Source organism: Dermacentor albipictus, chromosome 1, assembly GCF_038994185.2.
Source record: "Dermacentor albipictus isolate Rhodes 1998 colony chromosome 1, USDA_Dalb.pri_finalv2, whole genome shotgun sequence".
In the NCBI taxonomy this organism is placed as follows: Eukaryota; Metazoa; Arthropoda; class Arachnida; order Ixodida; family Ixodidae; genus Dermacentor; species Dermacentor albipictus.
This window is the reverse complement of record NC_091821.1, coordinates 430,433,104-430,713,712: the sequence shown is the minus strand read 5'-3', so window position 1 is coordinate 430,713,712 and position 280,609 is coordinate 430,433,104. Positions and strand designations below refer to the sequence as shown.

The following is a 280,609-nucleotide window of genomic DNA, read 5'->3' as shown; positions in this document are numbered from 1 at the left end:
TTGAGCCCCCCCCGAAATTTTTTCCTGCTGTCCATGCACCGCCGACCAAAGCGAACCCCGGCGCCGGAAACCACTCTGGATTTTGTCTAGAATGTCTTTTTGACGCTCGAAAAGACATTTAACCGCGAAGATTGCGAACTCGGGCTGGATTTCGTGGCAACGCCCATACACCGGCAGTCACATAACGCCAAGCAGTGCCATCCGAGCACAAAGTTTCAAGGGCGCTTTGATGGGTAGCGTGCTCGCCGCGGCATCTCACTGAGGCCACGGAATCTATGGAGCGCATGGATATCAATTGCGAAACTTTATGGGTATAAATCTCGTAAGCTCTTGATGTGAAACGTGCATTGACATTTCCAAAGTTGTGCTTTAAATTTTCTATTGCGGAACTTTGTGGGTTTAATGTTGTTATAAACATTTGACGCCAAAGGCCCACTGACTTTTCTAGAGTCTTACATCGGAACATACAACGAGACAAGCCAAATCAACACACTAGCAGACGAGTTGACAAAGCACGCAGCGAGGTCGAATGAGACGATGCGTTGGGGTGGTTCATTTGTGCCGTCATGTCACATAGAAAAATATCAACATTTTTTTAACTATACGCCACAACATCCATGTCAAGACACTAAAGCCAGCCAAAGTAACTACGTTCTTATTTATTTTTTCTACTTTGACTTTTATTCGCGGAGGACACATTGAGCCTCTTCAATTTTTTTTGTTCTCGCTACCCTACCCGCGGGCTGCCAGAGCGAGCCAGAGCGCATATGTTTTTTTCGTATGGCCCCGACCACCGCGCGGTGCACTTCGGTGTGCGTTCGGTTTGCTTTGGCCGAGTGGATTTTTACCTGACAGAGCTTTGGAAGCTTTCTGGCCAGCAGACAAGAAAAAAAAAGAATGGTCGCTCGCCGCCATCACTGTGGGAACTCGAAGGATTGCACCGCATTCCTTGAGCGGAACCTTTCCGGAAAGTCTTGTTTCGCCGGTGTAGGATACTGAGCCGTATGCGTATGGTTCTCAGTGGGCCAAGCGTCTCATGTTTTCTTCGGTATTAATTCCGTAGCCCCATTAGGTGCCCGATGTAGGCATTCGATTCTGGCCAACATACTTTCCTATGCGTTTTTTTCTTTCATTTCGGTGCCTCCGCCCCACACAAAAAAAATTCATTGTTGCGGCGCAGCGAATTGTCGCATGGTGAAAGTTCGATTTTGATACTTCTTTTGCGGAAAGTAATGGGCGACGGGACGCTTCAGTTGCCGGATACGTTTATTATATTATTGCGAAAGCAATTATATGGACACTCCAGGCGCATTCCTGCCGTCGCCGTCGCACTCATGTTTCGTATAAAGTCCAAGGGTGATAACATCTTGACCACGCGCTGCATGCAGTATGTGCGAGTGAAAGCGTAGGAGGGGAGGTGGAATGGGTGAGCCGACGATGGTGGCTCAGTCTCGTGTGCGCAAAGGAAGAAAAGCGGGGAGCAAGCGCGCCGCCTTCCGTCGCGCGCAATACATCGGGGGGAGTGGATAGAATGGGGGCGGAATCTAGGATTCTGTGAATCTATGATTGTGCAACATGTTTATTTGCCTTGTTTGACGCATTATATACAGTTACTTTTTCTTAGATACATAGACTCATTGGAGACTTATACGTATACTTAAATATCTTGTTGCGAGGTTTTGTGTACACATGCTGTGAACCTTGTTTCCAGTGACACTTCTTGTCCTTTATCAAGCCGTATTTTCGCATTTGTATATCCCACTGTATCTTTGCATTTCTAATGTACGAGGGCGAGTCAAATGAAAGTGGGCCTGCCCTAACCGCGCAATAATGGTTCGGTTCATTATGTGCGAGGCATGCGCGTAGGAGAACGGCATGTCTCATTTACAAAAGTGACACGCAGGTGTGAAGATAAATGTTCTTTAATGCTCGCATACACTGGGTTGAATATGGTTGCGTCACATAATGGACACTTCAAAAGTTGAACAGCTCGGTGTCGCGAAGTTTTTGACAGCTAAAGGTGTTTCCAAAACAGAAATTAATCGCCGTATGGCTGCCGTTTACGTTGAACACGGCATCTCATTGACCACTGTGAAGCGTTGGAGCAAACGGTTTAAAGGACGTTGTAAAGGCATTCCAAGACCGGGCCAAAACCATCGTGCAATCACCCCCACACAATTTCAAAGGTTCATGAGCTGATGAAACAAGAACGGAGGATAAGCATCGATGAACTGGCAGACGGTCTGAACATCAGTCACGGTTCGGTTCACTCCATAATTCATGAGCTTCTCGGTTATCGGCTCTTCGGTGCGCAATGGATCCCCAAGATTTTGATCCATCGCGAGAAGACGGAGAAGTTTCGCGCTGCCTTGACTCATCTGATCGGGTATCACAACGAGGATGACGACTTCTTGTTTGCAATTGTGATCGGGGACGAACCTTGGTGCCACTACTACGAGCCTGAAACATGACGGCAAAGCTTACAGTGGAAACATTCGAATTTACCACGCCCAACGAACGCAAAGGCCATCATTTCCACTGGAAAGGTGTTGTTGACTTTTTTTCGGTCGTCCGGGTCCATTACTGATAGAATTTGCTAAATCTTGAGAGGTTATCAATTGTTTCCGATATTGTGAAACGCCAGAACGGCAGCGTGTCGCAATCAAGAACGAACAACGTGGGAAATTGACGAATGGGGCCATCTTGTTCCACGACAATGCCTGTCCCCACGTCGCTTATGTGGTTAATACAAAACTGGCAAAGTTCAAGTGGGAAACGCTGCAGCATCCGCCATACAGCTCAGACCTGTCACCTTGCGACTTCTACATTTTGGGGCAACCGAAAAAACAGCTCAAGGGAACCAGATACAGACTTTTTGAAGCAGCAACCCAAGGAGTTTTATAAGACGGGAATCACGCGACTCGTTAGTCAATGGGATAAATGTCTAAATTCTCATGAAGACTACTTTTAAATAAAGTACCCCGTTGTTGGCTCACATTCATTTGACTTGCCCTCGTATATCTTACAGAATTCCTGCTTTTTATACGTGCCCTCTGTTGCAACTATAATTTCGGTGCAATTACTCACGATACACGAGCGGTGACAGCTGCTCCTGCGTAATACATTAAAACAAATTACAGCGTCATTGAGATGTTTCACTGGCCATTGCATATATACAAGAATGTAAGCACGGTTCTTGAATGACAAAGTTTCAATAACATATTTGTCCTCAACTTGTTCAGTTCATTGCCTTTTAATTTTTCATATCAGCGGCATGCACTGTTTTCCTGGTTTCGAACTGATATAGTTCTAAAGTTCATGTGATATTTTATTTACTTATTAAATAGACAAAAAATATGGAAGCATTGATATCAGTTATTTTGGGCAAAATTTTTGGCACATACGAGTATATTCTTTTATGAAAAAATACATATTTTATTGTTTTGACTGTGCGTAGGGTTCAAGAATTCGTTTGCAGCATCTTTGGCAATGACAATGCAGTTATTATTCATGGATTTGATCCCTTGACAAATTGTTTAAGAAGAAGCTTTAGCTCGGGCCCAATCCGACGCGGCCTATTCAAATACTCGTAAAACGCAGAACCGCTTTTCTTAGATAATCCTGCTAATCGCTTTTATTGAAATTCGTTGCATTTGAGAGAAAAAGTTAAATCCTAGTTCTGTTGGAAACACAACTTCGATTTAGGGCCTGAATTTTGTTTAAAGTATAGTGAAAAATTCGAAAGCTTGAAAAAATAGAAGCACGACGTTTACAAACTAATAGCTATGCATGAAAAACAGACATTGTGGTTCTGTAAACGGCATCTATTATAACAGTCAAATTGGACAAGTTTGCAATGTCTATTTGTATCTTACGTGAATTGGTTACGTTGTGTACAAGGGTTCTGCACAAGCCGTATTTCTACAATACTGTTTTTTTTTAGATTGATGTGTAACATATTTATTTTGTCCGCTGTCGATGTATTATTAGGTGCAATTCACAGAATTGTGATATCGTTTTTCATTGTTGAGTCACGGAGTTTTAAACTTGATAGTTTCGTTTTCTGAAAATTTTCGATTTGGGCAATTTTTAATAAATAATTGACCAGCTAAATGAAAAATTCGAAACCAGTAGTCACTAGAATAAAGCTTTTTCTTTTAACTGCAACAAACCTCCTCAAATTTGGTGAAGTGGTTGCAGGGAAAAACGAATTCCCCTTCTACATGTATTTAAATAGGAGCACCCGAGCTAAAGCTTCCTCCAACAAAATATCTGGCTATGCCACTGGCCCCATGTGTATATATATATATATATATTGTAAGCATTTATGCGGACTTCATCTTCATCTGTACAAAGTCATCATCAATCATCGGCTCGTGTTCGTTTTTGCGTCGGCGCCATTTTTCCTTCTTGGAATAAAGCGTCGTCTCAACCATGGTATTTCAAGTGGTGGAGGCGCTTTAAGATCCCTTCGACCTCAATCCACTTCAAGATCTCTCCTGGAGCTACGTTCGGGTCGCCGCTTACGCCAAGAGGCCGCCATGTCGCAAGACCAGACCGCAGCATCCACCATCTCGGTTCCAGTGCCAGCCACCCCCACTCCCAGCCCTGCCAACAACCGGTATCGCGACCCTGAAATCTTCTCTGGCTTGCCTGGTGAGGACGTGGAAGATTGGCTCGACAACTACGATCATGTCAGCGAATACAACAACTGGAACGAGACATCGCGGTTAAACAATGTGCCATTTTATGTCTCTCAAGTAGCCAAGACATGGTTCCTGAATCATGAGAGAGACTTCCGTGATTGGTCGTCTTTCAGGAAGCAGCTACGGCGGATTTTCGGCACGCCCACGGTTCGTTCGGAAGTTGCGAAAAAGAGGCTGTCTGAGCGCGTACAGCATTATGGCGAATCGTATACCTCGTACATTGAGGACATACTCGCGCTCTGCCGCCGTGTCGACAGTGCCATGCCAGAACCTGATCGCGTGCGACACCTCCTTAAGGGTATCGGATCTACTGCCTTCAACGCACTCGCCGCTCAAAACCCTTCGACGGTGTCGGACGTCGTCTCCGTCTGTCAGCGCCTCGACGCCCTGCAGTCAATCCGCTTGCAACCGGAATTTTCCGACAACCCCCTGGCAAACAGTATTGAGCTCCGGTCTATCATTCGAGCCATAATTCGTGAGGAATTGCAAGCGCATGGCTCAACCCCTTGCAGCAGCGCTCACGTCCAACCTGCTTCTACTGACCTGCGCGGTATTATTAAGGAGGAATTGGCCTCCCTGCAGAACGCCCAGCATACCAACGCTTCTCCTTGCCCACAACCGGCTTCTTACGCCCAGATTGCTGCAATGCCAGCCGCGCCGTCTCCAATTACACCATCTGCCCCTGTTCACGATCACCTGGCACCTTTAGTCACCCGAGCTCCGAACCCGCCGTACTACTCTGCCTGGCGTTCGTCGAGGCCTATCTGCTACTACTGCGGCTTTCGAGGACATATCTCCCGGTTTTGCCGACGCCGCCAGCAAGACGAACGTCGTGGTTACGCGGCCTTTGAACGCGATGAGCCACCTCCTCGCGTTTACCGCACTTATGACGATAATCCTCCCGTTCGCCGATCTCCATCTCCGGCCGACTTCTCTAACACCGCATTCAACACACGTGCCTCGAGACGCCGCTCCCCATCGCCGCTCCGACGTTCTGTTTCGCCACTTCGACCTGTCTCCCAACTCCATGTCCAGCGACCGGAAAACTAACCAGTGCAGTTTTTGGAGGGAAAACTGCATCACCGCGAAGTGCTCCAAGTCCTCCTGAACGTCCTTCGAACATGTTATTGGTGTCTGTGGAGGGTGTGCCTTTGTTAGCTCTGATTGACACGGGAGCTACTATATCTGTTATGCGTGCCGACCTGTGCTCTCGTCTGCGGAAAGTCAAGACGCCTTATACTGGATCATCCCTGATTGGGGCTAATGGAGCAAACATTCGACCATCAGCCCAATGTACAGCACGCGTCTTCATTGATGGTATCTGTCATCACATTAAGTTCGCGATTTTATTCCCGTGCGCTCATGAACTAATTTTAGGTTGGGACTTTCTCTCGTCAGCGTCCGCTTTAATCTCCTGCCGTCATCGTGTAGTCCATATGAGCGAGACAGTTCATTGCGGCGGGAGTACCGATGAGCCACGACTGCGTTTTCTCACTGCTGCCGATTCTGTACTGCCTCCCGGCCACGAGCAAGTCATAAGTCTCTCTTCTACGGACATCACCAATGGCGACGTGTTCATCACTCCTTACGGTCGCTGTCTTGCCCGTGGGATTGTCTTCGCTTCCTGCATGGTGCGGTTCAAAGAAAGCTCTGCATTAATCATCGCTTTAAATGCGACCACTGAGACAATCCTCCTACCTCAAGGCTCCGCAGTGACCTGTTATGTGGATACCCAACCAGTCTCCCTGCTTCCTCTTGCCGCCTCGCCAGCTCTTCCTCAACAGGACAAATCTGCTTCATCTGCCCTTACTTCCGTGATAAGCCCTGACCTTACTGCTGCTCAACATGAAGCGTTGCTAAAATTGCTTACAAAGCACCAGGCCTCCTTCGATATGGATACTTCGTCCCTCGGACAGACTTCCGTTGCCTTCCATCATATCGACACCGATGGCCAGACTATTGTACGCCGTCGTCCCTACCGCGTCTCTTTGGCCGAACGCAAGATCATCGAGGAGAATGTCGCCGATATGCTGAAAAGAAACGTCATACGTCCCTCCGCCAGTGCTTGGTCATCACCCGTCGTTTTGGTGCAGAAGAAAGATGGATCGGTACGATTTTGTGTTGACTACCGTGCGCTAAACAAGATCACCCGAAAGGATGTATATCCGATGCCCCGTATCGATGACGCCCTTGATTCGTTGCAAGGCGCGCAATATTTCTCCAGCCTTGATCTTCGCTCCGGATATTGGCAAATCCCAATGCACGAAGCGGACAAAGAAAAGACCGCCTTTTCTACTCCGGATGGTCTTTATGAGTTTAATGTAATGCCTTTCGGTCTATGCAATGCTCCCGCCACATTTGAAAGAATGATCGACACGGTTCTTCGCGGCCTCAAGTGGAAAACTTGTCTATGTTACCTCGACGACATCGTCGTGTTTTCCTCGACTTTCACTGACCATCTGCAACGCTTAGATGAAGTGCTCACATGCCTTTCTAATGCCGGACTTCAACTAAACACGAGGAAGTGCCGTTTCGCTAGCACAACGATTAAAGTCCTGGGTCATCTCGTTAGCAAAGACGGCATCCAGCCCGATCCGGATAAAATTTCCGCGGTGCTCAACTTTCCACGTCCACTTCGTGCAAAAGAGCTGCGCAGCTTCATTGGACTCGCCTCATACTTTCGACGTTTTAGCCGGAACTTTGCCAGCATTGCCTCGCCCCTCCACAAGCTCCTTGCTAGTTCCAGTTCCTTCGATTGGAACGATCAGTGTGAAGCCGCGTTCCAAGAACTCAAGCGCGCACTAACAACCCCGCCTGTTCTTTGTCATTTTGATGACAAGGCGCCCACATTAGTGCATACTGACGCCAGCGGTCACGGAATTGGTGCCGTACTGCTGCAGCGCGACCACGAATTTTGCGAAAAGGTTGTTGCATATGCAAGCCGCACTCTCACATCCGCGGAAAAGAAGTACTCGATAACCGAACAAGAGTGCTTGGCTGTTGTCTGGTCCATTCAGAAATTTCGTCCATACCTACACGGTCGACATTTCACGGTTGTGACCGACCACCATGCCCTATGTTGGTTGTCGACGATCAAAAACTTGTCCGGGCGCCTTGGCCGCTGGATACTCCGATTGCAAGCATATGATTTCAATGTCATATATAAGTCCGGACGGAAGCACCAAGATGCCGATGCTCTTTCACGATGCCCATTACCACCTTCATCGGAGCACATCACATCACCTTGTCAAATTGGCCGCACGGAGGACGCTTCGTCTCTTACACCGATTTCTTCCTTGACTTCACCAAACCGCCTTTCAGTGCTTTCCACTCACCAGCGCTCCGATTCCTATTGCCATAGTATCATCAATCGCCTTAGCGGTGTTTCTTCTCCACCCAATGCCAGGCTACGGAAACAACTCAAACTGTTCAAGTTTGAAGATGACGTGCTCTACCGGTACATTTTTCACCCAGAAGGCCATCGATGGGTTCCCGTTCTACCGCGCTCTCTTCGCGCTGCAGTTCTGCAGGCCTCACACGATGACCCGACGTCAGGCCACTTGGGTTACAACAAAACACACGAGCGCATACGTAGCCGATTCTATTGGCCAGGCCTTTCCACGAGCATAGCGAGATATGTTGCCTCGTGCACGCTTTGCCAACACCGTAAGCGACCTACTACTACTCCGGTCGGGAACCTACAACCACTTCCTTGTCCAGCACAACCCTTCTCTGTAGTCGGCATTGACCTTTTCGGGCCACTCCCACCTACTCCAGACGGCAACCGATGGATCGTCACTGCTGTTGACCATTTGACCCGGTACGCTGAAACAGCCTCAATACGCTCAGGAGCTGCCTCAGAAGTAGCGGCCTTCTTCTTGCAGGCTGTCTACTTACGTCATGGGGCGCCTCACGTTCTTTTGAGCGACCGAGGCAAGACATTTCTTTCAAGCACTCTTAATCAAGTTCTGCAAGCGTCCAACACCGTGCACAAGACAACGTCGAGCTACCACCCTCAAACCAACGGCCTAACAGAGCGATTTCATCGCACGCTGTGTGACATGCTATCCATGTATATTCAACCTGATCATCGTAACTGGGATGCGATTCTCCCATTTGTAACATTTGCGTACAACACGTCTGTTCAACGGACCACCGGATACTCTCCGTTTTTCTTAGTATACGGCCGCCATCCAACCTCATCACTCGACGTTTCTTTCTTCTCTGGCCCCGTCAACGCTTCACCATTCATTTGCGACCAGTTTGTGTCTCGTCTTGCCCAATGTCGTCGTCGCGCCCGTATGAACACTGCAGCCAGCCAAGACGATCGCAAACATCGGTACGATGCCTCTCATCGCGCCGTTTCCTACCGCCCTGGTGACGATGTGCTCCTATGGACCCCTGCGCGAACACCCGGTTTATGTGAGAAGCTTGAGTCTCGATATCTTGGCCCCTACAAAGTCATCGAGCAGACCTCGCCGGTGAACTATCGCGTTACACCTGTTGAGGCCCCAACCGACCGACGCTGCCGCAGAACAGAGATTGTGCACGTTTCTCGCCTGCAGCCCTTTCATATCCGTTCCACTGTCTAATGTGCGGCCAGGCTGGCCGCTTTCGTCCACGGGGGAAATTAGTGTAAGCATTTATGCGGACTTCATCTTCATCTGTACAAAGTCATCATCAATCATCGGCTCGTGTTCGTTTTTGCGTCGGCGCCATTTTTCCTTCTTGGAATAAAGCGTCGTCTCAACCGTGGTGTTTCAATATATATATATATATACATGGGGCCAGTGGCGTAGCCCCCCCCGAACAAAATTTCTGGCTACGCCACTGCGTTACACAACCACCACCACCACAAGCAACATATTTCGCGCACACTCGCATGTGCAAAAGTGCAGCACATATCCTTGTTCGTCTAGGCTAAATGAACGAACTGATTGAATGTTTAAAAGTAAGTTGCATCAGAAAATGCATAAAGTATGACTTATACACAAGCTGCAGACATGATAACTTCTGATTGTTATTCAAATATATGAGAAAACAAATCTGTTATGCAGAAACTGGAGTTCCAGCTGCCCTTTGAGGTTTGTCCGATTGGTTGCGGCTGCTAGGTGACGATACCATTAGCACAGCATACATCTTCATTCTTACAGGGCCTCTGCCTAGCGCAAGTGCATTGTTGAACTAATTGAATTTCTCAAACTAAAATGCATCAGAAAATTCGTAAAGTATGACTTACACACAGCCTGCAGACATGATAGCATCGGATTGTAATTCAAATATACGAGAAAACATGGTTCTGTTATGCGGAAACTCAAACACAAAGCCTTCCAGCTGCCGTTTTCTTTTGGGTAAGCACACCACAAAAAATCCCGACCGACTAGAGGGTAACAGTTTCACTGTAAAGCATAGCTAGGAAGGGGAGCTCTCCTCTTCACTTTCCAGAGCTTCCTAGTGCCAGGCATTCAACAGGCACGAGAAGACAGCTAGGACTGGGCACCATTCACGCTGCCAGGGGTTTTGTTTCTTTTGACAAAGGCTGTACACTTATTTCAACTCATTAGTATTAGCACTACAAGTTCTGAAGGGTGTCGGTGTGGCGACAACATAAAAAAGCTGAGAGTCACTTTAGCTTACGCTAAAGAGGATGACGGCGAAAGCCTGTGTGCTCACGAGACATTTATTAAATTACTTGACATTCTCACTCAAATGCATTGTTATTTCCTATTTTCTCCTATCAGAGGTTGTGGGTTCAAATGCTTTAAGTAACTATATCTTAAAAACTGTGCCTCCCACCAATGGTCCCACTCCCAACTCCCACCAATGGTCGTGGTTTCAACCATCAATGGTGACACCATCACTTTTGGTGCGATTGAATTTTGGTCCCACCAAAGGTTGTGGGTTTGCATAGCTTAATGAACTTTGCCTTACTTAACGCTATCTTAATTAACTGTACATTAACTTCACCTTAACACTAATGGTCGTGGTTTCAACCATCAATGGTGATACCATCACTTTTGGTGCCATTGAATTTTGGTCCCACCAAAGGTCGAGGGTTTGACTCCACCAAAGGTTGTGGGTTTGCATACCTTAATTAACTTGGCCTTACTTAACACAATCTTAATTTACTGTACCTTAACTTCACCTTAACGCCAAAGGTTGTGGGTTCGACTCTCACCAGTGGTCGTGGACGGCACCATCAATTTTGGTGCCACTGAATTTTGGTGCTATATTGCCGGACGGTCAATTTTTCGATAACACCGGACAACGGATTTTTCTAACCATCAGGCACTTAAGGGTTTCACCTTAATAAAAAGAGCAAGGCGTTGTGTAGACATCTTTTGTAGCACCACATACCTGACAGGCAATGCTGCACCACCTCATACTCATTGCTTTGTTACAAAGGCTACGAAGCTTTCCCTCAATGCTCGCATTCGTGACCGAAATATAGTGCCTCACATACGAAAAGACATGTTATTCGATGTAACGCAAGTTTCGTTCTTTTACGTGGCAAAATGTGAGTATGACATAATGGAAGGCATTGCAGATATGAACCTCTTAACCACCAAACGAGCAGAGTGACGTGTTCTTGTGACCAGCGGCCACGACACACTTCCTCTGCTCACCATCATATTGTCGCATGTTAGAAACATAAGTGCACAAATAAAAAGATTTTACGTAACCTTGCATCCATAATTTATAGCTGTAACGTATGAGGCATCTATTTTGTAGAAAGCACCACACATCAAAACCAACGGCACTGAGAAACGCATAGAGCAAGGCATCCATGATTATACTACGTTTGTAGCTTCCACAGTATTCTATGTTGAGTATGGCAATTGTACCGAATGTCAGCACGGTCAACAAGATATGACAGTACTTTATATAACGATTTGTGGCCTACAGCAGTTCAAGCCAGCACAGAGTTGTCCACTGGAGCCAGTCATCGTTGTGTTTTACAGATAAACATCTTAATCCTGGAAGAATGATATATGTATCAGCAATCTATACGACATGGTCTATAGCATACATCCAAATTCGAAGTTCACTTTCACATTAAGGTATCAATTGATACCAAGACTGTCATGATTTTTTACCATCATGGTTTTTAAAATGAGGGGTCAAGGCTTTGCTACTCCAGCTTAAACTTGTCTCCACAGCTGTACTTTTGCAGACAAGACTGGTACCTGTGAATTGAAGAACAACTATAATTCTTTTGTCAAGTTGGAAAACTCCTTGAAGGCTTTTTTTGTCCTGTATTGCCAAGCTACACTTCACTTTTCTTCAAACAGGTGTTGTTCCTCATGGTTTTCAGAACAAGATTCTTGATCATCGACTGCTGGAAGCAAAGCAATCAGCGTAGTGCCGCGATGTCGTGGATACTCCTTTTTGTTCTGTACTTGAGCACTGGTTAAAAACATTAGTGGCAAGGACATAGCGAGCATCGGAGCATTAAGCAAAACACACTTTCTATGGACGTTAGAAATGTTTCAAGTTTTCATTAAAACAGACAATGCCTCCACAAACGTGGGTACACCACCTTTATTGTGGCACTGTAAATATTAGAATTTCTATGGTCCACAGCACAACACCAAAAAAAATGGTCCCAATAAAAGCACACAAACCAGCACTTGAGTGACTAAAAGGAGTTTATTGACCACCTTTCTCAGTCAACACTTTTCCAGCATCATACTTGGAATTCTAGCATGAAATGCAAGCTTCTCAGCAACACAGTGTGCCTGCTCGTATTTATTTGAATGAAAGGCACAGCTTCGTATCGTAATGAAGCGCGAGCTGCCAGCATACAATGCAATTTCTCAGTTATGCGATGTACCTGCTTGCCATTCTATAGAAGACAACTTTTCCCAAGTCAGTGCAGAAGTGGTGACATGCAATCCAATTGCGTAAAAGGCTTATATAACTTCAGCTCGCAACGAAGAGTGTCATCACACACGGGTGGCCGTTCCCGTCACCACTTTGGCAGGTGTCAGAGCAGAGCAAAGTTTGTGGCAGCCTTACAAATATGAACATGTTAGCAGTACTGCTTCAAGAACAGCAAGCCTTTGTCTGACCACAGAGCACATTTTGTTAACTTGTCTAGACTATTAGCCTCTACATTTTTACCTTTGATTCACTGTCCATAAAAATACCATCTTTTTCGTAAGGCACTATGGAAGCTAATTCATCTTATGTTTGTCCCTGCCTTACCATGGAACAAACACCTTGGTAGAAAACAATGTGCCACTGAAATAACTGATGCACATTCCTTAGCTGCTAGTGCAAACACACATTTCTGCAATGTGCAGTTAAAAAATGTTTTGGGCACACATGTCGAGCAATGTTCAGCTAGAATGCAAAAAAAGATCACAGATTCACAGGGTGTTGCAGCACAGTATCAACATAAATGCAAATGGTATATTTGTTCGTTAAATCATGAAACACAGAAAAACCAACAAATGTAACACTGTAACACCGTGAATATAAATGCACAGCTTATACGTAACCTCTGGCTACAACACAAGTCTACAAAATGTCCAAAACAGTAGCAATTCTGAACTAAGTGCAAAAATGACAAGTTAAAAAAAAAAGTATACATTAACCGCTACATATCAAGACAGATCATGCTCATACTTTCAAAAATACATCATAATCATCATCAAATAATCATAAACAGTGCTAAACCATGACAACGTTGTCAGAAGCATGTTAAAAGCAAGGACAAGTTAAAATAATTAAATAAAAAATTATATTCTGGGGTTTTACATGGCAAAATGACAATATGATTATTTGGCAAGCCATAGTGGGGGTATATTTTTGGCCCCCCGGGTTTCTTTAATGTGCACACAATGCACAGGACAAGCATTTTTGCGCTTCACCCCCATAGAAATGCACACAGGATTTGATCCTGCGACCTCGTGCTTAGCAGCACAATGTGCAAACAGAAATTCAAGATAATGTACAGAAATGTGTTGTTGAAGGAAAGTCTGAATTAAGCAACACCTGTTGCCAGCTAGTTGCCTAGCTATTATTGTAGGTGTTGCAGCATGACGCAACATACATTCCTGTGGCTTGGAACAATCGTTCTAAATACAAGTTGAGAGCGCAAAGATACCACAAAAAGTTCATGTACCATGTCACAGCAGACTTGGTGCAAGCAAGTTCAGCGGTACTCACAAAATAATATTTCCACATGCTACAGGTATAAAATGTGACCAGAGTACCTATCTATAAAAAACAGCGCCACGCAAGTCCAGCGCAAAGACCACACGTCGCTTCAGTTCCGTGCATTTCCAATAGAAAAATTGTACAACGTTCCCTAATAAGTTAAAAAAGCATACAATGACCGGTAAATAAAACTATGCGCGATACTGCTACGCATGGTTAATGCAAGCAGCACTTGGCTTTAGTAGCGAGTGCCAGACCTCCCCTCCCGCCCTACTCAAACCACCATTTAAAAACACAACTGAAATGATGTTTTGTTCTCGCAAGGTTACCCTATGCCTTAGCACAGAAATGCCATGCCTCAGTACAGTTAGACCTCGATATAATGAACTTCAATATGAAAAAAATTTCAATATAACAAAGCATTTAACTTTTTTATAACTTCTTGTCCACAGAACACCATATATAGGGTTTCCCGGCTAACGTTAGCTGAGCTGTTCAGACAAGAAATAATTAAAAACAAAACATGGAGAAAAACATGATTTTAGGAACTAGGTTGTTGAGTAGACACCTCTGACGACCGAACCATGTAAGTCCGATGTGAAGATACCGGTGACACGGCATGAAACCATACCTTTTGTCGCCTACTCTCAAGTTCAACATTTTTTTTTCCTCATTGAAATTTGCCTTTTCCAATTGCCTGATAATTCAGAAAATCTTGCGGCCCCTTCCGTGTAAGAAAAAATTCATCGGCGACTGCAGTTATTTGCATAAAAGGCAAATTTCAATATAATGAAAATTGATAAAACATAGCAAATAGCTGATCTTACCGAGTTCATATGTTGAGGTTTAACTGTATAAGAATTGTGGTCTTTCATGCTGAAGTAGAGTCATTCTTACAGGCGCAACTCGCACAGACAGAGTTATGTACAAAGCAAAAGAGAATATACAATGGCTCAGACTACTCACCACATAGGCGAAGCAGCAGGTAAGGTTGCCTCTTTGGAAATGCGTCTAGTTAGCCTCAGTGAAACAATGCAATCCTAGTAGCCCTCCCTTGTGTTTTGCAGTCCTAGAAGACCACTCATTACAGCAAGCAAAAAATAATAATAAATAATAAAAAAATGGCTAGAACACGTTTTAGAGGAGAGGTTAACCATTCAATGCCCCAAGATTGGCAACCCTTGCAGAAGGCACTTAAGCACCTGTGTAAAAGGTATCCGAAAAAAATTCCTGCAGAACCCATCTCCCGATGAATGTTGATATTAATGCAATTAGCATATTGAAGCAATGTAGCGAGACACTGTATTGCCACCACCAAAACGAGTCACGTGTGATGTGCATACTGCAGCCACGCTCCTCTCTCGTACTTCCCACTGGGACACACTGTGCCATCTGGCGGTGCTGCCGTGAAGAGCGCACGTGGCCCATGTGCGAATATATATTCAAACAAGATTGTCTGGATAACTGTGATGCAGGTTCGATTCTGCCAAGCACCGAATAAACTTTAGAGGAACTGTTTTTTTTTGTCATTAAAGCGCGGCACACACCTAGTGGCGCATACGCAGTGACCCCGAAGTTGGCGTCAAAGAGGTTCACTGAGGAGTGGTACGTGCCCAGTGTCGCATACCGAGTGACTCTGGTAGGTTCGACAGTGGGCTTCGAACCCATTTCCCTCAGCACAGCAGCCGGATGGTCTGACCATTAGACCATGAACTACCCAGTGACTCAAGTTGGTGAGCAAACTGTTAGAGACATAGATAAGTCTCTCCTTAAGATGTGACATGTCTATTTAAGAGAAATAAGATTGCAACTCCTTCTGGTCCTGTGTCTTGGGTTTTCACTGGTTCGTGTCTTTGTTTCAGAACATGAACCAACCAAAGTGCGTGAAGTATTCCCGGAATGCTAACTGCATTAAAGAACTTAGATTCTGGGTTTTTTTCATGCCAAAACCACAATCTCATCATGAGGCACACTGTAGTGGGGAACTCTGAAATCTAAGTGGGATCATTATATGTGGACTTGAGTGTACAAACAAACAGACAAGAAATAAAGGTTCACGAAAGGGATAACCGTCATCAACCAGACTGTAACATACAGCTACAAAGGAAACCCACAATAATTTGCCAGAAACAAGCCTCCTGGTTAGCTCAGATGGTGGAGGGACTGCCCTGGACAAGTGTTAGTCCCAGATTCGATCCCCAAACCAGGACGAATTTCTCTTTTTCGTTCTGAGAAATTCATAAAGGTTTCCCTCGTAGCTTTGTGCTACGATTGGCCGAATGACAATTACTCGTTCTGTGAACGTCCCCCTGCCTTGTGGGCTTCTGCAGAACGGATTTGTCAAAAAATAAATGCTGACAAACTAGCAGCAAAACAAACATGTACTGTCTACATGAAGACACATACCAATGGTCATATTAATATTAAGCATTGTGCTCAAAGCAAAACCACTTCCTGTTTCAGCGTAAATTACAGCTGTGGTATGGAAATTAGTCAACTCAAAAACAGGTACTGTATATAGAACAAGCTTTAAAAATGTCATCCACCTATGTTAAAGAACTTTAAAATGTTCACATGGCTCTTCACTAAAACTTGAGGCACAAAATGTATATATTACCAAAGTGCGAACATTTATGCAAAATCAGTTGATTACTTTAGCTGCTAGATGTATGCCATTAGGTTGTTCAGAATGAGCGTCAGTTGTGCACGCATCCCAGTACTCCGCATTAGATTTATCAACCCAACATTAAATTTACTTTTAGTGGGCAAGGACACAAAAGGATCCATTAAGCAATCCTCTTTTACACTTTTAAATAACAATACATCCTACTGCCAGAGACCACACAGCCTTCGACCAATCTTGTTGATATCAAAATCAATATCTCCTGACGCAATAGAAAGCTAAAACTTTAAAATGAAGGGTGACAAAGTGCATTAAGGAGAATTAATATTAAACAGAACAAAAGTAAACACCAGTCCTATAATGTATGCGTGAAACTTGAGCATACAGTTCATAGCAGTTTGCAAGCACATAAAGTCAACAGCACCGTGTGTGCTGTGGGCTAATAACCACAGGTGTTGCCTGCAAAGGCATGAGCTTGGACTGCAAAAAAACCAAACACACGTTCTTAATCCACACCTTTCAAAGGAACCAGTTTTAGGCAAGCAGGCTATATCCAAGGCAGGACAGCTCACTTACTGATAACAGATCACTCAAAAGCAAATGGAGTGGGTAACTGCTTAAATGGCGAGCATCTGTGGCCCAAAATACCAGCCGCTTCGGGGAACATCTTGAATATTGACAAAGACTGGCTACTTTCTAGTCTCACTGAATGACCTCTAAACAAAATTAGCTTGCATTTATGCACACTAGCAGCAAAGCACCACAGCCCACATTACAAGCAAACGCAACCAAACATGTGCCACGCATGCGATAAATGTACAGTCGCTCTGCTGCTCTTTCAATTTGCAACACGAGAGCGCAGATTGTAAACACGGCCGGGTATCTGTCTGCTCTCCCGGTTGAGTTGCCGCTGGATGCGACGTGCCAGTTGCAAGTCTTCCAAATAGGAGGCTGTGTTGTTGCCACCGTGCTCACTGGTCTGCGTCTCCTGCTGCCGCACCTCCAGCAGTGTCGTCTGCACACTGCGTGAGCACAGCCTGTTGTGGTTTCCACATAAGGGTGTCGTTGGCCCACTGTCCCTTGTGGCATCTGCAACAAGAAATGCGGGTGCAAGAGACTTTCACTTCCATTTCCAAACGGTTCCATGGGACGTAGGAAGCAACTTAAGCATTGCTCAAATGAGAGCCCATGGTAAGAGGCACTAAGGGCAGCAAAACACTGCTGCTATTCGTGGTCAATCACTAGATGCAATACCACAGCAATAAACAACAATCTGCAATAGCCATGGTAAGAGGCACTAAGGGCAGCAAAACACTGCTGCTATTCATGGTCAATCACTGGATGCAATACCACAGCTATAAACAACAATCTGCAATAGCCATGTTCAGTGCAGCAATTTAACCCGCATGACTTCAAAACATTGGTTAAAAGATTTATTTTTCACACGCTTCCTATGGAATAGCTACTTCATACAACTACAACTTGTGGCCATAATGTTACAACAAATCATGTATTATTTGTGCACCCTTATGCTTCCAGTATGTGACGTACAGTATGTGTGTTTCGGCTACAAGCATAGATGGTGTGCTGGGGCTGCTGGTTGCAAAAATTTACCATTCCATTCGTTATATGAGAAATATGTCCATATCTGGGATGCCTTCCATGTAATAACTAGATCATATTTTGCACCATAAAGTTATCTGTCTTAATGTTGCACTGAATTGCATGATCCATGCCTACACTTTTCTGGCATGTGACGCACTATTCTTGGTCACATTACGAGCATTGAGAGGAATTTCTCAAGTCTTCGTAGCACTGACTGCTCTGTATGAAACAAATAGTTATAATATTCCTCACACCCAAAACATGCACAAAGACATCTTTGCAGGCATGCCAATTCCAACTTTAAAATATATGCTACAAAGCCAAAAAGTATTAAAATTTGGTCAAAAACACTAAATTTTAACTTAACGATTTGAGAAGTGCTGAAAAAGGATTGAGAAATAATGCTTTTTAAACACATCAAAACACCTTTAGAGCTAAACATTGTGGGAAAAGGCGGAAATCCTTTACTTCACCCGCCAGGAGGCACACCGATACGCTCTTGCCGGATGCCCTCTCTGCCCTCGCTCTCAGAGAGGAGGTCATGAATATAACTGCCTACAACCGAGCTCCCGAAGAAGGTGCCAAGCGGAGAGGATGACTAGACATTGACTGGAGCGGAAGCAGCTCAAATCGACACCTTCCAAGTACGACAATTGAGGAAAGCATACAACAACAAACGCTGTAAGCCATAGCACCAAACCAAGGTGAATATCCTACTTCTTGCTAGACTGCCTTCGGCCCATTCATCAAGTGTCCCAGAAGCCAGCACGTACTGCTGGGAAGACCCAATAAGCTGTTGGCTCTGTTTGGTTATTAGTGTATCTGTCGTGTCTGCACTTGGAGTGTGCCTCCAAAGGTCAGTCGCATCAAGGTGCATTTGTGCACTTGGAAGCTAGACAGTGCCTGTAGCACCCACATAGGAGCTAGATCGGGTGAAAGACACTTTCTTGATTAATTTTAATTCTGGATACATCTCAACTCTTTCTCCATGCATATATGTCAGAGAAATTGCGATTTTCATTTTTGGATGTAAAGGTAGGCATCCCACCAAACACAACAAAAGTACAGTGGTAGCACAGCCAAACTTCTATTAATGCAACTTCAGCATAATGTCCAGAAACTGCCAGAGTTGCCTGAAATTTTAACAGCTGCATCGTGGAGCACACAACAAGTCACCCTACTCAAAGCCAAACTCGCACATTTTTGCCATCAGTGCTGTCCCAAGTGTGAGGACATGTAGTGACCACTTGCGGAGCATATGCAAGAGCAAACATGGAAGGGCGAGCCAAGAGGGATGGTGGCCTAATGTGCACCCAATGTTGGAGGTCACGTGATCAAGCCCGCGCCATCTCACAGCCGGGCTAAAGGACAAGGATGCACTTCTCTCGCTAGAGAAGAAGAGCAATGGTCCCTTTTCAGCCCAGCTATGGCAGCCTGTGATGGCCAGACGCGTGTGCCACACACGTAGCCCGTTACCATGTTAGAGGCCATCTGCTTCAGGTGCCAGTGCAAAGATTGAGCGTGATTGTCTATCACTTTGCTATCACTATCAAAACTTCACCTTTTGGGCGAAACAGACAACTTGCTTAATGAAGAGAAGCACACCCTTCCTTGCCTGATAAGTGCAGTTACAGACCAGCTAAGGATCCAGAATAAGTTGTTCCAACAACAGCATGCTGTCAAGATGGGTTGAAGAAGCAGCCTGAAAATCATGTATGCATTGACAACAGGTACGCGAGAAATAAACAGAACAAACAGTCGTAAGCGCACCCTGTGGCCTGTCCTCTGGAGGCATAAATGAGGATGCACTGTCATTGTCATCGTCCTCCTCCGGCGTAAGCAGGGTCCGGACGAGTGGGACAGCAGCGAGCACAGATGGTGTGTCCCCAAACACACCCCAGAGGCAGGCAAGGCGCTGATCCCGTCGCAACTGGCGCCGCTGCTCCTCCAGTGCCCGTTCCTCCTCGGACGCCAATTGCTGAGCGAGGGCTTCGCCTGCTTGAGCCTCGAGCTCTCGTTCCTGGCGCCATTCTGCCTCGGCCTGCTGCCGCTGTTGCTCGTACTCGCGTCGGATCTCACCTGGCTCACACAGCGATCGCGGCACTATCCGCAGTGGGGTTCCTGCATGCAATTTTCATTTTTATTTTACATTTTGAATGATCTAAGGGCCCGTTGGGGTATTACAATGGGGGATTGAATAAAACATTATTGTCATACACCCTGGCACAAACAATCAGGATGTCAGGGAAAAGAAAACATGGGTTCGGTCTGGGCTCAATGTGCTGCGATTTTGTTTCACTATGGTAAAGTAAATAATTATAACAGTTTGTGAACAAGTTTGTGACATAGAACTAGTTCAGTGTAAGGCAAAAAAACAGCGATGTCAGAATACTGCTCCTTTAAACAGGAGATTGGAAAGGAGCACTTTATGACAATTCCAAAGGAAGCATTCTCTTGTACGAGGCCCGTAGCGATTTGTTACAAACCTGCCTTTTGCAAACAAAATGAACAGTGGATACGAGTACATCCTGCCACCACTGCAACTCTGCTGAAGGGTCCATTTTCCACGCCGTCCTGGAATGCACAAATCTCCAGCCCAAGGCTACACTACTTGCAGACAAAAATAATGTGCTGGCACTAGCATTGGGCTTTCACAAACACTGCCAGCAGCCCGACTGGAATACCATTGAGGCTATGACACATCGACTAGAACACTGGTGGTGCGCATGATAACAGCCGAGTGGCCCAGAAAATGTGAAATAATTGCAATAGAAGAAAAAAAATGTTTTTGTTTTTCTTTCTTTTTTCTACAAGTTGTTTGTAAAATTTATTTACTTATTTAGGTACCCTTAAGGAGGGCATTACATAGGATGGCGCGCAAAAGAAAATCGTTGTGTCATTCATAGAAGCAATGAAAAAAGAAACAGAAAGGAAGGTCAGGTCCGAGCTTCATCCTCTAGTAGAACATCCGATACAAAGGGAAAGGCCGCAGCGATCATTACCATCATCATCATCAGTCCACATTACCCTCCCCCATGGCAACACACTGCATAGTGCTATCAACATGGTTGCACGGTGCATGTGCAAAGATCAATTAATGAAGTTTAAATGGTGACTAGAATATACATGGCTGCAGGCAAGTATATTACAGGCACTATACTTATACACAGCTACAGCAGGCATGCACGTAAAGACAGCCATCTTAGGCAGCGGAGTCGCTGAATCTCTAGCATGTGATGCACAACCTTGATGTAACCATCCCTACACTCCTCTTTCCCATATTTGCTTTTACTGTCAGCCACATTGAGTATGTGCAATACCTCAGGAAATAACCTTCCAAGATGTATAAGCGCAGAGATTTAAGTATCTGTATATTTAAATATATCACGGTTACAACCGATTTATCATAAGGTCTTCCTTTTTTTTCGTATATGACAGATTGCAATTTAGCTATATAATGTTGCTGACTTAAAGAAACAAACACATCAAACATTATCCCAAAGATTTAAGAACTTTTAAGTCTATAGCACATGCACAGGGATGACTAGCAACAAATCTAAAAGAAACATGACATAGACTCAAACAAAAACATCTTATTTTCCATGCATCACATGTCCACAAATCTACCATAAAAATTAGCATATAATGTTGATGCAGCGTGATAATCAAGTGCACAGTTGTATCTTTATCTGAAAGGATCCAAAAAATAAAGAAAGAAAACACAAAAAACAATAGCTGCTTATCATTTGACTGTACACATCTTTTGGTGATGCAGTGCAGCATGCTAACCAAGACTGCCTCGTAAATGAAATAGGCTGCCACCTGAACTTTGTGTAAAAGAAGCCTAAAGTAGCAAGATGCAGTGATATTACTGGCCCATATCAATTCAGAGCAGCTTCACTGGAGCTGTCAATGTGTGTTTCAGGCTTTCTAAGCAGCTTTATTAAAGCAATTGCAGAACATATATGGAGCTTTAGCAGTGGACATGCTGTGTGAAGGCAACAAATAGTCGTTTGTTCAAAAGCACTGCTTCATCGCAGTCCTCACGGTGAACTGCGATGAAGCAGTGGTGTGTCAAAGATGTACTTAAAGAGCATTTGAGGGACTTAGAAAATCGTGGCAACACTTGGATAGGCTACGTGGAGATTTCAGAGGCATTTGAGAACTTCAAAAATAATTTAGTTCTGGGGTTTTATGTGCTGAAACAACGATATGATTATGAGAAACGTAGTGGGGGAGGGAGGGTCCAGGTTAATTTTGACTACCTAGGGTTCTTTAATGTGCACCCAATGCACGGCGCACAGGCGTTCTTGCATTTTGCCCTCATTTAAATGTGGCCGCTATGGATGGGATTCAATCTCGCTCCCTCAGGCTTAGTAGCACACTCCAAAGCCACTATGCAACCATGGCATGTATTTGAGAACTTTCAGCATGTCCCCGCAACTATAAACATATCCTCAGCACTCCATAAAACAGAAAGGCATGTTGGCAATATAGCGGAGGCTCATGTTACAATTTCTAAATAGAAAATTTGTGTGACTGCCACAACTCTATTATTTATCTTCAGATTGTACAAGTCGTTCAATGTAATGATGTTTGATTGAAGGCGAGAAACAGCAGATAGACAGCAGCCTAACAGCAGCAAACAGCCCGAGCTCTCTCGCAAAACACAGCATGGGCCGTCGTCGTCGTCTCTGAGCTGCTATCCGAAACACAAGGCACGTCTGCTCCATTACATCGTCAATAATTTTGATAATCCTATGCTAGCTACATAAATAATTGATTGCATAGGTGGTTTATATGCTTTGCAATTAACATTTAAATTTCACAATTTATGGTTAATGCTTATATTAAAAACTTCCACTATCACATTTAAGGACTTCATTCTAGAGTGCTTCTGTTCAAAATATTCCTCAAATTGGACACTCAGTCCAAAGGAAGTACTAGCAACAACTAAACATATTTTTCACAAGCTCAAAAGCATACCAGTCAGCCCAGTGTCATAATGCACTTGATGCACGGTGTGGCACCAAGGACTTAAGGATGCCAGATTAAGGTAAACTCTTAAATTATAGTTGAGCACCTGAAAAGATGTATAGCTTTCGCTAATAACTGACAGTCATGTTTGAACGGTTATTAAGGGTGTACTACTGACAGTAAAATATTGCACTTAGCTTTTTTTTCTACTTTTTTTAAGCAACTGTTGACTTACTGAACTGAATTGAATTACTGAACGAAGCCTCAATTCTTTGAAAGACAGTCACAAATAATTATTTGCAGCGCCTTTAGTGAAACTCTCTAAAAACAAGCACCAAAGGCAGCACAACTGCTGGCATGAAAACAAATTAGTTGTTCACACTATCAAAAGCGGAGGTGGTCATTCAAGCGGTATCACAAACTTGCAAGAGTACCGTTAGTCAGCCCAGTGTCATGGTTGAAGGCCCTACAATGACTTGTTGCCAAGGGCTGTCAGATTGGCCCTTACAATTGTTTGCTTCTTTTGGAAACACTGGGGAACCGACTCTTCCCTCTTGTCGGGGTGAATGCTGAATGGAGTAGGCTATCGGCACACAACAGTATGTGTATGTGTCAGTGGTGTCTGGTACCACAAGACTGCCATATCAGGTTCCAGTGACCTGAATAATTTCTTGCTTCACATCTGGAACTGTGCACACTCTGAACAAGTTTTATCAAAGATAACGTAATTAAGCCTTTGTTGCACACTCAAGAAATTGAGGCACCAGAGCGTAAATACTGGGTCAGTAGTTCTCCAATAAAAACATCAAAACGAGACAAAACTTTTGTTGGTACTCCTTTAAATGCAATTAACTACTCATGAAGCACGAGCTCAAAGAAATAAAAAAATATATATTTGAAACAGTGCTTTGCTGGTAAGTTCAGTTACAATTCAACAAAGCAGCAAATATGGTACCTGCAGAGCACATGTGCAAGAAATTCTAAGTAGGCAAGCACCTTGCATTCCCCGAAGTGCAGAATGCATCCTGCTCAAACTTTGCAGGCAAGCTAATTTGTTATATTTGATGACGCCTCAATCACGGTACAGAGCATGCTTGCGTTTAAATGAGCATAGACATTTTGTATAGAAAGCAGTGATCCAAAAGGTAAGGCACACATGATGTGAAGGACCAAATGCCTACAGAATATCAAAACAACCAATCTCAAATATTCAAGTTGTGCTTTCTTAGTCACCTGAAGAAAACGAAGAAGGCAAAACCATCCTAATAATTCGGAACATTGTGCTTAATAAAGCTACATATTAACCTGATAGCGTAAAGGAGCCCGTGTCACAGAAAATCCAGCGTCGGCATAGGACGTCATTTTGGCAAAAAGATTTTCGAACCACCGACACCCAGGCCCTCCATGTGACGCAAGAAATTTACTGAACTAAATGAATTTCTCAAGCTAAAATACGTGGAAAAATCGTAACCTATGACTTACACACAACCTACAGACATGATAGCTCTCGGAGTGTAATTTGACTATAGAAGAAAACAATTTTGTTATCCGAAAACTGAAACCCCTTTTCTAGCATTTCTACCATTCACAGACCAGCTGGCGTGTCTGCCATTTACGCGTGCAGGTGTCTTGGGGGCCACGGAGCGGCGCGCCCAGTTCCTTGCAATACCTCCAGGTGGTGCTCGCCTCCACCGCATCATGGCCCATGCAAGAGGCCACATTTATGCCACAAAGCCCGCTTTCATGGATATCGTTCGCAGCCAGCATTTCCCGGCAAACGTTACGGTTACATACACTCCAGTTGCCGGGAAACGTGAGACACCAGTCAGGGATTTTTTAATACTATCACGTTCCACTCTTAAAGGTGAAGCTTAAGTGTCCTTCAAATTTTTTCTATGCATATTTCTGCAAGACTAAAATAACTGATGAGTTTTGGTGCCCGAAGCTGCACAGTAGGTCAAGAGGAACACAAAATTAGGGAACTTCCTCAAACATACCTATAAACCTGATAACTTTGTAACTTCACATGGCTTTTGAGGGATACAAACCTGCTAACAATAAAATTTGAAATATATATTTGAAGTCTAGAAATGCTAAATGGTGGTTGCAAATGCTAAATGTTGATTTAGTATTTATTATGTGGCCATTTTATTAAAATAACTCACAGCATTTGTTTTGGAGGAACGCTGTAAACAGGCACACTCCCCTATCTTCACACTAGAGTGATCTGTGTCACAGACAGTGATATTCGCGAACTATTAATGGAACAGTGGCCGAAGATATGTTTGCCGTTATACACAGGTTCAGAGGAGTGGGTGGCGTTGCTGTGCACCAAACTAATCAAGCAGGTGCGAAAAAAATCCGGCTTTGAGAATCGGTCAGCTACCTTATTTGAACTTTTTAAAATAAATTCTGCCCTAATCACGACGAAAATATAAAGAATAATAAAACCTGCATCAGCGCCTTTTACAACAATCTTGGAACAAGTTCCAAGATTTAGGCATTTTGCGACGAAATCACAAAGGTTGGCAGCTATTTGGTTACGTATGCACTAACCACCTTTACCTTTAGACAAAGCACACAAGCAGCAGCGAACTTATCACAGCAGAGACTGATAAGCAACAGAGTGTTTTTAGATCACAATGGCATTACCAGCAAATGTTGCCGATTTCACCTGCATCAGGAACTTGCTTGGAGCAAGTTAGCACCTCTCTGGTGTCCTTTCATTATCAAGTATCTATCAATGGAAAGTTCTGAGAACGACAAGTGTATCTTTTTCGCTAACAGAATTAATTTTTTATAAAATATTAAGCAAGATTTGTAAAGTTGCAAAACAAGCCCGTATCCATTAACCTTATGAACAATTTAAGAAGATTGGCGGATATGCCATTATGGGACACTAAAGAGAAACACCAAATCAGCCTGAACTAATAAAGTATTCCTTGAAAGCTCCACTGTTAATTTCACAATAAGAGCTTATTAGAAGAGGAAATGAAGATCAAAGCCCAATGTTTAAAATTTGCCTCCGAAGCCTCGTCGCTGGTATGACCTCATGGATTTTAAAATATTCTTTCATATTGGGGCCTCATTGGCTCAGTAAAGGTTCCCAAAACTTGTCATGTTCATAATTTAAAGAAACGTAATTCAGGAGAGCACGTTGTTGGGCGAGTCGGTCGTACATACTTAAAGAAGGGAATTGCGCTAAAAAAGACACGGACGAGTAAGGACATGGACGGGCGCAAACTCGCGACTGATTTTATTCAGAAGGAACACAAATATATATACCTAGATTCTTATTGCCTAAGCGCACATGCCAAGAACGTTTTTTCTTTCTTATACAAATTTATACTGGAGTCACTTACGCATGTCATGTCATGTTCAGACTTCGGCCCCTTTAGAACACAATGTAGTCCATTTCTTTACTGGCAGCAAATTAACTAAGCCCTAGCAGATGCCGTCAAAATCCATGAAGTCACGGCAACAAGACAGCACAGAAACTTAATTCAAAGCAGTATTGCCAACCCAACCCCCTTTCTTTTTTTTCCCTGGCTTACAAGTTTCGCCTCAGGGTAAGAGTGGTGTTCGGGGTATTGTAAAAGCGTAATTTATTAATGCAAGTGAAATCATTTTTCACTTTAGCGTGCTCTCGCAGCTTTAATATTTACCCCTGGAGGATCCCTTAGCATGTGCACGAATTAAGCACACAAGCATCCTTCACATTCTGCCATCAGCAGAATGCAGTGCAGGGAGTTGAAGCCACAGCTTGTTGCTCAGCAACATCCACAGAAAAATGGGTTACAATTTAGTAAACAATATCTCAATAACTTCACTGAATTAATCTAACATAGAAAAAATATGCAATGCAGTTTCCACTCAAAGTTCCACTAAAAACATGAGCTTTGTCAATTGTTAGGTATCGCTGCTTGTGACACCAACATGCAGGTGTACGGCTGCGCGAATAGCTGCTTTTGAGACCGAATCAAATACAAACCGACTAATGTCAGGAGCAAATCGAATATTCTCCAAATAATTTTCAAATAAATGTACAGGTTTCTTACCATTAAATGCCAAACAATTTTAAAAACCTGGCATTCACAACAACAGAAAGTCTCTGTCTATACACTACATATTATAAAGTATGCTTTATTAAAGCACAGAGGAAGCAACAGGTTATCATGGTAATGTTGTGAACCAATTAATATCTCTCTGTAATGTCACGACTAGACACACATTTCATCTGCACTGGCGGCAGAGTGCCAAAAAAAAAGAACTTCTCCGGCCCGCAGTGGTGGAGAACAGAGATCAACCGACCAGATACAACGAAATTGTGCAGCACTTTTATCTCGGCAGGAGAGACTTTCCCCTTCCACACAAGAAGTTAAATAGAGCACAGGCATTGACCCTCAGATTATTGCAAACAGGCTCATATCCCAGCCCGGCTTTATTCCACAAAATTTATACCGACACCTATGCCACTAGTTCTTGCAGGCACTGCAATGACATCGCTAGCCTAGACCATATGCTCTGGCGTTGCCCCTCGTTACGAGGCACAGAAGAAATCAATGAGGACAAGTGGCTCTCCGCTATCAAGAGCCCCGATGCCAGGGCGCAACTATGTGTTGTCCAGAGGGCCCACAGTGTGGCGGTCGGGCAAGGCCTGACTGTCCCAACGTGGGAGTGGCCCGCAGCGCGCTGAGTCGCGTACCTCAGGACCTTATTAAAGTTTTGCAACCATCCATCCATCCATCTAGTTCATATGGTTGTGGTAGATGATGCTTGTTGTATAGGGTATGTTGCAATCAAACATATGCTGACTTAATATAATAAGAGGACACAGCTGCTGCATCTATATATAGTATCAAACTATGCCAACCTCTGAATGTCATGCCTAAACATTTTATTGCGAGCAACTGTCTTTGGCCGCAAGTCTGCCTGACTGAGCGACACAGCACGCTCTGGTACGTTATATCCATTTAGGATGAAATGAAAAGTAACACATTTATGCTTCACTTTCATGTTTGATCGGTACAGCTGACAATGTAAAGTACTAAAGAATTATTAGACAAATATTTGCATTTTCAAATAGTTAAACCGAATTGAATAAGACATTTGATTTGTTATTTGAAAGTTTCAATATTCGTACACCCATATGCAGGTGCCCTGTATATAGATACATGTGAACAATCGCTAAGTTATTGATAGTTTCCACATGATGTCACAGACCTAGCTTTCCACAGTACGGGTGCACCAAGCATAGCGGCTACGATGGCATCACTGCAAGCTAGCATACTGACAGTGTTCACGTGCCATCACATACCCAGCTTCTCACTGTGCCAGTGCACCAGCATGGCAGCTATGATGCCATTTATACAGATGGCCTGCTGCACTAGAGAACATGATGATCAGAATGATCAGGTAACAAGCATGAAGCTGCGAAGCTTATGTCTGCTTTTACGGAAGGTATTCTTTCTTTTAATTTAATTCTGGGCTTTTACATGCTAAACCCACGATCTGATTACAAGATACGCCATAGTGGGGGGCTCTGGATTAATTTTGACCACCTGGGGTTCTTTGACGTGCACCGAATGCATGGTACATGAGTGTTTTTGCATTTCACCCCCATCAAAATGTAGTCACCGTGGCCGGGATTTCGTTCCTGTGACATCATGCTTAGCAGCACAATGCACTAGTCACTAAGCAGCTATGGCAGGCAACAGAAGGCGTTTTCCATAGAGGCTAAATGAAAAAAATAAATAAGGGTTTTATACTCTATGGCCCAGATGCTCGTGGTTCACTGCAGGCGAACTCAATTCCCAGCTTCAGGCCATTTTGATCTTGAAGTTGTAAAAATTGCTACGGACAAGAGTCCCTCGCAATATAATCTTTTACAATTATTGACCCTGGATCTGAAAAAGGAGATATAAGGTGAGAGACCACTGATGACCCTTTACAATTGTATCTTTTACTTTTCAACTTTGCCTTCAAACCTACCAAAGGTAACACAGGTGGCAGCATACAGCAAGTCAATGAATACTTCACAAAATGTATTTGATCAGGCTAGCAAGGTCTAACATTTGTGACAACAGGAAATGCCAGCACAGAGTTAAACAGAAAAGGAACATAGCACAGTTCTTGTTTACAACTTCTTCACCATCACTGTGAGACAGTGTGTAGGTGCAGTTCTCAAGCCACAACCCATTTACTAAGCACGCTTAATCAGAGAAAAAATTTTCAAAATCTACCTAAAAGCCTAAAAGGTGTATCAAGTAAGGACATGTATGACAAGCTGTCACAATGTGTCATCTCATTCCTTGTCTCTTGCTACATCTGCATGCCAGTGTTATTTCCTTCACGAATTGACACCTATGCGGGAACCCCTACTATCTGTCTGGAAACAACTTCCTGCCGATTCTGCTTCAGTTTCAAGCAGTGACCGTAATTACTAGCGAATGTTTTCTTTACATGCATGTCCACTTTCTAGAGAGTTAGTTGCATGGCAGCTAGCATGCAGTAGTCATTTCATACGCTCCACGTCAGAAAGCGTCAACTTGGGCACACTGGAGTACTGCACTGCGACAAACTCACTAGTGAAAGTCTAGCGACAAACATTGCTCTTTTTGCAACACGGGGTTCGGAGCTTCTTGTATGAAACCTGCTAGTGGTTAGAGCGTTCTCTTTGCGGCAACAGCACGTTCGGCAGATTCGAATGCGACATCGATTTTTACGTGCCACTACAATGATGGCTGTCGCCTGGCACGTCGCCAACTCCGCTACACACGTTACAACTTGCCCCCGGTAATATACGCGCACATTTTAAATGGCTAGCATTTTAAGGAAGAGAGAGCTACTACTGGACACACTACTGTGCATGCTCCATAATTAATTGTTTTAGGGTTGGGTTAACTGGGCGCTCTTGGAAACCCACGGAGCACTTTTTTTTACACAGCGCCAGCAAGACTTGCTCAGTTCACACTGCAACTTAAAGCATGTATGTGCTGAGCAGATCGACATCGAGTTGACTGCAGCTCGGTTCACGCTTGCAAGCCGTGCTAGCACAGCGAACAGGACAGGCGGAAGAAGCCGCAGCGCGGTCCTTTCCCCAAGCCCGGATAAATGAGGTCGTGCACACTTGTTGGGGTCATCGACGGGGCAAAACTTCACGCTACCTGCTCGACTGTCATCTCCGCTGAGTCTCCTCGCGACCTGCTGCGGAAAGCGACTCTTGATGAGCTCCCAGCGTGTTCGATTGACCAGGGTGCCCTCGCGGGCCGCTTTCCGCGCCCACGAAGCGATGCGCATCCGACACATGGGACACTCCTTGTTTGCCATGAGCACGGTACTCGCGAAGCACGAATTGCACACTTCGTGCGAGCATGGCATTGTCACGGGTTCCACCACCATGCTCAGGCACACCGGGCACGTAACGTCCGACTCGGTCAACGATTCGTCGCTGCTGCCGCCGCTGTCCGGCGACGACAAGAGCCGCTTGCGCCGCGGCGCCATTCGGCTGGAACGTCGATGCTGCAGTTCCGCGCAAGCAATGGTCCTCAGTGGTTGTGCTAGCGTTACTGTAATTTCAAATTTAAGCCTCGTTATTGATACCGACTCCACAATTATCGCAACGGCAGTTACTCATGGCTGCACCGATAACGACGCGACGTTCGTGCTCCATTTTGTTGCTTGCGCGCGTTTTTTCGTTCGCCGTGCCGTGACGCGCCAGTCGGCGAGAGCGCGCTCGGGCCATATGCTCAGGCTGCATCGGGCTGCATCAAAGCGTTAAGAAAAAGCATTATATAGTACTTTAAATGCTGTGAGCAATTACTTACTTTAATGGATGTTAAAGTTGGATTAATTGTGTTTCTTTGAATCAAATTTAATTTAATATGCATTAATGAATGTTTCTACTTTTGATTTCGTTTATTAAAAAAATTCGTTTTTTTGTGTGTGTTTTTTAGACTATAGTTTATTATGTTTACTAAGGGCATACGGCACCATATATCCAGAGCTACAGTTGTACATTTTTCTGAAGAAAGAAAAAAAATGTTGAGCACGAGGTGGTTGGTTCGTCATGCATGGTTCGTCATCGTGAGTTAACAGCGTGAAGGCAAAACGCAAAATCTCACCGATTCCTAGGCGTTATTATCGACAGAGACCTTTCATAGAGCTCGCACGTCTCATACTTGAAGAAGAGGCTTACCTCTATCGCCCATATACGAAGGTTTCTTGCCGGTAAAACGTGGGGCGCATCCGTGGCATCTATGCTTCAACTATACACGACGCTCTTCCTAGGATATACTTGCGATAATAGGAACTTTTGCATTGTTCGTTCGCTAACAGAATCCATGTTTGCACGATGGTTCAAGTTCATTTATTTATCACATACATGGAGTTTCACATAAGGGGTTGGAACGAGGGAAAAAAAGCTGCATTAAAAACAGCTTGACTGGCAGCTTGACTGGCAGCTTGACGTTTCGGCCCCCACACGGGAGCCTTGTTCACAGGTAAAATAAACAAAGGTGTTCGAACAGCTCGTTTAAATAGTCTTGAACACGTGACACAGGCAGCGCGCATACACTGACGGCAGATTGCCATCGCTGCTGTTCGGAGTGTGTGGCGTAGCCTGAATCATGAGCGACTCGATCAAGATAAAGGCGTCGAGATAGCCCTTTTTCCATGGCAAGGACACGTTCCTTCCCCCAGTCGATTGCGTGGCCGCTTGAAGCGGCATGCTCAGTCAAAGCGCTATTTCACATTTTCTTTTCTGACGTCATAATTGTGCCACCAATTGACGTCACCATTTTAGCCAATGTTTTAACCAATGACACGTAGTCGCAATCCGCGCATGGTACAGCGTACACAACACCTGGGAATTTCTCTCTTGGTAATTTGTCCTTAGCATTGACAAGCGATTGTTGCAGTTTCTGGTTTGGAATCTATCTAGATAAGGGCTATCTGGACGCCTTTATGTTGAGTCGCTCATGATTCAGACTACGCCACACACTCTGAACAGAAGCCATGGCAATCTGCCGTCAGTGTATGCGCGCCGCCTGCATCACGTGTTCAAGACTATTTAAACGAGCTGTTCGAACGCCTTTGTTTATTTCACCTGTGAACAAGGCTCCCGTGTGGGAGCCGAAACATCTTCTTTTCTTTTAAATTTCACTTTGGGCGGCGCCCCGGGTTTTTGTCTGCCTTCTCATAATAATAATAATAATAATAATAATAATAATAATAATAATAATAATAATAATAATAATCCGCCAACTCGCTGCTCCTTACAGGGTAGCGACAATCGCGTCGTCTGATACGGCGTCCGCCATGTCAATGCCCACTCCTCGGCAGCACGCAGTTGGAAAAATCTTTCCAATGAAAATAAAAGTATTTGGCGCATGATATAACGCTCATATCAAGCGTTAGCAGTTAAGTGGGTTTCATTGCTGGTCATTTTACTATTTTATATAATTGTAAACTAACAGCTGTAATGCTTTTTTTTTCTTCATACATCCTAGTGTTTTCTGACACTGCATGATCCTTTTATTGCTCTTTCCTGTGGCAGTGCCTTATTTTGCTACTGTATTGTTACATACTATAAGGGTTGGAATCGTCTCTAAGTGAACGATTTGCTTAAATAATCGTACTTTGATGCCTCAAATGATTTTACTGCGCTACTTAGTGTCACGAAAGATAAATATAGAAAGTATCAAGTTTAACGTGCCAAAACCACGCATATTATCTAAGCAAGCCCTTTCGGGGGACTCAGAAATGATTCCCACCGCATAGGCCTCTTTACCGCGCACCGAATGCATGAGCGGGTTTTTTTTCGTTATTTTTCACAGTTAGCCTCAATTAAATTCCGCCCGTAGCGACCGTGATCGAACCCGCGACCTGAGCATCGCAGCGCGTAGGCAATGGGTTGTAGGAGTTGGGGACGGACTTCGGTATGAAAAAAACTTGGGAGGGTTTATTTTACATTATATACAGAGAGACGTCAATGAACAGTCCTAGAGTCATTACGGGCCGGCAGCAACTCGGACGCTGCGGCCCGCGGCAAGAAGTTCGAGAGAGGTGAATCAGGGAATGCGAATCTCTGGAATGCTCTGGCATCCCTGCTGCTCCCGGTCTGCGTCTTTTAAACCCTTCGAGGACTGGAAGACGTGTCATGTTCGGCCAACGGGAGAGTCCGCTTAGATGACGCCATTTTCGGCCAATGGTAGGCGCCCGTGCGGCGGTGTCACACCCGGCGGCTCCCTGCGGTCTTGCCTTGCTGACTTGCAATGCGCTCTTCAAAGGCGGACGGGGGGGGACTCTTGGGTCCCAATTGTCCGAGGGCCCCCTACTCCCGGCGGTACGGCCCCGCTGGCTTGCAAATGCCCTCTTCAAAGGCGGCTGGTGCGTCGCTGCCAGGCCTTCCCGGTACATCACAGCCGTCTTGCTTCGGGACTCACGTTACCTGGAACAGTGCCGGGCTATGCCCTCGCTTTCTGGAAGAGTCAAGCATTGAATAGCTCCACCGGCGGCGTACGAAGTGGGGGCCTTCAACTTGTTTGCACGTGCGCTCCTCAGGGATGTGCTTTCCGTGTTTCTGCGCTTCTCAATTCGCTGTGCTGCGATTCGATGTGGTCTGGGGAACTCGAAGAGGGCTCAGAAAAAGGTCCCGTATCTAACAGGGACGGGTTCAGGTCAAATATTTTGGAGAAAAAAAATAATACGGCAGAGCCAGCGTAATTTATTTGGTGGGAGACCTGCCACATTACACCATTTAATTTAATGTAAATGGTCACTACATCACGTACAAAGGCATAATTTGAACCATTATTTGACATAATTTTTTTACGAAGACGTGGTTGCTATTTCCTGACAGGGCTTGTATTTGGTCTTCATTTAAAAACTTGACACTCTTCCCAAAAGTTGTCAAGCTGTTTTCGAGCTTCTGAACTTTCTTTTTCAAGCCCTCGTGTACTTCTTGAAGCTGCATGTATTTTCTTGTGATGAACTGCTCAACTCTGCACAGGTTCTGCAAGAAGAGTTGTACTCTCAGCTTTGCGGGGTGGACGTGTTGGGGCGATGGTCTTATTCAAACGATGTTGTGTCCTCGTCTAGAATGCTCGTGCTGACACTCGATGATGGTTGTTCCAGGTCTGCCCTCGAAGGCAGACCTGGAGAACTGTGAAATGACATTTCTGGAATTTCCAAGGCACTTTTCAGAGAGCATTTGTGCCTCTTGACAAGTGTCATGCTCAAGTGACAGCCGTGACTTGATGGCAAGTGACAATTAAGCCGCCCGTTCGTCGTCTATGTTTCTTTCATTTGTGTGTCTTAATTTGCCGCAAAGTATGTCCTAAGCAGCCGACCTAAGAATCAGCAAACGGTCCCTTGTGGGATGTGCATTCTCTAATTTAATGAGCATGCTGGAATTCGCTGTCTCACCTCTGAATGGGAACACTTGTGGCACAGTGACTGACCTCAGCTTTTTCAACCCATCTGCTTTGTCCTGCTCAAAGCTGCCTTTTTCTTTTTTCAAAGTGAGCCTGCAAATCGAATAAACACCATTGCATTTGATATTAAATCCATGGCAAACAAACACTTCCAGAAACTCGACGCGTCATCCGGCTTTCTAAGGAATAAATGACGAGATTACGGCCACCAAAGGGCCCTAGCTATACCAATCAAGAGCAAGCTTCAGCAACTAAAGAATGTAGAACAAAACCAAACAAAGAAAACTCGCGGGGGCTAGATCATCGCGTTTAACTCGGATGTGTCAATTTACTTGCTGTACAGACGAAAAAAGTAATGTTATTTTCATCAGAAATAAATCTCGGCACGCACTAAAAGGTGCGCCTAAAGCCGCACGCGCATGCTTCTCGCGTTTTACGGAGGCATATATAATTTGGTTGGAAGTGGAACTAAAACAGACGAGGCCGTCCACGCAGTAGGATTCAGCTCTAAGTATTCTGGGCCGTTAAGACGTATCCTACTTATTTTTTTTGTAATTATTACGTGCTGGAGGCCCTGAACGGGCCCATGCGGGACCAGAAAGAAAGAACTCAGTTATAAGAAAACACCGGCTGCGCGTGCGCGGGTTCCTATAAAGAATTACTACAAGCGAGATGCAGCATGCAGCAAACAAACAAACAAAAATTAAAAATTGGAGGCTTAACCTTAGCGTATCCTTAGCGTTTGGAGGCATCTTGACCGCTTACACGCCCGGCGCAAAGACGCTGGCGCGGTTGCGGGCACAGAGACTGACGCGACGGCGGGCGCGCGCCGCTTCATCCCTGGCGTGACGTCACATATCACGTGACGAAGGATGGTGGCGCCGCCGCCGCGTCGCGCGCGACGGCGCGAACCGAAGCGTGGAGGCCTCCGCCGGGCGACGTCCGACTGCGCGATATGAGGCCCAATCTGCAGCCGGTGTGACGTCATCACGTGACGTCACATCATGTGATCTCACTTCAGGGTCAATGGTGGCCACCGCCGGGAGTCGACCGACGGCGCGATATGAGGCCCCATCTGCAGCCGGTGTGACGTCATTACGTGACGTCATGTCACGTGACCTACTTGAAGGTCACTTGAAGGTCAATGGTGGCCACCGCCGGGAGGCGACCGACGGCGCGATATGAGGCCCCATCTGCAGCCTGCGTGACGTCATCACGTCACGTCATGTCACGTTACCCCACTTCAGGGTCAATGGTGGCCACCGCCGGGCGTCGCGCGAAGGCCCGAAACCTACGTTAATATGCTTCGCATAAAAAAGTTCATTTGAGGTTTGGGAAAAGAACTTCACACGTGCCTGGAAAGGCATGCCGAATTGGTTTCGTGGATATGCATCTGGCACAATTAGTTCAGCGCTTATGTACTCTCATCTTCCTTCACTGCAATTTCTCTTTGGAATGAATTACCATCAACTATAAAATCCTGTACTTCTCTTGAAATTTTTAAAAATCACCTTAAGCATAATTTCCTGCGATAACTTAACTACGATCTGGCGGTGTACCTTTGACTTTTCTCTCACCTGTCGTTACTTATATTTCATCCATGCTTTTTTCCGACTTTCTTTTATAACGTACTTTTTCGTGTTCGATTGCAAATGACATGTCTACTGATGTATTTGACCTGTAGATGTTGTTTATAATAACGCTAATTAGCTCACTATTGATATCGCCATCAATGTTGTTATTATTAACCGAGGGTCCCACTACAGTTCTTTCACTTTGGGACCCTCGTCTGTATATTTGTCATGTTGTAATTACTTTTTTTTTTGGAACCAATAAATCTGAATCCAAGTCTGAACTGCCCACGCGCGTAGTTCGTCGGTTGCCACTTTGTCTCTCTTGATTTGGACCATCCAGAGAAGTCTTTGTTTTGTCTCTTTCGGAAACAGAAACATTCTCCGCACACTATACTGTGGTGATTCGTGCACAGGGGTGCGCAACATCCGGGCATCTTTTTCGGAGCGCGGAGACCAGCCCACTGTGCGAGCTTGCTTTAGCACGCGCGCGAGCGAAGGCGTGGGCACTTTAATGGCGGACGCGCTTAAAATCGGCGACACCTAACCCAACAATGAATGTCGCCGCCCTGCACGGAACGACGGGGTGGAGGACATCGAGGCACCCTGGGTGGGTTGCGTCACCAAGCTCTTGTTATTATATTGCCTTATGTCCTACCTATGTTAAAAAAAGAGGAAAAAAAACCACAGAGAATTCCCATCTCTAAACTTTCTGAACCCCTATTGGGAACTTTGTTTTTGTGCGCATCTGTTGTTTGTCGTTTGTCATCAATCCGGGGAGGGAAAGGGCTGAAAGCCACACTGCCACCTACTGGTTGACCCAAATGGGTGCAACCGTCTCTCGTCCCGACACGCTGGTCTACACGTTCAAGACGGCCGCCGGATCTTATCCTCAGCAGAAGACTTGTGACGCCCTTTACGCACCACCAAAACCACCGCGCCGCAATATTTCTATCACTCGGATCTTTTCCTTTCCCCTTTCCTTCCTTAAGGTCAAGTGCACATAATAGCGCCCGGACCAGCAATAAATGAACTAGTCCCGGGGAAGCAGCTCTCAAATAGGCCGAGGAACTTGCGTGGGACGTCCTATGTCGAACATTACAACGTCCAATGGACATCCCCACAAATCCGAATGATATACTGCGAATCTCTATGAGAACGTCCTGTGCAAAAAAAAAAGAAAAAAAAGAGAAACAGTCGATCCTTGACGTTCGTGCATCATCCATGGAGCGTTATTTGGCTGTTATGACCTATGACGGTTTCAGGCGCATGTTGCTGCGCCGCAGAAATTCGCATCGAAATGCAGCTGGCCACCATATAATGCAGTGGAATTTTAGCAGCGGATATTCGTAGCGTAAGTGGTGTACACTCAACGCTACGCATGACACTTACATTCCAAATTTACGGAATGCATAGCAGGAAATGTCTTCCACGTGCAAGGAAGTGCAAATACATCGCGTGCCAAGGAACGCACACGCGAGTGGTAGCATGGAAGTTTCTTCTTCAAGACCTTTCGCCTGGCACCAGGTGCGATCGACATTCAACTAATGAAAGTATCTAAGGTCAATGGTATCAAGAAATACACGAAGTACGGTGTACTTATGAGCTGGAGACGTTATAGCTTTGTCCTATATAATTTGTCCATATCAGAAAACGCGTTTGTCTTTCTAGAAAACCAAAAGACCGAACCTCTGAGTGGCCGAATGTTTATATGTGTGGGCCGAGAAAGGTCCAGGGGCGATATATGTCTTAGGACGTCCCTATAGTAACGTAACCAAAAATTTTATCTAAATTGAGAGAGAGAGAGAGAGCTTTCTTGGCTGCAGAGACACAGCCACCTGGTAGGCCGTCTCCTGGTATACACGTTTGCGGAAAATACTTCGTATGCTGATTCGACATTCCAATAATCTCCTTGATGACGCGTCTTCGGGACCATGCCGATTAGGACGTCGCTGTGAGATCTACTGGGCGTCTTCATTTGTATGCGGGACGTGTGGATCTTTTTAGGCTGTCGATGTGACTTGTAAGCTTAATATACGACGGTCGCTGTACAGTATGCCTGTTATGAAGGGACAAGTGATGCTACACATACTATCGTATAAAAAACAGAATTTTTTCAGTGAGACCGCAAAAAAGTATATCTCCTTGCAATGTCCACGGTCAGATACCCTAGTAATGACGGCCGTAAGTTAATTAAGTAAAATTTATCGGCTGTCTTTAACGATCCATAATTCGACGTCCGTTGTTCGTCCACACAACTTTCGTGTTGGGCTTGCATGTTCGGTTCTTATCTGGCTATCAGTCGGATATTGGTGGTCCATTGAACTGCGCCATGTGCAAATCCCTCTAACCATGTAGGCACGACAAAACACTGCAAGTCTGGGTAGGGCCGCTCCCGAAGCGGCGATTTCCCATGAGGCGCCCCAAAGTACCTATATGTCCCGTAATGGCCGCAGTCACCTGTCCGTGAGCGCTCTTGTAAACATTTTATTCCTAAAGACGCGTCGGATGCTCTGCAACAAGGAAGACCAGAGACTCCGCGAGGAAATTTTGATAGTGTCCCCTTTCTAGACGATCCAGAGCACCCACAAGCACAGCCGAACACCAGGCCAGGGGATATGTCCATCCATCAGAAAAATTGCGGCAGAACCCATTTCACGATGTTTGTCGACGATGATGCGCAATTATCATTGAATCTATATAGAAACCACACACAACCAGTGGTGTAGCCAGAGGGTGGGGGGCTACCGGTCTTCGCCTCCCCCCCCCCCCGAATATTTTTCGGCCGGCGCCCTGCTCCCTTTTATGCCTGGCGCGTCGCCTACGAGAAAAGGCGCATATTCTTCGAACGCCCGGGCCAGACATGTACGGGATGGTTCACGCCTTCAAACAGACCAAGGGCTTGCCCAAAGTAATGCACCATGCATGGGAAACTTAACAGGAAATAATGCTACCCTGCTATTTCCGAAGAGCAGCCCGATGCGCTACTTACTTCGCCACTGAATTCCCACTAACCCAGGAAGGTGGGAAAACGGTTAGATACAAACATACATAGATATATAGATACATAGATATATAGACAGAAACATACATGAATATGTATACATAGCCTCCGGAAAGTTCGTGAAGTACGCTAAGAATGTTACCGGCAATTTGCCAACAGCTGGCTGTCCTAATATGTGTCCGCAGATGGGCCGCTCCCGTGGCAGCAATTTCCCATATCTTGACATTCCTGCGTGGCATCTACTTGGAAAGGAAAACCCATAATCCAGTTAAGGTACCGTATATATTGGCTGATAATGTTTCTGGAACGCGCTTGTACCAATTTGCCGGCAGGTACACGGAAGCCACTCCTGTCTGCTTCCCCCAGCCGCTGCAGATGCCAACAAGGCCGCCTGTGGTTTGGGCCCCCGTTTGAGATCAGAACTCCCACAACCAACCACGGCCGAACCAGACAAGCGCTCAGCTTGCTACCCTACTCTAGAGGTATAAGAGAAAGGGGAATACAGAGAGGAAAACGATCTAGAAAAGAATGAGCACTGCACGCATACAAAGGACACAAAGATAGGACTGCAAACGGTCATGGAGGCCGGTGCACTTCAAAAACTTCGGTGGCATACTAAATGCTGTCTAAGGAACTGTAGTGTCATCTTACTGATGGACTGCTGACAGGATGACCATACATAGGATCACTTGAAACGTATTACGATAAATTAGAGGGGAAATAAGATATACAGAGCCAGGGGCAATAAAAGCAAGAGAAAAGACAGAAATAGAGAGAAAGGTAACTAGAAAGTTCGCGAATAGCCATGCATAGAGGAGCGGATTTCGGAGGATAATCATCGAATGATAGAGAGGTAACGCTTACGCATTAAATTCACTCGAGCATAGCTTGAGGACTATAGTTATCTATGCTGACTAAAACATGTTATCTGATGACGACACCACTTTGCTATTTAAATCAAACGATGCACGTAGCCTCATAACGACAGCCAAGCTTGTTCTGAGGAAGCTCTGGTCTGTTGAAAATGACCATAAAATTAATGCAAACAAAAGCTAAAGTAGTGTCGTTTCAAGCTATAAATGAGAAAATTACACCAGTAACAGATTTACTCATAGGGGGCTCAAAAAATTGTAAAAAACAATAAAAGCGCTAAGTGCCTTTATTGATGGGCATGTGACGTGGAACACCCATTACGATTTCCTCGCTGGAAAACTGTCCCAAGTCATAGGCGCGGTGTACTGCCTTAAATATATTCTACGCAAGATAAAAATACTAATTTGCAATGCTTTCTTCTTAAGTCATATAAATTACTGCTGTCGAGTATGAGGGCACGGCATCAAAACCAACATACACTGTCTCTCTATCTTGCAGAAAAGAAATAATACGATTAATTTGCAATAATCCCCACGATGCTCCTACTCAGCCATTGTTCACACCACTTAATCTACTTAGCATTCAAAATCTCTTTCAACACTGTTTGGCAATGACGCATCTCAAGGAGCTCAAGCACGCAGTAAACGGTATTCGAAGTATAGCTCGTCTACATAAACATGTAACCTATGACGCAAGGACAGTTGACCAATGGGACATTTCGCACTCTTGAACGAATTACGGTCGACGAATGCTTCGACATACACTTCCGATGTTACTCAACACCGTCGCCTTACGAAAATAGATCTTCTGTTCTTATGGAGTTTGCAAAACTGCTTCCAGTCAAGCTAATTGTTGTTATTGTTTATTGCGTTTGTGCTTATGCTATGCTGTATATGACCTTTGTTCCTCTCTCTCTCTCTCTTTAGTTTGTGCAGTGCTGAATATGGTGCAATGTTACGAATTTTTCCGTTTTTGTTTCATAGCAATTCTTTAACTAATCTATAATGCTCATGTATAAATTTAATTATTTATTGCACACACAGACTACATGTCTAATTATTAAAATATATTCCTTCACGTTTGTATGCGTATACATTTTTGTAACTTGACGCCTACCAACCTGTGTACTCACACGTGAGCGCCTGTTGCCTTCTGTTGTCTTTCACGAGTTTTTTGGGTGGTCAAGTTCCCTGCACGCAACTTTTTAGCCAGAACCCCACCATGGAATCCTTTTTATGGGAAATAAAGACATTCATGCCTTGTGACCTAGAGCTTTTACGCGTCACCGTATAAGCCTCCACTTTGAATATTCGCGATGCGGGTGTATGAAGCTCGGTGTTGAAGGTTGGCACAGTGCCATGAACGAGGTCACCGGCGCAGCTGTCACGACGGATGATGAATGACCTAGATAAGAATAGGTGAGTGGCGCAGCGGTTGACGTCACCGGCACAACTGGCGCGGTGCCAACTCGCACAGGTAGCGCGGTGCGGATGGCTTCAGCGCCCGACATAACTCGGCACTCGGAGAGGCATGTAATCAGTTCTGTATCGGCGCTCGGAAAGAACAGTTGGATCAACAATAAGATAATAATTAGATAAGCAATGACGGCAGAAATGAGAAAAAGTACGCTCACGCGAAATATGGGTTCATTTCGTGTAACCACGGTCGTTTCTCTTTTTTTTCATTTATACTTTTCGTTCTTACTACTACTACTACTACTACTACTACTACTGCTACTAATCATAATAAACACGTGGCAGCTCGGTGGATGCATTTCTGTTCACTGCACGATGCACTCGGAAACCTTTCACTAATCCGGCGTATTGCGGCGTAACGCAAAAAAAAAAGAAAAAAACCGAGGGAAAAGGACAAAGATGGAGGCGCTCTTTGTGTTTCCTTAGTTTTTCCTCGGGTTTTTAAGTGTATTTTCTCTCTTTTTTCTTTGCGTCACGTCGGATTAACTATGCACTAACTCGCCCAACATACAGTGCGTCTACATGGACCCGACAGAAGCGGGCCGAGTCGGCTTGTCGGACTGGAATATGCCTGTCGAGTTCATGTAAACGCTAGCCGGTCGGGCTGAACCAAATGTGTTCAGGAGGTAATGGATGAACGAGCGTCGAGTCGGTCTGAGTGCGCCTGAGTGCATTATGTATACATAGGTTGACCCAGCTCGACGCGTTTGCAGAGTGCATGTAAAAGCAGACTAGTCGGGCCCGCCAGCGCCGAGACTTGCACGGGATCACTGTGACGTCGTAATTTATGCGCTGGCAGCGGGATTAGCATAGCAACAGGAATAGGCCAAGAGAAGCGCTGTGTGTATACTTCACTGCGGTGCGAACCAGACACCGCGAGGGTCGAGCGCTGGCATTACGTTCAATGTACTGCGGGCTGAAAAGAATTGCAAATGGAAAGCCATTGCCCTGAAACGCGTTTTATTTGGTAATAAACTCGAAATAGCGTCGGCATGCAGCTTACGAGGAATCACAATCCACACGCACCCATAAAGCGCACATCGCCTGCGCGGTATCAGTCGTTGGCTGCGGTCGGCACACCTCGCTGCAGAACGCGGTTCAATGGACGAGTTCTAGTGGTCGCTACCCGGTGACTCAATCGATGCCCTCGCGATTTACCGACATAATCGGTATCCTCACGTTTCGTTCGTTGAAATGACGGTATGCGCTGGCCGTGACCATCAAGTCCCTTTCGAAGCGGAGCTTTAGTTCGACCAAATTGCGGTCGATTATTCACTCTTCAAAAAGTTTGCATCCTACTGGGGCTTGTCCCACAACGATAATTGTCAACTGCCTTGCCCGCGTATTCTTTTCTTGAAAACTCAGCGCTCCCTACTTCCCTCTCGAGAATGCTGTGTCACGCTGATAAGCCGTTCGTGACTTGGAAGTACTGGTTCGCAGCATTAAAGAATGGAAATGCGGACAAGACAGATGACGATTATCGTTGTGGGACAAGATAAGCCCCAGAGGATGTAAATATGTAAATAATTTCGTTCGTTTAGCCCCTGAAAAAAGCCGAAATAAGGACGCAGGTTGATCTTGGTCCCGAGCAAAGCTGTTTTGCGGCTCTGGAAGGTCGTTCGAGAACAACCCGTCTCCCCCGGCTCAGCGCTTCCAGGCGAGGAGGCGACGCCGGAGGCAAGTCAACCCTGGGACAATGGAGCCCTTGGAGCGTCCCCATTGGCCGAATGTGACGGCATTTGCACGGGCGCCTGCCATTGGAGGGAAAAGACGGCACCTGAGCTGGCTCGACGATTGGCCGAAAATGACGTGACCCCGAGAGACCGAAGGGGTTAAAAGCGAGAGACAGGGAGAGGAGTTTCGTTCTTCTGGCGACGGGCCGCAGCGTCCGATTTGGTACCGGCCTTCGATGACTTTATGACTGTTCATTACTTTGTGTGATCACTGCAAATAATGTAAATAAACCCTCAGTTCTCAAAATCCCCTTCAACGTCAGCCCACTCCCGCACTCAACGGCAAGATCTAATACCCCCGGGGTTCTTTCACATGCACCTAAACGGAAGCACACGAGTGCTTTTTTTTTTTTCATTTCGCTCCCATCGAATTCCGCGATCTGGTTTGAACCGGTGAGCGCGAGTTTAGCAGCGTGACGCCATATTCACTATGTAGCCACTAATTGGGCTACCACGCCGCTCTTTTTTTTTTCGTAGTTGTTAAGCATGGACTGGAAAAGAAATCTCACACGGCTTACAGGCCAAAGATTAGCACATATATTGGCTACATAAAACTGTTTTCGGCGCCCGAGGTCTGACCGCAATAAAAAGAATCCGTAGGCAATTACTGTGCATTCTGTTACGCGAGGAAGACGGAAACATGAATGGAATCTTGCACCGCAGTTTTTTTTTTTTTCTATAAGAATGCTTTCCGTAAATCCGAGTACAGGGCGCCGGATGGGGCAGCTCTGTTTTATTTTTTTGAAGCAGCGAGCAGGAAGTCTACATATGTTTTTCTGTCTGGGCTTCGCAAGACTTACTGATGGAAAACTATGTGCGCAAAAATACAACACGACAGATACAGGCTGCTTAAAGAAAAAGAAAAATATATATTCAGATACCACGCACTGTGGGAATCGATGTAAGCGAAGCTTTCCGTGCTGGATGCGTTAATAATTAGCGGTCATGTTTACGGTTAAGCTTAATTTCTTCAACGTTTAGTCTGAAACGAGAGTGGTGAACTGATGTTAAACCTTACCTTGCGGGCACCAGTGCTGTTTGTCTGCGTAGTACGCAGAACACGCAGGGAGAGGTGTTTGCTTGAGGCATTGTAGGGTGCCATATTTCATAACCTCTTGAGAGGATTGAGCACAGTCATTGCCTCACATGGCACATCGTGCTAAAACCACAATCGGATTATGAGGCACGCCGTTGTGGCGCACTCCGGATTATTTTCGACACCTTGATGGTCTTTAACGTGTCCTAAAATCTAAGCGCACGCGCGTTTTTATTTCGCCCCCGTCGAAATGCGACTACCGTACCTCCACTTCCCTGCGCTTCTCGCGCGCACAGATAAGATACGCCTGCGGTAGGGAGGATTCGTTCCTTAAGTCAAAGCAGCCACTTTTTTCCCATCTTCCGTGATGAAGCATTGGCTGACAGGCGCACGGTGCCGAGGGCAGCAAAATGCACATATTCTGCGTAACGCACGCTCTATCAGCACATGTATTGAGGTACACCTGTGCGGGTGTGCATGAACCTCGTACGCGCTCTGCTTAAAAGACTTCGTGCTGTTGCGAGTACTGCGAGGAACAAGCAACAGTTAAGCAACGTGTGTTTTAATATGCACAAAAGCAAGTTGTTACTGAACATGAACTATGCATTCATAACGTACGTTCTACGTGCCGCAAATTCACCATATGCGCTGTCAAATGCAAGAATCACTGACCTGCAAGCTGTTAATTGTACATATTCTGAAACGCATCGGTTTCGGCTTGCGATAGCACGTTAGCATGAATCCGCCAAGGAGGGCAAAATTTCCCGCAGATATTCCTTCGTCCGTTGCCATCGCCGTGGCACGGTACATTGCGTACATCGTTGCATGCGCGTTCATTTCACGAACTTTAGTTCCTCCTGTCCCACCTGACCACAGCAACATCCGGGAGCGCAAAGTCCAGATAACGCAGCGCAACAAAACACGGAGACCAATGCAAACCTACCCGCACGGCGCCTTTGCCACGGTACGAAACCTACGGAGCAACACGTGTGAGCGCACAGAACCGTAACAAAGCCGCCATTGTGGCCCGAAAGGCGTGGCCACTACAGCAAATAAATAAAAAACAACAAGGAAAAGGAGAACCTTCTACGTCATTTCCTCCACACTTTTCTCCTAGCGCGCGGAGGGGGTAGGTAAAACCCCCTAAACTTCGTAAAATAGTGCCACGCTTTGAAGAATGCGTCTCCTCCTCGCGCGCTTTGGCTGAGGCCGATGCCGCGTCGCTATTGGCCTAATAGCATCACGTGGGCCTTCGCGCCGTGTTCAGCGCCATTTTTGCTCGAGAAGTGTCTACGGAGGGCGAGGAGCTCATGTTGGCGCCGTTGCTACTCTCGAGCAGTGTAGGCGGCGCCACGGTCGAGGAGGGAGCGTGAAAGAGAGGAGAAACGAGGAGGAATGAAAGTGTAGGAGGAGAGTGTCGCTACTTTACGAAGGGGCTTTAGGGGTAGGGCTTCTCCTCAGTTTCCTTCCTCCATGCTATAGTGCCTAGAGGCACTATATCCATGCCCTCAGTTTTCCAATAGTAGTGCCATAGCTTTCAGCCACCCCGCTTTCGCCGGATGGATGGATGGATGTTATGAGCGTCCCCTTTGGAACGGGACGGTGGGTTGCGCTACCAAGCTCTTGCTTTAATACTGCCTAATGTCCTGCCTAGGTTAAACAATAAAAAAGAGAAAAAAAACTATGAACTACCCCACCCAAATTTTCTGATCCCCTATTTCCAACTGTGCTTTTGTACGTCTCCGTTTTTTGTCGTTTCCCTACTTTTCTTCCACCAATCCTCTAATCGCCGATTACGAATGCCTATTGCGGACATGTTTACTTTTCCACTGCTCTCGCTGAATCCGAGTACTTCAAGGAGGCCAGTGGCGCCTAAATCGACCGCTGGGTAGACGTCTTCACATTCTAGTAAAACATGCTCCATAGTCTCCCTAGCTTTACCGCAGCAAGCACATGCTTCCTCTTCCGTCTTATATCTCGCTTTATAGGTGTGTGTTCTAAGGCATCCTGATCTCGCTTCGAAAAGTAATGAGCTTCCCTTTGAGTTATAAATTGTTTCTTTCCTGATTTACTAGTTACTCATGGTATGTTTCTTTTCCATTACCGCCACCCATGAAATTATTTCAGCGTCTCTGACTTTCCGCTTGACTTTCTTTGTTGCTGTGTTGCTCACTCTACAGGCCGCATACTTGCTGGTAAGCTTCCTAGTTCTTTTCCTCCGCTGTGAATCAATGTTTTTCCTGTACAGATACCTGAACACTCTCCCAGCCCATTTACTTTCTTCCGTATTACTCAGCCGTTCTTCATACTCAATTTTACTGCGAGCTTTCCTCACTTCAAAACTAGTCCAGCCCATATCACCCTGCACAGCTTCATTTGTAGTCTTCCCGTGAGCGCCCAATGCGAGGCGACCCACTGACCTTTCGTTCCCGTCGAGTCCTGATTGTACCCCTGATTTAAAGCAAACAACCGCATTTCCAAAAGTAAGTCCTGGAACCATTACACCTTTCCACGTACCTCGGAGGACCTTGTACCTATTGTATCCCCATAGCGCTATGTGCTTCATTATGGCTGCATTTCTCTTCCCTTTCACTGTTATTGTTTTTTCCTGTGTTTCCATATACCTATTGCCTTCGTTTATTCATATACCAAGATATTTATATTCTGTTACCCGAGGTATTTCCAGGCCCTATATCACCACTGTCCACTATTTTCATTGAATACAATAACACCTGATTTTCTAACACTAAATTTCAAACCTAAATTCTTGCCTTCCTGCCCACAGATATTAGCCAGACGTTGCAAATCACTTTGCTTGTTAGCTAGCTACACAATGTCGTCCGCATAAAATAAACCTGGGAGCTGCAGCTCTATTACTGTACCCGCCTGTTTGTATGAGAGATTAAACCCGATATTACTTCCTTCTAGCGCCCTCTCCCTCCTCACCATGTACATCATAAACAGCAGCGAGGATAAAGGGCACCCCTGCCTCAGTCCCTTGTTGATATGAACTTTCTCCTCGCTCCTCATTCCTTCCCATTCATCGCAAACGGTATTTTCTAGGTAAATATCTCTAAAAAGCTGTAGACAATCGTCACCTAAGCCTTCCCCTTCCAGAATATCCCACAAAATGTTGCGGTCTACGTTGTCATAGGCTCTTGTAATGTCTAAAAAGGCCATATATAACGGTCTGCTTTCTACTTTTGATAGTTTAATACACTGAGTAAGAACAAATAAGTTATCATCTAAACGCCCACCTATTCTGAAGCCATTCTGAAGTTCTCCCAAAATGCCATTATTCTCTGCCCATTCTTGAAGCTTTAATTTGATTGTCTGCATTGCTACCCTGTATATTACCTATGTAATGGTCAACGGTATATACGGGTGAATTCTGTCTTTCTCCCCCTACCTTTATAAATTAATTTCATTCTACTTTGTCGCCAATTGTCTGGTTATTCGTCTATCTTTTAAAGTTTTTTCCACTGCTTTCACCAGAGCTTCCTTACTTTTTTGTCCTAGTTCATTAATCAGCTTAACGGGAACCTCGTCTATAGCCTCGTGGCTGTGCGCTTAGGAATTTTCTCTTCCGCCTTCTTCCGATTGAAATTTGTCAGCACCAGCTCCTTTCCCACTTGGATCTCTTTCATGTTCTTTTTTTCTTCAAATACAACCTCGTCATTGGCTTGGAAAGATTCGGCTGTTATTTTTCGAATGTAATTTATTGCCGCTTCTCCTTCCAGTCTGTTTTCATCTTCGTCTAGGATATGTTGTTGTATTGTTGTTGACTTCCTGCCTAATAGTTACCAGCCGCGGTTGCTCAGTGGCTATGGTGTTAGGCTGCTGAGCACGAGCTTGCGGGATCGAATCCCGGCCACGGCGGCCGCATTTCGATGGGGGCGAAATGTGAAAATACCCGTGTGCTTTAGATTTAGGTGCACGTTAAAGAACCAGGTGGTTGAAATTTCCGGAGTCCTCCACTACGGCGTGCCTCATAATCAGAAAGTGGTTTTGGCACGTAAAACCCAAGAATTCTTCTGCCTAATAGTTTTATGTGGTTCCAAAATATTCTAGGTGCGGCCTTCTTTTTCTCACGTATTTCTGACAACCAACGTTCACTTTCACCTTTTAAATTTGCTTGCACCAGTATTTGAACCATAGACTTTTTCTCCCGGTATATTTCCCATTTACTGGTTACTTCATCCTGCGGCAACTGCGCCTTCTTTGCCTGCCTGTGCTCTCGAGATGATTTCTGTCGTTCGGCGATCGCTTCTCGTATCTCCCTGTTCCACCAGCTTTTCGATTTCTTTGTTCCTCTACTCCGAACATGTTGTTTCTCTTTCCGTATTTCTGTCGTTATTACACTTAGAAGCTCATCATATTCCCACTCTTTACTTGGCCATTTGCCAAGTTCTTCCTCGACTCTAGTGGCTATATTTGCTATCTGTTCAGCGTCGAAATTCGGATTGGCCATTTTGCGCTCCTTGCTCTCTTTCCCAACTACATATCCCATTTTCAAAATGATGCGTTTATGCTCACTCCCTATGTTGCTATGCCCTTCCTCATGAATGGCCATGTCTCTCAACTTATCATGAATTCCTTCTGTCATCAGACAGTAATCAATGGCCGATTGCCGATTTACCGCTTCCCACGTGATCTGCCCTTCACACTTAGGCCCTGTGTTCACGATAACGAGGTTATGTTGCTCACAAACGCGTAGCATTGACTTTCCGTTGTTGTCGGTATAGCCATCTAAATCCTGTATGTGGGCATTCTTGTCACCTAATAGGACATTTTCAGCACCATTACCGAAACCCTTAATATTAGCGTTTATGCATTCCACTAACTCTTTATTCTTCTCTGTGCAGTTAGTTTCGCGTGTACAGTACCTTACTGGGACAAATTCACGACTTTCAATAGCTGAAGCGCCAACAGTGACGGTACACTAGGAAGGAACAAAAACAGGAAAATTGAGGCGCTACTTGCAACTGTATATTGAAGTCGAAGGTGGCTGATTACCGTGCCATGGGGAGAGGCGGACGAAAAAGAAGGAACACTGGTTATGTGAATGCACACGTGCGAGAACACTGAAGATATATATGAAGGGAATCGCGATTAACCAAAATCTAAACCTTATATAAAAACACGCTTTCATTTGTGTAAATATAGAGAGACGGGGTGCTGGACACAGGCCTCCAACAATTCACGCGCCACAGAATCTTTACTTTTGAACATGACTGTTGTGTCATGAAGCCTTGCTTCACATATTTGTTAATTTTCGTTCCCGCAGGCCTTGCAATGAAGCGGCAAGTTTGAACCATATCCATTTTTCAATGGAAGCTTATGGTCCCGCAGGCGTGCGTTAATACATCGGCCAGTTTGGCCGAAATACTACTCTTTCCCACACTTCAATGGTATGCAGTATACGACCCCCTTCTTCACACTTAACAAACGGGTTCGCATGTTTAATAGAACACCCTACTTTCTTAGAATCACCAGAACCAATCAGGCGGCACAGAGTAGCAAGTTTTTGGAGCGCGGAAAAAAAAGACGGGAATTTTGTATTTCACAGCGACGTGTTGAAGATCATGCGCCACTTTATGAGAATACGGTATCACCACTGGTTTAGCTTTCCTTTCGAATGTGTGACCTTCTTCACTTTCTTTTTCTTTCCTCTTCCACCTTTTTCAATAACGCCTCTGAAACTGCGCTTAAAACCGAACAAGGAAAGCCAGCTTTCCCCAACTTCAAAATCTGTTCGTCAAATCTTGCTTGTGCCTTATGACAGCACGATTTTTTCGAGGCGGATTCGAGGCACATAGTGACATTCGCACGTTTGACAGTCTTGGAGTGAGTAGACTCATACGGCAACAATTCCTTGCGGGCACGGGGTCGGTACATCCAGCAGGAACCTTCGTCAGTAAGGGTTATGTCGAGATCTATAAGAATCGCAAGCTGTTATCCTTGGCTAGTTCAAAAGAAAAATCTAAGCCTTTGCTTTGATGTTTAAAATCAGATAAAATGCCCTGCAGAGTATGCGAGCAAGTCATGGGAGATCGTTCCATCAGCAAAATTTAAAAAATCATCAACATACCTAAAAACTTTGAGCACTTTGCCTCCGTCAAACACCTTGGATAACGCTTTGTCGATGCCCGCAAGGAAAATGTTGCAAAGTACGGGAGCCACGCACGAGCAAATACAAATTCCTTTCTTTTGCACATAAAATTGCCCTTGAAAACAAACAGCTGTTGAACACAAATAAAACTCCAGGAGGTTATCCACAGAAATTCCTGCAGTATTCTGAAAGGGATACCTGCCCGTTCATCTCAATGCAGCTGAGGACGGCAGCTAACAATTCTTTTTGCGGAATAGAGTAAAAAAGATCAGCAGCATCTATTGAAGACAAGCATCCTAGCGATTTGGTCTCACGTAAAAAAGCTATGATGTCAAGGCTATTCTTCCCCATGAGTGGGTCATCTATAACCAACGTGTTAAGCTGCTTTAGAAGGTAAGGACTAACGTTGTTTTGCCAGGAACTTCTTTCGCTCACAATACATTGTTAGATACAGGACCTTTTTCTGAGCCCCCTTCTAGTTCCCCAGACCACATCGAATCGCACCACAGCTAATTAAGGAGCGCAGAAGCTCGGATGCCACATTCCCGAAGCGCGGCACGAGCAAACAAGTTGAAGGCCCCCACTTCGTACGCCGCAGGTGGAGCCATTCAATGCTTGGCTCTTCCAGAAAGCGAGGGGATAGCCCGGCACTGTTCCAGGTAACGTGAGTCCCGAAGCCAGACGGCTGTGATGTACCGGGAAGGCCTGGCAGCGTCGCACCGGTCGCCTTTGAAGAAGGCATTTGCAAGCCAGTGGGGCCGTACCACCGGGAGTAGGGGGGCCCTCGGACAATGGGGCCCAAGCGTCCCCCCCGTCCACCTTTGAAGAGCGCATTGCAAGTCAGCAAGGCAAAACCGCAGGGAGCCGCCGGGTGTGACACCGCCGCATGGGCGCCTACCATTGGCCGAAAATGGCGTCATCTGAGCGGACTCTCCCATTGGCCGAACATGACGCGACTTCCAGTCCTCGAAGGGTTTAATAGGAGCATGCCGGAGCATTCCAGAGCATTCCCTGATTCACCTCTCTCGAACTTCTTGCCGCGGGCCGTAGCATCCGAGTTGCTGCCGGCCCGTAATGACTGTACGACTGTTACTTGAATCACCTCACTGTAGATAATGTAAAATACACCCTCCCAAGTTTTTTCATCCCGAAGTCCGTCCTCGACTCCCTCAACATCTGAACGGTATATCATCTTTGTGCGTTTTTGCAGTAAAGAATATATTTGAACAGTTTTCCTTACATTTCTGGACACCATTAGCGAGCTTCTGTAGTCCAAGGTCTTCACAAAGATTCTGTGGTGCGTGAATTGTTGGAGGCCAACTGATCAAGAAAAGAGGGGACGCCTGTGTCAGCACCCCGTCTCTGAAAACTTACACAAATGAAAGCATGTTTTTAGATAAGCTTTAGATTTTGATTAATCGCGAATCCCTTCATATATATCTTCAGTGTTCTCGCACGTGCGTATTCGCATAATCAGTGTTCCTCTTTTTTCGTCCCCCTCTCCCCATGGCATGGTAATCAGCCACCTTCAACTTCAATTAACAGTTGCAAGTAGCGCCTTGCCCTGTCTTTGTTCCTTCCTAGTGTGCCGTCACTCTTGGCGCTTCGTCTATTGAAAGCTATGCACCTACTAGCCCCACAACGTGTTTTACTGGAAGTTCATGACGCTTTCTCTGATCCCGAGTACTATTATAATTCATTTCGTTACTTTGTCGGATACTTTTGAGACACGCTCGCCGCGTCTGGCGTTGTGATGCAGGTAGCGAAAAGCAACTCGGCCATGTGACACAGTTTTTTCGCGTGTAGTGAATCTTAGTGGGACAAGTTCGTCACGCATTCTCTGACCCCCAACGCGATTGTAATTTCGTTACATTTTGGGATAATTTTGAGGCACTGTGCCTGTCGTCACGCAGCGAAAAGTAACTCGGCCGTATTGACAAAGTTAGTTTGGCGTGTACTGAATCTCAGCGGGACAAGTTTGTGGCGCTTTTTATGGCCCCACAACAACATATACCTTCTTTCGGTATCCACGCTTGTCGAAAACGCGACGAGCGATTACCAAGAGTGATAACACGGGAGTGTGTTGCTTGCGCCGGCAGAACGCGCTAAAGATAATGCTAATGAGCTCAAACACCAGGAACTTGTAACTCGAAAATTCGGTCTTGCGAGACTGCAAGTTCTGCCCGCCGGACACGCCCAACACCTTGCACCATATGGTGCTTGGATGCAGCAATAATCGAGAAGCACAGCCATCATCATCGCCACCAGGCGATAACATGCAGAAAGAGGCGGATTCAGATGAAGAATCGGAAGACCAGTGGGAGGCTCTGCTGGTGACGCAAGACCCTGACAGCCAGCTGCGGTTGGAGAACAGGGCTCGGGCGGCGGCAGCGAGCCATGGCTACCTGGACTGAGGAGGCCATCCACCTTTGGGCTCAAGAAGCCTGGTCTCACAATAAAGTTTATTTCTCTCTCTGAACGACTGAAAGCAAGCTTTGCATGAACATTTGTCTTGAGTGCAATAGAAGGAATTCTGCGAGCGTCTAGCATGGTCTGGTTGAAAGTTTGTGTTGTGGTCACATCTGTGTGTACGTTGCGTATTATCGCGTCGGTTGAAGCCAAGATCTCTTTTTAAACGTGCAGTCGCCAGCATATTTGTGCTCTTAAAGCACAATAATTAAGGCCCGCGAATAGGAGAATGCTTAGAAACTGGATGTTTCTGTGATATGCATGGTATAATTTGGGATGAGTCGGGTATTTTCTACGCCATGTTTGTAAAAGCAAATCGCTTTTTTTTTGTAATGCTGCCCATTGACCACTTTTGCGCGTTTCCCATCTAGACGCATTATTCCTATATATAAGGTGTAATACCAAAATTATGCATGCTTGTAATTTACTTTTTCAGCTGACGTCGTCCGGTGGAGCTTCTTACGGGAACTACTGCTGCTTACCTGGTGCCACAACGTTGGATGAATGCCCAAAAAGCCCGGAACGAACATTTATATAGAGCAAAATAAACATTTCCTAATTTCACAAGGCGTCTTGCGTCTTCGTGAAATTGCGCGTGGCACATATTCGATGGAGGCTTGTAAATATCGTTCGCAATCATTTTTACATAATACTAAAATGATTCCGCGCCAATACCACGCGCGGTTGAGCAATAGAAGCAAAAAAGCCTTGCCGATCAGCGCAGCCGACGTGACGCGTGCCAGCTAGCGTTCAAAACGCGCGCGCCCAGAATCGAAACCGGAAGTGTGATTCAGGTATTTAATGCCGGTGACTTGGAGCAACGTTGGCTTGGAGCGCTACAGTCAATTCGGCCCATTCGGCCGCTGGGCTCTGTGGGAGTGACCGCTCCTGTTGAATTTCCTTCTCTATGGCCGTATGTTGATGGCGATCTGCGACGTGGCCAAAGTGCGCTCTAGGCGATCTGCGATGTTTGCAGAGTGCGCGTAGTGCCGGTATAAAAGATATAGTTGCGGATGAAGGGAAAGCTACGGAGTCAAAGCGCACAAGTGAGAGAGCGCTTCTGAAAAGAGTCCCGCGTTTTAATCCAGGCTGCGTTAGGCTGAGGAAGAGAAAACATAAAAACCTTATTAGCAACAGTTAAATAAGACCGAACACATTACCGAGTTTAAAAGCTTTACGTATTTTGCAGCTTTCCTCTTCCGTGTCGGGGCAAACGCGAAACCGTCGCACGTGGAAGCTGCGTCGATTCAGCATCTGTTCCGAGCTACGTAACAAAAGCTCTACTGTAAACTCTATCAGTTCTACTTGGTGCAGTAACATATGTGCGGCAGCCATGCGCCCGTAGATTTCCCTTAATTCACAGCCACAGAAAGTTGTCCGCGAGTATTGCTTCGTATGCTCTGTGCTTTCGACGTTTCGTTCGCGTTGAAGCGAGATATTCACGAAGGTCAATTCGATCGCTGCTGCTGCCGCGATTCCTTACTCCAGCATTTTGACAGTGTTTCCGCGCTCATCGAGTGATCGAGATTGGTTCGTGTTTACCTGTTCGCGCGTGACACCGTGCTTGTTAATTTAGTTAAAACACGTTGGCGGGCTAGTTAGTTTGAATCCATGATAGAATGCGTAAGCGCGACTGAACGAGGACGTAAGAAGAAACAGACACACAGAAACAGCGCTGTTTCTGTATACGCGTCCTCGTTCCTGCAGTCGCGCTTACACATTGTCTTTCTTAATTTAGTTAGTAAGCGAAGGTTCACAAGTTTATAGGGCCGATAAAACTACATATCCTTAGTTCGTAAACCATCTGCGAATTTGCTATCACAAACGGTGCTTCGCCTTTCAAACGAAAGTGCGACTCTTTTTTTGTTTTCCAAATGGTCCATAATGTTGTACTAGAAGAATCTCCTTGTAACATTTTCCTCTGTAACAACCAGTAATTGGGGCTGCCGCCCAGGCTTCCTACCCCTCCCCCCGCTCCGGGAGAAATTTGGGGAGCGTCAGGGGGCGATGAGATGTTCATCTGAGGGAGCGGGGCGAAGCACCCTGCGCCCCTCGTGAGTGAATCACTATGTTGTGACCTTCGGATATGCCCGCAAACAATCACGCTTATCCTTACGTGGGAAACGTATGTTCGAATGAAGTGAAAAAAAAAACTTTAATGTGTACTAACGTGTGGATTTATTCTGGCTGCATTAGCATTTGTTTTTCTAGTTTACCACTATTTCCCGAAGCCACTCTACTGATGCTGACTGTGATGAATCCAAAGCCCTTTCCATTTTATATATTAAACGATCAAATTACAAATAAACATTTAGCAAAGGCGCCGCGCAGCGCGGCTCGCAGCTGCTGCAAACGTTACGCAACGTCTAAAATCGGCGGTGGCGCCGCAGGCTGGCCCAAAAATTTTAGCTCTACGTCAGCGCCACTCAACGCGTAGCGTAAAGCGCTGTGTTTTACGGGCTGCAGAGCCAGGCCTAGCAGGGATCTGAGACCAGCGTCAAGATGGCAGCGTGTTAAGTACGAAACTCGTAGCGATGCCCCTTAGAGCCAGTAGTGGCATCTAGTTAGAAGTGTGTCGGCGCCTCGATTCCGTCCACGATAAGAGCGCCGGGCGACAGCCACGGCCGCAGAAGAGCGTGCGCTCATGGAATGGTCACCTCGCGCGGCTCAACGGGATAATCCGCGACGGCCGCTTCAGCAGCAGCCGCCGCCGCCGCCGCATCACCCGCTGGCTGGCGATGGGACGGTGGCCGCCGCCGCGACGCACATCTCGCGGGGCGGTCAGGCGGATGACGGCTCCGGTGGCCTTAAGCGAAAGCCGCCCTACAGTTACTCAACGCTCATCTCCTTCGCCATCAACAGTTCGCCCACCAAGAAGATGACGCTGAGCGACATATACACCTGGATCTGCGCGAACTTTCCCTTCTACCGCGAGGCAGGCACGGGATGGAAGGTAGGTGCTCGTCGACTGCTCGTCAACTCTCTTGGTTTCGGTCTCTCGATCGCCTCTTCGTGCCGTGGTCTCGGAGTAGAAAAGCGCGCACGCCCAGTATTACCCGCGGTCGAAAAAAAAAAAAACGATCGAGGGGAGAGGTACGGGCGCGCGTCGTTTCCAGGCGCCGACCTTGGCACACGGCATGAAGCGCTTCGCGATCGCTGCTGCTTTTGGTTGTCTGTGTTTTTTCCGCGCCGCGAAACGCGCTCGTGCGGTGTCGACCTCGAGTCGAGGACGGCGACTCGCCGGGTCGCGACTCGGGGTGCAACCGCAACTTCACGTTTGTTGTCGTACCCGCGCAACCATCTCTCCAGTGATAGTTGTCTGACCTTTGTGTTTACAAACGTTGGGGCTCTCCCGTGTCGATGTCCGCGCGCGGCGCGTGTTGGCGGCGGCGCGCTCGTCGTTCGGGCGCGCTGCTGACGACGCCGACGTCGAGGGTCCTTGACGTCGAGCTTCCGCCGCCGCGGCGGCGCATTGCCTTGAGCCGCTGGCGCTAACTCGGTCTTTATTGAGCATTTTCTCTTTTTTTTTTCTGTGCCTCCCTGCAGAACTCTATCCGCCACAATCTGTCGCTGAACAAGTGTTTTCACAAGGTACCTCGGTCAAAGGACGACCCCGGAAAGGTAACGTGTATTGATCATCGCAGCGCTCACATCTTTCTCTCTCGCTCTTTCTTTTTAATCCCCCTCCCTCCGCGTTGTTTTTTGAGGCTTTTTATATCGCTCCTTTTTTTCCCCTCCTTCACTGCCCCGGCCAGGGCGCAGGCGAGTTAAATCAAAACAAAATGAAGAACGGTAAAAATAACGACTGCTGGCTTCGCGCTGTGCAACGGCGTCGGAGAAGCCGGGGCTTCGACTGTCGAAGTGCGCGGACCGTGCGGCGCCCGCTTGCGATGCGATGCGAACCGTTGCACGTGCGTATGTGTGTACGCACGCGGGCGTGCACCGCGACGGAATTTGTGTGCGCTCTGTTCGCGAAGAGTCCGTTTGTGTGTACCCCGCGTGGCAAGCTCTGCTCGACGCGAGTTGTGCAATGCCAAGCAAAGGTTAGAGGAGGGTGCAAGTTGAAGAGCAGGCGGAGGACGCGAACGTCGCAGCAGCGAACGAAGACGTTCTTGGCGCGCGCAAGCGCCGCCGAAAACGCGCAACTGCGCGAACCAATGATTGTCGAGTCTCTAGGGGACGTTGTCGAAGAGCGATGGTGCGAAATGGATGACGCACGAGGCGATCGTCAGCGCTGCAAACATTGCCAAATGAAATGGAAAGGGACGCTGACGAGAGGGGGTGGTAGCGAGAGAGAAGGTAGTGTACAAACAACGCACGCATACCTTACGCGCTCAGCGGAGGCGGAACTCGCGCTTGCCTCCGCGCCTCGCTTGGCTGTTGCCTGCAAACACGTGCGGTCATCGCGACCTTGGATGCGAGCGCAGGTTTCAAGGTGGCGCGCTGTGCGCTCCACCTTGAAAAAGGAGCGTAGGATTGTGTCGCGAGTGCCCGTGGTTTATTTGTGAAAGCCGCGGGTAGCACGGCAAGCACCGAACAAGCGGTGTGCGGGTGTACTTGCGATTACAGTGGTCTGCAATTGCTGTCGTTTTCGGCTGCCGGAGTTTCAGGCAGAGAGGCTATACACACAGACACAAAAAAAGTACCATCTTCTTTCGACATTGGATGAGACAATCACATTACGTGACTTTTTTTTTTTCACTTCTGTAAAGCCCGTGAGCTGACCTGATTTGTCGTATGCACACTGTTTGATAGCTGAAGGCATGTCACACTAATAGGTACCTTCGCTTCAAGGAATGTGGAAGTTCAGTGATCTGACTCTTAGTGGTAAACGTTGGTACCTGGATAGACTGTATTTTGTTACCGTTGAGTTGGCAAAAGAGGTCAAGATTTTAAGATTGTGAAAACAGGCATTCCTTGCTTTTCATATGTCAGTTTTCGGGTAAAGCTGGCTTGTTAGGTTTGAGATGCTTTGGTTGGTTCGCATGCTAGCTCATTCGGTGCTCTTGGCCACTAGAGTTCTGTTCAGAATTTTTGTATTTGCGCAGCAGTATTTGTATGATTGTGTAAAACTCTTAACGGTTAAAATTAATGTAAAGAACTTGTGCAATAAAATTAACATAGAATCTGCTGTTGATAGCAAACTAGATTACATTTTAAGTCTTCTTGACTGATTGCTCTAGTAGTGATGGAATATGAGAATATTTTAGTTCGATACCTTTTCTAGACACGTTGGTGTCTTTCGTTATGGGTCAGAAATAATTTTACCATTGTATGGTTCTTACGTGAAGAAGACTTAAGTTTCCCCCTTATATAGAGATAAAGAATTATTTGTCAAATTACAGGCCTTTTGCTTTTAATGCAATGTCACCTTAAGGTTCTTGAGGACATCACTCAGAAACCTATTATTGAGAAACTCTACACCCTCTTGACACAGGTTTAGGTAAAGATTTTGTGTAGCGACTCTAGTAATTAAGTTGTGCGGGCTGTTTCGCATAATCTGGAGTAAGAAAAATCTGATCAGTGCCATATACATGAATTTTTGAAGGCACTGAGCAGTTTATATTGTCCTATATCACTCACAAAATTTAACCATTCTAAGTAATCTGTGTTTATCATCTTGGATTTCCAGGTTTTGTTAGCTCACAGTTTGTCTCAGTTAACTGAGTAACCGGTGCTTAAAGCGTCATCAAAGAGCAGTGCTAAAATAATTCAGACTGGTAAAGTCTATTTAGAAAAATGGTCGGTGGTTTATTATTAGCCCCTTTAGACATGGCAAACACATAGGCAACTTATTTTTGCCATTTCTATGCAGTGGTGGCAAGGAATAGACCATGAACATCAAGCTTAGGGTAAATTGAACAAGCTGCTTGCCTAGAAAACCTTTGTTTTCCTTTTGAGTGAAATGTATTGCTACAGACAACTGCTTTGGTGAAGTCACTTTGGGGCCACTGCAGTCCATGCAAATGGTATGATACTGATATGATGAGGCATTACGATGAGAAGCAATTAGTTTCATCTTTTTTCGGACTGGAATTTCTCTATCACAGCAGCTTTCTGCAAGCAAAAGCTTACGTTCCTGCCCCAAATTGTTTGTTTGTAACTTAAAACTCGTATATGGCTCTATAAACTTTTTGTCACTTTTTGGGTGCTACTTGCATTACAACCACTCACCAATAGTTCACTAGAAGCCACAATGATGTGAACACTTCGCCTTTTCATTCATGCCCCAATACTTTCAGATATAGCTTTCTTTCCCACGTGCAATTATTAGGATGTGTTAACAGGCACAGTTTCCTCATACTCATCTGGAGTTCGCGGACGCTACAGGAGGTGCACTAGTGTTTGCTGACTTTGTGTTAGAAAGGTGTCATATGTAATTTATTTGTTGGCCTTAAATTAATATGTATGCCGCTGCACATGATATGTCTCAGTATAGTTTACTTAATTTGCTTGTCCATATTCTCCATGTTTATATTGTTGATATCCAATTTCTGCTACAATTAAAATAGGTCAAGTTATGAATGAGTGAATGAATGAATGGATGACCCACCGTAGTAGCCATGTGGCTCTGGTGTTCCAGTGCCGAACTCAAGGTTGCGATTTGATCCTGGCTGTGGCGGCCACATTTTGATGGGGCAGAAAGGCAAAAACGCTCGTGTACTTCGATTGAGGTACGTGTTAGAGAACACCAGATAGTCAAAATTAATCCATAATCCTCCATTATGGCATGTCTCATTACAAGATTGTGACTCTGGCACATAGAACCCAAGAATTTCATTTAAAGTTTGAATGAATGAATGAATGAATGAATGAATGAATGAATGAATGAATTATGGGTAATGCACAGACATTTCTGACTGAAGGTATACTGAAATGAGTAGGTGAAGCACATTTTTCAAAATGAGGTTTTCACCGAGAAAGCTTCGTGTTCATGGCAGGTACTAATAGACCTTTTCAGACTAGCCAGTGCTACCTGTGGCACCTAGTAAATTGCGAGAGCTTTGAGAGTTGGTTTTCAGTTCTAGCTCTTCTGGCAGCGGTATGGGAAACCATCAGTATCTTGGAAAAACAGGTTTCTCACAGCAGATAGCCAGCAGCCAACTGTACTCATACAATGAGAACTGACAGACAGCCAAACTGACGACCAAGTAAATGGTAACGGCAGTTGTTGGATGTTGAATCTGTGGATGCTATCGACGTAAAAGTGTTGTCTTCTCTTGGTATTCTGCAAGTCGGATGTCGCACTTTCACTGTTGCTGTGCCACCCTCATAGCTTTTGTCATAGCTGTCAGCACTGCCATCATTGTTGTTGTCATCAGGCCAATTACCACTAGCTTGAGTTGCCTTCTACAAGTCTTTCTATAACATTTTTCATCTGTGGACACTTCTGTTTGTGAAGTTTGATTTTAATGTGACAGCAATGGCATGCCAGCATGAGAAACCAAAAAAAGAAAAGTGTTACCCTGGGCATCTATCTATGTAGTATCTATCATTTCTTTGTCAAGGCCCTTGTAATTAAGGCTTTCGGCTTTAGAACTGTTTGAATGATCTCTGCACTAACGCATACGGGCAGTGCTTATTTCTTGTCAAATCGTTTCTTACACTGTGGTCACTTTGCTCTTTTTGAAGTCTTGAAAATCGCACTTCTACATATGAATGCAGTCTCTTCATGTGTTTTTGAAGCACCATTCATGTCAGTGCCGACATTCTCTTATCACTGAACTTGTGAACAGCACTTTGCGCTCACAAAGAGACGCACATACTTTTGCATGGGCAAAAGCAGGCATCATGCAGTGGTGGTTTCTGCTCTTCTGAATGTTGACAAGAAGGGGGTGCAGCTTTTCAACAGGCTTTCTTTACATCAGAATGTGTATTGAACAGAGCACAAACACATCACTTCAACCTTGTAACGGACAATATAAGAATTTGTCAGTAATCCTTTTATGGATTTCTTTTGTCACTTTATGTGTCTTGGATGAATATTTAATTGAGATCAAAAACGTTTGAGATCAGCGTGTGCGAATGACTTTTGATTTGGTCCCCAACTTGGATAGCCACTATTTGCAAACCTGAATATTTTTTTAGTAGTGTTTTTTAATGCTTCACATTGTCAACTGTGTGCAGTCAAGTTTGAACCTTGAGGAAAAAGTGACTGTCATTATGGTTCTACTGGAGATAATGTAGTAAATCATGCTTTGTTGCACAGGTAGCCACACTTTCATACTCAAATCTGATCATTCGCACTCTAATTTAGCTCATACATGGCATCCAGCAGTTGTTATTGTTTGGCACCATACATGGACATAGGACTCTTGTGTTCCCTTTGGAATTAATCTGAATAAGCTTCACTGCAATATTATTTCATAAGTAGGGGCTCCATTGGATGTAACCACTCCTATTAGAAATAAAGTGTTTCTTTTGATCTGCCATTGCTGATGACACACTGTTCCAGTTCTGTCTCGACGGTATATAGGGGTATAAAAAGGCTTGCAAGATTGCTTTTTAAAATTTCATTTTGATCATGCACACGCACACAACCTCCAAAGTTTCAGTAGTTTGCTAACTACATATTTGATCCTAATGATTGTGCATGTCAAAATAGTGTATTAAAAGTAGAAGCACTGATGAAAGTGATATTTAAATTGTGTCGTGTACAACTTGAAACTTTTCTTGTTAAGATGAGGAACATAAACGGCTGGCTGTTTGCTTTCGCTATTAGTATGTCGTCATGTGGTGGTTTCAGTTCTACTGTTTTTATCAGTGTTTTAACACCCAGCATGTATGTCAAGTGGCTGGGTGGGTGCCTTGCCAAGTATGTTAGACATGAAATAGTTCGGGTTCTCGTATCTGACTTTCCTGCGGAGAGTTCTTGCATAAAGTCAACATTCTGAAGATTCTTGATCCCTTAAGCAGCTGTATGCTTTTCACGATTCTGAAGGTGCAAGAATGTGAAACTAAATTTGCAATGGACAGAATGATTTAGTGCCTGAAAGGGATGATGTTTATTGCAATGACAAACTTTCTAATGTTGTAAATATTAAGGTGTCGGCATTGTTTTATGTTGATGACAAGAGATGGCTGTTTATTATTAAATAAATATATATTTGATTCGATTAGATTTGCTTCTGGAACTGCTTCAGTTTGGTTCCAAAAATTGATACTATATTCACACACTCTTAGTTTGAAAGAAAGATGTAAAATACATCAGAAGTGTTACTTAATCTTTGTGAATTCATTGAAGAAAAAGTTGAGTAAACCATGCGTGCAGCATGTTTTGTAATGCACAGAGATAATATTAAAAAAAGAGAATTCAGTAAAAAATACTACATTAACAAATCATCCTGAATTTCAGGTAGGGAGAATCAGGTAGAAAGAATCAGGTAGGGAGAATAATGCGAAATGCCGTGGATTCTTTGAGCAGCACAATCATTCTATGGTCATTATATGAAATTCGAACCCTATAAAAGCCGACTACATATAAAAGAAAAAGTAAGTGTTGAAGTGCAGATTTTCATTCTTAAGTATTCATGTTTTGGCTATACTATTCTAAAGTGTGCAATATTCTCAATATGCCAGTTACAGCGTTAAACAGTAGGCATGGTAAATTTAATAATAGTTAATGTATACTGATTTACGATACGTTATATATATATATATATATATATATATATATATATATATATATATATATATATATATATTCACTTCTGCTCACAAAATATAATGGGCCAATGTTGCCCATGTTGAGTGTGTTGGCTTTAGTGCTGCGATGACTCGTTCCAGTTTGTTAACATTTACTCTCTTTTAAAGAAAGCAAAGACAGCAGTTGCCACAAATCAATGAAGGTTTACCTGGGTTTCTTATTGTGGAAAGAACAGAGAACATGCTTTCTGCTTGGTTTTCTGGGAAGCAAGAGAGAACAAACTCTACACCACTTGTGGTGCCCGAACAAATTTATTGCGCGACCTTTGCAGTTAGTATTTAAAAGGGTTTAATCACTGTCAGCTGGCTAGCGGCAGTTCTCGCCATGGACAGCGCATGTCCACTCGGCTGATTGCTGGCACACATCCGCACATGCCATGACTGAATTCCTGGCAGACGCTGCACCGACTTCCACTCCACTGACTTCTGCTAACGATACTCCTCGATGGCTGCAGCAGGTGCATGAAGCAGGGCCACTTTCTTGATGTTGCTGCCATCTCAAGTGCCGACTGAATGGAGATGGCGCTTCCAGACCCCAGGCTGTGCAGGGAAGTTTGGTTCTTAAGGATTCCACCCACACCGTCACAGGTGTTCTTCCCGTGCCCGGTAGCGAAAATATCCACCTCGCGGTTATATACTTGGAGTGGCACGACTCGTACTGTTGGTACCTATTTTTAAGATGGCTCGCTGCACCATCGCTGATTTATGTTTCGTTTCATAGACGGGGGCTTTTTCATATAAGACTTCATGCATTCTACCTAGGGCATAGCAGGCGCGCTCTGCATTGTTGTACATGTTGCTTATGACAGCAAAGCTGTGTGTTGCTTTCCTTGTCGTGGCAACACAGGTGATAATGGAGATTTGTTTCTTGTGCCCATGGTATGATTGTGTTTCATATAAAAGGATTGTCCAGTTCTCTGCAAAATCAAAATGCAGAACAACGCTTCCACGCTGCTCGCACTTCTTCGCCTCGTGAATAGTGCGGTGTATGCCTTTGAGTGTGGTGTATGTATTCGTGAGGAGTCCATTTGGTCACCCATTTGCCGAGCTCTTTCACAAACAGGGTTGGAGACGATGTCTTCTTGATCAAGTTGCCGCTTTCCCAAACAGTAAATGTGACCCATTTGTTGTCGACCATTCCAAGACTGGCCAAAGTGAAGCTTTCACTCCGTAGGCAGTGTTCGCATTCACCTAACATACAGTCTGTGGTTGGGGAGCCGCAAAGACGCATTGCTTTCATGCCTTCCAATGAGATTTTCGTGCCAGTTACGTTCTCAAGCACGGAGACGCAATGGTCACAATAAATGCAAATAAAGGACACCATAAATGCAGGAGACACAATAAATGCAAATGCAATCCTCTTTTTGTGGTGTGAGCACCACCCATTTTGGATGCAGGCTGTAAAACTTTGACAAGGTGATGGCACTTTTGGGGTAAACTGCTTTGAACATATGGAATATCTCGCAGATAGAATGTGTCATAAACCGCTTTGAGACATACTCTCTCTGGCCTTTTGTGATGACTGACACAACGTCCTTGTTCAGGCCTTGCTAGAGCACCCAAGTTCATCCTTAGTGAAGTAGTTGGGTGCAGCTAGTACATCCGATGCACTTAACCTTGACCTTGTGTACGGATCAAAACCTGATTACATTCCATGCTTCTCGCTCCAATTTTGGGCCTTTCTGAGCATGTACGTTGTGACAACAGGGATTGCCTTTTGAACGCATTTGTGTTCAACTTCTGGTGGCACGATGATTAAGAGACGGAGGCGCTCTTGATAGGACCTTGAAGCCTCACATGCTTGCTTTTAACCAGCCTGCATATGCATGACATTCTGTCACAGACGGTTCAGGTGTACTGCCGCTTCCAGATACAGTGCTTAAAGTTAAACATATCTTCGTCACCAAGACACTTTCAATCTCGGCCCATTTTCTCTGTCCGTAAAATAGTCTGCTGCGTTTGTGAATGGAAGATGTTGGTTTCAATGGTGAAACATCAGAAGAAAGGTGGATGTACCTGTTCATGTCTCCAATCCTTTTTTCTTCTTCCTGAAGGAATGCCATGTCTGCGTCATTGCGTGTGTCGCTAAATGAAGACATGATTTCCTTGAGGTGCGTAACGCAGTGCTGGCAGACCTTGTCGGTGTCACAAATATCCTCAGCCTCTAGCAGTAGCTTCGCAGGTAGGCAACATCCAAAATGTTTATGCAATGGACATTTTTTTCTTAGCAATGTTCTTCTTGTGAATGCATAAATAATTGACACAGAATACTCGGACCAAGAAGACTGTACAGGTCTACGCCCCTACATCCAGTCATGATGACCAGGAAGTCGAAAGCTTCTATGAAGACGTGGAATCGGCGATGGGTAGAGTGAAAACTAAATACACTATACTAATGGGTGACTTTAATGCCAAGGTAGGCAAAAAGCAGGCTGGAGACAAGGCAGTGGGGGAATATGGCATAGGCACTAGGAATATCAGGGGGGAGTTATTAGTAGAGTTTGCAGAACAGAATAATATGAGGATAATGAATACCTTCTTCCGCAAGCGGGATAGCCGAAAGTGGACGTGGAGGGGCCCGAACGGCGAGACTAGAAATGAAATAGACTTCATACTCTGCGCTAACCCTGGCATCATACAAGATGTGGACGTGCTCGGCAAGGTGCGCTGCAGTGACCACAGGATGGTAAGAACTCGAATTAGCCTAGACCTGAGAATGGAACAGAAGAAACTGGTACATAAGAAGCCGATCAATGAGTTAGCGGTAAGAGGGAAAATAGAGGAATTCCAGATCAAGCTTCAGAACAGGTATTCGGCTTTAACTCAGGAAGAGGACCTTAGTGTTGAAGCAATGAACGACAATCTTGTGGACATCATTAAGGAGTGTGCAATGGAAGTCGGTGGTAACTCCGTTAGGCAGGATACCAGTAAACTATCGCAGGAGACGAAAGATCTCATCAAGAAACGCCAATGTATGAAAGCGTCTAACCCTACAGCTAGAATAGAACTGGCAGAACTTTCGAAGTTAATCAACAAGCGTAAGACAGCTGACATAAGGAAGTATAATATGTATAGAATTGAACATGCTTTCAGGAACGGAGGAAGCCTAAAAACAGTGAAGAAGAAACTAGGAATTGGCAAGAATCAGATGTATGCGTTAAGAGACAAAGCCGGCAATATCATTACTAATATGGATGAGATAGTACAAGTGGCTGAGGAGTTCTATAGAGATTTATACAGTACCAGTGCCACCCACGACAATAATGAAAGAGAAAATAGTCTAGAGGAATTCGAAATCCCACAGGTAACGCCGGAAGAAGTAAAGAAAGCCTTGGGAGATATGCAAAGGGGGAAGGCAGCTGGGGAGGATCAGATAACAGCAGATTTACTGAAGGATGGTGGGCAGATTGTTCTAGATAAACTGGCCACCCTGTATACGCAATGCCTCATAACGTCGAGCGTACCAGAATCTTGGAAAAACGCTAACATAATCCTAATCCATAAGAAAGGGGACGCCAAAGACTTGAAAAATTATAGACCGATCAGCTTACTGTCCGTTGCCTACAAAGTATTTACTAAGGTAATCGCAAATAGAATCAGGAACACCTTAGACTTCTGTCAAGCAAAGGACCAGGCAGGATTCCGTAAAGGCTACTCAACAATAGATCATATTCACACTATCAATCAGGTGATAGAGAAATGTGCGGAATACAATGAACCCTTATATATAGCCTTCATTGATTACGAGAAAGCATTTGATTCTGTCGAAACCTCAGCAGTCATGGAGGCATTACGGAATCAGGGTGTAGACGAGCCGTATGTAAAAATACTGAAAGATATCTATAGTGGCTCCACAGCCACCGTAGTCCTCCATAAAGAAAGCAACAAAATCCCAATAAAGAAAGGCGTCAGGCAGGGAAATACGATCTCTCCAATGCTATTCACAGCATGTTTACAGGAGGTATTCAGAGACCTGGATTGGGAAGAAATGGGGATAAAAGTTAATGGAGAATACCTTAGTAACTTGCGATTCGCTGATGATATTGCCTTGCTTAGTAACTCAGGGGACCAACTGCAATGCATGCTCACTGACCTTGAGAGGCAAAGCAGAAGAGTGGGTCTAAAAATTAATCTGCAGAAAACTAAAGTAATGTTTAACAGTCTCGGAAAAGAACAGCAGTTTACAATAGGCAGCGAGGCACTGGAAGTCGTAAGGGAATACATCTACTTAGGGCAGGTAGTGATTGCAGATCCGGATCATGAGACAGAAATAATCAGAAGAATAAGAATGGGCTGGGGTGCGTTTGGCAGGCATTCTCAGATCATGAACAGCAGGTTGCCATTATCCCTCAAAAGAAAAGTGTATAATAGCTGTGTCTTACCAGTACTCACCTACGGGGCAGAAACCTGGAGGCTTACGAAAAGGGTTCTACTCAAATTGAGGACGACGCAACGAGCTATGGAAAGAAGAATGATAGGTGTAACGTTAAGGGATAAGAAAAGAGAAGATTGGGCGAGGGAACAAACGCGAGTTAATGACATCTTAGTTGAAATCAAGAAAAAGAAATGGGCATGGGCAGGACATGTAATGAGGGGGGAAGATAACCGATGGTCATTAAGGGTTACGGACTGGATTCCAAGGGAAGGGAAGCGTAGCAGGGGACGGCAGAAAGTTAGGTGGGCGGATGAGATTAAGAAATTTGCAGGGACGGCATGGCCACAATTAGTACATGACCGGGGTTGTTGGAGAAATATGGGAGAGGCCTTTGCCCTGCAGTGGGCGTAACCAGGCTGATGATGATGATGACTCGGACCAAGCTATGAGCCGCATGCATCGTGTGTGGTGAAGAGCTAGTCCAAGTAAAAACGTTTATACTGAACAGCAGCACACTCTTTGTCACTTTTACTGTGCCGCTGCCGTGACTGAGCCTCCAGAATCTCTCCCGATTTTATGTTCTATGAACAAGGCTGTCTAAAGCTTTGCACTGTGAAAACATGTGGGTCTGCTCATTATTGAAGGACAGTGTCCTTCTGGCACCACCAATGACCTCTGCTGTTCTCGACATGGGAAAGCACATCAGCAAGGTGCTGACAAAACATCATAAATTAGGCAACTTCGGCAGCCTTTGGCTCGGTCATGCTGCACTGCACATTTTTGGACAGCTGAAACACAAGAGTGAAGGTCGAGGTAAGGCAGGAAGACGCTATCTGTGAGCGACGCAGAGAGCATGCGATAATGGGAAACTAAATAAATGGCCTGGGAAATGACTCGGATAAGTTTTTTAGAAAGACGCAGTATGAGTCACACAAGGTGGTGCCGAAGAAAGTTCTAGTATCCATGGCAAGTAGGGGATGGTGCTGCTGGTACCACCATAACGGTGCTGCTGCTGATTATGGAAGTGCTTTGTCGCTTACGGATTAGCCTGCCTTGGCTCCGTTTAAAGGTGATTTACTGTGTGCACCAGGCAGGTTTTGGCAATGTCAGCCACAACATGCACTCGCGGTGTCTCCCATGCTGTTGACAAGCGAATAATGGAGGTGTAAGTGTGATGCTCACAGAGGTTCTAGGCTGAAAACTCAGTATGCGCTAGCATGTGCGAGGGTGGCAGCCCCCCAACTTGCACATGCTAGACACAAATAAATTATAACAATACATTTTTGTTGAAAACAGGCTGCCAGAGCAAAGTTCTAAAGCGGTAAAGAAATTAGAAGTAGATTTGTGTACAATGCAAACTGACTGACAACCAGCAGAGGTACTGAAGCCAGCATGCTCAACGTGGGCCACTCTGGGCTGGTATATTTTGTGAATAACGCAAATGAGGAAACATTGCACCCACATTTTGCCTGATATAAGCGGACTTCTATCCAAAATTTTTTCAGAAATTGGAACCAGATTTCCTATATAAAAAAAATTTTGAAAATGACTTTTTTAAAAACTTGTTTCTTTAACTATTTTTCTTCTTCTTTTGTGTTTCATGTAGAAAAATAATATAATAAATAAATGTTGCAAAGAGATTGTTCTATGTTCGACATTTTTTGAAGTTTCTGTGTGAAATAGAAAACACGCCAAGACAACGTTGCAAAATTTTTCTGATTTTGGCCATGTTTGGAATTTCTTTACATTTTTTTTTAGTTTGTGGACAGCATAAAAAAAGACGCATGGAACCAATTTACTAGGAAGCGTATTAAAATGAGCAGAAAGGGTTTTGACACAATGTTTTTAGTTTGCATTTAATTCGGCCGGGAAATCAGAAAATATTGTGGTAAGCAATAGGAGGACGCTTGCATCGCCACCTTCAAATATTCTTTTGGCTTACTGGGAAAGCTTCTCGTGAACAAAATTTCCGGTTCCATGCAGTGCAAATATGCTTACACGACATAAAAATCCAGGCGAAACAGAAATACCAAGCGGACATGCACTTTTGATCTCTCATGGAATCGCCCCATAGCTGTTTCCATTCTATCAACACGTTTCAAAAGGGCAAGGCACCTCTGACGCGTAGCTTCCTACAGGCATTTTGCCTGCCGCAATGAAGCCGTCGAGGATGCTCTGATCTTTGCGGAATTTTCTCTTTTATCACTTATCTTTCTTTGAGCGTGTCATTGGCATTAACGCCTTCCGCATCTCGACGTGCCATTGTGCCTGTACCATGGGCATATCTGCACATGCCACTAGCCTCTACTTAAATGTCATTTTAGCTCTTTGTCATTTAGCTCTTGAAGAACAGAGGTGCAGCTCTGCCATGACATTTGCGTTGGAGCTGTGTGTTAAAGGGCGGCTAAAGCATTGTCGTGTTTTCTTTTCTGAACCTTTACAGCTATTGGGCTGATGTGCGCGCCTTCTCTAAGCCAGTATTGTTTGTAAACTGAAGCCAGTTTATGTACCGGAACTAGTTTGTTATAGGTCTTGAAGGAAGCCTGTCTCAGAGCTGCAGTTTGAATTGTGGACCCTTGAATTTAGAAATGAGCACTTAAAGGGACACGAAAAAGAAAAATTGTTTGAGCTGTATTAGCAAATTTTTTTTCTGCTACTGTACAATAAAAAAAAAATTTGCTCTTTTGGTGAGAAGAAGCTTGGTAAGCCAAAGAAGTCGCAGAAACAAAAGAAGGGTGGCAATGCTGTCTTGAAGCTCTCCTGCACCATCTCACCATGATGTCATAAATGTTCACAGCACCTGCTCAAGTCTGGGTAATTATTTATTAGTAAAGGTGAATTGCATTGTATTCTGAAAGAGTTAAAGATTGTGCTTAGCTCGCTGAACCACAACAACCCAAATATGAAAAATATATCTTGAAACTCGTGATGTCAAACTGACACAGTGGTGTAACAAGGGTGTGGGGGTGACACCAGACACATGCCCCCCCCCCCCCTCTCTTCACCCTTCCCCCCACCCCCACCCCCACCCGAAAAAAAAAAAAAATATCTGGCTATACCACTGCACCGACATACCGGTGCTGAGGTTGTGTCGAGGAAATCAACATGGAGCATTGGTCTGCACTTTCTTTTCTTGTCTAGCAATCAACCTATTGCCACAAAATTAGCAAAGATATTGTTTGGAAAGAACACATTGTCAGTCTGAACTGATTTATAGTCTTTATTTAGTGTTACTTTCGTTGAACCCATCAGGCTTCATTACCAGCATGAGGGAAAAGAACAGGCATTGGAATCTGCTGTTCTTGGCATTCAGCACATTACTCCTGAGAACGCCACTCATAACTTCGCTAGGTGAAGCTAGGCACCCTCCTTCTATCAATGCTTTGCATATCTGTTCCCTGTCAAAGCTGCAGATAAGTGTTCCCCACCATTGTACTGGGGCAAAGAGAGTGCAAAATAGTAAGTCACAGATGAGAAAGTGTTGGTGCTACCAGTGGTCTTTCTTCATTCTTTTTTGGCTTTGGTGCTAAAATACAGGGCAACCTTCTTAATACGCACCTGGCGGGAAATTGGCATAACTACGCAATAAACGGGGCTGCTCACTAAATGTCAAGTACAAATTTGAATTTCTTTATGCACAGCGTTGAAAAAGAAAGGAAGAAATGTGAGACCACAGTAAATGTTACTTAAAATAAACACTAAAAGATTTAAGTTCTTTTTTATTCCCAATTTTTTTTCGCAAGTGGTGCACCTCTTCTGGCCATGCACGAGTGAGGCGGGTAGCTTGTTGCGCCAACACGATGACTGCGAGTTGCTTTTGTTTCTGCAAACAGTTTGCACATTTTGGCAGATAACGATGGTGCGTTTGCCTGTTAGATGCGTGCGGTATCCTTCCAAAGGCACCACACGTGATGTCATGCTCATTGCCAAGCAGACTGGTGGCGATCCTTACCACGTTATGGTTGGCGGTGATAGGTCCTGCAGCTGCACCTTTTGGTGGCTATGTTCTTTGCTGAGGCTGCCATTACACCTCCGTGATTTCTGATCCTTATCTGTATAGACCCATTACAGTGAGCAATCTGCACTATGTACCAGAGGCCGCCAAGGGCTCGCCGCCATTGAACGCCTTCTGAATTGAGAGCAAGCAGGCATCACCTGCCTACAGCCACTCCAGCAATGTTCCGCTGAGAGGCTTGAAATTGCTTAATACCATTTATTTAAAATGTTGAAAGGCAGAGGGAAGATGTGCTTTCTCGAGAACTGCGACAGAGACTTGAAGGTTTGGGATGAGACAGTGTGCAGTCTTCATCCATCTCAGCTGCACAAGGAGTGCCTGTATTTACAACCATTCTTTATGCACACCTTTCCACAAGATGAGCCGTACTGTATGTGCAACAATATTGTTGTACATACATGGCTGCAACAGCCCTACAAATCTACCTCTGTAGTTGCTAGAGTATAAAGAGTAAAAGCTATCATCATACTGCTACATTTGCTGTGTTCAGCCGATAACTGTTAAAATTGCAGCGCAGACAGAATGGATAAATGAAAGGGATACACTGCCCCTGCAGCTTTGGCCGAAGTCATGGGTTCTCTACCCACTCACTGCTCATTGTGGTAGCGTAGCCTGAGTACCTTTGTCTGCGCCATGCCTGCGGTCGCCGTGGCCATTGCAAACACGCGAGACAATGCTGAACAGAAGGCACTAAATGGGGGCCTCTGTGAGCAAAATTAGTGGTTCCCAGGGGTATGGTGCTGTAAAAGGTCCATAGGCATCATTGTACCTGCGCCAAAGGCAAAATCATTGGTAGACCAGTCTCTGACCTTTCAGAAAAGGCACAAGTTCCTTTATGGCACATAGCGATATCAGTGAAACTGTGAGTTGAGGTAGTGCAGTTAGCATCTATGCAACAAAAAAGTATGCATTAACCAGGCCTACGAGCCACTACAGCTTAGGCATTCAGCCAGTACATTATTAGGCCAGTACAACTTCCCCATGAGCCAAGGCATGATTGTAAAGCGTGTGCTAACAAATGCAAATGAAACATATTGCAGCACAGACCGGTTAATTCACAGTGCCAGCCCAATTCGTTCTTCCTCCTCTTTTCTCGAGTGATGGTGCCCACGCGCCTTATTCAAACAATCAAATACCACACGCGTGTAGCAATATTTCCAAGGAGGTTGGGTTGGGGATTTGTTGCGGCTACGTCTCAACCATTGGTACATTTTATGTGAGCACATAGGGTTTTACTGTAACAGCCTTTCACATCAGAAAGTAAAGCCAATGGAAAAGAACGACTCAGACCGCAGAATTGCCAGGCATGTGAAACACCTAAGGGTCTACATTTCAGCAAACTAGTGAAGTTACTAAAAGAGTGGCACTCAAAGCATTATTCTGAAGCAAATATAAAATACACGACAAAACAAATGGTACAGAAGCTTCAAGTGCAACATGTTCCACATGAGGAGGAAAACACCACTGTCATGTTATTGCATAATGCAGCAAAGAAAAGCGAGGTGAAGCATGGCATCTGCTCATAACCATTAAAAGGGCTTAGGAAAACAACATTTAAAAGAAAATTGCGGCAGGAACCATCTCATGATGACTCTCTATGGTAATGTATCAGCATTGAATCAATATAATGACACAATGTATTGCCAGCGTCGAAGCAAGTTATGTATGAGGTGTGTACTGCAGTGGAACTCCTCTTTTGTGCTTCTCTAAGAACATTCGGCGCCATCTAGTGCCGCTGCCGCAAAGCCTGTGCGTGGCCTCTGAGACGAGAAGCGTGGCGTGTAGGTGCCTGCGAATGCTGAGAATACTTCCCTCGCTTGGCCGCACACTCAGTGGCACATACTCAGTGACCCAAGTTGGCGAGAGGGTCATTGAAGAGAGGTGCATACCCAGTGCATTCATGGGTGCAGTTCGCTAAAGCTCTAGCGTGAAAGGCGTTCATTGAAAAGCGGCACATACCCAGTGCATTCAGGGTGCAGCCTGCTAATGCGTTGGTTTGCTGTCCTTGAAGAACCCTTGTGACATGGGTTCGCTCAGCATCGAAGAAATTTAGGGGATCTTTTTCATCATTGTACACTGGCACATTTCTAGTGGCACATACTAGTTACCCAAGTTGGCATCGAAGAGATTCATTGCAGGCCAGCGCAGACTGAGTGGCACGTACCCAGTACTCCGTGTTAGCGTCAAAGACCTTCTTCGAACTGTGGCACCTACCCAGTCCCGCATCTGCAGTGGCCCATGTTGGTGTGAAAGGTTAGCTGAAGAGTGACATGTATGTACACATTGTTACATACTCAGTGAGCCAAGTTGGTCCAGTCGTTCGAATTCTGTTACTTTCACACAGCAGACCGATGCGCTCACCCATTCCACCACTGACTACCCAGTGACCCAAGTAGGCAGGACAAGGGTTAGATACAAACACAGATAAATAACCCCCGGAAAGAGCATGGAGTACCTAAAGAATGCGAGCACATTGATGGGGCCCTGAACCACTTTTTATTGAAGTGGAGAAAGGCATTTGAAGTGAAAATAGGCTATTTCAGAAATTCCTTGCTGCAAAAAAGTACTTCAACATGTTGAGCACAAGCAACATGTCGTTAGGCCTGGAAGTACGTCCTTTTGTGCATTCTGTTTACCACCAGGAGCACATGTGCAGTGCAGTCTGCTTATTAAAGGGAACACAAAATTAGTATTTATGGTATGATTACGAGTCAGTTTTGACATGATAACCTCCTCAGTAATTTTTACTGACATAGATCAAAGTAAAGCACCAGATTAAGCACTTTTTTTGCTATGAAGTTGCTTATATGTTCAAGTTATATTGCTTTGAATTTACTAATTAACTGTTCTGTTTAAGAGTTCACCGTGCTGTACAAAAAGGGAATAAATGTCTCAGTAGAATGTCGTTGCATGGCCTTTTAGCAACAGCCAGCTCGATGCTCGCCTGGTCTTGATGGTTGCGGTAATAAAATTCAAGAGTATTGTTCGCTTCAGTAATCTTGATTTCAAAGTCTTTCACTGTGTGTGATTGTGAAGCAGGAGGACTTTACTTAGTAAGCACTGTCTCCATTATGAGCTTTTGATGCAGAGTGTAACTGAAGTTGACAGATGACAGGGACACTAAAGAGAAATGTGAGTTTAATTCGATAAATTGAACTTGCAGACTGTGATTGTATTTATGTTACTATGAATGGAAGATCTGGAGCCTTGACATGCTAGAAAGGAACACACCTCTCCGGGTAGTCTTGGAATGAAGTATGATTGCATCAAGCTTGTGGACTACATACGAAGCTTGACTTTAGATGGACAAGGATGCTTAAGGCGTTTGTGTGCTGCTGCAGACATTTACTGCAGTCGGTATTTCATGAAATACCGCAAGTATTAACTGCATGCTTTTTTCTTTCCGTATTATTTGGCATGAGGTGCAAGAAGGAGCGAGCTGGATAGTTGTGCTCGTGGCAGCATTTGTTGATGTTGGGGTAGTGCTTAAAGTCAGGGGGGGCCCGGGGGGCCTGGACCTCCCTCCAATTTTTAAGGAGGAATTCGGCCCACCCTTGGCAGGTCAACTGTAACCCATTCAACAAGTGTTGGAGGAGATTTTATTACCAGTTGTGCCTTGTGCAGGGCAATCCAAACTTTCCAGTTTTTTTATGAATGATACCATCGTGAATAATCGGTTGATGTGGCATGAACAAAAACAGGATAGCAGGTGCATGCATTTCCCTGAGGCACTGCACAAGTTGATATTCCCTGCGTACTCACCAGCTGCAATTTGTACATTGAAATACGAGCCATAAACTAATGTGATATAAAATTAGTTAGCTTAATTAGGTTAATGTTTCAATTAAGCATTTTGATTTCTCTTGGAAATAATGGCCGCCTCATCAAGTAAATTAGATCAAGGGTTAGAATTGTGCCATTTGCCACAGGCAATCGTTAAAGATTTGGTGCAGCAGAAAAGAAAAAACGAACAAAAAAAACACTATATATATGCAATGTTTGTTACAACACCGTAGAGTAGATGTTTGTTAATCCGACTCCACATATAAGATTCTTGAGTTAATTCAGCCACGCTACTAAGGTCCTGACCTGTGCCCATGATTTCTATGGGCCATAACTTTCATTATCTTGGTCCTGAAATTGGCTTTTACCCATTAATTAGAACTTGGCTGGTTGCCACAAATGCACCTGACCCCATTGTTGACTCAAATGGCGGCAGTGTCTGTCTTGGTGGTGCTAGGTAACAGTGAATACGTTGAACACAGATCATTCCTTGCTGAAAACACCAATTTTCGGCCTGCCATAGGAAGATTTTCAAGTGAAAACTGTAGCTTACAGTGAGTGATTATAGTATTTACCTGATTCTAATGTGCACCTTTCTTTTTTGCAAGAGAATTGGTCCTGAAATTGCTTGTGCATTGTCATCAGGTGTGAAGCCAAAAAAGCATTTGAGGTGTTCGTGGTGTAACGCTAGCCTAGCCATTGTCATTGCCATTGCCATCATAAGGTAGTGAAGAATAAAGTTCTCACGTAGCTTGATGGCGATGCACTGCTTTTAAGTCATTGGTTATGAAAGCTTATTCAAAAGATCAGTTATCTAATGTACTAAGCTAGCGACAGCGAGTCGCATCACAGGTTTTCTGTGCTCTGGAGAATTTCATGTGTCGTGGGATGAACTAGCAAGGTGGTTAGGTTACATCTAGGCTTCCATCTCATTTTTGGGAAGTCGTTTGATAAATGAGGGTTATTAAACATGCAATGGACCGTACGGAGAATGGCACATTGTGGTTCATAAACAGTGTTAAAGTGTAATCTGAGAATGATGATGATGGACATTAAGTGCAAATAAATTTCTGTTCTGTGAAGGTCAAGTTCGCTGGTTTTATAATTGTTTTGATTTCGAGAATTGGAGGCATGCTAAATTTTTCTGTTAAAACTATTCGGTGCATGTTACATTTATAGTACTTTGTTTAGAAGCTCTAATGCCATTTCTAAGTTAGTTTTTTCACATTGTTCGCCCCATAAAAACTGGGTCTGTGCTTGATTTGGGGTTGTGTTTTAATTGGGCAAATATTGCCGAATGAATCTGCCGCATGGCAGCATATTTTCTGCCTTTTGTTTAGTTCAACCTGCCGAATAACTCTTATCAATTTTGTTGGTCCCGTCAAGGTCGAATCACCAAAAGTCAACTGTACTTTTTGCATATTTGGGCAGTTTTCAGTGAAAGTAGGATCCTCGCAACATTTCAGGGTTTAGTCTTTTTTATATTTACAATGAAATGCATCTGTACTTATTAACAAATAAGATAAGTAGTTCCAAGCAGATGCTGTCAAATTTTAAGGGTTCACCGAGAATTCATGGTGAGAGGCTGGTGGTTGGAGGTTGGGGTAAGAATGATGACGCAACGGGGGTGTGCACTCACATTGTGGGGTGTGTTAGTTTCTAAACGGAAATTGTCATAGCTGTTAGAGAAGCACGAGCTGTCCATCTATACTACTGCCAGAAATGTCTTATTAACGGCTCTGTTCTCTATGGAATTATGCAGTGAAACAACAAATGGTACCTAAATATCCTCACTGCAAGAAATATATGGCTTCAAGTGCACCATTCCTTTAATAAAGAAAATAGCTGTCTTGAAGCGTTTGACTATTTGCCTACTTGACAATCATTGTCAATGGTTTCTGCACGAATGTTTCTTTTTTTTCTTATTTCTTTATTTTTTGTTATTTGTGGCTCACTAAGCTTTAGAGACTGGTTAGGCTGTTACCCGTCTACAATATTACCCATCTACAATAAAGAAAAATGGCTTCTTATTGGGAACAAAAGCTTGGTAAACCTGAAAAAATGCAAGAACTAAGAATTGGCGGAGACACCATCTTAGGGTTCCCAGACCAGCATGCTGTGAAATCAAGCATTTTGACATCCTTTACTAAGGCATAGTCAATCTTTTTTTTTTTTTGTAAAGAAGGATCACATTGCATTTTAAATGAGCTAAAGGCTCCACGTAACAACTTGCAAGAACTTTTGTGGGGCTGTAATGGTGCAAGCATGGCAAAATACCTTGCAATTCATGGCATTGCACTCATGCTCTGGTGCTGACATTTTGGTGTGAAATTCAAGAAGTAGCAGCTTGAACTTCACTTTCACTGGTAATCGTGCTTTCGCCAGATTAATGACAATAAGGCTTTAAAGCAATGGCTGGCCAGTCTAAACTAATTTAGTATTGCCTTTTAGTGTGCATTTAGCTTAGTCATTTCTATTTTATCCCTTTAATAAAGATATTTTCCTTATTTTTACTGCTTTTGCCCTAGTGCGTCCGTATGCATACTCTAGGTTGGGACTGTTCTTCAGTGCGGTTGAATGCACGTTGCGACGGATTTACCAGGATTTTGCAGGCCCCTCTGAAACATTTATGACTGAAAGTCTTTAATATTTTGCTTGTTCCTGCGGTTGGTGCTCACTCAAGTGCGGGTTGGCATGCGTGTTTGCCTGGCATTTTCTCATGGCATGCTTCAAATGCCGTAGCTCCTGTAGCACCTTGCTTGTCTCTGTCCTTAACTTTTGGACTTGCCATTGAAACTTGCACAGCCTGTTTGTGTGAAGAAATGCGTGCTAAAGTGCAGCTGTCACCAGAAATGTCACTCGCTGCGCTGCCGCCAGAACTATTCGGAAGCTGCTGGCACGCTGTGATAAGCTGCATGAGGTATGAAATCTCGTGGTGCGCATTATATCTCTATGAATGTAACGCTGATTTTTGACTTTCGTTTGTGTCTACATTTAACTACTAGCTTGAGTTAAGAAAGCACATTGCAGTAAGTTCAGCCACGCTCCCAACATAATGTCGTTACTTTATTTCATTTTTTTTGTTCCTTTACTTTCAACCTTCTGAGCCATGTGAGAAAGCCAATCACATGACGTTTTGGGATGAATACAGATGTACATATGCAGGAGGAGATCTGTTTGTGTGCGGAAGTGAGTGTGAAATGAAAGAAAAAGTCATTATTGGCAGTGTAAGGCGATGAATGCACTGTGGCCCTGCAAGAAGGTTGTAGGAAATTGCGATGGGCAGTCTGTTAAAGGAACTGACAACTGGCCAGAATGTGTTGTGAAACGTTGATGGAAATGAAATTACCATGATTTATAGTGATAGAATCCAGTGTGCATTTCACGATTTAAGTAGGAATTATAATTTTAAATTGGTAAAGAAAGTTTCAAAAACCAGTAAGTGGCAAGAGCTGATGGTGAAATCTTGGCACTTTAGATGTATTCAATGAGATTACTGTACGTAAGTCGACTGTTAAGTACATGATTATTGCTTAAAATTGCAGTGGGTATATTATTAGACACTCATGCATTATTCTGTGCTTCAGAAACCAAAACGCATGCGTGGCTTCGGCTACATGCTAAACTCCTTATCACGTGTAAAGGCATCGTTTCATTTTTGATCCGACTGGTTTCGTTTACCAAAGCAGTTAGACCTGCAAGAACACGTAGCTATTAGCGCAGAAATAATTTAATGATTCTGAAAACATGAATCGCAGGAACATCAATTTGACAAACAAAATCATACTTTTACAGCTATGGCCACACTTGTCATCTGCCTCCCACTAATGCTGGCGTATCATCGCTATTACGCTCACCTATCACCATTTTCAGCATGCTTCCAGTGAATGACTACATCCTCACTGCAGATAGAAAAGTTCGAATAAAAAAATGTTCCATGGTGTTTTTCATGTTAGCACTTCATGATTAGACACTCTGACTGGTAAGCTTTCCATGGCAATAAAAAAATAGGTACCATGAAAATTTGTTGTCAGTCCCTTTAATACCCTGCATGCCCACGCAGGCTCCTATGCATGGGCACATGGTACACAGGGACCTGTGTTGGCATATGTTGCTGTAGAGGGTTATGCATCGTGCCTCGGAAAGGCTGCAGCTATTTGTTTGCCCAGCTTAGTTTTCTGTGTTTATATTTTGGTAGTTGAAGCAAAGTAGTAAGAATGTATATTCATTATGTTAACTTATATTCATCTTGTAGGTTGTGATACTCAACCAATCAGTTCATGGAGAACTAGGAGCCTATGACTTGACAAAATTGACTGAAATCACCTGATGCTGTGAAGGAAAATGTAGCTGGCACACAATGGAGTGCACACTGCTTCTTTTAATTTTGTTAGCTTGCCACAGTGCTGAAGTATTAGGCAGACATTGATATTAACGTGTGTTCTACATGCAGTGCATATTATTTAAAAAAGTTGAAGCCTGCATTGAATTTCCCCAAGAAAATGACCTTATTATAATGCTGGCTGGCTGTGTAACTGCAAATATTTACTGAATCCTCTTAACGAATGTAATTAATTGCTGCAGGGGGCTAATGTTCATACCTAGAACTTAAGCTGCTGCCTTTTACACTAGTGCATGCTTATGCCAATAAGATGTGCAGCTACACACTCTTTATGTCTTGGAAGTCGTGGATGCTTGAAGGCGCACTTGGTGCTGTTATCTTTTGACACTGCTCTATCAGTGCTGTTTGGCAGCACATGTAGGGACGCTACTATCTGCCGCAGTGTGGTGCCCTCTCTCTGCAGCTCTATGAATTAAGCCCTTCAGACACAATATATGATGGACTACCTATAAGTGTGTCAAATTTACACAACTTTATTCCAAGCTGCTCATCACTGTTGCAAAAAAGACAATGTGGTAGGATGGTTCTTTGCACTTTTTCTAGTGTACCATCATAATTAAAAAGTAATTAATTGTCTGGTTATTGTGAAGCCAGTCATGTTGCATTCTTGCATTAAAATGATTTAATTACAGGCTTGAAGCACTTGCACAATTTAATTATTGGCTGCATGCATAGAGAGTTTCAGCCTTAAAATCCAGGTTGCGTCTTCCCTCACTCACCTATCGCCGCAAAAGCGCTCGTCTTCTTTTATTTTTTAGGTTCTTTCATTCACAACCCACAGGTGACCAAATCATTATTCCAGCCCATCGTTTCTCCTGCCACATGCATCCTAATGCTGTGTATCTACCATGTGCCCATCCCACTATGTATCAACATTCTTCTCTTCTACACAAGGCCCGTGAATGGAATACCCTTCCTTCTGACATCGCCCCCCATCACTGACATTTCTCGTTTCAAAGCTGCCATCGAAGACCATCTTTCAACTCGCATTACCTAACCTGACACGCCGTTTTTTCAAGATATGCCCACCCCTCATGTAATGTCCTGTTCAGGGACCTTTTAGTTATAATAAATAAATAAGAGAAATAAAAAAAGAAAGATATTCTTTTGAAATCACTGCCAGAGTGCTGCATGTCAAATGTCGCATCAAACATGGTAGTGCCATCAGCAATGTGATCTTCTGCAGGAGTATGTAGCGCATTGAAGTGAAATGAAGGCACCTGAGTGTGCAGGGGTTCCAATTTAGCCGAAGCTCAACGTCCTATTGCTTTTTCTCTACCGCCACTCGCCAGAACTGCCAAAGGCAATCCGCATCCACAAATGTGGACACTGCTCCTGGAAGGGTTAAAGGAGGCATTAATTCCTCCTTCAAGTCTTTCCTTTAAGATTGGTGGCACAGTGTAGGGTTCTTATGTCAGCCACGCCATTCATCATGAGCAATTTGAATTGCACAAAGATTGTGCATCCCTCTAAGATTGTGCATCCCTCTAAGTATGCAACTGAGCCACCTCTGTCTGTCACGGTGGCTATAGCATTGTGCTTGGGTCATGAGGTCATGGGTTCGATTCTGACTGCAGTGGGTGCATTTTGACAAATTCCCGCGTACCGTTTGGTTGCCTTGGGGGCACATTAAAGAACCTCGGGTGCCCAAAATTTATTCGGAGCCCTCCACCACAGTGTCCCTCGTAAGCCACTGCGCAGTTTCAGGACATTAAACCACAAAGTTTCATTTTTTTAGTTAACTAAGTCATAAAACAAATTTTGCAAGGTTGGCTAGAAGGCTAGCGTAAAGGTCTAGGTTTAATTTCATTTGATCAGCTTGAAAGTCCATCACTTAAGTCATATTCATCATAGTCATCAGTTATGTGATATTGCATATGGGGTGGGTGCTCATTATGTGTAAAAATGTTTGCAGAAAATGCACAACTGATACAGATATAGTTTGGTTGAATTATGAACAGTAGTAATGTGAAATGTATGTCAGGCAGTGTATGCATATGACACTGCGTTAAAAACAAGAAATGCTCAGAAATTATTATTTAAGGCATTGAGAAATGAGCTTGAGCAGCTGATAGTAGCATTGTGCTCAAGAGGGGCTTTATTAGTTTTTCATTAAACAGGCTGCAGTTGTTGCACATCGTTAGTGTGCATAGCCATTTCAAATCAAACTTTTCCATTTTGATTAAACAGTGACCTCAGCAGTATGAATATCATATTTATGCTTAAGTACTTTTGAAGGAGATGCTTGTTTTTCATAAACGATGTTGTGAAAAAGTTGCTTTACAAAGGGCTCTGGTGGTTTGTCAACCCTGTATAGCATGCATTTCTTGTCTACTTTATATGCACAAAACACCTAATTGGGATTTTTTAGCACTTTTAAACAAAGCAAAAGAAAACAAAAACTTTAACTTTGATTAAAGGTTGCTTTCAGTGGTTCTGCATTGACTAAGGCAAGCTCCTCACGAAAACACAATTAGATGCACAGTTAGAAGGAAGCATCTTGCATGTTTTTCAAGTTTTCGTTCAGGGGACGATATGTGATGGTACACGTCATTATAGTCAAGGGCTCGACGAAACCTCGTCTGGCTATAGGTGGATGCTATAGATGTCCTTAAGTGTCTCTAATGGTTTCACACTTTGCACTCTGGGCTTTGCTCTGGCATTTTCGCATTCTTCAAATGCATTCGATATCTTAGTCTTGCTGTGCAGCTGTTGTTTTTGCCATTGCTAAGCCTGGGGATACAGGATCACATTCCGGTGGCTGCATTTTGATGGGGGTGAAATGCAAGAATGCCTGTGCACTGTGCATGGGGTGCACGTTAAAGAAACCCAAGTGGTCAGAATAAATGTGGAGCCCCCCTATGAGGCATGCCTCAAAATCATATATGGTTTTGGCATGTAAAACCCCAGAATTATTTACTTCGTTTCTGCCAGTAGGTGTATGGAAAGGCCTATGATGTCATATTGTATCAGCTAAGCTGTGTGGCCATAGATTCAATATTCCAGGGGAAGAAAAAGAAACAAGCTTTTCATGAGTATTTTGATGCCCAGAATAATATGTGCAATTTGTTTCAGGCATTGGAAAACACCATGTACACTAGGTTTAAGAATTTTCACAAGTAAGGGGCTTGTTATGCACATTTCTTGGCAAAAATAACAGGGCTGTCCAAGTGCATATGCAGAACATTAATCATTGTTCGGCGAGTGTACACGTTGACTTAGAAATGCGCATAGCTCAGTCAATTCAATTGAGAAAGCCTCTTGATGTATTCATGTGGCCTTTGCTTGTGTGCATTGCTGAACACCTTACTTCGCTCTGTATTATGCACTCTTTCTTCTGCACACCATGGTCAACAATTTGTTCAAGTACCAGGAGAAGCTCTTCGATGACACGAAGGCCTGGTGGGGAGCAATAATGCCCTCAAGGTGTATGCATGTGCTTGTTCCATCTTTATTTATGTGTGCAATTTTTAGTGCTGATGCCTCTTTAGTAGTTATGGTTAACATGATCTGGAATGAGGTAGAGGCACGCCATGAATGGGGCTGTAGTGTTCTGTGCATGACAGAGGGGATTGGTCCCAGGACAACCCCCCCCCCCCCTCCCCCGCTCACTCTCCAGACTGCCACTAGCCCTCACCTTGCTTTCCCATTCAAGCTTTCCCTTTCATCCATGTCACTTTTTTGGAGCCCATCTCCTGAAACTTTCTGTTCTGTGGGAAAAGGGGGGGTGCATCAGAAAATTTATAAGGGGCGAGGGTTTAGACGCCTCCCTCCCCGCACCCCTGGCTACGCCAGTGCCTCACAGTGAGACTAGTTGTCTTTATTTGCATTCCAAAGGCGATGGTTGTATGCCTGGCTAATGTGTTGTACTAACATAGGCAGGAAAAAGTTAAGCAACCTGTGCTTGTTCTTTTCACATATGAAATATTTGTGGCTGATTGTGTAGTTAGCTTCTGCAGCCCTCGAGCACTTGGGTAATATCTAGGGCTGGAGAGGTCCTTTGGCAGCATTTACAGAGGTCGGCACTAGGTGACACCACCAGTATAGTGGTTGTTCCTGCTTTACAGTTTGAGAGTTTTTAAACCACAGTGCAAAAAGCTGTTCTTAGTGCAGTTATTTCCCATATTAAGTGCAGTTGCACTGTACCAAACCTGCTTGGTATGCTTCTTGCTATTGTTTCAGAACACAGTAGTTCCCTTCATTAATTAGGTTAAATCTAGCGTAGGAGGAGGTGGCTTGTTATTTTCCCAAGTAAAGGGAAGGGAATTTTGATTTTACAATTTCAGGATTCTCATTTCTTGACTGATCCTGCCAACTTTCAAGCCCTAGTTCTAAACTAATCCAAATCTTTGATTTAGCTAGATTGGACCTAATTAACGAAGCACACTACTGTGTACAGAAACGACAGTGCAGAGCATACCAGGCAGGCTCGGCACAGTGTAGTTAGCATGGGGGAATAAGTCCTCTCAGAACAATTTCTTCTGGTGCAGTTTAACAAGTCTAACATGTAACGATACAGATTGAGGATGCCTGGTGTATGAAATGAGGTGTGCACGCCACTTTGTGCTATGCCTACTGCACTGGCTTGACGACACTCATGTATCGAGAGCATTTTGATTCTTCAGCCTTTGGTTTACATTTCTGTGGTGTTATTGTTTTCTGTACAGGGTTCCTACTGGGAGCTTGACCTGAAATCGGGCAATGAGCTTCCCTGCAGAAAGAAAAAGCTCAAGGCTTATGATTCGGTAAGTGCACTTGCTGCTGGTAGATGTGCCACACAGAATGGGGCCTGCCACAGTGTTTTAGTGGCTACAGCGTTGCGCTACTGAGCTCGAAGTCGTGGGTGAGATGTCGGCCACGGTGGCCGCATTTTAGTAGGGGCAAAATGCTTTTGTGCTCAAAATTTAGGTACACGTTAGAGAACCCCAGGTGGACAAAATTAATCTTTAGTCCCCCACTATAGTGTGCCTCATAATCAGACCATCATTTCGGCACTGCAAGAAAACACCTCAACAATAAGAAAAAGTGAGCCAGCAACTTGTGTTATGTCTCGTACTTCTTTTTATGGGTCCTTTGTGGCATTTATTTTTCTCTTTCTATAGCATGTGATGTCGTAGGTTTTGTAAGTTGATATTTACTCGTGCTCACTCACCAACATTTTCACTGACTGCGTGCTCACTCACACTCATGTTCACTCACATTCCTACTCACTAACACTCACTTGCATTCGTAGTCACTTGCATTCACACTTACTGGCATCCACACATGCTTGTACTCGCATCCACTTTCTCTTACCGGCGCTCCTTCATGTACATGTTCATGCCTGCTCACACTCGCCAACATCGCGTTCACTCAAAATCCCCATCACTGGCTATCGCTTGTAGTCATGTTAACTGACACCCACTCCTGTTCATACTTACTCAACATATATTCTCATCTACTCACACCTTGTCATGGAAAGTTGCGAGACTTTGTGTCTCAGCAACAAGCTGTGCCAGAAGAAGTGAACAAAATAAATTGACTCTCTGGAGAGCTGTGTTACTTGCGCTTTAGGAGAGCACCATTGCAATTGAAAATGAGATTTTTTTTTTCTCAAAATGAGATAAGCAGCAACATAATGCATTGTGCGTGATGCAAAGACGTGGGATCGTTCCCCACCTGCGGCAAGTTGTTTTCTTGATCCACTTTCATTGCCATCAATTTATCATTTCTTTGATTCATTTAGTAAGTACAAGTAATTTCCCTTATGTTGTCCTTAGTGTCTTTGTTGGCTTCTCATGATGCAAAAAAAAAAAATTGGACCCCTTTGTTAATTCCTTTTCTTCTCGTTTTTAAAATTAGCTGAATTTCTTAAGTCCTTCAAAACCGAGTTTGAGAGGGTGCATAGTCTGAAAACCCAACAGGCTTCAGAAGGAGGTGTGAGTTCAGAAGCTGGTAAGCACATAAAATACCCAATTGTTACTTGTCTAAAGAGGGCTACATTTCCAAGTTTTGACCTGCCACGGTGGCTTAGCGGCTTGGCATTGCGCTGCTAAGCATGAAGTCGCGGGATCAAGTCCTGGCTGCGGTGGCCGCATTTCGATGTGGGCAAAATGCAAAAATGGCCGTTTCTTGTGCATTGGGGGCACATTAACGATCCCCTGGTGGCCAAAATTAATCCGGAGTCCCCCACAACGACGTGCCTCATAATTAAATCTTGGTTTTGGCGCGTAAAATTTAAGAATTCATTCATTTGTTTCCAAGTTTTGTTTTTGTATTTTGGAGTAAAAGCACTCCACATTTATTGCAGGAATATTTATTTATTTATTGGTACCATATGCAACAATTATTTATTGAACCATATGGCAATTTACAGTATGCCAGGCTCACAGCATGTCTTATATTTTTGTATATGTATATTATATTTTCTCTCTCATTTTTATGCAAGTTTTACTATGCATAGTTGTAGATAACTTAATTGGCACATAGCCTTATGTGTGGCCACATATGATTATTTTGTGGCTGCCTAATGACCCATACACTGTTGTCACAGTCCTGTGTGCGCATGTACTAAACAGTGCTTTATTATTTTTGTTGTTGCGGCTAGGTGTACCCTTACAGCCCTGAAACGGGTATCAGCACCTGGACTCCAGAGCCTGAGGGCCACTCGTCACCTCCACAAAACAACACCACCATTCCAGAGATAAAGGTTAGTGTCCCGTTAAGAATATTTCTGCAACAGACACCCCAGAACCAATTCCTCTTGCTTTTTTTCACGGGGTTTCACTGTGCTTCTCTCCAGTACACTTATCTTGGCTTTCCACTTGCCCCATACTTTGTCCTCTGCGGTTCATTATTTGAAAGGGTGCAGCAACACCTTTTAAGCAAAGTGTTTGATATCGCTGTAATTAAAGGGAAACTAAATCAAACTACAGTCTGTGTGGCAATATGTTTATCTTGGTCAATTACTCACAACTCATGAGAAGGAAATTCACAGAAGAATAAAAATGGGTTGGAGTGTACACGGTGGGCATTACCAAATCCTGATTTGGAACTTATCAGTGCCATTCAAAAAAATAAAAAAGTGTACAGTCATTGCATTTTACTGGTGCTAACAAATGGGGCAGAAACTTGGAGGTTAAAAAAGAAGCTGGAGAACAAACTAAGGACTGCACAAGGAGCAATGGAAGGAAAAATATTAGGCGTAGGGTAAAGAGACAGGAGAGCGGTGTGTATCGGATACCAAACAGGGATAGCCAATATCATTAAGAGAAAAAAGAATGAAGCTGGGCAGGTCATGTAATGCAAAGGGCAGATAACCAGGTGGACCATTACAGTTACAGAATTAGTGCTAAGGGAAGTGCAGTCAAGGACAGCATAAAATTTCGTGAGGTGGTGTAATGAGGAAATTTGCTGATGCAAGTTGGAATCGGCTAGCGCAAGACAGGGGTAATTGGAGATAGCTGGGAGAGGCTTTCATCCTACTGTGGACATAAATATTGTCTGATGGTGATGAAAGCAAACATTGAATTAATCTAAATTTCTTACTTTAATATTGATTTCCTTATTTCAGATAGCTGTGTTGTAGGAAAATTCATTAATATCGAAGAAGCTGCATCTATTTTGTATTGAAATGAAACATTTAAAAATTTTAATTATCAGGTTTATTTATCAGTTACGAAATTTAAAGTTATATCATGCAAGCTGGTTGTATTTACTTAGTGACTGTGCCAATCGCTTCTGCATTTACGTAATTTTCTCGCTTGTGAAAGCTTTATTCTTAGTAAAAGTTGTGCTTTGGACATCTTTGCGCACTTACTTTAGCTTGACCTAAGTAATACTCAATTGCCGCTAGTGTTCTTTAAAAACGGAATAGATTTGCGATCCGCTCATACAAATCAAATCTTACTCCTGCCACATCTTTGAGGCTTGCCCTTGTTATTCCAAGAGCGCCCGAAGTTATTTTGGTCAAATGTACATACATGTCACTATGCTGAGCTTTGGGTGTCACACAGTAGTATTGTTCCTTACTCACAGATGGCACCACCTCTACCGTATACTGTAGAAACTCGTTCCTTCGTTTTGGAAAAAAGAAGAAAAAAAGGGCAAACATATTAATCGGCAGAAGTGCGATCCTAAGTCACTAAATATCTGGTTGACTGAACTGTAGCTGACATCTACCTAAAGCAAAGCGTTGTGTGAATCACTGCAGCACGAGATGCCGACATGCACCGATCTGGTGGGATAAGGAGCTCGAGAAGCGCATTGCCATTTTTACGGCTTCGGCAAGCTTATGTTTGCGCTCCTCAAATTCTGGCTTGGTCAGCAGCTTCTTTGGACTAACCGTTATGGTGGCAAGTATATTGACCACGACCTACTAAACTAGACCCGGGACGCGTCGTGTTTATGTTTTAAGGCAGTGATGGGAAACCGAAATGAAATCGAGCTGGTTTGCAGTGCCGGAAAACACTGCCACGATGCTGGAAGAGTGAAACACAACAATGCTCACTTCGCATCGCCAGCAGCAGGTAATGGCGGCGCGTTTGCATTATCACCTACTAAAGGTGTGCCGTGCGCTTCCAACAGCACTACGCCTCATGTGCCAAACAAAACAGATTGGTGAAGATAGTTATCGCAATGGATTGGCGGCGATAGCTGTGAATGGAAACGTGCAATGGCCCGCAATGAGATTGATGTTGCTACTAATGATGTTGCTACTGGAGTAGGAAACCAAGTGCATGGCAACATTATCACGTGGCACGGGCGGGTTGAGTACTGCGGTGAAGCTGCCATTGCAGGCATCATATCCTCTCGATTGTACGTGCCTCGCAGCCTTTTCATGTTTACCTGGTATCTAGCTGTCGGGAAACGTATTAGGTGATGTACTTTATGTTGGTGCCAAAAATCTTAGTTTCCAGGAATGTATTAACCGGTAAAAGAAGTAGCTTTATTGTATCATTTTCTGGGTTCTCGATCGCGAAAGTTGGCTATGGGAAATCGTACAAAATGTGATCATATCAACGAGGTTCTACTGCAACTAAAGCTCCTAGTGATCTTGCATATAATCATGAGGCTTTACCGTTTTGTTTTGTCAGACCCTGCTACAGCAGTCAGCTTGTCTTGGCTGATTTTGAATAAAGCATGTGATTTGTTTCACCAGGCACAGTTGTTGGTTATGTTCATTGGTTGATGTAATATTATTGAGCTTCATTTACAAATACTGTGTGGGCAGTTTCATGCTGTACACTGTGTGTGCACCCTGATGTTCCAGATGAGGTTGGGGCCATTGCACTAGACAAACATTTATTTGTGCTGCTGTAGTGTCACAGTGCTGTTGGCACGTTTGTTTAGAGTGTTTGCTCAAACAAGTTTGTGTTTGAATGTGTGAACGCTTGTTGCAGCTTTTCCAGTATTCACTAAGATGTGTATTGGAATGTTTCCTCTGATTAGCATCTGGGTATGCTTATCACTATGGTATGCATGCTCCATAAAGTGGTTGTGCAACATCATACGGCAGTTACATACTGCCTAAGAATAATGCTCTTGTGATTTTTATTCTGCAGCAGGAAGTCCTACGGCCTGAATACGAGGTTGACGATGACCAATCAAGAGTGTCATCGGAATACTATGATGAGCCTGTCAAGACAAGTGAGTTGTGCCCTTCACTTTCAGCATGCTCCTAAAATATTCTATTTCTCCGAATACATGTCACTATATTCAATGCAAATGTTTAAGCAAGCAGAGTTTATTCAAAACACGAAAAACCATTAGACAGAGACCCTTATGTAGCCAAGCAGATTGCCGCTGTTAATTTACTTTTCACCTATTATAATAATTTGATTATAAGGTGATCACAGTTGCAGAGTAAACGTGGAAGTTAGTACCCAAAAAATAGAAATAAGTATGTGTGCTAAAACAAGGCAGTATAATCTAGAGCACTGCTTGGGCAAAGTTTTTCGTCCCAGGCCTGGCTCGGGCCCATAGCTTCAAGCCCGAGCCCGGCTTGTGCCTGCATGACGAGGCCCGTCCAGGGCCTGTCGCTATATGAACAAGTCCTGCCCCGGCCAACTGGAAGCATTTGCTCTATAAATGCCTTGAAGCTATCATTGCCTTGTCAGTGTGAGATATTGCAATAAAACTACGTACATGCAGTCACAATAAAACATTTGTGAACAGCTGTTTCCTACCAAGCACGTGTATCGCTAACCTGAAAAGGCCAACAGAGGCAAAGTGTGGGTCAAGAAATTTCTGGTAAGGCATTTCAGTGTGCCCAAGTATACGGAACTCTTGTGTACATTGTATGTTGTAAACCCCAAGAATTATGTACACTATAGTAAAGTATTTTACAGTTTCATCAGAAGGCGAAGCACCGACAGTGATAATTAGGTTTAGCATTGTGCTGTAGCTCCTCGCTCGTTGTTCTAACAATACATGGTGGCAACATCGCGCTATGCAGCACGCGAGGCTACTGCTGTTGCATAGCAGGGACAGGAGCAGTTCCTGCCATGTCACTATGCTATAGCATGAGGAATGTTTGCACCAACATTACTGGGGTCACACCTCAGTGGTGCACGAGATAGGACGGACGGAAAACTCGTAAACCTTTTGGCACTATGCAGTGCTAGATTTAACTTGACATTTACTGTTCTTTCCACCCAGACCAGTGTGTGCCCCAAGGTGTGATAAGCACATAACTTCTCACTAGGAACACTAATGTGTGAGTGTACAATGCTAATGACAGCTGTAGAAGCGAGAACACGGCCCTGGTTATGGAAAAGTCGATTAAGTGGAGCGTGAGGGTGAGGGTGTGCTGTAGCTCCTTGCTCGCTGTTCTAACAATACATGATGGCAACATGGCGCTATGCAGCATGTGAGGCTACTGCTGTTGCATAGCAGGAACAGGAGCAGTTCCTGTTCAACGGAATGCTCGGGTGTTCGGCGAAACAGCCGAACGCTGCACTTGAAATTTATCAAGCATGTGACTTTGCCACACGAGAGTGAGGGCGAAGATTGGCGTCACTCGGCGCACCCTCAAAGCAGGCGCCCGATGGAGGTGGCAGCGCTGCAGTGCGGCGCCGCAACTGCTCCTGTGCCCGGAACCATTGGCCGCGTATTTTTTATTGCATTTGTACATCTGCAAGTGTCGCCTCTCTCAGACATTGTTCTGTTGCCACGCACTGCTGCAGTCATGGAGTCATTCACACATGAGCAGCTGGTGGAGCTGACTGCCACGTTGGCGTCCCTCCAAGAAGCGGAGGCCACAGGCTATGCCAGCCACCCGGGGGATGCGGGCCTTCTGGCGGCCACCACGCCCAACTTGGCCCCGCCACCCCCTGCTCCAACCACTTCGCTGCTCAGGCTTGAAGCCGCTTCCCAGTCTGCCGCTGTGCCCGGTAAGTGACTACTCATTCCCATGCTGTCTTCACGAGGAGATGCACTGTGACACTTATGGCTGTACTTGCTCCGGTAGCTCTGGGGCTATGGCATCGCCCTCCTGAGCTTGAGGTCGTGGGTTCAGGGCTGGCCATGGCAGCTGCATAGGCAACTGCCATGTGAAATGCGAAAATACTTGTGTAATTAGATTTAGGTGCATGCTAAATAACCCCAGGTGGTCAAAGTCAATCTGGTGTCCCCCATTATGCGGTACCTCATAATCACATCGTGGTTTTGACACCTAAAACCCCAGAATTCAATTAATTTAGCCCCATTTGGGTGCCAAATAATTCTGTTCATTGAAAATATAGTTTTTTCACATTTCTTGTACCTTTAGAATCGTGAAAACTGCACAGCTGCAGAATAAACTGGGAATTTTCAATTGTTCAGTGGGTTTTGTCAAGTTTACAGAATATGGACTCCTTGCAAAAACGTTTTACGGTAACGTCAGATATGAAAATATCGACTGTTTTATGTCCAGCATACTTGAAAAACATCTATCTAGACACATCATATACTATGTACCTGATGTAAAACACTGTGAAAGCAATTGAAGAAGTGAACCAGCTACATAAAGGCAAACTGACACTGTCAGGGCAAACATTTGGACGGTCTACCTTCGAACTCATTTTACTAAAGCACTTTACACTTATTATTCAAACTTGCAGTATAGGTCCTATCAGAAGTGTTTCAAGATCTTTGCCACACATTTTAAATATTGTTGCAGGGAGAAAGCAGGCCCACGAGTGTAAAATAATGTATATTTACAACTGGTGTATATGGCGTTCAGGCATCGGCCAGTCTTCGTTTTCCTCTAGTTTATGTCACCTTCTTCTTTTCCTCCATCGTAAGATCACCCTCCCAGCGGGGTTAGCTCCTTCCTGGTGCAGGTTGTAGAGCCTCACTTAATGGGGAGACATAGGGCTTGAGCCTGGTGAGGTGAACAACATCGCTGGGGACGTTGGGAGGCACTGAAGGCTGACCAACTGGGGCAATCTCGTATGTCGTACAGTTGATGTAAGATCTGGTACGGACTAGAATAACGGGAAAGTAGTTTTTCCAACAGGCTGATGCGATGGGAAGGCGTCCAGAGAAGGACAAGGGGACAAGTTTAAAAATGGTGGTCTCGGTGCCAAAGGTCGTAGCGTCGCTTTTGAGAAGCTTGCGAGACTGTGAGGCGATGACGGGCGATCTCTCGGGCCTGGGAGGCTTGGGCAATAGCATCGCGAGCGTAACCAGTGCTTGGTGATTGTACTGCAGAAGGTAGCAACATGTCGAAGGGAAAGGTGAGGTCGCGGCCATACAAAAGGTAAAATGGTGAAAATCTAGCAGTGTCGTGAGGAGACGAGTTGTATGTGAAAGTGATGTATGGTAAAGTGACGTCCCAGTTGCGGTGGTCGTCGGAAATGTACATGGCCAGCATTTCAGTTAGTGTGTGGTTGAGCCGCTCAATGAGGCTGTTCGTTTGAGGGTGGTATGCGGTAGCAAGCAGGTGTTCTGTAGAACAGGAGCTGAGCAGATCATCGACGACCTTCGATAGAAAGTAGCAGCCACGATCCATGAGTAACTGGCGAGGTGTGCCATGGTGCAGGATGACATCGTATAGTAAGAAGTCGGCAACATCTGTAGCGAAGCTGGTTGGCATCGCTTGTGCGATGGCATAATCGGAAGAAAGGAAGAAAGCAGGCCCACAAGTTTAAAATAATGTATATTTACAACTGGTGTATACAGCATTCAAGCAATGGCCAGTCTTCCTTCGTCTTCCTCTAGTTCATGTCACCTCCTTCTTTCTCTTCACCGTAACAATATCATAATTTTAATTGGTGCTTTTGATATTGATGCACTATCTTCACATGCACAATTGTTCATGTAGCACCTCAAGGGGTCAATGAGACTGATGGCTATGATCTTAGATAGCTGGTGCAGCCATGTAAGAGACCCAATTTATCAAGGGTGATAGTGCAAAGAGGCCTTTTCAGTCGAAATTTTCTGTGCAACTAAGTCATCTTGTAGCGTGAAGCAAGCGTTATGAGGTTTCTGCAAGGGTAATATGTAGCAGTGTGCAAATACACAAATATCCCTGAATCGAATCGAATAGTGAATGTTTGAAGAATTTGACGCAAGTTGAATATCAACAATTCAATTTTTCAATCATTTGATATATATGGCATAGAGACCCTTGAAGTGTGGCTTATCACGTGCGCCGCGGAGCCCTTCGTGCTCAAAGCGAATGTCTTGCTTCGTTGTTTTCTGCGCAATAGTGGTGCCAAGTGTGCCGTGGACAGGCCGCCCCTGCTGACATAGTAGCGGACTGTCTCTGTGAGCGCTTCTGTCCTACCGCTTGCACTCTCCAATGTCGGGCCTGATGTGGGGGTCGTAACTACGCCTGAATGCCACATTTTGCAAAATGGCACCTTTTAAACTGGGGACGCCTCTGACGGTGCACAGTGGTCAACAGGACTGATAATGTGGTGCATACAGAGGGAACGGCAGCAAAAGCAGCGCACATTTCGGAAAGTATGCACACATCAGCGAAGACATGGCCACTTAGCTGTTGGAAGGCACAGAGATCGTGTTGCATATGAGGTGGCGAACTTAATGCGGCTTCAACAGCCATCAATCTAACACGTGCACGTGATCTTGGGTCTGATCACTTATGAGCCACCCATACAAACCTATTAGCAGCAAGCATTCTATGACGACTTGCAGCCTGTTACCACATTGGCTAGCGGTGAATTTTCCTCATGGCGCTGCTGCCTGGACCGTTCGGTCTAATCGGTGCCACTGATTGTCCAGTGTAGGGGACTAAATTTACAGTTTGGTACTGAATTGATGCAGTTCTGTTCGTAGCAGCTGCATCACTCTTGGAAAGCCAACGAACTGCCTCTCAAATGTAAGCAAGTGTGCGGGAGGGCAACGAAGTTGCTCACAGCCACCATATCTTTGCAACACCATATGGCAGCCTCTCGTTCCCTACGCTGTTCATAGACGTTAGTCGGTAGCTTTTTGTAGCGTAGAGCCACTCGTCACAACACACTCTTTGGATTTACACCACAGGTTCCAAAGTATCGTGAATAGCGCGGTGGCTGCCTGGTAATATACATTTGCGCGGATGGTGGATAGACGAATGGAGGGGCGTTGCACGAACTCGCACTTGACCCTGCCGATTTCAGAATCTTTCACGGGTAGCGAATTACCCTTAACCTGGCAATGAAAGTGCACCTGCACTTTATGTCGAGCTTCATAGCGCCAATGATGGCTACCTGCGGAACGGTGGTCAAATCACATAATGCGCGGTCCGTGCTTTCGTCTGTCGCGCAGGTTGGCCTTATGATAACCCACCTGTTGTAAAGATGGGAAAGCTCTTTTATATCGTGGAGCAAAACTGGAAAAGCGATATTTTCTATGCAATAAAAGGCTGCTATAAAATACAGGTCCACTATTAAACTTGAGTAGCTCATTGATATTCAGCACAACATAACGTCACTAACTCTTTAGCTTCAGAGGGAGAAAAGCACTTTATTCCGTTCAACAGACAATCTATTGACAAAATTATTTTGCAGACCTTCATCTACCAGAACTGGTGCACGATCGGAGATTCTGGCTTGGAATGTGTGTTCAATTTGTGTTGGTTTTCACCTCGTGTGATTGGCCTAGACCTTGGCAGGTCGTCAGCTGGTGCGGATCAGTCGGCGTGGACTCGGCGAGTTGTCACTGTGGCGGACAACTCGGTGTGGCCTAGGCCAATTGCGCGAAGTGAAACTGAATGTAAACTGATTGCTTGTTTCGAACAGTGATCTCTGATCATGCCCCAGAGCTGTAATCAGTGCTGGCATACTAATTTGGGGTTTCCTTTAATAAGAGTAGGCCATACTGCATATCTTGATTTCTATCTGATAGCTCGTTACATCCATTTTATGCAATGCTAGGAGACATCCAAAGATGGGCAGGACAGTCTTTTCTAGAACAAAATTTGTAAGCGTTAAATTTTGTGATAAATTTTGTGATATTCGATATTGTAGGAGTTGGAGGCGATCCTACCGCTAGCAACCAGTTGTAGGAGTTGAGGACGGACTTTGGGATGAAAACACGTAGGAGTTTATTTTACATTATTTACAGTGAGACGTCAATGAACAGTCGTACAGTCATTACGGGCCGGCAACAACTCGGACGCTGCGGCCCGCGGCAAGAAGTTCGAGAGAGGTGAATCAAGGGAATGCTCTAGGAATCTCTTTGCTGCTCCCGGTCTCTCTTTTAAGCCCTTCAATGTCTGGAAGACGCGTCATGTTCGGCCAATGGGAGAGTCCGCTCAGATGACACCATTTTCGGCCAATGGTAGGCGCCCGTACAATGGTGTCATACCCGGCGAAGAGAGTCGCTGCTTGGTCCCCCTGCGGTCTTGCCCTGCTGACTTACGCGCCGTCACAAGAGCCAGGTGGGGCGACGGCGGACCAAGGCAGGCAGAATTGGTCTTGCCTTGCTGACTTGCAACGCCTTGGCACAATGGGCGTATGGGGGCTACGCTGCCAGGCCTTCCCGGTACATCACAGCCGTCCTGCTTCGGGACCCACTTTCCTTGCAACAATGCCAGGCTATCCCCTCGCTTTCTGGAAGAGTCAAGCAGTGAATAGCTCCCCCGGCGGCACACGAAGTGGGGGCCGCCAACTTGTTTGCACTTGTCGTGCCTCAGGAATGTGGCATCCGTACTTCTGCATTCCTTACTTAGCAGTGGTGCGATTCGATGTGGTCTGGGGAACTCGAAGTAGCCTCAGGAAACGGCCCCATATCTAACAATATTTGGCTCGACATTTAGCTTTTTGTTCTTGATTTGATTTGTTATTCGATTGAAAATCTACTAGTATTCAGTATTCGCATACCCCTAGCAATATAACACTCTAAATTGAATCAGTGCTCATTTTTGCTTTCTTTTTGTTCTGTCAGCGCACCACCGGTCCATGTGCCACTACGGAGGTGTCACCCAGCCAGACGATGCTTCCAGAGAGCGCTATGGCACTAGTAGTAGCCCCAACCTTAGCGGAGGGTTCCTCGATCAGGTCAGTTCCTCAGATGCCTTGCTTTTGTACCTCCGGTTATAACACACCTGAGAGTTGTGATGTTGTTAGTCACCTAGCTGAAAACTATTTTTCCTGTTTCCTCTTGCTTCTAAAGTCTAACGGTCGGGAAAGCAGCAGTAAAAGATGCAGGGACAGAGACACATGGTGTGTATGATGATCGCTGTCTCTGTCCTGTGTTTTTCAGAGCTGCTTTCCCAGCTGTTCTATCATGACCCAACTTGCCCAAACCAAAGTTCTCCTTCTAAAGTCTGCTGGAAGGTAAAAAGGAATAGAGGCAGAGGTCTTCACTAGACGTGACAGATGTTTCAAAAACAAAATCAAAACAAGATTAGCAAGTAAAAGAGATTAGCTTTTTTCAAAAGAAAAATTACCTGTAGTTGTCATAGAACTGGATGTGCAGAGGATTCATTGTTGGCAGAGTGCACTTGAATTCAACTAAGGCATACACTTTGCGAGGTCGTGTGGAATGCGTACATATTTAGAAATGATTTCACTTCAGAGTTTTGCCTTGCATTACTTTTACAATTTTCTGTGCCAATTTACATATACACGTAATTAACCCTTTCAGGGTCAATGACGTAAATATACGGTGCTGCGAACAAGTCCAAAATGGTCGATGCCGTATACTTATGGCGCTATCCGTACGTCTAAAATGCACGCCAGTTTCCTAACTTTTTCTTTGCTGGCATGTGCTGTTACTATGTGTGAATACAGGGAATTTTTTTCTTGTGCCTCCCTCTCTTGGTTTTCATTGCATGGTTTGTTTTTTTGTTTTAGAGCTAGTTTGCTCCAGTGCGTCTATATAATACCGCTCGCGCATTGGCGCGTGCGCTGGTGGGCGGCGGTTTCGGTAAAGATCACTTGCTGTTCCGTGGTTGGTTTCGGCTTCTTGTGCTTGCAAAACTGATGGCTATTTCGTTACTAATCGCTCAAAGGGCGACCGCCTGTTTCTCGCTCGTTTAGTGCTCACAGGGGTGTGCATAGGAAGGATGCCGCTGTGCATGCATTTTCCTTTTGTTTTCTTTTTTTGGAGACTCGCGAAAACTAATTGCCTCTGGTTGGCGATAATATGAAGATTAGCAGAAGTTTATCACATACATTGCTTTTTTGACGGGCACACAGCCACACGTTTTTTTTTTAGTGCACTCACCTACACAGTTCGATTATGCTGTGGATGTAAATATTAGTGTAAGAGCAGGAACGTTTGAGACTTGCGAAATATTCTCCTGTGCGCATTTTCTAAGCCTTATGTGTATAACAATGCATCAAATTTTTAATTATAAGTTTATTTCCTTTTTTTTGTAGTTGTTATTCATTAATAAGCAGTACATATATACCAACACAAAATATTTTTTTCACTTTACGGTCACCCTAGAAAAATTACGGCAAATTTTTTTTTATACAGGTTCCTTAGAAGAATTGAAATCTACATTTAAAAAAAAATTGACCCTGGGCGGTCGCACATGATGAAAAAAAATTTACCCTGAAAAGGTTAACCATTTGTGGAGTGAATGTTATTATGGACATTGTGTTTGATTCAATTACGTGTAGCGTTATCTTTTCATTGCACTTTTCTTTTTTTATGTTGGTACCTTTAACTGTACTACTGTACTGCTAAACATGAAGTTTCCAAGTGTGTGAGTGACATCAAGCTTATCGGTGGGCTCTCTATGGTGAATCGTCCTGGTTTCAAAGTCTGCAGGTACTACAAACCTGTCCCACTGTTCTTGCAGGCATCTATGCCTTCCCTACACTCTATGACTTGATGCTTCTGATCTTGACAATCTTATGCTTCTAATGATCATCTACTGTCGTGCACTACTTTGCATCTGTTTTCAAGGTAGCTGCAGTCACTGCTTCTATAGGTGTTGTCATTCTTCATGGTGGCTGACAGCGATGAAAAACAGGCAGAAATGTCTCTCACAGAAAGAAGTCAAGAAAAAAAAAAAAAATACTGTTTTCCCGCTTTGTCTTTCAGGCTTTTTCAATCTCACCTTTGCATGTTTCGTTGCAAAGAATTCTAGTTGTCTGGCTTTTGAAATTGCAGATTGCATCATATTTTTTTTTCTCTGCATCATCCACAGATTCCGGACATAGTGAAGAATGAGCACAGCGAGGCCCTTACGTACGCCTCGCTGGGCTACCCACCGTCCCTGTCCCCCGCAGACACCGGTGCCAAGAGCCAGCACCATCACCAGCATCACCAGCCGCACCGTCATCAGCCGCAGCAGCACCAGCCGCCGCCACCCCTGCACCTACAGCACCAGCACCACCACCACCATCACCACCACCACCAGCATTACCACACCATGCAGGTGCCCATGCCTTGCGGTACTGCCCCCTACGCGTGGCACCACCCCGCCTGAGGGGGCGCATTGTCTGTGCGACCTGAGCCCCTCGGGGCTCCTTCGAGCCTGCGGGCTAGGACTCCACTTGACAGGTGACAGTTAGGGGCCTCACTGTGATGATGTCACGCAGTACACACCACCGCGCCTACCTCCCAATCATTGCCGGCCTCCTCAAAAGAGAGAGATTAGGGTGGCAGCGGGACTACTCGCCGCGTTCATACCGTCTGTCATAGTGCCGTCTTTTTTGGTCGTCGATGTCTACGGATGAGGGTGCGCTGGCAAAAATGACAGTGAACTTGCCATGTCGTCTGTGATTACTGCCTACCGGGTTGCTAAATGGTCTTGCAAGGAGAACAACGGGTCCCACTCCTGCCGTGTTCTTGACTGCTGCTGCACTCCCAGCTCTACCTGATTGCCTTTTCGAACGAGGTCAGGGAGAGGCCTCGGCGTGCCGCCGATGCCCTCCGGTTTGAGATTTGTGTTCACTAGGGAGCTGGGTGCACTTGCCCTTGTGTGTGCGTGTGTGTATAGTCACCACCGCTGTGGAGACTGTTCCTGAGCGGGGGTCTGTCTGTTGTGGGGTGGTGTTGGAGTGGCATTGGCCTGCGCTGTGCCTACAGGTTTGATATCGTCTTGCTGGAACAGACTTTAGTGGCACAGGCTGTGTCGTGCAATGGCAGTAGTAGCAGTGTCAGTTGGTGAACTTGTTCAATACTTCTTTTGTCTTGCAAGTACTCCACTGGATGAACTTTCAGTTTCACTAGAATCTACTGGCAGGACTTTCAGATTTGCTAAACAAATCCTTTACGAAGAACCTCAATGAGGAATGACTTCAGGTATTGTTAAGCAAGCATTTTTAGGGCCTGCTAGTATCAGTTATTATGGTCATGATACATCTTATACAGGAAAGTCTGATATTAAGACACTTGTTTTAGTTGATGTAATGAATACATTGTTGAAAAAATGTTCAATTTTCTATAACATAATTATATCCTAAAAGAGTTGTGCAACCAGTGGTTCTATTGCAATTTTCATGATTATAGAAAGCTGCTGCAAATCACAGTTGTCATGCCACTGAAGCAAAAGACTTCGCAGAAAGTGCTTCAAACTCCCAAATATGTGAATGTTCTTAAAAAGCACTAATAAAGGTTAAGGTGAAGGCCTCTGTTTACTCTGAAGTGTAAGGTAAAACTTAATGATGGTTTAATTCTGCTGCTGAGAGCGTGAGGCTTCTTGGTTTGGTTTCCTGTCACTTTCTTGTTAGGGGCTGGATTACATAAACATTTGTGTACTTCAGTTTGAGTGCACATTGAATAAACCCAGGGGGTCAAAATTGGTTCAGAGTCCTGTGGCATCCCTCGTACCTTTACTATGACTTTGGGATGTAAAACTGCTTCACTTGTTGATACCATGTTACGATTCTTATTTGGGTGCATTTTAAAGAACCCCAGGTGGTCAAAATTATTTCGGAGTCCCCCACTACAGCGTGCCCCATAATCAGATCCTGGTTCTTGCATGCAAAACCCTAGAATTTATATATTATTATTATTGTTTAAATTTTTTGTTAAATTGGGGTTTCCAAATTTTAGCAGTGCCAACAGTACGAGTTTACAGTCCTGTTGGCTATGATGTTGTAAATGGGCATCTCATAAGTCAATCGAGTGATAATTACGCATTTTTAAATGTTTGTATAAATTGCAACTGTGTAGCCACGCGAATTGGAGGAGAACCGAAGGTAGCACGACTCCTGGCAGGTTTAAGTCCTATAGTTTGAGGCCATGGTTGGAAAAACACCGGCATGACATTCTGTTCACAGATATGCCTATGTAATTAACATCATTATAAAAAAAAATCACACGCGACCTGGAAATATGTCTGTTATATATTGAATATTTGTTATAAATATACATTTGTTACAAGCGTATGTTTGATACACATTGATATCAGTGACAAACTGTTTAGATTTACCTCGTTATATCTGATAATTTGCTATATTTGGGTTTGTTACATTGAGGCTTGATTTGCTTGCCAATCATGGCAAAAGGCATGCCGTGTTCTGTCGCTGCCACTGAACGACTCTGTCTGTCCCAGCTGTCTGCTAAACCAGGACTGCCTGTAAGCATAGTGCGGGCCATAAGCTGCTACGGTTGTACAGAAATGTCGCGTGGATATTGTGGAAGTTGTTGCATATTTTTGGGAGCCCCAATGCTGGTGGATGCAGAGATCACTTGTCAGAAAGGCCTTTGAAAGTTTCTCCTGCCCTGTGCACATAAAGCAGAAAATAAAAAGAAAGCAGAATGGAAATGGAGTTGCCTGGTGCCACATCACATCCATCTGAATTAAGGTGCAGAAAAAAGAATAATTTTAATGGCAAAAATTTTATGCCTGTTCTTGTACTATTGCTTTAAAACAGCGACATGAGTCACTTTAAAAGAACCTCTTCTTTTTAACAGCCTTGGACATCTTGTGCCACTGTCAGTAATGTCATTGAGGAATGCAAAATACTGTTGCACCGAAAATTCTAGTGCTTTTGTCTTCAACTGCTACAATCAATTACATGCAGACTTTGTCAACTGTCTTGTCTCCCTTCGAATGTTTTGTGGTTTTTCTGAAATTGCAGCCTATGTAGCTGCCCTACTGATCCAAGTAGTTCATTCGCAAGGCTCTACGTGTTTTCACAGGTTTAAAGATTTGCTTGCAAATGCTAGACCATAGATTGAGGCAAGAAATGCCCCTTAGGCAGGTATCTGGGACAAGGCACCCTCGATGGGCTGATGTATTATGAACTGCGTTTTTAACTGCACGACCGTGAAGGCGTTGCTCGAAGTACAAAATACTTTTCCATCTCATTTCATGCTATTTTCCTCTTGTGTTTGGCAGTCATCTGTCATTGTGTGGTGCCATAGCAGAGGGTTTTATTACCGCCTAGTTACTATTGCATCTATATTTTATGTTAGCTCATCCACTGCTCTCCACGAGCGCTCTAAGATGTGTTATTAGGCCCACTATTTTTTTCTTGTGTTTGGGTGTGCTTACAGCAATGTAGGAAAGGTGGGACTGTTATCACTTGTTTGCTGATTTGCACTTTTCCTGTATCTACAGGATTAATACTATTGCAGTGGACTTATAATCCAAGTCTCCTTATTGACTAAGCTGAATTCTTTGATGAACTGAACAGCCTGAATACATTTGTTTAGGTTCCCACAGGAATGCAGTACAGGGGTTATTCTGGATGTAACTGAGAAACGTTAGTCCTGCAATGGATGTAATTGGGCTCCTGTTGTTGCTGGTAATAACGAGATTCGGTGCATTCGCATTAAAGCGAGTTTGCGTTAAGCTCAGCTTGCATTAGGCTGGGCTTGCCTAATTCTCAGCATGGAGCTGGGAATCCACTGCCGTGCTTGCACGGGACAGCTAAGCAAGTGCTATTTGTCAAAAGAACACTAGGTTGTGTTATGTTCATTTAAGCTATGTTGCACATCTGCCCCTGTGCTTGACTTTCTGAATCAAGGTGCACACGAAAAATTGGAGGCTAATACTTCTTACATTTATTTTTGTCCAATTGCACAATGTTGCAGCGGTTGAGCTTAGTAGGATGAAGAGCTCTTGCATTCCATCAGAACATATGTCATAGTTGAACAAAAAAGAATGATGAGAAAAAAAAAAAGTTGACATTAAAGTTACAGACAGAAGATGAGATACAATGGAGTTATAGGAAATTCATAACCAACAAAGATGTGCTGATCCTTATGAGCAGTTGCGCCAATAAGGTGCTAATGGTGGCTGCAGATGAGAGATTCTAGCAGCAGCACGATAAAAAAAAAATATAGGACATTCATCTAGGGAGCTCTGAAAATGTTCATGTGCAAGTTGTTTTATATTGTAGACATAAAATTCTTAGTGTAGTGTTTTGCAGTAGCAAGGAAGGTGAAAAGCTGCAGTGTTTTATTTTGGTTCAAGGGAAAAAAGCTGTACCTGATTAATATGTATTAAGCGCCACGTTGGCCTGTACTTTCAAGTTGGCACTAGAAGTTCAATGATTGCCTGATGCCGTTGTTGATTGTGATGTAGACATGATAATGCCATTTGGAAATCAGTTATGAAGAGTGTTTGATGCTTGTTCATGAGTATGTCAGGGTGCTTTTATTTTTGTCAGCAGATCTCAGAAACTTTGTGTTCATTGAATATCCTGCACATTAACATAGCTCTGACAACAATGTGCGATCCTTGGGGTATTTTTTTTCCCTTGCAATTTAGATTCTGAAGCCTGCACTGAGCTCCATTTTTGCATATATTCTTGTTTTTAATTTTCTTCTTTAAAATCAACATCCGTCAGTTTGAAGTAATGAGAGAGGCCAAGTGTAGGATGTGCTGGTACTTGAGAATCGCGAGAGGCAGTGTAGCTGTTTGCAAATTTTTCCTTCCTGAGGCGGAGGCATCGTCACGATTGTCGATAAAAGCTGCGATACATGAATCCACAAGACGCACTCTGCTCCGCACCCAAGCAATTTGCCTTGCCGTTTCTTGGTGCAACTGGGCTTTGTGCTCGTACCTTCTGCGCCACCTAGAAAGGTTGTGAACCTCCATGTAAGGGCACTAGTGATGCAAAACTATCAGTACATTGACTATCGATGGCATCGATAGGTGTTTGAAACCATTGAGAGCGTAGTGTAAAAGAGATCGTTGGTAGTATTGTCACTGATAGCACCATCAATGTATTGCAATATTTCACTATAAAACTCGGTAGTGTAACAAAATCTATTAATAGTATTGTGATAGTTTGCCGTTAACAGTGTGATTGATAATTTTGTAAATCTTGGCTAGTGATATTGCCAGAAATTTTGCGATAACTGACCATTGAGAATGACAATTGGGAACAGGAAAACGTCACCAATTTTACGTTGCAGTGTTTATGTGCGGTATGTTGCACAAATTTACATTATTGATAGTGCACTGTTAATAGTACTGTTGACAGTGCACTCATTGTAATAGCAGTATAGATAGTGCACTATTGACGGCGCTATCGAAACATTGATAACGGCTAAACTAGTGATTGTGTTGCATCACTAAAGGGCACGCCGTCAACGCTCACATTCACAACCTAAGCTTCTTGACTCTGGTGCTGTTTTGTTCGGAACCGGTCTTTAGGTTTGAACTTGGGTGCATTGTTTATGGGCTCATAGTTGGGGTTCTCTGTTAGTTGCTTGCCAGGCTGTTCTGGCTCGCTGGCTGAATGTAGCACACTGAGGAGAGCATTTTGTTGCTGCGCGTGGCAATGCTAGAAAGTGTGCTGTGCGTGTTGCTCCCATTTCCTGCACGTTAGTTTTGCTCAGATTTAATTAATTACCCGTGAAACGATGCGAAGGGCCCATTGTTAATCGCCAGTTGCAAGACAATGTTCCCAAGCGAAGTTATGACAGTCTAGTGTTGGTGGTCTTCTCAGTGGCAGTAATGGCTCTTATTACTTGAAGCTTGAGAAATAGCAAAAGGGCAAGCTGTCCAGCCCAGCGGTGCTCGACCGATTGTCTCTTTTTTCTTTACAAGTACGATTCTTAAAAAGACTTTTTTTTTGTGTGTATGAATTTTGGATCATTAATAGGCACACATTTTATCTTAATGGGTATGAAAATTTAGAAATGAAAAAAACAAGAAAGAAAAGTAAACATTAAAAAAATTGCCATGCTCTGGTCCATTCTTCTATATTTTTAGTCTGTACATTGGCATGGCATGTGGAATGCCTTGGGCTTGCCAGATGGTTAAGCTCTCTGTGCTGTTGCTGGTATATTTTTATTATGTGTTTAAAGTGCACATGTAGGATACTATTTTTGACTGGTCCTTGATTTTAGTACGGCTTGTGATTAGTACCATTTTCTTTTTGAAGGTGTTTAGATGCTTGGAAGCATGTACATATAAAGCTATAGGTAAATACAGTTTTCTTTTGTCATGCCTGTGATATTCCGCTAGGGATAAAGGGCTCCAGTACCGTTTGGGTTTAGCTGGTATGTTCATTGCCTCGCTTGCCGTTTTGTGTGCATGGTAGTACAGGCATGTGCCATAGAACAGGGCGTTTGCCTGACTCTGTATTGTGAGCACTGGACAGAGAATCCCACGTGCATGGTGAAGATGGCGTTTCTTAATTTGGTGGCGTGCTCACTGTAGATGCCACACATGTATAGGGGTCCCTGGTTTGAAACATTTTAAGAGCATCTGTATTTCTGTCTGTACCATGTATAACATGCGTGATAGATGGAGTCACTTAAGATGTCTTGTTGAGATGTTTGAGGAGCTTTCGACATGAATCCAAAAGGAATGTGGTACGTAGCAGAGCAGCATGCTTTGTGACGGTTGCTGCTTTGCAGGTTAATGGTTAGCATTTCATTACGAAGTGGTGCAGGAAGTTGTTGAGAATTGTTTTATTGTCACTGGCCTGAAGCATAGTTACGTGTTGATAGTGTACAGTGTACTGCAGCTCTTTAGGAACGTCTCAGCCAACATGCCTCTGATGTCCTTCAAGGACAGTCTTTGCCGAGATGGGACATGAGGGCTCTGGGAATTCTTCTCCGAGAAATCCAAGTCAGTGATTAGACCGCACCACATCAGCTCTTGCTCTGTGTTGTACAGTAAAGCTGTTTAGGTGCCTCTAAAGATGCTTTGAAAATCTGGTGTGTAGTGTGCTGTGTGAAAGCCGCGAGCCAGTGTCATGGCACTAGGTCGGAAAAGATAAGCAACAGTTTGTGACAGACTTTTTGGCATATGAGAAGAGGTGTGCTGCGTGTCAAATATGTTCGTCACTCATTGGTCAAGTCTCCAAGCTGACTGCCAGCATTTTTTCTTTATTGTAATCTTTCCTGGCACCAGTATACATGTGGAATCATGAAGCACAGCTCAATTGTTGTTTGGACGTCCACATACACACGACCTTATTGCATGTGAATCAGCTGGCTGGATACTGGTAGAGCCTCGGTTGAGGCACTATATAGTAAGGTTGTAATTGCAGTGTGCTTAAGGATGGTGGGCTCTAGTTGTCTGTATATATGTGCGTATGTGTACAATTCTTGGCTGGTTTTGTGTAACTCGCATGTTTGCACTCGGAGTGCAGTAATTTTTCTTTGTTGCCAAGGTATTGCATGTGCAACCAGAAGTGGTGGCTTCAGTGTCGGTTACCAGAGTGTTGTGGCTGCACTGAAGTTCGTGTGTGAAGTCTGAGTGGTATGGATTGAAAATGCAGTGCCCAGTTTTGTAGGCACTTGTGTCCTGCCTGCAATGGCATGGTGGTGGGTATGGGACAGGTGATTGCCATGCCAGACGGGCTGGTACTGTGAAACATCATACGTACGGTTGCTTTTCTCAGAAGAGTGCGCCATGCTTACCAGATTATTGTGATGGGATCCAGCTGTCATGTACAGAGGATTTTAAAACAAAATGGTTAGCTAGTGTATATTGAATGCTTTTGGTGCTTAAGGATGGTCTCATGCACCGGAAGGTTTTCTTGTTACTGCCGACCTGTTTTAGTCACTTTCCAATCAAACTGTTCAAAGCTTTGTGTGAGTTGCTAGTTTTATGCATTGATTGGAGGTATAAGTTCATTATGTACCACAAGAAATCTTTATATAAGCCTTCCTTGTTGTTTAAAAATTAAGATGTGTTCTCGTCTGCGACGTTTCGGCAATGTTTTTATCCTGAAGCAACAGTGGTTGACTTTGACATTGGGTGCTCATAAGCTGTGACAGTGCATTTGAACAAGCATATAAGCTTCTGTTCACTTATCAGCAAAGTAAAGTAGTATGTGCAGAATAAATGGAACATTGGCAGCAGGTTCGTTGTGCTGTTCACCGAATTGTTAGGCGACGCCAGGCATCCTGGCAAAGATACTAAGCATACTAAGATACTAAGCAATGCACTCTTTGAGATTAGTGTGGTGAATTTGAGCTTGTTACTGTTTGATTAGAGACGGATAGCAAGTTTTCATTGTCTAACTTCACTAGTGAAGCTTGTTACCATAAAATGTTATGTGAAAGTGAACGGTGTGCTTCCCGTTGAAATTGAAAGGCATCCAAGAGTGAGACTCCGGTAAGGTGGTTCAGTTTTACTCAGACAAGGTTTATTGTGATCATTCAGCACTGCTTTCTTGTTTCTGAGCTCTTGCTGTTTAGACCAGCGTACACTTTTTTCATGCTGGCGACCTACCCGTATCGCGGCTTGACTGATCAGCTCGCGTTTCCCAGGTGAGGCGAGGCACGGCGAACCAGCTAGTTGTGAGAGTATCAACATAGTTTGTGTGTTCCTGTTAGTGTCTAGCCTGCAGGAGTGGTTCAGTTGCGTGTGCGTACATGTTACATACCGGAGGGCTCTTGCTTCAGTACAGCTTGCTTCTAGCATGCCCTGCAGGATGGGTAAAAAATGTTTACACCCTTTGGGGCGTTATCTTGTCCCCAAACAAGAATCGTCATCTGTCTTGCTTGCATTTCCTTTCCTGAAAATTCCACATTCACTACTTTCCTGTCATGAATGCTATGTCAGGCTGATAACGTGCATGCTGTTTAGGACCTGGAAGTTCCAGGTATGCAGTGTTAAAGAAAGGAAAGGCATGCAAGATAGATTACAATTGTTTATTGGGGGCAAGATGAGCTCCAAAGAGTGATAACCTTTCTTACAGTGTAGGCCACGGCTACTCGAACTTCAGGGTTACTTTACACAGTTTACTGTTGTCTAAAGTTGTGCTGTATATCAGTGAAATTGTGTGGGTTTACGAGGATGCGAAATTAAAGCAGGAACCGTTGCCATGTTTACACCCCACTGCAGAGGCCATCTTGTCTGTACGGTGAGAATCACTGCATTGACGCCTTGTGCACTTGGCGACCTGTGTTCTGAAGTGAGCCATCTCATAACAGCGTCACCTGGTGGACAGCGCGTACACACAGGGCTGCCTCTTCGTGTTGCAGACTAGCGTACCGCTGCTGTATTGCTGGCAACTCTTCTGGGACACTATGCTGTGGTGCGTGTACTAGCTGTCGAGGCCATTACTTGGGACGCCGAGGTGTCAAACAGTGCTAGGTGTACGTTTGAGCAAGGAAAGAAAGCACTGGAATGTTTCTCTGCATATGTTTCAAGCAAACCTTGTCGTTTGCCTCCTGCTTTTCTGCCCAAAAATTAGCAGCTGAACTTGCTCACAGCCAGCATGACCTCTCTCCGCCCACCCCATGACGGCAGTGGCCTGGTCTTGCAGAGCTCTAGCATCTCCTGTCTTTCGTGTTAGCTACTTTCTTGGTGTGTCTTCTCGGCACGTGGTGCATTATTTCTCGAGACGCACACCTTGCCATAAGGGCATGTTATCTCGCTACTACCTCAAAACTTGTTTGTGTCGCACAAAGCCACTTTCGGCAGTTCTTTCTTTTTTTTTGTTTATTTTGTCTGGTGTGCTGGTGTCGGGTGTATGGGCGTTTTACTGCTGGCCGGTCAGAAACCCTCCTGAGAACTGCTGTGGTAATATTTTTTTTTTTTCAAATGGCAATGCATATTCCAGTTTGTCGTTCAATGTATTTATTGAAGTGCACATGCGTCAGACTGTGTGGTCGCAGTGCCATGCCAGCTGTACCAATCTCTTTCAGTGTCATTGGGAGAGGCCCTGAAGCATTTGGAACTGTGAAGCATGGTTTGGAAGTCTGTGCATTCTGTCCTTCACATTGGCCTTGTATCTTTAAAGTGGCAATGATTCAGCTCCCTGTAGTGCTCATTTTCCAAAGCTGTCTTTTCTCTTTTTCAGTCATCTTTGCCATTTCTTTTTGTCATTTTAGCAATTCCACTGTTTCATCGTTTTCCGTCACCTTGTTGCATTGCTTCTTCTGTTCATTGCGCTGCAGTGGGTTACGTGTGTACACCATTTCTGCTATAGTTTTGTGTCACATAATTCATCTGAGAACGAAGTTGCTGCCTTGTGAAAAAAATGTGTTCATAAAGTGTGCTTTTAAATGGTGTTGTGATTTGCCGATAAGTCTAGGCTGGTTTCATTGAGAAGCCCCTGTACGTAGAGTGGTCCGATGCTTGTTGTTTTGAGCGTAATATAATGGCTGCTTCTCATCAATTTCTTGGTGCTTTTTTGGCTCAAGAGGAGTAGGCGCATATGTACCGATTTATGACAGCATTAGTGTGAGCATGTTGCGGGTCTTTGCAACACCTTGTAAGAACTCGTGGCACTGTCATCCACTTGCCAGATATAGATGCCTGTGTTAGAGAAGTTTACAATGCTGGAGCTGGATTAAAGTCTGCTTGCTCGCTAATTGCTGCTGTGACCCAAGCCTTCATTCCTTTCTTATTTGTGCAAAATCGTTAGAGCACTGTCACACATTATCTGTAAGCTGCATGTTGGTACTCAGAATTGCCAAATGATACATAATAGGAGGAAATGTGGGACAAATTACATGAGCCATGCTAAAGTGCCTATGTACTTTGGATAGTTAAATTTGTTGTTTCTTCATGTAATTCCACGCTGCGCTTAAGACAATGTTTATGTGGTTCATAGGACACATTCTCTCTCTAGCCATCATCACTAAGCTCTTGCACTTCATGTGGATTAACAGCACTCCACCTTTGTAGAACTGACCCTCTTCAAAACTACTTGTTTTTCTTAATTTCTTTGTTTTTAATGATTAAGGAAGTCTGAGTAACACATTGGCATACGTACATACCATATTTTCCGGTGTATAAGTAGTTTTTTTTCCTGAATTTTTCGTTGATGCTTCTTATAGAACAGTGTGACTTGCATACATTTTTTTTCCGAAAAGAACTGCTGTAAAAATTATGCAGATCCCACGCACTGTGGGAATTGATGTAAGTGAAGCTTTCCATGCTGGATGCTTTGATTGACGATAATTAGCGGTAATGTTGACGGCTAAAGCTTAATTTCTTCAATGTTTAGGCTAACACGAGACTGGTGAGTTGATGGTAAATGGTTCCTTGCGTGCACTACTGCTGTTTGTCTGCGTAGTACAAAAAACACACGGGGAGAGGTGTTAGCTTGAGGCGTTGTTGTATGCCATAATTTATAATCTCTGTGAGGGCTGAGCGTTGTCATTGCCTCACATGGCATATTGCATTGTGGCAGAAGTATTAAACGTGAATTGGATAATGGGGTTGGATGTGCCAAAACCACACTCGAATTATGAGGCAAGCTGTAGTGGCGCAAAGCTAATGTGGCGGGCACATAAGTGTTGATTTGATGGTTAACCACTTTCGTAGTGTCTTCTGCACCCTGCGGTGTGCTTTAATGCGGCTCTGCTTCTGCACACCCTGCGTAAGTTACCCGCTTTACATATTTGCATGGCGTTTATTTTTCAGAAATAATAACGTACTTTACCGTACCTTGAACTTAAGCTTATCCTGTTTCCCCGCAACCGCTGTTGTATAATAGTGGGGTTTCCTTGCCTTCTCACGTGACCTCCCCCCATTTCTTATATGGGAACTGCCTCTTCTCCTCTCTGCAGTTCTATCTGTGTCCCCTGCGGACTCGCACCTTAGTAGAAACGGAAGTGCTGCAGTTTCTGCAGTGCTTCTGAGGGTAGTCATGGAGAATTACAGCTGTCAAGCTGCTATTGTGGCAATGGCCTGCGAACTCCAGAGGGCATTGTGAACATTCGACGCAGGGGGATGAAAACGAGTTTCTCCAGTCGCCTTGCCTCTCTTACTCGCACCTGACATCTATATACATGCCCTGAATGACCCCGCAACGTAGTGTGTGCGACAGCAGCAGCCACAGCAGCCCACAGCAGCAGCAGCAGTAGCAGTGGGAAAGTCGAAGGAAGAGGCAAAGAAAGCTTCGCTTTAAAATTCGATTGGATGCTATGTCCACGCGAAGCGTACTGGGTTGACCTCCTCTGGCAGTTGCGATGGGTTGCGTGTGCACTGTGGAGCTGCCGGCATCTTTTCTTGATTGTGTAGCCGAGCGCAGTGTGAGAAGGACGGAGCAGTAACGCAAGCGGCGGCAGGCCGACCGTGAGTTGACTGATTCCGAAGTCGCATCTGCAGATCGCTTTCAAGATACGGCACGTGCGGCTGCGCAAGCTAGGCATTTGCTACCAGAGTACAAGCCATCCCCTTCCCTCCCACGCTCCCTTCCCACTTTCGTCCCTTGTGGGCGATTCGGCTCACCGTCGCACGCTTTCACTCGCACATACGTACAGCATACGGTGCGGGGATGATTTTATCGCCCTTGGACTTTATAGGGAACATCGCCAGGACCACGACAACAGAAATGCGGCCAGATTGTCCATATCATTGCTGTCGCAATTCTGTAGGAATGGCACCGATATGTACGCTTGCACGTGGCCCGCGTGCACAAGCTGAAATGTCACTATATATCTTTTTTTTTTAATATCGCTTACCGAATGAACAGGTACGCCTTATACACTGGTCCGACATATATGTTTTTTTTTCAGAAAAGCTGCCATTTTGAGTGGGGTGTGACTTATACAAAGGTGCGACTTATATACCGGAAAATATGGTGTCCATGTCAACAAGAAGACATTTGTTTTATGTCTAATGTCACCTCCCAAAAACAATCTGCACTTCAGGAATTAATTTCCTGCAAAAATTTACTGGCCGAGTGCTGTGCTATCTTGGTCTGGCTAATTCGCATTAAAATGCTCAAACCAGCTCACTGAATTTTTACTGTCAAAATTGCACTGCTTTGCTGTTAACATCTTGCTAACTGCTTCGTTAACGCTTTGCTGTCAGCATCTGCACCTTCTTTGGCGACGTTTCCAGTTCAGACTTCCTTTGATAAGTACTTTCAGATGTTTTCACACATTCGCAGAGGTGTCTAGAGGAAAGAGTGCCAATCTGCATAAGTGCAAGTCTGTTAAGTGTTACCGAGGTGTTGCATGCTGCAGGTACCCTGCTCGCATGCATTTCACTGAGGAATACTGAGGCACAGGCTGAACGTCAGAGTTGTGCATCTCCGGCGTGATCACTTGAGAGAGCTGCATGGAAAAGATTGCGCACATTCGCCGTCAGAACAGGCTCCTTGCGATGTTTCCTGGCAAAGGATTGTCAACCTTACTTTGTGCTTGAACATCTGATGCATGGTTCACTGTGCTGCAAGCCAGCTAGTGGCACAGTCCTACCACACTTTATGCATCATGCTTGGTTGGGCAGTGTGTAATGTTTCACAGGCTTGAGCACTTGAGGTGCTGTCTTTGTGCTCGATAGGCGTGAAGATAATCGTGCGCTTGCACTGGACATTTTGTTCAGTGTCGTTGGGCTTACTGGGCTTGTTTGATGCCTTTTGGGTGAATCCTTCAAGCGCACATGTGTGCATGTAGGGCACAAGGTGGTGACATTGTCTGTGCAGTCTGGCTTACTTGGACCTCTTCTGTTGCTCTTATGTATCTCTGCCTTCCTTTTCTCCTTTTTTACATGGCTCTGCTTCTGTCTTCGCAGTTGTTCAAACTCGGTTACATTTATTGAGGTATGTTGTGCTGTTCGGAACACAGTTGCATTTAGTGACTGCCTGCTCACTTTTGTGGTGCAAATATGTCATGGCGTTGGTAGTGGCAGTAACATAGGCTCAGTGCGTTTAACGTTGCCAGTATGACCAGTTTATGCTTGTGAAATCTTTGTATTTGCTTTTTGACTGAGCCTTTTGGTGGCCACCGTAATCTGCAGAGAAAGTTTGTCCTTGCCAATGGCCTTCAATTGCTGCTGCTAGAATGTTTGTGAAATGTACGGTATAGAAAAAGAAATGACAAAAATTGGAGATACAGTGTAGTCGTTATTGCATCTTGTGCGGACGTTACACAACCAGTGGCTTCTCATCTAGGAAGATTTGTTTATGTCTTTTCTTTCTGGTGATCTATTAGCAAGGCGTAGAATTATTTTTGCAGAACTTCCGTCAACTATCAATATTGTTAAACTCTTTCCACAACTCGCAGATGTATCTGAAGGAGTTGTTTTGCACCTGGAATTATACGGGTGCTTGTTATGCCTCCCTTTGGGCAGAGGCATTCCTTGTCGTGTCAACGGTGCTGCAAACTGCTCTATGGAAGCCCAGATACACTGCCGTCCTGCACTTGGGTAAATTTCTCATGCAGAACCCTAGCAACCTGTATTTCTTTTTGTCTCACCACGCTGGATAGACAACAAGTTTTCTTATATGGTGTTCTGCCATATTGCTATGGCAGGTGATACAGGGCATGCTGTCTCACCTAGCTTTAACTAATTTATTAATAGAAATTTTGTTGTCAATGTTTTGATTATTTAAAGTATACAGTAATTTGTGTGTTTTTTCTAAGTACCTCTAAATGAAACTGCTGGGCTTAGTGCTGCTCTCTATGCAGTGAATTTCACAGCAAGCTTGAAATTTTTAGTCCGCATTGTTCAGTAAAACACTTGGCTTCGTTGCTTGGCTGGTTTGCCTGAAAAGAAAAAAGAAGGCAATCCTGTGAAATTTGTGCGAAGACAATAAGTGCAAAATCTCCTAATAAAGTTGTCAGAACGAGACTGCAGGTTACTTTCATACAGCAGCATGCACAGGCAACCTGCATTACTTTGGTCATTAGTATTGCATGTCTACACATTGGAAGTCATCGGTCAGACAGCACTTGAGTATCGTTGGCACGACACGAAGGCCGGCTATTTGGCGGTGATCCTCACATTATTTTGTCTGAAATTTTAAGAAGAAAACACACTGCCAATGTTATTCTCTGCGTGTGTGCATGCAGGTGTGGGCTCTGCATATGCATGCAACATGCAAGTTAAGTTTGTTGTCCTATGTACCGTGTACACTGACACGTATATATAAACCACTGTACACATGCGATATACTCTGGCGTTTTCTGATCCTTTTCGCCCCCATTGCCACCACTTTCTCTGTACCTCATCTTTGTGAAGGAAGGTTAAAAAAAAAAGTACAGCAAAGCGCGTCGTGCTGCTTTGAGTTTTGCGGTGAACCTGCGTGTTCTGTTTGGTTGTATATTTTTGATATACAAACATGCACTGAAATAAATGTCAGAAGGTGTGCATCTACTGTTTGTCCTTGTCGTTTCCTTCATACATGTTCATTTTTTACAGAGTGACAAACGTAGCAGTTTGGGATTCTTGGTACTGCACAATATTTGCTGTAGGTAGCACACGAAAAAACTGTAAGAAAGAGAAGAGACAGGGGACACACCGACACACACGAAGCACCAACTTTGGACTGCTTATTTATTGATCATGGCCCGTATTCGCAAAAAGCTTTTAGCCAGAATTGAAGATTTTAGCCAATTCTGATGTGGGACCATGACCTACTGTATACAGTAGGTTGACCATCTGCAAATGCGGCCAGCTAATGGCAAAACACACTTAAGGATGAAAAGCTTTGCGAATTCGTCACTAAACGCTTGCACCGTACACAGGGTCATCAGTGCATGCCCAGCGCATTAGCACATTTGGAGATTAGCTTTATTTTTTTTCGAATAGCTAGATCCATGGCTTATAAACTTAAATTTATCAAGTTTATCATTTCTGCTTCCATGATCTCTCTGATGAGCTGGTTATGGCCTTTCCCGATAATACTAGTTTTATGAACATTTGTTCGACAACCTTACTCTCTGAAATGATCAAGAAAGCCACCGTACAGTGGTGGTCCAATTTTGCTACAATTCGACTTGCTTGCTTCCAGCTGCACCCACTCAAGCGCCATTTGCGCCAACTGCGCAAAAGTGCGGTATTTTCTCGTTTTCACGGTAATGCAATGTTTTGATTAGGGTTATGCAACTACAGTCAGCGGCCGATTTTCCGGACGCCCGATAATTCGGACGCCTTAATTCGCGGCAGCACCACGGTACGCCATGAAGTCACTGTAAAGAACGTCTGAAATTTCGGGCGCAAAAACCCCTCGCTGTCGCATTTTCCGGACTTCTTGCCATGACCGCAGGTACGAAACGGCATTAATCGAAGCCACCATAGCCGTCAGCTTCGAAGCTCGGAAAGCACAACGCGTTGAATAATGCTGGTTCCCGAAAGTCAGCTTCATAATACAGCAGTGTTGCGCGGTAAAGCATACCAAGAAAGGGATGATGATGATAGTGATCTAAGGAAAGGAAGGACGCTTGATTCTGCAACCCGTCTGGGAGCACGGCGAAGCGTCATCAGGGGAGAGGGAGTGGGTAGTGAAAGATGATAGAGAAAGAGGGAGGATGTGGCCTAATAGACTCCACTATGCGCGACAGGTGGCAGTCCTCAGTAAAGTTGCCAGCGTTGTAGCGGGTGCTTATAGGGTGTCTATTCCCGTGGAACTTATAAACTCCAGCAGGCTTCGCAGCGCAGGGAGCTGTGGACACACTGGGAACAGCAGGTCAGTCTCTGTGGCCGCTGGAAGGCCGTGGTGTCTGTAGGTGTTGATCACTGTGGAGCGTTCCTGCGCCAAGGATGGGCAAGCACAGAGAAGGTGCTCCAGAGTCTCGGGGTCCCCGCACCTCTTGCAGGCAGGCGACGTGGCGCGGCCCTTGGCGTACAGCCGGGAGTGAGCAAGCGCAGCTTGCTGACTCCCGGCTGTACGCAGGTGCGGCCAGTCCGCAAGGTGCAGCCTTGCAGGTGCAGGTGCAGCCAGGTGCAGCCAGTCCGCAAGCGCAGGAGTGTGGAACGGTCTCTTCTGGAGAGGCCGTTCTCTGGAAGTGGCTTGGGGGCCCTGCCACTAGCCAGATCGGGGGTCCGGGTGAATGGAGGTGAGCAGGCACCGTAGCCGATGTCTCGTGTAGTCCGAAGCCGCTACCGCTCTGGTAACCGGGACTACATCATGATGGGCAGCTTTGGCGTAGGTATCCGTCTCCTCGTTACCAGCTACCCCGACATGTGAGGACAGCCAGTGGAAGGATATTGGGATTCCGGCGGTGGCTAGAGCCGTTAACTTGGCAAGCAGCAGCACCACTGTAAGTCCTGCCCGCCGAGGGTTGACGAGGGCTTGGAGCGCTGGCTTGGAGTCGCACACCACCGCCACCGGCTGCTGGGGAAGGTGCTCAGCAAGGAGGTCGGCAGCCAGGTGCAGCCCCGCGAGCTCAGCTGCAGTAGAGCTTGCTGCAAATGGGAGCCTACACTGCCTGTGACAGGCGAGAGTTGGAACTGTGCATGCCGCTGCTGCCGATCCGCTGGGGAGGACTGAACCATCCGTGAACACCAGCAGGTGTCTTTCCAACTCCTCCTGGAGCTTGCAGGCTGCCGCCTGCTGCAGGGCTGCGGCTAGCTGGTGCTCTCCGCTTGGCTATCCCCTTGAGGGAGAGGTGCACATCCGGAGGTCCGTGATGGGGAGGAGGAAGAGCCACTGCCACAGGTAGTTGGGGAACTGTCTCCTCATAGAGGCGACACAGGTTGCCCATACGTGAAGCCGGCAGGCTCCGGAGCCGGTCTAGGAGAGCCTGGCCGTCTGGTGCGCGATGTTGCCTGTCAATATGCCCCAGTCCCCGTTGCAACATGAGCAGTGACAGTGGCCATTCGCCGGCCTCAGCCAGTGTTGCGGCGATTTTGGAGTGCCTTGGAAGCCTCAGGACATTTCTGATGGCCGTCCTGTGCAGAACCTCTAGTTGTGCTTTCCTGGCATGCGTCAGGGAAACCAGCGGCAGGGCATACAACAAGGACGATGTTGCTGCAGCCTTGTTCAGGCGCAAGGCCCACTTGGTGGAGCATCCTCGGCCTCGTTGAAGGAGTCGGCCCACGGCTGCATGAACACGGCACACCTTGGCGCTGAGGGCTTTAGTAGCCGGGATCCACGTCAGCCGGTGGTCTATGGTGAGGCCAAGGTACGTCACTGTCCGCTTCCACGGAAGGGGGTCGGTGCCGATTCTCAACTGGTGGACGCTCAGGCGGGAAGCAGCCCTCGGGTGTATCAGCAGGGCCTCCGTCTTTGCAGGAGAGACGATTAAGCCGATGCTCCAGAGGAATGTTGTCACTGCGTCCAGGGTCCCCTGCAGTGATCTCCGGACGGCTGGAAGGCACCGCCTTGGTCCCCGGACCCAGAGCGCCACATCGTCAGCGTAGATGGAGCGCTGTGTGTGGTACCGGGTGTGTGTGCCGGTAGTGCGGCTGGCAGACCTGCGAGGGCTGCATTAAATAGAAACGGGCTCAGCACCGATCCCTGCGGCACGCCGGTGGCGATGACTCGAGGGGTGCTGAGCGCCTGGCCCACTCGTACTCGGAACGTTCTTCCCGCAAGAAAGGCAGAGACAAAGCGCCTGAAGTTGCCAGTGATCCCGAGGTCATCTAAGGAGCCCTCGATAACCTCGTGGGGCAGGATGTCAAAGGCGCTCTGCACGTCAAGCAGCACGAGAAGAGCCACGTCACCACTGTTCTTTGCATCCTCCAGTGTGGCCACGACATCGGCGATGGAGTCGGCAGTGCAGCGGTGGCGCCTGAAGCCGGTCTGCTGCTCAGGGAAGTAGTGCGCCTGCGCGGCGATCCACTCCATGCGTGCCAGGACAGTCCTCTCCATCACCTTACAGGCGGCAGAGGTGAGAGACACCGGCCTGTACGAGGAGGGGGCCGCCGCAGGTTTCCGTGGCTTAAGGACTGGCGCCACCACCGCGGTGAGCCAGCTGTCTGGAAGAGCCCCAGTGCTCCAAATGGTGTTGAAGTACTCCAGGAGATGGTCTTGCTCTGCATCTTGCAGGTTCCGAAGCATCTGGAACGTGATTCCATCCGCTCCTAGAGCGCTTCGTCGCTTGCTTTGTCCTAGGGCAGCCTTCAGCTCGTGCACCCGGACGGGCTCGCAGCAAAGAGCATTAATCTGCTCGAGCACCCATTACGTATGGTGACAGGTGGCGGGAAGGTACCGAGGCCCAGTAGCTGGCGGAGGCAGGACCCGCTGTACCAGGGGCCGGGCGGTAAACCGGTCGGCTAGTAACTCCGCCAGAGTGGATGCGGAGATGCCCAAGGAAATGGCTGCTGAGAGCACCTGTCGTTGCTCTCAGCAGCCATTTCCCTGGGCATCTCCGCATCTACTCTGTCGGAGTTGCCCCTGTCACGGGGCGCAGTATGTATACTCCTTACCAACTTGAGTTTCGAAACTCCCCCGCTGGAGCCGGGCGCGACTTGCGCCTAGGGAGTGTGAGAACGCTGCGGTCGCCGGTTGCCGCAAAAGGCATGTGAAAGCTGTCAGCAAAAATCGCTCTGCGACGTGCGCGGCAGAACAATTTTTTTTCGCCCCAATCGCGCCATGTGAAACAGCCTTTTGTGTGGCTGCTTCTGTCTACGTCCTTGTTCAGTCGCGCTTACACATTCTATCATGGATTCAAACCAACTAGCCCGTCAACGTGTTTTAACTAAATTAACCAGCACAGTGTCACGCGCACGCAGGTAAACATGAACGCATGTCGCTCGATGACAGCGGAAACTGTGTGTCAAAACGCTGGAGTTAGGAATCGCGGCAGCAGCGGCAAGCCAATTGACCTCCCTGCATCTGCCGCTTCAAGGTGCACGAAACGTCGAAAGCACAGCCCATATGAAGTTACCTGCACTACGCGCATTCTGCAAACATCGCAGATAGCTTTGAAGATGAAGCCTGCGCGGGCGCGCACTGTAGCCACATCGCAGACCGCTTTCAAGACACACGAGCGCCGACAACGCGTCCCTACGGCGTCCGCCAAAAATACTACGGCGTCCGCGATTTGCGTGGCCGACGCCGGGGTAGACGCCGCGGTTGTCTTCGCTCTGTACGGAGCGGCGGGCGAGGATGACAGCGAGGCACCGCAACGCCACCTAGAGGACATTCTAGGTGGCGTTTGGGCACTGTACCAGCCGCTGGAGAAGAACGTCCCTCCTCCCTCGCCTCACCCTCCTGCGTTACGCAGGAGAGGGCACGCATTCGAGCCGCGTTCCTCGCTCGCGTACGCTAGATTGAACCGCGTTCGCCGGCTCACCCTCACGCTTTCACTCATACGGAACCTCACGGCGACGGTGACGCCGACGGCAAAAATGCGCCTGGAGTATCCATATAATTGCTATCGCAATAAAATCGTAGTGCCGTGCAAGACGGAATCTGCGGCGACGACCTCTACGAGATGGCGCCAGAGTAGCGTGCCGTTGTCTGTTCACTGATGACGCCATCGATAAAGCATGCGGCGAGCGCGTCCACCGATGCCATATATGGATACAAAGCGCTGCATGAGTGGAGGTCTGTCTGCGGCGACTTCTGTGAATCGTGTCCACGCGTCATCCACACGCTGCCTCTCGCGACCTCCCGATTAGCGAGGCAGTCATCGCGAAATGAAAATACCTACAGAGCTACGCTCAAGTTCCGCATTAGGTAGTATCGTAATCATCGGTGAATTTTAAGCATGAAATTCTTTTAGCTCTCGTTCTTGGCAACCTTCGAGTGACCTTGAACCAAAAGCTAGGGCCGTTATCCAGGCACTCAAAAGAGGACAATTGGGCATGTTGCGAAAACAAAACGAGATCATCCGGGCCACCAGTAAAAACATAAAAAAAGTGGCTGTGGCTCGTGTCGGAGAAAAGCCGGTGTCGTCGGCGTCGGTGTTGGTGTCGGCGTCCGCGGCGTTGGCCGTGAGCGATAAATCCCGGCAGGCACTTCATGAATAAAAAGCAACTTGCAAGATGGGCTGGGTGAGAATCAAACCCGGGTCTCCGGTGTGTGAGGCGGAGACGCTACCACTCAGCCGCGAGTTCGATGTTTCAAAGCGGTGCAAAAGCGCCTCTAGTGAATGCGGTGTTGCCTTAGAAACGAGCCGACAGCCCTCAACCCTTCATTCATACAGGACCGCATTACATACGCTAGTTACTGCCCCAAACAAGTTACAAAAAATATATGCCCTGGGAATGTGCCGGCAACAACGGTAATCAAACCAGCTCCGTTCGCGACGCGTCCATAATCGCGGCCGTTGCCGGAGTAGATGGCTCGAGCTCGCTTCTTCCCGACGCCGCCCCGGATGCGGGAGCCGCCGGGTACCTTCTCCGTAGGCGTCGCCGCCGCTGGGAGGCGACTATCAAAAGTTCAGAGCTGGCAGACCAGCTCTGGGCCGTCCGGCAAGCCGAAGATGCCGCTCGAGTCCAAGGACTTCGAGCCGTCACCTGAGGCCACCACAGCAAGAACTGCCGGTCTATTCTTTAATAAAGTTTCTTCTTCTTCTTCGGAGTTTTCCTAATGTTTGTTCACAGTATCACTCAAGCTAGTACGTTGAAGTTTTATTAGTCATTTCCAATAGCGACGTTGAAAAGGCAGATACAGGGCACCATACACTTCATTGTCATATTTTGGCGCTTAGCGCTGAACGGCAACGGTGCGGAGTTCCACGGCGCGGGTTTTGCATCGCCTCGAGAGATGGCGCCACGTAGACGCTTTTACCCGCCGCGGTGGCTTTGCGGTTATCGCGTCAATTGCGATGCTAAGCCCGAGGCCGCGGGATCAAATCCCGGCGGCAGCGGACGCATTTTGATGGAGGCGCAATGCAAAAACGCCCGTGTCCCCCGCATTGGGGGTAAAACCCCTTAAATTTCGTAAAGTAGTGCCACGCTTTGAAGAATGCCGCCTCCTCCTCGCGCGCTCTGGCCCTCACGCCGCGCATCAGCGCCATTTTTGCTCGAGAAGCGTCTACGCAGTGGCAGGATCGAGCGCATCTTGGCGCCGTTGCTACGCTCGAGCAGTGTAGGCGGCGCCACGGTCGAGGAGGGAGCGTGAAAGAGTGGAGAAACGACGAGGAGTGAAGGCGGAGGAGGGGGAGTCTCACTACTTTACGAAGTTTAAGGGGTTTTAATCGGGGGCACATTGAAGATCCCCTGGTGGTCATAATTAATCCGGAATCGCCCACTACGGCGTGCCTCATAATCAAATCGTGGTTTCGGCACGTAAAACCCCAGAATTCAATTCATTCTTCTTCCAGCTGAGCAGTGCGCTCTGTCTCCCTGGCGTGTTTCGTTACCTGTCGTGCGGCCTTCTGCCATTTTTTTTTCCAGCTGGGCAGCGTCCATGTGGACCAGTGCACAGTATGGCGTGGTGCGGTGTGGTGTAGTGGGGTGTACCATGGGGAACGTGCACTACATCCATTTTAAGATTGTGGCTAGTATTATCTCCAACAAATCTGCTTTGCCGGTTGCCATTTCATGCTTAGATCTACTCTCGATTACGGGAGAGCCAGCATTTTTTTTTGTTGACCTTTCGTGACAACCACGAGCAGATGGACAAAAGCGTTCGATGAAGCAGCCCCTGAAGCTTACTGATCCCAGAGTGCACTACTGTTTTTCGTTTGAGTGCAGCACTACTTTTTTTTGTAGGTGTTGAGAAATGTGGTGAATATTTGGGATGGTGGCAAACATTAGGTTTTCCGTGGCCCCAGGGGAAGCCGTGCGACATTTATTACAATCGACTAGGCCACTAGGCGTCTTATCTTATTTAAGCAATAAAGTAAACAGCAATGAGATGTGAACATTACGTCTGCAGAACATCCGTGGCTCTTTGTCGTTTCCAAGTTTTTACTGTGCCGAGTGGAACGAGCAGCTGTGGCTTCTTGGCACCTGGCCCGAAAATCCAGCATTTGTTCATATCTTCATGCGAACCATTGTCATGACGAACCCGATAGCTAGCCCAGTTTTTGGTAGTGCCTCGTGGCCAGCAGACAGCCAGGGCTGGATTGACGCTAAAGTGCTGACATAGCGCGTGCTGGTCAGGCCTAATAGCATGTGGGTTCCCGAAAGCATGTGGGAGCATAATGTCACAGCTGCCGCTTCAGTTCTGATAGTAAACATCACGATATGATCTGTTTGCCTACGATTGTGGAAGAGGAGAACAACGGGTTGTCTGCGTTGCTAGTGTTTCGGCGGCACTGTGGCAGATGTACAGCGCACGGGTCGTTGGTCTTCTTGGGTAGGTTCATGGATGCCAACGCTGTCGACAAGGGCGGTGACATGCCCTAGAGTCCTATAGGGAAGATATGTTCTAGACACTATCAAATTTTGCCATATTATGAAATTGACCTACAGGCTCCTATGGACTCTCTGAATGGCTCAAATCCCATACATGGTTGAGACGACAACATGAAATTTGTCCAGAACAGAGCTTTTAGCACTGCTAGCCCACATCGTCTCACCACCAAAAACGGACCCGGACTAAAACGCAGCTAATTGCCTCCCGCTTTTTCTGCGCTGCCTGCATGCTTGCGCATAAGATGGTTCCCGTTAATTCACTGGCAGTGCGTGTCATCAAATAATGTACGGGCTGTCACGTGACGCTATCTATAGATTTTGTTTGATTTATATATGTACATTTTAGTTCGGCTATACTTTGGAAAATATTTGGGCAGTCTGGGCAACAAGGTACGTAAATATAGTAGGCAGCGTGCAGTTTTGTTTCACTAAAGCTTGACTTAGCCAGAAAGTATTTCGGCCATTTCTCTGCAAGGTATTGATTCAATGTGTCCATGAGCAGGAAGACAAGGCTGGAAAAAGATATATATTCACATTCATAGTCTTCATCTGCGTTAAGTTTATCCGTTACGTTTGTCCTAATCGCGACGTTCCACAGGCTATAGAAATTAAATCGTGGCGAAAGATTAAAATCGCCGCCAAACTATTTCGCAGAATGATAGAGAAATGCAGGGTGTTTCTTTTAGCTGCACAAAATTTCGTAAATTACAAAAATATAAATCACGGTAACGCTATGTTTGCCATTAGAGTGAACGGATTCGACGACACAGACGCTCTTTTTCCAGCCAGTTTCGGTTTCAAGAAGTCTGCCAAGGGGAACTAATTGCTCGCGTAGCTGCTACATGAAACCCGCTATTCAAAATTTAATCGTTGGGATAGGTAGTGTCGAGGACGGGCCCCAAGGTACTCATTTTCCGTAGCCCCCTATTGTTGATAATTGGAAAGTTAATTATCGTAACTTCGCTAATTACGCATGTAGTTGCGCAAAGTTCTCTTTATCTAGAGGCTGCCAATCTTTACACTCGAATGGCAAACATATCGTTACCGTGATATATATTTATCTAACTTCAAAAATTTGGTGCAGCTAAATAAAAACACTGTGTATAGGTATGTAGGTACGTTTCTCTATGGTTATGGTGCCTAGAATATTCTAGAAACCGTACTACGGTCAAATTACTGGACTTTTTCGGAAAAGCCAGCGCCACCTGCGGCGCCCAAGGCAAGCCGAAGAAATCATGGGGCTTTTGAGGCCGCGGTTTCCGGCTTTTGCCCTTACGATATATAAAGCGTCGGGCCATCGGCCGCTGCCAGTGACGTTGCCGATCGCGCGTAGCGTCTACGTAGAACTACGGCGCTTCAGAACGCATCGGCGGGACGAAGTCGGCGTGCCGGTTTCTTGCCGATCGCCTCGACCGAGGCGCTTGCATGCCTCTTTCGCTGTTGACGGTGGCGTAAAAGTCGGGTACAGTTAGTTTCTGACACGAAATAACTAATGAAGTGACGTCGAAAGAGTGCCTGTTACGCAACGTGGCACTGGCGTGGTTTGACTCGCAAGGCGATCAGTACAGCTACACAGGGTGTCCCAACTAACTTTAGCCAGGGTTTAAAAATGCGCGAAATGCCACGTAGCTAGACAGAACCAAGGTAATGTTGTTTGCCGTCGCTTAGAGATACTCAAATGATTTTTTCATTCGAGGTATTTGCATATTTTAGAACTCTGGCTAAAGTTAGCAGGGACACCCTGTATTATAGTAAAGCCGTCACGGCGATCGTTTCTGCGAAGCGGCTTGCCCGTGTTGCGTGGTCCCTCTTCGCTGTCAACGAAATTGAGAAAACAAATTGTATTACGACATAACTGTGCAGGTGTTAGATTGTGTTGACGAATATAAACGCTTTATTACGAGCTGCGGGCCGATTTCTAGCGTCGTCGGCCGCGGATCCGACGACCAGCACGCTAGGCCTATCGACTATCGGCTATCGACGGCTGTCGCCGGATGCGAGACGGGAGTCGGGACGGTGCGTTGTTGCGGTTGTGAATAGTCGATATGCTCTTGCTGATACAAGACGGACAGCGGATAGTACCCTGTCTCCTCTCTCGCGATGCGCATTGAAGACAAAATCTTAGCAGACTTCACATTGTTTTTGGCGTATCTGAGATGATGGGTATACACTCTTAAAAAAGTTGGCCCCTTTGGGGCTTGTTTCACAACGATAATCGTCATTTATGATGAAGAAATTACGGCCACTGACCAAGTCAAGGTGAAAAAACACACAGAGACGTTTCGGGACGTTTCGCGCTGTCAGTGTTCTTCATCATCATGTTACCTGACCAGACGAACTTTCGTCGAACTCTTGACTATAATCGTCATTTATCTTGCCCGCATTTTTTTTTAACGCTGCGCTTCCGGCACTTACAGGTCACGAACCGCATGTGCGTTATCAGCGTGAAGTAGCGTTCTCGACGGGAAAGTAGCGAGCGCTGAGTTTTCAATTACGGAAACGCAGGCAAGGCAGATGACGATTATCGTTGTGGGACAAGATAAGCACCAAAGTTTGCATCCGGGGCTTATCTTATATGCACTTTGTAACAGCTTGTAACAGTTACTTATTGTCGCTAATCGATCGCTTATTCTGTGGACCGTTGCGAAACGTTTAGCTTCGAGCATTAGTGCGCTGTCAGTGTAGTGCCGTGTCTCGGCGCATTGATTCATGTAGATGCCCGTTCATTTATTCTTGATACGTTGGCGATAGAGTGGGCGTAAGCTTGCGTGTGAGGGTGGATGTGAATACCTAACGTGAGATAAACCTACTATAGGCCAAGAAGCAGCGCTGCTTCCTTTGTCAACGTATAAACAAGCGGTACTGACTTGTGCAGGTGTTCCGGGATGGAAGTCCTTATATATATATATATATATATATATATATATATATATATATATATATATATATATATATATATATATATATATATATATATTGTAAGCATTTATGCGGACTTCATCTTCATCTGTACAAAGTCATCATCAATCATCGGCTCGTGTTCGTTTTGCGTCGGCGCCATTTTTCCTTCTTGGAATAAAGCGTCGTCTCAACCGTGGTATTTCAAGTGGTGGAGGTGCTATATATATATATATATATATATATATATATATATATATATATATATATATATATATATATAAACGAGAAGAAAGGGGGTTAACCGAGGGACCCGATATTTATTAGTCATATAATGAGAAGCCAACAAACACTGACACCAAGTACAACATAGGGGAAATTGCATGTGCTTAATAAATGAAATAAAGTAATGGTAAATTAATGGAAATTAAAGTGGAGGAAAAAACAACTTGCCGCAGGTGGGAACCGCAGGTGCGTCACAACTTGCCGCAGGTGGTGTCAGTGTTTGTTGGCTTCTCATTATATGACTAATATATATATATATATATATATATACTACGGCACCAACAGCATCAATTGTCGCCGTCGCTAGCCTCCAAGATCAGTTGTGTATTCCTAAACTTTAGTTTCATGAATGTACCCTTTTATGATACTCTTCCTGTAGCTCTAAGCTGTGGATTAACAGCAATGAGTAGTTACGAAACATATACACACCATGGTAACAATGTGGATACCGTGCTTCTACGGAGTAAGTTGTGCTGTTTCCTTTTACAAGCGTTCAAATTTTCTGCAGATATATTGCGCGACTACCTCGTTTATTTGACGCGGTTTTTGCTTACGAATAAAATTATTTAGGTCACTAATAACAGCATACCGCACCGTTTGAATCGCAATTGTCTAGAGTAGTCGAGCGGCCAGCTGCGGACTGCGCGAGCGTCCGAAGCAGCTACTTGGCAGTAGCTGACCTGTTTGTTCTATAACGCATGAACCCAGCATGCGGTGTGACCATATGAGGTCTTATTGCAGTGTTAGCTTGCCCCTTTCTTGTGTGTGCAAAAGATGGCGATCAAATCGGCTAAGTGACTATGTCTAGACAAGCGTGATTCACACTATAAGCCGCATATGGATGAAAAAAAAAATTCTGGGGTTTTACGTGTCAGCACCACAATACGAATATGAGGTACGAAGTATTGGGGGCGTGCACCCAAATCTAAGTACACGAGGTGATGAAAACATTGTTCGTTTCATCTTGTTAAGGCCCGTCCACGACGCATTTACTCGTTTTTCGGAAATTACGCCCGCACACATAGCCGTCGCATTCTATTTAGGCGATCCTCGTTGGATATTACTGCTTTGCAGGAAAATGGCGGGTGAGCAGCAGCATCAACGAACGAGAACGAAATCCGAATGAATGAATGAATGAATGAATCAATGAATATTTGATGTTTAGTGGCGCAAGGGCCAAGTGTGGCCAAAGAGTGCCATGGAGAACGAAATCTAAGAGAGAGCGAGAGAAAGAGAGAGAAAGAAACACAAGAGAGGGAATTCAGAATCGTTGACTATATTGGTCCAGTTGGTCCAACAGTCAACGGAAAGAGGAAAGGCAGGGAGGTTAACCAGACGCACGTTCGGTTTGCTACCCTGCACCGGGGAAAGAGGATACATGGATGAAGAGAAAGAGCACAGTTTCCCGCATATTTTGAAGGGGAGCGCCGAGTATATATACGGTCGCCAAGACCTGTGGACCTGAGATACTGAAATCATAACGCTTTCGTAGTTTTCTGTACCATCCACGACGCAATCTAAGCATCTGCCATAGGCGCCGAGGGTTCAGTCTGCCGGGGTGGGGACTGGGGCCCAATTTGCACATTCTCTTTTATCGCCCCCCCCCCCCCGCCCCGCGCAAGCTCCTTGGCACGAGATATACACAGGCGGAGAGGCAATTTATGTAAACATGAGTTTTATTTTTGTTTCCAAAGTCGATCGAATATGCTAAAGAAAATGAAAGCATGTTTCTTAATATAGTAAATAAATAAATGAAAGAATAAACTAAAGAACACGTGAGCTCTTGCTAGACATTCATAACGGCCTTAGTTAAAGCGAGAGAAAGCTCTGGACAACGCGAATATTTCCTCGACAAGCTAACAATTCGAACATTACAAACTCATTACAGACTCTTCGTTTGTAAGAACTATAGGACATTGCAAACATTTTTCACAATAAGATAACAGTTCAAAGATTAGAGGGAGATTTTAAACTTTTCGCGTCTTAGAAACACTGGGTAGTGCAAACATTTCCACAAAGAGCTAACAATATAAAATTTAAAGACAGATCATTAACTTTTCGCCTTTGAAAAATGTGAACGAACTTGCCAAACTCGATACAAAACGAAAAGACAGGAACAATACTCAAAGGGCAGAGGTTGTAATAACGAATCGGCAAAATGCAGATTTTATGCGAGGGGATAAATTAAAGCCACGGGTTGTGACAGCTTGAATAAAGCTGGTGCATTATGTTGTGATGAAGTTCGCTGTCCCTTAATTTTATACAAAGGCTATCGCACATTGGAAAATGTGTTTCTGCGCACAGTTGATCTCCGAATAAACTTGTCCGCCATGTCACTGAGATTTACTTTGCGGGAGAGCTCTACAAGTCCATGGAGAACTGCTATGCGATTTAACGGCGCTTGGTCCCATTGTTCTGAACTTAACGTTACAGCGCAAACACCAAAGACGAACCACAAAGCGCCAGTGTGTGTCGTGTCTTTCTTTTTGTGGTTCGTGTTAGGTGTTTGCGCTGTAACGTTAAGTTCAGAATTATGTACCAACTAGGCCCAAAAGAAGTTTTACTGATCCCATTGTTGACCTAAGATACGTTTTGACGTGACGGAGGCATAGAAACAATCTCTCAGATCTGCATGGGAGTCCCCCTGACAGTTTGTAACTTTGAGAATCCCTGTGTAATGCTAATTTTGCATACTATTCTTTGTAAAACTGACATCGTTGATGAATAAACTTGAACTTGAACTTGAACATCACTGGGATAGTCCAAACAATTTTGACAAGCTTAGCCACCTCGGGCAAAATATCTCGCAACTGCTCATAGTTGCATATCATATTGATCGCAAATAAAGGCGGGTACAGAGGGAGAGAACACATAAACAGCACGGGCGGTAACTTTCAACTTTTTATTTGCGGTCAATATGATATGCAGTAAATACCAACTAGGCCAAAGTGAAGTTCTTCTGATGCTCATAGTTATCGCCCGAAAGCATCTCTACAACATCATGAAACGTTGTCAAGGGTGTATCGCGCTGCCTTGCTATATCGATATGAGCATACTATATGCGGTGAACGTTGAGCCATTCAGGCTCAATATCTAGCCGATAGAACTTCATCATGTACGTGCTGTCACCATTCGCAGTTAAAAACTGCTCAATCGGTGTGATGGGCTGCCAGGTTTCCCGTGGATACCTGCCGTTCAGCGAAAAATCTACCGTATCCATTACCTCGTAGAACCGCTGGCGGTACATGTCTTCGGCCGAAGGATGACATGCACACCGTACATGTCCGTCGTCATACCGTCGTGGAGTCTTCTTCTTCCTATGACGTATGTTGCTCCTACTCACTATGGGGGATTGGCCAAGGAACGGATGGATCGTTCCAATTTATTAATAAATGTCTTCCTTTGCCTTGGCACAGGAGCTTTTTCTCTTCAACATTCAGTTGCAATTCGCACGCCTCTGCGTGTGTGTCGTTCCAAAATCGGCAAAATCCTTCCTTCCTAAGCACGCTAAAACTCTCTCTGACGGCCTTGACCCATTCTTCTGCTTGATCAAATCTCTGTGCCTGCTTTCTGCAACGCAGTACTTATTTTTCTAACCGCGGAAACATCAGTGTCAGGAGCTTGACACTCGTGTTTGCGGGACGCTAGTTGATAGAGCAAAAACTCAATCGAATACTGTCCCGCAAAGGTATAGCGTGCGGAACACGCTAACGCAATAATTTTACGCTATACTAAAACTGTCTAATAACAGGAAGGTAAGACCACGAACGAATGGAGTGCCGAAAGTGTGTTCCAGGCTTAAGAGAAAAAATGGGGGCCAATCTACTCTGTGAATTGTGGGATGACAGCGGGGCTGTCCTTGTGCTCTCCAATTCGCACCCAATCCATGTGTGAACATGGTTGCGCAGAAAAGCTAACGGAGTGCACGAAACGAAACACGATTGACCGGGGCGCAGCTCAAAGGAGTGCACGAAACAAAACACGTTTGCTTATTATTTGGGATTGAGCATGCTTCTTAGTTAGTTAGCTTAATAAAATTCTGAAGGACTAGACTTTTATCCTAGCAGACAAACATGCGGCTGTCGGTATCCCTGCCGTAGAAGTCCGTGTGTTGGGAGCAGACGCGAATTCCACAGCATTTACTACTTCACTACGAACTACCTAAATATGAAAAAGAAATGACACTCGGCGGAATGATAGAATCGTCTTAGCTGACAATCGTCATATAATTTTGGGGGGATAGTTTTAATAGAACAAGCGTTACAGCCGATTCCAGCAGAGAATTCGCGATAAGGTTGTCTTTGGCACAAGGCGTTTTTTTTTCACTACGCGGGCGTTAGGCAACCCAGATACCCCCCGCGCTACGAAAGCACACATGCGGCTTATCTATACAGAGGATGGCTGTAAAAACATAAAAAAAGCGCTCCAATCGTTTGCTCGTGCTAACAGTGTTGCAGTCTGTACGCACAAAGAACAAAATTCAAGGTTCTTCTTTCTCCACTTCGGTACCTACGTTCGAGGTGCACACTGATTTGGCGTGGGGCGTGTCGCAGACAGACTTGCAGACGATGGACGGACGACACAGGGAGAAACAGAAGAACTTGATTTATATAATACTTCAATAACAACGCAGTAACACATTCACATAAGTAACAAAAGTTTCGCACTCAGATACCAAAGCTGACACAACACTCAACGCTTGAGCTCAGCGCTCACACTTTACGACTTCCCGTAAGCCGTGGTTGTCTACTTCGCTGCTCGAATCGCTGCTTCGCTGCTTTAATGGCCGCGTTCATTATGAATGTCGATGATGCACTCGATTTTTTGTCCCGTGATGGTTGCGATTCAGACGGTTGGCATCAAGTTTCAGTTTAATTTCGATTGCTCTGGTTGCCATATATTCTCGGGATCCGAAGTTGAAGAAGGATAAGCGTCGGAACTGCTGCATAACAGGTTGTCACGCCACAGTGGCGAAGGAGACTCAGGCAGAAATGACGGCTTGCCGTAGAGACCGTGGGAAGAACGCACCGGAATGCATCGATGATAAAGTGTCCGAGCACTCCTCACAGATCAGTGGGTCTCGCTTAAGAGCTAGCGGCGGGATGAGTGTGTGCGGCCATTTCCCGGACGGCACAAGACCACATCGTAGAGCCGTTCCCAGTGTCTGACACTCCGCCATTCACTAAAAATAGGTTTGATTCTGGGGGAGTTTATTATGGAGCTCAGGGTCCCTTTCATTTTGCTATAAACATTTTATTTATATTCGCAAGGATGATGTGTAGTTTCTGCCGGGCTTATAGTTGAAGGTAAGTTCATAGTTGATGTTTCGAGTAAAGAATTGATTTGTGTGTTTGGGAAGGATTAGAAATTTTAAAAGAGAATGCGCACAAAAGAAACACCTTACTTATCAAGTCACCGTTTATTTGATTCCGCACAGAGACTTGGAACAGTAGACGTTCGGAAAACTGTCGTTGCCAGTCGGCATCCATGATGGTGAACTGGATCTAAAACTCCTGGCGTTGTCATGCTTCTACTTTGTTGGTGCGAGACAAATCTATGTAGCCGCAGCAATTTAAGGCTGTGATGTTCTCTCCACTTCTAGGCAGCTGTAGTCCTTCAGCTGATTTGTCCTAAAACGTATAAAAAGACATGATGCCTCCTGACCTCATCTCCCGGGTGTGTGGGGGGGGGGGGATGGCTCGAGCCTTCCAGCACCCCCCCCCCCCCCCTCTGGTGTCGGCGCCTATGCCCTCTGCTATTTCTACTGCAGCTGCATTTCAGTGATTCCTGCTGTGATCGTCGTCGCAGCAGGTGCATGCGGAATACCTGCGTGCACCTGCACTCGAGCCTTCATATTGCACTGAATCTGTGTGCTGCCTAGCTGGTTGCTGCGCAGATACTGGCAGACTCTGCGGCTTCTTCGAAACTCTACGGTACCTGAGCTTGTTGGGCTGCGAGGGCACATATAGAGGACCATCGCGGCACCGGCCTCACTTCTGGGCATCAGCTGCAACGAACAAGGACGAAATCTAAGCCTCTGCTATTTCTGTTGCGGGTTAGTTTCGACACTTTTCTCTACGTCCGATGCAGCTGTTGTTGCGGCTTGTGCTCATTGTCTCTCGAATCCGAATTGTCGTTCACGACGCCAACCAATGCCAAAGTATATATAGCTAAATAGAATTTAGAATATGCAATCACTGCTTAACGGTAACCTTGATTCAGTTGTGCATAATCTTGCCGGTAAAACTGGGAGGAAGTTTGACGATCAGAGATTCGGCAGGGAGAGGGCTGTATTGGAATTTTCAGAGTGGTTGCTGTGCAATTTAGTGCCCCATTTCTCCTGGAGACGTTGGCATTTTTCATCGTGTGGTTAACAAGACGTCTTACAAGAAAGTCATTGTTCGTTTTTGCACACGCGAGAAGAAAAACGAATTTCTTCGTAAGGGCCGTAAAGCAACCCTGCGATCCTACCAGATAGGCTTTTCTGGTATACGTAGAGATAATCCCACATCCATAAACAAACACCTCACAGTCGACAACAGATTGTTCAGCAAAGCTGTTGCACCTTGAAATGAGAAGAAATGGCTGTTTCTATGTAGGAAAAACTGTCAGATTAAGTCAGTAAATTTTGAACGCAAACCAGTCACGAAATTTAAAGTCCGTCAGTAAAGATTAAAATCGATCAAGTCTTCCGCATAGCCACAGAAGCTGATTTTCGCGTCATTGTGTAGGCGATGACGCGAAAATAATTTATTTATTGATGTATCGAAAATCATGTATTTGTTCACCTGTTCGTTAATTTCGCACTCGCCCCCGAATGCTTTTGATCACGTCTTTGTTATGACCCGCCGAAGTAAAACTACTGCTTATATCTTCCACCTCCCCTCCTCTCTGTCAATGCGTGAAGTTTGCGCAAGTATCATGATGCCACTTCAGGATTTATTAACTTACATTTAACATTTGTTTTCATTTGTTTGTGTTTCAGAAACATGGCTTGAGAATACGGGTAGTAATTTACGCGGTTTTTGCTCATACCAAGCAGAATACTGAAACCGTATTACGGATATTTCTTTCCCCTCATGCTAAGTATAAACGTAGGTTTGACCTTCTTGATGTAAATTACAGCATGAGAATCGGTATGTTATCAAAAAGTCGAATTATCATTATTGTAACTGCCTCATTCTTTGTTGCATCTACCGCTCTTCATCTTCAGCTATCCCTGATTTTCTGCATGAACTTTCCATAGTTTTTCAAAAAGGCAACCTAGAAAATAAGCAGCTTATAATTGTGTTAACACTAATTTACTCGACGCTGATAACAGAAATCTAGCAGCTTGTACAGGCTGTTTTACTGATTTCGAACTTTAATAATTAATTATATTTCTTACTAGGTGCTCTACTCATGGCCACAACAGGATTCTAAACCATGCTCTAACATCGCGCCAACACCAAGCTCCAATGTTATAGATGCACAGATTTCATTTCAATTCAATTAAATTTATTTCATTTTCCCGCGAGATGCGGGTGTGAGAAAAAAATTGAAGGGACACTTAGTTATCCCTACGGGGATGAATGCGAAAGGATCGCGGCCACGTCAGCAAAGCGTGGCGACGTCCGGTGGCTCCACTGGCGGAGTCACGTGACTCGAGCGGCCATGTCAGCAGAAGTTCACTCTATCTTGAGTAACGACGCCTTAATTAACACCAAAGGTCATGGGTTCGACTCCCACCGAAAGTCGAGGGTTCGTGGCCCTTTTTGGACCATCGGTGGTCACGCCGGCAACGCCGGATTTTCCGCTTCACGAGCCTTATAATGCTTTCGCATTAAAAATTCATCGACGATTACCATACTCCCTAATGCAAAATTTGTGCGCAGCTGTACACTTGTTTTCATTTCGCAATATATTGTTGCCTGGCGCGGACAATCTGTCTCGTAACTCACGTTGTAAACGGAGCGAAATGTGGCGCGGCTGTGTCACTAATCGAGAGGTCGCGAGAGGCAGCGCGTGGGTGACGCGTCAGCGCGATTCACAGCAGCCGCCGCAGACAGATCTCGCAGACGACGCGCGCTACTTTGGAGCCATCTCGTAGCCATCGTCTCCACATTACGTGTGCATCGTCTCCGACGATTTCACCATACCCTCCTCCTTCGCTTTTCTCCTCATGGTTCCGCTGCACCCTCCTCCCCCTCCGCTTTCCTCCTCGCGTCTGTCAACCCCCGCTGCGCTCCGTGTTCGCTCTTTCAGCCTTCACTTGGTTACAACGACGCCGAAGCCGACGCTCGCCGCAGGACCGGGCGCTTAAGAGCTGCGTTCTAAAATCAAATATTCGCAACCAGCATCGGTGCAGCGTTTGTGTAGGCTCCGGGTAGCGGACAAGGTAGACGATAGTGCAGATACGTGCAACATGCATCGTGCACGAGTTCCTATCAAGGTGTCCTTCGTTCGGAGCGATATCGAGTTCAGTAACGATAAGACAATCGTAAGCCTGAAATCAGGTAGTTAACTTCAGAAAAAGAAAAACTCTCTTGAAAACTTGAAATAACAAAAAAACAAAACAAGAAACAAACCGAGGTGATATACATCGAAAACGGGCGATGCAAGAGACCATATAAGTTTCATCGCTGAATTCGCAGGCAGAACGTCAGTTAGCAGCGCAGAGAGCATACAACTTGTCCTGTAGATTCGCACTTCGACGAGTATCGAGGCAACCCAAATATAGAACTGGATCGGCCCTTCACAGAAGCAGAAATCGAGAGGGCCTTGAGCAAGCTCACCCGCAACACGGCGCCGGGGTACGACAGAATAAACAACAAGACACTCCGGAACCTTGACGGACTCTCTGTAGACGCGCTCTTAAAATACATCAACGAGTGCTGGCAACAAGGTAAAGTACCACCGGAATGGAAACATGCAGAGGTAACCATGATACCTAAACCCAAGAAGCCCATCAGCGTGCAGAACCTTCGACCTATATCCCTAACCACGTATGCTGGAAAACTCTACGAGCACATGGTGCACAACCGCATGATCGACTATCTCGAAGACAACGAACACGTCCCAAGCACTATGTTCGGATTTCGAGCTCACCTGTCCGCGCAAGACGTGTTGCTGCAAATCAAGGAAAAAGTCATCGACAAGCTGGACACGCACAGCAAAAGAGCCATCCTCGCACTTGACGTGAAAGGGGCTTTCGACAACGTGTCGCACGAAGCCATACTGCAGCACCTCAACGTATATAACTGCGGGGAAAAAGTATATAATTACATCAAAGCTTTTCTGAAAGAATGTACAGCCACAGTGGGGATAGGCAACGTACGCTCTGAGAAATTCGACATACCGCGAAAGGGAACGCCACAAGGCTCCGTCATTTCGCCGATGCTATTCAATCTGGCGATGAGCTCACTACCCAAGCAACTGAAGCAAATAGAAGGGATTGGTCACGCAATATATGCTGACGACCTCACCATCTGGACTACGGGAGGGTCGACAGGTCAACATCAAGACGCTCTGCAAGAAGCGGTTGACACTACGGAAAAGTACCTGGAAGCATGTGGACTGACGTGCGCACCTGAAAAATCGGAGCTCTTGGTGCTAAGAAAGCGCACAAGAGGCCGACAACCGCAGCAAATACCAGACTTGGTAGTAAAGGTGGGAGGCATCATGATTCCGCAGGTTACGACGCTCCGCATCCTCGGACTCCTGATTCAAAAGGACGGGGCCGGGGGAGCAGAGTTGGAAAAAATTCAGAGAACAGTACACAAATAACCCACCTTATCAAAAGAGTGACGAGCAAAAGCCACGGACTCAAGGAAGAAGACTGCACGAAAATGATACAAGCGCTGCTCACGAGCTTCGTCACGTACGAGACCCCATACGTTGACATGAAGAACAGTCAACGAGACAAAGTAAACGCCCTCATCAGAAAATCATACAAAATTGCCTTGGGTCTGTCCCCCTCCACGTCCACAGCGAAATTACTCAAAATGGGAGTCCACAACACGTGGGAAGAGCTCGTGGAGGCGCACAACGTCAACCAACTGGAAAGACCAAAGCTGACAAAGACGGGAAGAGCCCTGCTGCAAGATCTGGGCTACCAAGTCGAGGATAAAAGGCACCTACCTCAGCGTATCCCACACGAGATCAGAGACAAGCTACACATAAGTACCATTCCCAGAAACATGCATCCCGAGTATGACAAGGAAAGGAGACAGGCGAGAATACAGGCGCTCAAGCGCATACTCCAACGCACCAACAGCAAAGAAGAAAACGTTAGATATACGGATGCAGCTGCGTACAGTACCAACGACCGATTCGCAATCAGCGTGGTCGACGAGAAGGGCGACCAACTTACAGCCACATCCATACGTGCCAAGGACGCGAGCACAGCGGAAGAGGTGGGCATAGCCCTGGCCATCGCAACGTGCAAGAAGGCCATGGTTACCGTGGTGACGGACTCGCAAGAAGCATGCAGAAGGTATATGAACGGAAGGATTGGAAAGGCAGCACTTCAGGTCTTGAACACCACCAAGATAGAAGCAGCACAAATCCTCTGGACACCGGGGCACGAGTCTCTCACGGGGAACCAGGCGGCGCACGCCGCGGCTCGAGATCATGCACGCCGAGCCATCTCCGACGCGCAGAGAACACGTACCAACGACTGTGACGAGGATGAAGAACGCATATCCAAGAAGTACTCGGATATCTTGGCGCACTACAGGAAGCAGAGGCGTCGCTACCCACCCGCGCATAAGACGATGAGTAGGGACCAAGCGGTAACCTGGAGAAGACTACAGGCTGGAACCTACCCACATGGAACACTGCTGCACGCCATGTACCCGGGCATCTACGGGCGAGACTGCAAGTTCTGCCCGCCGGACACGCCCAACACCTTGCGCCATATGGTGCTTGGATGCAGGAATAATCGAGAAGCACAACCATCATCATCGCCACCAGGCGATAACATGCAGAAAGAGGCGGAGTCAGAAGAAGAATTGGAAGACCAGTGGGAGGCTCTGCTGGTGACGCAAGACCCTGACAGCCAGCTGCGGTTGGTGAACAGGGCTCGGGTGGCGGCAGCGAGCCATGGCTACCTGGACTGAGGAGGCCACCCACGTATGGGCTCAAGAAGCCTGGTTTCACAATAAAGTTTATTTCTCTCGCTCTTTCAGCTATAGTCTCTTCTACTATAGTCTTATTCTCGCCCCATACATCAGGGCGGCTGACTACTCTGATTAAACTTTTCCCTAACTAAATAATGGTTATACTTTCTTTCAAGTTATTATGCCAGAATGTATGCTTAACGTGCCGAAGACTCAATAGAGCGGCGCAATATTTGGATGAGTCCTCGCTTTCTATATGATGGGCAGATTATATCATCCACAAGCTCCTGTCTGCAACCTGTCTCTACATGATCTCCTTCACGCCATTAACCAAAGCAGTCGGAGACACGGCCTGGGACCATGTGTTGTACTTCTCCTTTAGAACTTCGTTTTTTCCTGTTATTCCCCCCACACAATCCACCCCAGTCCTTTTCCTTAACTTCTTCAGCAGAGGGCCAATGCTATCAGTGTTTTTTCTTGAAGCGAATAACTTTCTTTGTTTAATTATTTTAAAGAAATTTCATTTCTTACTTTAATTTCTTTCTTTAATAATTAACTTTCTGGTTGGTTGTTGGTCGATGGTTGGTTGCAAACGGTCGGTGGTTGGACTCTGCAAGGAAAACATTTTTATGTTCGATCGCTAGTTTTCTTTCGTTCGCTTGCCCGTTATTTCGTTCGTTAATCCGGTCGTTCGCTCACTCACTTCCTCGTTATTTAAATCGTCAATTCGTTCGTTCGCTTGCTCACTTGGTCGTTCTTTCGTCTGTTTATTCGTTCGTCTGCTGACTCGTTTTTTCGTTCGTTATTTCTTACGTTCGCTCCCTCGTTCTTACAATCGCTTGTTAATTTGTTTGTGTGCTCACTCGTTGTTTCGTTCGCTGATTCGTTTGCTCGTTCGTTCTTTCGTTAATTCGTTCGTTCGTTATTTCGTACATTCGCTTGCCTATTTTTTCGTTCGTTTGTTCGCTCGTTCACTCATTCTTTCGTTCGTTGGCTCGTTCATTCTTTCGTTCGTTTGCTCACTCATTCTTTCGTTCGTTATTTCTTTGGTTCGCTTACTCGTTCTTTCGTTCTATATATCGCTCGTTTATTTGTTTGTGTGCTCACTTGTTCTTTCGTTCGTTGATTCGTTCGTTCGTTCGTCCTTTCGTAAATTCGTTTGCTCGTTCGTTCGTTATTTCATTCATTCGCTTGCCTGTTCTTTCGTTCGTTGGCTTGTTCATTCTTTCGTTCGTTAAATCGTTCGTTCGCTCATTTTTCCATTCGTTCATTCGCTCGCTTGCTCGTTCTTTGGTTCAATAATTCGTTTGTTCGCTCGCCTGTTGTTTCGTCCGCTAATTCATTCGTTCTTTCGTTAATTCGCACGTTCACTCGCTGGAGTTTTCGGTTCATTCGCTCGCTCATTCACTTGCTCGTTCGTTCGTTCAGGCCATTCGCTTACATGGGCAATCATCGTCGATTGTTTCTACGTAGTTTTCTTTCTTTGGTTTTAGTGTTAGCAATGACGTAGGCTTGTAGATTTATTGTAAACGAAAAACCGTCTTTGCAGACAAAGTTAAACAATGGGTGTCTAACCCAACAATCCCAGCGCAATAACCTCTCTACAGGTTGCGTCGTTCAATGACTGAACAATGTTGGCAGCTTTACTAGATTTACCTCTTCTTTCAGACAAAATGTAGTTGAGCCGGAGTGAACGAAAATTCGATAAACAATGAGGCGCCGATGGAGGCAGACCCAGCTAAGGTTCGTGTACTGCTAGGCATCTACCTTTAGAACGAGAGCTCCTTGGGCGCCGCTATAGTGTGTACATAGCTGATGTAAGAGTGCGTAAGCATTTGTAGGAAAGCAGTAGGTCTTACTTCGCGAAACGTGGGAAAGGTGTTAGCCAGGGTTATGGAGTGCCGCGGAGCGTTATCGCTGCTCTGGTCGCCATTCCCTGGCAAACATATGGCCACATTAGGGCGGTCGTTTTAGAGCTCTCCGACAGTGCTAGCAAGGTTACTTGATATACAGCTACGAAGCGCTACTGCCAGCATAAGCGGAATCCGAAGGCGATAACGAATGCGGATAGTGTGCTATAGCAGACCCGTTTATTCTCGTCATATAGCTTTCAAGCTGTCACGTTCTTGCTCCAAAACGACGAGTCACACGCCAATAGATTCTTGTCGCAGTGCGGTACTATCTTTCTCTCGTAAACCTGTTTAATCTCGGAGCACCGAATGCTAGGTCGACGTGTGACGAAGACCAACTTCGAGTCGTGCAGCGCTTCTCCTACCCATCGACCTTAACAACATGGCAGGAAACAACCAATTAGAGATTTGGCAGTGGAACTGCAGGGGCTACAAGCGCAAGCAAGGGCTCCTGCAGCAACTCATTTATCACAGAGGAACCGCGCCAGACTTGATACTACTACAGGAAACCTTTAGCACTCCGGCACTTAGGGGCTACACGTGTCTGGAGAAAGGGAATACCGCGACACTCATAAGTAACAAAATCGTCACCATAGCTCACGACGAGATTAAGGACACAAAAATCGAGCACGTGATAACGGAGATTATTCCTAAAAAGAAAAGGAAATCGAAGAGCACTTTCGTAATTAACGTATACAGCTCGCCCAAACAAAGGGACGGGGACTTTCTAAAACTTTTTGCCGAAGCCAGGAGGCTAGCGGGACAAAACAGCCTAGTGATAGCGGGAGATTTCAACGCTAAGAGCCCCCTGTGGGGTTACGCCAAAGAGGATAAGAAAGGGAGAGAGATTAGCACGGCCGCGGAAACTGCGGGATGCGAGCTCCTAACCGACGAGGCCCAGCCTACCAGAATGGGTAACAGCGTCAGTGTAGACACGTGCCCCGACCTCACGTTTGTCAAGAACGCCAAGAACGCGGAATGGGAGAACCTGCTGGAAAACCTGGGCAGCGACCACCACGTCCTCCGCCTAGTACTCGAGGCGGAAAACACGAAGAGAAAGATCGGCTCGACCAGACTGACGGACTGGGACGCCTTCAGAAGACACTGCAGAGAACTGGGCGGCGACATCACTTCCCCGGAAGAATGGAGCCAACAGTTGAAGCAAATCCAGGAGCTCTACACCCGCGAGGTGGACAGAACAGAACAGGCACCGGAGGTGGACAAGCGGCTGCTAGGGCTATGGGAGGCACGCCACGGCCTCACCAAGCGCTGGAAGAAGCAGAGAATGAACAAGAAGCTAAAGAAGAAGATTGCGGAGATCACCAAGAAGGCCGAGGAGTACGCGACGCAACTGGCCAGACAGGGGTGGCAGCAATTCACCGACTCGCTAAACGGCACCCTCAGCACGGCCAGGACGTGGCAGATACTCCGAGGCCTACTGGACCCCAGCAAGAGCAAGCGAGAGAGCAGCAACTCGATCCAGAGGCTGATCCACCAATACCAAGGCACCGACGAGCAGCTGCTCGAGGAGGTCCGCAAGAAATGCTACGGAACGGGACAGCCGGAGGGATACCGCGGCGAGTACCGCGGCGAAGACAACCTGGACATGGACCGACCCATCTCGAGGGAAGAGGTCGTCGAGGTAATCAGATCGGCCACCAAGAACACGGCGGCGGGAGCGGACAGAGTCCGGAACTCCCTCATACGCAACCTGAGTGACGAAGCGATAGACCAGCTCGTCAAGTACCTAAACACGCTGTGGCAAGAAGGGAAAGTCCCGGTGGAGTGGAAGCACGCCGTCGTCGTAATGATCCCCAAGCCCGGAAAGAAAATCCAGATTGAGAACCTGAGGCCCATCTCGCTGACGTCGTGCCTAGGAAAACTCTACGAGAAAATCGTCACCAAGCGCATCCAGCGGCACCTAGAAAACGGAAGATACTATCCAAACTCGATGTTTGGGTTCAGGGCCAACCTCTCGACGCAAGACGTTCTGCTGCAGCTCGAGAAGGAAGTCCTGACTACAATGCCGAGAAAGGGCGAAAACGTCGTCATGGCCCTCGACGTCAAAGGGGCCTTTGACAACGTCAGCCACGAGGCCATCATGGAAGGCCTCAACAATACAAACTGCGGCAGGAAGACCCACGACTACGTCAGGAACTTCCTCTCGGGCAGAACGGCGACGGTCGGCCTGGGCGAGCTGAGGAGCGGTATCTTTGCAACGCCTAGCAGAGGTACGCCCCAAGGCTCGGTAATCTCGCCCGTACTGTTTAACGTGGCGATGCTGGGCCTAGCGAAGAGACTCGAAAAGATCCAGGGAATCCGGCACGCGATGTATGCGGACGACATCACGGTCTGGACCACCTGCGGAACCTTGGAAGAAAAGCGAGCGGCGCTGCAGGATGCGGCCAAGTGCGTTGAAGACTACATGAAGGAGAGGGACCTCAGGTGCTCCACCGAAAAGTCCGAACTGCTAAGAGTCGGCAGACATCCCACCAAGGCGAAACTGGAGGTCAGCCTCGAAGGACAACTTATACCCGAACGCAACGTGATACGCATCCTCGGCATGTGGCTGCAAGGCAGCAGAAAGTGCAACCACACCATCGGCCTCCTCAAGAAGTCGACTGAGAACGTGAGTAGAATGATAAGCAGGGTCTCCCAGAAGAGGCACGGCATGAGAGAAGACGACACTCTCAAGCTCGTCAACAGCCTGATCGTCAGCAGAGTCATGTACTCGCTACCCTACCAAGTGAGGACTAAAACGACCAACGAAGAGATCGAAGTCGTCCTGAAGAAAGCCTACAAGACGGCGCTGCACCTGCCGAGAAACACCTCCAACGAGAAGCTGATGCAACTAGGGGTGAGCAACACCTTCGTCGAAATGGCGGAAGCACAGCGGAAGGCGCAAATGAAAAGACTAACGGGGACCTACACGGGGCGAAACCTGATCGGTAGGCTGGGCTTCGAAATAGGAGACGTCGACCGGTACGAGGACGTGCCGGCGGGAATTAGGAAAACCTTTAACGTAAAGCCTATACCGAAGAACATGGATCCCAGGCTCCACGAAGGCAGAAGGAAAGCTAGGGCCGAATACATAGAAAAGACAGTGGCTAGAGAAGAGAACACTCTCTTCACGGACGCGAGCATAACTGTAATAGGAAGCGAGGCAAAGGCCATCGCGGTAGTAATGAACAAGGAGGAAAAGCTTGTCTCGTGCGTCTCGGCCGAGATATGGAGCGTAGCTGAAGCCGAGGAAATCGCCGTGGCGCTGGCGGCAATGCAAGGCTATAGGGGGAATAAATCTCTAAATATTCTCAGACTCGAAAGAGACCTGTCGCAACTATATGAGGGGCAGAATATGCAAAACTGCCCTTAGGATCCTCAGAGGAAGTAACCCCTCGGAGGAGGCGGAAATCAAACACAATCTGATCTGGATACCTGGGCACGAGGGCATAAGGGGTAACGAGGCGGCGGACGGTCTAGCTCGAGCTAATAGATTCCGAGCTGGGCAGCAGCAGGAGTACCGCGCTAGTTACGCCGGGATCCTCAGTGACAGTTATTCGGAATTACTGCAACACTACAGGGGGACTAGATTCAAGTACCCACCGCCCCATCAAGCGCTGACGAAGGAGGAAGCAACGGGCTGGCGTAGGCTCCAGACAAACACCTTCCCCAACCTTTTCATATTAAACAAGATGTTCCCAACGCAGTATAGGGACACCTGCCCCTGGTGCGGGACTACGCCCACACTCTATCACATAACTTGGGAGTGTGCACGAAACGACGCATTCCGCGATCATAAACCCCCGAGTGCGGAGCATTGGGAGAGCCGGCTCGTCAGCTGCGAGCTCGCCGTCCAGAGAAGGATGGTGGAGCACGCTAGGGACGCAGCCAAACTCAGTGGAGCCCTGGACTGAGGGACCACCCGTGCTGAAGAGGCTTCCCTTCGAAGAGAAGACAGCGTGACGAAGAGATGACCTCGATCCGCGAGAATTCCATTTTATGCTTCAATAAATGTTTCTCTCTCTCTCTCTCTCTCTCTTGCATATGTAACTCAGCCCCTTGCACTAATAGAAAAAGGTTGGAGTGAGGAATAAAGCCATATGAATGGAGGATATTTTGGAATTACATCATTTCCTCTGTATAATGCTTTGCCGAAATGCCCAATACGTTTTCTTTTTAGAGTGATATCTTATATTCTCTTACTACCCTAGTCTTTGGGATGTCTGCCGAAGTAATCGCCAAGTACTTTTCGAGATGGTTGTAAAAAAACAAAGCGAAAAATAAGTAAGCACCCAGCACTCAACCTATACATTTGAATTGGGGGCTCACAGGTTGCCAATCGGAAACGTTAACCACAGAGAAAAATACAGCGCCCCAAGAGTGCGCTAGCACCTCTAGCTGCTATATATAATGCTATAACAGGCTGACGTCATTCTCTTTAGTTGATTTATAAACCGGCACCAAGGTAAAACAATTAAAACGAAGCTAGCATTACGATCTGATTGTACCACACCTGAAGTATCTGAAATCAATGTGCCTCAAGACTACGAATCTGCTGAAGCTCTTGTCACGCACGTCTTGGGGAAGCGACAGGCGGTGCCTTTTAAAACTTTACAAAAGTCTAATATTAACACGGCTTGACTACGGAGCAATAGTGTATAGTTCTGCTGCACCTAGCGCTTTGAAAATGCTAGATCCTATTCACCACTTAGGTACCCGCGTTGCAACAGGCGCCTTTAGGACTAGCCCTGTGCAAAGCCTCTACGTTGAATCAAACGAATGGTCATTGTACTACCAAAGGACATATTTAACTTTCTCCTACACCCTGAAAGTTAGCTCAGATGTTAAACATCCTTGTCATTCTACTATATGCTACTTGTCCACTGCTAGGCTGTTTCGTAACCGCCCAGCTATAGGCTGTTGTGCCATTACCACAACCCCGGATTCCGAATCTACAAGATGCAGAATTTATCCTGCGAACGCCCTTTGGACAAACCCGGGGCTGCGGCGAAAGGCACAGCGCCCTAATTCTTCCTTGACAAGTCAAGATGCTGAGCCGTCAGGCAGCGGTGTCGTGCGGAGAAGCATCGGCGAGCGACATGTCCAAACGTGCAACAAAGTGCCAGACAGCCCGGCGCCGTACCTCCTTTTGCCTGGAGGTCACCACGCGCGCCAACTTTGAACCGGGTGGCCAGCGCGGTCGCTGGTTGGACCTCTCGGACGACCGTCGAGTGCTGGCTTTGTATTGGGCCGTTTGAGTGACAATGGTTTCTCGGGGCATTATAAGGCCCGACGCCGCCGCCTGGAAGACCGGATCCGCCGACCCACCGGGAGCTGAGTGCCGCTCTCGACTGGAGTGAGATGTGTCACGCGTTGCAGTCTCGCCGGACGTCGCCGTGCGGGAACAGTCGCGTTTGCTGTGAACTCTCGGCCCCCGTGCCGATTCGATCTTGTCCTGTATAATGACCTGTATATTATGTATAAAGTCCCTTTCGTTATTGTCACCGACGCCTGACTCGGAGTCTTCGCTACCAACGCTCTGTCACGAAACGGGTGACGAGCGCTACGGGACCACCTCAAAGTCGTAATAGGGGTGGCAGCGGTGCAAAGTCGTAACAAGGCCTCCTGTGTCACTCCGGTTGGAAGCACTCTCAGAAAAAACAGGGGTCCCTTTTTTACACAATGTCATAATGGTTCCTACACGGCTTCCAGCGCCGTGGGAGTGGCAGACTATCCAATGTGACATCTCTTTCTTAGAAATATCGAAACGAGCCCCGAAGGCACACATATATTCGCATTTTCTGGAACTTAAGGAGAAGTACTGCTGTTATGAATTTCATACAGATGCTTCGAAGTCTCTTGCTGGTGTTGCTTACGCTGCTCTAGGACCCTCATTTTTAACATCTGGAGCGCTAAACCCACACACCAGTATATTTACAGCGGAAGCATACGCTATACTTAAGGCTATTCAACACATACGGCTCACAAATATAGCTAAGGCTATTGTCTTCACAGACTCATTGAGTATAGTGAGAGCCCTAATTAGTCTACGAAAACACAAGAACTCCGTTTTGAATGAACTATATACCTTGTTGTGCTCTGCAAATATGTGCAACCAAGCGATCTTCTTATGCTGTGTACCTGGCCACAGGGGTATAGAAGGCAATGTGGCTGCTGACGAAATGTCTACGTCAGTGAGTTTTAGCGACAAAGATGGAAATACACCCATGCCTGCCACATACCTAAAGCCTTTTCTGCGCCGTAAATTGAGGAATCATTGGCAAGGCGAGTGGGATACACAAGCAACGAATAAGCTTCACATTGTAGAACCAAAACTGGGAAACTGGATAAGTGGAAAAACAGCACGGTACAAGGAAGTACTTCTTTGCCGATTAAGGATAGGCCACACATTCGATACTCACTTTTATCTCTTGACTGGGGGCGATCCTCCAAATTGTATTAAGTGCGGCAATAGACTCACAGTCATCCATGTTCTTATTCAGTGCCCTGCCATAGAAACTGAAAGGAAAAAGTATTTCCCTGTTGTATATCGTGAGAATATACCCCTTCACCCTGCATTTTTTTCTTAGCGATGAACCGCTTTTTAATCTGCAAACAGTCTTAGATTTTTTAGCCGAAACTGACAACCTGAAAATCATTTGGCCAGGCACCATTTAGCACATGACTAACAGCCCTGCATTCAAGGGCTCTCTTGAAACTCTGGTGTCAGTGTTGTTTTACTGCATCATGATTTAACGAGTTGAGTTGAGTTGAGTTGAGTTGAATTGTTGTAGGCTACTGGTGGGATTAGCCTTGCAGTTGCTGCCGGCAATTGCTCCACCGTAGCGACACTTAAAATAATTAAATCACGTAATCCGACACAGACCTCCCAATTACAAATGTTCACTCCTCAGTTCACCATGTTGAAGCCAAATCCGTGTCCTGTAGGTAAGTTAACAGAAGGCGAGAGACCTCCTTCCTACACAACCGGTTCCCGCGCGGGAAAACTATGTCCTGAAGCGAACTGTGAGGAAGTCCTGTGTTCTTGAGAGACCCGAATAACACCCTCCTTTCAGCGTTATACACATTACAGCACATTAGGTAATGTTCTATGTCACCACACACACCACACGTTGGACATAATGGTGATAACGCCAGGCCAGTCTTAAACATCCACGCAGGGGTACGAGCAGAGCCCGTGCGAATGCGGAGCAGTAAGGTTGCTTGGTTTCTTTGGAGACCCTTGATCACACATGGCTTGTGAGGCGAGCTCCACAAAGAACTGAAGTGGCACGACACCGCTTCTCTGAAGAGTCTCCCGTCTTCTTGAGGCACTTTTCTCGAAGGATTCCCAGACAGCGCTCTATGGGCGAGGCTGTCCGCCATCTCGTTGCCTATGATACCTATGTGTGATGGCACCCATTGGAATCGTATGGAGAAGCCTTTGACACTGAGATTTTGCACCGAACGTAGGGAGCTTAGAGATAAGGCATCAGTAGGGAATCCGTGCTCTAACCTTTGAAGGGCGGATTTCGAATCTGTAAGAATGACCACAGGTTGAGGCGTACAAAACCGTAGCTTTTTGAGAGCTGCCTCAATGGCAACGCTTTCGGCCGTTGTGGAGGACACGACTGCAGTGAAGCGAACGGACCAATCAAAGTTCAAAGAGGGAATGTGAAAAGCAGCTGCACTAGATCCTCTGACCTTGTCCACAGAGCCATCAGTAAAAATTTGAAGATGACGTGCATATTCCGTTTCAAGATGTTCCAGTACGAGCGAACGCGTTGCTGCCAAAGGAGAACTCCGCTTAGCACGAACGTGAGGAACTGCCAACGAACTATCGAGGCTCGCGAAAGACCAAGGTGGTTTCGACCTCTTAATTCGACCTCTAGCGTCAAGACCCAGGTAACCAAGAGTATTAAGGGCCAAGTACGCTCGGGACTCGGATCTCTTTCGAAGGCGCTGTAGAAGGGCTCGGCCAGCTGCCGTCTGTTTGAGGCGGCCAATTTGCATCAATAACCTTTGTGAAGCGACTAAGCTAAGAGGTCTTGATAGAGATTCATAAAGTACTGCATTGTTAGGAGCAGTCTGCGGAACGCCAAGAGCCCTTCTTAGGCCCTTTCTGTGTAGAACCTCAAGTCGTTCCAGCTGTGATATCGATGGGGAAATTAAAGGGAGCTGATACATTATTCGACTCGTCACTAGTGCGTCGTGCAACCTGATCATTGAAGAAGGGTGATTTCCCCATTGCTCACTTGCAACTCTACGGATTACATTGAGACGCGAAGATATCGATGTCACAACCGAGTCCACAGCTCGTCGCCACTGTAGGCGGTAGTCGATAATGACGCCCAAAAAGCGCTTGTGTTTGAATTGTCGAAGACAAGATTGATTAAGGTCTATCTTCAGCCGCGCATACCTTCTTCCTCTACCTGGAAACATTATGAAGCCAGATTTTTCCACCGAGAGAGTCAACCCTACATCTTGAAGGTAATTTTGAACTGAAAGTAATGCCTGTCGAGCTATCAGAGCTAAACGCTTGTGTTGATATCCGGTTAACCAAAGACAGATGTCGTCCGCGTATATCGACATATGGACATGCCTGCAATGTTTTTGCACTTCAGCGGGAAGACCAGCCATTGCAACGTTAAAGAGCGTTGGGGAAAGAACACTTCCTTGAGGTACTCCTCGCGATACCACCCTTTCGGTGCTTGTGGTACTTCCTAACCGCACTTGAATTTTCCGATCACTGATAAATGAGTGAATGAAGCGCAGAAGATAACCCTGTACGCCCATGGCCTGCAAACTATTTAGTATTGAGCTCTGAAGGATGGTATCATAAGCCTTTGATACATCTAGGAAAATAACTAGTGTTGAAAGGCCGAAAGCTCTATGATGTTCAATATGGCTTATCAAGTCCAAGACGCTGTCTTGCGCGCTTAAACCTGTTCGGAATCCAGTCATGCATGTTGGCAGAGCCCTTCTATCTTCGATCCACCAAGATAAACGCTTACTTGCCAGCTTCTCCATAAGCTTAGCCACGCACGACGTCAGTGATACAGGACGATACGAGGCCAAGTCTGTCATTTCTTTGCCGGGCTTCAGCACTGGGACAACGCGAGCCACTTTCCATGAAGGAGGAACGTCGCCAGTCTCCCACACTCGATTGAGATAGCTTAGAAGCATCTTTCGGTGTTCCAGAGGTAGGTTCTGCATCATCTGGTTGGTGATGCCGTCAGGACCTGGTGCACATCGACGCCGCAGGCCGCTGAGTGCTGTCTGTAGCTCTCGAAGTGTAAACGGGGCGTCCATCACAGACGTAGATGTTGCAGGTGGAGTGCAGGGAGGAATTCCTGAACTTGCACTTACAAATGCATCTGCAAATTCCTCTGCCAAGCACACGAGAGGTTTCTGCTTGCGCAGTGCAAGCGCTTCAAAAGGTTTACTAGGACGAGAATCACCAGCAAGACTGCCAATGACTCGCCAAATCTTCGTCATCGGTGAGAAAACCGTCAAGCTAGCGCAGAAGGACGCCCACTGCGACCTACAGAGCTTGTTCGTATGGCGTCGAATGGCAGAGTTAAGCCTATTGAAGGTCGTCTTCAAGGATCTGTCGTCCTTCTTCCGCATCAGTTGTCGCTCCGCCCTTCTGCGCGCTGCGCAAAGGTTCCTGAGTTTTAAATCCGGAGTCGGAAAATGAGTAGGCAACTTGACCGCTGTGGTAGCAGCCATCTTACCAGAAATCATTTTGTCAATCACATCACCAGAAACACATGCAAGTTGCTCCCTGTATTTGTCCCAATTAACAACATGGCTAATTTTAGAGGCGCGCAAATGGAAGTCGGCAGTAAACACAAAAATTGGATAGTGATCACTTCCCATGCGGTCAGGTGCAGTTGACCACTTCACGCGGACGTCAGATGAATGCAAGGTTAGGTCTATTGATGTGGCTGAGGCTGGAGGCCGGAAGAAAGTGGGACTTCCGTCATTGGCCACGCACAAGTCCAAACTATCGATAACTTCTACAAGTTTGCGTCCGCGGGAATCTGTGTTCCTGTCACCCCAGAGAGAGTGATGGGCGTTGAAGTCCCCGCAGATAATTCGGGGCGCCGGGCAACGGTCACAAAGCTGCTGCAGAAACAAGTCCATTGCTACCTTCTTCCGCGGAGACACGTATACGGATGCAATAGAAAGAGTTCGGAAGCCAAGACGTATCCTCACAGCCGCTACCTCAATACTATCGGTGCAAAGATCGGTGACGTTCAAAGCCACATGAGGAATCTCTCTTCGTATGTAAAGGGCAGCGCTTCCCGCGGGAAATGACTTTATGCTGCAATTCTTATGGGCGACATATCCAGTTAAAGATCTCCCGCTTGGTAGGCCAGCCTCCGAGAGGGCTAATACTGGAACGCACGTATCTTTCAGAAATAATTTAAGTTCTGCTAATCGACTTATAATCCCAGCGCAGTTCCATTGCATAATAAATGGCACTTTTCGGTGATTTTTTGTTGCACGAGGTTGAAGAAGACTAGCCATATTATAAGGTGAAGGTCGCTGCGAAGGTGGTAATCATGGGCTCAAAGGAAAGAAGGAGCTGTAGAAAGTTCTTCAGGGTGCCAGTCTGCATCACTTGAACATATGAACGCAGGACTTCAAACAAAACTCGCAGAAGGTCGGACAGCTCCTGATTTTTGAGCTCCTTATTTTGCTGTACGCACTTCTTCACAACTTCAACAAAGGGTGCGGACTTGGACCCACTCTTGGCGACTTCAGTTGGTGTCTTCATCTCTTTTGAGGCGAGGGAAAGTCCTCCATGTTGTCGAGTCTGGCTGTGAAACTTGTCCGGCTGTCTGGCTGTCAAGTCTGGTCGCTGAGAAACTTGGACACTTTTTGCTGCAGCAGATCGAACAACCGACTCTCCCACAGAGGACTTTGCCGTCTTGCTAGGCTCAGGTCGCTCTCTGACGTTGCTGGTTACCACGCTACGAACGTCCAACTCTAACGCAGGGAACTCAACTTCCGAATCTAACGCCGGGAACTCGTCACTTCCAGGTATCCGCTTCTCAGTAGGTTGTGGTTTGGGACCACTAATGAAGGACACTCGGCGGTGTAAGGCGCTTACACGGAAGGGGCAGCCACCAAAACTCGCTGGATGGTCACCACCACAATTAGCGCAAGCAAAATCTGCCTTGCAGGCTTTGTAATCGTGGGCGCCACCGCATCGTTTGCAACGTTGATCTTTGATGCAAACTTTAGCTACATGCCCAAAGCGTTGGCACCTAAAGCATCGGGGAGGAGGTTCAACGAATTCTTTGACTGCATGCTTGGTAAAACCGAGGTCAATTTTTTTTCGGGGCGCTCGGTGTTAGGAGCAAACGTTATCACAACAGAGTTAGTAGGTTTCGCTGCCCATTATTTTTCTTGAGTCTCCACCCGGCGCATGAGACGTTTCACGTGCAGAACCCCTTGCGGTTTCAAGTAGTCAAGAAGGTCGCTTTCTGAATACCACACTGGTACTCCCCTAATAACACATGTGTTAGTCATGTAGGAGTGGGGCAGCCGGGCATTAACTTTTATGTCCCCAATCTGAGAGCACCGGAGCAGAATGTCAACTTGCTCTTCCGTTGCGATATCTAAATAAAGTGCGCCTTGCGATGTGAAGCGGCTGCGAATCGGGGCAGATCCCAGCAGTACCTTAATGGCTTCAAAGAGCCTGATAGGGTTCCGCTCTCTCAAATCAACACCTTTCTCTGTTGGCAAAACTACCACTGGGATTCCGACCGTTCTTTGCTTCCGATGACTCACCACCTTGAAGCCGTCGCTGTCCACTTCCGCCATATCAGCCACTTGCTCGTCAGGGTCGACGATAGTTGTGTCGTCCCCACTGACCGATGATGACGCACTGGACTGCTTATCGTCCCTGATGTCTGGCAGCTCCACACCTTGCGAGGCCATGGCCGCCTCCGCCACGCTGGCTTCCTTCGGATGGCGCTGTCCCTTTAAAGATGCCGGCGCCGGAGCAGCCGTACCCTTCCCATAGGGACAGTACCTCCTTAAAGATGCGGCCGTCTTCCAAGGATATAAATAACTCACTTAATGAATAGCAAAACCTATGCAAAAAAATTACCGACGATTACGTTACTTCCTAATGCGAAATTTGAGCGCAGCAAATAAGCTGTTTCACCTTTTCGATAGATTGAGGCAAAGAAATCGAGCAACACATGTATGCGCTATCACAGAATTTTTTTTTTTATTTTTCACACGTATTCCTTTAACAAAGACTCCACTAACAGTTCTTGACAGTCATGAAGGAAGCTTTGTGGTCGGAGAAATAGACTGATATATGTTTGACTTGGTACACCAATGCTTGATTCTCAAAGACGAGATCTATACAAGTGCCTCGCGAGGTTGTCACAGCCGTGGGACGCGTTACGAGCGAGAGGAACGGGATGTTCTCCGGCATAAGTGTTAGGAAATTGCTGTTTGTCTTTATGTCAACATTAAAGTCCCCCACTACTAACATCGGTGTGGATCGATGGACGGTTAATGCGAGTTGCAGGAAGTGCACGACGTCTTTCGTGAGTGCGGTAGCGGACTCACGAAAGCGGTATCAGTCGGTCGCTGCTAGCGCTGGGGGGATGAAAGGGGGGCGGAGCTGGTTATGAGGCCGATGATAACGCCGACGACGACGCGAAACCCAGGAACGGACGCCAAAGAGCCATTTGTGTAGCCAGCCCTCCTCCACAGTCTCTCCTCCTCCCTTCCATCATCCTCCCTCGCCCGGAGAGCCGACAGCGCGCATGCGCGGCGGCGGAGCAGCAGATTCGTCGGCGAGCTGGTTACGAGGCCGACGACAACGCCGACAACGCCGACGACGACGACGACGACGACGACGCGAAACCCAGGAACGGACGCCAAAGAGCTGCGCTCTAAAATTACAGAGCTGAGGTGACAACAGAGCGAACAGCGTCGTCTTCCTCTTCCTTCGGTAAACTCCTGATTTAACGAAAACTCATTGCCATAGCCAGTGTCGTAGCAACAGGGGGGCCGGGGGGCCGTGGGCCCCGGGTGCAAGGGGCCAGTGGGTGGGGGGGGGGGGCGGGTGTGTCATATACGCCTGAAGACACCCCTCTTTCCGCCGACTTGACTGGGCGCAAATTGCAAAGAATGCTCCGGCATCCAGTAGCCCGAGCTCATGCACCCGACGCGTTGCGCCGCAGAATTGTCGGCTGACTCTCTATCAACACCCCACGAAATATTTGCACGAATGTGCGGGCTAAAAAAATTTAATTCGCGAAATGATCGCTAAACTACTCGCCTTAGCGGAACGTTTCATGTGGGGTGCGCTCGCGCTGTGCGTTCATGCTGGGAGCAGGAGTCGCTGAACATACAGTGAGGCGTTGTAAGGCGTTGGGGCTATCAGTTATCAGGTTATTAGTTATTAGTTATCAGGCTATATCAGCTATTAGGTTATCGAGAAATCCGCAGAGTACAATAAGCCTTTCTATATGGCTTTCATAGATTGCGAAGAGGCATTTGGTTCAATAGAGATACCAGGAGACGTAGAGGCATTAAGCAATCAAGGAGTACAGAGCGCTTACGTAAATATATTGGAAAATATCTACGGAGATTCCACAGCTACCCTAATTCTCCACAAGAAGAATAGGAAGATACCTATAAAGAAAGGAACAGACAAGGAGACACAATCTCTCCAATGCTATTCACTGCGTGTTTGCAAGAAGTATTCAAGCTATTAAACTGGGAAGGCTTATATAGGAGTAAGGATCGACGGCGAATATCTCAGCAGCCTTCCGTTCGCCGATGACGTTGTTCTATTCAGCAATACTGCAGCTGAGTTACAACAAATGATTGAGGACCATGACAGAGGGACTGCAAAAGTGGGATTGAAGATTAATATGTGGAAGACAAAGATTATGATGAATAGCTGGGCAAGGGAACAAGAGTTCAGGATCGCCAGTCAGCCTTTGGAGTCTGTAAAGGAGTACGTTTACCAAGGTCAGTTAATCACAGGGAACCCTGATCATGAGAAGGAAATTCATAGAAGAATAAAAATGGGTTGGGTCACATAGGCAGACATTTTCAGCTCCTGACTGGAAGCTTACCATTATCATTGGAAAGGAACGTGTGCAATCAGTGCATTGTACCGGGGCTGACATATGGGGCAGAAACTTGGAGACGGACAAAGAAGCTTGAGAATAGTTAAAAACCGCGTAAAGAGCGATGGAACGAAGAATGCTAGGAATAACGTTAAGAGACAGAAAGAGAGCTGTCTAGATAAGAGAGAAAACGGATATAGCCGATATTCTAATTGACATTAAGAGAAAAAAATGGAGCTGGGCAGGTCATGTAATGCGCAGGTTAGAAAACCGTTGGACCATTACGGTTACAGAATGAACACCATGAGAAGGGAAGCGCAGTCGATGACGGCAAAATACTAGGTGGTGCGATGAAATGAGGAAATTTGCGGGCGCTAGTTGGAATCGGTTGGCGCAGGACAGGGGTAATTGGAGATCGCAGGGAGAGGCCTTTGTCCTGCAGTAGGCATAAAATAGGCTGATGATCATGATGATGCTGATGGTGATGACAAGAGTTTATGACGAACATAAATGATAGGTCATGACACGTCATGACATGCGTGTCATGTAGGTCATGAAAGAGCCGCCGACGTCTTGGTGCTGTCATGGTCGTTTCGTTAACGTCATTGGCAGGCTCCCCGCACACTGCTTCGCATGACATCAATCGCACAGGGCGTGGGATCTGCGTATTTTGCACATCGCCATCAGCCGTTTTTCTTCTTTTTTTATAGGATCTCCTTTGGTAGGGACACTGATAGAAGACGCGGAGCGCGTTGAATGGCTGTGAAAAAAGACTACTAAAAGTGGAGGAGCAAGGGCAGCATTGTGTCTTGTGCCGCTGACATGAACGTTTTGTGTGCGTACATTACAAGAACACTAGCGTTTCCGCTGAGCTGCTGCGTGTATGCTTCGGTCATGAGGAGTAAACGTAAAGATAGCGTTATCTATTTGGGCGCCCTGAGACTGACAGTTTGCCGTCGGTCTCATTTCGTGCACCACTGAGTATAGCAATGCCTGCGCACGTATTATTGCGCAACAAGAAAAAAACACGGACGTAAGAGAAGAAGAACACACGCGAAGCGCCAGCTTTCAACTAAATCTAATGCGCCACTGAATCGGTTTGTATATATGTAGCAGTATAGACTGCGCGTGCGCTTACATGATGAAAACAAACTGTGCATTTGTGTAACGTAGTTGTGAGTCATGTGATGCCGCCTCCAAGAAACTTAGTTCTTTTTCTCTGAGAGCCAGTGAAGGGAACCTAACACACTTATCGCCCAATTTCGCAATCAACTGCGCTCCACTTACTTCACGGATGAGCTGCGTCCTGCCACGGGACACGATCGTGCAATCGTCCTCGAACACCGCCTCTCAGGGGTTTCCGCGCAACGCTAAACCTGGCTGTCGCTGTCAGTGATTCACCTTTCGGGCGAAACTTCTAAATAGTCCGTACGTTGAGGTTGCTAAATGAGGGGTAGCTTGCAGAAATGTAACATAGATTTTAATGCGTTAGCAATAGGAGTGTCCAAGTGGAAAATAGTGTGTGCGTGAAGTGCTCGAAGCCGGTCACGTGGCAGAGGTAGAGAGGGGATGAGATAGCTTAAAAGGGCGTGTATATGTGCAGGATACATTGATACTTGTGCATATATATATATATATATATATATATATATATATATATATATATATATATATATATATATATATATATATATATATATATATATATATATATATATATATATATATATATATATATATGTATATGTATATATATATAGTGGATCCGGGATATCGAAAAGGTGTGACGTAATGCTCACGAATTTCTTTGGTTGAACCGCTGAATCACAGCTGCATTTAGGTTTCGCGAAATTGCAGAAATGTAAACTTCAAACATTTTTTTTTGACATTTTGACAATTTTCGTCTATACTTATAAAAGATGCCAGAGGCTTGACTGAGCTTCTGCTTCCCTCAGTGTGTACACTTAACATATCTTTTTTTTCTCTAAAAGAAACAAATTTCGATCACATCGATTGCCAAATGAGCACATTTGTCCGTGTTTCACACGCATTTCCAAAGGGAAATTCTAGATGGCCCTGAGCTAAAGCCTGCTGTTAGTCCATGCTTCGCACGTAATAGCTATACGGCAGGAGGCCTCAGAGATTATTCCAGGCTACCTGACTACGGCGTATCTGAACAAGCTGTTGCGCAGCGCTGAGCACTCACCAATGTAGCGAGCACAGATAACACAACGAGACGAAAGGTCGCGCAAAGACGACGTAAGGTCGCGTCTATGCGCAACTGAAGTGTAATCCAACTAGTGACTGAGGTCGAAAAGCAACTTCCTTATCGGACAAAGGAACTGCGGGGACGCTTTCGGCATCAGTGTACAAGTCTAGTAACTTCGTTGACTTAGATACATGGAGTTTCCTGCAATAGTCACTAGAGGGAACTCTGGCGCTGCGATCGCTCAGCCACTATAGGAATGATGGTTAGTACGTAGGTTTGTCTGATATTTGTGCGTGTGGCTTGAGATGTCCTTGTGGCTTTAATTATTAAACTTTATCTGTCTTCAGTGTCGGGCGGGCTTACTCGCACACCGGATGTTTTTTTTAATAAGGTTATGGCCAACGCTGAATACACACCACACATGCTTGAGAAATGGCGTCAGTCCAGACAAGCTACGATTGCGATCACTTATACCCGATGCACACATTGCCAGGAGTCATGCAGAGAGAGAGAGAGAGAGAATGAACTTTTGTACTGAGCCCTTAGTGACGGTTGGTGCGCGCTGGCGCCAGATGGGGTGGAACCTTCTTCTCAGGTCCCATATGTGTCCAGCAGGTCCTGGCCCCTAGCCACCAGCGCGAGCTGGGTCGGTAGGTCGGGCCTGGACAACAAGGTCTCCCATCGCTCGGGGGGTTGGGGTGGGTGGGGGGTAGGGATGGTGGGGGGTTCTTGAGCTTAGTGCACTCTGCAAGGATGTGCGCTAGAGTGCCTTTTGACCATCTGCAAAAAGGGCATGGCTAGGGCGAAACTTGGAGTCATGCAGAGCAGACTTGCAACACGTCATGTGGAGCTGTTCAGCTTTTTCACAAGGGAGATCCAACATTCAACATTTACTACACGGAGACATTAGAACACTAGGAATTGGAATGCAAACTGACCCGGAAACACAGAAAGCCATTGCGATATATGGAAGACAAAGTGGCCTGTTTCGAGTGGTGTAGAAGGCGCCGACCAGCCCATGCGAGAGCGGCGGAACTGAACATGCATAAAGCGGAAGATCAAAGACTCATATGAAGATGTGCTTCAGCCAACAATCCGGGAACGCACATTCCTTTCCCTCATAATCCCCAACAGCGGCCTAGAGCCGTACCCTTCCTTAAAATAAAGGCTTTATTTATTCATTCATCTCTCTTCATTGGCGTAAATTTGAACGCGCTCTGTACTTTTTTTAAACGCAGGCGTCAATAAGCACCTCCGAACGCGCATAATCGGCGCTAATCCCGGTGGTTCCGCTTGTCCGTGCGTCCGTGGCGTAATGGTTTCAATACCGCGATTCTGTGCTAGAGTTCCTGTGATCCAAATCCTGCCATAAGAAAATTTTAATACTGCTCGTATAATTATTTATAACGCACTAATTTCTCCTGAATGGTCAGTTTGCAAAGTGATGAAGTCGTTTAAATATGAAAAGACGAAGTTTAGCCAAATTCGTGTACTAACCGTCATTCTCATGCTCCATGAACCACCTTGCCTGCCGCTCTCGTAGACACTAGCGCCACCAGCTTCCTATAGTAATTGTAAGAAACGCTGTGCTTCATCGACGATGTTTAAACAACAAAAACGTTTTTAAACGTCCTTGCGCTTCATTTACCTCCCGCGTCAGTCCATCGCAGCACTTGACATTGGTCGAATAGCGGAAGTATATTTAAAAATCTCTGCTCGGATATCGGGAGGTTATACAAAAATTTCTTTTTGTTTTACAATCGACCACTTGGCGAACTTTAGCTTTGTGTCTCTGTACGACGTCCTCAAGGTAAGTTTAAATCGGTATTGGGTGGCCATGAGTCAATTCCACTAACTACAGACAATGCTTATGGCTCTAGGCTCTCGCAATTTCTTCGCTGTTGCTATATGATTCCAGCATATTAAATCGGCAATCTTCATACGCGCTTCCAGGTCACGATACTGCCTTTGGTGAAAATAGCACCGTCCGCGAACGCCAACAGCCGTAACCGCACTTTGTTCTGTTCCCCTGTGTTCAAAGCTCTCACAACACCAATTTAACTATTATTTAGCTCTCCCTATGACAACAATTGTCACTCCCACCTACGAAGCGACGCATGTTGCGTCCTTGAGCGATCGCGTGACATCGGTATGGTCGAGTTTCCTGAGGCGCTCCTTCGCCAAGCTGCCACGAACCGTTCAAGTTATTGGGATGCTTCGTCACCCTCAAAGACGAATAAATGCGATCACAAAACGCCGCGCGCATCTGCGACATCCATTCACTCAATAGGCTATGCATCCGCCGCGTTTTAAAATACGCACAGCCAACAACTCAGCCACTGCGCACTCGTTGAATTCGAAACCTCCACGCGCGCCGTTTTTTAGTCACGTCACCGTTGAGTCATTAAACAAGAAACGGCCAGTTTAACCCACAGCTATGCACAGCTACGATGACGTTCTTGCTGAGGTCACGTGACAACGAGCCCACTGAAGATGCGCGGAAAGGGAAATAATTGCAATAAAATCGCGGAATTATCCCCGCCAAGGGTATAGACCTTGTACGGTGAGCAGTACAAGGTCTACAAGCACTGGCGACAAGAATGACGCTGTCGCAAACAACCCCCGTGGTCGGAGCAGTTCGCAAACATGCATTTTCAGTGCCAGCACACACGCTTATTGCCGCACGAAGCTGTTGTACGTACAATTAACGACGATAACAGGCGCATGACCGCAACAGCCTTAGAAATATACCGCTGTAAAGACTAGAATAGAAAGGTTAAAATTAAATATCAGGCCACTAAGTTCATCGCATTCAGCTGATAAGCCTGCGCATGATAAGATTGCAGCGTAGATGGACGGATGGATGGATGAAAAACTTTATTAGGGTCCTTTAGGGCGCGCACTAGCGCGCAGCGGGCCGCTCCTACGTCGGGACAGAGAGGCCGAGTCTCTCCGCCGCGTCGCGGGCCCGTTGGACAGCCCATAACTGTTCTTCGAGGTTGGGGCTGTGTAGGACCGCATCCCAGCGTGAAGAAGTGTTCCTTTCATCGCCGCGTAACGCCGGACATTGCCAGAGTATGTGAGGTAAGTTCGCTAAGTCATTGCAGAGTGCACATGCATTTGTTGTCTGAATTTCGGGGTACATCTTGTGAAGAAGTAGGGGGTTTGGGTATGCCCCAGTCTGTAGAAGCCTTAGTGTCAAAGCCTGAGGTCTATTGAGTTTGCAATGTGGGAGGGGGTAGATCCTCCGGGCCAATTAAGTGGGCTTAGTAATTTCGAGGTACGAGGAAGGAGAGTCCCGATTGTCAGTACCCCCAGCGTCACACTGTCCGGTAGCTACGCGGTTGATGATCCCTTGCACAGCACCGTGTGCCGACTCATTGAGGTTGGGCGGGGCACCCTCGATCTGTCCCATGTGGGCTGGAAACCAGATCAATGTGTGTGGCTTGATCTCCTTGATTCCTAGTATTCCTAGGGCCAGCTCGGATATGGTTCCTTTGGCAAATGACCTAACAGCTGATATCGAGCCACTTTAGATTGATGTCCTCTTGTCGTCCAATAAGGCCATCACTATTGCAGCCTGCTCTGCGATCTCAGAGGACGTCATCCAAATCGATATTGCGTTAGTTTTTACCTTTCATTATCTACGCTAACTACAGCGAAAGCCTGTCCGTCGGCGTAGCGCGCTGCGTCTACGAAACTGTTCTCCGAAGCCCGTTCAGGAGCCCTTTCCAGGAGAGCCTTCGCGCGCGCCCGACGTCTTCCCACGTTGTGTTCTGGATGGACGTTTCATGGGATCGGGGTAACAGTGATGCGGTCCCGCTGCTCTCGAGGGATGCTGGAGAACTTTGTTTTGATTAGTGTGGGGGGAACGCCCAGCTCCTGTAAGATGCATCTTCCATCTGGTGTGGTAGATAGCCTGACGTACTGGGCCCTCTCCTATGCTTCCGCTATTTTCTCTAGCATGTTATGCATGCCAAGTTGAAGCAAGCGTTCCGTGTGAGTATATATGGGGAGGCCAAGAGCTCTCTTGATTGCCTTCCTCATTAATGCGTTGAGCTTATCCCGCTCCGATCTTTGCCAGTTGTGCATGGCCGCGACGTAAGTGAAATGACACATTACGAACGCATGTGCCAATCTCACGAGGTTATCTTCTCCGAGGCCATGCTGCCGGTTGGCCACTCTTCTGATTAGTCTGGTGGCATTGCAGCGTAGATGGAACGGATATAATTCAGAGCTATGATTACACTGCCTCTGTAGCTTTGCTCTAAGTCTTGTCCAAGTCTACTCACTCACTGCTCGTCGTGGTGGCCGAAACAGCGGCTATGTGAGCCGTGTTTGCGGCTACCGTGGCAATCGCAAACAAACGAGAAGTGTGTCCAATGGCGGGCGCTGCCACGTGACCAAATATGGCGTCGCCCATGGGTACGATGCTGCAAAAAGCCTATACGCTCTAAACACGGTAACGTCTCTAAAGGTGCCATTTTCGAGTCTTTATTGACAATCGCGCTGTTCTATGGGAAGGCAAGAGTCACGCGATTTAGGATATTTCAGCTGTTTTGTCACATGCGAAGGCTTAACGTCGGTGTTGTAAAGATTCGCAGCGGATCCGTAAACTTATCTCTAGCTTAGTCTTAAACTTATCTTAGTCTGCGTTGTTATTCAGTCCATATCAAACAACAACAACAACAACAACAACAACAACAACAACAACAACAACAACAACAACAACAACAACAACAACAACAACAACAACAACAACAACAACAACAACAACAACAACAACAACAACAACAACAACTAAAACAACAACAACAACAAACTAGAACCCTGAGCATTGGACAATTACTAATGGTGAATTCTAGAAATAGGGAATTTGAACGCGGGAGCGCTAAGGGCCCCGCGTGGAGAAAATGCGGTGTCGGCGTCGGCGTCTCCGTGAGCCAAAACTTCCGTATTTATTCAAGTATATGCATATGCCACGTGTTGCTCTATGGCATGTGGTATATGCGGGCTATATTGCCACAACATTCTATCAGTGAAGCCGCTCATACCTTGTCTTACAATCTTGACAAAATTATTCCTCGGAATTTTGAGAATGACAGCCCACAAATAAATTTCATGAAACAAAACACCGACAGCGCATGCCTCCATGTTAAATCTTCTCAGACTTAAATATTAAAAGTACGAAATAATAAAATAAACCTGTAAATGAAGTAAGGAGCCACGTTTCTGCCAGAAAACTCGCCTTCGTGCATGCCATTCGACGGCAGGGTCTCCCGATAGCCATTGCGGTTACATAAGCTGCAGTCGCCGGGAAGCGTGAGAAGCAGTCAGGGATCTTTGAATGCTATCGGCGGTCCGCTCTTAAAGGCGATTCTTAAGCGTCTTTCAAGCGTCTTATGCAAGCGCGATTTCGCGTTAAATGTAGCGAAAAACACGTTCATTTGAAAGATGTCAGCCTGTCGTGCGAAGTCGAGTGTATCTGCAGTAATCAGAATGGTTCAACTGTATAAATTGCAAGAACCGGAACCGCACAGGCTTCCTAGGTTAGAAGGGCTGATGTACATGCCAGTGTTTTCACTGTTTCCCTCCTCAGCCCTTCATGGGCTGTTGTGATTATACAATGTATCTGTGTGTGAATTGAGCAAAGGCAATAAAGAAACAATGAAGCAATTGAGGCCTAATGGTTAGAGCATCAGTCTTCGATTCCATGAGCGTCAGGAGGTTAGATACCATGAGTCTATTTGGCAAGACAGCAGCAGCAGCAGCCAACAGCTACAGTGAGGGAGGATTCGAAAAAAAATATTCGATTTATAAACCCGAACGGGCATTAACATAGTAATATATCAAGCCATCTTTTATATCAGTTGGCAACATTGCTTTGAGTGGTCAGAAGAAGGCGTCACGACGGTGTAGGGCTAAACGACCGAACAGCAATGACTTAAGCAAGGCAGTTGTACTTAGCGTTTAGTTCTATTTTGCGTTTAGTTCTGCTACACAGGCGAGCCAAGCGGCTAAGCCCGCCTAAGTTCATCGATAAATGCAGGCCCGTCATGGCACTGATTTACTGTCATCGGTGTGAATGTACCAAAAAAAGAATGAGGGCAATTTTAGAATGACATTTCTTCTATGAAAGGTTCACCCGATCAGCTCAGGTGGCTGTGGCAGTTTATTTTTATTCGCCTGGGCTGCCACGCGTGACGCATTATAGGAATGACATTACATGGAAGCAGGTAGACCCGTTAAATGCAGCTACCGCAACAGCAACAAAATGCATTGTCCGTGAGTCATTGTTTTTAGCCTTCAGATTGGCCAGTTATTGACTTCGCATCCATAGATGCATTTTCACAGACTGTCTTTGCCCCATTGCACATCCAAAATAGATAACGGGCATCCGCTACAGACAGAGGAGCACAGCACTTCGGACATTGGACATTGTATTTCTTTGAATGACCCCACGTACAAGTTATGGCTGTCATAAAAGCAGAGCGACGAGAGAGAGAGAGAGAGAGAGAGAGAGAGAGAGAGAGAGAGAGAGAGAGGAGTGGTTTGCGAAAGGAAAGGCTGGCGCTATCGTCTGCTGCCCATGAGCCCGCAGAGACATCTTATTCACCAGGGAAAGATTGTCTAAAGGGGGCACACACGCGGGGTGGAAGGCAGGGGTATAAACGCACCTCCCACCGGATGATAAGTTTGCGGGCAGTGACGACAAAACGAGGTAATTTATTTGTGTCTCGCACTCGTTGTGGGCGCCGTAACGTAAATGGCAGGAAGGAGGCTCAGCCCTCGTCGTTAGAAGCATAATAGAGTTGCTTCGCCGATACAGAGTTGAGCAACTAAGAACTTAACTTTTTTATTCGCATATAACGCTGTGCAACTCAAAAAGGAATTGTGCAACTCCTGGACGCCCAACACCGTCACCGTGCACCACTGTTAGGCGACATTTTTTTGGCCTCTATCGCGGCACCTAGTAAGCCCCTATTTTTAAATAGTCTTGCGCTGGAACGCCCCAGGCATGCCCCTATACAATTCCTAAGCTATAGCAATAATGGGACAAATAGTGTGACCGGGATAGTTGGTAATTAACTATAAGCAAGAGCAAACGAAGAAACGGAGGTCCGAAACGGGAGACGAACACAAGCTCGGACTTTAAGCTAATATTTTTATTCAGAAAAAAAAAACACACACACAGAAATATAAAGTGATTAGACAACAGACCATTTTCAGAGGCTAGGATTCTCGGACCATGGCTCCACGCGTCGCAGGCTTACATAGGGACGCGGGCACTGATACAATTCATGAAATCGACTGGCCTCACTGGCCGATTGCACACGTGATGTGACGGACAACAGTTCGTGTTCGCACTGAGAGTACCTTCTTCCCTCCTTCTGTTTTCTTTATTTTCATCCCTAAACCCCTTCCCCCGTGTAGGGTAGCAAACCGGACATGCGTCTTGTTGACCTTGCCACCTTCCCTTCCTTCATTTCCTCCTCCTCCTCCCGCTTTATTCAGAAAGAACTCATATGCATTCGCACACGTGATCACCAATCGAGGTATCGCGTTGCCATGCACGTTGCAAGAACAGAAAATAAAGGCATAAAAAGACAAAAAAGGAAAAGAAGAACCTAACGAGAAGGGTTGTCATTTCTTCAGAAAAACCAAGGCAGATGAAGTGAGCTGACCATTCTCTGTGTATTCCAGTTATGCTGCTTTGTCTGACAAGGGAACTGAGGGGTTACTCCCACGATTACCCTTGGTTATAACTGCGGCCTCAGAGAATGGCGCCACTCTTGTAATCTTCTTTCATTAAATAGTACCCTCAAAGTAAAACGTACGCTAAAGGGCCGAGTCGTTGAACAACTAAGCGAATTCTAAAATTCACAACAGCAGCAAAAAGCAGCCGTCTTATAACAGCGTCTAAAGCCTAAAAGAACATAAAACACACAATAACACTAGTTCGTTAGTCTAATAAAGTATTTAAGGTGGAACGAAACTCTGGAAATGGTAGAAGGGAAGGCCGTTCCGATCATAGCATGTGCGAGGAAGGAAAGAATCAGAAAAATATTTTGGTTTTACATGTTACAATGTCTACTTTGCGTCTGTGGTCAAGTCGTGTGGATATGCGTAAATGCGGAATGAGCAGGTTGCCGCGCAAGGTTTTGTGATTAAAGATATCATAAAACAGAAGTCGGTCGTGCTACTTTACGTTGGGTACATGGATAGTGTTTTAGGCCTGAGTTATGCTTCATATTTTTGACGTTAACTGCATACGCTGAGAGTTAGAAAAGAAAAACCGGGCAGATTTGTTCTGAATTCATTTATATTCGGTTTTTGAGAATTTCATGCTCGGGTCCCAGACTGACACGACACGCAATCCAACTGCGAACGAACAATAGTGGTGTAGAAAAGAAGCTTAGTGCCGGTAGGTAACGAATGAAAGTCACCTTTTAGATAAACTAATGTGAGGTTAGCTTTGCTTATGACGTAATCTATTGGGTGGCCCAGCTAAGGTTATTAGTAATACGGATGGCTCAGGTATTTATACGATGAAACGGGTTCTATAGTGTAGAGCCATTTAGTCAGCACGGATGGTAACTGAGTGTTAGTACGAGACACGTGCATGAGTTTACACTGCGTGCATTAAGCACCTTACGTCAGGTTTCTTACCGAGAATAGATGGCGTTAATGTCATCCTGAATTATGCTCGTGTCAGCTTCACTTGTTATTTCTCGGAAGAGCATACAATAATGTGCGAATAAATGTATCGACGGCGAAACGCAGGTAAGGCAAATCGTTTATAAAGAAATAGATAGGTAAGGACCCAAGAACAGGGCCTTGGGGGAAACACCAGAGAATACAGGGTGGTGGGAGGAGTGAACCTAGCTGAAAGAAACTGTTGACGGAAAGTAAGAAAATGCTCGATCCATTTTAGTATATTAGTATCTAATCTTATCATGCCAAGTTTTCCCAAAAGAATGCAAGGAGAACAGTTATTAAATGCCTTGGAAAAATCTAAAAAATATGCAGTCAGCTATGAAACGATGATCAAAAATGGTGAACAAGAGTAGCTGCGTTTCACATGAATACGACTTCCTAAAACCGTGCTGGGAGGGATGAAAAAGAAAGTTAAATTCGAAGTAATGCACGTTGTGCCACAATGGTATGTGCCCTATAATTGTACACGGGATGCTGGTGATAGTGGTACTGGTTTAGTCGTGAGCATTGATTTCCATACTTATGTATAGAAAGGACTTTTCCTATCTTCCAGTCAATCGGTAAGTCACCCTTGTCTAATGATTGCGGAAATATTTTAAATATTGATTAACATGGGTTATGTCTTAGTACTGTTCAGAAACTTAAGAGTTGATACAATCAGCACCAGGCGTATAAGATGACTTAAGGCTCTTGATAACCTTAGCAACGCGGTCTGGGTCGATCAGCACAGGATACATATGCAAAATAGTTAAGACAACAAATTTCAGACCGATCAATTGGTAGCACACCAGAGAAAGAACTGGAAAGCACATGTTTGAATACATTTGCCCATTCGCTGTCAAATATTAATTTATCATCAAAGTTCGTTACCACAATATTCGATGCATCCGCGGGATCAACAAGGCTAAAAAACTGGCTGGGCGGTGTTCTTGCTGCACGGCATCACCGTTTCTTATTCTATTGGACAACCGTTCAAGGTATGCAATATACCATGGTGCACAAAGATTGCACTAAATTTTGCGGACGGAAACAAGGCGACCAGTAAGTTCAGTAACCTTGTTTATCAACAGCGCCCAATTTTGTTCAACGTAACGTGAATCCTATTCTTTGTGTCCTCCACGTATAGGGGCGCTGTTAATTATAACTTTAAATCGAACCTTGTGAGGGACCTTCAACAAGCGATAGACAGTCGTGAAAACTTCGTAGGTTGTTGCTAATTTAACTAATCATGAGTAGATAAAAACTGTAAGAAAAAGAAAGAACAAAACGAAACAGCAACAAAATGAGATACATTTATAACATGAGTGAATGTAATCTTATCGCAAATGTTTAATGCCGCTGAATACACCCGGCTGTCCGGCTGTATCAAGAAGTGCCGAGCCATCCAAACGAAGTCAAGGAAAAGCCAGGACTAAAACGCCACACCCATCGTCAATGTCAGTTCTCATGGGACAGTTCAGATTTCCTGGAACAGCTCATGCCTTCGCTCGACGGCCCGGCCATAAACTCTTACGAGGAATGAATCTGCCAGGTGCAACGAAAGCGCGTAGGTGGCGCTAGTGCTTCTCCAGTGCTCCTGGAAGAAGGCGCTTCTGAATCCCATATTAGGACACTCTTGCCACTGTACAAGGGAAGTAGCCCTCTCGTCCCATTTCCATACCCATATCCCTTCTGGAGTAGGCCACAAGCGATCTTGCCCCGAATAAAAGAAAATATTAATTAAGAGTCGACTATTCTCTCTGGAGTAGCCCAAAACAGCGCGCAGGGAAGTGTGGTAGCGTTATTTCAACAGCACGCAAACGTTTAACATGTCAAAATGTTAAGTCCAATTGCAGGCGCGAATGTAGCCTTCGTGAACCAAAGCTACCTATCCCATTTATTTGGGTTGACGCAGCTCTGCCGCACGAACATCACCTATTCATATCTGGCTATTCATTGTGGGAACAACTGCACCTTAAGCATACAATGTCCATGCTCTGCTTCAGGCGTCATATGCTGCGAGTCCTCCTCCACGCAGCTGGTTGTAAGCTAAGTGTAAAGCCGTTGCTCCATGCACGTAAATGACCCATGCACGTAAGTTGGATTATGGAATGCCAACATAGCCTCATATGGAACCGAACGTGTGTTCTTGTGGTCAGTGAGATTATGTAACGGTCACCGAGCCTCTAAGGCAGCCAACTTATCCAGTATCTATGCAGCGTTTGCACCATGCTGCTGTATGTAGCTACCCAGTGTGGTCTCGATTACCAGTAAGTCATCCCGTGCAGTCTAACCTGTGCAGACTGATTCAAGTGCCAAACAACTACTGAAAATGCGTTCTCGGGTGGTGACCGCTGTGACCGGCCGTCCACCCCGCGACAACCGCCAGTCACGGATACCACGATGATGGGGAACGAGCCGAAGGCCTAGTCAAAATTGTTCTCAAATGGCATGATTTATGGCCACCAGTGGAGCACCGCTGTCAGGAGAGGTTTGGGCAATTAGCGTGGCGAGTCGGTCCTTCACCTGTCATCCGCCCAGACTGGTGCGTCCACTCCGGAGACGGGGTCAGTGTGCTATCCCCCACGGCCTGTTTGTGCCCCGTGATGTGTGCGTATTCTGGACAAAGCTCCCTTGGGAGGGAAAGGGCAACAAACCGCCGCATTGGTGGGACTTGATGTCATACGTCTCCGGACGCAGGATTGGGGGAAGGCGCCTGAACAATGAGAACGAAGGGGGTAAAAAGAGCGACGAACGCCTGGAGTCGGAGGCTGCTACGATTTCTTCATCAACTTTTCCTGCACTCCTTTGAAACTTTTGTAAACATGTAATATAAACGTGTGTAAAACATCCTGGATACCGGGCCCAGAACCGCGTTCCCTTACTTCTCCACGGTAAAGGGCATTCCAGATCTTCGTACCCTAAAGTCGCAACACCCTGAACGGGATTTTGAATGTATATGCTCGACGCGTGCAACTTATGCTTCGCTGCCCTGCCTGGTTGGCAGCTGGAAACAAGAGACTCTTATCGAAGGCTGTGATAAGATTACGTCATGTCAACAAATGCTCTCGTTACAACTCGGCGCTGTTGCTTCCTGTTTAGCGGGAGCCCCAAGGTCAATCGTGCGTTTCAATTTGGTTCTAGGTTTCCGGAAGGACAAAAAAGAAAGAGAAAAAAAAGAACGAGACACAAAAACCAACAGCATCTTTGCGTTCTCGCCGCGTATTTCACAACTCTTTTGTCAGCAGTCAGATTGCAAGCATTTATCTTTCTTCTTACTCTTTTCCGGCTTTTCTTGCTTACAAAACCAGTTTGGGGCAGGAGGTTTCACGCACTGCAAACAGAACGGTCTGGCGTGAAACGACTGCAAGATAGCGCTTCCTTAAACACTCGCGTGCCTCTGTACAGAGCAGGGGAAAGCTGTCGTTATCGGATGACGTAGCATGCGTGCCAGTTTCTCGCTATCTCAAACGGCCGCCGGTGTAAAATGTTCTTGTAGACCCGGAGCCCAGTAAGATTGCTATTCGTCCTGGAGAGCTGAGCGACCAAACTTTTTTTCCTCGCTTCACCTTTCCCCATCGAAAAAACCGATACGTCATTGCAAACCCTTTTCACAGCCCTAAAGAGCATGACTTGAACTAGGTAACAATTGTCGCATGCGAGCTTTGCACTATGATATGCGGAAGTTAGAGTCCCATTAAGTGGCCAGATTATCCAACTGGCATTGAAAAGGAGAGTATATATATGGTGGTGTCGGTGTGCTTTTGACTGAGACATGATATCTAAAAAAAAAATCACAGGACAGTTAGGAGCATGTAATGCGAATGTTTAAGCGTTAGGGGCTGTGGTTAGCTGTGGTTGGCTTGGCGTTTTCGCTCCCGTTTTCGAGCTCACGCAATCGCTAGGGTGTTTAAAGGTTCCGCTTCTTGCACGACATTTTAGTGTAAAGGATGTTTGGTAGAGTTTTGGTTCAGGCTACTACGCTTGTCTCCGATGCTCAAACGCTCGCCGGCTTTCAAAGAAAATACTCGCGCAGCCAAAGGTGCTATGACGGCGATGGCAAGACAACGCGATGATGACTCTGAAATGAAGAAGATAGTTGGGTAGAAACTTGGGCCGGTTGGTGTAGCATAGTTCGAATTCTGGAAAACCAGGGTTTAGACGAAATACACCGAAAAGAACGACACGCACATCATCGTACACACCGTCATTGTTGTTTCTTTGGGAATGTGTAAATCCCGAAGCAACGAGCAATACATTCATATATACGGTTGCTAGTCAGCGCTATGTGTGTGTCGTTCTTCTCTGCGTGTTTCGTCTAAGCGTTGGTCTTCCATAATTTGAACTGCCAAGATAGTTTGATGACGACAGAGTGCGACGACATCATGAGGACAATGGCACGGCGATGAGTGTGCGACGACGGCAACCCGACGAGAATCGCATAACCAAGCTCGAATGACGACGACGTGATGACCATGACGTCATCACCAAGACGGCACGAAAACGATAGAACGACAGTGACTGTATTATTACGATGACATGATGACGACGATGACAGGACAATGCCGACATAATCGCGATCGAATGACGATGGCATGATAGCGGCACAATGACGAAGAAGTAAAGACGTTGACGAAACTACGAAGGCATGACGACGACAATGGGGTCACGATGAGTGCATGACGACGATGGTGGAACGACTGCGGTGTGACTATGACTGTAGGGCGACCATAAAGTTTCTCACTATATTACATAGAGGGAAATCTGGCGCTGCTGCGCTGTGGTATGCATGGGAATGCCGGTATATTGTGACTTCGGATTGGCATCGTTCTCGGAGAGCCAGGCAAGCCCCGTTCCGTCTTTCACAATGATTAATTTTCCACTAAAACTGCACGCGAAAAGCTGTTTTAGCTTTATTATGCACATGAACGTGTTTTATGAGAACTTGTTATTGCATTTACCATTATATAAAACGTAAAAAGTATCAGCGGGCCGCTAAAGTTGGATGACAGACGACGAGATTCGTGTTCGCTTTGGAACAGTTTGTCATCTGCTCTTGCTTTTCTTCGCTTGGTCATGCATTGTAGATGAGTAAAGATGTAATATGCATGAATCGAAACATTTTATGAAGATTTTACTTTAAGAACGCGTTATTTGTGTAGGCATATTCACGTTTTAGACGAAGCCTCTTACAACACCATCCAACACGAGCCTCGCAGACACATATACCGTCATTCCCATGACGACACGGCGACCCTTAAGAAACTCCCATAGACGGTGGCGCCAGATTCTCTCTAGGTGTTATAGTGAGAAACTCTGTGATGGCGGCGATGGTGTAAAGGTGGCTGCACGATGACTATAGACTGTTTTATTGAGGGTGCCATCATTTTGCGATCAAAGCGCCATCTCTCGTCTGGCCCCATGCTGGTACGTGGGATCGCGCTGGAGGGTGCATGGCGAACGTGCTGTTGACGACGAATGTCACGTTTTCGCGCTTTCCCGAGAGGTGTCAACAAGCTGTTTGGAGTGGGAAACTTCTTGGCATGTCGTCACTAAGCTTTTTGCTTCGAAATAGCCGCAATATTCAACGGCGACGGGCCTAGAAGCGCCCTAGCTCGGCCCACGATATGAATAGGAGGCGAGTCAAGTCAGAACATTGTCGATACGTAACGGGTACATGTAACGTGTTATTATTGTATTTCTAGCCTTGAACTTCTTTAAGGTACCACTACATCCGACGACGTATAACAATCAGAGGTGCCTCCATGTCTCATGCGGTGTGCCGCACCAGCCTGCATCCCCGTTCAGCTAACTGTGAAACTGAAGCTGTGAAGCTGAAGCTAAATGTGAAGCGCTCGTGCTCCTACATTTTTGGGGCACGATATTGTAAACATTGTTTATCTGGCACCCGGGCACCAATTTTTACAAAATAACGAACTGTAAGATAACTAGATCGAAAGGGCTGTTAACATGAATAAAATGACCCTATGATAGTGGCCACGAATATGCCACGATCAACCAGACGCACGCGACGCGTTGAAAGATTATGCGCACTCTTAGCTCTCGAATGGTGCCTATGAGTTCAAGGGCACCTCGTCTACTCAACAGAGCAGGAAAACGAACAAGTACTCTTTACAACTGCAACTGTATTTTCTGCAGCAATACAGCGTGCTATGATCGGCGTCGACAGCTTGCCGGCAAGATTCAGAAGAACGGGAGAGCCCGTATGTGAACTAGGGCCGGCCGGCACACGGTAGACATGGGTTTGGTTAAAGGATGGAAAAGAACACACCTTCATAGTCGACACGTACTATTTTCATAATATGTCCTCGGTCAAATTCCACCAGAACGTTGGTCGCCTAGCATGATAATCTTAGCAAACGTTTGAAGAATGAGTTTAATGTGCGCGCGCGAAGAAATAATTAACTTCATCCATTCGCAATAGTTGACCGACTCGAATACGCACCTTTCTTTCATATACCAGTTTTATCAAAGGTGCCGAATTACGAGTTCGTCGCCGAGCACTCACTGTGAACAACACTTCCCGAACACACACGCGATGGCATCAAGTCCTTTCTGTTTATGCTGACGCTTCTCTCCTATTGCAGAGGCGGTGTCCACGAAGTCACTGCGGCTGAAGATGCACTTTGCTTTTGCTTCCTAAAGTTATTTTTGCAGCTGAATACAGCAGAGTGGTAGCCCGTTCACCTTGAGTCATCTGACATCGCAAAAATTTCAGACAGAACAAGTTAGAATCGCACTATAATTCGCAAGTAAACCACTACTTTTGCAATCTGCCACTGGGAGAAAACGGAATCCGGACATACCAGTGCGAGGAGGAGAGCAGCGCGGCGCGCCGGTTCGACGCTACGTTACTCCTCGCCGATAAAACGGTCTATGTGATGACGATGGAGTGATTACGGCGTGAAGATGACTCTGTGACGAAAAGAGGATGACCACGATTGCGTGAGATGGCGTTACGACGACTGTATGACGACGATGGCACACACCCAGGGACATGACGTCATACCCAGTGGCACATACTGAGCGGCACACACCTACGGGAACTGTAGACTGCACTATCTGCGGGATCGGTTCACCACTGCGGACGGCGCCAACGACTCAAAACTGAGCGTATAGCTAAGAAAAGTCGACGCTTTAAAGGTTTCCGTTTCGAATGCTAACAGAAGGGAAAAAATAGAAAAGTGCAGCTCCACCCTTTCGGGAGCAAACTCACGAACTCCGCAGTTGTGGGGTACAAATTTATCATGTGTCATTTCCCTTATTTCATCGACGTTGTGAACAACAGCAAAGAAAAATAGTTACCCTTCAAATAGTAGCTGTGCAATCTCTCCAGTTTCTTGGCTAAATTAACTGCATCACCTTCGGTCGTGCACCCGTCGCGACGAGTGCAGATATGCTCTTGAAAAGTATATGATCAATGTATTCTTGCAGCACTAACCTGTGGGGCCATAACTGGGAAGATAGATAAGAAACACGAGAGGTAGTTTAGTAGTGCCTATCGAGTGATGGGACGAAAAGTAATAAAATTGAGGCAGAAAGATGGTAGCATGGGTTAGAGTTAAAACGCCGTAGAATATATTCTAATTGAGACTAAGAGGAAAAAAGTGGAGTCAGTCAGGTCATGCAACGCTTACACAAAATAATCGGCGGTCTATTAGGGGTTACAGAATGGATGCCAAGGGAAGGGAAAATGCATATAAGGGCTTAATGAAAAGGATTAGATGGTGTGTCGCGAATCCTGACGCACCGCTCAGGACTATAAATTCACAGGCGTAAGAATGAGTCGGCTGATGGGTACTTGGAGATCGCTAGGCGAGCCCTTCGGTCCTGCAATGAGCATGCATAAATGCATGCATGCCTTAAGGGCAAGCCTTTATCGCAATAAAAAAATGCATAAATTAGGCTGATGATGATCACAATGACGTGATCATCATCAAGGGCCTCGTGTTATGGTCAAAGCGCCACCTTGAAGGCTCCTGTGAAATGCCAGTGACGATTAAGATCCTGCTTCAAGCCCTTCGCAATCCTTTCACAATGAACTGAAACATACGATATGTGCACTGTTTGGCAGTTTCGCTCCTGCTCCAAACAGGTGGGGTATCTGATGCCACGACGCTCGACTTAGTACGTATCTGAACCTGTGATAGCAAAGGTACTCACAAGCGCTTGACGCTGTCCTTCAGACTTACGGGCATCGCTTACCGGAAAAGTTGACAATAGGTATCTCATACCCTGTGCACCAGCAACTTGTTAACGTCTGCTACAGGACAAATACTTGTTCATAATTTGTCAAATTATTCTTGCGTCTACTAAGGCGCTCGGTATACGACCCGTGTACCTGCCGTGGCTGCTTAGTGGTTATGGTGTTGGTTTGTTAAGCATGGAGGTAGCGGGATCTAATCCCGGCCACGGCGGCAGCGTTTCAATGGGGGCGAAATGCGAAAACACCGGTGTACTTAGGTTTAAGTTTAAGCACGTTAAAGAACTCCACGTGGTCCAAATTTCCAGAGTCCCCCACTACTTCGTGCCTCATAATCAGATCGTGTATTTTCCACTTGGAACCTCACAATTAATTTTTTAATACGACCTACCAGTTCCCTTATTTCATCACTTCACAGAATTATCTCCGCGCTGAATTTGCTACCGCTTGTGCGTATGCTATACGACACAAAGGCGTGCAGGAAATCTTGCCTACGTGCTCTACGGGCAGAAAACGTGTGTACAAGGCCAGGGTTTCAAATATATAACGATTTATGATGCCCTACGCGGTAAACGTGAATACGAAACCGCAATATTTAACATTTCATGATGCATCGCTCTGCATCAATGGGTCTACGCATGCTATAGCTCAGATATCCACCACTTCAGGCTGCGCGTTTCCACATAGTATTTCAACTGTCCCGCAGTTGTTGCATCGCGAACAACGTCTCGTGGGTATATTTATACTCGGCGTCGAAAGTTTACGAACCACCGCAGGACCTGAAGAAACTTTGAACTTCCGAGCCGTTAGCGACTGTGTATCCAAGCATAACGATGCAACAATATCTTGTTCGCATCTAGAAATACCGACTGTGTGCCCAGCCTGCTGAGACGTTCATCTTTTTACCAGATTCTGCGCTCCGTATACGCTTGAAGCCGGCCGTATGTCGTAACAGTTGTGTGCGGGTTTATTCCTAATCCAGTGAACAATCGGTTGACGATCAAGCGACTAACCGATTACACGCATCTGACATCGACAAACAAACAGATAGGAGTGATGCGCCTGATACAGTGCGGAAGAGAAGAATCTCGGATGGTCAGCATACTTGCGGGACTAAAAAAAAAAGAAAAGAGGTGTGGGGGAGCATTAATGGTTATCTTAAGTAGGCTGCGTTACCAAGAAGCCACTCGCTCTTTCATTCCAGCCCATAGTGAGTTGGAGTTACTTCGAGTGCGTCGACCTGGCCTGCGGTGGCCGTGGACACATAGCACACTTTCGCCAGTTAGCTACTGTCTTGGGGATAGTCCTGCCCGCTCCTCCTAGAGTCGGTGCCCACCAAGGGCCAGCGTCACGTGAGAGAAACGGAAGGCACCACCCGCCGAAGTCGCAGACAGATACCGTCGCAAAAGCGAAGACGCTTCAGCGATCACAGAGAGCGGGATGCCATGAAATGCAGACAATGAATCAGAATATTCATGTCAGAGGGAAGAATCAGATAACAGAGATGTATACACAGGAGGCCCCGCAGTTAAAAACTGAATTGGAACCTCCTGTGCGTCGTGACAAGATTTATTCAAACAAGATATCAGTGACAACCCTTGAAACTTGAAACAGCTATTAAACCCTAATATATACTGCAATAGACAAACGCGCAAAATACAACGTATCCTGTGAATAAATCGTTAGTAGTAAGAAACTTCACAGGCGCAATATTTCAGTAAACCAGAAAAACAGGCGCAAACATGGTGGCAAGGAAACCAAATAAATATGCCACGAATGAAGATTTATCACACAATAAGAGGGTATAAATGATTCGTAGGTTAAACTTAGTTTGATGTAGGTAAAAAAAAAAAACATTTTAGTTCTGTTTGAAATCTCTGATTTTTCTGCAATTTTAAGGAAAATAATAGTGTGTTACCGATTGATAAGGCATTAATATAAGCCGACTGTTTGCCGTAAGGTTTGGGATACAAACGCTCTGTAACATGAATACTCTGTGTTAATCTTGTATTGATAGCATCAATGACACATGTTTCTAAGATAATGGCCCCTGGAACGTATTTGCAGGTAACAATTGATTCGCGCTGGTGTCACGTGAAAAATAGCGACACGATTCGTTCAATGTTGGATTGCCTGCATATTGACATTAGGTGACTACTATATATATGTATTGCTTGATGATGTTATGTTGCACTTAGTTTGGGAGTGAACAAAAACATAATGAAGTGACATGAGAGTCGATAGCGAGGAGCATGAACCATCTTTTATTAAAGCACGTACTCCGTATGCCATTTTTGGTAGCTCTATTTGAAGGTAAAATTTAAATTTACAGTCAAATTACACTCTTAACAAAATGATCACTGAGCTTTGCGTTCATTCTGCAAAACAATGCGTCAGAACCTATACGCCAGACTACATGGGCCCATCGGGAGCAAGGCGTAGACACAAGAAAGTCCGAGTTCGAACACACACACTATCGAGAAGCTGAGCCGAGAAGACATGTAGCGCGACACATTGATTCAGACGCACAGTTCTGCACGACGTACACAGAGTTCAATGATCTGTGGTGTCAGGTGCGCAACGAAGGCGGTGGGTCTCCAACAAAACAACTTGTATTTCGGGGCGATGGACGGCCATGGAGTAGCCGCAGCGATTTGCACTGCGTCTGGTGAAACAGAGTTCAGCCGCGAGGGTCCAACGTCCTCTGGACCTCTCTGGTATATACAAACCATAATCGGGCCATGCGACCCGCGGTCGCAAGACACGGCTTCACTTCGTCATCTTTGTCGGTGGCTATAGCGCGTCGTCCGTATAACGGTCACTGGCAGCTGCTACTGAATTTCTTGGCACGAACAAATAAAGAATTAACGCTACTGCCCGAGCATTCTTTCGCGAGTTGTGGCAAAAAATGTTTTTTTTCTGCCCTTCTGCAGGAGGTATCTGCAATGGCCGCCACGAGCCGGGTCGACGTCCGCGCGGTCGTCGACGAGGCGGTCGCGTCTCGAGCCGAGGCCCTGCATGCCGTGGGTCGCTTCCTGTGGGAGAACCCGGAGACGCGCTTTGAGGAGCACAAGGCGCACGACACGCTGTGCGCCTTCCTCGAGAGCGAGGGTTTCGACGTGCGGCGACATCACGTCCTGGACACGGCCTTCCGCGCGGAGTACGGGGGTAAAGTACGACACTTGGCGACGTATACCCTTACAGACTGCAATACCATCACTATAAAGTTAAACCAGAACAAGTCGAAAACCACCCACAAATGCGTGATAGAGTGTACAGGCGCGACTGTTGGTGGGAATAGCGTTTCCCGCCAAGTCGCACAGCTATCGCACTGTCTTCTTTCTCATTCATTCTCCCTTCCCCTCCCAACGTGTGCAATGGCAATCGAGACAAAGTATAGTTAACCTTTTTCTTTGCTTTCCTCTTTCTTTCTTCTTTGCGGCAACGCTATGGTAAATTGACACCTGCGTCCAACATGTGCAGCCGGTTCTCCCGTGGTGGCGCTTCTGTGCGAGTACGACGCCCTACCCGGCCTTGGTCACGCCTGCGGTCACAACCTGATCGCTGAGAGCGCACTCACCGCCGCGGTCGCAGCGAGAGAGCTCCTCCGACAGAGCGAGTTGTGCGAGGCACCGGTAAAGGGAAAGGTAAGCACCAATCTATCCTGTTGGTCATGCTGTAGAGAGGGAGAGCGAGAGAGACAGACGGGACTCACAATAAAGTCTGGATGGGTTCCCATGACAACACGCGGGTATGCTACTCCTGAGGGCTACGATGAAAATAAAAAGTGAAACGATATGCACAGCGTACGTCACATATACGCAACATCAAAAAACATGCCTCAACATTAAAAGAGCTTAGGACTCTTCCTGAAACTCTTCCTAACTCTTCCTAAAAGTAGTTGTTTGAGATTTATTACCTTATATGTTGTTATGGCGTCATTATTTAAAGGCGAAACGACTTAAATGCCTCTTTGCAAAGGGCCGAAAAAAGCAGGGTATAGTCCAGTGAAGCAATAAAATATCACCAGGAATGGATCATACCCCCGTAAGCAAGCAAAGATGTAATGGGTGAATATGAAGAAATGAAAGAAATAACAAAGGAAATAAAGAACGAACGAAAGAACGAAAGAACCTTTAGGTATAGTGCATCAGGTGCTCGCATATCTAGTTGAGTGAGGCGTTCGAGCTACAGCACTATACATTTACTTCACACTGGGGCTCGTTATGCCTTGCAAGAAGTCAGACACCTCCGATCGTATCACCTAATGCATTACCACGGGTGCAGCAGGCTTTCGCCTTCACGTGTTACGGGAGTACACCTCATGTAAAATGCTGCCGAACTTTTCTTGAATTAGGTGGTTAATTTATAATGTGCACGTTTCGGCACAAAACGGTGCTGTAAAACGTGGCTCTACCGACCATGCTGATTCATCTGAGGGTAATGTGGTCGCGTCATGGTGTGCGGCAAATGTCTGGTCATTTGTCGCTAACGAGTTCCATGATGGGAAAATAGGGCTGCCAAGTGAGTTTTTCCTGAGGGGCGAAACGTAGCACGTCGACACAACTACAAAGAAAGAAATGGACACACGTCACAGGCGCTCCTAACACTTTTCGTTTGAATTGAGATTACTTTTCTCTACTTCTGAAGATATTGAGAGAAAGAGGAAAATCTTTATTGAATTACGGCGAATACCGCCAGCGTACACGTAGTCGCGTACGTGCTAATCTGCACAGGGAAGGTGATCAGGGACAGAATAGCCCTAGGAGGAGGAGGGCAGGAAAGAATAAAAAAGCGAAAATGTATGATTACGGCATGTACAGGTGAGACAAACGTGATGGTGTAGATGTAAACAGACTAGGAGCTTGTCAGTTAAGCCAGTGTCTTCAAGGAACACAAAATCTTAATGATTGCCCGTTGTATTGAAGGAGAAGGCATAGGACATAATATTCTTCCTAAACATAGTGGTTCTTGTGAAGCAGAGCCTATTATATCACAATAACAATATATCCGGTCTCCATAACCTGGACATTCCAGCAAAATGCTTCACAGTATCTGATGCGCCACAGTTATTACAAAACAGGTTGGCGCTATGTCCAAGGTGGTACAGGCGAATGCGAATGCGGCGTACAGAGGAAGTCGATGATATATTGTCTCAAGAGGACTAGAAGCTGATGTGGAAGTCTTGATTTTAGGACGCGGTCTACATGATGGAGGAAGGCATGTTGAACAGATAGAATCCGCAGGTGATTCCCTTCCGTGTGAGCATATTTCTTTTCCATTGCTGATGCTTCACATTTTGTGAAATATATTCATAGGAAATGCCTTAAACGGAACCTTCTGTGGGCAGCTGGACCCGCTTTTTCGTTTCTGCATACGCCGTAGTGTTCAGGGAGCCACTGGTACATGGCAGTGTGGTCAGTGACAGTGGCCTTATGGCGTTTGGGTCACTGGATGCTGATTACGTTCCCTGTTCACATTGCACATGTTCTGTAAGGCCGCTTTTGAATCTGTGAAGATGACCCATTGTCCTGGTGGTTGCCTATGGATGTGAAGAACTACTTCTTTTATGCCGGAATGTTCAGCTGATATGCTTGACGCTAACCGTTCAAGACGGTAAAAGAAGCACGGACCTGTGAAAAGAGCTACTGCATCACTGTGCTTGGGGCCAGCACACAAGAGATCTTGCGTTCGCAAGATGGATGAATGAATGAATGAACTTTATTCCCCTTTTAAGAAAGGGGAGGAGCCGGGGGGGAGAGAGGGAGGTCTAAGTAGTCCAGTCCCAGCAGGCGTCCATCACCACATTATGTGGCTAGAAGTCCGTCTACCAGTCGTGGTAGGCCTCCGCTACCTCCTCAGCCCACCTCAGGACTCGGTCCTGTAGGGTGGGATCGGAGCTGCGCAGGGCAGTCTCCCACAGCTCCTCGCTACTAATTAATGGTTTGAGCTTGCGGGGGGGGGGGAGATTTGATGGGGCATTGCCACATGATATGGGAGAGATCTGCTATGGGGACAGGGCAAAAGCGACACTTGGGTGTCGGGTATGTGGCGGGAAAGAATAAGTGCAAAGTGCGCGGGGTAAGAAAAGTGCGAGTTTGTAGTTGTCGCCACAGTATTTCTCTTTGGCGTGTTCTAGACACAGAGAGAGGTGGATACAATAGGCGTTGGTTTCTGTAATGTGTGCAAATTTCATGGAATGTGACGAGTGTGTCTTTATTGGTGTGTTGTTGGGAGTCATTGGGTTTTAGAGTTAGGCCCATATTTGCGGCCACCCGGTCCGTGAATCCTCGAGCAGCGGCATGAGCCATTTCATTGCCATGGAGTCCTTGATGTGCTGGAGCCCATACGAGAGCGATTTCTTTTTCTGGTGGGTGAGCTACAAGCAGGGAGTGCGCGAGGTTGTTAATGTAGCCGCTACTGAAGTTCCGGATAGCAGTCTTAGAGTCACTAATAATGACGTCGCAATCGGGTAGCTCCGATGTCAGTGCGATGGCGGCCTCTTCCGCGTCACCCGCCGAGGTGGTCTTGACTGATGCTGAACAAACAGTGTTGCCCTGCTTGTCTACGACCGCTACAGCATAACGTTGTTTAGGGGTGTAGGCTGCAGCGTCCACATAGTACACTCCTTCAGCCTGTCCATAGCTGCGTTGTAGCGCCTTGGCTCGATGTTTGCGGCGTTTTATGTGAAATTCGGGGTGCATGTTTCTGGGTAGGGGCTGGATGTGGTATTGGCCATGTATGTTCGGAGGAAGTTGGTGTCGCCTGCTCTCGTTGAATGGTGGAACACGATGAAGTTGTCTCAGGATCTCACGCCCAGCTGCAGTTGTGGTGAGTCTATGGTATTGTGATGATAGATGGGCTTCGGTTAATTCTTGAAGGGTATTTAGTGTGGCGGTGGCCATCACCCTTTGTGTGGATGCTCTAATTGGAACACCAAGAGCGACTTTGTGTATCTCGCGAATCAAGCAATTCACAGTATCCTCTTCCTGCCTAGAGAGTGAGAGATACGGTAGTGCGAAGGTGATTTTGCTTAAGACTTGCTTAGCTGAATTAGTTCCTTCTCTCGAAGCCCTCCGTGTTTGTTGGAGATCCTCCCTATCAGGCGGAGCGTATTATCTACCGTAGTTTGTAGTGTTTGCAAGGTATGCTGATTTGCTCGGTTGCATTGGAGGTGTAATCCTAGGACCCTTATCCTGTCTACTTGGGGTATAGGGTGCCCTTCAATCGTGAGTTGGATATTCGGGGGTGAAGTCCTGAAGCGTCTTGTGGGGCGTAGAAGGAGAAGCTGTGATTTGGTGGGGGAGCACCTGAGATTCAACTCGTGACCCACTTGCTCGACCTGATCAATTGCGGCTTGGAGGGTGTCTTGGATGTGCCCGTCAGAACCTCCGGTCATCCACAGCGTAATATCATCTGCGTACAGTGTGAATCGGAGGTCAGGAATCTTCTTGAGAGTGAAAGCTAAAGGTCGCATAGCCAAATTGAAGAGGAGGGGGGAAAGTACTGCCCCTTGGGGCGTGCCAGTGCTTCCTAAACTTATTTGGCCAGATTGTTCGCTGCCTAATTGTAGCGTCGCAGTGCGCTTCGTGAGGAAGCTGCGTATATAGCTGTAGATTCGCTCCCCGCAGTTTATTCTGCTAAGTTCGCGTAGTATGGCCAAGTGGGACACGTTGTTGAAGGCGCCTTTGAGGTCGAGGCCGAGCAACGCTTGTGTGTCACGTGCGTCGCTCGGTTCGATAATGTCTTCTTTGAGCCTTAACATGACATCCTGACAAGAAAGAGATTTGCGGAAGCCAGTCATTTCCGAAGGGAACAAGTGATTATGTTCGATGTATTTGGAGAGGCGTAGGTGGATTACGTGCTCCAAGATCTTTCCTATGCATGAAGTCAGAGAAATTGGACGGAAGTTATCAATGTGAATTGGCTTATTCGGCTTTGGAATGAAGATCACTTTGGCTGCTTTCCATTGTTGGGGTATCTCTCCCTCTTCGAGACAGTGGTTGTAATACTCGGTGAGTTTGCTTATGGATTGCTCATCGAGGTTCCGAAGCGTTTTATTAGTCACAGAGTCTGGGCCTGGTGCCGTGGTGGTTCGCACTTGGTTGAGGGCATGTCGAACCTCCGCTTCTGTGATGGGGCTGCAAAGCTCCTCATTGGGTTCACCAGCATAGTCAGGCATGGGTATTTGCGTAGGAGGGGGCATATGTTTGGAAGCCAGGTTGCTGAACATGGTCGGCAGGTCGGCTGCATGTTCATGCAGCAGTTTATTCATCTGGTGGTTGTTGTGCGTCCTAGACGTGGTGGGGTCGAGCAGGTGCCGGAGCAGTTGCCAGGTCTTTTTAGTGCTGAGAGTACCATGCGCTCCTTCGCAAACCTGAGTCCATTGCTGCGCCGCCAATTTGATAGCATATTGTTGGATCTGATAGTCTAATTTGGCGATTCGGATTCGGAGTTTACGATTGTAACGTGCTGTTAGCCATTTCCGAAGTAAAGCTTGCTTCGCTTCCCACATGTGTAGTAGCTTGGAGTCAATTGTGGCCAAGGGTGTGTATAGCGGGAGAGTGGTGGTATGGGCCTCTACGTCTGCTTGCAAGGCGTTCGCCCATTGCTCAATGTCGATAATGGTTTCTTCGTTAGTGTTGCAGCGAGATTTTCTGAATTCCGTCCAATTCGTAAGCCTTAGGGGTTTCGTGGCTAACGGTCTGTGCTTAAAATCTACACGGAGTTCGAGGATGTAATGGTCGCTTCCCAAGTTGTTTTGGAGGTTTTGCCACGTCGCCTGAGTGATGCGGTGAGTTAGGGTGAGGTCGGGGGATGTATCCCTACTGACGCTATTTCGTAGCCGGGTAGGAAGAGTGAAGTCATTGTAGATAGTGAAACCTTGATTTTGTATGTGCTGCCATAGAGCTCTTCCCTTAGGAGTGGATGCGGAGTGGCCCCACATTTTATGGGGGGCATTGAAGTCGCCCGTTACGACTAGCGGCTGTTTATTGGCGTTAGCTTTGGCCTGGGCAAGCATGTTCTCAAAGCGGTGGTGTCGAGCATTGGGAGGGCTATAAACATTCAACACGCATAGGGTGCGTTGGGTGTGGCGTTGGGGTAGAATTTTGATGAAATCGTGGGGGATTTCAGTACTGCTGAATGTGTCCCATTTAACAGAAAGATGTCGCCTTGCAAGTATGGCAGTGTTGGGCTTGTCTATGTGAGGGTCTTGAAACGTATTGTATCCAGGTAGCGTGACTTTCCCGTGTGTTTCCTGCAAGGCTATAATGTCAGGGAGCTCGTTAAGACTCTGTAGAAATAGTGTTAGAGATGCGCGCTTGTTGCGGAACCCTCTTCAGTTCCACTGCCAGATGACTAGACTACGGGCTGGCTTCATCATTATTGTCATTTTGAAGGACGGGAATTTGTGACGTCGCGGAGCGTCTTCCCCAGCTGTCGATTAGCTCTTGAAACCGGCAAAACTGTGCAGATGCCTCACAAATAAATGAATCAAGCTTGCTCCGTAGTCGATTTTCAAGGGCAACAAGTTTGTTTTCCAGAATGTCCATGCGGTCAGTGAGGACAAATATGGCGTTTTCAACGGTGTTTTCGGTGTGTTATTTCGGCATTCTTCCTTTTTGCGGGTGGGGGCTGCGTGTGTGATGAAGGCAGCATTGGAGTTGCGGCTTCCGTCGTAGCAGTGGATGCAAGTGTGTCCATGCGTTCTGTCGGAGGACGTGTGAGTGTGGGCGCAAGCGCTTGTGGGTGTGGTTTGGAAGTAGCAACAGGAGTGTCAGTGATATCGATGGGGGGGTGGAGCATTGCTTTGAGCTGCTTGATTTCGTTTTTAAGCATTTCGTTCTGATTTAGCAAGTATTTGATGAGAGAGCTATCAGCATGTTGTGAGGAGCTGCTATTGTGGGAGACTGCTCCTGCCCAGCTCACCTTTTTATGGTTGATGGGTGATGTCTCCTCGTTGCGTGGGGTCAGCGGAGGCCAAGCCTGCTTCGATGATGGGAGCTGCGCCGATGCTGCAGTGTTCTTGCGGCTGCTGCTCTGCGGCGTCTCTTGTCCAGTGCGTTGATTGGGGGCCTGTACAGCGTTCCTGGCCGGAAGTGGCAGTTTAGATTCTGGAGGTGCCGGGGGCGGTGTCCGTGGTTTGTAGCGAAGCTTGCCCTCTGAGGAACCAGTCTCGTGTGTTCCGGTGCAGATGATGCAAGTGGGAGTATAGCTGTGGTCCTGAGGAGGATCTGGCATGCCGCATTTTGGGCAGAGACATATGGTCACATTGGGGCAGACGTCTTGGCGATGGCCAAGCTGCCGGCACTTAGTACACGCCTCCACTTTTTGTCGATATGGTCGGCAGCGGAGGTCTGTGCGGAGGTAGTCAGTGTAGAAGGGGAACTTTGAGCCTTCGAAAGTGACTACGATGGAGTCTGCAGAGCCCATTCTTCGAGCAGCTAGGATGTTGATTGCTGGACTGGACTCTAGAAGGTTAGCCAACACGTTCCCCTCTACCAGGGAGGCCGGCAGCTTGATGATACCCCTACACGAATTTTTAGGGTCTGCCACGTGCGTGGAGACTTCGTAGCTCTTGCCCATGATGGTGAGGGTGGCGATCTTCAAATAACGATCAGCCCTGTCCATGCAGGGAGTGCTTATGATGATTGTGTTGTTAATCTCGTTGGCCCGGAGTCGATCTAGTGATGCTGCAGCCGTGGAGAGACCAGTGGACTTGATGACGATGTCGCGGAGAGAGACTGGATGCATGTTGGCGCATTTGACTCCACCGTGTACACGAAGAATGATTTTGTACTCTGCGGCTGGAAGTGGAGGAGGACGAGGCAGAATGTGGCTTACTTGCGGTGGAGTTTTTAGGGTGCTGGGCGAGGCTGGCGAAGGCTTCTTGGTGTCGGAGTAAAAAATGGCTGTGGCTTAGGTAAGGTTAAGCCCAGGATGCGAAGCATACTAGCCTTTATTTTAGTAGTTGAACCACTGTTTAGCCTGGTGAACTGCTGTTGCTTGGCTATATTTGGTTCGGCTAGACGAAGAAACAACTCATGCGTTACTCTGCTTCGCCTTGGACGCCCCGCATTGGACGCGGTGAGCGTCGAGCAACGCAGCGTTCGGCGCGGCAACGAAATGTGCGCCTGAGCAAGCGACGCACGCCTGAGCCTTAGCAACAGCTCGTTTCTAAGGCAACACCGCATTCACTAGAGGCGCTTTTGTACCGCTTTGAAGCATCGTACTCGTGGCTCAGTGTGGTAGCGTCTCCGTCTCCCACTCTGGAGACCCTAGTTCGATTCCCACCCAGCCCATCTTGCAAGAGTTGAGCCAAAGCCACTTCTCTTCTGTCGTGACGTCACGGTGTCACGTGGTATTCAACGCGACACCGCCACGCCTGAGGAGCTGGGTTGAGCTCAAGGAGGTTATATTTTTTTTAACCTCCTTGGTTGAGCTCTCGTAATATGCTTCGCATAATAAATTTCTCGCGCCAATCGAGGATCTCTTCCGGAGTCATGTCGACGTTGTCGACGACGCCGTCCTGACTCATGGCTGCTGCAGCTGCTACCGCCGACGCACGCTGCCGGCGTTGCGTGGCAGGGGCGCGGGGGTTCGGATGTTTCGAATAAACGGCGATGAACTGAAGATGACAGGTCCCATTTCCGCTGAAGAGGTGTCGTTCGACAGCGGGTCACTTACAGCTCCAGTGATCCAAAAATCACAAGAGTCGAGGCAAGAATTTGGACACAGCACACGAAAAAAGACGGAGCCGATGCATCATGCAACCACAGCGTTCGAAAGCTGCCCAGGTGGACCCGTTCGCAAGATGCAATTCAGTTTTAATAACCGGTTAACTGGGCTTTCTAAAGCAGGCTACTCTAGTTCAGCGCTAATATCTGTGGCCGAATTCCTGCAATGGAAGTTAAAGAAGCCACTTCTACATGGCAGTGTACAGTGGCCTTGTGATATTTGGGGTCACTGGATGCTGCAGCGAAAAACAGGTACTCCTACAGTAGAATTCTTCCTTATAGTTATGTTCTTCGTGCCTTTCACAGATAGTAGTGCTGGGAACGCCCGCTGAAGAAGGTGGCATGGGCAAAGAGCTGCTGCTGCGTGCCGGGGCACTGGACGATGTCGACGCCGCGCTCATGGCGCATCCTGAGAACAGGGCAGTCCTGCGACTCCACCTGTCGTCAAGATGCGGAGTAAGTGCTGTTCTTCTACGGTGCACTGTTCTCAAATGTGTGTACTAGCAGAACCGAACATTGACGGAAGTAAATCGAATGTACTAATGTGTACTTTTCGAATAGTTAAAAAAAATTACCGTCGCTCTCGGCATTAATGTCAAATGATGTGCATATCTAAGTATCCGTCATGATTAACAAGTCTGTGTCGTAATACTGCAGAATGTGAAGCGCTGTTTATTCCAAGTCCAAATTGAGCATTCGGAACAAATGTATAGTTTGTGCACATACAAATCATTTTCGTGAGAGTGCGTATAATCTTAAATATAAAAGAAAAATTCTGGCTCCCTGAACGATGTACAGCGTACTCAACAACGCAACTTCTCAGGTTTCATGTCTACGCTGTCACCGAGATGAAATTTATCTCACTTTTGCTTGAAATCTGCTTGATAGTGCGCACCAGAAGAGTCGTGTCAATGATGGACTTGACCTTCAGTTCTTCGCCGACAGTGGCGTACACTGGAGGAATTCACAAGAACGACTCGATAACTGTGAACAGAAAGTGGACTACTCTCGAGGCGGACCGACAGATCGCCATTCTTCTGCGTATCCTAGAGGGGAAAAAAAGTCGCAGTTTCGACCAAAAGGCGAAGCATCGATTGCGATAGCAAATTAGTATACAGCTATACGAAGTAAGGATAGTAGCTTTATCGGCCGTATAAGCTTGTAAACATTCGCTTACTAACTAGATTAACCAGCACGGCGTCACGCTCGCAAAGGTAAACATTAACACATCTCACTCGCTGCCGAAGCGATGGAGTCCGAAAACTGGAGCGAGCGAATTGACCTTCGTGCTGCCTTTCGCTTCAGCGCGAACTAATCGACGAAAGCACAGCGCATACGAAGGTACCAGCACCCGGCGCACTTTGTCCACATCGCAGATCGCTACTAAGTTGAGGTCCGCACGGCTGCGCACTTTGTGCAGATCGCTTTCAAGATAAGGCGCCCGCGCAGAAGACGCGCCGTACGCAGCAGCCGCCGGAGTAGAACGCCCCAACCCTCCCCTCTCAGTGGTGCGTCGGCGTGACGAAAGACGATGCTTTTCCTCCCGGATTTCCTCCCTTATGGTACGTCCACACTAGCGACGAAAACGCGCGCGACACAACGCGCGCGGCGAGCGGTGCCGTCGCGCGCGGCAAGATTCACGAAAAGCGGCAGCAATGCGCGGCAAACGCGCGAATGGGTGCGAGACCCATTTTTCGCGGCAGACGCGAAACGTCCACCAATCAGAAGCGAGCCGCTTTACGAGCCGCGCTGTTGTGGCGCCACCTGTCGCATAAGCAAAGAATCATAATCTATGGGCTCTGAGACTGAACAGTGACACGCGCGCCGTAAAATCTCAGAGGCCATTTCCAGTCAAGGGGGCTGTTTTTGTTAAGCCTTACCACACCGCCACTGAGGCGTCGACGAAGAATTCGCCTCGCAATGGAGGCGTTTTTGGAAACCGTTCGCGGATATGCGTACCTCTATGATAAATCGAGCGTCGGACAAGGAGCTGCGCGCCAACCGCTGGCACATTATGGACAGCAGTTTGGCATGACAGGTGAGTAATTGGTGAAGGTGGGGAAGCAGAGTGTGCGCCTGGCCCTCAGTGTCCCTGTACCGCACTCAAAACTTTCTCGTCCGCTGTCTGGCACGTCGGCGTCGCACAAGTAAAGAACAAACAAGTATTATAGTGTTCACAGTCACCAGTAGCTTCTCGTCCGTATCCGACATGCCTGAGCGTGGCCGGCAGTGGCGCAAAAAAAAAAAAATTACCGACGATTACGTTACTTCCTAATGCGAAATTTGAGCGCAGCAAATAAGCTGTTTCACCTTTTCGATAGATTGAGGCAAAGAAATCGAGCAACACATGTATGCGCTATCACAGAATTTTTTTTTATTTTTCACACGTATTCCTTTAACAAAGACTCCACTAACAGTTCTTGACAGTCATGAAGGAAGCTTTGTGGTCGGAGAAATAGGCTGATATATGTTCGACTTGGTACACCAATGCTTGATTCTCAAAGACGAGATCTATACAAGTGCCTCGCGAGGTTGTCACAGCCGTGGGACGCGTTACGAGCGAGAGGAACGGGATGTTCTCCCGCATTCTCCCACAACCCGAGACTCGCAGGAAGAGGGGGGAGGGGGGCGGCGTGTACACCCAGCGGCAAACGATGGGGGCAGAAGCGCGCGCAGCAAGCGGACAACACGATAAAGGGAGGAGGGAAGAGATAGCAGCGACTGACTGATGCCGCTGACGCCGATAGTGACTCAACCCCTATCCGCCACACAAGAACAGGGGGGGGGGGGCCCTTTCGTCCTCTTTCTGCATGGCGGCGACGGTGTTCTATGCAGTCACGTTATCTTGAATCTCTAGCGGCGTCAGCGGCATCCAGCGGTATCAGTCGGTCGCTGCTAGCGCTGGGGGGATGAAAGGGGGGCGGAGCTGGTTACGAGGCCGACGACAACGCCGACGCGAAACCCAGGAACGGACGCCAAAGAGCTGCGCTCTAACACAGACACTTCCGATGGAAGACGAAATGGGCAGAACGGAGAGCGCGTTGTCGCGAGAAGTATCGAATGGAACGAGACAACGCGGGACTCCACGGGCCGCTGCCGCGTGCCGCAAAACGCGACTGTGGACTTGCCTGCACGCGTCTGCCGCGCCGGCGCTTGCCGCGTGCGGCGTGTCGCGCGCGTTTTTGTCGCTAGTGTGGGCGTACCATTACGCGCGCAAGATTAAGCCGCGATGGTCGGGCGGCCCACGCAAGCTTCATTTGCACATACGGCATACGCCGCGCGGTGACTGTGTTCTCTTGCTTGGAGTTCATACGAAACATCACGACGATGATGACGACGTCAGAAATGCGCCAGGAGTGTCCATATAATTGCTATGGCAATAAAAAAGAAGCCTGTGTAGCCTACAGCACCTCCTGCCTGGAAGAACAGCCAGCTTATGTAGCCGTGCTTGAAAGGTTTTATGGCTATTGCTTTCTTGAGAAGAACGAGACATGCGAGTGTGGTTCTCATGCACGAGCAGGCTGAAGCTGTATCTTTTAAGGAATTCCACCTTAACTTTTTGGCTAAAAGCCTGCACGGGTGGGCTTGGCGATTGTGATGGGATCAGTTCGAACATATTGACTTTCAGGAACTAGTTTCGGTAGAATCCCTCATCACCGACTAGAACTTCAGATGACGCTTGGTATGGGAGAAATATTTGACGGTGGCCACAGCGGTGCAAGGCAGGCGAACTAGCTTACAAATCGAACCAAATGTGGAATGACCTGAACAAATCGCCTAATTTGTCAAGTGAGTAGCAAGATGCTGCGTGGAACCAATAAACACGACTGATATCGACATCAAGCTAGCACGCAAGTGGGCCTACGAACGCAATCAGGCAGCCTGCCACACGATGGGAAGAAAACGACGTTGCTTGATTTGATTCTGACAATACATGACATTTCATTACTGCCATGACGCTGAATCTAAGGGCAATGAAATATGCCTAACATAATAATGCGAGCATCGTTTGTGAATCGGTGTGGTAGGACACGCCACCAGTCTTTATGACCTGCTGACTTTAAGCACTCTTGTGGCATCAGGCTTAAAATTAAAACGTATGATGCTTTCTTGCTTGCGGGTGGTATCTTTCTTTACGCTAGCAAATATTTCGCTGTTTCTTACTATTCCCTACAGTGGTTTAACTTACGTTGTCCCCTGCTGCCCTTAAAAGAAAGAAAAGCTTTCAACAGGCCCTGTTTATTGGCCGATGTACACAGTTGTATTCTATGAAGACATGCGGAATGGTTTCTGCATCATTTGAAGACGTTATATGCTAATACGTAGTTTTCATTTGATTCATCTGCTCAGTCGGATCGTTTTCGACTGCCCTCCATATCCAGCTTTTCTGGACACGTACCAACTAGCGCCCCAAGCGGCCCCGGCACGAAGCTAGCGCGTTTTCAATGGAACAAGCGGGTTTTTCGCGAATAACAAAAGCTGCAGGTCGATTATCAAAAAACGCAGGTGACAGACGTGTTCTGGAAGACAATTCACACGAGCCAAATGCAGTGATCACTCTATGGCACGTAAAAATTTTGTTCCCACACCACTTAAAGTTTTAGCAATGGAAGCCTATGGAAACGACGAAAATTTGTGCTCGATTTTTGAGGCAAGAACGATGACTGTAATAAAACTATGCCGTCTATCGTAATATGCAGTGCAGCGTATGTAGTCCGGAGACTCAGCTTTCGATTGATGCCTCTCTCGACTCTCCACATATGGCGTAAGATTGTTCCCGAAAGCGATTTTTGTAACACTGTCGTGAAAATTGCCGTGGTATGTATAAAAACATGAGCGTACCCCCTAGCGAAGCCTCGGTAGCCGTGGCCGAGTGGTAGAATAGCGAGCACCTTTCGTCCCGCATCACGGGCGGCCGTGGTTCGATTCCCCCTTCGCAGCGTTTTTTTTTTTTAAGCAGCATAGGACCTAGTTTTGTAGTCTCTCACTAGATGGCAGAATCACAAAACCCAAGATTTGCTTTCGGTTTTGGTTTTTCAGCAGCGCATTTTTTGAAAGCCGCATTAGTCTTCTATCAAATGGCATAAACACAAAACTCTAGAATTGCTTTCGGTTCTGGTTTTCCAGTGGTGCTCTTGAAATATTATGCTTTCTGTTTTTCCTTCAGAAAACGTAGCAGTATCGTGTTCATTTGTTAAGTCATCGCTTTTATGAAGGTTTTATTCATTGGACAACATAAATAGAAGCTTGCGCATGGCTTTGTGTTATGAAAAAAAAAAAAAACTTTCGTGCTTGTAGCGTGGGACCTGCAAGAACAAGATGGCTATTCTTATTGCGTTCTTCTGGAAGGTCCGTTTTCTTCGACTTTCGGCTGTCCTTAATGGCACACACTCCGAGCGAATGACGTCCAGCTGTGCCACAATGTTACCCGGTGGCCAGTGCCATTCCTATGCAACATTCGTGTGGAACAAAAGGTCTGCTAGGCTGAGTCGCTGCCCAAACGTTAATTATTTCTAAATATTCATCCAAATAAGAAATGTACCAACTAGGAGATGTGCAGCGTCTGGATTAGTAGCTACTGTTAATGTGTTCCCTACAGCCAAGTGGTATCAATCCGTAGGTGTGGCCGTAAAAAACCATTTGAATAAATGTCCTTCGTTCGGTGCATTTGCTTTTAATGCGCAGCATTCTTTGTAGAGTACCCCAGCAATTTGGTAGCAAGATCGTGCAATATCGTACCTGTACGCCAAAAGCTTGACGCATTTCCCATATAAATATATAGGTCTTCATAAAAAGGGTTGGGGTGACCAACTTGAAATTGGAAGTGGCATCAGCATAAATTTGGGCCAAGGTGAATTTAGCAGTGATATGGGAGTGGCGCTACCTAAATTTGGGGTGAAATGGTAGTGAGCCAAGCTGAATTTGAGGCTGATATGGGGGTGGCCCAACCTAAATTTGAGGTGATATAGGGGTGGGTAAGCCTGTTTGGGGGAATATGGGGGGTGGGCCAGCCTGGATTTGGGGATGATATGGGGGTGGGAGAACCTAAATTTGGGGGTGATATGGGGGGTGGGCCACCCTAACCATGGGCGTGATATGGGGCTGGGCCAAGCTGAATCGAAGGGGGGGGGGGTAGGGGGGCTAACCCAAATTTGGGAGTGATTTGCGGTGGGCCATCATAAATTTGAGGTGATAGACGGGTGGGCCAGGCTAAGTTTGGGGCTGATATGGGGGTGGGCCAACCTGGATTTGAGGATGATATGGGGGTGGGCCAACCTAAATTTGAAGGTAACATGGGGACGCGCTAACCTAACCATGGGGGTGATGTTTGGCTGGGCCAAGCTGAATTGGGGGGGGGGGAGGTGATGGGTGGACTAACCTATATTGGGGTATGATTTGCGGTGGGGCATCCTAAATTTGAGGTGATCGAGGGGTGGGCCAGCATTAGTTTGGGGCTGATATGGGGGTGGGTCAACCTCGATTTGCAGGTGGTGTTGGAGTGGGCCAATATATATTTGGCGGTGTTGTGGAGGCGGGCCAATCTGTATTTGGGGGTGATATGGGGTTGGTCCTACCTAAATGTGGGGGCAATCTCTGGGTCGGTCAATCTGAACTTGGGGGCGATATGGGGGTGGGCCAACCTAAATTTTGGGGTGCGTCGACTGGAATTTTGGGGGACGATTTATGGAAATTCGTGGGTGGACCAACTTGAAAATTAGGGGTGGCCCAATTGAAATTGGGGATGGGCCAACTCCAAGTTTAAGGCCGGGTGAAAAAAAAATCGGGCGTGGCCGACTTAAAATTGGGGGGTGGGCCAATTTTAATTTGAGGGTGTGCCAACTTGAAATTTGGGGGTGGGCCTATCTAATGTTTGGGGGTCGGCCAATTGAAATTTGGGGGGCCTGTTTACGAATAGTTAGACAACACCAGTGGTGTTTCTGCATCTTTTTCATCATCGCAAAGTATTTATATTAATAATTGTTACCTAATACTCCTCAAGGTGAGCTACCACTCGAGCCTTCCCAGCCCACTGGGCTGATAATGTCACAGAAGTACTCTCATCGTGACAACTGCGACGTTCAATGCGGAGATCACATGAACAAATCGCAGACTGAGCTGACCATTTTCACACCAATGTCATTGCTAACACTACTCGCTCGTGCTAGAGGCAACACAAACTGACAACTATCATAATTCAACTTTCACTCGCACGCTAGTCGACACGCTCTCAGCGCACTATTTCGCCAATCATTGGATAGAGCCTTGCTGGATGTTTTACTGTCATGTTGCGTCGTTTTTCACGAAGGCCGTCTCCCGAAAAGAGAATAGATTTTTGAGATTGACGAGGAAATCTAGTATATAACTCATACGAAGCAAATGTATAAACGGTTATAGTGATTTTTCAAAAATGAATATAAGTAAATAAGATTTCAGATGGTATTGTTTCGACCGGGCATGACAACGAGTTTTTCCCGCCTGTCACAGTGCTTTGACCGAAAACCTAATCACATTGCTCAAACGTGTTGCCCAATACTACATGTGCTAAATGTAGAAAAGTGCGGTGCGTGGTCACAGCTTCAAAGCCAGTCTATTTTGTGTACGGTTGTTTATATTGTAGTAATGTGGAGTTTTCTTCTTTATAAGAGCACAAAAAGAAAAATATAACAGATGGTAGCTAAGCGCAAAGTAAATTGGAAGATCTGAAACCAGCAATTATTTTTAATATGTGGATTGGTCTTCTCCGCCGGCAGATCGCTGTCGCATAACTTCAAAGAATTTTGTTTGTGTGCAACTGCAGCAAAAACGAAAATACTACCATTTCATTGCCAGGACCTTTATGGCCTCCACACACACAAGAAGGACACCAGATAATTGGCAACATCAGTTTATAAACTGACATTGTTTTGCTAATTTCAGTGTAGCGTGGTGCCTGCGGACGGAGTATTTTCTTAGTACCAGTCCAGTGTTAGCAGTGAGAAGCAGTTCGGTCTACCATTCCCATGAGGGCATACTAGCCATTGTAGCGCTTTACTGTAGGACAAATTAAGTGCTGAAAACTTGGTGTGCCTTGTCCTTTCCGCAGGTCGTCCATCCATTCTGTTATGGTGACGATCAACATTGTGTCCGTCAGGCCTCCTCCTCATTTTTAGCTTCACCATCGCGAGAGTGGACAGAGAAAGGAAGCTTTCTTCACAATCAGCCCCAGCGGGATTCCACCAGTCGTAACTGCTGCAATTTGCATTCAGTGACTGGGCATGTTAAGCACATCCTTAGTTTCACAATGACTAGAGTATGCAGAAAAAGTAGAGCTTTGGTCGCGATCACTACCACGAACCCATGTCAATGCAGATATAAGTACGCGCAGGGGCTGAGTATGCTAACCTCTCCGCTACCACCTGCTTCCACCACCTTAGATTTTCCAGGCATACCTGCTTCTTGTTTTCGGCGCAGACGCATGCAGGATAAACGCGGATAACTAAAAAATCTCAGGGCCCTTCCACTCTGTGAAGAAACATGACCTGCAAAGCTGTGCATGTGGGTCCCTTAATGGTGAACTGCACCTCCACCGTATGTCGGCCCCGCATTGCACTGTCTTCGGGATCGGCCCACGTATGGGGAGTGCTTAACGCCTGCTTCACCTCCACCGCGGGTCTCCCTGGCATGGCGTTACATTCGGGATCAGCCCACATATGGGGAGCGCTGAACGCATGCTTCACCACCGCTGCGGGTCGGGCCGGTATTACGCTACCTTCAGGATTTGGCTCTACACGCGGACGCGATAGTGGAGAAAGTAGCCCTTAAGAGGAAGCTTTAGCTCTGGTGGTCCTATCTAAATAAATGTAAAAGGAGAATTCGTTTTTCTCGACAGCCACTGCATCTAATTTGACAAGGTTTGTTACATTTAAAACAAGAACTTAAAATCTAGTGTCTGTTGGTTTCGAATTCTTGAATTAGGTCATCATTTGTTTATTCAAAATTGTCCAAAATGGCAAATTTTAAGAAAACGAAACAATCAAGTTTACAACTCTCTTTCGGCAAAGAAAACTGATATCAATATTATGTACATTGCATCTAACAGCACATCTAAAGTACACAAAATTGATATATTACGCATGAATCTTAGAAAATTTAGTAATATGGAAATACAGCTTTTCCACAACCCTTGTTCACAACATAACGACTTCACGTAAGATATAAATCGGCATATTGGAATTGTCTAATGGATGCTGTTTACAGAACCGCGATATCAGTTCTTTATCTGGAGTTAATAATTTGGAAACTTCTTGCTTGTGTACTCTTCGCACTCTCGAATTGTTGAATATCTTTTACCAAAATTCAGGCCCTAAATAGAAATTCCGCTTCCAATAGTCACTAGAATTTACCTTTCTCTCCCGAATCCAACAAATATTATTAAAATCGGTCCAGAGGTTATCTAAGAAAAGCGTTTCGGCGTTTTACATCTATTTGAATAGGCCGAGTCGGAGTAGGGCCTGTGTTAAAGCTTCCCCTTAACGACATCGCTGTAAAAAAAAGAATAAAAGAAAACAAAAACGCTGCATCCATCAATATCGCCGGCTCAGATTTCGTCATGACGGCACCGTCCCCATCGGCGCGGCTCCGTGAGCAGCTACCAAGCTGTTCACTTTCGTTATCTTCCTTCCCTCGGCGGCTGCGCATTGTCTTGATGCCAGCGGCGCGCTAAATCTGCACCATCATTCCGTCATGCATCGCTTCTGCGACCAAGCAAGCTTTCGGCGGCACACGTACACTGCCGCATTGACACCAAAACTTTAAACTGCTTGCTTTCGAGAAAACAGCATGAATAAAAATGGAAGGCGACTATAAGGCCACGTGGAATATGTTCGCGGGGCCATGCTATTGATGACAGCATCCCGAAAGGCTAGATGTGGTCAGGTTGGCTTTACAGGTTTGGAAGGAATGACTGACGGTCTAGCTGCTTCATTATCACATAAACAGCGCTTGAAGTTGTTAGCGCAGTTTGTGTGTGGTTCCTCCTTTGTGTCCCGTCGTGAACTGCTGTTCTTTCTGTGGCTTTACAGATGTTCCTTTTCTGCGTCAGTTACGCCTTCCAAGAGTGTTTACTTGGAAAATTTTTGTTTGCATGGCTCTTACAGAAGCATGTTCGGTCGGAAGTTTTTCGATTGGCTGCATAATCTCGAGGACGGGCTCCAAACTTCTCATTTTCTTTAGCCACGTAAGAACCATTACTGGAAATTTAATTAACGCAGCTTTGTTAATTACGCAAACAACTTCTCAACTTACTCCGCATCTAGAGATTACCAATCTGAACACTCGAATGATAAAATGATGTTAACATTGTTTGTATCATTTCAATAGTTTTGTTTCGTGCAGTTAAAAGCAGCCGGCATATTGATGGTGTTGTAGACTTCTTATAAAGTAAGTGTGAAAGCTTGGACAGGTTATCTTGGCACAAATCAACTTCATGAGCTTAAGCACACGTGCCCAACCTTGCACGACTGCCTTTACAACCGATTCTTATATATTATACAAGAAGCACCTCAGCGCTACGGTACATCCCACAAGGTGTGCGAGAACATTGTGTGCGCTCCCGATTAAGTGCCTGAGCGTTGGTGGCATCTGGCTCGGTTTCCTGGCATCATAAGGAATAAAAACTGCTGCCTGGAGGAAAGCATTTGGTACATTTTCAGTACTTTGTAACATATGGATCAGCACGGATGTGCACGTTAGAACGAAAAGTACTGAAATATTAAGATGAGGCTTTCGCTGGATGTATTTTAGCTGTCTAATGATAAGATCTAAAGAAAAAATACTGTGATTTTGTGACAAATAATGCTGACATGAAATATGAGCTCCGACACAGTAGCTGTGGTGTAACTGGCCCCTGGACTATTGGGATACATTGAACCACGATACGCTGGTTTGATAGTTCGCGCTTGAATTTCCTGTATGTCGGCGCCGCTGTGCAGTGTTGGAGGCCCTTTTTAAACGACAAGCACTATTTTTCAGCTAATATTGAAAGCAACTGTATTCCTTTTTTAGGGCGGGGGGGGGAGCTTTTTTTTTTAGCGTCTAACCACAGTTCCAAAGTTATCAGTTAGCTCAAGATGCGCCTGCATGTGTTTCTAATATCCAGTATGTTGTCACGGATTCAATAGCGAAAGAGCGTTATCTTATCAGATTGCGCGCGAGAAGCGAATACTGGCCTACATTCGCCGTCACATTTGAGGACCCGAGATTGCGCTGCAATGTAGGAGCACTTCAGTCTGACGAACTGATGCCTTGATCCGTAGATCGGAATCAGAGGAAGCACTTTGCGCGCAGCCATCGATGCGCTTTGAGCGTTTTCTTTTCCAGCGCAAGCTCACCTTATAATGAGATATATTCGTGACTCACTCTTTGGAAGTGTTTTGTTCTTGACATCCCTACAATGTGAGAGTATAGAGGCGCTCCATTTTCATTGAGTGAATACTTGGAAACGGACTAGGCCTTTTCTTGCGTCTGCGTTTACACACTTACCGCATCAATTTATTTTTTATAACCTAATTTAGGAGGCTGTAAAGCACAGCAACCTTTTATTAACAGGACGGTTTAATAACACAGAAAATATAAATGCTTATTAGTCGGCTTTCACCTCATGGTAAGGAATTTCAATAAAGATATCTTTATGATAATTAAAAGCCTATCCTCTTGACAACGTTTAATCTGAGTTCCTCTTTGCAAGCTGATACAGACTTGCAGGTGGTTCGTATCGGGGGCCCTCAACATATGTCTAACCGTCAAACAAAGAGTTATTCCGAATGTTTAATTTCAGGAAGGCCTGTTACCCTCCTGTCTTTCATTCCCGTTCGCAAACACGCATAAGACGAAAGTGCTGCGTGAAGAGCGTCGTTAGTCAAAACCAACGAACTAGCGTAACTCACCTCGCTTATATCGCTGTCATTTAGGCTTATATAAGAAACATATATATCTTATATCGACGCATCACGAATCGAAAAAGAGCTGTCCGTGACCAGCCCAGCTAGGTTTCTTTCATTTCGTACTTCGTAGTAGCGGCTAATAGTAGCTCACGAAGCAGAGCACTGAGTGTGGATATTGCAGAGAAGGTATATACTGTCTCCTCACCCACCGAAAATTGCCCGCCGTGCTACTGGCCATTCGTAGAAAATTGTATATGTGACGCCCTGCCATTTGCAACACCGCAACTTTGTTTTGCGATTGGAGTGTCCAGGTGAGAGAGAAGGTGGTTATGTAGATAAAGACACGCTATTTTCTGCAGTAACATAGGAATGCATGAATGAATGCCTTCATTTATTGAGAAAAAAGAAGAGAAAGCATCAGTGGAAGCACGTCTCAGCAAATTGGCAAAGAAGCGGGGGACAAAGAGGAAAAGCTGGAGGTCGGGTGGCAGGCAAGGTCGCAGTTTAGGGGCGAGAGAATATAAGCAAGAGTTGGTGAAACCAGTTGAATTCTAGTGTAGATCTGTGATGTGGCGAGTAAATGATTGGAGTCACCGCCAAGCATCCGTCATTTACGGTAGTATAAGCACCCGCCGTTCTTGGTAACAAACGTTTACTGAAAACCAATCTTCGCAATTAATTATTCATCAGCCATACCTCGCCACGTATTTCTTAGTGGCAGCTAGGGTCAGTGGATTTCAACTACGCTGTCGCGACAAGTTACGGCTATAACGTGACGCTTGCGGTTACGGTTGCCATACTCGTGACTCTTACTATTGCGCGAATACTATAAACATGGGTTTACTGCACAAGTTAGTGAACAGACATTTTAGAACCGCGTTTCTCACCTTACATACGCTCAACGCAAGCACCATTGCAGTATGTTACGGTGCGCGTCCCTTCAAGACAGAGACGAAAACAAAAGAACGCGTTAGAAGACAGGGTACCGACTTGGGCCTCGTGCCAAACAAATCCAAGCCAACAATATTTATTTTATTTCAATAACCTAAAGGCCCAATGCGGGCGTTACGTAGGGGGGGATTCATCAAAGAAAACTTAACAATATACAACACAGAATATGAACGGCTGAAGACAGGAATAAACAAGTTAATAAGCCAGGTACAAGTTGACAGGGGAAAGAATGGCTAGGAACAGGTACTGAAATAATGCACATGTAGCAAAGCCCACAAAACAAAACAAAAATCGCACCTTCAAAAGTTACAAAACATGTCATCTAATATTCCACGAAACGTTACGGCCCACACGCACACAATGAAAAAAAAGAAACGAAAAAAAAACGAGTATCATTCTACAGTGGAATTTTCTAAGCATGACCAAAGAGCTGTTTGAAATGATGATGTTCCAGCGATAGCCGCAATGCTAGAAGGAAGCGAATTCCACTCTTCAATAGCCAGGACCAAAAGTGAGTATTTGTATCGTTCTGTCCGAGCGAAAATGGGTTAGTCTTCTTCATGTGATCTACACAAGCCGGTGCGTGCGGCAACGGGAGAAGATGCGAACTTGCGGATGGTGTGTTGCTGTGGTAGAGAGTATGGAAAAAAGATAAACGGCTGTGTTTTCTGCGCATGACCAGAGGCGGGAGACGGAGTGATATTTTCAGTATTGTTACAGTTTGATACCGAGAGTAACGGAAACGGATGAATCGAGCAGCCTTGTTTTGTATAGATTTCAACATGTTAACAAGATAGGTATAATGACGGTTTCAGATCACGGATGCGTATTCTATCACAAGCCTGATTAGCATGTTGAATGCGTGTAGTTTTGTGTCCTGGTTGGCTTGGTGTAGTCGGCGTCTAAGAAGACCAAGTTTTTTAGGTGTTTGGTAGTAATCAGTTCAATATGAGTGCTCCAGGATAAATACGAGCTAAAATTTACACCGCGGTATTTTACCGACGCTGAAGTTTCAATGACAGTATTATTAAATGTGTGGGCATTAGGAATCGCCTTAGCAGCGGAAGGAAACTTCAGATGTATAGTTGTGTCTGCGTTAATTACCATCTGCCCTACCACACCAATGAGTTGGCTCATCAAGATCAGGCTGGAGAGCAATGACGTTAACAATCATGCCGTCGCTTCTATGCAAAGAGGTTATGTATTTAAACTTCTGGAGTGACAGTCCAATCCGCCAACTACGGGAGCGCTTGAAGCCGCCGGCGGCCATATTGTTAGAGGAAAAGGAGCACGGTTACAGTACGTGGCTGCAAGCACGCGCGACGCAACTGTGCTTGCGGTTCTGCGATGAAAAATGAAATGAGACCCCTTTAGGAAGTATATCAGTCCGGCATTGTGTATCGCTGTTGTCAAAAAAAAAAAGAATGTCATGGTGGTGGGTGCCTTGTGTTCTGTGTACAATATGTTGCGAGAACTGAAAAACAGTCGTTTCCTGTTTTCTTCACTCAGTAACCTGCCGCGTGCATCGGCACTGTGATGCCCTTTCGTCGATACGTGGTGCCGGGCGGTATTGGCAAAACATGACCTTGAAATATAGTATCCTTATGCTATTTCTTAAAAAATCACTATTTGTGTTAATGAGCGTTTTTGATTTAAACCTAGAAAACAAGAAAAATATTCAACGGTAGGTCTCATTTTTGTCCGGCGTTTCAGTTCTAGCTGAAAAGAGTTGGTGAAAGCAAATTTACAATAAAGCTAAGGCGACCCGCCATCTGCACGAAGCCGAAAGCCTACATGCGCTCCAATGAGGGTAACCTGCCTAAGTTAAAGTCATGCGTCACTGGCGGCTCAAGCAATCTTTACTTTTCTTCTCGTTTCTGCATCCGTTCTGCATCCAAATGCAAGATGCTGCATTTGGGAGATGGGCTCGAATCCCGGTGGTTTGTTTGGGACGACAGCTTTCTGTGCACTCTGGTGACTGCGACGCTCAGAATTAGGCGGCAGCCTGACGACAACGGTCGCCGTCAACGTACCAGAATAAGCGGGCGTGCAAGGTCCCACTTAAAGCCGAAAGTACATTCAGAGGAGATACGCTATACTCTTGTCGGCAAAAAAAAAAAAGTGATGAGTAACGAGCGGTGCTGTTGAGCGACGCTGTAGACCGATAATGTCACCATAGACAGGACCATGCTCCAATCCCGGTGCTCAGCGGAAATATACATCGACAGCATTTCAACTAGCGTGCTATTGATACTTCATTAAGGTCGTTGCGTGTTTGTGTTGTGTCTTGCAGGAGCGAGTAGTATAGGAGATGACATTGGAGAGAAGGCGGTGAGCGAAGTCCGCGAAAAGTAATTGAGGATAGCCATATTGAACGTCGACGCCGTGTTGAAGAAAGCCTGCGACTTCAGTGGCTCAGCCGACAGAAAGGCTTGAGTGGTACCATACCGCTGGGCGTATTCGGTAACCACAGCGATAGACACACTCTTTGCGGAAGTAAACAGAGGAAAGGGACGTAGTGAGTTGGCCGCCCTTTTCAAGCTCTGGTATGGCTTGAAAAATGAATGTGGAGAAGTATGACGCACCAAATAGTATATGCCAATCCAAATGAATCAGCGTGGTCATACTTGCGCGACATTCCATGGTGGCCTGCCACCAGAACACCATGAAGTTGCAGCGATGAAAGTTTTCATTGGGTACTTGAGAATAAAAACGAGTACATCAAAGATATCCGGGGGATGTTTCTACGGTATAAGAACAGATCGCCTTCGCCCCCCCCCCCATTTAACTAAATAACTAAATCACGAATATAAGCTTACAAATAGGGGCATCGTAAGATCGAGCACTAGGGCGCTTGTTGATCTTGTTCAGGATGACGTCAGCGTTTCATTCAGCGTTTATTTCTGAGAAAATGAGTTGGAGTTACGTTTATTTGCATCACAATGGCGGGCATAATCAGGCAAACATTGACAGCATTTCATTAGAGGGTGCCTGACTACTCTGTGGAGATTACGTTTAACAATGACAACAAACAGAGAAAGCTTTGCTTACATAGATTCGCACATAAGTAGGATACGCATAATTTTGTGACTATCAATTTAAAGGCTTCAGAATGGCGCTCATTAGCCCAACATTTCCATCCACAGTGAGCAAAAGCGGCTGTCGTATCCACAGTAGAATTGATTTAAATGGCTTTAATCCCATGGACATATCGTCGCCAACTTTCTTGGGAATGGAGTCGTCAAAATTGAATACAGGTGACAAGGAAATCAGGAGGTTGATGAACGGCAAGAAGGCGGAAGCTTGCACAAGACCTCAGGGATATAAAATGACTTTTTGAGCAGCTTGGTCAGGGGGCCATGCAATGGTTTCCACGTCTATTAAAAATCCTCCAAAATATTAACAGAGGCCGACAAAAATGCGCGAATTTTGGGAACGGTGAAACCGCTGGAAATTTCACGACAGCCTTAGCCTAAATATAAAATACGACTTAAAAATAAGAAACCATAACGTTGACAGGGCGGCCAAATTCTGGCACAAATAAATCGGCTGTTGAAGCAGTTCAGCTGAAACGCAATGGTGCGAAATAAGGCGAGAATGTCGGCAAGTGTTGAAGAAAGGTCAAGTAGGTCCTGTGGCCGACGCCAGCGCTCGGCAGCTGTCAAACGACTGCACGTATTAGCGAGATGCCTGGTCGTCAGTAATTACAGTATGATTCGGGTCTGAAATATTGGACGCGGACTCCATCACATTGAATACAGTGCATTCTTGGACAGATGGTACCCATTCTCTCGCAATGAGGATGGGAACAAATTGTATCACGCGCCGGCTGTCACCTTCCTCCTACTGCCAACATTCCTTTCCCTCCGTAGTTGCTTAGCTTTTATTGGGTTCGGCTGCTAATCACGAAGTCTCAGGATCGAATCCCAACCACGGCAGCCGTATTTCAATGGGTGTGAAATGCGAAAACCCGCATACCTAGGGTTAGGCGCACGTTAAAAATCCCAAGTGGTCTAAATTATTCCCGAATCGTCCACTACGGCGTGCCTCATAATGAAATCGGGGTTTTGGCAAGTAAATCCTCATAATGCGTTATGTAACATTCGTTAAGGATGTCCTGGGCAGTCGCACAACTCTTGAATACAATTAAGTGTCAGGAGTTGCGCGCGAGCTCTTTGGAAATGTCATCATCATCATCATCATCATCATCATCAGCCTGGTTACGCCCACTGCAGGGCAAAGACCTCTCCCATACTTCTCCAACAACCCCGGTCATCTACTAATTGTGGCCCTGTCGTCCCTGCAAACTTCTTAATCTCATCCGCCCACCTAACTTTCTGCCGCCCCCTGCTACGCTTCCCTTCCCTTGGAATCCAGTCCGTGTATAATAGCTGTGTCTTACCAGTACTCACCTACGGGGCAGAAACTTGGAGGCTTACGAAAAGGATTCTACTTAAATTATGGACGAGGCAACGAGCTATTGAAAGAAGAATGATGGGTGTAACGTTAAAGGATAAGAAAAGAGCAGATTGGGTGAGGGAACAAACGCGAGTTAATTACATCTTAGTTGAAATCACGAAAAAGAAATTGGCATGGGCTGGACATGTAATGAGGAGGGAAGATAACCAATGGTCATTAAGGGTTGAATATGTGGATAGCCTTTATGGCGTTCGATAGCTGCTAGTCTACATTGCGGCTATATAATAAAGGCGGAACGGCAACATGGTAGCGAATGTGGAGAACATACAAATCCTGCATATATTACTGCACAATAATTTTAAATAGCGTTCTTGCTTCACGCACGTGGATAACCGCCATAGGAGACTACTTTGGAAGCTAACTGCAAGTACTGTATATGTCGTACCCAAGGGTGTACCTGGCCTGGTGGCCAGTAAATGTGACGTAATATTGCGAGCAGCTTCGGCCATAGCATGCTAACGGATGACGACATGAAGTGACTAGCGCAAGAGTGGACAGGGGACACTAAAGACGCTACAAGGACAAGCGCCCAGTTGGAAGTTTGCGCTTATCCTTGTCGCCTCTTTAGTGTCCCGTGTCCACTCTTGCGCTAGTCACTTTAGCATGAAATACCAACTAGCCCCCTCTCACACCCTGTGACGACACAGGGACAGTTTGCTCAACTCTTGTTTCGTGACTTTTGTATCAAGGTGAAAAACCAACATATCCATGTATATGTCTTAATACTTAAGCACATCTAGATTTGCAGCTTCGGCGATAGCCCATGAGTGCGCATTGCAAAGTCGCTAGTGAAATAATTGTGTGCACCTTAACGAATTCGATAAGGGAAAATCAAAATCCATCCACGACGGCGTCTCTAGTAGGCGCTGTGCGATGTTCCGACCTTAACAATGTATGCCGATTGAAGAAAGGCTGCCCCGAGGTGCTTCTGACGGTTAGGCTAGCTTCTTTACTCCGTAGAATGAAAAAAAAAGAAAAGGAAAAGAGAAGAAAAAAAAAAGAACCGAATCAAAAGCCCAGAATCAACAATTGCTCGTCGCGAGTAAACGCTGGATGACGAGTAATTTCCAGGCGACGAGCGAATACGCTTGATCAAGAACACTGATAACGCCGGCGGGACAAGCATTGTGGCGAAGTTCAATGCGCAGGGATAGCTTTTACTTTTTTATTTTGGTTTGGTTGACGTCATCACGCGTCACCGCGGGAAGTTTGAAAAGTTTAAGGTGAGTACGCCACGTGGTGGCATTCACGCGAACTAAACCCTTGTGTCCAGAAAAGCTGGATACGCTACAAATGAACTCAGAAGCACGCCTCAAGTGATAAGCAAGACATATGTAATGCATTAGCAAGATAAGCGATTTGGGTACACGCAATTCAAGGACTCAAACAAAGTAGGTCGTGCGAACGCAGGTGGCAGGCAAACAGTTGGCCGGGGTTTAACGTGGCTTGAACCTAGTTATACGAGCGAAAGCTCTGTTAAGCACGGTTAGACACGGTTCTTCAGTGCTTCTTCCTGGCGAGCTATATCGGCAGGGTGCTCAGACTCAGCCTGGCGAGTGCGGCGAAGAGCTGACGAGCTCGCACCGGCGCGTGCTTCATCCATGGCGAGACTGAGCGACCAAGCGCCTCCGAATGAGCTGTTATAAACCCTCGCCAATTCACGTGGCACACAGCAACGAGATTCGAGCGAGCGCAGCTGCGACCTCTCTCCGCAGCGGATCACGTGACGTCACACATTCATACCGGCGCGCCGGCGGCTGAAGGTCAAACGGGCGCCAAGATTGACCATGGGAGTGGTACCTCGAGGAGTAGAGCTTTCGCTCTAAAAGACAAAACTGATGATTGCTGGCCATGGTGTTGTTCTTTAATGGAAACACAGAGCTAAGAGGAGGCAGAACATAGAGCCGGAAAAGTCTGTGCGACTGGATTTTTGACCAATCCCACTTAGTTGATATGCGCCGTGGTTCGAGATCATCATCATCAAATGTCGGATGGTAAACTATTTGCTATCTTTGAGTGGCGGAAGAGACTACAGGTAATGAGCTGCCATATTGAAGCAATGTTGAATAGCCCATCTCTGCGAATTTATTTTGATAATATAGTTTGTTACGACAAAGAATACAATGCATATTTCACGCACTGCGGGAATCAGCGGTACGCGAAGCATATAGCAGGCAGCTGTGAGATGCAGCACGACTTGGCGTTCCGCAATACGTACAGTCGCCGAAATCTTTAACTGGTGTGCGGGAGCGGCGACTTTTCCGTGCGTCAGCGCCGTTTGACGGGGCGAGGCTGGAAACAGTCTGAGGCTAAGCGCATGCGGACAAAGCGCGCTCAGCTGGTCCCATCGTCTACTAGGCTGTTTCCAGCCTCGCCGCGTCATACGGCGCTGACGCCCGGAAAAGTCGCCGCTCCCGCACACCAGTTAAAGATTTGGGCGACTGTACCTGATTAACCAACGTTCTTGTGTCTACGTCAAGCAATTGCGCGTGTGATGCGAACTTATGCGTCACGAAAAGAGGATGACGATGGTGATGACGTTAGTAAGGAGACGATGGCATCACGACTGGTCTTTCGGACTTCGGCGAAAAAAACGTTACAGCCTGTTTCGTGGCGACTTCGGCCGGTCGCAAGGCAGTGCATGCAGTCTAACAAAGCGTTTCATAGTGACAGCAGCCACGAAAAAAGAATTGGAGAAGCTGGCACGCTCTTGCTTTCGCGAGCAACTTGTTGATACGCGACATGACACAATAATGCAGATAAGAAAAAAAAGAAAGGTCATGGCCTGTTGGGTTGTGCTGCTGGGCGGATAGGTTTTTGTCTCCAAATCGGACACGACTTCCTTTCAATAAAAGAGGCCGAACACGTATGGCGTGGTACAAAAGCGTCCATAGCTTCCCTATCGCGGAGTGATCAGCCTGAGGCAAAAAATACTTCACATCGAAAAGCCCCCTGCTTTTTACGGCATTCTCCAGGCTCCCGCACGCCAATTCTCGGTTTGCAAGCGAGCGAGTTTTCCACATTCGTTGCGCCTCTCCTTGACGTCACACGTGACGGAGTGCCGTTCGAAATTCCTTCCGTCTGAACATCAAAGTTTTAATGAAAGAGCTTTTTTTTCTGCAGGCAAGCTGCCTGCGGGTCTTGGAGATGACGCAAAAGTAAATGAAGCCCTGCTAAAAGTAAAAAGAAAGTATCCCCGATATGAGACGGCGCTGGCGCATCAAATGCAGTTGCTGCGCATGCATTGTTTGCCCTTCTATGCCCGCGCAGGTAAGCATGATCTTCGACACCGTCGATGTTCCGGACGGGGAACGGCAACCCAGCGCCATGGACGCCTCTGTGCTCGCTTATCACAATATGTCCCTCCTGAGGGCTAGTATGGACCCGGATTGTCGAATGCACGGTGAGTGTGCAGACTGGTTGGAAGGAATGGTGCATTTGGGCTTTGAAAGAGAGCTTAGGTGGAATTCATGCGACTCCGTAGTCCTCATTCGCACCACGACGTTGCAGCGACGCGACGGGGCTGACATTGATATCGGCGCGTATATATACTTTTATCGACGCGTATAGACGGCGCTGCACCGAAAAGCTTCCATTTGCTACAGTACGTATACTATACTTACGCAGAGATTTGCAACAGTGGAGTTGATTCTTGGTTCACAGAAATCGGCAATGGCTTTAGCGTCGAACATGCAAGGTGTGAGCTATTTGTAGCGGCCCATGAAGGGCAAGGAACTTGAAGGCGTGAGCTAAGCGAACATCAAAAGCCTGCACGCACTACCACCATGGCTACACTTGCAAAACAATAATCGCCGAAGATGGCAACGTCACAACTAGCGACGACGCCAAGCTTACGTTCGTCACCGTCAAGTATGCCTGTAGAGAAATCTTGTCTTCGTTGCACTCCACGATAACCTTTATTTTGGAGGCTTCAATCAGGCCGCTTTGTTCAGCAATAGCAACGCTCGCGCTTGTATCAGTATTTTAGGGCGCCCTATAACCTAAAGTTATTTCATTTTGGCTGCATTCCAATCTCCTGAGATCAGATTTACCTAACCGCCGACGTAATCATGGGTCGTAATCAGCAAGGCTGCTTCAGCAGCACAATGAAATGATTTCCTCATTTCGGAGGTGACTCTCGTTTGGTTTCAATGAGAATGGCATTGCCTACCGCGACAGGTTTTTCTTGTCTTATTGGCTGACGAAAGGAGAGGGGCGGGCAAAAGAGCATAGCGTTTCAGAGGGGCCGAGATAGAGCGTTGAAAGTAGATAACCAGACCGGAAGAGGGGCGCCGGCGTCTCCGATTGGCCCGCTTCCCCTCGCTCAGCTTCAAGTGGTTTGCCGAAGATTGCAGCGGCATGCAACGTGGCTTTAAGAATGTCATCTGAACGCAAGCTCAGTGAACAACACTTGGCAGAGCGATGGCGTTTACGTGCCAAAAGGGCTCGGCGACGCTATACTGCCACGCAAAATTTTTATTATACGCAAAGAGATCAATTCCCGCCCGCAGCTCCGAGTACGTAGTGCCGGAGCAATCAGTGGACAACCATCTTCGAGCCCTTTCAAAACGGGGCCATCGTCCGGCTGTCCCCAAAAAGGTTTAGCTTCGTTCGGCATATTAATTAATCTTTCTTGCGTACACGTAGCTTTGACGACCCGAGTTTTTCGCGGTTATGTGACGTCGCGTGACAGAAAAGAGAACTAAGCTTGGCCCGAAAAGATTTTCGTCAATCGCGGAAGATTAATGGCGACAAAGGCGTAGAATAGGAAAGAAATGTTTTAAATGCGTGAGAATTTATATGCCCACCCGACGAGATACTCCCCGTCCCCGGCACACAGGCCTTGGGGATGGGGACTGGGACCTCCGCGAAGTTTGTCCGTCACGTAAGACAATGACCCCCGTAAGCAAGGTAAGAATGCAAAGGCTCATACCCACGCAAGCCAGAGGCTACAAGCGTTCAGCAAATTGAAGCGAACAGTGCTCAGATTTATTGTAGTCACCCTTACAACACACAGGGCAGCATACATTTCAATGAAGAACAAACTCAAGACAAGCATCCGAACCACCAAAAAAGCATTGCATATCCCCCTCAGCAAATGTAGTGGTGGTTTTTCAACAGCTTCGCTAATTAATCCTAATTCACTTTAACACCAAAGGTCGAGGGTTCAAGTGTCCTAATTACCTCTATAGTAATTAACTGTGCCTTATTACCATCACCTTAATAAACATCAATGGTCGCGGGTTCGAGTGCCGTAATGAAATGTATCGAACATGATAAGCGAACGACCGATGAGGGTTGATAACGGTTTATACTGGTTGGATCAAGTTTCAAAACAACGATAGTGACACCGAGCTGCATGGAGATGAGCAAGCGGCACAATGCTTACGCATAGTGAGAGGAATTTCTGCGTGAATTTTTACTTTTGATTGGCCTAATCATGCATAATCAGTGCGTTCACGTAATGCCGAGATGCGAAGCTCTCACGGCTAGTGAGACAGACAGACAGTCAATGCGGGCTTGGCCCCCATACCAAACGCGGAACGCTAACGAAGGAAGTGGAATGGAAACGGATTAAAATAGCATTAGGTTTTAGCGTGCTTGGTTATACGTAGCCAGGCCTCAAGATAATGCCAATGAAAGCACGGATTACAATGAATTTATGGCCATCAGATGTCATGTCATAACATTGCTAACATGACGTTATGATGCAATTGTAACGATGTTTGTAAGGTGGCGCCTTACGCTGCGGCTGCCTGTAAATATTCTTCGAGTCTGCGTTAGCCTCGACGTGAGGAAAGACAATAAATACATAAAAAATAAGCAATAGGATGAGATGGGGAGTTGGTTTGAGCTTCAACTGTAACTCATCGCGCGCGAAAAGGTAAGACGCAGAGTCGGTGAACTACACAGGGCACGCGCTCTTGGAATTCAGTATATCGCATTTCGTTTGTGATATTTATTTATGTTATACTAATATCTGTTGATATAACCTCTTTGATTTTACAAATTTATTTTTCATTTTGTCCCTGCTGTCACCAGGTTATTGCTCTGTGCCCAGTAGCGAGCAGTGCCATTTCATTTAGGATCAACCAAACATCGTTGCTGTTATGGTCTCGAATCGTGATTTATTGAGACGAATGGGATTGGTCACCCAACAAACAATCAAAAAGGGAACGCTATACAACATAAAACAGCAGAATTTTCATTGAGCTGCTTAAAAAAAGTAATAGAAAAGGAAAAAAAGAAGCTCTGTATACGAACAACCATGTTCTGTACAGATCGGCACAGTTTTCTTCGTCTTATTATTCGCGCTGTGTTTCCACAATAAAAAACTGCACGATTGCTATCGTCAAGGTAGCCTCACGGTCGTTAATTGCATTTAAATATCAAAATGCGCACATATACAATTGATACCATGATTAGAGCGATTGAACTGCCCGCCTCAAAAGTGCATGCTTTACGCTCTGTTTACTCGAGTGCCATTTCTCAATGTGCTCGCTCTTCATTATTGAAGCCTCACGTTCTCCTGAACGATCGCGTGCCAACATGCGGCCGCTGTGGAGGTACTGCCAGCACGCGACACAAATGGTGCATAAATTTACCTAAAATTTCTACTTATATGGCTTCAGACGGCCTTGCGATTGTGCAAATTGAAAATTTGGAACAGCATTTTTCTTTATAACTGCCCCGATAGGTGGTGTCCAAATCCACGCCAAAGTGGTGGCGCCCTCTAGGTAAAGAGATGCAGATCTTGAAGGTTATGCTTATGCTGGTTGCATATGGCGGAAGCGATTGCGGGAGCCGGTAAACACCTAATAGGCGTGGCGTTTTGGACATCACCGATTCGCAATAACTACGCATGTGCGCAGAGATAGATAGGTACATAGAGAGAGAGTAATTACTTGTGTTGAAGAAACTTAGCGATCTTGGAAATAAAAAACAGATAATGTGTAATATCTGGAGTCCGAATCCACGCCCTAGCGAGGGGTCCCTCTGTGTAACAGCAGCGGATCTCGCAGGTCATTATTTTATTGACTGCATGCGGCCGAAGCGGCTGTGGAGCCGGAAACATGTTATAGGCGCCACGTTTTGGCCATCATCAGTCCCGACTAACGTTAGCCAATATGTTCAACGAAAAAAAAAAAGGATTTAAAAACGCGGCGCAAGATACGATTTCAAGTCCTACGGTGTTCGGCTATCAGAACGCTGACAGCAGAAAACCGTAGCTTTTATAATTATATATTTTACAATATATTTTAAACATTCTTTTTTTGTTGAACAGCCAGGCTAACGTCAGCCGGGACCTTTTTGGCTGGGGCACACAGCGTAAACAACGTCGCAAGAACGTTTGAAGCTATAGGAACACGAAGAGTATGGACTAATCCTTGCCCTAACCATCGTTCCCATAGCTGAGCAATCGCCGAGTAATTTCTGTAGTAAGATCTATTGCACCCAAGCTGGCGTAAGAAAAGGGAGGCCTGCTGGCGCAGGTGTGCTGAAAACCGAGACGGCGACCGGCTTCGACGTGCGCCGCAGCCGGCTCGACCTGAACGTCCGGGCGCCCAGCACCGAGCGTGTCCTGCAGATGCGGTGTGACATCGAGGCCTGCGCGAAGGCGGCGGCCAAGGCCACGGGCTGTCACCTCAACATCGTCGAGATGGGGCCGCTCTGCAAGCACATGAACTACAACGAATCCTTGCTGAGGATATTCCAGAAGCACGCCGACGACTACGGTGCGTTCCGTTTGGTTTAGTCACAGTGCGACAGCTTCGCGTTCTTCGCATAACGGCAACGCTTAAGCAACTCCGATGTCCGCCGCGCCACTCCAAACAATTCCGCACATTCACTACCTGCAGGTCTTCGCCATAACGCACAAACTTTGCCATTGTTAGAGCCATGCGATATTCGTTGAAAAAAAAAAAAACGGTATGGCGTCTTGTTTGGAACTCCTGAGTGCAATTTCTTAATGGCTCTTGGTGACGATAGCGTGCTGCGCAAGAAGTCTTTTTTTTTCGAATACATGAAGCAAAAATAGAGGTAATTGGGACTGAGAAACCTGGTGGCCTTGAACACTCGTTAATATCGCTCGTTCTTGATCCTTCTTGGTCGGTATAATCCTTGGTCGCGATTCGAGTCGGTCGCGTGACTTTTGTCAATAGCCGGTGTAGGAACGCGGCCTAACAGCTTCGCTGGAATGTCGTTATAGAACTCATTTGTTCCGCGCCGCGTAGGGAAGCGCACCACGGAGATTGCGCGCCAGAGCGCAGACGTCTGGCTCCCACGCAGTAACCTTGCGGTTTGTTACGCGGAGCTTCCTCTGTATCAGAGGAATGTTGAATGCCGCTTTTTAAGAGCAAGAACGCGTTTAGAAAACCTGCCCACCTTCTTTCTCTTTTGATCGGTACAATCGCGAGCTGATATGCTGTGGGAAAGATGAAGTGCCTGGGAAGGCTATTATAGATATGTAATATCAGTTAAGTGGCTCTACGCCGGTCCTTTTTCACCCACGGTAACGGATATCGTGCACGAAGGGCGGAAAGAACAAAGACTGTACTCGGAAAAACAGTGTCCTGCGTGTTGTGCGCATGGTTTTTCCCTGCGCCCGATTACTTATTTTACGCCGCGGTTCGTGGCCTGCGGCCGCTGGCCATCCTCCAGCCAAGAGTGCTTTATGGTTATCATCTACTGACAATAGAAGCAGCGTGTCGGGCTCGAGTGGATCAATCGGGAAGCTACGTGCTTTTTTTTTCCTTTACAAGCCTCCATAGTACAATGCCTAGTCTAATCCTGCAAGAACAAGCTCGGCAGATCACCGCAACTGGTAGATCAAAGGGAGGGGGGCAAGGAAGACAATAGAGTTTTAGCAGAGCGTTTACGATCCGTTCCGCTCAGACCGGCCTATCACAACAATTTGCACACAGCCACTCAGCAGAACGTTACCGGGAACACTGACGCGCGTGCGCATAGCACGCATAGTGGCAGCGGAACGTGGGACGCCGAACACGTTCCGCTAGGAACCCGATTTAGCGGTGCTTCAGGGAGCGTGTAGTTGCTTCCGTAATCATTTTACAGCCAAGCCGAGAGGACTGCAGTGGCGTCTCTGGCCCTGTTAGATAAGCTGAATCAATGCATTCTATGCAGCCACCGGTGTGCGTGAAATGTGTGCGGAGAGGAGCGTAAGCAAACGCTGTGCTAAAACTGCCTAATATGGCAGCACATTCGAGCGGGGCACTGGCAGTAATATCGGTGCGCCGAGGGTGCGGTTGCTCTCGCGGCCAACCCAACTGGACCGGCATTCCTATTGGGGTCATACACGCATTTAATCATCAACAAGCTGAAAGCAGTTCTATATGCCATGTAACCTCGGCAAACTATTCAAAGACGTCTTGCAAGGAAGACGCCCAAAATCTGGAAACTAGTGCGACCTTGTATAGCGACGTCACTCTTCGCACTGACGAACCTCCACTCGCTTGCAGCCGCACACTTTACAAACGGGACGCCAGTGTACTTCAGAAGAGCGAAGACGGCATGCAGACAATCTTGGAGCCCGAGGTCGTTCGAGACTCTATAGAAGCATTGATGTTATCAATACAAGTGATGCAATATTACTTAAAAACGGATTACGCAAAAGCCCTCGCCGAACAATATTTAATGCAGTAATTGGCCCTACGGCATGAAATTGGCGGCGAATTTTATATATGAATATAAAACGGGTTCTGCAGAATGAAGTCCAGTAGGACGTAGACCTACTGGACATGGGTGGGTGGGTGGCTTGGATCTATATCATGGGTGGGCGGCTTGGATGTAGCCACACTTTGGACAGTTCGGTGCGGTGACGGCTCAATCTCTCGAGAACTGACGGATTTCCATTCTTCAAAAGAGGCATTGGACCGAACATAATTGATTAAAACGTATTAGGAAAATGTGTGTGTTAATTAATTGCACATTATCTTTTATCAAGTTACGAAGCCCCCGCGATGACATTATGTTTTATGCTAATGCTACGTGTAAAGTTTAACATTATAATTACATGTATGAAATAAATAAGTGGGCGACATCTAGTGTGGTCGGGATGTAAAGTTATAATAAGGAATGTAAAAATCGAACTCCTGACAAAAACAGCGCGGCTAGAGGGGCTGCGTATCGGCTTCCACATGAAAAACTTGTTTCCTGAGAGCGAACAAGGCTCTTCTGAAAATTTGCTCCAAATGGACAGACCGTACAAATTCACCGGCTAGAATTCATAAATTGTAATATTTGCCATAGCGTAATTAGTTAAGAACGTAGCTAGTGAACTTTTGTTTGCTAGTTTATGTATGTTAATTTATTGCGCAAGTATTGTATGTCTCTGCGAGTAATGCAGCTCAATGGCCAGATTATGCCATGGGCAATTTTTTGGAAATCATGTATAAAGAACATCCACTAGAGAAATTTAGAAAAGAAACGCTGACGTATTACGAGAAGCCAAATCAAGTCAGTTATATAGGTTTCAAGAAACGACAAAATTGCAATGCATCTCGATACGCTGGAGGGCCATTATACTCATCAATGCGGTGGAATGTGATAGAGTGGTGGTTTCACCTGATGGCCTTCCAAGTTCGTGTTAATGGTTGAGTGGAGAGAAGACACGATGAAATAGCCAAAGGAAAGAAGTGGCCTTCTCAAGAAATAAGGCAACTCCGCTTGTTACCTCGAGGCATGTTGGCGTTGCCTCCGCAACTCTCCCGAGGCCCCATTTTCGCTGAAACGGCGCAGCCGTGCAGAGCTTAGGTCACGAGTCTGATCACACACGATATAGCCCCGTCAGTTCCCCTGCAATAATTCCATGGAACCGCAATGGGCCAAGACCTGCAGGTATAGCAGGAACACTCGCGGTAGGTGGTGGTAACAACTTTATTGAGATTCTGCTCAGTTATCTGGCAGGCCCGAGTCATAGGATGGCCCCTCACGAGGAGCGACCCTTTCGGCCCAGGCAACGAGGGCTCTTTGTAGTTTTTCATCCAGCGTTCTGAGCAGCTCGTCCCACGATGTCTGTTGTAAGGGAGCTGGCAGGAGCGACCTGGAAGGGGGTAAGCCTTCGCACCCCCAAATAATGTGATTTTGGGTAGGCAATGTTTGATTTGTGCAGTTTTGGCATATTGGGTTCCATTGCCCATTGGTAATTATGGCCAGCCAATGTGGGCTGGGGAACGGCTAAGTTTGGATTCGACGCAGGATTCAGGCTTGCGCTCGCGTGAGGCTTGCGTTTGGAGGCGGGTAGATTCGCCTTTTTTGCTTGTAGTAGTTTGTTATCTCGTGGTATGTCGTCGGTGCCTCATCCATGGGATCCCAGTCTGAGGGGCACACCTCCCGGTTGATTAGACCTCGGGCTACCCAGCGCGCCTTCTCATTCCCTTGATTCCCCGAATGGGCAGGGACCCATACGAGTTCAACAATATTTTCATTTGTAAAGTCCCGTAGGACTCGCGCTGCACAAACGCCTATGCTGCCTTTCGAAAAGTTGACTATTGCCCTTTTTGAGTCGCTTATGATAGTTTGCACGGAGGGATTTATGATGGCCAAAGCAATGGCAGTCTCTTCCGCTTCCACGGTGGACGCTGTTTTTATGGTCGCGGCGTTGAGGATACTTTCCTCTCTGGTCCCGACGCTCACTACGTAAGTTTGGTGATTTTGCTTTGCTGCATCGACATAAGCGGTGTGCTGGTTGCTTTTGTACCTTTCTTGAAGGGCCTTGGCTCTGGCAGACCGCCTCTTGTCGTGTCTCCCAGGGAGCATGTTCTTGGGTAGCGGTTTTACTACCAAACGGCGTTTGATCGCACCGAGTAATGTTGTTCTTCCTGCTGAATTCATAACGTGATTCAGCCCGAGTTTACTTAGAATGACCCTGCCAGTTGCGGTGCTGGAGAGTCGTTCACGTTGTGCTGTTTTATGGGCCTCCACGAGTTCGTCTAGGGCATTGTATATACCTAGCTCAAGTAATCGTTCAGTGTTCGCATACCTCGGGAGACCAAGGGCAGCTTTATAAGCTGTGCGAATGACGCTGTTAACCTTTTCCTTGTAAGAAAAGCGTAGGTGGTAGTAAGGGTAGGAATACAGGATTCGACTGATGAGGGAAGCCTACGTCAGATGTCAGATATCAGCCTCCTTCATACCGCGGTGTCGTGTGGCTGCTCGTCTGATTAGGCCACATATTTGGCGGGTTGTCCTCTGTAATCGGACAATCGCCTCAAAATCATGGGTGCTATGTTGAATTAGCGTAAATACTGGAATGCGTGACGCGATGTTACGTCATCGGCGCCAGTGCTATAGCGAAGAGTGGTGTGGTTGATGACACTCTGACGATACAATGAGAAAGCGTGTAACATTACCGCTGCTTACTAAATTAATTTCTGCTTTGTTATGGCGCACGCGCAGTTCCAAGTCGTTAGAACACGCTTTCCAGGTATTCGCTGTTGCCTAACGCCGTGACAAGAGAGAGCTCAAAGGAAGCGAATCCTATCTTGATTTGAAAGATGGGAAAAGTCAGATAACAAATCCTCACTTCGCTGCGACTGCTGTTAACTTTCTTGCCCATAAACCTTCCTGCAGGAATGACCTTCAACGATGGTCCGTTGATAACGGGCTCCACCTCCGACGTGGGCAACGTGTCTCATCGGCTGCCCACCATCCACCCCGTGTACCGCATCGAGTCAGCCACCTTCAACCATACGACAGAGTTCTGCCGCGTCGCCGGCACGAGGAAGGCGCAGGAAACAGCGCTGCTCATCGGGAAGATGCTGGCGCTCACAGCCTTTGACCTGCTGTGTGAGCCCCGTCACATCGAATGTGCAAAGAAAGAGTTCGACAGATGTGCTGCGCTCGTCGTATGAACCGTGCGCTATTTCACTGCATCAGTTCGTCCGCATTCGGTATCTATACGGAGTAAGGTGTGGAGAGATAGAAACAACAATGATAGTCATTGGATTTGTTTTTGTTTTGTCAGAAGCATATGCTTCAATGCAGTGAGGTTCGGCAGTTCGATATGACGTCACCACGAGACCACGGGAATCTCTAGCTGTTATCTCTAGGTAATATGAGGTGTCGGGATCCACAATCACCGCACGCAAGGTCTTTTTTGTTTGGAGCCGTAGCGCCACACGAGTGGACTGACAATAGATATACGATTAGGTAGATACGGCTACTGTCTACTAACCGAGCATGTAGCGTTCCTGCTTTTCCCGCACTATGTTTGGTAATGAAGAAATTCCGGCATGACCCATCTCACAATATATATCGATGTGAACGCGATTAACATTCAAACAATGTAGTGACACGCCGTATTGCCACCCGCTGAAACGCGTCATGTGGGAGCTATATGTACTGGAATCGGGCTCCTATCTCGATCTTTCTCCTGGACACGCTCACTGCGTCATCTAACGGCGCGCCCGCGAAGTCTTCCACCTTTCGCGTGGCCCCCGAGATTGTACCGGTAGTGCGCCGGTGCGTCGTAACGCTAAGGAATAATCACTCGCTGCCCGCGGCCATTCGTGGGGATGCGCTAAAGCGTCGGGGTGCTGTGCTTGAGGAACCCGGCTAATGTCGGTTTGACTCCACCGAGGAGCGGAGGAACTGTAAAGAATTTTTAAAGCAATTAGCATTTTTAACCTACCTAAGCCACTTTGCGCGCATATAAATAATGCTATGTAGCCTCTTTACGTCGTTCTTCAATTACAAAAAAAAAATTATCTAAATTTCTCTGGTGTTGGGGAATTCGAACTCACGTTACTCGTGTTCCTCAAGCACAACGACTCAAGGATTTGGCTCTGCACTGCGAAAACGCGTGGACCGGGAGGGATTACTTCTCGATGTTCGAATGCACCGGCACGCTACCGGTGCAGTTTAGGCACACCGCTAGATGGCGTCGCGAGAAAGCGTGAGAGGGGAATACTGGCTACGAGTTCACGGCTTATTTTAACGCGACAGCGTTAAGGAGCTCGTGTCGCAGAAAAGCCGGTGTCGCTGGCGTCGGCGTCGTCGCCGCTGGCCGTGAGCGATAAATCCCAGCAGGCACTTCATGAATAAAAAACAACTTGCAACATGGGCTGGGTGGGAATCGAACCAGGGTCTCCGGAGTGTGAGACGGAGACTCTACCACTCAGCCACGAGTTTTTCTTTCTTTATTGCCTCACTCAGCCACGAGTTCGATGCTTCAAAGCGGTACAAAAGCGTCTCTAGTGAATGCGGTGTTGCCTTAGAAACGAGCTGTTTCTAAGGCTCAGGCGTGCGTCGCTTGCTCAGGCGCACATTTCGATGCCGCGCCGAACGCGGCGCTGCTCGACGCTCACCGCGTCCGATGCGCGTAGTCGCTGCGCCGTAGCCCACTGTCTTACACCCCTTGGCGGGTCGACGGGAACGCTTTCGCGTTCCACTCTTGAAGGCGAAGCATAAGCGTCCTCCAATTTTTTTCACTCCATAATCGTTATTTTAACGTGACAGCATAGAGAAAGAAAAAAAAGTTAAGAGCGGACACTCCCATATACCCACAGCGGCCCAATCGAACCTAGCGCGCCTGGCGGTTGATGAGAGCAACTGGCCTGCACTTCCTGTTTCGGTTTCGCTGGCGCGAAATTTGGATTACCCCTCGTAACCGACGTTGGGCGGTCGCAGAAGCTTGTCATTTCAGACCACTTTTCGTCACCCAAATGGCAACCCTTTATTTGTCGCTTTGATTTAGCGATTCACTCTTTTGTCTAGTTCAATATTTGGTGTGAATTGAGGTAGTGACGCAATTTTTATTTCGATTAAGTTGTAACAGATGGACATAGAGGTAATCATAATTCACTACGGCTTTATCCATCGCGCTTGTCTTCTGTGTTTGGTACAAGCGCTCATATGTATCAAAGAGACAGAGTTTCCGCAATGTTTTTATTCCAAGTCAAGATAGGCTTCTTCTGGGTTCTGCCGTTGTCAAAGCACCACGACACACAGCAGTAGCTGCCGTAGCTTGGACCGCCGGACGGCATGGCATCAGCACGGTCTGAAAATATCAATAAGTCCACGCTTCATTAATTACCAAAAACATATGTACACGTCATAACTGTACCAGGAAACCGCTTTGAGTGAATAGCGAACCGATGCACAATATAAAACCACCGACACATCCTGACCTCTGACCCATATAACCCGGACTTACAAGGATAAATATTAATACCCCGTACAGGGGTGTTCAAAAGTTCCCAGGCCGCCATCCTATTTAATCTCATGGAGGGCATCGCGGCCTGTGAAGTTTTGGACACCCCTGTACGTACTCAGTATAAGTACATTGGTAGGCAAAATAGCAGTTCACATAAGCGTGATGAAGATACATTCGAAACGTCCAAATACGAGGCCTTTGTTCAAATGCGCGCCACGCCACGCCTACGCGACAATACGTTGTGCAATGTCTTCGCCACGAAAAAAATGATAAGGAACCGAAAATTACTAGAATGCGCAGTACTTCCCAACACGGCCGCCGCAATAAGTACATGCAGTAGTCATTGGTGACTTTTCCCCACCATTACTTTTCTGTTAAACAATCCGCACGGACGCATACACCAGCGTCCGTCCGTGCGCCGTAGATACGCACCTCGCTAAAGTACCAAACGCAATAAGCTATGCTCGGTGTTTATGTCACATGCCATTGTTTGCAAGCAATATCGTTAAAATATTCAGGAGCCCTTACTCTATAAGGGAAACGAACAAGCAAAACTTGGCTACAGCGTGCCTAACGTCCTGCTTTCTTTATTTAGGTAGCGCCCGTCCCCGGAACGCCGTTTTCCGTCTGAATCAGCGTGGCGTCTTTTATGTTCTTTCCAGCGTTCGTCAGCCTCTAGAACGGGCCAACGAAAAGACCGTCAACCGTGACGCGATCATTTAAACGCGGTTTAGGAATTCAATTTTCTCGAAACCGGAATTTTCCTGAAATGTGCAATTCATGATATTGACCTTAAGCGTTGTCCAGCAGATCAATTCTAATCTGCCAACACGAACTATTTCAATGGAACGCCGATACCGCGGTTATCGCAAACAGCGCTGGGCAAGAACGGTTTACCCTCGCAAACCGAGACGCAGCGCCTCGATGGCGTCTGACAAGCTGCGAGTCGCAGTGCAGTGCACAGCCGTGAACCGGTGCGAGTTAATGGCAGCTTCGCCTCGTTTGATTATTTTCACGGAACGCAACCAACAAAGATTATGCCGTTCTCGGTGGGGATAGCAAGGAAGTACAGCTAGTACAGCACTCTTGCTACGCGTTTCTTGAGGGGGCATGCTTTTCGCATTGTTCGCGTCTAGCCGCCTCATATAGAGCCGCAAACTGTTTTTTTTTTAGCGAACCTCTTTGCGCTCACAAGTAAATTACTCCAAGCTTCGCTTAAAAACGTGACTCACCTTTCTCACACACAAGAACACCGCCGCAGCCGACGTTCACGAGACGTTCCCGCTGGCACGCCGCTGGTGTCGTTGATTTCTTCTCGATGGACGAATGGTGATTGGTGTTGATGGCAGTACGAATGAAGAACAAAAAGCACGGAAGGTGTCCATAGAGAAAGAAATTAGGTGTCTTCGATAAATTCTGTTTTTATGTATCAGAAACACGCCAAATTTGGGTGTATTATTATTATTTTGTAAAGCGATTGAGCAGAATTCATTGCAACATTTTCTTTTTTTGCGCCTGCGTCCCCTGGCGTTTGGTGAGAGCATTAGTTCGTTACGTAGCCGTGACGTAGTTCCTGAGGCCAGATTTCTCGGAGTGTCCGCTCTTAGTCTTTTTCTTTCTCTATGGTGACAGCTTTAACGACCGCGTGTCGCAGAAAACATGGCCTCAGACGTAGCGAAAGGCGAAAAGAATTTCGAAGCAAATGCCGAACCACGCATACCCAGCCACTCCTCTACCACCAAAGTTGCTCATAATTTGTCTTTCATTCTTTACAAAGTTATTCCTCGGAATTTCGAGAACGGCAGCCCACAAACAAATGTGATGAAAAAAAAAAAAACACCGACAGCGCATGTCCTTTATGTTAGCTCTTCTCAGAGTGAAATATTAAAAGTGAGAAACAATAACGGGAGATCGACCGCCGGAAGAGGCCGCGTTTCTGTCAGAAAGCTCGCCTTTTCGTGCATAGCGCTCGCAGCCAGCGTTTCCCGGTAAATGTTACGGTTACATAAGCTGCAATTGCCGGGAAGCATGAAAAGAAGTGAGGGGTCTTCGGACGCTATCGCGTTCCGCTCTTAAAGGCGAAGCTTAAGCGTCCTCCAAATTTTACACGTCGCGTTTAAGCGGTGGCAAACGGTGAGTTTGTACAGTTTCTTGAATGCTAATTGCAGTAACGCCCACAGCCATAATGATAAGGGTTCTGCCGAAATTTTATTATAATTGAAGAGCGGCGTAAGGAGGCTAGATACACATATCCATTCATAAGCATGTAACTCAGTTTTTTCAATTTTATGTTTAGTTTATGTTTAGTAAACTTCTGCTTACGTTTTTTGTACTAAAAAAGTTATTGTTATCGCGGTGCCATGTATAACGCCTCCTGGGTCCAGTCAAGGTGCTGACGGCAGCTTTTAGCCCGGGAGGACGTTTCTAGTCTGTACTAGAAGAAGAATAAACTTGAACTTGAACTTGAACTTGAACTTGAACTTGAACTTGACAGACATACAGACAAACACGAAGTGGCGTAAGTAGGCTAAGAATGCTAATCGCATTAAAGGTCCAACCCGCTTGAGTTGACACTGCGGCTCCAAACGCACATGCCTTGTGTGAGCTAGGTAGTAATAGTTCCACTGTGTTATTTCTTTTACGTTCATCTTACCTGGTTTGGCAGCGACAGCTTTTATATGAGCGCATGACTGGTGTGTTCTTCATGCGCGATTTCATGCATCATCGGATTTCTCCCAAGTAGCCTGCTACGCGAGCAAGCGAGCAAACTTATTTAGATATCATTCAAGAGCCGCTCTCTGTTCCGTGGGTTGAACTTTGCCGAAATTTTTGTCAACAAGGTTTTTGCACGATTCAAGCATACGCATGAATCCCCGTAAGGTCGTCGCAGCTTTACCAAGGACGGATGTATACAGTCGGCCGCCGCCGCAGCGAAAGAAGTTCGTTAGTAATTGAAAATCTCGAGTAAAGAATCGAATAATGCCTTATTCAATTCGATCTTCGACTCGAATAGCCAGTATTCGTAAACGGGAATAATTTTCTAATAATGTTGAATAGCGTAAATCATCTAGTGTGTCCAATCAAGCATAAAATTGGGGCAAAAGTACGATTTATTTCATCTCGGTGGCCAAAGTACTATAGACATAAAACGCGAGCAGTTGTGTATTAGCCCATCTGTACGTCCTCCTGTTGCCTATTTGACCGCGGAAGTTTGAGCTGTGCCCTCTTACGTGTGACGTCAGCTGGGGGGACTACGCGTGCTCGCTACGCCAGGGCTGGTTGACGTGGCCGGTTGACCTGCCTTGCTAGGGTTCTTGAAAACTTAAACTGCAGGTTTGTGGTACAGTATGCACGGAATATTCTAGAACACTGTTCCCCGCGATACCCATCAGAGTCGTCGTCGGAACTATACGCTTAGTATGGATTGCTCCTGGTGTCGTCTTCTATTTGTCAATCTGTAAATGTGTTGTACGGCGTGGGCGTCTTGTCAAGACTGTTCCGTGGTTGTAGTGCGCTGATAACGACTTGTATTTTATTTTGTGACGACGACAATAAACTGCAGCATTTGGCTTTCGGCTGCCGAGTCTGCGCTGTAATACACTTGTTGCCTTTGTACAGTTCTTACCTTTGTGCAGCGCGCCATGCGTGGTCGGTCACGTGCTCCGTTGGCCACACACGTTTTAACTTTGTTGCGGCTCAGCGCTTTAAGCATGCCGCAAAAGACGTGTGATACCGTGCTCCAGAAATACAGTGCTTTAGCGGCATTGTAGCAAAATACTCTAATTTGCTGCAATGTGGCGTTAGGTAGCTTATGGATTATCAGCTTAGGTGTTTCTGCAGCACACCAGCCGAAGCTGCTCAGAAAACATAATGGAATTGTGAAAACAGAAAATGTGACCGAGTGCTATTGGATTTGATTGGAGTGAACTTTATTTATGCCTGCAGTTGGGCGCTCGCGCGCCCTGACGAGGGCCTACGTCATCTACGAAGTTACTCGGCGCGGGTCTCCGCTCGCCGTTTTCGGCTCGCTGGGTCCCTGCCTTTCGAGTGCCTCGAAGACCAGCTGGATGGTCAAGAGCTGATCATCTCGGTCGTAGCTCTTCGCAGCTGCCTCGAGCCGCGGTTGGAGCGTTCTTGATTTTGACTCTTCTGGATATCTAACGCAGTCCGAGTGCGAGATTCTGTTTCCTGGACATTTTGTGCGGCTTTCACTTAGAATATAGGTATACATAGGTACTCCGCATTTCGTAAAATAAATAAAATAACATAAAATAAAGCTTTAAAAAAGGCCATGTATGAGTAATGTATATGATAAATTCATTTCTTAAGTGCATTGGTTTCAATACCACTAAACCGACCAAACTAGACCCATCAAAACACTGTCGTCTACATTTTAAATGCGCATCGTCGACCACCCATCCGCAAGTTTGCAGCGGTTTGTCAGTGGCTTGAACTACTGGTAGAAGGGCGGACGAAATTAGTGGGCAATAGAGATAAAGATACGTATACTCCGTTTCATACATAGCAGGAAACACCACAAATGCTAGAAGGGCTTCTCTCGCGGCTCACATTTCCGACCGAAAGAATTGTGCCCTACATATGAAAGATTGTTATGTGTACGTAAACGCCACGTAAATCACTCTAAGATGAGTCTCATACGTTTATGTCGCAAAATATGACGCATCTGTTACATGAAAGGCAGCAGATATTATCTGAACCATTTTTTACCATTGAACGATGTGGAGTGACACATTTCTGCTACCAGCTAGTGGCCACAGCCCATCGCTGAATTAACGACCCAGAAAACTCCAACCAAAGTTTGTATTAGGAAACCCGAAATTTCAAATTCCGACCGGTTGCTTCTTGAAGAGTGAGATGGCGGTAGGCGTAGCAGTTCTTGCGTATTTTTTCCTTTTTTTTGTGGTTCGACAGGCGTGCGGGGACCCTGCGCAGTCATTTAAAGCAGATGGCCGGAAGAATTACAGAGGAACGATTGATATACTGGACGCGCAAATGGGCACAAGTAATGGAATTCAAAGTAAACTTGAGTCCGGAGGTTGATCTTCCCTAGAAAGCGTCGCGGATTGAGAACATCCTCCCTACGAAAGGCGCGTGGGGAGGCCTGCATGACCGCACAACTTGTGCACCTTCTGCAGCGTTACCTGCTATGTGTGTATGTGTGAAAGGGAGTGCATTTTTGCGCCGCAGTGTGCTGACCTGCACAAGAAAATTATGCTTCATTACTTACCTCACGACTCAATTCGGCCCTTCGAAGCTAATGTTGAGTCCTTCTCAACATGGCGCATGCCCAAGAGGGGGATTGGCCACAGAAATGATAAAGTGAGTACCTATAAACAACGAAATATGCTCAGCGTTACCCGACTCTATGATCTATGATCTACGATCATAGATCATAGATCATAATTCTATGATCCTGCCACGGGTAATGAACATAGTGCATGTGCGAGGTTCATTTAGCGAGGAGAATTAGTGCTGCAGCTGAAGAAAAGGAGACAAAAACTTTGGACAAGCATCCAATCGGAATTTTCTTCTTTTTAATCACTTGCCCTATGGCATTAGTTAGCAGTGCTTCCCTCTTTGGACCGAGGTTTTCGGTTATCTGTATTCGGATTTCATCTGGTCCTGCTGCTGTGTTATCAGGAACATTCTCTTCTGCTTTTTTCCAGCAGAAGTTTTCTATGCTAAATTTTGGTCTCTCAGGCTTCTGTGTTGCTGAATCTGAGTATGAACTACGCTTTCTTTTTTGCCGGAATTATTCCTATCGACGTACCTTCACGAACCGCAGCGCATCGTTTCCTTCGAAGATGTTAGGGCCTTTATCTGTTATAGCCGTTTGCGAATTTTTAGTTGGAGCTCCGAGTGCTCTTACATGGTTCCACAATGTTTCTGGTGCGCTTCTGTCTCTTTTGCATATGCTATGCACCCAACCTTCACTTGTGTATTCAATTTTCTCTTGCACGAGCTCCCTCACCACCTTTGTTGTCTCCGTATTTATTCCATATAAGGAACACCTCTTAGTCGTGTAATCCCAACTTTTTTGGCTTCTCGATGATCTCTAGATGCCTGATTGCCCTCTTCTACAGCATGCTTTAATTTCCTTGTTCCACCACTTACGTGGCTTTCTCTTTACAATCCAACATTTGTTTGGCCGTGTCTGTCTTATCTCCTGCTACATAATGCTTTCCAGTTCCTTACATTCAAAGACTGTTGCAGGAAACGCCTCCATTTCCTTCTGCATAATTTTTTGCAATCTCTGTTATTTGTTTTTCATTCATTTTTAGAAGTTCTGATGCTATTGGTTTGTGTTTTGTGCCAGTATCTTACCCAAATTTGAAGGTTAAACGTTTATGATGGCTACCCAGGCTATTTTTTCTATGTTCATCTATCATCCTTTCGTCTAGTCGTTCGTAGACCGCTTCTGAGACTAAGGCTTAATCGATACATGATTGCCTATTTCCGGATTGCCACGTTACCTAGCTCTCCATGACACTTATTCTCTCTGTCAACTATTATAAGGTTCTGTTCATCGCACAGATCAAGCACTAGAAAACCGTTGTAATCAGTGTATCTGTCTGAATCCTTTATGTACGCATTCATATCTTCTACTAATAACACCTAGCCTGATCTCTTGTATTCATTAATATTGCTTATGATGCAATTAATTGCTTTATTTCGATCTCCGCTATCACTACCTGTCCATAGGTAAACTGCTCCAAGCAACGTCTTTTTGCCTTCCCATGAGCCGCTAATCCACAAATGTTCCTTACTTGTATTTGTTTTAGAAATTGGAATTCAATGATGATATACAAGGCATGCAGCGGGGGAAACTGCTCCAAATTTATTTCTGAAGCGGTTCATGAAAAAAAAAAAGCTAAGCGAAATGGCTGCAGCGCATTCGAAACACTGCTAGGCGGTCTCAAATTACGAGAATAGCTTTATTTGCAGTGATACGCACTCATGCATGGACAAAGCCACGCACGATACTTGGCAGTGTAGTTTCAGTCTGGAGCTCTGCCAAGCAAGACTGGTTGTGGCAGCGGCGCCGTTTGCTAGTGGTTGCTTTAGAGTGCATAACTTGCACCGACCTTGTTACTGTGACTAGTACAAACCAACTTGACGAGCCACCAGTTATATTAAGTTTAATTGCGGTGCGACGTGATAGAGTAATGAAGCGCCTTTTGGTAGTGCGATGTCGTGTCGCAACACTTCTTGTGAAAAGTACAGCAAACTAATACCTGGGCACGCGCTCTAAGCGAAACCGAAAGAAATGTTCTTTCAAGCTAAACGCTTGCTTCAGTTTTAACCACTGCAACCAAGTTTTTACAAAAGGTGAGCGGTGACGCGTTTCTTTCTTGTCGCTCAGTGGTGGCACGTCAGTTAAAATGCCCCCCCCCCTTCCTCACTCAAGCAGAAAATAGAAGGTGCCCCAGCATATCCACAGTTTTATGATTGAAGACTTATGGTTGTCGCAAGTGTCCATATTTAAGCCTATATTATAGTTTGATTTTCCCTGCATCTCTCTGTTAGTGAACTGCACGAACGAATGGTCCATTCGCCATAATGTTGTGCATAAGCAGCGAAAAAGGCTCGCTGGACAGGAGCGACCAGCAAGATTTAGACTTAAAAGCGAAAAGAAAAAAAAACATTTTATTCTCGCGTTGCAATCGAAGTCGTTTAATAATTGTTTCATTGATTGGTTCCTTCCTCTTCGTCTTATCTTTAACTTCGTTAGGATGCATCAAAACCTACATGCTGTTCTCGCATGGCTACGTGCGTGCATGGGTAGAGAATCCGGCCTGGCTGCGGGAAGTGTGTGGTTTGATCACCACCGCCCGACACCCACTGGTTGCAAGGAGCCGCCCCAGTGGGGCGTGCGGCTTTTCACGGGGGTATACTGCTCGGGAGACGGTTCGCACAGACCGCTATGCTTGCTGTCACAAGAACTCGTACGAAGCACCGCTATCTCTCAAGCTTTTAAGGCCACAGCAAGCAGCATATTCATAATCATCTCTGGCAGAACGCTATGTTCGAAGTAAACGTCGAGGTAAAGAGACAGCTAAGGCTTCTTGTAACGTGTCGTGCTCATTTAAAGCAGTCGTCTGTAATTTTCTGCTAAATTATGGGTGTGCATGCACTTCGGTATGTAATATTCTCTAATATGGCAGAAATATGTCCTGCCGTTGTTTTATTGCTGCCTTCTAAAGAAAGTCGTAGCTATCGAAGGCCGTTGGGACATCGTAGCCCGAAGTGTCCGTCAGCGCTCCTGCGCAGAAAAAGAAGAATGCGATCCAACGCACACTCTTCAATCTATGTGAAACGAAGTGGTTAATGAAATGGTATTTCGAGATGGAGCGGAACAATATGCGGCACAGTATTGTGGATTATCGTACGTTACGAGATTTGATCAACGTTAGTCTTTTTTTTTAATTTCGTGACGATAACTTTGTGGCCTTATTCAGACTAAGTAACATGCTGGCCAACAGGTGACATACATGTTTAGAAAGGCAGCGCTGAAACGCAGGACAAACATTGAGGCAGGTGACATAAATGTTAAATTAACACAGCCAACAAAAGTGCACCTTTATGTTTGCCAACATGGTTCCCAAAGCGTTGTTCACCACCTGTTCACTACAGCAGCGATCTTGCATCCTATGGTAATTCTTAACAACAAAAGGGGGCGATTCCAAGTGTTGGCGAGGCCAGAGAGTGGCTACTATGTGCGCCGCTTGACGTGTTTTGTGTAACTATACGAGATGAAGTCTATCGTCCTTCATGTTCTATTTACCGTGTGCTGATACTCTGTTCGATAGCCGACTGTGGTGGTTGACGTGTGTCACCGGCGAAATTCAATCTGCATTCATCCACAGCGGTGTCTCTCGTGGTGAACCATATAGCTCAGGTTGGCAAAAAGAATAAAATTCACCCAGTCTCAGTCACAAAAATCTCATTAGTCTCACTTTAAGGGGCTCAAACGCCTAAGAATTCAGAACCCGGCAAAACGACTGGCTCTAAAGATTTACCAAATCAGAGTCAAACAGAGTATAATGTGGGACTCACGGGATTAGTTATACCCATGTGAGCTTAATTAGATTCACAAAATCATTGTACCACTCAGACACAAAGGATCAACGCCTCAGCCCAATTCTTGGATACACATTCACTAAGGATCATGCGGACTGACTCGAATCTAATCACGGGTGCTATAACGTAATACTATTCCAAACTTTCCTATTGCAATTCCGCAATCAGCCTTCGACGATTGGTTAAAAAAATTTTCAGGCCACCATCCACTTCGCCTGTCTGTCACGAAGCGTCATGAAAACCGCGATAGCTCTCCATCTGATATGACGTGTACGCCCTGATTATGCATAAAGAGACCGAACAAAAAATAAGTATTTCTGATTCGACACCTTTGCACCATTAGCGCTCTGTTGTTGGCCAAAAGCTATAGGGCTGTGGCCACTTCGCCTGTCCGTCACGCGACGTCACAAACCGCGAAGACTGAACGCGTCAAAATGACGTGTAGGCGTTAGAGATGCATGACTATGTCGAACAAAACTGACTTTTTCTCTGAATAGCCGGAGACTGCCGCGTTAGAGTTAGAGAAACCGAGGCGGTAACCTGCATCTAAAGGATGGAAACAAAACAAACAATAACAGCAAAAAAAGGCCATGGAGATTTGCAAATGCTTGAATAAATAAATCAGGAGTAAGCATCTGTACAACAACACAAAGTGTCTTGCTATTTGAGGCAAAAGCTGGCTGCCTGAGGATAAGAACACTCGCAATAGGATGAGGTCTGCGTTTGCGGCACCAAAGTCCGGCAACGACTGAGCGCATCGCAATGCAATGTCAAGATAATCACAGCAAGAGCAGTAAGAACCCCCCGTTCCAGAAGCGCTGGGGTTCAAAACGCATGGAAGAATTAACCGTTCAGCGGTTGAGATGAGCAAAATAAGTTCACAGTGACGGTGAAACAAAAAAAAAACGAAAGAAAGGAACTGAGAGGTGAAGCGGTGCCGTTACAGGCACAGACAAGTCTACAATACAGAGATAGAGGTCCTAATGAATCAAGAAAGGAATACAGAACAATGCGAAACGCGAGACTACTATTCATGTTCATTACTATTCATTCATTCACTTATTAGCTTAAGCAGACTAGGTGAGTACTTCCCGCCGCCCCGTTTCGAAGGGGAGGCTACTAGAATTCATCCATCATCATCATCGCATGGTCGAAGTTTACGGATGGCGGTCATGGTCACGTCAACTTTCTTTCATTGCCTGCCAGGGTGACGGCGTGCCGCGCGCAAGCGATGAGCGGCTACGGTGCGGAAGCAGCGCCAGGTGGTAATCTACCGTGCTCTAGCACCATCAGGTACAAGGTGTCCGAGAACGCGGTACAGCCACGGTGCACTACTAACCTTCCATGCATTGCAACGTTACTGGGCAGGCATTGTAAATAATTTAAGAAGGTATGCGTGGGTCTCAGTGAGCCGCTCCAAGAAGCAAGACTCGAGGTATGGTTTTCCTCACCGGCTTCTCCTGCCCTACTCACCGGCAGTGCAGGCGGTCATGAAGCAGGCCAGCGAACCAGCGACCAGGGCGCGTCCGGCTACGCGCGCGCAGTCGGATAGGCGCTCGGGCGCCAGCGTGGCGTAGGCGCCCAGCTGGACGCCCAGGGCACCGAGGCTCGAGAAGCCGCACAGGGCGTGCGCGCACAGCAGCTGCGAGCGCAGGGACAGTAGGCCGCCCTGTGCCAGCTCGCCCATCTTGCCGTAGGCCATGACCTCGTTGATAGCGGCCTTCAGGCCCAGCAGGGAGGCGACGCGCGAGCACTCGTGAAGCCCGACGCCCATCGCCAGGGCCAGCGGCATGAACAGCCGACCCAACAGCCACTGGGATTATCGCGCAATGGAGCAGCTACTGTAGAGTGGAATGAATATGTAGCTCGTGACAAGCTTTCACGGGCGAAGCTGTGTAGGGGAGGATGAGGAGCAGATTTTAATCAAGAGAAAGGAGGCAGTGGGAGATACAGGGAAAGGTAGGTGGCAGGTGATTATGATATGGAACAATGAACTAGTTTATACATATTGTCCAATTCACGGATGCGCGCTTTGGACACAATACGCGTTGAAGTAATGTTGTCCACACGCAGCGTTATCGCGCAAACACATTTCACACTTTCTTCACGTCTCACAAGTTCTAGAGATGTCCATCCAAGCCAGTCTCAAACAAAAAGTTCAGGAGTGATATTATGGTGTGTTGGGTATAGTTAATTCTTCTCCACGCGCCTGTAAAACCTTTTCTGCCGAAAAGGGGCAGGAGTCCAAGCAGTCAACACTACAGTATAGACTTAAGTATCCTTTGCTGTGGCGGCATAAGGAGGGCACACGCAAAGTGAACGAGCTATTGTCTCACGACTGTGACAGACGTTACAGTTAGGGTCCCACTCTCGTCCAATCTTGTGAAGGTATCGGTGACTGTATGCCACACCGAGCCGTAATCGATGGATGTGTGTTTCCTGGCCTCTCCGCAAGCGAAGTGAAAGCCGGAAGCGCAAACCAACGTCAAGTCTATGGAGACGCTCAAGATTGCCGATCTTTAAGGTTGTCGCATTGTCGCGCCATAGCGCGTTGACGGGGAAGGGGGGGGGGGAGTTTTCTGTGTGGAGGCGTAGGGGTATCGAGGAGGCAAAGACGAGCTGTGCAAAGCGGAGTCGGAGCAGTAAAGCCAGTGCAGCGTACAGCAAATCAATAACTGTAGCGTCAACCTGATGGGCTCAAGAAAGGTGACAGGACGAACGCTATCGTGCTGTCACTGTCGTGTTAACGCTACGCTTATTGCTTGAAGTATAACCATCTAGTCCGAGAGCAAGTTGTGCTAATATGTCCCCTATGCAAGCGAGAGTATACTATAGTACTAAGCTCGGACGTAGTTAATTGTTTGAAAAGACTCTGGTATAGCGACGGAATTGCACAGGATATAGTGAACAATAGCAAAGTCTAGGGTGGATTTTGAGCAGTAGCAGAGCGAACTCGCACGAGCGAGAACTCATTCATACGGATTCCTTTCTTGTGATGCACGAGTTGATCAGATTTGCATGCAGCACGGGACGGTATTTTTAAGCGTTACTATAGTGTCCCAACAAATATTATTTCTTGTCGACTTCGAGCTAATTTTTGAGCCTGAGGGCAGCCATACAGATTGCGCTCAGCGAAAAGTCCTTTCCTTTGATACCTATGTTAGAAGGAGCTCCGGAAGAGAGAAACAGTTGTGTGGAGTAGTCACTTTGATCCCTGATTGTTTTCTTCGTCTGAGATTCCGGACTTTTTTGCTATTATAAGGTATGCTGATCGAGGACCATGTGACACGTCACGTGCAAAGTCGTCGATACTTCCGACGCCACGTGCAATCGCGTGCCATCCAGCCTGCTGACTTGTATACGTGAAAACTACGCGATACGCAAGGCAGAGAAAAGGGAGACTGTCTGTATTTGATTTCCTTCAGTGCACGCTTGCCAAACTTGCTCATCACCAGGGCTCAGGCGATCTTGGTCGTCGCCAGCACTGGGGCGCCACCTCAAGCTCTATCGCGTGCGGACGTAATCGGCCCATTATGTCACTCAACGAAATCTAAGAATGATGGTTCTAATATGTAACGAAGGCCTGAAGGAACTGAGGGATCTACATCTCACGTTGAGCGTGACGAACTGCCATCCCACGAGGGATCCCAGGGAGGCGAGCAGCGAGTCAGCCAGCGCCATGAAGGACAGGAATCCCAGCAGCGAGGCCACCACGTGAGCTGCCACACGGAGCTGTGCTGACAAGCCGTGCGACACGGACTCCAGCAGGGTGCAGCCGGGACGGCTGCCACCGAAATGGTCGCAAGGGTACCGGCGTGAATTATCAAATTTGCGACGACAATGAGACGATGCCTTCGTTACAAAAGTAAAAATAAAGGTAAAGAAAGAACCGAACAAGACGAACACGATGTGAACTTGTTAGGCCCATTCTGCGTATATTGCTTAAAAATATTGTGTAGCTGACAGTTTTATCCCTCTCCAATTTGGAATTACTGCAAGTGTTTGAGGAATCCTACCATTCCTACTGTTCAAGCAGCGTTCAAGGGCAACAAATAGAACATTAGAAGCGTTCTGATGTGTTGAAAGCATCCCCGTCATCATCATAATAATAATCATCATCGTAATCATTAAAATTTACTTAGGCGCCCCATGAGGCGTATTGTATAAAGAGGGAGCAAATAATGCAATGCATTGTAGGGCGCCTCTCGTCGGAGGGTCTGAAAACGACTGTCCATGGCGCGGGACGGCCTCTGTTTTGGTGCGCACGCCCAGAATTCTCCGCGGTCACAGCCGGCCTGGCTTCGCCGGAGGAAGAATAAACCTGTGCCTCTCTGAGGGACCACGACCAAGGCAAGGAACTCCTGTCCCAACAACATTCGTATATAATTGCAATAGTGTCCAACCCAAAACACGGGCAAATGTTTACAAAATACGTGGATGGTACACTTAAGGTGCATATCAGGGAATCTCCTGTCACTTCGTGATAGCTCTGCACAGGGCATTGTAACGCATGCTTCTTTATCTTTCTCCGGCAACCGCTTTTCACCAGCTAACAAATGTTAAACGTGGTCGCTAGAAGCAGGACGCGCCTACAAGTTTCAAAAGTTTTTCGAATGTTATCGACAGTTCTATTCGTTATCTGTTTTCACCAAACCTTGTGCAATCTGACTGTGTGCGCGACGCAAACTGTGTAGTACTTCCTGGAAAGCACGCGGGCACCAGCAAATGGGCTAGAACCTTCCATGAGTCATGCATAAAAGCCGATGCTCTTGAGCCGATCAGATTTTCGACGATTGCCCACACTGTATTTGCCGCTATCGTTGCCCTTTGACTGTAGCCAGTTTTTCTGGACACAACTTGGCCCAATAAAGAGTTAGTTTAGGAGTACACAGTTTCTTGCTAGTCTGTTCTTCACCGTCACTACAATGTGACAATATTATACAGCCCGGTTAGGACCAAGTTAGTAAAAAGCCCGTACGCAAAAGTTGTAGGATAAGAGTGAGGAAACACTTTGCTTTCTTAGTGCCTATATAGAAAGATAAAGGGAAGTGCTGCAAACAAGAGGGCCGTATTGCCATTCTTTTTCTTCATCTACTTTCTGGAATAAATGGCTGCGGAGGACACGCTGCTCTGGGCTCCGTTCCTTCATAGCTCCTGAAGCATGGTCAACCTACACCATGAGGTTTTCTGACTTTTACGGAAGTCTAACTTTTCAACTGTCGACTTGCAAAGATCCTTCCTGGGACGCCATCTCCCGCCTGTGGGTCCCTGAGGTGTGACCATTATTACCTTTTACGGGGGTCGCTGAACTTCTCAAGGCCCAGGCAACTCTCCTCCATCTCGGGATAGAAAAGCTTGGCGAATCCAAGCGCCGCCGGCGCCGACATCAATGAGGCGGCAATCATGTCCTCGGCCTTCACCTGTAGTGACAATATTTTTAGTAGTGAAGAATTATTTCTCCCTGACCGTCAACACGTCTACTCTGTTATACGCTCCTCGTGGTCATATGGGCAGAGTGAGTATCACACATTACAGGGACAGTATGGCATTGATACTAAATGTACAGGTTAGATTAATATACCTGCTGGAGGATCGATTATATTGTCAGACGAGAACCACCCGGATGCGGGGATGCACAGACAAAACTATAAACATTGCGATTGCAGACACATTTACTATCGAACCAAATCCACGAAAACTTTCTTCGGGCCTAGTTGGTGCATATTTGAAAGTTTTTTAAGGGTGCAGACAAGATACACGGCACAAAAAAGTAGGTCAAACACAGGACAGGCGCTGTCCGCTGTTTGACCCTCTTGTCCTGCCCTGTCCTGTCCTTTTTCTATTTATTTATTAAGAAACCCACAGCGCTAAAGCATTACAGTGGGGGGGTACAAGAAGAAATACATACGACACCTCTGCTCCTGTACAGTGTTAAAAGTGATAACAAAAGAGGAAAAACGAAAAAAAAACGAAAAAAAAGGCAAAGCCCTTAGCAATGCACATCTACAATCTACAAGATCAAAAAGAAAGCATCATTTGATAAGATGATGCTTTTAGAAATACATTCTAAACGATTCAGTTTTTGTCGCAAATTCACGGACCTTAAAATCACGGTCAACACGATTGGATCTATAAAAAGGCTCTTGCACAAACTTTTCTCGGTCAACCCGAACAGCTGAATAATAAATAGCATGGAAAAACTTCAGCCTCAACTTCTTACGGCGCATGTCTAGTAATTCCCAGTTGAGTGCTTCCTTCGTACGCGATGCACTGTATTGAGCCCCGCGTATGCCAGATACGAAACGAGCGGCAATGTTCTGCACCCGCTCCAGCTTATCTTTATCTCTACGAGTATGCGGGTCCCAAACCGTACACGCGTATTCCAGAATTGACCTCACATAAGTCTTGTACAAAATGTCCCCACATGACTGTGGAAAAGTGTTTGCATTTCGGCGAATAAATCCGAGGATTTTGCATGCTTTAGCAGTGACATAATCGACTTGACGGCGCCAATTCAAAACGGGAGTAAAATAAACACCTGAATATTTAAATTTGAATACCTGTTCCAACATTACATTCCTAATAAGATACGGTTGCATATCAAGGTTTTTCATTCTTGTAAATTTCATATGAACAGTTTTAGACAAATTCAAACTCATATTCCATTTGACGCACCACTCTGAGATTCTGCTCAAGTCTTCCTGAAAGATCTCAGCATCATGGTCACAAGTGACTACTCTATAGAGAACGCAGTCGTCCGCAAATAACCGCATTTGAGCCACTATTTCGTCACTAATGTCGTTCACGTACAGCACGAACAATAGCGGCCCCAACACGGAGCCTTGCGGAACACCGGACACAACTTGCACCTTTTGTGACTGAGTACCATTCACCACCACAAACTGCTGACGTAAGCGTAGGTAATCTTCTACCCATGATATTACTTGAGGACTGATATTGTAAAAGGCCATTTTTTTTATTAGTAAACAGTGCATCATGGTATCAAATGCCTTTTTGAAATCCAAGAACACACAGTCCACGCTAAGACACCTGTCCAGTGCTTCTGCCAGCTCGTGCACAAATTCAGTCAACTACGTAGTACAAGATAGGCCCCTTCGAAAACCATGCTGCCGAGGATTAAACAATGAATGTGCGTCCATATGTGCTACTATACTAGTATGCAAAATATGTTCAAGAGTCCTGCACGCAACTGAAGTTAGTGATACTGGCCTATAATTTGAGACGGTGTCACGAGGACCAGATTTGTGAATTGGCACTACGCTTGCGATTTTCCAGTCATCTGGAAGGCAGGATTCCTCAAGCGATTTTTCGAAAATAATCTTCAAGTACGGTGCAACCGACTGAGCACAAAATTTATAAAACTTGTTTGGCAAGTCATCAGGACACCCACCCTTACCAATCTTCAGATTCTGCAGCAGAGACTCTATGCCATTAATGCTAATAACAACATCATCCATATGACTCACCACCAGCTGGCAATTCAAGGTAATCATATCATGTCTCTGTTGCAATGCACAGCTGAAAACTGAGCTTGAAAGAACTCAGCTTTTCCTACGTCATCACCAATAAAGCTGTTACCATACATAAGCGGTGGTATAGTCACGTGTCTTTTTCATTTCTCTTTGCATGTTTCCAGAATTCCTTCGGATTATCCTTTAATTTCGACTCCATTGAAATTCCAAATGAATGCTTTGCAGCTACGACTGCAACTTTCATTTTTTCGGTAGTTTCATGCAGCTTCAACCAATGATCAGGTGTCGGCTTTCCTTTGTATTTGCTGTAAGCTAGTTGCCTTTTGCGTGTGAGACTGCGTAACTCCCGAGTAAACCAAGGTTTACTTTTACTTCTTCTTTCCGTTAATGTCCACGCCGGAACAAAGCACTGCCTCAGCTCAAACATCTTCTCCTTAAATATAAGCCATAATTCAGTTACTCCAGTGTAGTCGGCATATGTTTCAAATACCGTCCGGTACTCATTCAACGCTTTATTTATCTCGCATACATTTGCTTTTTCGTAGTTATATATTCGTCTGTTTGCTGTTCCAATGCTTCTTAAATGTTCAACATTAATTTCACAAAGCATAGCATTATGATCGCTTATTCCAGGTAGCACGTGAGTAGACCGGACGAATTCAGGTTTATTTGTGAATAACAAATCTAAGATATGGTTCCCACGTGTCTGTTCCGATACAGTTTGACGTAACTCAAAAAATGACCTCTCTGACCTTCCTTTTTTGCCGTGTCTCTTGCTTGGGTCTTAAAACATTTTTGTCAAATGCAGAAAGCTACGCATAAGAACTGATAAAACTGTCAAATGCTCAAGAATATTTGTACAATTCCGTACAAGTATTTTTTTGGTACACGGCCTCCCCTGCATGCCAGAATAATATACGAAGAACAAACAATGATTATTAAATGTACTTGAACCTGCGACACGCCACGGCGGTTTATAGGAGCGCCAACTCACGCCGAAGGTCGTGAAGACGGCGAACAGGCTTCCCGATATGGTGGCGAAGCCGCAGGTCATGATGCAGTGGATCTCGGACCTGGTCAGCTGCGCCAGGCACGGTTTTATCAGGAGTACGGAGTCGGCCTGCGTGCGAATGACAATTGAATGTCCCAATGTTGCAATCTCGGCAGGGTGCTGCGATGCGCGGACAGCGACAACGTTTGTACAGACGTTCACTTTTCTCTCTACACAGCTTCGGTGGCTCATTACGAAGCACATATTAGAGAGTTATAGCTCAGCGAGATAGCGGGGCCAGCGGGGCCAGCGGGCCCAACCGACATAGCGTAGACGCCAGTGCGCATGCGCGGCAAAACATGTGCAGTGGCGCCTAGGCTGGCCCGCTGAGCTATGACGATAGAGAAAGAAATTCTATAACTCTCTATTCTCAGCCACTGATTCCAAATGCAGTTAGCACCCCTGGCCACAATGTTTCTAGCATACGATGCATTTATCAGACTTCGGCATATTCTAGAGAGGGTCCAATAAAGGTGTTATAGGCTAGAAAAATCGTATCCAGTGAGGCGCCCGGCGTGTGAAGTTGGTAGCCGAGACCCATTAGTAACAGTGATTGCCTTCGCTAGTAAAAAAATATTGCTAATTCTGCCGTAACCAAGTGCAGTTATATCAAGGTCGTCAACATTGTGACAGCACGTAGTAACTACAACGAGCCTTTTTTTTAAAAGAAAGTGTTTACAAGAAACGTAGCAACGCGTATCGTCCATCGGAGAAGGCATGAGTATACATGAACCGCACCACGCCTAGAAACATGTTGCTGGTTGCGCAGTAGGACTCGCAAATGGTGGTGCCCATCACGACGGCCATGAGGCGCCCCACCTTGAGTGCGAGGCACTGCAGTAGACCACAGTGGCACAACAACGACACCAGCAGACCGAAAAACACCACGGCAGACAGCACCTGCGTACCAGAAGCCGACCGCGGTCATCGAAATCCATCGGTTCAGGGCGAAAACAGGCGGACGCACCCCCCACCTCCTCCTCCCCACACACGCACACATGCACGCATGCACACGCACGCACGTACAGATGGTGGGCTCGTTTATGCACTTATGCATTCATCATGACGTACAACTCCTGGGTACTCTTATTCTGCGTACAAACAGCAGCGCTTGAACACCGGCTTCCTGCCTTGTCATAGCGATCTGGTTGTTCCTCACAATGACAATTGTCCGAATACTGCCACAGCTTTCGTTAACGTTTCTCATCGCGAGTCCAGCGAGGTGCCACGCGCGTCTTTATGGAAGCGCGCACCGTGAGTGCGAGCACGGGCTTTTGCTGGGGCAGCCCGTCCCCGTCGAGCTGTCCCGTGGCCAGGTAGCCGAACACGAAGCGCGCCCCGTGGCCGGCGAACGCGATGGCGGCGTTCATCTTGTCGGCGAAGCAGAGCAGGGCGCCTCGGCCGACCTTCCAGCGCACCAGGAGCAGGCCCAGCACGAACTGGAGCAGGAAGCCGCTTAGCACGGGGCGCCACTTGATCTGCGGCGAGCACAAGCAGCAGCGAGGACACCGTTGAATTGGCGTGCAGCCGTCGGTTTTACATCAACGGTGTCCGTGGTAGCAATCAAATGTCAATCAAAGAGCAACCGGTAACGCAGCCCTATGAAGCGATTGGAATGCGTAGCTAGACGTCGGTACGGCATACGTGGACATGCGTCGGATATAACGCGAGACTATGAAAGTTGTAAGCTCGGGTAGAGTGGGGTGTTTATAATGTACAATATAGGGAATGGAATTGCACCGAATCTGGTGAACGGGGCCGTTTTAAAAGTCTTGATTTCGGGCACTTGCAAAACACACCCATAGAATACACTTCCAAAGGTGAGAACTCATTGTGAGAACTCGCTTTTACAGCTTCGCTGCTTCTGACATATGGTTTTCTCAAACAGCCGTACGTTTGCAAAGGCTTTTGATTGGGGACCGGTACTGAAGAACAATCGTTTTCGGAGGTTTTAACTTGGAGTATGCGTATTGATACCGAGAGGTATCACGGAATAGTAATGATGTGGTACATAAGCTGAGATAGGCGCAGTCGCAAGACTCAACTGATCATGGCTTCTTGCGGCGCTGCATTAAATTGAACTGTGCAGAACTGTTATTGCAATGTCGAAAGCGTGGCAGTTTGGGCGAGTTGGTATGTCATGACTTCTTTAAGCTTGTTGAGCGGCTCAAAGCGAGCAAAAAGGAAGGTGGAAAGGGTAATAAGAAGGAGCGGAGAACAGAGTGAGCGCCAACTTCCAGACTTCCCAAAAATTCAGACCGCCACAAGCTGTCTGAATGTTTTTTTCACATGGTTACTTTGGTTTGGTTGCGTGGTATTGTGTTGTCTCTTCATGTCACATGGTTCGCTCAGTGTATAAGTTGCCGTCTGTGTCACGAAATAAACCATCAGTTGGAAATTAGCGCTCACTCTGTTATCCGTTCCTTCTCATTAACCTTTCCACCTTCCTTTTTGATCGTTCTAAGCTGCGCTACAAGCCTAAAAAATGTTATTGCAATGTCCTAGTGGCTCGTCAGTGCAGTTGTTTCGATATCAATATCTATTTTGCAACAACAAAAAGGTTGAGAAGTCAAGGAGGCCGAAAGGATGTGCTACGAGACAGACGTACAGGCCTCGAATGCGCAGCAGTGGAAGTGGAATAATAGGCACATTCATAAGATACATCGCAGTCACAGAAAAAAAATATAGGCTAAAATATACCGAAGTATAAGTAGGGATTTGTTTTTCCATTATAGTTCATGGCAAAAGAACACACGAATGTTGTTTTGCTAAGTAAATTTCTGTTAAATTGCTGCTAGAATTTCCTGCAACGTGTGCGATCAAAGCTAGCGCGGCATATTTACCGCAGGAAGGCCTCTTATCGAGGCCTTTCGTAGACTTCAGCTTTCACGGAAACTACGTCATCGCCAGACACGGATGAACGCAGGCCAACACAAGTACAACGAATTGGTGCATAGCCATCTTTACTATAACGCTACGGATGCGCTGGCCATCGGCTATGTTCTCTATACGCAATCGCGCAACAAAACAACAAACGGTAGTCATATATCCTCGCTGCAGCAAATATACGCTGTCAAGCGAATAATTTCTTCGTTAAAGCCGAATTTATTTCTTTGACACGTTCTCCTGTATTTTTTTTATGATACTTGCTCTCGCGAAACCGAGTCGCGGTGTACGTTCATCGTCAAACTGTTCACCTACTGTGTGAGACGCATGCGCGCGATAGCTTTGTGGCGTCTGCCGGTTTAGATGCTGAAGTCAGCGGTAGTGCTGCGTCACGTTTCTTCATCGCCTGGGATGACGGTTCCAGGCCGCATTCGTCGCCGAAATTCGGAAAATTGGGGAATGTCGGGAGGTATGTGCATAGTAAACCAAGGTTGTGGGTACCTTGCAGCGTGTACCATCAAGGTTGCTGGTAAACCCGCTATGCCCTGCATCATAATTCCGTGGAAGCTATGCGAGAAGTTCGGTAAGCCAAAACGTGCAACTCGGTGCGTATCACAGTCGTGCAGTTTCGCGGTCGCCGAACCTGGGCGTGGGGCGCCGCGACGAGCTGCGAATGAAAAACCCGGGAAGGAAAAATAACGCAACGGAAAATGATCTTAAACAATGTATTTACTCTTGCTTTCTACACATTGAGGTGCATCCCAGCCATCACTAACCTACGATCACGGCACTTTACCCTACCTAACACTTTCTACATCCTGCATTATGCTGGGATCGGCATAAAGTATGAAATCAATTTCATTTATTGTTTTACCATTAGGGCTTTTCAATTTCACCATTACGCTTTTCAGTATTTCACCAAAGAAGAGAATAGTGAATGAAGAACTGTGACGGGCAAACGTCAGGTGGTATAAAGGCTGTACAGACAGGGGTAAAGTGCCTCAGGTAGGCGGGTAGACGTTTCGATAGCTGGACCTATCTTCGTTGAAGGTGGCATTGTAATCCATGGACCTATCTTTGTTGAAGGTGGCATTGTAATCCATGGCCTGTTAACCCGTTAAATCTACCCAAACATTGACCAGCCTGTCTGAGCCACTTTACCCCTCTTTATTAGGCTACTTTCATCATCCTCATCAGCCTGGTTACGCCCACTGCAGGGCAAAGGTCTCCCCCATACTTCTCCAACAACCCCAGTCATGTACTAATTGTGGCCATGTCGTCCCTGTAAACGTAATATCACCCGCCCACTTAGCTTTCCGCCGTCGCCTGCTACGCTTCCCTTCCGTTGGAATACAGTCCGTAACCCTTAATGACCATCGGTTATCTTCCCTCCTCATTACTTGCCCTGCCCATGCCCATTTATTTTTCTTGATTTCAACTAAGATGTCCTTAACTCGCGTTTGTTCCCTCACCCAATCTGCTCTTTTTTTATCCCTTAACGTTACACCTATCATTTTTCTTTCCATAGGTCGTTGCGTCGTACTCAAATTAGGTAGAGCCTTTTTTGTAAGCCTCCAGGTTTCTTCCCCGTACGTGAGTACTGGTAAGACACAGCTGTTATGCACTTTTCTCTTGAGGGTAATGACAACCTGCTGTTCATGATCTGAAAATGCCTGCCAAATGCACCCCAGCCCATTCTTATTCTCCTGATTATTTCAGTCTCATGATCCGGATCTGTGGTCCCTGCTACCTAATTTACTACCCTGTTATACTACTTTACTAACCTGTTATAACTAACACGCCAAGGATGACAGGCCGGCTTTGACAAAGATAGACTCTTCTATGGGAGCATGAGCCAATCTGTCCGAGACAATGCCCCCCTTGTTTATAAAACATCCATCCTACATTGTGTTCGCATCTGTCAACGCCCATGTTGAATTTGGATTCAGACGAAACCGGCAATCCTAGGTAGTTCGTTAATTAGTCAACGCGCTCACTTCGCGTCATTTGTGTTATCTATATGCGGTTAAAGGGTTAAAATATATAATGTCTTCATCTAAGTGCCACTTCACGTTATTGGTGCTATAGTTCAATACGAGTATTTTATTGCAGAAAGTATTGCTCTAGTCTCATGAAAGCGAATTACGGGCATTTATTGGCATCCACGCTAGAGCAGCACAATGCTGCAAAGGAAACGCGTGCAGGTATCTCAGAAATGATGTGCCACAGTTGAAGAAAACATCTCGCGCTAGCTCGTGAAACTGTACGCAAGAAAGGGCAAAGCAGAGATTTGGCAACATGGATTATAAAAAAATGGCTGTGGCTTAGGTAAGGTTAAGCCCAGGATGCGAAGCATACTAGCCTTTATTTTAGTTGTTGAACCACTGTTTAGCCTGGTGAACTGCTGTTGCTTGGCTATATTTGGTTCGGCTAGACGAAGAAACAACTCTTGCATTACTGCTTCGCCTTCAAGAGTGGAACGCGATAGCGTTCCCGTCGACCCGCCAAGGGGTGTAAGACAATGGGCTACAGGGCAGCGACTACGCGCCCCGCATTGGACGCGGTGAGCGTCGAGCAAAGCAGCGTTCGGCGCGGCAACGAAATGTGCGCCTGAGCAAGAGACGCACGCCTTAGAAACAGCTCGTTTCTAAGGCAACACCGCATTCACTAGAGGCGCTTTTGTACCGCTTTGAAGCATCGTACTCGTGGCTCAGTGGTAGCGTCTCCGTCCCACACTCCGGAGACCCTGGTTCGATTCCCACCCAGCCCGTCTTGCAAGAGTTGAGCCAAAGCCACTTCTCCTCTGTCGTGACGTCACGGTGTCACGTGGTTTCATGGTCACCGCCGCGCCTGAGGAGCTGGGTTGAGCTCTCGTAATATGCTTCGCATAAAAGTCGATTGCAAAAAATAAAAGGAACAATGGAGCCACCCTCAAGGCAGGTAAAAAAAGCAGCGCTTTCAAATGCACAAGAACGCTTTACATTAGGCTAGGTTGCTGCTTCATATAGTGTAAACGAACACAGGTGGTCAATATAGACGCGAGGTGAAGCGACGAACTACTCTACGAGCGTGGCGTCAAAGCAAGATGTGCTTTACGTATTGGTTGGGCAGCAGAAACCGTAGGCAGCACGTACTTTGTTACGGTTCTTGGAGAAGACGTATCCGAAGCCGACCAGAAGAAGCATTCCGAAGCTGGCCGTGACGCGGGGTCGGTGCAGTCGCGAGTCGATGGCGACAAACAGAAGCACGGCGAGCCACACAACGGCCCAAGCAGTTCTGTGGGTGAACGAGGATGTATAGAGGTATTAGAAGTTACGGGTGGACATTGCCTTGCAAAAATTGTGCATATCCAACACACATGGTGCAGTCTACATGAAGCGAAACTCTCGTGAAGCGGTTCGCTCGCGCGCACATGTGCTATACAGGGTGTCCCACAAAACTTGACTGAATAACCTTTATTGCAACCAGCAAGAGGTGGTGGCCGGGCCTAGGCCTCCCACGTGGGGACGTCGAGGTGTTGCCTCTTCGCCGCCTCGCAAGTTTGCTGGGTCGCCCATAGTTGGTCGTCAAGGTTGGAGCTACGCAGGGCAGCGTGCCATATCGACGAGAGGGTCGTGGGGTTAGTGTCCGGGTATTGTTGCGTACAGTCTAAAAGCATGTGTGGAGGTGTAGACATGGCAAGTGGAATTGGGGTAAATGTCTGGGTGGATTTTGTTGTACAGTTGTAACGAAGGGTAAGTACTGTTTTGTAGCAGGCGGAGAGTTGTAGCCTGCGCTCGGGATAGTTTGTTGTGTGGGCCGGGATCGAAGGTTCTACACTCTAAGAAGATGGACTTCACAAGATCATTGTAGCACGCCAGGCGATCCCTACCGGTAGGGGCGGCCTCTCCATCTCCCACGCGGTTAACTAGGCCTCGCACTAGGGAGTGGGTAACCTCGTTGAGGTTGGGGAGGTGCGGGTGGACGGTGCCTACATGAGCTGGGAATCAGACGAGTGTAACCTGATGGTCGGTTGAGCGGGGTGCTTGTTGCAAGATGCGCAAGGCTTGGTGTGAAATACGACCGTTGATATAGTTGATAACGGCGGACATGACTTACCACGCCGAGTGATTTGTTTGTTTCACATCCTAGTCCTTTTTGGACATGAATTTTGTACTCACCTGAATTCTTTCTTACTATGCTTACGCCGCAGAGGACTAAAACCAGCCTTGCCGCTAACACCCATCTACTTTGATTGGTGCTGCTCAACCTTTAAATACATCATGTGGAATCTCTCTGTAGTAACATAAAAAAATGTACTGAAAAGTCCGTCAGACTTCAGGTTTGTACGTTTCGAAGCAGCTCCCTTGGAGAATTTAAAATTGCAAAAGCTGCAGCGGGAACGGCAGTTCATCGACGTATGCAGCAGAATTGCATCGGTGGCACAGCGCTAACACGCGCTCTTATTAACCGTGCGTTTGGTGACTTCTTTGACTAGTGTACGCGTTCGCGTCAATAAATACACAATTGCCCTTACTGAAGCGACTTTGGCTGCGCTTATTCGGCAATGTCACATGTATTTATCGGCATAAGGACCACAACGGCTTCTGCAGACATCGAATCGTGCGGATTTGTTTGAGATATAAGTCTCCATTAACGATGGTGCTTATTATTGAGGTACAGAAGCAGCACTACGGCAAGGGTCGAACTAAAAAGAAAACGATCGAGACATCGCATTACTCAACAAAATTTAGCAGCTAGTTAACACGAGCTCCACTTCAGGTAAATGGGGTTCATGGCGTTTGTATGCAGGACGCACCTGTCACGTATGTGGACAGGGTCGTCCCAAAACACCGGTAACATCGTATTCATACCCACTCCCACAGAGGCCGGCGTCTTCCCTAGAGCTGTCACTGTAGAAGAAGCAGTCTGGCACTCGAACGAATGAGAAATCACAGCCACGAACTTCAGCCATCCTTGCTGCAAAGGGTTGTCGTCTGCTACTGCTCTCGATCGCACTGTTCGAAGCGCCCGCTAAGTAACTATCGGTGGCGCCTCTATAGGCGGTGCACTACGCGTAACATGCTCAGAAACTCTTAACGAAAGATACAGGAGGTGCTTTTTTTTCAGAGTGATTACGTCTACCTAAACTAGAACAACGACGAGTGCAATAAAAAAATAGAAAAACAGTCGTACGTCAGCGCTTTTCTTGTGCGTCTTTTTGTCTTCTTCAATGTCGCGCTGAGTTTTCACAGCTACGACGAATACGTGTCCAAGTTCACGCGCCAATGACTAAGCGTATAGGATGTTTTCTTTGGTTCTAGTGCCCCCTGTGATGCAAGTGCCGAAGGTGTTCCTTACGGAACCACTACACAAGACGTGGTGGCGAGTAGGGGGTTTCTTCGTTCGCTATAGAGGAAAGCGCGTTTAACTCCTCACCTGGCGATCCACTTCCGTTCGCTGAGCCACAAAGTCCGCTTCCTGGCGCGTTCTGTCATGAGGGCCACCTTCTTGCTGGGCAGCCAGCGTAAGCAGAGCCCGCACAACAGCCACGCGTCCAGCATCGCCAGCAGCAGGAGCAGAAAGCCCGAGCCCTGGCACCATGGCTCCTGCAGAGGAAATGTCATTTAACAGATCTGGCAGCATGTGAGGGTATCAAAAAGGCTGAATGGAGATCTACTATGCGAACGATCAAAATGACTGCCAATCTTTGTGGGGCAAAGGTTACGCGGAAGAAAGCAACGGACTGAATCGTCATCGGAAGCGCCCCCCCCCCCCCCCCAATAAAAAAGAAGAACAGAGAAAGTGTTGTTTCAGTACGTTCATTCCCGCCAAACCTGTGCGCCACAAACACTGACGACTATGCACTAACTAGCCCATCATCGTATTTTGGGCAAAATGAAGACGACCAGAAGCCATGCCCGGTATGACGAGAACGATTTTTTCCAGTCTATCGCATTCCCTTTCTTTTCATGCACTGCTTGCCGCTGGGTCATCGTGGTGATAAGGCTGGCAAGTGCAGCTCGGCCTATTGATGAAGCCCGAATAGAAATAGATCTGGCGTACAAGTGTTACATTATACCCGACCAGGCTTTACAAAAGTTGATCATAGTTCGCCATTAATTTCAAGCTCCAGTACTGGTCATGGAATTTTGAACTTTAAGTGTTCGTCCCTTGTAGTCACGCTTCGTCGGGTGTAACCGCAACGTTTACATACGCGCACTTTATCTGCAAAGCGAGGTTACAGCTTTGGTGAATTAGAATAAGGTAGCGCTGATGGAAAAGAATAAAGTATTGCCACTCATTCACGTTTTTTCTTGTGCGGCACCCCACAAGCGAATGAGTATCCATTTGATCATCATCATCACATCATCATCATCATCATCATCATCATCTAAGCTGTACAGAGTTGCTGCTGCTTTGGGGCCTAGTTCAAGCGACTGCTGCAAAGCGCAGGACGATTTCTCACGCTTCTAAATCGGCCAATTAGCGTGTAATGGTCCCATAGTATATGCTTCTTTCAAACGAAAGACGCGATTCGGCTCCGCGAAGAGGGCACGCGGAAGACAAGCCCGCGTGGAAAGAAATGCGCCTTGTTAAGCTGCGCCGTAGAGGAGCCACCCAAGGCGCACTCTCGCACGGAACAAAAGGGAAGACGGTTCGAGCTGAATTAGAAGCGTTCGGAAAGACGAGCGTGAAGAGAAGAAAAGAGAGTGCGGTTGAAGCTACCCCTACAGCAAGATGCCCTCGGGCTTCCCACATGTTGACATTCTCATTCCCGTTGACATTCTCCGCCGCTACTGTAGCTTATTTATGGGCCTCATCGCTGAACAGGGAGGCGCATTCACGGTAGTTGGGTAACGCGATACACGGCCACGTGGTTTCAGCGAGACTGTTTCTTAACCGCGCGCGTCTTTTAACAATGCCTCGAGAAAACGGATATATTTTTACAACCATCCTGCCGACTACGCCAGTTCCGTTCCTTTTATTCTCTGCTAGCTTGAACACTAGTTAAGGAGGGGACATGTTTAAGGTCCGAAGTTCACGCCTCGATGACTCGATTGCATGGTGGCAGCGCGAAGGAAGAGCCGTTGTCCGGTATAGAGATGCTTTATTCAAACGCCTTCTGTCCGGGTCCAAACCCGAACCTCCGCTCTGCCCCACACAGCCAAAACATGACTTTTTGAACCTTCACTTGCACAAAGAGGTCACAGACCAGCCATGACACATGGGGACTTACACCATTGTAACCAGTAGCACCAAAACTTTATAGACAGACACAGCATTGGCCAAAACAATGACACAACCTACAATACGCAAGGGGTAGGTTCACTGAAAGACACGTGTCATATCACTCTCCCCTACGTTAGATTCCAAGTATTGGCCTTGATGTCCTCCGGCACCGGAGGCCAGGCTTGAGCTCGCACGTGTAATCACAAATTGTTTGCGTCGTTCCCTTTTGTCTACGCTCAAGCCATCGGGACTGGACATCTCTTGCAAGAAACTGGCACGCTAGCTGCGAGAATGTTCCCAAGAAGCCACGTCTATCGAAGATATGTGGGACTGCCAGCGCTAAGAATACTCGGACACCCTGTGCAGCTGTGGGGCGGGTCACTTGAATTCCCCGAACAGTGTAACTGTGGCGCGATGGCGACGCACAAAATATCACTTGTCCATCGCCAGTTGAATCATCTTCATCATCATCACCATTTTCATCATTTTTATGTCCACAGAAGGCCGAATGCCTCTCCCAGCGATATGTAACTGATCCTGTCTTGCTCGAGCTGATTTCAAGGTATCTGAAAACTTCCTAATTTCATCATACCACTTAATTCTCTGCTGTAATCGACTGCGCGTCCCTTTCGTTGGCACCTATTCTGTAACTCTAATTGTCCATCGGTTACTTTACGAAGTCGGCCTCAAAAGTATATGTGACACGGACTCTACGACAAGCGTGAATTTCTGCTCTGTTATGACGCGGCGCTTCTACTTGAGAGATCACGACGTAGGTCACAAACTCTTCTACATGCCTAAACATTGAGTTCGATGCTACGTTTCCTGCAGGATTCGCGGTAACTCGTGTTCCTCACGAGCCCCGTGCCCCGTAGTCTTTCGTGGCCGGCTACACGCGAGACATATTAGTACGTTACGTCGCAGTGAAACCACTCGGAGGTTCGAGATATTGTAGTCGACACTCGCCTTGGGGTCCCATCCGGTGTCGAGGAATGCGACTACGAGGAGGGCGTGCGCGACGAGCAGCAGCAGCAGCTTGAGCAGCCGCGGGAGGTGGGCGGCCACGGCGGTCCACGGGACCTGCAGCTTGCGCACCTCCACGGGGTACGGCGCCGGCAGGGCGAGCGCGGTGCCTTCGCCGTCCCCGCTGGAGCCCTCGGCCAGCGGCGACGGGGTCCTGCCGCTGCCCAGTCCTGTAGCAGCGCCGGCAGCGGCGACGCCAGAGGCGGACGCGTGTTCGGGCAGCCGGGACAGGATGAAGGACATCACGCTGCGCGTCTCGTCGATGGAGTCGTCGGCCGACGCCAAGCTCTCCTCCGAACCGCGCTGTTGCGGGGAAGGGGACGAATAGCCGCGGTGACAATAGCGAGCGCTGATCAACCTGCCAACTGACTCTGTTCAGCGGGCACAACGCTGAACCGAGCGACATTTAACTCACTGATTTCTCCATAAAGCCCAACTGAGTCGATGCGCGTGACATTATCAGCAATGGCTATATGAAAGTTAGAAATACGAGGAGAAAGTAAGTTCTGGCTTTTTGCATGGCTACACAAGAAATGGTATTAAGGGTTTCCAAGCTATACACGAGCTCGCCAGACAGCTAGTTATAGACGCTAAGTGCACTTTCTACGCGAGAAGGATCTATACGCTTTTATTTAACTACACCTCTATGCCGCAAAGCAAACTGCCCGAAAAAAACAATGCGGACAAGTAAGGGTTAACTAGCATGCATTCTTATGTTTCCGGGTTCAGCAATTTATGTAATGTGAGTATTATTCCGCTCTCTACGCTTAGTGTGAGACCTGTACCATCTTTGGCGACTGGATAACTAGAGGTACAACTTATAACTACCAAAACGGTTTCACACTGTAGTTTCTTGTTCGGGTTTCATTTCTACTCAATGACGCAAATTTCCATACGTTACAATATGCGTTCGACGTTATTTGACTGTCGCTTGTGCGCTCAGGCAATACATGCTGGCAATAGGTCCTCGACGATAGTGCGCTTCGGTTGCTAAGAGCAGCTTGTCCGGTCCGAGCCGAGCACAGGAATGAGACAAGCTAAATGGAAAACCAATAAACTGTTTCGTTTGATCAAGGAAAATTGCTAGTTGTTTACAATGGCAGAGCGTGAACAAATAAGGTGGCATTTTTTTCAAGGTCGAGTTCCATTTTGTTATTTGAGACGAGAAGGCGTCTTGGATCGACCGACCCAATATCGCTTATTTAAATTTCAACTTTGTTTTGTTGCCTCTGAAAAATCGAAGAGCAAGCAGGTATCTGGAAATAAATAAGTCCGCTGCAAAGAACACATGTTGGAAAATGACATCGTTAAAATGGGGGGAACTTGTTGGGACAGGCAGAGAAATAGGGGTGAGGTCGTAGTGGTAATGTCTTCGGGGCAGGGGCCCAAATCTCCGAGGTCTACCCTCTGGACCCGTTCTTTTGACGTATGACGCCGGCAAAATATCCGCTGTTTGAAGTAGCAGCGTGACATGAACCTGCATCCAGAGCCTTCACTTCTTTTCTGCTGCTAAGTCACTTCGGCTTTACTAACCCTCGTACATAGGAACAAACAGTCAGGATGCATCGCACACAACACCTCAGACGCGGTATTCAGGCAGGTATTTGTGCGCATATTACATAAGCTCACCCTGTTCCTGATGCGAGCCATTGCGTTCTTGCTTGTGTGCTTGCTTGTTCCTTTCAAACGCTTGCGCTGCTATTGCCGTTGTTGTTCCTCTGCACAAATGGCGGACTGCTGCGACCTTCTTCTTCGACTCAGCACTTGCCAATGGCACGTGCGCATGCTGGCTGGCGTTGGCTGCAACTATGGCCAGAACAATGGGCTGCTGCTGTTCTTCATTTTCGTAGCGTATGACAACAACGAGGGATTGGCCTTGAGTCGCATGTTGTTCAAGCCGGGTACTTTGCCTGGCTTGGGAATAAAGACTACGTCCGCCTGTTTCCATGTTTTTGGGAGTTCTCCTTTCTCCCACACCTGGTTCATAAATTTGGTTAATGCAATGATGGACTCATCGTCTAGATTCCTCGTGTGTAGGGAAATTGATGGAGCATGTTGTTCAAACGAGAGTGACCAGGTACATGGAGGAGAATGATCTCTGGCCGCATGAAATGGTTGGATTCAGGCCAGGGCTCAGTACACAAGACGTCATGCTCAGACTTAAGCATGATATCTTAGACCGATACGACTCAACTGACACCAGGGCGATCCTAGGTCTCGACCTCACCAAGGCATTTGACAACGTTAGCCATAAGGCTATCTTGGTAGGCCTCGAAGAGGTAGGTGTGGGACACAGGGTATATGCATACGTCAAAGACTTTCTGTCACAGAGGGAGGCGAATATAAAATTTCTGGATGTAAAATCCCCTCCCATCACACTTGGGAGCAAGGGAACCCCGCAAGGGTCAGTGCTCTCGCCCTTCCTATTCAACATAGCGATGAGGGGTCTCCCAGCGGAACTCAATAAGATTAAATCGATTAAATTTAGCATGTACGCGGATGATATCAACATCTGGGTTAACAGTGGGAGTGACGCAGCCATCGAACTTAAGCTACAGATAGCGGCGAATATGGTGGAAGAGTACGCGGCCAGCAGAGGCTTGGCGTGCTCGCCACAGAAATCGGAGCTGTTAATCATTGAGCCAAAACATCAAAGGAGACACGCTGGAAGCAGCAGACCCATCACTGTTTTCGTAAACGGAAATGAGGTTCCCAAGGTGGAGGAAATAAGAATTCTGGGCACGTATATCCAGAGAAATGGATGCAACCTCACGACAATCAAAAAGCTAGAAGGATACGTGGCGCAGGTAACGGGGATCTTTAGGAGAATTTCACTCAAAGGCAGGGGCCTCAAAGAGAACAGCCTCCTCAGACTCATGCAAGCCTTCATTACCAGCCGTATAGCGTATGCCACACCGTATCTGGTGTTTAGACGAGAAGAAAAGGATAAAATAGATGCGATCATTAGGAAGAGCGTTAAGAGAGCCCTAGGGCTCCCAGACTCGACCTCGACAGACCTCATCCTCAAAATGGGGGTACACAACACGCTAGTTGAACTCACTGAGGCAGTACGAGTGTCTCAGTTGGAAAGATTAGGCCAGTCTAAAACAGGGAGAAAAATCATGGAATGGGTAGGAATTCAATGTGACAGGGGTGCTCCGACTGACAAGAAAGACATTCCGTTGGACGTGCGCAAGCGCTTCCGAATCGCGCCCCTACCTAAAAATATGCATCCTATCTACAACAAAGAGAGGAGAGCTCACAGGGCTAAGGCTCTAGTAAATAAACTTAAAGACACACCGGCGCATAACGTAGCGTACGTGGACGCCGCTTGCGGCAGAGACGGGGCTGCGGTATCGACGGTGGTTGATGGCGACGGGTGCGTTAAAATAGCGTGCTCCACGTGCACGAGGGACGCCTGTACAGCCGAGGAGGTTGCAGTAGCGCTCGCTTGTGCGGGAACAAAAGCGGGAGTAATAATATGCGATAACAAATTAGCTATCCGAAATTTTAACAAAGGGAGAATCTCGGAAGAAGCCCTCCACATTCTACTCAAAAACCCTCCCAGGAGGGACATAACTTTTATTTGGGTACCAGCCCATGAAGAAGTCCCAGGCAACGAAGCCGCTCATGAGCTCGCCCGAGCACTCTACCACCGGGCAACTCTAGAGCAGCCAGTTCCAGGGATAAAAGATAGCCTGATCACGTACAGGGAAATTGTCGATCACTACAAAGCCGAAAGAAGAATCTTTCCGCCTCCGCATCGGTCTCTCTCTCTGGAGGACGCTCGCATTTGGCGACGCCTCCAGGGAAACAATTACACATCACCACATTGGATCTACTTAACACAGACGAGGGACTATAACGACGCTCTCTGCAAAATTTGTAAGCAAAAAGGTACGCTAGACCATATAATATGGGAGTGTGCTGGCTCCCCAGGGGCCAAGGAAAACATTGTCAGTAGAGAAGCCTGGGAGGCCTTGCTCCAGAGTGAGGCTGAAGACGACCAGCGTCGAGCGATCCGCCTGGCCGTTGAGGCCGTGAAGACTCACCGTCCTCAACGCGCGGGGACTGCTTCGTCCTCCTCCCCTACCTACGTGTAGGTTAAGAGGCGGGCACCCCAGCTCGGTGGAACAATAAAGTTTTCAATCAATCAATGGCCTTGAGTCGGGTGGCTAAGAGAACTTGAGAAAGGAGAGATCAATGATCAATTTGTAAGTTGTCTCTTTTACATTCAGAACAATTATTCGTAGACAACCCTTTAAAGGCAGCATTTTTTTTTCATCGGACACCGTGCTGCCAACCGCCACCTATTAAAACAAAATTGTCGGGACCGGCATGCCGATGGACAATCGCGGCCTGCACTTACACAATAAAAATATAAATGTCAGGTAAACCCTGAAAGTGGTCCATCTTCTGCGAATCTAAGGCAGCTCTCCAGTGCGTGTACTCCCTACATTGTGCCGAGGATCCCACGAACAACTTGTCGCGTGCATAAAGAAAAAGTTTTTTACCTGCAAGTTGAGAAAGGACTCGACAGCGAATTTAAACATCTACCAAGTAGTCGTGTTGTAGGAAATGACCAAGTAGATGCAGCTGCGCTATCCATCCGTGAGTGTGTTGCCCACGTTGCCATCCTGATGTCAAGAGTGGAGGCAGCGTGAATGTTCCGCGTGCTTGCGTACTAGATTCCATGTGCCCAATGAAATTCGGCGGACTTTAGAAACCAGGACCGTCTTTTCCTTGTAGCCCACCTTTCGCTCTGCCTTCCGCGCAGTTTACAATGGCGTGACCAGCGTGACCAGTTGACGGAGTTGTGGCGTGAAGGAAATTAGATACAAAAAGTTCTGTAGAACCCATCTCACTATGAGTATCGAAGGTAATGCTTTTAGCCTTGAGTCAATATAGCGACACCCGTGATGCTGCCATCGAAACAAGTTATGCATGAGGCGTGTACTGCAGTTATTTCTCTTTCGCGCTTGACTAAAGACATTTGGCGCCATCTAGCGCCGCCGCCGTAAAGACTGCGCTTGGCCTCCGGAATGCATGGCGCGCCGGTGCGTGCGATTGGTGAGAAACGAGCGTCATGCGGCAACCGGGCTCTTCTCTCTCCTTTTCTTTCTTAAAACCCCTTAAACTTCGTAATGTAGCGACGCTCGACGCTCTCCTCCTCCGCCTTCTCTCCTCCTCGTGTTGTCCTCTCTTTCACGCTCCCTCCTCGACCGTTGCGCCGCCCACACCGCTCGAGCATAGCAACGGCGCCAACATGTGCTCCTCGCCACTCCGTAGACGCTTCTCGAGCGAAAATGGCGCTGAATCACGGCGCGAGGGCCCACGTGATGCTATTAGGCCAATAGCGACACGGCGTCGGCCAGAGCGCACGAGGAGGAGGCGGCATTCTTCAAAGCGTGGCGCTACTTTACGAAGTTTAAAGGGACACTAAAGCGAAACAATAAATCTGTTGAGACTATTAAATCATTGTTTCGGAACCCTGCAGGCAGTCATTTGAAAATAATAGTTTGATTACTAGATGAGAAAATGAAAGTCGAAGTGTCAGTATTTCAATGTCGCCCCAAAACCCCGACGCCGGTGCGTCAGTGTGACGTCAAAGATTTCAAAGTATGATTTCGCATTTAGGCCGCGTTGGCTGAGTAAAGGTTCCCGAAACTTGCCATGTTTAATATTTGGTTCCATTAGAACAAAATGTAGTCAAGCTGTATCACTATATAATTAAGTAGGCCCTAGAAAATGTCATAAACATCCATGACGTCACAGCTATTAGGTGCGGGAACTTCAAGGAGGCGTCGCCATCCGTCTTTTGTTTTTGCGCTTTTACTGGTTTACCAAGCGTCTTATCGTGGTAAGAGTGGTGTTTTTGGCGCCATAGAAAGGTAATTTACTGATTCAGAAGAAATCATTTTTCTCTTTAGTGTCCCTTTAAGAAGCTCTATTCTTTCTGGACGCACTGTGCCACCTAGCGGCACTGGTGACAAGTCTTCGAGGCAAGACGCGCTGCGCGCCGGAGCCAGCTAATGCTGCCAACTGTTCCTTTGCTTGTCGCACACTGAGCGGCATGTAATAAGTGACCAACGTTGGCGAGAGGTTCATTGAAGAGCGACACATGCCCAGTGCATTCATGGCGGAGCCTGCTGTAGCGTCGGTTTGCGGACCTTGAGGAACCGATGTTACCTGAGCTCAATTCCGCTCGGAATCAAATAGATCTAAGGGACATTTTTCGTTATTGTAGAGCTGCACATTTCCAGTGGCACATACCTAGTCACCCGAGTTGGCGTCAAAGGCGCTCATTGAAGAGCGGCACACACGCCTACTGGCGCATAACTAGTGGCTGAAGTTCGCATCAGAGAGGTTGGTTGAAGGCCATCACAGGCCGAGTGGCACATACTCAGAGCACCACGTGGGCGTCAAAGAGTTTCACTGAATATCGCTTACTTCGCAGTCTCGCTTTCTCAGCGACCCATGTCGGCGTGAAAGAGTTTCACTGAACAGAGGCACGTATGTATACATTGCCACTTTAACGACCAACTCCCCACTGTGGTTATGCGCCACAGCCACTCAGGTCAAGAAGAAGAAGAAGAAGAAGAAGAAGAAGAAGAAGAAGAAGAAGAAGAAGAAGAAGAAGAAGAAGAAGAAGAAGAAGAAGAACAACAACAACAGCAACAACAATATTCAGTGACCCAAGTTGGTCCAGCGGCTGGTTTCGAACCCTGTTCCCTAAGTACAGCGGCTCGATGCGCTACCCATTCGAGCATGGACTGCAACTTGAGAACAAATTTTTTTTCCTCTCACAATAATTTTACGCTCTATGTTCCAACATACAAATTGTTTATTGCCTTGTTTTTATCCACTTAATTTCACCACGCGATTCATGGCCAATCCTCTACTGCGGGTATGCGTCACAACTACTCAGGTCAATAAGAACCACAGCAACAAAATCCGTTTTTAGATAGGCAGCACCAGTGAGCGGGACTTCGCAGTCGTCCAACTACGTTAAGAAAGACGTTACAATGCGAGACCCTTTAACCCCATTCCTTAATATCCTGCATATTCGCAGCTTACTTTCTCATCATCTTGTACAGCCATTCCCGCAGAACGCATGTCACAAAGCGAAAGCCCCAGAGCCGGAATTAAAAGGGCGCATGCTGTAGGAATAGAGTGCGAGTCCTAAAAGTCTGATCTTGCTTTAACCAAGAGCAGGAATAATTAGGACAATATGCCAAAAATTCGCACACGACGCATGCTAATGATGCACTGTTTACGTATTCTCAGCACTCAATTCTTGGGAATACAGATTGCGCCAAGCGCTTAACTGACGTAGCACATTTGTATAGGCAGTGCATGAATTATTCTCTTTGAGAGCATATGTGAGAGCTTTGTGTTGCGTAAAGGAGCGAACGTATGCTTTATAAAAAAGACAGCAGGTTTGTGGGACGTCACATAATCACAGCCCAATTTTCAGCGTTCCCTCCACTTTCACTAAATTTAACCTTGGTCCATTTGTAGTTCTGCTCGGGCAGCCACCTAACATCTGCGCAACTAGTGAAACGCATTCGTAAACCTCCGGAGCGCTAGCATGCGTAACGCATGGCACAGGCCGCAATTAATACACCTACTTCGAGCTTTATGGACACGACATCCATAACCTGGTCCTTACTTTAAGCAAACATAGACAAGACCCTTCGTTTATTTCACTGAGGACATCAGGGAAACGTAATACGTAGCCCGCATAACGCGCGAAAATAGCGAAGAAATGACGGTTCAGTCATTATTCATGACGCTCCTGACGTAAAAACTGGGATACAGGCCGAACATTTTTAAACAGAGAACCGCGGCAAAAGTAGACTTCCGTCTTATATAACAGCCATTATTTGCCGGTAAACAGCGGATTTTTTTTTACAATTAAGGTGTTGACAGTCGACCTATATTCAGTTTTTGACGATAATTAATCGAGAAACTCTAAAGCTCCGCAACATATTATATCTGCCTTAAGCTGCCCCTCATCGCCATCAAATAGGAACCTTGTGTAGCTAAAATTTCTCTCTGAACATAGCCGAGGACGATCTTGGGCACTTTTGAACACCTGCTTAAACAATTTCATGCAAAGGCTGCACTTGATCCTCATGCATTTGACTTTTCGTACTAATATTCCATAGTGGTACCCCATCATTCTTTTTCTAATTTTGATTTCGTTGGCATTTCTGGTTGCGCCAGGGCAGCGGGCTAAATTTTGTGCCGCTCGTAACACACACACAGAAATCTCCGGGGCACATCTGCGGACCACTTAATGACCACTTAAAAATTTGCTCAGGACACTGGGAAACTGCCTAAAAAACCCAAATAACGGTTTCAAGCACTTGCATTTCGTTTTAAAGCGTTTCTTCGCTTAGAACGAAGGAAAGCGCGTTCGCCTAATACGCACGCTCAGTAGCTGCGTTTTGACTTCATCGGCGCTTTCGACGGCAAGATATTTACTTTTTTGTTTTATACTTTGCAGATGGTAACTAAACTGGGTAAGAAGTTTCTTTAAATGCCGAGGAATAAAAAATAGCATACATATAAAGAAACGCATTTTTGTTGAAAATCGCGATTTTTGACCCGCACTTCCTCTCTTTCCCCCATTCCCCCTCATTGTGCGACGCCAAAGTCGCCATTTTTTCCATAAATAGTCATTCTTGGTTTATTGTGTAGTTTGAATTATCCAACAAATAAAGAAGCTTCTCACCGAGTGACAAGCGCTAATATGACGAAAGAGGGACTTTCGCCAAAATGCTATTTCTGCTGATGAATTAGGTGGTCTATCAAACACCTCGCCGTTTCTGTTTTCGAGCCGACGGCTGAGTATGCACCGCAGTAAATAATGTCATTTTTTGCTCGCAGCTGAGGGGGAGTAAAAGTGCTGATCACGGCTTCCTTTCTATTTTTCATAAATAGTGGAGATTCAGGTCCGAGTTTTATTGCCCCAATTCTTTGCCTGCACGGAGGCTTATTAGCACAGTGCTGAAGACGACGACGACGACGACTACGTTGTAGATTGATGCGTAGACTTGCATGCCATTTGTGCGCCATTAAGACCGTTGTGAGTAGCCTGTAAATATAGTGTGCCTCTCCGTCTCCTCCCCGTGCCTATATATTTAAAAAAGTATACATTTCTTGCTGTACGCTGTAAGTTCTTACAGTAGACAATTTCCGCTTCTTCTGTGCACGCAGACTCGACACCAGCCTTCAAGTGAACCAGCGCGCCAAGCAAGGAACGTTTCTCAGGCACAGTCATGCTTCTCTGCATCCTGCTGTGGACGGCTGCATCAGTGCTGACGCCTGCAGTTCGCGGCAAGTAAGGGTTCAGTATCACTGACAGTTTGAATCAATTTTTGACTGTAACAGATAGCGGTTCGAGGCACAAAAGACTACGCGCGCGAAACGTATACGGGTCACGCCTTATCGAATTAGCCAGCCAGCATTACACGAAATGAAGTATATAAACGAGGCACGTTAGCTTATCTACAGTACGGTGACACTTCGCTCCAGTTCACTGGAAGAAAAACACACAGGCAACTGCGTAAGAAAGAAAGAAGAAAAAAAAAACAGAAAAAAACAGACAGTGAGCTATTAACACCTTGCATAATCCCAACGAAATTTACAGCGAAGCTCCCGCTTTCAAGTAATTGCAATAAGAAGTTCTGTTGCTTGTATTTAAATGACACACTTAAAGCATTGTTCGTGTATGACTAACCCGATTAAAACCTTGCCCGCATGCAACACTTTTGAGCACTTGTTAAGGATTCTTTACAAAGGCAGTACTTAATGCAAACACATTTTACTTCGCGAGAACATTGGCCACAATGCCTCCCCGCCTTGCTTCTTATGTGCTAAGTTTGATCTCATTTGCATTCATAGCTCTTTTAGGGAAGTGGGTCAAACTCTGCGTTCGTAAAACACACTTGCGACACACCCATTTCCTACGTAATTAGGTGTTAATGCCCAAATTAGACCACACAATTAGAGCTTCGCCTACTCATCACCCATAACGGGGCACTAAATTGAAACAAATAAGAACAAGGTGTCTTGTTTAGTTCAACAAGGACACCGAGGACAGAGGGTGAACCTCGTGTAACGTATGGAAATACCGAAATAATAAAAGTTCAGTAATTATCTGTAACGCTCCTAATTGGGCCAGAAACATTGAAGTTTCACGACACATCGCGCATAAATTGTCCCCCGTTTCTACAAAATAGAAATTTGGTATAAGGCAGAGTTCTTTCAAGACACTGAGGAACAGAGTCGATAACAGCCGCACGACGCTTTCGAAGAGTGGTATAAAAAGTTTTTATGCAAAAGCTATAATTATTTCACAGCAAATTAACTTCCCCACTTGTTTGCTACAGTGATACCTCACCAGTTTTGCTAAGTTTGATCCTGGTGGCATTTGTAGTTATGCAAGCTCTGCGTTCTAAATTTTGTGCCGCTTGTGCAACTTAACCATAACTTGAGGTAAAGCGCAAAAGAGCATGCGGGACGACAGAAGGAGTCGAAGACACAGCGCTGTCTTCGTCTACTTCTGTCATCCTGCGTGCTCTTTTGCGCTTTACTTCAAGTTTTCCAGTACCAACTAGTCCACCACTCTGTCCTTTTGTATGTCAATCATAACGTTTCGGAGCCTTTGAATACGTAATTTATTGCGAATGTCGCAATTAGCCCTTTCAACTTTGCTTACTCATTACTCATAACGTGCCCCTTATGTTTGCCGCTCCTCAAAAATGTACCTTGTTTAGTTCACAAAGGACGCCGGGAAAACCAGCTGCGAACCTCGTATGACGAAAAAAGAACGATAAAAAACTGTGAATGTTCAGTAATTTTTTGCAATCCTTATAATTTAGCGGGAAACGTGAATGGTTTTGCTACCCATTCCACCTAACATTCCACCACCAAATTTAACCGAATTGGAAGTTGGTGTCTTGCGCCGGTATCTTACGGATCCTAGAAACGTTACGGATAACCAACGCTTGAATAAGTAACTTACTGCAAAGACTGTAAATGGCCTACACAAACTAAACAAATACGTTCGTCATTCACAACGTACTTCCCATATCGACCAAATCTAAACAACATGCCTCGCATAGTTCTTTATTGCCTGAAAATTGGAAGAGGAGGTGTATTCACCAATTATTCTCAAAGCACATTATTAGCCTACACATTTGAAACTTTCTTGCTTCGGAAGCTTGCAAGACACAAAAGAATGACCTTCAAGATCTAGCATTTGAGGCTGTTGCTCCGAGGGCGCTGTCGGGGGGAAGGTGATTTGGCCGCTACCTATACCAATTACCACCATAAAATGTAGCCAGAAATTAGCCAAGTCGCCAACCACGATCTCCAGTCGCCAGGAGCCTCTAAAAGTAGCCAATTTGGCGAGAAATCACCAAACCTGGCAACCCTGGCCAGGGAAAACCTGCGCGCAGTGCGAGCCCCAACGATTTTCGCTTGTGGCACATCGCCATTTCACGCTTTTGCGCCGTGCTTTCTTTAAACCTCTTCAGACAGCGCATATGCGCGACGATTGATAGAGGGAACTTGTCCTTTTTCTATCAATACAGCCATAGTGCCGCAATGTTTACAGCAGAAAATGTGTAAAAAGAACAGGCGATTTTTGCACTCGCCGCAAGGTAGCGCGCAATGTGTAAACGCTCACCACTTTGCTACCTTTACAAGGACATTTGTCGCAGAAAGTGACCGACAGCGATTTCCAGTAAAGCAGCCTTACAGGTATCGTACTCGGGCCTTTTGCGTTTTGTGGCGATGGCTTATCAGATTCGATGAGCAAACAGGAACAGGAGACGGGACATTGCTGGCCACCGTTTCAGCCGGTTTTTGAGACTAGTCTCGCCTATTAATCAGGATCATCTCCTAAATTTGGAATATAGTGAACTTCCACCTACTTTCTTGTTTTCCCTATGTCGAGGTACAAATCTGTCAACATGCCAACGTCCTCAAAACTTCGCTTCCCAGGGAAGATGGTCAGCGCCACCCGCTGCCGAGTTCCGGACCAGCGTCTTCTTGCACGACGTCGAGCTCCGCGTCCGAGGGCTACTGCGCGACAGGCGCTCCGGAGATGGTCGTGACGACGACCTCGTCAATGCTGACGGCGAGTTCGGTGGACGACAACCCAGACGGAGGCGTTACCGCGAAAACGGCCAGCGTGGTGATGACGAGCACGTCGGTGACGGCGCAGACTGGGCGGGAGAGGCTGACTGCGGCTTCGTCGACCATTTCCTCGACAGCGTCGACGTCGACAAGCACTACGGCATCGGCTGCTGTTCCCGCCGAGAGGAGTCGCGTGGGGACGTCTTCCTCGCCGACGGTGACCACCACGACAACGACTAGCACTTCTACGACGACGACAACGACGACGACCGTGAGCTCCCGTAGCGAGCGCCAGTCGTCTATAGGGCATCGCGCTGCCGATGGCATCTCTGGAACAGAGAAGCGACTGGACAGAATCGATGCGGCAATTGGAGAGAGCAGGGACGCTCTGGAAGCCGGTCATGCTGCATATTCAAGAGGCGCAAGGAAGCCCTCAGATACCCCGGATTTGGGAGAGGACCGCGAATGTAGCGGCGGCGGGGACGTGGCTCACGAAGGCCTCTGCATGGCTTAACGTTGGGGTAGTGCGCCTGGGCGCACCAAGAGTGTTTCGGTGCTCCTGCGTTCGCTGTGTTGTTGCGTGTGCAAGTAGACTGTTGTTTGGTGTTCTCAAAAATAAAAGAAGATGAATTTTTGCTTGAGCGTGTCAGCGCTATAGGTGCCCGGCAGTTGCAAATGCAAGAATAGTGGACGGTGTGTCGGTGCAAGGAAACTACGTAGACTATAGACCAAATGGTTACCGCGAGAATGCACTAACACGGACAGAAAGGCACGACCGCGCATGCTGTACTAGCAACTAAGAAGTTGAATATTTTCTTGAACGTGTAAGCGCTATATGTGTATTCAGTTGCTAGTGCAGCGTCTATTGTCGCTCCTTTCTGTCCGTGTCAGTGCGTTCCGCAGGAAACCATTTGTACTATGTGCAAATGTATAACTTTCTTTTAACTACCGGTTTCTTGGCCGATCCCCCGTAGTGGGTAAGCTGAATGAAGAGCAAGTGGGCAAGCAAGCAACCTGTAGTTACGCGTCTCTTAGCGACGGACGCTTAAGAAGGAGGGAGAAGAAGATGTCCGGTAGTGGTGCGGGCCGCTGGACCAGGATGTATCCCGCTGGCCGGATCCTGTTCGACAACCGCCGCTGCTCAAGTTACCCCGTGGCGCCTGGCCGATGGCCCGTGCGCGCCACCTTGCATCCGATTAAGGGTTCCGCGAGGGCCTTCAACGCATCCTGCGGCCTGCCCTGCTTGAACCCGCGCTCGTCTCTACGGCAGCCAGCAACGCAAGCTAGGAGGATGTAAGCGCACCATTGTGGCATTGCACGTACGGTCACTTCCCGTCTCCGGAACTCGTAGTACACTTCGACGGGGACTCATTACAATGCCGGCAATACGTATATGCGACGTACAGCGTGTTGCGTGGACACCGTGATCACGCGCCCGCTCGGCGCGTAATGCTGAGCCCATGCTGAGCGAATGCATAAAAGCCTCACCGCACAATATGCGCATTGATCTAAGAAACTGCATGCTTCGTTGTTGTTGGACGATATCTGCATATTTACACGGGATTGCAAGTTATAGTAAGACAAAATAGTACAACTAAGACTATAAACATTATTACAGCCTAACGTAGGCAGCAGAAATGCAAACACCGTGGATGCAGTGGTTGCCATCTATAGTAGCGCTGGATTTAGTGTCATTAAGAGTACGCCCCTTGGTGGTAACTAGCTCACGCTTCTGCGAGCAGGCGTAGTGGAAGAAATTGCGTGTGGTGATGGCTTTAAGGCATGGGCCAAGCAGTGAAGAAAAACAAAAGTTAAGCTAAATGAACATTTCGGGTCCATATACTGATATATACTCACTTTTTTTCCTTTTTTATTGGATGATGTTCTCAACTACCTATACGTTTGAATAAAATAAAGGGAAGAGGAAACTTCTAACTGGACGGAAAGAAACACAGACATAGGACAGGTGCCTTTGTCTTTCTCTCCACCCCGTTAGAAGTGTGCGCTCTCCTTTGTTGCACTCAATAATGAACCAACTATAGCCCAGCAACGTATTTTGTTAATACTCATTCCTGTTAGCCACTTGTGATCGAGTAAGATATACGTTGCATATTAACAGCCAATTTGTCTTTGAAATTTTGACTGTGATCCAATACTAGACTGCTAAGTGCATAGTGACCATCTTAAATATCATTATAATTATTACGAAGACACCAAAATAGACAGCTTCATGAATACAGCATCAAAGTCAACATCGACGCAGGCTATATAGCTGTCTAGACAAGATGGCGGCTGAGCAGAATGCTCGTAAGCTCGACGTGATCGTCGTCGGCGCACAAGCTGTACGCTTTCTCACGTGCTTAACGTAAGCTGCGTTACGTTTTTTGAAGGTTCACCGGCGTAAATTGTTAACATTTACCTGTAATACAGACTTCTAGCTTTTTCTTGTCAACGCGAGGTGGCGTCAAGTCAGAGAGACGTCTTCCAAATTCAGTAACGTAGAAACTTGGGTCGGTTGGGGAAGCAAGTTCTAATTCTCGAGGACAAGCGCTCAGACGAAGCACGCAAGAAAGAGCGCTGAATGGCAACCGTATGACTAAATTTATTGCTTTCTGCTTCGAACTTTATATATTTCACAAAAAACAACAGAGACAGAAATAAAAGGATGGTTAGGAACATAGATCAGACATATTACGGCCGACACCTTCTCTCATTTTTGTGCAGAAGCAGTGACGGCGTGCTGGCGATCAGGTATCTTTCTTTTTTTTTGAGTATCAAAAAGGCTTCAAATGTGTTGCTGGATCTCTGCTCACAATATTTTCGCCTAATCTAGCACCTATAGGAAAATTTGAATGACAGTTGTACTTGCTATAGTGCACGAGGAGATCGCTGCCTATTAAGCCCATCAAAAGAACTTGCGTGTTCCTTCAGACGGTAGTTTGTACAACGACCGTCCGGCCCACTTAACACCAGCCTCACGATAGCGGGATGCAGTAGGAAACTTTACTGTGCCATTCGACAAATATTTTTGCGGGGTTTTTCTCGCATGCACTGTCGCATGCAGTTACTACTTTTATTGATTAAACTGTCTATATAGGCTCCGAGACTCGTTAGGAGTACTGAACACGAGCGTAACTCCAGCCTTAAAGTAACTATCTTCTTTAATTTTGAAGGAGCGCTAAACGACGCGACAAAGAAAGGGAACACATGGGTGGAATCATTCTGCAATATATTTAGATTAGGTGTCACCTTATGCACATAAAGAATTACAGCAACGCTTCTCTTGTAGACATTGTTAAAACGCCTCCGCTTTGTTTTGTTTGCTTTCAGCTCCTTGAGTTCGTTAAACAAACCTTGAACCGCAATTTATAGCCCGCCTTCTGGATAGCCGGCTCACTTTAGTCTAGCCACCTATGGCTGAAAACTATATTAAGCTCAGTATGCTCATTATCTGTTCAGTGATGTGCCTAGGTCGAGTTCGGTATGCCCCTCTAACAACGTCGAGTGTGCCGAATTTAATGGCAGTAGTGCTGTCTGGGAACCCAGTGCATAGACTCAACATACATGCGCGCTGCCTAAAATGAACGGTCCCCACGTCCACATGGTCATCCACGTGAATCTCGTAACTTAATTGCGTCGACTCTTTGTCGAGCAGTAGACAAAAGTGTCAATATGGTCAAAATTACCAAGATGTTCCACGCGTGAATGTTTGCCATAACTTTCGTACACACGAGAACAAGTGTCGCAGCCTGCAGGAAGATTACCTTAAATATTTTGTTGCACAATGTTGGGCAATCGATAATAGCAAAATCTTACGTGTTATAATTTCCTCCTCGTTTAGAAGCATTGTTTTCCGTGCATAGCCCAACATCTAATGCTTCTTATTTTAATATTCATTTTCTGAATTGCAGATAGTTTTGAATTCCTGGTCTAAGCCACTTAGGCTATTGTAGTTAGAATATTTCATGAAAGAGAACAATGCATGTGAAGAAAGGATTCCCAAATGCATAGCTTTTCGAGAGCTGCACGCACAAAGAGAGATAATACGATGACTTAAGTGATCATAAAGTGTGAGTGCATTGTTCTGTACGTATAGATCGCGAGTATAGATCGCGAATCTAGGAATCTAAGCCTGTCATCTGTTGGAAGTTCCATCATGAGCTGCCACCTGTCTAGTACTTCAGTGAACAAAGCGAAAATTGCTTGAACACGCTTCTGTGGGTCTAGATTCCTCTGGTACAATACCAAATAGTCGTCGACGTATTTAAAGACACGTACTGTGCCTGTTTAAGAAAGGCGTGTGGTCAGGGATCAGTGTAAACAGGCTAGTAGTAGGTAGAGTAGTATGGGAGCTATGATCGAGCCAATGCGGACTCCTTGTCGTTGAATGCAAAAATTGTCATTAATATTCATTAAGGTAAATTGCAAATAGAATGTGAGCATTTCTATGAACTCACTCATGCTAAGGCTTGCCGAGTACTGGAACCTTACGCGGCAGTATCGCTGGATGCACTCATTTTCTTGCATAGTATATATATAGGTCATGCGGTAAACAATAACATAGTTCCTTCACATCGACCGAGAGGGCTCACATGTTGCTTGGGCAGTCACTTTTTAGGTAATCTGAGACTCGACTGGGCTTCCTGAGTAGGTATGGGTTATCCACCATGATGAGAGGGACTTCTGGAGCAACGTGATGGCTTGCCTTTGTCAAGTTCCATCTTCGAACACGATGTCTCTGAAGGGGCATGCATTCTCATGCAGTTTTGCACTGAAGAAAGCGGCTAAATTTGCGCCTTTAGCTTTTTCTTGTAAAAAAAAAAAAAACGATAGTTTCTCTCGTCGTGCTGAAACTTCTAAGGAGTAAGGTAAAATGTGAGGACGGAGCACTACGTGAGGACACAGACTAGAAAACTTTTCAGGTCCTACTTTTTTTTTCTTTATATGCTTTCTTCCTTTCTGTTTTTTTTGTTGCGAATATATAAAGTTTAAAGCTAGAAGCAACAAACTCAAGCTGTTCCTAATCAGGGCAGTGTGTATCTCACTCTTTTCTGTCTACTTCGTCTGAACGATGGTCCTTTGGAATTTGAACTGTCTTCCAGGTGCGTTGCATTACTTGGGCTCGAAAGTGTCTTCTTAGCAGTCAACGCAGGCTGTCTTGGAGAAAATGGGAACACACCCTTTAACCCTTTGGCGCTGTTCGTGTGCTGAATGCGAGATCAAATGTTCCCTGGCGGAGCTATACGATGGAGTCGAAGTACAACATCGATTCATCCAGATTTTGGTCTTGTGTACTCTGTGTCAAGAATTCCTCTCATTTATTCCGTCGCGGTGTGTGGGTTGTAGCTTTCGAGCATAACGCGATTCTTCTGATCCTTTTTCACCGCCATCATTATCACAGCTTCTAGCTGCTTGCTGTTGCTCCTGTTTCAGTAAAATAATTTCTGGTATCAATAACATTTCTGCGGTATTTAGTAGCCGTGTCTATATTCTTCTTGTTTTAGGGTATCTCAGATAGGGTTCGCATCGAAGTCTCGGTGGCGTGTTGGTGAAGATATTGATAAGAGTACTTATTTACCTTGCTCCTGTGACCGCTTTTCACAGTCTAACACGTGTTGAACGTTGTCGCTCGGCGCACGACTCGCCTACACGAATTGGAAGTTTCTAGAATGTTGTCGTTGGTTCTATCCGTTGTCTGTCGTCACCCAACCTTGCGTAATCTTATCGTATGCGCGACGCGAACTCTGTAGCACTTTCTGGAAGACACGTGGGCGCCAGCACTGGAACATTTGACGAGTCATGTGTAAAAGCCGACGCGCTTGACCCGCCGAATCAGATTTTCGACGATCACCGACTGCGCTCGCCTCTGTCGTTGTGCTTTGAGTGTAGTCTGTATTTTCTGGGCACAGGTTCGCCCACTGAAGAATTAGTTTCGTGATTTGCAGTTCTGCTTCTGCGTTCTTCACCATCACGGCAACGTGTGACAATATTTACGTATGGAGATGCGTCGAAATTGTCACGCAGTTTGCGGGTTCTAAATTTTTGTTTCAGCAGCTTTCGATGTGCACGCAGAAAGAAGAAATTCTTCGGGGATTTGAGTCGCTCGCGAGGCAAATATTCCCTTTTTAATTATATAGGACGCATGAAATAGAACGTGAAAAAATGGAGCGTGAGCATAATGGGCTGCTTCGCAACGAATTAGGATGTGAACTGTGCATGAACCAGGCAGCAGACGCGTCTTACAGAAAGGTGGAGAGCGTTTGTTAAAAATGCTGCTGGAGACGTTGTACAAAGATAGAAACAGGGTTTGCTCCGTTCGTTAGCTTGTTCAGTTACACCGCCACGTGTGTAGTTTTTATGCTCTTGTAGTCGTCATGTCAATGTCTTTATTTTCGTGTTTCTGGAATCCTTGGTATTGGAATCTGTGGCATACAGAATGTTCTGTCTTTGGTGGGATCTCTGGCGTCGCTGCGTACGTCAGGTATCGCTACATCTTGATCTACCCACTGAATGTAGTTATGTTGCTCTCATATTCGGCTCGTTAATAGCCTTTTCAAAGAACTCGACACCATTAATTTTCGGTGCTTTCGTTATTCTTCCGTGTGAACTGCTCACATCGTGACATAGTTACTAGCCCGAACAATGCTAAAGGAAAATAAAAAGTTGGTTCAGGACAAAACGCTAGTAGCTATGCCCCAACTGTTTTTTTAATATCACTATTCTCTTCCGTTAGCTTGGTTCGCGCTAGTAACCATGTCACAGGAATTGCTTTAACGCCAACTAGCCGAACTCTCTTCGTTGAATGCTCACGTAATGCCACAGCGATGAGCATAAATAAATTATGGTAGATCAAAATGCCCGCACAAGTATTTTATTTTGAAATTAGCTAATCCTAATTGATTTCGCAGCATTATTCTGCGTTACGGAGTCTTCCTTAACGGTGCTGTAAAATAATATTTGAATTTGCTACGCTAACAAACCTTCCCCGATAGCGTCTAAAGTTTCTTTGGCTGAGAGTGTATGAACACATTCGTGGTCGCAGCTTCGGAATAAGCAAAATTCAATGACTGCGACCTACCGCCACTCTCTTGCATATTGTGTGGTCGTGCCATAACGTGCCAACACAAGTGACACGTTAGTCTGGAAGCTATTCTTAAATTATAATAAGCATTCTTTATTTTTTCGCGAACAACGCTAAATCATTCGGCAACACAACATTTCCAGGTACCGCCGGAGTGCCAACGCCAATTTCACTGGCAGCGGCGCTGTTTCCACCTCTGCGAAGAACGTGGCAATTACACGGCACTCACTGGTCACGGACAGCTTTCTGTTGCGGCCGACCGAGCGCAAGGCGACCTCGTACTGCACTCTGGCGCTTGTCGTCATCTGCCTGACATCCACGTGCGCCTTGATCTCCACGCTGTTGGTGAAGTTGTCCTCCAGCATCATCTACGATTACGACGTAGCTGGCGGCCGAACTCGCGAGCCATCCTTGCGGCGGGAAACTGACGTGCAGGTCCCCGCGGAGAATGCCAGCGGGCCATATTTAGAACGCCGGGATCCCCACGGAAAACCAGGCAGGACGCACCACGAACGCAGGAGATCGAAGGGTGCGCCTTTCTCGCGAACGGCGGGTTCCCGCCGTTCCCGGGAAGAGTCACCGTTGTTCAGCGCTGCAACCTCTTCGAAGGCCCTTCACCGGGCTTTAGGTGACAAAATTGCAAGGGTTTCTAACGTGACGGCAAGGTCTGCCATCGAGCACACGTCAGGCACGTACGTAAAGCAAGCAACGAAACCAAATTCTCCCACAGCGGACCCTACTACATACTTCTTGGATTTGGCAACATCTTCAGCGATGGGACGTTACGACAGCTTGTCCACCACGGTAATTTTCACCGACGCTTCAGTGGGGTCTAAACTCTCCTCCAATCCACTCCTTAGCGAGGCCTCGAACATCTCGAGAACTTCGCCAGCCACAAGTTTGCCGAAAGCTTTTTCATCCCCGCAAACTTGCACCACAAGTGCGCCCTTGATTTCCGCAGACACTGCGGGTTTCCCAGAAAAAGCGTGGCTCGTTGTTGATGCGACCAAGGGCAGCGGGCCGGGTCGCAGCAAGACAGGTCAGCTGCAATGGCAGCAAGCATTCCAGGCATATCTGTCGGAAAATGCATCTCGTTATACCACAAGCCCCGCAACGTAGTCCAGAGCGCACTTAAGATACACTTGACTAATGAATTCCTCTCCGAGGGCACTTCAGTCACTTCCACGTAACGGGACGCTTCATTTCAAGAACCACAAAGTCCCGAGAGGGCTAGCATTGCTGAAGGCTCTTCAGAAGAGTACCCACTCAGTGTTTGCGAGCTCCAGCGTCTCCGGGATTAATATTAGGCAAAAACAATTTGACAAAATGCATGATTTCAATTAAACTCGCGAATTCTCCAATGAATGTATTAAAAATATGCATTAAAATAAGGAAAAAGAAACAACCGTTTGTTGCTTCGTTGTGCCGAACTAAACCGATTTAATAAAGTGCGCCACCAGGCGCTCTTTTTCATGAGGACAAAGCTTTGTTGTAATGCATCTGAATGCAAGGTGAAAAAGTTTGTGTCTCATATAAATTCTAAACAGCGGTACGATAGCTAGCGCAATATTGTCTGCGGTAAATCTTGCACTGTGTCATGCTGTATCAATTGAAGTAAACATTCGTGCATGCACGCGAGCAATTATTCTGTCCAGGAAAAAGCATTTAGTAAGTAAGTCTCTAGGGCGAGTCTGCCTGACTGTGATGACTGATCATGGTTTATTGGCATCCCCTTTCAAACAGAGCGGTGACAATTAGTCACATAGCTTACCTGAGTTAATGAGGTAGGCTATACATGCTTCTCATTCTAGCATCTTTATATAGCTCTCCTTAATCATTTTTTCTCTTCGTCCAAACTTCTCTATCATCCTCGTACCACTACCTATGGCTGTAACGAATCCGGTAGTACTAATGGTATGGTATGGTATGAAGAACTTTATTTGGTCCTGAAGGTCAACCATAGGTTGACGCGGGCCGCTCCCACTTTGGGATTGTCAGGCCGAGCCCTTCAGCCACATCGCAGGCCTTCTGGACTGCCCGTAATTGGTCAGAGAGTGATTCGCTGTGTAGCATTTGCCGCCACCATTCTTCTTCCTTGTCACAGTCTGTGAAGACCGCGGGGCACTGCCAAAGCATGTGATCAAGAGTAATGATGCCATTGCACTTATTACAGTTGATTTGAATTTCCCTCTCAGGATAGATCCTGTTAATAAAATCTGGACTTGGGTATGTTCTAGTCTGTAGCAAACGTAATGTGACCGCTTGGGCTCTGCAAAGCTTACCGTGTGGCATTGGGTACTCCCTTCTGCTTAAATAATAATGCTTCGTGATTTCGTTATATGTTAATAATTGATCCCTCGCCGCCGGTGTTTCGACACTTTCGAAATCGAGATCGCCCCCCCCCCCCCTGTGTTCCCCGGGTGAAGTGTAAGTTGCTCGGTCTTGAAGAGCACGGCTAGAAAGTCCTCGCGCTGCTTCATTTGCCACCTCATTGAGGTTTCTCCGAGCTCCGTCCACTACCCCCAGATGTGCAGGAAACCAGCGGATTTCAATCCTCTCACTGTTGACCTTCTCTAGTAATTTTGTTGCTATCCGCGTCACATATCCGTTGGTAAAGTTGCTGTTCTAGAGTCGCTGTAAATATGTGTCCACCGATTAGCCCGAATGGCTAAGGCGTTTGCTACTTGTTCTGCTACTGTTGGGTCCTTAGTATAGACGGTGATGGCATCCCGTATGTTACCTTGAGTGTCTACAACAACGGAGGTATACGCATCCTTATTTTTAACCCAGGCAGCGTCAACGAACACCGCCTGCTGCTTATGTTGATCTATGTCTGGAAGGAGTGCCTTCGCCCTTGCCTTTCGTCTCTCGAGGTTATGTGTCGGGTGCATGTTCCTAGGGAACGGGGTCGTCTTTATTGTTCCCCGTAGTGCCGCTTGCAATTGTGTTAATAATTCTCCTTCGTTGGTGTGGTTGTTAATTTCTACGCCAATTTCTTCAAGTAGCGCCCTCCCAGGTCGTGTCCCCATTAGTCTCTCCTGGTGGGCCACCTGCTGAGCCTCAGCTATCTCTTCTAGTGTGTTATGCAGCCCTAGGCGCAATAAGCTATCGTTAGCCGTGCTGATGGGAAGTCCTAGTGCAGTCTTTATAAGTCGTCTGATTAAAGCCTTTAGCTTGTTCTTATCAGCCTGTGTCCATTTTACATGGACACAGGCATGTACCAATCTTATGGCACTGTGTTCTACTAGCCTCTTATGCTTGTTGGTAACTCTACGCAGAAGCCTAATGACTTCTTCTGACTTGTTAGAGATGTGTTGTGTCATCCTGCAATTAGATCCATTCGCTTGCAGGAGAAGTCCTAGCACTCTAATAGTCTGCACCTGCCTGATTGGTTCTCCATTCTTGGCGTATATGTCAATGCGGGGTTCTTCCTCTGGGATATATCCGTTCGGTTTGCGCCCACGCTTACTGCTCCGTAGTACCAATAGTTCAGATTTCTTAGCAGAGCAGTTCAGTCCCATACCCTCAAGTGTTGTTTCCACCACATAAATGCTTTCCTGTAGTTTGGTCTCTGTTTGTCTCATATTACCTTCGGCACTCCAGATTGTTACATCATCTGCATATATAGCAAAGTGGATACCCTCAATCTGCGCGAGACTTCGAGCCACTTTTGACATTGCCAAATTAAATAACATGGGAGATAGGACGGACCCTTGTGGTGTCCCACGATTCCCAAGTTCCAGAGTTGTCGATTGGAGTTCGCCTAACCTGAGACAAGCAGAACGGCCACCGAGAAAGGCTTTAACTATATTGTGCAATCGTTTACCAATCCCATCTCCGAGAGGATATCCAATATGGCCCTGTGCTTGATGCGATCAAAGGTCTTTTCTACATCTAGGCCTAGAAGAGCTCTCGTATGCAGCGGGCGAGCAAGAATAAGGTGATGTCTGATTAAAAGCATTGCATCTTGAGTCGAAAGTCCAGGACGGAAACCGATCAGGTTATGCGGAAGAAGATTTCTGTTTTCTACATACTTAGTAAGTCTATTGAGTATGACATGCTCCATGGTTTTGCCCAGACATGATGTTAACGATATGGGTCTTAGGTTATCTAGATTTAGTTGCTTGCCTGGTTTGGGAATAAGAATTGTGTTAGCAATTCTCCATTCCTTTGGATAATCACCATTTTTCCAGAGTTTGTTGAACTACTCTGGTAAATATGTTATAGATTCATCGTCCAAAATTTTCAACAGCCTATTGGAAATGCCATCTGAACCGGCAGCAGATCTACTGTTGAGGTCGTACAGGGCTGCGCGAACTTCGCTTTCTGTGAAGTCTTGATCCATAGGCTCACAGTCTTCCCCTGTATATTCAGGCGGGTCTGTACTCTCATTGCTATCCTTAAGCGGTAAATACTTAGCTGCAAGCCGATCCAGAATGGCCTCCTCCGTTGTGTCCTGACTCTCACGATGGACGAGTCGTGCTACTGCTGTTCTCCTATTAGATTTCGTGTCGTTCTCATGAAGCAAATGTCTAAGTAAATTCCAATTTCCACCACGTCTGATTCGACCATCTATGGAATTGCAAAGCTCATCCCATTGTTGTTTCTGTAAATTTCTGGAGTGTTCTTCAATCTCCCTATTCAACAATGATATGCGCTTCCTGAGTCTCCTGTTCAGACGTTGCGTTTTCCATCTTTTTAACATAGGTTGTTTGGCTTCAATAAAGTGTGCCAGCCTACTGTCCATGATTTCGATATCCTCCTCAGTGGTAATATCCTTCGTTGCCGCCTTTACATCTTCCCTGAGCTGAGTGGTCCAAGTTTGGAGTGTTTTCTTTTCTCCTGTCTCTGTCTCAGCTCTGCTTTTCCTTGCTTTCCGAAAAAGATCCCAGTCAATGTAGTTAAAATGCTTTATCTCATTACTTGGTGTTTCCAATAGTATTTGCAATATGTAATGATCGCTACCCAGGTCAATATTGGAGTTATTCCAGCCAGCGTTCGCTAAATTTGATACGAAAGTAAGGTCTGGGGTGGAGTCCCTGCATGTAGATGTACCACACCTAGTGGGATAAGCTGGGTTTGTGATGAGGGAGAGATTAAGATCTGTAGCTAGGTGCCAGAGTCCATCCCCTTTCTTAGTATTCCAGCGATATCCCCAGGTTTGATGTGGGGCGTTGAAATCTCCTCCAATAATGAGTGGAGCGTGCTTAGTAATAGCCATAGTCTTATTAAGAAGTGCCCTGAAACGCCGTTTCATGTCGCTAGGGCTGCTATAAACATTAAGACAAAAGAGGCTTTGCGGTTTGCTTCTATTCCTTTTCAAAATTATTTCCACAAGTAAGTATTCTAATTTGTTTAGTCCAAGGTGCAAACATGTTCTATGTAAGGTATTTTCTTATCTACGAGCGTGGCTAGCCCCCTACCCGGCTCTTTGCCCCTGCATGTCGCTTTGTATCCGGAGAGGCTAATGTCATCCGCCAAGGTTTCCTGCAGCATAATAATGTTTGGTTTGCCTGCAGAGTTTTTTTTTACTGCATGAGAGGTGCTTTTTTGTGATAAAATCCTCGGCAATTCCATTGCCACACGGTAAAGCTCCCCCTGCTAGCCATTGCTTATAGAACCCGCCTTACTGCTACCCGCTAGAGTACGCTTCGTAGAACCCCCCGACGCGCCAGGGAGTGATCTGACGCTTTCTGCTTCTGAGGGTAAGTATTCGTCGTCCTCGCCTTGCGCTTCTACTTTGGTGAGCCTCTTTTCAGCCCTCAGTCTCCATTTCCATAACTTATCAACTTTGAAGGTAGTTTTGTCTATGGCATCTCTAAGTTGTTTAATCGCCTCCTTGATCTCTTCCAAAGCCGAGCACACTCTCGTTTCTACTGGGCTTATTGCCCGCTTCTTTGGAGCTGGTGTGTTTTCTTCATCCTGACTGTTGTCATTATTCACCGGTTTGGCTATTGCTACTTTTGTGGAGCTAGTCTGCGAGTTCTTGCGAAGTTCTACAACCTGCTTAGTAAGTTCTTCATTTGCCTTTCTCAGATACGTTACTTCTTTAATTAGCTGTTCTACCCTGGCATCATTATCTCCGACCGGCCGCCCCGCACCGCTCTCCGCGGTCCTCACAGTACCTTTCACTTTGTCGGCCCAGGTTGTTCCAGATGTCGTCTTATCGCCAGGCGTCTGCCCTCCTCCTTCGAAGCGCACCTGCACTTCACGTGATCTGGAGCGGCTTCTGCCCTTCGACGGCGAGCGGCGTCTTGTCCGTGTGGGGCTCCTTGAGCGCGTGCGCCCCCTGGTGCCCGTTTGGGCATCCCATTGCAGCTGAGGTGGTGTCGCCTCCGTTGCAGATCTGTTGCGTTCTCGTCGTCGAATTGGCACCACGTATGGAATTTGGTACCGCTGTCGGCAAGTTTTGTCCCCAGTTGGGTGGTCCCCTCCACAGAATTTGCAGTTAGGCACACACATGTGATTGTCCTCTGGGTTTTGAGTTCCACATCCTCTGCACTGTACCACGTCCGGTGTTGGACATACATCTGCTCGATGTCCAATCTTTCCGCAAGCATAGCAGACATCAAACTGCTTCGTATACAGGTAACACCTTACAAGGGTCGACCCATATTTGACATAATTGGGCACCTTGAGCCCATCAAACAGAACGATGACCGAGCCTGTGGATTTAATGCGTTTGGCTGCCAATGCCAGTGGGTTAAAGTCATGCACAATGTTCTGCGTTATCGTGGCCTGATTGTCTCTGAGGTCAACTCTCCGAATCACGCCTTTACACGTGGTATGCGGAGCTGTCTCGTAGGCGTTCACTTCATATTCGGTTTCCCCTATAACTATTGACCTGATTCGCACATACCTGGCAGCATGACTGGGGTCTGGTGTACTAACCACCACGATGTCTTGCGTGAAGTTAGGGCAAACGACATCCTCTCGGGCTTGTTGCGGAGTCAGGCCTGATGCTTCAATAATCGCCACGCCTATCGCTCTGGTGCTCACTTTGCTCAAGTTGAGACCTCCTCGTGGACGGATGATGATCTCGCTGTGCTCCTCGGGCAATTTGGACATCCTTGATGCCTTGACAATCCGATTTTTGAACATAGTGGTTGTAGGCCCTTTGTTCTTGCTGCTGTTGCCTCGCTCTTGCTGGCTCTGCGGCGATGTTTTCCCATCGCCAGCAATCCTTGTGGTGGAGCGAAATTTTCGGCTTCTCACAATTTGTCAACCTAGATCTTCCTCATTCTCTTCTAATCCGGTAGCGTCTTCATCTTCCATGCGCGTATCCGCCATCGCGCCCCGGCGGGGCCAGTAGGCCTACTTAGGTCTTGCGCCAAGAAAGGCCAGTAAAAGTCCAAAAATGGAAGTCCCACGTTAAAGAAAGGTGTCCGCGAATTCCCGGTGACTTCACAAATCCAGTGATGTGCTTGAATCCGTGATGGCGGCAAAGACGGCTGCACAAACATTCAAAAACGACGGAGCCGGTGTGAGGGACGCACACGCACGCACGCACGCACGCACACACGCACGCATGCACGCACGCACGCACGCACACGCGCGCGTACACACACACACACACACGCACACACACACACACACACACACACACACGCACACACACACACACACGCACACGCACACGCACACACACACGCGCACACACACACACACACACACACACACACACACACACACACACACACACACACCCACACACACACACACAAGTGGACCTCCGGTTGGCTCCGCGGCAAGAGGGAAAGGGTATGGCGGAATGAAAGAAAGAAGGGAAGGACCTTTTCTGTGCCCGTGAACTCTCTCCTTTCACCTTTTTCTTTCTTGTAGTTTGAACCAGATTGCAGAGTGTAGTTTCTACCAGACACGTGTTTCACATTTGTCCTTCGAAACCGCTATTCGATGAGCTTATTTTAGTCCCTGGGCCTTACGCAAAAAGCGCAGCCGTCGTTATAGGCAGTGCTTAAAGTCTCCAAGTATCCCTTTGATCGAAGAAAGGGAGGGGGCCCGCGGGCATACATGGGCTGCTCGTAGTTATACATGTACGTATGATGTATGTAGGGGTGTGCGAATAGTGATTTTTAAGGCCGAATTGAATACGAATCGAATAATGCCAGAAACGAATCGAGTCGAATCGAATAGTTTCCGAATAGTTTTCGAATAATGAACAGCCGTCATCACAATTAGTATAAAGCAATGTTCATACCCTAGTATTCTTAAAGTTAGCAAGTTTCTGTCATTACATACGTTATGGAGCGTCGTTTATTTAAAGCACAAACGGAACATTAGGAGCGACCAAATAGTTTCTTCATATGCAGAGGACTCTGCAGTAAGTTAGAATGAACGCTGTATAGCCTGTAGAGTAGGTGACGTAAGCGACCTACCTGCCTTACTACGCAAGTTGCCATGTTTTATTTCTATACTATGCCCGCGGGAGTGAAAATTTCTTGTACGTTTGCTTCAATTTCCTATAATTAAAAGCGTGCAGTACGCTTCCAATGGCACTGCGCCTCATGTGCTGTAAAAAGGAGAAGATGGTTATCGTAATTGGTTGGTGGCGATAGCTATGAAGGGTGACGTGCGACGACCCGCAAGTAGATTTGCTGGTGCGGTTCCTACTAACCTGACTTGCACGCACTTGGTCACGTGACCTCAAAAATTGGGAATTTGCATTGGCCACCCAAAATCACATTCTTTGGGGGTGCGAGGGCTTACCCCCTCCCAGGTCGCTCCTGCCAGCTCCCTCACAACAGACGTGGGAAGAGCTGCTCAGAACGCCGGAGGAAAAAGTACAAAAAGCCCTCGTTGACTGGGCCGAAAGGGTCGCTCCTCGTGAGGGGCCATTCTAGGACTCGGGCCTGCCAGAACATAACTGAGCAGAATCTCAATAAAGTTGTTACCACCGCCCCGCAAGGCGGATCCACTTGGATTGGATTCACAGGATGGCAGCAGTTTCCAGATATTAATTACATATCTTTGCGGAGAAATATATTGGCGTTCTAGTTAGTTTTGTCCTTCAATGCATAAAAGGGCGTTTTGTTAAGACAGTAATTTTAACGACAGTGGATTTTTACCGCCAGTTTGATGGCGCATATCGCATAAATGGTTTCATCCGCACAATTATTTTCAAGTGGATATACCTTACTGTCTCACCCGCTACAACTTGTTAATTGCAATTTTTGCCATAAAGACATTAGTCAAACCTAATTAGCGATTTTTTGGTAATTCGTCAATTATGCATTCCAACTTTTCGCCCAAGTAATGTCAGCTTCTCCGAATAGATCTGCTCTTGGACTAGAATTGGGCTATCTGCCACAGGCAATATTTAAAGTTTTCTTTTAATGTGTTTGGTGAAATATCCTGCATATGTTTTTATATATTATCCTGCATATATATTTCAGTGGCGAAGGCGGGACCCGGCTGAAACGTAAAAAAAAAAAAGATATGTTTCGCACATTTGTCCGTTCCTTCTGTATGCTTTTAAAACAACTGGATCATCCAGAGAAACATTCATTTGGTATGGACACGTAAGGTGTGCTGTTTGGATCTCTGCATTACATGCCGTGTGAAACTCCCTTACCCCGTCGGCACTCACGCCACGCCAACAACGGAAGCTGCACTACTGTAAACCTACATATGGTTCCCGCTTTGACTTCTCTGCATTGCATGTTTGTTTTTTGTATGCTTCACAGGAAAGCCTGACATGAAGGGCTCCTTCCAAGGGTGAGTGCAGCGACCCGATGGGCAGCGCGACTGGGAAGAAATTAGGTTGATGGCCGATATAGCGACCACCGACCGATAAACAATGACGCGTTTATTTATTGTAAAATGTTGATTAGAGGTTATGCAGAAGTTTTTCTTCATGACTGGGTGGAGCATACTCGTAGCGGGCCCAGGTGGCACGTACTGTAAGGATCTCCCCGCCTTGATGCGGATTACCCAATTGCCATCGCAATAAAGGAAAGGCTGTAAAACGCTTTAGGGAAAGTTACCTTTATCATTGACAGATATAGTTATCAGTCATGCATGATGAACCATTAGAGTGCAGAGTTGCCAAAATTTTGTTAACTGCGTCACTGAATGAAGAGAAAAAGAAGACACTAAAATGATCTCTTGAATTTTCATGTAGAATTTGCGAACGTAGGTGTTTTGGAACAAAGTAATATAAGCTAACGGGAAGCAAATCATTTACCTGGACGTTTCTTGTTGGTATAATGTCCCTGCAGGGGAAGGAAAACAGTGAATGCATCAGCAAGTGTATAGAGGGCCTTAAACTTCGCATATGTGCTTGCTATAGGGTGGGCGAATATTCAGTTTCGAACACGAATTGTTGGCGTGCAATATTTTATTCGTTTTCGGTAATGAAGTACTCAGTATTTTAGAATATCGAAGCTAACCAAACATTTCGCAGCAACCCTCTGCTCGAGTCAGGCTACTGTTCTCCACCTGTTAAACAATGTATATCGCGAATTATGGCAAGTAAACTAGCGACAAAGTTTTTGAAGAAATGCAGAAACAAAATCGGAAATGCAAGCTTTGTTTTCGGTATTGCGGTGGAAGTGTGACGCTGGTTAACGCTCCTTGGTTTAGATCTTGTCCACGTACATAAATATCCAGGAATGTGGATGTGAGAGCTGCCATCGCTGTAGCATAAATGGTATTGCAACGCGCGCTTTATACGGAGGTTGTGGGTTCGGATTCCACCATCAGCAAGTTGTTTTTTCCTGCATTTATATTTAGCTTCTAATTTTTACATTTCAGTCAAGAACTACAAGTAATTTCTTCTATGCATTCCTTTTCTTCATTATGTATAGGGTTTATAGTTTATATGGTTGTGACTAACAATAAATCGGTTCCCTCGGTTCCCCTCCTTCCCGTCCATTAAACGACAACCGGCTATTTTTGCTTCTGGTCTGCCAATTACTCTTTCTTGTAATCTAGTCATGCAGCAGTATCATCTTTTACGTTACAACCAATGGCGATTTTCCTATAAAACACCCTGTATTGTGTCTATGGCACGCGAATACTCGATTAGCTTTTTCATTTCTATTTACGTAACTTCGGATATTTTTTCAACTGTTTATTTAGCGCTTTCGGAAGGCTATCGTCGTACAGCAGCCTCTCATTCTTGGAAAGGCTATTCGTCCAGTTGTTTGTATAACAGTTGTAGGGATCTTGTGCTTGCTTAAAACGGTCCTAAATGTCCGTGATAGTTGACTGTCTATTCAGTACAAGCGTGGTACCTAATTATACCAAAATTAATATTCCTGTTAAAAAAATGTGCGCCTGCGTTTGTCTATTCGTATTTGATTCACATTCGAAAAAGTCAATATGCTCCCACCTCTGATATTTACATAACGAATGATGATAAATAAACCACAGCACCCGCACTGTTTAAATGCATTGAAATAGATTTTAGAAATAACAAAGAAACATTATTTCTTGAGCACAATGTGAGTGCTATGATAAACACTGCGCTGTAAAACACAGTCACAGTGTGAAGGATACCAATGTGAAGACATCCGTTGCTATGCAGTAAGGGAGACTATGTGCCGTACAGCGAGTTTCGCCCACTTACATGTAGCTTTTGAATAATAAACTGCGTTCGAGAAGGACATCTTCAAAACATCTCTTCCATCTTGTAAGTCGTTAAGATACTGCCAATGGTTCATTCAAGTCACAAAGATGTCGCTGATCGCTAAATAGAAATCTTTGTCATAGACAGACAAAAATGTCGGTAAATCAAACGACAACATCCCTGAATTGGCAACACTGATTATAAACTGGTAAACTATTAAAAGCTAATCTGATTTTGTTTTTAAAGATGGCTTGGTTAGACGGCCCCAACAAACACTGGATGATGCGAGGGATCGTGGTTAAACTTCTTTTGGACTGCCAATTTTCAAGGTGCATCCCGCAGGCGGCTTGCTCCGCGAAATACCATAACCCGGCTGAGCGTAATATTCTACAGTACGTGGGTGCGAGGCCTGAAAGGCAATCCTAGTTGCCCTAGCAACGGATACGAAAAAAAAAAACATTGTACATCATCATCATCATCGTCATCATCATCTTGGTTACGCCCACTGCAGGGCAAAGGCCTTTCCCATACTTCTCCAACTACCCTGGTCATGTGCTAAGTGTAGCCATCTTGTCCCTGCAAACTTAATCTCATCCGCCCACCTAACTTCCTGCCGCCCCCTGCTACGCGGGCCTTCCCTTGGAATCCAGTCCGTAATCCCTAATGACCATCGGTTATCTTCCCTCCTCATTACATATCCTGCCCATGCCCATTTCTTTTTCTTGATTTCTACTAAGATGTCATTAACTCGCGTTTTTTCCCTCACCCAATCTGCTCTTTTCTTATCCCTTAACGTTACACCCATCATTCTTCTTTCCATAGCTCGTTGCGTCGTCCTCAATATAAGTAGAACCTTTTTCGTAAGCCCCCAGGTTTCTGCCCCGTAGGTGACTACTGGTAAGACACAGCTATTATACACTTTTCTCTTGAGGGATAATGGCAACTTGCTGTTGATGATCTGAGAATGCCTGCCAAATGCACCCCAGCCCATTCTTATTCTTCTGATTATTTCAGTCGCATGATCTGGATCCGCAGTCACTACCTATCCTAAGTAGAAGTGTTCCCTTACTTCCAGTGCCTCGCTACCTATCGTAAACTGCTGTTCTCTTTTCGAGACTGTTAAACATTACTTTAGTTTTCTGCAGATTAATTTTTAGACCCACCCTTCTACTTTGCCTCTCCAGGTCAGTGAGCATGCATTGCAATTGATCCCCTGAGTTACTAAGCAAGGCAATATCATCAGCTAATCGCAAGTTACTAAGGTATTCTCCATGAACTCTTATCCGCAATTCTTCCCAATTCAGGTCTCTGAATATCTCCTGTAAACACGCTGTGAATAGCATTGGAGAAATCGTATCTCCCTGCCTGACGCCTTTTTAGTGGGATTTTGTTGCTTTCTTTATTGTAACAATGTACTGATGTGGGCGCAATTCTGAGAGAAAACTCCGCATAAGCTGTTGGTTTGTTGAATTTGTCAATCTTTAGCCGACAGTGCCCGCTTTCAAGAGTGTATGGAGGGGGCAGGCAAATGGCCTACTTTGCCCTTTTTCAAACTCTGGGGGGGAGGGAGGCATGTTGCACCCGCTGTAGATTCGCCTATGACAAGCATGGTGTCAAGCGCGGACAGACAAATGTACGCATGTCTCACTCGACGACCACGAGCACTCGATATCACAACGCTTACATGAAGGGCGGTGGCAGCAAACAGCAAACAGCAAACGCTTCGTGCTGCCTTTTGTTTCACCGCGAGAAAACCTTTTTAGGGCCAGATCAATGCAACCAGTCTTGAAGTACTTTTGACTTCTATTGCGCTATTGTGGTTCCCAGTATAACAGAACAACTAGCCCGAATCAGGGCCTTGATCAAGTCTTGAAAGACTACTGCCGATGTGTAGAGGTGGGTAAATTTACCAGCTGGAATCGAATAGTCCCTATGTGCTATATACATAAAGGTGATGAGTGCCCTGAACCAACGTGGCCGAGGCTCCGTGTGCCGTTAGCGGAGAGGCCAAACCTCCACTATAGTGGTTTTCTGTATACCCCATGGATCTTGGTCGGGACTCCAGGCGCCGTATTTTCGGTTTTCAAAAGTGGCGGGGGAGGGGGGGGGGGCGAATGGATTATTTTGCCCTCTTCTCCTGAGTATAGAGGGGCAAGTGCCCCTTATGTGCGCTCCCCCCCCCCCCCCCCCCCCCCCGCCATTCATGCATACGTACATCGCATAATACGCCTTAAAATAAAGATCACTGACGATTACGATACTCCATAATGCGAAATTTTAGCGCAGCTCTCTACAAGTGTTTTCATTCCGCTATATATTGGCTGGCTGGCGCGGATAATCTGTCTCGTGTGGCACATTGCAAACGGAGTGAAATGTTGCGCGGCTGCCTCACTAATCGGGAGATTGCGAGAGGCAGCGCGTCAGTGACTCGTAGGCGTTATTCACAGTACCCGCGGCAGACAGACCTCCGCTCATGCGGCGCTTTCTTTCCATATATGGCATCGGTCGATGCGCTCACCGCATGCCATCGGCGAACGGACGACGGCGCGCTACTCTGGCACCGTCCCGTAGTAGTTGTCGTTGCAGAGCCCGTCTCACCTTACCCTCCTCCTCCGTTTTCCGCCTAATGGCACTGCTGCACCTTCCTCCTCCATTTTCCTCCTTGTACTCTCTTCGCTGTGCCGTCTTTCATCCCCAGCTGCGCTCCGCGTACGCTCCTTGATTCTTCGCCATGCTCGTTCGCTCGGTTACGCCGAGGGACGACGCCGACGCGAAACGCAGAAGTGGGCGCCTAAAAGCTGCGCTCGAAAATGTATTGTTGTGCTTACGAAGGTAAGAGCGATACTTGAAAAGAGATGTGGTGATGTTAAAAACGGGGAAAAATATAACGACGACTGCGCAGTGGCTGTATTTGTTTGTTCGCTATCGCTTTCATGGCCTGAATGAACATTTTCTCACGCTTTTAATAGCATGATTAAAATACCAAGTTCCTAAAAATTTACGGTGGGCTTACTACGTAGATGAACGTATGGCGTGTGAGTCAAATTGCGGGAGTTGTCTTCCAAAAGCAATACTTAGCAAGTGTAAACGAATATTTATTATGTCTTTGTCCTTCATAAACTCGCCGGCATCGACAATGCACTATGTGGTGTGGTAGGTACTGAACTGGACAAGTTTATTGCAAATTTATCCAGTCAGCCACCATAGAAACATGTCTAACTTTATTAAAAGTGACATCAATAACGTTTCATGAAGTGATTATAGCAAGTTTATTGTTGCAGTTCGTACTAGGTTAATTTGTAACTATTGGTCTTCCAAAGCGGGGCAGTAACATGTTTTCGAGAGGTTGTACACGTTGTATAGTTCTAATTAATGCTTTTTTCGGACTAGTACGTTTTCAATAAAAATCGGCTCGCAGTAGAGACCTGCCAGCGATTGCTAAATGCTGCGGCAGACTCTGCACAGATGAGGTTACGGTGCCGTTCTGAAGAATCGACCTTCTCTCTGCTCGAGGGAGGGTTGATGGCAGCGATGTTGGTTTGTCGGTCTTGATGTAGACGGTGTAAGAAGTGTGCCGCGTCGTTGCCGATCTTCTCCCCTTCAGCCATGCACTCACGGTGGTCTGTGGTGACGGTCGTATAATGTTCAGATCATAAGTCGGGTTATCATCGAATTTGGTCGTATGTGGAGCAGGCCTGATTCGTGCTGAAGCTCCACCTACCGGTGACGATGGTACTACGCTGGTGTTACTCAGGTGCTGCTCTGGCATCTGCAATGTCCCACGGACGTAGGAACGAATGTTAGCAGCGCCGGGAAGAAACACTCTCTTGATAATTACCTTCTTCGGTCGCGTGACGGGGTGGTAACGCCGGAAAGCCGGACCTCTGTTGCGCTTTTCTGACGCTCCGCCGATGTTGGCAACACCTTCCTTCGTCCTCAGCCCGCCTGTTTGTCTCGACGCGTTACTATTTCGAACAAGGGATGGCGAAGTCCAGGTTGTCAATCGGCTCCCTTCAACGGGCACCCCACGCACGAGCACGGTCTTCGTTTCGTTAATCGAGTCCAGCGTAACGATGGCGTCGGCTAGTCGGAGCGCGGACACCTTCTCTAGTAAGAGTCTTGATGCCAAGACGCAGCACACGACGGCCAGGACCGAGATGCAGATCAGATTGGCCGCCCGACCGCCGGGCAGCACATCGCGCCATCGTCGCGTCGACTCGCTGCCCACGTCGAAGTACGTCAGATACGCTTCGTCGTCCCGCTTGCGGCTGCTTCCAGCTGAACTGGCGCAGCTGCGACGCTCCGTCGAGGTTTCGGACGGGACGCGCGCGTTAGCGGGGAACGGCTGCGATGCATGCGTGGAGCCGTAGAACGTGCTGTCGTCGACGTCGCTGAGGTTGACCGAGCAGCTCGAAGATGGCGAGGAGGCCAGGTAAACCGTGCTCGTTGTTGCATTAACAGCGGAAGAGAGCTGCGACGCAGAAAAACTGTAATGTGCCGGGCGTGGCGAATCCATCAGGGCACCGCGTTGACGTCTTCCTTCTTTCGCTTAGTTGACGATGACGGTGATGATGATAACGCCGGACCCACGCACTACGGGAGGCCAGGAATTGGGCGTGCGGACGAAAAAGAAAATAACGGGTGGTACGGAGGGAATTGGCAGAAAGTAGTGGTAACAATAAAACTAGATCTTAAAGCACGCATGATTAAATTACAATACAAGAAAGCAGGCTCTTTCGCCCGAAAATTGATGCACTGTGAGAAATAGCAACATTCACCATGGCGCTAAAGCTACACGTGGATGCGACATATACGGTGCGGTGATGTGGATCGTGGCGTGTGGAAGTGACAAGACAAAGTGTTTGACCGGCCAGCTTGGAGGGATGGTGACTGCGGCCACAACAAGAGAAGAATTAATGATGGTGATTACGGAACAAGAAAACCGCGTGCCACGAACAAGGAAGTGGCGTGTGGAGAGCGTGAGCACTTGAGAGTGAGCGGGAGGCTCGAACGCAGTTCGCTGACCGGTGGTCGAAGCTCGGATACGGGGACCGGGTGTCCTGCTACGGTGCGGATCTGGGCTGAGATCTCGCTCGTGGCTGTGCTCTCTTGCACACCAGCGGCCTGCCGTCATAGCACCCTGGTGCAGTGCTTCATTCTGGGAACTGAGACGTTCCAGCAGTGGCTGGCAAACCGCTGGCATGTTACAGCAGTGTCCTGGTGGCCTGCCAGCCTGCAGTTTCCCCTGTTTCCGCATCGCGACCAGGTGCGGCGCGATTGTGAAGGCGTAAGGACGTGGCCGTCGCAAGCGATTTACCAGCTGTGCTGAAGAGTCGGACCACGCAGCGACGCAGCGGTACCGACAACCGTCACGGGTTTTGCAACGACGATGCACAATGGCGAGTTGTGCCACGCGAGTGCTAAGCACATCGCTATATACAAGAACAGATGTCTTCAGAACTCTTAACCTAGTCCGCGTGCTTGCAAAGTGTTCTGTCCCTTGTTAACTTACCTCTGTATAGTCAGTGTTGCATGTGAAAGGCTCCCGTCTGCCGTGTCATTGTTGAAATGATCCTGGACCAAAAGAAGACACTAGGTTTTCTTTACACACGGGTTTACGAAAAATTTCTGACGCACTTAAAAAATTTTAACACGCCGTGCAAGCTATGTAGTGGCATCACAAAGCTGTTCCCAAATAATGGTGCCACTGAAATGACAACTTTCAGATTGTGACAACTAATGCAGTGTTGCACTTTTGAATAGACTCGCAATAATTAAGACAGATTGCAGGAGCTGCAAATTAAATGTCATTACTTTTGTTTACGCGCTGCAATTCTAAAAAGAAATAATGAGAAATGATTCAGTCAAGACGACAATACCTTGTCTGAGAAACTTTGGTGGTTTATTATTACAGCATCTATACCTTGGATACATAGCATAGATAAACATGGGGCATACATATACCTACATATATACGGAACAGCATGGCAATCGCAATGACGATGCCGACGGCAGAGAATTCTCGTAGGGTGTCCATGTAATTGCTGTCGCAATAATCAATAGAGCAAATCTGTAGAGGGAAGATGAAAAGTTCAAAAGATACGAACCCGAATTACTCTCAATTTCTTATTTGCGTATTATGGAATATTATTTGCGTATTATGGAATACGCACTCTTTCAGCTGGCTGCCTGGAGCCAAAAAAAAAAAAACGCGATTCCAGCGTTGGTCGCCTAGTCCAGGAATCGCTACCGGACGAAAACTGACGGGGCGCAGGGCTTGGACTGCAAGAATGGGCCTGGCAAACCAGTGCAATAACTGGAAGCGCAACGGTATAAATTTAACACGTCGAAGCAACGTCGAAGTCTTGTAATTGCTGCTAGTCACTTTATTTCAAGCACGAGCCTAGCGCTGCCTGGTGGTGCACTAAGGCCAGCCTAGCTCTAAGGCGAGCCTTACGAAGGAGCTCAAAGGTATTGGCGCCAGGGGAGAGCTGGTGACCTGCTGTGTCGAGGCCGA

General features: G+C 46.4%; 7 protein-coding genes across 11 annotated transcripts; 4 read left to right on the top strand and 3 right to left on the bottom strand.

Moving 5' to 3' along the window:
- Positions 1–16,026: 16,026 nt before the first annotated feature.
- Positions 16,027–30,814, bottom strand: LOC135908600 (E3 ubiquitin-protein ligase rnf168-like). Its single transcript, XM_065440425.2, has 3 exons — positions 30,243–30,814; positions 19,870–20,220; positions 16,027–17,583 (listed from the first exon to the last, which is right to left on the bottom strand). The coding sequence occupies exons 1-3, from the start codon at positions 30,577–30,579 to the stop codon at positions 17,333–17,335; spliced, it is 939 nt and encodes a 312-aa protein (XP_065296497.1). The 5' UTR covers positions 30,580–30,814; the 3' UTR covers positions 16,027–17,332.
- A 24,450-nt stretch (positions 30,815–55,264) lies between these two features.
- Positions 55,265–99,344, top strand: LOC135908627 (forkhead box protein J3-like). Of its 2 annotated transcripts, none has more exons than XM_065440476.1 (8): positions 55,265–55,737; positions 56,331–56,405; positions 83,732–83,809; positions 85,651–85,752; positions 88,610–88,691; positions 90,230–90,436; positions 95,418–95,530; positions 97,636–99,344. In XM_065440476.1, the coding sequence occupies exons 1-8, from the start codon at positions 55,429–55,431 to the stop codon at positions 97,915–97,917; spliced, it is 1,248 nt and encodes a 415-aa protein (XP_065296548.1). In that variant the 5' UTR covers positions 55,265–55,428; the 3' UTR covers positions 97,918–99,344. The 2 variants fall into 2 exon arrangements, with proteins under 2 accessions (XP_065296548.1, XP_065296538.1); XM_065440466.1 differs by having other exon boundaries at positions 88,607–88,691.
- A 4,223-nt stretch (positions 99,345–103,567) lies between these two features.
- LOC135908617 (uncharacterized transporter YutK-like) lies at positions 103,568–245,039 on the bottom strand. 2 transcript variants are annotated; one of them, XM_065440444.2, is made up of 11 exons: positions 244,898–245,039; positions 243,212–243,571; positions 240,452–240,621; positions 238,168–238,309; positions 233,401–233,625; positions 232,886–233,047; positions 232,091–232,216; positions 228,893–229,023; positions 227,216–227,387; positions 225,077–225,416; positions 222,533–222,785 (listed from the first exon to the last, which is right to left on the bottom strand). In XM_065440444.2, exons 1-11 carry the CDS (start codon positions 244,916–244,918, stop codon positions 222,721–222,723), a joined length of 1,914 nt encoding a protein of 637 aa, XP_065296516.1. In that variant the 5' UTR covers positions 244,919–245,039; the 3' UTR covers positions 222,533–222,720. The 2 variants fall into 2 exon arrangements, with proteins under 2 accessions (XP_065296525.1, XP_065296516.1); XM_065440453.2 differs by lacking the exons at positions 222,533–222,785; positions 225,077–225,416 and adding an exon at positions 103,568–112,307.
- On the top strand, positions 129,975–218,101 carry LOC135908610 (peptidase M20 domain-containing protein 2-like). Of its 2 annotated transcripts, none has more exons than XM_070532288.1 (7): positions 129,975–130,036; positions 173,171–173,405; positions 173,721–173,884; positions 182,282–182,431; positions 202,597–202,729; positions 206,820–207,062; positions 211,918–218,101. In XM_070532288.1, exons 2-7 carry the CDS (start codon positions 173,183–173,185, stop codon positions 212,196–212,198), a joined length of 1,194 nt encoding a protein of 397 aa, XP_070388389.1. In that variant the 5' UTR covers positions 129,975–130,036; positions 173,171–173,182; the 3' UTR covers positions 212,199–218,101. The 2 variants fall into 2 exon arrangements, with proteins under 2 accessions (XP_070388389.1, XP_065296502.1); XM_065440430.2 differs by lacking the exon at positions 129,975–130,036 and adding an exon at positions 156,151–156,400.
- A 7,245-nt stretch (positions 245,040–252,284) lies between the features above and the next one.
- On the top strand, positions 252,285–256,056 carry LOC135907429 (uncharacterized). Of its 2 annotated transcripts, none has more exons than XM_065439122.1 (3): positions 252,285–252,425; positions 252,494–252,617; positions 255,287–256,056. In XM_065439122.1, exons 2-3 carry the CDS (start codon positions 252,556–252,558, stop codon positions 255,933–255,935), a joined length of 711 nt encoding a protein of 236 aa, XP_065295194.1. In that variant the 5' UTR covers positions 252,285–252,425; positions 252,494–252,555; the 3' UTR covers positions 255,936–256,056. The 2 variants fall into 2 exon arrangements, with proteins under 2 accessions (XP_065295194.1, XP_065295186.1); XM_065439114.1 differs by having other exon boundaries at positions 252,291–252,362.
- A 392-nt stretch (positions 256,057–256,448) lies between these two features.
- LOC135907445 (uncharacterized) lies at positions 256,449–263,890 on the top strand. Its single transcript, XM_065439135.2, has 2 exons — positions 256,449–256,714; positions 262,646–263,890. Exons 1-2 carry the CDS (start codon positions 256,488–256,490, stop codon positions 263,619–263,621), a joined length of 1,203 nt encoding a protein of 400 aa, XP_065295207.1. The 5' UTR covers positions 256,449–256,487; the 3' UTR covers positions 263,622–263,890.
- A 13,447-nt stretch (positions 263,891–277,337) lies between these two features.
- LOC135907453 (uncharacterized) lies at positions 277,338–278,670 on the bottom strand. Its single transcript, XM_065439148.2, has 2 exons — positions 277,931–278,670; positions 277,338–277,861 (listed from the first exon to the last, which is right to left on the bottom strand). The coding sequence occupies exons 1-2, from the start codon at positions 278,606–278,608 to the stop codon at positions 277,490–277,492; spliced, it is 1,050 nt and encodes a 349-aa protein (XP_065295220.1). The 5' UTR covers positions 278,609–278,670; the 3' UTR covers positions 277,338–277,489.
- Positions 278,671–280,609: the final 1,939 nt, after the last annotated feature.

Excerpts from the sequence above, each read along its gene's own strand:
- LOC135907429 (XM_065439122.1), top strand. The coding sequence starts at position 252,556 with ATGCTTCTCTGCATCCTGCTGTGGACGGCTGCATCAGTGCTGACGCCT. Across the intron at positions 252,618-255,286 it reads ACGCCTGCAGTTCGCGGCAA|GGAAGATGGTCAGCGCCACC; the intron begins GTAAGGGTTCAG and ends TTCGCTTCCCAG.
- LOC135907445 (XM_065439135.2), top strand. The coding sequence starts at position 256,488 with ATGTCCGGTAGTGGTGCGGGCCGCTGGACCAGGATGTATCCCGCTGGC. Across the intron at positions 256,715-262,645 it reads GCAACGCAAGCTAGGAGGAT|GTACCGCCGGAGTGCCAACG; the intron begins GTAAGCGCACCA and ends CAACATTTCCAG.
- LOC135908610 (XM_070532288.1), top strand. The coding sequence starts at position 173,183 with ATGGCCGCCACGAGCCGGGTCGACGTCCGCGCGGTCGTCGACGAGGCG. Across the intron at positions 173,885-182,281 it reads AGGCACCGGTAAAGGGAAAG|ATAGTAGTGCTGGGAACGCC; the intron begins GTAAGCACCAAT and ends TGCCTTTCACAG. Across the intron at positions 202,730-206,819 it reads CCCGGATTGTCGAATGCACG|GTGTGCTGAAAACCGAGACG; the intron begins GTGAGTGTGCAG and ends CTGCTGGCGCAG.
- LOC135908600 (XM_065440425.2), bottom strand. The coding sequence starts at position 30,579 with ATGGCGCCGCGGCGCAAGCGGCTCTTGTCGTCGCCGGACAGCGGCGGC. Across the intron at positions 20,221-30,242 it reads CGGAGATGACAGTCGAGCAG|GAACCCCACTGCGGATAGTG; the intron begins GTAGCGTGAAGT and ends AATTGCATGCAG. Across the intron at positions 17,584-19,869 it reads TCCAGAGGACAGGCCACAGG|ATGCCACAAGGGACAGTGGG; the intron begins GTGCGCTTACGA and ends TTCTTGTTGCAG.
- LOC135908627 (XM_065440466.1), top strand. The coding sequence starts at position 55,429 with ATGGAATGGTCACCTCGCGCGGCTCAACGGGATAATCCGCGACGGCCG. Across the intron at positions 83,810-85,650 it reads AGCTCAAGGCTTATGATTCG|GTGTACCCTTACAGCCCTGA; the intron begins GTAAGTGCACTT and ends TGTTGCGGCTAG. Across the intron at positions 85,753-88,606 it reads CCACCATTCCAGAGATAAAG|CAGGAAGTCCTACGGCCTGA; the intron begins GTTAGTGTCCCG and ends TTTATTCTGCAG.
- LOC135907453 (XM_065439148.2), bottom strand. The coding sequence starts at position 278,608 with ATGGATTCGCCACGCCCGGCACATTACAGTTTTTCTGCGTCGCAGCTC. Across the intron at positions 277,862-277,930 it reads CCGTCACGCGACCGAAGAAG|ATGCCAGAGCAGCACCTGAG; the intron begins GTAATTATCAAG and ends GGGACATTGCAG.
- LOC135908617 (XM_065440444.2), bottom strand. The coding sequence starts at position 244,918 with ATGGCTCGCATCAGGAACAGG. Across the intron at positions 238,310-240,451 it reads GAACGGAAGTGGATCGCCAG|AACTGCTTGGGCCGTTGTGT; the intron begins GTGAGGAGTTAA and ends GTTCACCCACAG. Across the intron at positions 229,024-232,090 it reads CCGTCTTCACGACCTTCGGC|GTGAAGGCCGAGGACATGAT; the intron begins GTGAGTTGGCGC and ends TTGTCACTACAG.